At 41.2% G+C, this 288,358-nt stretch overlaps 7 protein-coding genes and 1 long non-coding RNA gene across 15 annotated transcripts in view; 4 read left to right on the forward strand and 4 right to left on the reverse strand.

Annotated features, from left to right (window-relative positions):
• Positions 1-15,670, forward strand: part of fam222a (family with sequence similarity 222 member A) — a 143,983-nt gene extending 128,313 nt beyond the window's left edge. Inside the window, exon 3 of the mRNA XM_034170243.1 lies at positions 13,772-15,670. Within this exon, the coding sequence (XP_034026134.1) occupies positions 13,772-15,270 (1,499 nt within the window). The 3' untranslated portion in view covers positions 15,271-15,670. The remainder of the gene's footprint in view (positions 1-13,771) is intronic.
• Positions 15,671-48,613: 32,943 nt separating this feature from the next.
• trpv4 (transient receptor potential cation channel, subfamily V, member 4) lies at positions 48,614-87,177 on the reverse strand. The gene is made up of 17 exons (XM_034170244.1): positions 86,999-87,177; positions 86,074-86,156; positions 82,767-83,227; positions 81,093-81,268; positions 77,021-77,173; positions 64,028-64,168; positions 56,690-56,988; positions 56,430-56,609; positions 56,177-56,335; positions 55,965-56,057; positions 55,793-55,866; positions 55,341-55,506; positions 51,835-51,901; positions 51,423-51,727; positions 51,217-51,344; positions 51,008-51,129; positions 48,614-49,715 (listed from the first exon to the last, which is right to left on the reverse strand). Exons 2-17 carry the CDS (start codon positions 86,080-86,082, stop codon positions 49,615-49,617), a joined length of 2,634 nt encoding a protein of 877 aa, XP_034026135.1. The 5' UTR covers positions 86,083-86,156; positions 86,999-87,177; the 3' UTR covers positions 48,614-49,614.
• Positions 87,178-96,097: 8,920 nt separating this feature from the next.
• On the reverse strand, positions 96,098-101,632 carry gltpa (glycolipid transfer protein a). The gene is made up of 5 exons (XM_034169464.1): positions 101,142-101,632; positions 97,048-97,106; positions 96,833-96,966; positions 96,600-96,750; positions 96,098-96,494 (listed from the first exon to the last, which is right to left on the reverse strand). The coding sequence occupies exons 1-5, from the start codon at positions 101,242-101,244 to the stop codon at positions 96,312-96,314; spliced, it is 630 nt and encodes a 209-aa protein (XP_034025355.1). The 5' UTR covers positions 101,245-101,632; the 3' UTR covers positions 96,098-96,311.
• A 17,735-nt stretch (positions 101,633-119,367) lies between these two features.
• tchp (trichoplein, keratin filament binding) lies at positions 119,368-133,010 on the forward strand. Its single transcript, XM_034170245.1, has 13 exons — positions 119,368-119,467; positions 123,561-123,766; positions 125,972-126,182; positions 126,258-126,314; positions 130,982-131,050; positions 131,414-131,587; positions 131,672-131,784; positions 131,879-131,945; positions 132,025-132,197; positions 132,271-132,352; positions 132,468-132,653; positions 132,734-132,877; positions 132,974-133,010. The coding sequence occupies exons 2-13, from the start codon at positions 123,576-123,578 to the stop codon at positions 133,004-133,006; spliced, it is 1,500 nt and encodes a 499-aa protein (XP_034026136.1). The 5' UTR covers positions 119,368-119,467; positions 123,561-123,575; the 3' UTR covers positions 133,007-133,010.
• Positions 133,011-137,273: 4,263 nt separating this feature from the next.
• Positions 137,274-191,727, reverse strand: git2a (G protein-coupled receptor kinase interacting ArfGAP 2a). 7 transcript variants are annotated; one of them, XM_034170246.1, is made up of 21 exons: positions 191,432-191,725; positions 175,273-175,406; positions 161,332-161,444; positions 161,084-161,189; positions 160,888-160,974; positions 160,661-160,791; positions 160,458-160,552; positions 160,126-160,171; positions 155,889-155,894; positions 155,753-155,804; positions 155,584-155,656; positions 153,640-153,737; positions 153,423-153,534; positions 152,181-152,323; positions 151,882-152,031; positions 149,368-149,616; positions 148,570-148,659; positions 144,110-144,192; positions 143,811-144,002; positions 140,955-141,018; positions 137,274-137,872 (listed from the first exon to the last, which is right to left on the reverse strand). In XM_034170246.1, the coding sequence occupies exons 1-21, from the start codon at positions 191,481-191,483 to the stop codon at positions 137,660-137,662; spliced, it is 2,289 nt and encodes a 762-aa protein (XP_034026137.1). In that variant the 5' UTR covers positions 191,484-191,725; the 3' UTR covers positions 137,274-137,659. The 7 variants fall into 7 exon arrangements, with proteins under 7 accessions (XP_034026137.1, XP_034026143.1, XP_034026138.1 ...); XM_034170252.1 differs by lacking the exon at positions 149,368-149,616 and having other exon boundaries at positions 191,432-191,726; XM_034170247.1 differs by lacking the exon at positions 155,889-155,894.
• A 552-nt stretch (positions 191,728-192,279) lies between these two features.
• Positions 192,280-200,901, forward strand: LOC117510512. The gene is made up of 3 exons (XR_004560741.1): positions 192,280-192,359; positions 199,432-199,439; positions 200,890-200,901. It is a non-coding gene; the product is annotated as an uncharacterized LOC117510512 (long non-coding RNA).
• A 7,277-nt stretch (positions 200,902-208,178) lies between these two features.
• On the forward strand, positions 208,179-225,325 carry ankrd13a (ankyrin repeat domain 13A). 2 transcript variants are annotated; one of them, XM_034170254.1, is made up of 15 exons: positions 208,179-208,494; positions 213,667-213,802; positions 214,099-214,223; positions 214,330-214,375; positions 214,656-214,799; positions 214,920-215,109; positions 219,267-219,333; positions 219,452-219,533; positions 220,010-220,071; positions 220,151-220,281; positions 220,413-220,570; positions 220,684-220,815; positions 220,920-221,080; positions 222,867-222,931; positions 224,307-225,325. In XM_034170254.1, exons 1-15 carry the CDS (start codon positions 208,387-208,389, stop codon positions 224,503-224,505), a joined length of 1,806 nt encoding a protein of 601 aa, XP_034026145.1. In that variant the 5' UTR covers positions 208,179-208,386; the 3' UTR covers positions 224,506-225,325. The 2 variants fall into 2 exon arrangements, with proteins under 2 accessions (XP_034026145.1, XP_034026146.1); XM_034170255.1 differs by having other exon boundaries at positions 220,923-221,080.
• A 27,873-nt stretch (positions 225,326-253,198) lies between these two features.
• On the reverse strand, positions 253,199-274,959 carry slc6a4b (solute carrier family 6 member 4b). Its single transcript, XM_034169465.1, has 13 exons — positions 274,715-274,959; positions 273,611-273,745; positions 273,143-273,362; positions 269,598-269,736; positions 269,357-269,491; positions 267,259-267,362; positions 260,702-260,829; positions 260,500-260,612; positions 255,174-255,305; positions 253,929-254,028; positions 253,731-253,831; positions 253,406-253,573; positions 253,199-253,288 (listed from the first exon to the last, which is right to left on the reverse strand). Exons 1-13 carry the CDS (start codon positions 274,911-274,913, stop codon positions 253,208-253,210), a joined length of 1,755 nt encoding a protein of 584 aa, XP_034025356.1. The 5' UTR covers positions 274,914-274,959; the 3' UTR covers positions 253,199-253,207.
• Positions 274,960-288,358: the final 13,399 nt, after the last annotated feature.

A 288,358-nucleotide genomic window follows, 5' to 3' on the forward strand; every position in this document is an offset into this window, starting at 1 on the left:
TCTCGCTCACTGTCTCTCACACACAAACACACACACACACATATACATACTCGCACGCATTCACACACATACACACACACAGTATCACCTGTCAACAGATGACAATAGTAATTAATGTATTTAATGATCACGGTGTAGATCCACTATAAACTGTTCAGGTGGTCGTTCAGAGTGTGTTATTGTTAAGGCACCTTGACACTTGCATTAATTTGATCCCTGTACGCAATCTTGCATGCCAATGAGTAAAGTCATCCTAAACTGTTGTAAACTGTGCGTGAACTGTGTGCGGCTGCATGCCAGTACACAAAGAAAATTTTGAAATGTTCAAAACTTCTGGCACGCATTCATTTTGTGAACTAGTCGTGAACATTGCACAACCTGTTTGAAAACACTGAGTGTCAGTGTGTGTCATTGCGCACAGGGCATCTGAACGATTATGACGAGATGTTACATCGATAATAAACATAATTTAATAGATACATGATCATGTGGGCTTTACTCTGGAAAAAATGAAATGAACACTGAAATGAAGTGTTGGAACACATTTAAATGCATACTGACACTGACAGGCACTTGCATACTCTGACTCTGAGCAAACATATTTATTATTTATTAATTATGTTGAAATATGTTTCCTTTTCTCAATATTTTTAGGGGGCAGCGTCCTACTGCTCTTTAGTGACCAGCCCCCCCCCCCCCCCCCCCCCCCGCCCATTTGTAAGCAAGTATTAGTGACATGAACTTGATGCGAGCACCAGTGAGAAGCCAATGGAGTTTGATAAGTAATAACATAAAGTGCCCTTTTGGTTTGATCCAAAACTAGATGGGCCAGTACGTTCTGTATCATCTCTACAGGCCCCTTCACACATAACACGATTGAAGCCTACTGGCCCACAAAGGAGGAATTGTATGCCACTTGTGAAAAATCGGAGCCGCCTCGTACAGTAGTCGCCACAACCATTCGAGAACAGCACGTATACTCTACATTCCCATGCCGTTTGTGGCGGAAACCCATTCGAATGGCGGGCAAGATGAGGTCGCACTACCAGCATTTGCAGCATTCGCACGGTGTGTTGAACGCAGGTTGGACATATGCCATGGCCGAGGAGCTGCACAAAATCATCGGCCATGTCGAACCATAGCCGAATGGCACAATCGAGGCAGCCTTCACACCAGTGGCCAAATGTCGGCGAATTCCAGATGAATGGCCATCCGACCCCCTCTCGGCCAGAGTCGGCCAAAGTCCACGTGCCACCCACCAACATCCAACACCACTCGTGGGGCATTTAGAAAAGGCAGGGTTACGAGAGCCGACCACATTCGAGCTGGCTGTGCGAAGTGCCCCATGAGTGTGCCAAACAACACAAATGGCATGCAAGTGTGCACTCCCCGCAACACAAATGACATGCAAGTGTGGCGCCCCCACCCCCACACCATGATCCAACATTGTGAGGTGCAGCTGAGGTGGCCAGAGTGCAGTCGCTGTCCAGCGCAGTGCGCATCTAGATGGCTGTAATGTCCAGCTGGAACAGCTGACCGGTGTGTACTCGCAACTCAGCTGGAGAACACATGTCGCACCATGAACAACATCAGCTGTCCACACTCCACGCAGTGCACATGTGGGCGGGCTCTTGTGGTCTCATGACATGCTGATAATTACGTACAGACAAGATCACATGTGGACCGGCCAGCAATGTCTGAGTGCGCACGGCACAGTGTGAACTTTGTTATCAGCCACCCGGCCAGGCTAATGTCATTTCCACCACGTAAATTGTTGTCCACGACAGGCAGAAAGAGTAGAAAATAAATAAAACATATATACGATAAGGGGAAAGGTGTGAACTCATTCACGTGTGATCATTTTGCTCATTGCGCTGTGGACACAGAGAGCATTTCAGCTGATCGCCGGCCAGTGACTCACTGTAAGCTGGAACTGACACAACGTGTTAAATTAAAAACACATACAACAGTAACTACATACATAATTACATAACAAATACCTAAAATAAATAATCACAGATCAAAGGAACAGAGAGTTAGATGTTATTCTGTGAGCTGAGTTTGTCCACAGAGGTGGGCTTGTCTGCGCCAGCAGCAGCTGTTGAGCACTGTGAACTCGCAAGTCACAGTTGGAGAACACATATCGTGCCATGCAGGATATCACCTAACAAGACGCTACCGCAAGGCCCGTGCATTGGCGGGCTGTCCTCACATTAAAAACACATATCACCTTTGCAACGCGGTCAGCAGCGCTTCAGTGCGCGCTGAACAGAGATTACACGCTGAGCCGGCTGATGTGTTCATGGTATAAGCGCATCAGGTCAGTCATGTAAAAAATAAAAGGAAGGAAAGTCATCCATATCAGTTCATTACTTTGTTGTGTACATCCAAGAGGATGGGAATTCTTGTATTGTCCGCTCTTTGTAATGGAATTAAATATTGAAATGTGTGGTTGTGGGGGTTTTTGTGTGTGTGTGTGTGTGTGTGTGTGTGTGTGTGTGTGTGTGTGTGTGTGTGTGTGTGTGTGTGTGTGTGTGTGTGTGTGTGTGTGTGTGTGTGTGTGTGTGTGTGTGTGTGTGTGTGTGTGTGTGTGTGTGTGTGTGTGTGTGTTTTGTTTTTACAGTGAGAACAGAATCATGGCCCGTAACATGATTGTCTTACACTTAAACAGTACATTCATTGTTGTTATGATGTTCTGTACACTCTTGTGCTGTCACATTTCTGTTATTTTCTGCACAGCATAAATAACATGTCCAGCATGTAATCGCTGCTGCTGCTATCTGAGCATGATGTACGTTTTCACACTGTGTTCGTGCACGTGCACACGAGTGTGCATGAAACCACTGCCATGGCATTGTTTAGGTCTGTCCGACCGTGTGTCCCTCTTGACAGCAGGTGGAATTTTTCGGCATACGCCAAATCTGTTTTTTTTTTTTTCTCTCCCTCTCTCTCTTTTTTGGCCGGTTCCTGCTTTTTTGGCCCAAGGTTGTGTTATGTGTGAAGGGGCCATAAGGGCTTCACCATGTAAGTCAGGAGGCCTGTTAGATGGACATTACATTAGTCAAGGTTAGGAATAACCATGAGCTGTACCTGGAGTTGGGTGACATATTGAGTTAGGTGCAGTCTGATTTTTCGTATGTTACATAGTGTGTGCAGAATATTTATGTGTAGAAGAAACTGGAAAGTCTGTTATAGGCCTGGGTCTTGTGCTAAATTTGGTTTGAGAAACTGAGTCTCTCCTTTCTTATTTTAAATTCCAGACTTATTTCTTGTATGATATGGATCTTGTAGATTTAATCATTTTCACAGTTGGAGACCCATAGCCTTGTAGAAATGAACTCCCCATGCTATCTGTAATGGGAGCAAAGAAATGAGAGTTGTGACTACTTGGCTGTGGAGTCTCTTTAAAATGATTTTGCAATCGTAAAGGAAATGGAGTGAGTCCTAGTCACAGCCTGCACCCTGCAGACTCCTTAGGTCACCAGGACATTTGCTGACAGCACACTTATTTCAGTTAATTTCCGTGTGTTTTGTTAGCTTTTGCATAAAAATGTCATTTTTGAAGGGGTTGCAAGTCATTTATGGCAGCTGATATATTGCTTGTAAATTGAGTTCTTTCCACCACCCCCCACCTTTTTTGTTACACTGAGCTAAGTAGCCATGAAATTGCCTGAATAATGTCGTTTAAATCCAATTTCACCGCGGCCCCTCACCTCCGTACCCAACCCCCAAACAATGACACATGGTGGGATTTTTAGAAATTGCCATTTTCCTGTTTGCCACATCAGTTCACAATGGCCAAGCTTTGGCTCATTGAACGGGGCCCGCTGCAAGTCTCGCTGTTTTTACTGCTGAAATGGTTTCATATAGCTGCCTCCATTCTCCAAATTGCACACCATTTGCATTTATAACAGTCTTGTTCAGAGCTCTTTTGTCATTTTACATGCCTTTTTGCCTGTTCATCATCTATTATTATAAAAATATTTTACCAAACTAAAATATGCAGTAAGTAAAAAGGCACTGAGTAGAGTACTGAACCATACCTTTACATTTCAATTGAAATATCACCACGCTGTGGTGGATTAATTTGATGCAAACATCATTTATAACTGAAAATGGGCACCATGCCTATTTTGTGACAAAAGGGACATCAGTGATGCTTACACCATCATTTTTCCAGTGTGTTCAGTGATGCTGCAGTTGCAGTTCACATATATAGTAACATCACAAACATTCATCCAAAGAACTGGCTTGTTATGTTCCTTAACTAACTTAACTTTCACTTTTTAATTTATAACTTGAAATATACAGCCTAGTCTCATGGTTTTTTTTTTTTGGTTTTTTTGTTGTTTTTTGTGTTCTCGTGACGAAATGACTAAAACTTTTGTGACAGGGTTTTTTTCTAACTTACTATTCCTAACCCTACTCCTACCCTGACCCTAACCTTAACCATAACCTAATCTTACTCTTTCCCCCCACCCTAACCATAACCACCCCGACCCCCCCCCCCCCCCCCACTTCACTTTTAATTTCATGCAGCCATCACGGAATGAATTAGAATGAATTTGTGCTGCCATGATGAAAATGAGGCGCTTTTCGTCACAATATCACAAACCAATAGATTAATGTATATTTTGTGCTGCTGAATCACGACTTGCCGTGAGAGCAGGTTGAAATATAACCCTATGTCTGTGTAAATACGAGGTCTGTTAGAAAAGTAACGGACCTTTTTATTTTATGCAAAAAATATATGGATTTGATTCATATGTTTTTACGTCAGCCAAGCTTGAACCTTCGTGTGCATGCGTGAGTTTTTTCATGCCTGTTGGTTGCATCATTCGCCTGTGGGCAGGCTTTGAGTGAGCACTGGTCCACCCCCTTGTCATATTTTTATTGTCAGGGAAATGGCGGAATAATTTGGGCTTTGCTCCATCAGAATTCTTTCAGAAACTGTTAGAGACAGGCAGCTGGAAACCATTCGGAAAATTCATTTGGCTTTCGGTGAAAATTTTTTGGGCTTCACAAAGATTAAGGAGTGTTACTACCGCTTTAAGGATGACCCACAATGGCGCATGGCGCGCCGCGCTCCGAGCCGCAATCGACAGGCAGAAACGACCATTTCATTTCTAAACGGATGGCTGTATGGCTCCGGGACCATCGTGTGCAATTTCTCTGGTTATCACAAGAGCTGGACATCAGCCATTTTCTGGCAGATTTCACTTTTAACAAGAGATTTTGTCATGGAAAGCCGCTGATGGAGCGAGACAAAGAACACGTCCGTTTTGGAGTGTTAGAGGACAAGTTGGGACATGCCCAGCTCTCCACAATTTCTCTTATACTCACTCGACTGGTAAGCCACTGAAAGCCGAGATAGGCATGTCCCAACTTGTCCTCTGACACTCCAAAACGGACGTGTTCTTTGTCTCGCTCCATCAGCGGCTTTCCATGACAAAATCTCTTGTTAAAAGTGAAATCTGCTGGAAAATGGCTGATGTCCAGCTCTTGTGATAACCAGAGAAATTGCACACAATGGTCCCGGATCCACACAGCGATCCGTTTAGAAATGAAATGGTCGTTTCTGCCTGTTGATCGCGGCTCGGAGCCGGTGCGCTGTGCGCCATTGTGGGCCATCCTTAAAGCGGTAGTAACACTCCTTAATCTCTGTGAACCCCAAAAAATTTTCACCGAAAGCCAAATGAATTTTCCAAATGGTTTCCAGCTGCCTGTCTCTAACAGTTTCTGAAAAAAATTCTAATGGAACAAAGCCCAAATGATTCCGCCATTTCCCTGATAATAAAAATCCGTCAAGGGGGTGGACCAGTGCTCACTCAAAGCCTGCCCACAGGCGAATGACGCAACCGACAGGTGTGAAAAAACTCACGCATGCGTACGAAGGTTCAAGCTTGGCTGACGTAAAAACATATGAATCAAACCCATAGATGTTTTGCATAAAATAAAAAGGTCCGTTACTTTTCTAACAGACCTCGTATTTCATGTTTTTATCATCACGGTTGACCCTGAGAATGTCTAAACTTAATGCTAAGCCATTTTCTTTAAATGTTATCTTTGAACACACCATGCAGATTTTATTTATTTATTTATTTATTTATTTTGTCAGTTGGTACAAAGTAAATAATTCCTGTATCATGTGTTCTGGAGTAATATGATTTTAGTTTTGGGTATGTCATTTCAATGGAAATTATGCAAAAACAACAACAGGTAATAAAGGATTAACATGACCAAATGAGCAGTGCAAAAAGCACATTGTTAGGGCCCGGTCACACGGTGCACAATGATAGCTGGACGAAGGATAAGAAGTCAAAAAGTCACAAATTGTCGAAGAAAGGTGGATGAACGATCCTGCACCTTTCCCATCACTGAAAAGCCTGTGAATCAAGAGCGAAGAAAGGAACAAAACAAAACAAAACCAAAGCTAACAAAAGAAAATCAAAGCGAACGTTGACCTCAAAGCTTTAAATGAAATCAAAATGACACATTCACAATGACGTGACCGAAAGCAGGTATAAACCGAGCACAGCGAGCCTCATCCTCATGTCGGCAGTACTTGCAGGTGCGAGATTTTGTCTTGAAAGTGAGAGATTTTGTTTGTCTTCACAACAACAGCATATCTGCACACGCAGGCCAGCCACAGACAGTTAAAACGTGTAAATAGTTAAAGTAGTTGATAAAATGTTCTTAACGTTGTTGTTTCTGTAAGAAAATGTTGCTTTTTCATCCCAAACATGGACGATTCATTAGTGATACAAGGATGTTTTGTTCAGCTCATCGAAGCTTTAGTTATTGATTCATTCAGATATCGTCAACTTTCATTCAATACATTGGACGAAGTTGGACAAAAGTCAAATGACATACTAACATAACAAAAACTAAGCAAACGCTAAGAAACCATCAAGAAAGAAAGCAAAAATAATACGGACGAATTGAGGTTGGCGGTATTCGTTCAAATTTTTCAACAGTTTAACAATTCTGACGAAGTGCCAGCTGGAGGAACAAAGTTAAACGATACCTCCATATGTCAACAAAAGTCCAGACTTCTTGTTTCATTTCAGCTTAGTTGTCCTTCATTACTGCAGTGTGACCGGGGTAGGGATGGGTATCGAAAACCGGTTCTTTTCGAGTATCGTTAAGAAATGATTCGATCCACTGATATCAATAGTCTTTGTGCTTTGTGTTATCAGTCCTTCAGAGCAGCCGTTATTTTTGAGGGTGTTTGTCGGGAAAATGAACATTCCTTTACGTTGATTACAGACCCTGCAGCGGCTCTGTAATCAACCGTTTCTGCAGTGTGACTCCTCTTTGAAGTGTGAACCAATGAAACAATGCTTTGATCCACTGGCTCATGGTTCTTTGATTCTTCTCTTCTGCTCTTGAGAAACGGCAAGTCCACTTCTTAACCCCTCTCAAAACCATTAAAATATCATGAGTCACTTTTGTGCGTATTAAAGTCACTAACTGGGACTCATGTCTTGTTGCAGTCAAGAAACAAGACTCATCCTCTGTTCCGTTGGCACAGCTCCAAACGCTGAACCAAATGTAAATTTCTAACAGGTACATTTATCCGTTATACCGCCTTCAACTACTGGACATGTTGATTTTGTTTATACCTCACAGGCAAAGTTAACTTTCCTGTGACCAGTCTTGTGAGAGTCTCAGTCTGAACTTTTACAAGCATTTGAAGACACGGATGTAGCAGTGTAACAGCTTCACTCAACCACTTCATAATGGTATAATCGACAGGGTTCAGTATACACTTAGATTGATTCAGGGTTCCATGTATTGATGTAGTCATATCTTTTACTTTAAAATGGATGTCCAAATCACATCAGTATAGCCGTGGTCACAACCCGCCATACTTGCACGTGCGTGCAGTCTACTTGCAAAAACGTGGGCTAAATTTGGAGATCCGTACTCCGTAAGTACTGCCTCAGTACGAATTTAGGAGCACGCAGACACGCCGTAGAGGTTTTAGTGCATGCAGAACCTTCGCTGCGGTCAGGCTGCGGATTCACCAGCAGTGCAGATGACGCACGTTGTGAGTACTGCCTCAGTACGGATTCAAAGCAGCACATTTTCATTCAGTTACTATTGAATTAACCAAATCTGTACGTAGGCAGTACGGATTTGGAGGCCGACAGACTTGCATGCACAACGCAGCTTCTCACTTGAACTTGGATTTTATTTCCAAACGTCAGCAACACACACTCCACAGCTTCAGTCTGATAACTAGGTTTAACTTTTCAAGGCAAGTAAACACTCGTACAGCTGACTGCTGCAGGCTGGACATGCTCATGCATCGCCGACGCCGAAAAACACCTGCCGCTCCGGTCCCGCTCATAAAAAAAGAAAAGCAACACCCCCCCCAACACACACACACACACAGACACACACACACACACACACTCCTAGAGACGTGCGTTGAACGTACTCCCTCCCTCCTCTTGCTACTGCCTCCTTACGTTTTCACAAAAACGTAGTGGCCGTGGCATCCGCAGAAAATGTACGGCGAAAAAAAACGCACGGTGGGTTGTGACCGGGGCTTAAATTGTTACACCCCTAGCATACGCTGATGTGAAAAAGGTCTGGCATAGCATTCCTGTTCAACACCTTTGAACAAGAACATTTTGCATTATTACAGACTGACACAAGTGTGACCAAATTTGTTCATTGAAGTAGCATTGTACCACACCAGACTCCTCTCTGTTTTTATATAGTTCACTTAACCAGGCTAGTAAGTCCTTGTAGATTTTAATTAGTATTTTTGTTAATGTGTCTCTGTATGTCTGGAGTGAATAAATGTGGAAATTCAGTGGCCAAGGGTAAAGACCTAGTCAGTGACACCACTTCTGAGTCTCAAATGTGCCACTGCAATTAAATAAGCTTTTATCCTCTCCCCTTTGTCCCTGCCTGCTTGGTATCCAAGGCTAACCCAATTCAATGCTAAAGAGTGTCCGAATTAATTTCACAATGCACCGATTTAACAGCGCCCAAGGTGCTAGGCTTTGACAGAATGAGTTTTTAAAAAGATCCATTTGTCTAGGGATAGAGTTCCACAGGAGACTGTTAAAATAAGATAAAAAGGAAGCTCAAATGGAGCAGGGGGGTTGATGTAACATAAATGAATGTCATCCATATTTTACAATTTGCAACTTGTTCATTTTTCAGTGTGTTCACAATTTACATCTAGTTTTGCTCATTTGCTGTCATATTTTCTACACGTAATTCATCAAATGGTGTAGAAGGTGACCACCTGGGTTCCCTTGTCATAAACATAGCACAAGTACAAAGGCAGATGTGTGTGCCTGTGTGCATACCCGTATTCACAGTTTTAGAGTATCCCAGAATCCTTTGCACGCTGGGGAGGGAGGGTTGATAATGGCTCAGCTTAATGCTAACTTTAATATTGAAAATGCCATAGACATGCTAACGCGTTAGCATGGGCCCAGTTTTTAAGTTATAAAATACATCTGTCAAATGTTTCAGAAGACCATAACAGGTCGGTTTAACATAAAAAAAAAGGTAAATATTACTCACAGACATATGCTCTTTGGGGTTTTATTGGGGAAAAATTAAGATAAAGCGAAATAAAACAATGACCCAACGAAGCAGCAGATCGAAGATCGAAGCACAATCAGTGTAGAGAAATGATCATTTTCCTGACAGACACCCCCAAAACAATGGCCACTCTGAAGGACCGATAAGGGAATCGTTAAGCAAAAAGGCTATTGATGTCGATGGATCGAATCATTTCCTAAGGTTACCTGAAAAGAACTGGTTCCTGACATGCAACCCCAATAGCAACTTTTTTTTTTTTTTATAAAGCTCACATTAAAGACTCACGATTATCTTAGTTAAACACCTAAATACATATTTTTTGAACTCACCTCCATAACGACGCAATGTTGCAAACAAGTTGCTTGTTGCTTGTTCACTCCACCACCCGCAAACACTTGTTTACACTGACAATGAAATCTCGGCCTCCCCAGCAAGAACGTGATTACTCACGAGATTTGACACCGTAAAGGCATCTATGGCTGCCTGTCATGTGTGTTGCACAATATTCAGTCTCAGCGCCAGACACGGATTTGCAGAGGAGCCTTACATTGCTCTGATGGGGGCACTGTTTTTTATTTAGGCCAGAAGTGTAAAGTAGGACCCTGCGCGGGACTATTTTCTTTGTCCCGCAGCCGCTCCTGCTCGCCCCGCTCCCGCTGACTTTTGCAACCGCGATGTATGTGAAGGCCATCCCAATCTCCCGCACGCAATCTTGCTTGCCAATGAGTAAACTTGTCATAAAATGTGCATCAAGAAATGTGAGTGGCTGCATGCCAGTGCGCAAAGAAAATGTCGAAATGTTCAAAGTGTGTGGCATGTATTTCGTGCCACTTGTGTGAACTAGTCGTGAACATTGCACAACCTATTCGAAAACACTGCATGTCACTGCGTGTCATCATGCGTAGGGCATCTGAAATTGAAATTAGGTTATGAAGAGATGCTAATAAACATAACTTTACAGATACATCATCTAACTCTTGACAAGTAATGAAAATGCAACTGTTCTACCAATCCATTACAATATATATAATAAATAATTAATTTTCAATTTCAATTTATTTTCATTTATATAGCACCAAATCACAACAAAGTACATAGGCAACAGTGCTAAGGAAAAACTCCCTCTGATGATTTGAGGACGAAACCTCATGCAGACCAGACTCAAAGGGGTGACCCTCTGCTTGGGCCATGATACCGACACAATTTACAAAACAATTGACAAAACGAATATACAGGAAATATTGCCGGTGCACAGGATGGGAGGGTTACAGAAAAAGACACCACACCCATCTCTGGATGCCGCCACACCGCAAACAGAGAGAGAAAAAAACAAAACAAAATCAGGCATCAGAAGGACAACAAATACAGTATAATTTGTCAGCATTAAGCAACAAGAAAAACAGAAGAAATACTAAGTTGATCGCCGGCTACTAGCCCTAATCTTCACTAAAAGACCCAGAATTTAGATAAAGTGTGGCTGCGACCCGCTCCATTTCCTAATAAAATTAATTTAAAAGAGTAAAAAGCATGCTAGCCATACGAAAGGAAAAATAAGTGCGTCTTAAGTCTGGACTTGAAAGTCTTTACAGTATCTGACTGTTTTATTGATGCAGGGAGATCCTTCCACAGAACAGGGACACGATAAGAGAAAGCTTTATGACCCGCAGACTTTTTATTCACCCTAGGGACATAACGGCCCAATCTCAATTCTCTTTTGTTCCCCTACCCCTTCGCCTACCCCTTTAAAACAAGGGGTAAGGTGAAGGGGTATGCCTCTAGCCCTATGAATTGAAACAAACTGCTGAAACTGAAAAAAACTGCCCGTCTCAAATTGCCATCTTCACTGTTTGTTAACATGGCAACCGAAGCGCAACTTGTTGCAGTCGCCTGTTTGCTCTTTTTATTTTCTTGCCTTTCTGCGTAGATGCAAAGAAATAGAAGAAGCCACAGATTTCTTCAATGCGTCACAATCATGTTGGAGAATTTTGTGGTATTAATGATTAATTAATACCACAAAAGTTTAAGATTAGGCTTAAAACTTTCCTTTTTGCTAAAGCTTATAGTTAGGGCTGGATCAGGTGACCCTGAACCATCCCTTAGTTATGCTGCTATAGACGTAGACTGCTGGGGGGTTCCCATGATGCACTGTTTCTTTCTCTTTTTGCTCTGTATGCACCACTCTGCATTTAATCATTAGTGATCGATCTCTGCTCCCCTCCACAGCATGTCTTTTTCCTGGTTCTCTCCCTCAGCCCCAACCAGTCCCAGCAGAAGACTGCCCCTCCCTGAGCCTGGTTCTGCTGGAGGTTTCTTCCTGTTAAAAGGGAGTTTTTCCTTCCCACTGTAGCCAAGTGCTTGCTCACAGGGGGTCGTTTTGACCGTTGGGGTTTTACATAATTATTGTATGGCCTTGCCTTACAATATAAAGTGCCTTGGGGCAACTGTTTGTTGTGATTTGGCGCTATATAAAAAAAAAAATTGATTGAATTGATTAATTTAATTAATTAGTAATTTATCATAATAATAATAATTAATAGTATTAATAATTAATTAGTAATTGATTAATGTTAGTAATACTAATAATAATTAATCATTAATAATAGTAATAATTAATATTAATTGATTCATCATTAATCGATTGATTAGTAATTAATTAATTAATTAATTAGTAATTAAAATAAATAAACACTTGAAATATATCAGTCTGTGTGGAATGAATGTATACATTATACAAGTTTCATTTTTTTAATAGAATTACTGAAATAAATCAACTTTTTCATGATATTCTAATTATATGATCAGCACCTGTATGTATGTTATGGGCTGCATCTAGTTCTGTTAACGTTATATTTCTCTTTCAGATTCTTCCATATTTTTGCATCCAGCCCTAATTCCTTTAGAAATTTCCTTGACAAATAATATCAGTCTATTAGGACGTCAGGTTGTGTGTTACACATATACATGTGTGTGTGTGTGTATATTTTCCAACTTACTCCCATTGATGAAACTTATCCTCATTTTCTGCCCGAAAGCTTATTAGGAGACGAGTGAGCTCAGGACTCCCTGTTTGTTTACAAAATATACACACGCGTTACAGACAGCAGGGGTCGCTATTATCTAAAGATTTATGAACATACAATATAACATGCTTATCTTTTATCATGATTTTCTCCTTTGTTTGATATAAAAGTGTTTTATCATAGCGTTCATGTGTATATGCATTATAATGCCTCTTTCCAGGGGCGGTCCAAACTGACTCAGAGGGCCGGCAAGGCACCCTAAAGCCCGCCCATGATGCCAGGTCTGACAGTATTGTACTTCTTTCCTATAGGTGCCACTGGGTGACAAAAAAAGAATTGGTGTAGACCTGGTGGAAGTGAAAAACAATTTCCATGATGACAGCTAGCTGTCATATTGACTATGCCATGTTATCTGATTTTACAAGATTTGACCATACTAAAGTATACACTGATCAAAAAGCAAAGTGATTAAGTTTGCAATCAGTTCTTCTAAGACACTCCCTTCATGTAATTGTTAATTTATTCACTGTCTAGTGGTTGTGTTGCCAAGCTAATAGCACCTAAGTCACTATTTGTTACTCCCTTGTCATCTGATGTTACTGAATAGCCACACCTAATCTAATTTTATATCATCCTGCCCTGCTGATGATGTTAAAACCGATCAATGTTTGTTGCACTCAGTTCTAACACAGGACAGTACAACTACACTCCATTCACATAATAGTTCATTTCTGATTGTATTGTGGAGATACTTGGTAGACAATCCCCATCACTAATTTGGTCACAAAATTTGGTGAACACATTATAGTCACCTTCAGATGTCTCACTCATCAATTGATTTGCACCTGTTTGCTCTGAGGTCATGTGTGTTCCAGTAAAACTTTGTTGTGTTTTAATCCAAGTAGATAATAGTCATATACCATTGGAAATTCATACAAGCACTTTAATAACAGCCATGAAAAGACTTGTCAGGGTCATTGTGCAAATATTTGTAGTCAGAGCTATGCTGTCAGTTACTGTTGCATCAGGAGAGTGATGTAGCTGCCATTGTTAAGAAATACACTCCTGGTAATCTCCCATAAATCACTCAGGCGTTATCCATTAGCATGTATAAAACATCTATGGTTTTATCACAATTAATCAACTCACTCATGATCATCTTTGTCTTTGACTTGCAGGTGAGCTGGTGGTGCCCACACATTCCCCTCGCTACCCTACTGCAGCAGAACTTGATGCCTACGCTCTAAAGACAGCCAACAATCCTCTGTCCATCAAGATCTTCCCCACTAACATCAGGGTTCCCCAGCACAAGCACCTTAACCGGACTGTGAATGGATATGACACCACAGGACAGCGCTATAGTCCCTACCCACACCTCCATACAGGGGGCTACCAAGGCCTGCTCGCCATTGTCAAGGCCTCTTCCTCCTCCTCCTCATCATCATCCACCTTTGTCCACTCAAAAGGTGTTCTCAAGAACTCTGATGGAAGACGGACTAAACTCTCTCCAGCCCATATAGCTGTGGCACCATATCCAACCCCTAGTAGTAGCACTTTAGCCACTAGCCATGGCCAAATGGTATACCACACTGGGCCCTCAAAGCCTACAGAAGGCCCCAGACTTTCAGTACCCCCTAATGTCACTGTAGCTGGCTCAGTGATTCCAGTCACAGCAGGTCGAGGCCTGGCTTTGCCTTCACAGTCAAACCTCCCATCCATCCAGAGTATCATCTACCAGATCAACCAACATTGCCAGGCCCAGGCTCTGCAGCAGGTGTGCCAAGGGGCTGGCACTGCACCGTCAAATTCCAGCCCCTCCAAGCAGGCCACAACAGTCATCGGGGTGTCATCTAGCTCCTCAGGTGGAGGCTATGTGGTGGGAATGGGTCCCCAGGGTAACGTTGTATATACAGGACCAGGACTACAGGCACAAAGTACAGAGGCAGTGAAGAATGGCATGTACGCAGACAGCATGGATTATATCCTTTGGCAAAAACAGCAGCAACAACAACATCAACAGCAACAACAACAACAGCAGCAGCAGCAGCAGCAGCAGCAGCAGCAGCAGGCCGTGCTCCGCATGTACAGCGGAGGAAGTGGGGGAGGCGGTGCGATAAGTAAGTCCCCTGAAAACTGCATTCCAGGGGGAGGGGTTATGGCTGCACAGGTCTCCTCATGTTCCTCCAGACCTTACCACCTGACGGCGAGTGCCAGTGGAGGAGGCGGCCTGGACAAGATCAGCTCTTCCCCTTTGAACTGTGTGGGCATGCATGGGAATTTCTCAGTGGGTCAATACTTTGCCCCTCCTTGGAACAGTGTGCTGGTGACACCTGACAGTGACTGCTACAACCCCCAGGAGCTTTTGGGCACATCCACAGGAGGGCCAGCTACAGGGCACAGAGAGATGGGCTATCCCCACCACCATCACCACTACCACCACCATCATCACCACCCTGCTATAGACAGTGGCGGAGGTCTGTGCTGTAGTCTGCCCAGCAAGAGCTTGTGCAACACATCTGTGCTGAGCAGCAGCTTGCAGTCTCTGGAGTACCTGATCAATGACATCCACCCCCCCTGCATCAAGGAGCAGATGCTTGGCAAAGGCTATGAGACTGTGTCTGTTCCACGTCTGTTGGACCACCAGCATGCACACATCCGCCTCCCTGTTTACAGATAGAGGGGAAAGAGGAGGAGTATGAGAATCACGAGCTGCAAAATGATGACGAAATCAAAGTAAACGGACAGAGATGTTTTATGGTACAGAACTGTAGAATGGCACAGCTTTAACTATTGCAGGCGCTTAGAGGAGGGCAGTTGCTGTGCTGCATCTGAGGTTTTGGTGGTTTTTGAGGCATGTTGTAGGAATCCCAAATTTGGGAGGTGGTAGCGATCACCAGTGGGAGAGAAAAGGGATTTTGATGTTCTTCAGATGTTCCATTGTGTGGTTTGCCAATAGGAATTTTGGATTTTTTTTTTCTCTTCTGGTTTTGTGTGTGTGTGCGCGCACATGCGTGCGTGTGTTACTTGCCTAAACATTTTACATAAGAATCACAGCTTAACATAAAGTGCATACGTCACGTAGCGCCCCTTCACACATAGTACGAATAAGTACAACTCAGGGCGAATCACAGCGGAACAGCTCGTATGAGCGAACCATGAAAACATCGAGCCGATGGGCAGGCGTGAATGATGCCGCTGCAACAGTTTCGTGCATGTGGGAACACAGTGCGAGTGAAAATAAAAAAAATTAAATACATGCCACCCATGGAATTTGAACATGCAATTTGCAAAAGCTCTGATTGCCACCAGAAAGTTTACCGCTGAGCTACCATCGCTGTCCTGTAAAAGGTGCGGGAAAATGCCTGATATCAAGAAGGACATGGACGTATTTAAGAAAAAATAAAACCACACACCATATTAAAACACCGCATTTTATTGAATCCCTCTTATCAAGCAGACAATACAAGTATGATCCGTCTGTTCCTCTGTAGATGACCCATAGTCACAGACGTACAGTCATGAAATGACATGAATGATGAAGCAGTGTGTTCTTATCATGTCCACATCTGCTGGCAGCGTGACCAGCCGGCCCCGCGCGCGTCTTATGGACTGCACGCTGCAGGACAGACGCCGCGTCATGTGGAACAGAGCTCACGTGGGTGACGTGACATTCAGATCGACCACTGCATGTTATGATCTGATGGTCTGTTTCACCTGGGGTAGCCTGTCATTGTGAGCGGCGTGCGCTCACTCGCTGCAGCCCGTTGCAACAGCAGTATATGTTTTTATGTATGTCCACGTGAGGACAGCAAGCAGACACACACACATCACAGTGGACAGTTGTTAGTTCATGTCCCTACAAACACGGTATGTGTTCTCCAGCTGGGACGTCCAGAACCACAGATCTCCACAGCTGTTCCTGTCAGAGGACACACCCCCTGTCAGTTCAGCGCACACACCAACATGTCACTGTCTGTTTGCAAAGCCACACTCATGGGGGCACTTAGACAAATTTCACATCCAGCTTAAAAGTGATCGTCTGCTGACTGTTGCCGTGCTAATAGCGCGAATGGCCACGCATTTTCTAAGTGCCATGCGAGAGGTGTTAGATGTTCGTGTGTCAGCTGGAATTTGGCCGACACCTGCCACGAGAGGGTTCAATGGGCTCTCACAGCGCACACTGTCTTTTAGCCGCTGGTGTGCGCAAATAGTTGTAGCAACAGGTGTACAAGGAGTTGGAGGCAGCTACGATTTTACACGTATTGCATATGATTCCTGCTTCATGTGCACTTCATGTGCAGTTCGACCACATTCGTACTATGTGTGAAGGGGCCCTTACTTTCCCATTCCAAATCCTAAGGATGAAGCTACTGTGTAGGTTGTCACTGAAAGGGTCTTAAAAGGACCAACATTTAGGGCTGCTCTTAAAATCCCAACTCTGCAACTTTACAGACACACAGAGATGGACGAACACATACATAAATGTACTGATACACAAAAACAAGAAACCTATAGGCAGTACTTAGGTGTTGTGTACAAGGATTATAAGATTGAATTAAAAGGATAGTACAATATTAGACATTATTGCTGTTATAATTGATAATAAATTGCACTGCTTGGAATCTTGTTAATTTTGAAGTTTGGAATTGGGTAGCTTGGATATATTTAAGAAACTTGAAAAACTTGAACCTATTTTTTGTTGTTTTATATATTTGTAGGTATATTATATGTATTGGCTGCTATGAGGGAAAGTGTCTCAAATGTTTTTTTTTTTTTAATGTTTTCCTCCCTTTGATTTTCCACTTTTGTGTCTATGATTTGATTTTTTCCTCAAGCTGATGTGCAGTTTCTTATGTCCTGGTGTGAGGCATAGTTGCTGCTTTGGTTCTGTAAGAACCTGATCAGAGAGCTCTTTTTCCTAACCAACACTGGAACCTACAATAAATCTTTAAATGCTTATTTATATGAAAATGTCATAAAAAAAGAAATGTTTCAATGAAGAATGTGATTGGGAGGTTATCAATATAACCATATATGTATGTTTATGTGTGGATTTGTGTGAGTGTGTACATTTCTGGTTGTGGAATTCAAAATCCTCAGACTTTTTATCATTATTATTATTATTATTATTATTATTGTCATCATTGTATCATTACAAGATTTCAACCACCAAGACTGAAAATCTCATTCACCTGTCCCAACACGTTATGTACATGAGGTCTTGGAGGCTTTAGATCTTCTCTGAAGTAGAGTGAGTTCTCAAATGACTTCTTTCTGTAACTGTAGTTGCAGCTTTAAAGATAGTTTTCCTGTCAGATGACATCATAAAGACAACAAAAAGGTGGGATCATATGGAATTTCTATTTTGGGATCACAATACATGCCCAAAATTCTTTAAATGAAAGCAAACTGAAAACAATCATTCCCTGTCTTCTGGCGTTCGGTGGCTTGCTGTTTTCAGCCCCCAGTTGTGATGCATTTAGCCCGGGCCAGTCTTAACTTAATGATTCAGAGCATTGAAATATTTATTATGACTGTGAGATTCCCTTGAATGTACTGCACTTAAATTACTGCAATTTATTGCCTTGTGGGACTTAAGTGAAAGAGAAAAATTGGATCAGTGCAGCAGTCCTCTGGTCTTAAAATTAGTATTTCTTTTGTCAGTCAAATTTCTTTGGTAAATTGAATTTATTAACTGGAGCACGAGCTGGAGTTTTGTTGTACGGAAATACTGGAATCAGTCTAGAGTTATGAAGTGCAATTATTATGACTGTATTAACATTTTTGTCTGAGCTTACACCAAAAAATGTAAACTACAGTTGTCAGTACATTCCCAATGTACCACCTCCCTAATCCCTATCCTTTTTGGGTTTTTTTTCCCAGGTGTAAAATAAATTTCTCGAAGAATATTTTCAGAAGCCACATTTTGGCTTGAACTCTGTCTTGTTTTGTTTTGTTTTGTTTATTTTATTTATTTATTTATTTATTGTTGGTAAACAAATATCCTCCAGACATTTCTTGGGACTTGGAATGTTGTCTCAGCAGATCTATTAGACCTGAGTGCTGTGCGTTGATTTATTTTCAATTTTTTAAATAAAACTTTAAATCTTATGCCAGCATATCAGGGCTATTGCAGGCTTTAAAAGGGGGGGGGGGGGGCTGATGGGAGTGAATATTTCAAGGGGAAAAACCTCAGAATTTCCAAATTTAAACTCATAAATTTGTAAAAAAAAAAAAAAAAAAAAAAAAAAACTTTATGAGAAAGAAACTCTGACAGTCCCTGAGTTTCTAAAGTCATAAATTTATGAGACAAAGTCTTGAATTTACAAGATGAATCTCAAATATGTAAGAGAAAAAACTGACAAAGTGACAAGTGACAGTTTATTCGGCACACAAAATATTCAAATAGAAAAAAATGAACAATTCCACAAACTCATAGACAAAACTAGTGAGTCCGAATGGGTGTGGGCTGAAGCAAAGCTTATTAGCGCCCACCCCTGCTAGTACAACTCAGATAATCTAAGATCACAAAGTCATAAATTTGCAAGAAAAAGATCAGATTCTCTCAGATTAAAGTGGCAAATTTTTAAAAATGCTTTATATTACAGGTTTGGTCATGCACCACTTGCCAAACAAGCACGACGCAACAGCTTGAATATATCTGCACATTAAATTGTCATATTAATTATCATATGTTATCTGAATGAGAAATGGTGACTGCGTGTGTGCATGTGTGTGTCTCTTTTTCACGTTATATTAATTACATGTATGTTTTGTATATTTTTACTGCTGTGTGTCAACTGTGACATACTAGACAGTGACTGATATATATATAGAGAGAGAGAGAGGAAGAATATCTGAGTTTTTCCTTACAAGTTTAAACTAGACTAAACTCACTAGTTTAAACCAAGTTTTTTTTTTTCTTGAAATAGTGTCCCTATCTATTGTTTTTTTTTAACCTGTAATGGTCTGTGAAATCCTATCTGAAAACACCCAGTTTTACTAAAGTGACCACCACTTAGCTATTTACACTTTTACCATCCAAAGATAAAAGACTGACGGTATTTTTTATTTAATTGCCTGTGAATAATGAAGACAAGCTGTGAAGCAGGAAATGTTTCTTTGATTGTCTTCACTCCATAAATAGACCTTGTTTTTCCTGAACATAACCTATCCTTAATCTTAACTATAAGCCTTAAATTTTGAGCTAATGCTGTCTGTGGACACGCTACTGTCTTTGAAGGCTGACAAAGATTTCAGGGTAAAGAATATCAAGCCCCTTTGGCGTAAAATTGCACCGTAAGCCTTCTTAACATTCCAGTGAAATATTTTCATGTTGTTTCAACAGCTTAATGCCCAGCCGCGGTCTGATTCCAGCATATTTTCTGTCTTGTAGAAATATTTTGACAGATTTCCAGATACATCCCATCCCTAAATCCCCTCCGTTTGGCTCCTGCATCCAAGCATTAAACCCTGTCACATGACACTGAATTGAAGAGGCGACACTGGAGGCAGTGGAGTTTCTGGTGTCTGGCCTTTCCCACCAGTGGCGGTCTGAGGCACCAGGCCTCTCTGTTAATGGGAATATTGGGTGACGCCTGACTGCTGGACGCTGCCAGTGCAGGGTATTAATCCACTCAAAGGGTTGACATCAAATCCTTTTTCAAATAGCAAGGGATGCCTTATTAGGTTGTGAGACGAGTAGGTTGTGAGGGATTCAGCTGAACAAAACTACTTACAAAGAAAACCACAAAAGTGTACTTAAAGGTGTCATGTAGGGTAAAATTTTTATATCTGCCTTTTACAGTTATATGTGTTTGAGGTTTCATGTCAAACATCACCAGACCCCCACTATAACTGCTTCCGCAGAAACGTCCCCGCTATAAACAGGTTGAAATTCAAATGTCTCATTTTCAACTTTTGTGACATGCACATCTGACTCCTGATTGATCTGTGAGATTCAGCAGCATTGTATAGCATCACACAGGGTAAGAAGCACACAGAGTATCAAAAGTGAAAGTAAAAAACAGTTTGCAAACATAAATACAGTGGTCCCTCACTATAACACGGTTCACCTTTCGCGACCTCGCAGTTTCGCGGATTTTTTTTGTGTGTGTAATTTTGCATGCTTTTTTTTTTTTAACAGCGCGTTGTGTTCTGCGTCCCTATCAGGCAGGCCGATCGTGGCACCGGTCGGCATCACCGTGATTGCTCTCACTGCCTCCGATGCGCTTACTGAGTCTGCGGGCTCGGTAAACAGCAGTGGGCCACTCACACCGCCCTCCTGTCTGCTGTGCGGAGCTGCGCCAAATCTGGCAACAGGTCCAGAGACTTGCTCGCTGTTTTGATGTGGATGTTGACCGCAGCCGCAGAGCTCCGAGGCCACCGAGAGAGGACCTGGATTCTTTGTGGGTCCCGCATCCATACTTCTGGAGGCAGTGAGCGAAGGGAGAGTTCTGCGTGTGTCTGTTTATAGTCTTCTCACCCAGAAGAAAAGAGAGTTTACACAGGAGAGAAAAGTAAGAAAATGTTAATGCCTGTTTGAGAAAAGTGTATAAAGTGTGTAGTGAGGGGTTTTACAGCCTTAAAACATCTATAATAATTGTAAAAAATAGCGCTGACTACTTCACGGATTTTGCTTATCGCGGGTTATTTTTAGAACGTAACTCCCGCGATAAACGAGGGACCACTGTACACAATATAAATGCCAGACATACTGATCAGTACTGGTTTACTGGCTACTACTGTTCCTCTCCTTCCCATCCTCTGTCTTCCTGTTACTCCTCCTCCCCCTGAGTGAGGAGTTGTCCAGTCTGATGGCCTGAGGGACAAAGGTGTTTTTCAGTCTGTTGGTCCTGCACTTGGGAAGGAGCAGTCTGTGGCTGAAGAGGCTCCTCTGGTTGCTGATGACGGTGTGCAGAGGGTGACTGGCATCGTCCATAATGTCCAGCAGTTTGTCCAGTGTTCTCTTCCCTGCCACCGTCACCAGAGAGTCCAGCTTAATGCCAACCACGGAGCTAGCCTGCCTGATCAGTTTGTCCAGCCTGGGTGTGTCCTTCTTGGATGTGCTGCCCCCCAGTACACCACGGTGTAAAAGAGGATGCTGGCTACTATGGACTGGTAGAACATCCACAGGAGTTTCCTGCAGATGTTAAACAACGGCAACCTCAGAAAGTACAGCCTGCTCTGTCCCAATAACCAGATACCCAGTGGGCTAGTGGGTGCTCTGTGAAACACACCCACTTGGCCTGTCAAGGAGAAGCAGGACCTCCACCTCCCCCACACCATACATACACACACACACACACACACACACACACACACACACACACACACACACACACACACACACACACTTTGCACCTTCTGAATGGACAAACAGCATCTTCCTTCCAGGAGTCCTGAAAAAAATGTTAAAACGCATCCCATCAGCATCTTTGGGCATTTTTGATTTCAAACCAGGATATCTGCTGATAAGACCAGTCTGACCCCTTTAATTTTTAGCCAAAGTAGCCACATCCATGGTGGTTTATCAAATTCAAGATGTTATTTAAATACTCGTAGCATCCTCTCAGCCTTAAAACTGTCTCCGTGTTCTGTCCACGCAATCATAAGCGTCTGTCGATAGGATGCATCTTGCTTCTAGTCAGTAGTAGGAAAATAAAATTAAATTTCAAGTAGCTCTGGGCCTGGGCCGATCCATGCACAGCTCACTGGGCTGCAGAGTCAGAGCGGCATATGGTGTGTCATTATCTGAGCCCATCCTCCCCCCGTCTAGGGCCAACAGGGTTCAGCAGTGCTTAAACAAACTGAAGGTTAGCACTGGCTGGCTGAGATTGAAGGGATGATAGAGGGGTGCATGGGGTGGGCTGGGGAGTGTTGCTAAAATACAGACTTTGCAGCGTCTCAGAGGGCCTCAGTGTTGCACCATGGCGCCTGTGCAGGGGCCTGCTTTTAAAGCTGGTGCTGTGTTTGATTGAGGGGATTTGTTTTCTGTTGGATTATACATGGTTGCTCCTGCCTGGCTGGGGGGGGCGGGGCCCTGTGCAATGTGACAGATCCCTGATAAAAAATAAAAAAAAAGAGTGCTAGAGATATAGGGAGGGATTTTGGGGTCATAGAAGCCCTGAAGCATCAGTAATCAGGATAATTGCAATGTTCCCGGTGCTGGTTTCAGCCTTCACTCTTCAGCTCTGAGGCATCAGATTCAATCTCAAGCCACTAAGAAATCAGTTTTCACATGAACTGATTTATTGTGCCTCGTTATTGCAAATGGGATTTCTTTACCCCATATTTGGAGTTACAATGTGCGAGAATTGACACACAAATGTAGATCTATAAGTTTTGTTTGTGGTTTCAGACTGTAACTGTTAACATGTTTTCAAGGACAATGGGACACTTGTACTCTGAGGGCAGCATGGTTCTGTTACATGTAAAAACTGGTTAGTAAATCCCCATAAAGATCTTTACCCGGTGCAAAGGTCTAGTCACAAATTACGCACCTTACATATTACTGAGAAGGAATGAGTCAAAGCTGGGACTGTTCTTTAACTGTCAAAACAAATGGATTGCAGGGAAGAAATAAAGGCAGCTGCTCACTCTGGAGAGTCTTGGCGCTGCTTCTCTAAGCCACAGATGACAGTGGGAGGTGGCAGGAGAGTCAACATCCCAGACACACTGCTCTGGTCAACCTCGGCCATGTCCCTTAGATGCCCTTGGGTCCCTGGAGGTCCCATCTCACTATCCTTCCCAGCATACCTCCTTTAGAGCAACTCATAGCTGAAAAAGATAAAGCCATAGGGCCAGTCCTCTTCCATGTGGCTTCTCACTAGAAAGAAAATACTTTAATCAATATGTTGATGAAGGTTTTCAGACATACCGATAGGAGATATGTAGGCATATATGTTGCATCCAGAAAGTATTCACAGCACTTCACTTTTTCCACATTTTATGTTACAGTCTTATTCCAAGATGGAGTAAATTAACTTTTCCCTCAAAATTCTACTCACAACACCCCATAATGACAACACAAAAAAGGTTGGGGTTTTTTTTTGGGGGGGGGGGGTTGCAAATGTATTAAAATTTAAAAACCAAGAAATCAGGGCAGCACAGTGGTTTAGTGGTTAGCACTGTTGCCTCACAGCAAGAAGGTCATGGGCTCAATTCTCGCCTGTGTCCTTTCTGTGTGGAGCTTGCATGTTGTGAAGATGCGTGTGTGTGTGTGTGTGTGTGTGTGTGTGTGTGTGTGTGTGTGTGTGTGTGTGTGTGTGTGTGTGTGTGTGTGTGTGTGTGTGTAACTAAGAAATCAGATGTAAATAAGTATTCACTCCCTTTGCTCAATACATTATTCATTTTCCTTTGGCAGCAATTACAGCCTCAAGTCTTCAAGCCAGGCAGCCAGCTCCAGGAAGAGTTCTAGAGGATCTGAACTGCTTCCATTTATGGATGATGGAGGCCACTGTGCTCATTGGGACCTTCAAAGCAGCAGAAATGCTTCCATACCCTGCCCCAGATTTGTACCTTGAGACAATCCTGTCTTTGAGGTCTACAGACAATTCCTTTGACTTCATGTTTGGTTTGTGCTCTGACATGCACTGTCAACTGTGTGACCTTATATGTAGACAGGTGTATGTCTATCCGAATCATGTCTAATCAACTGAATTTACCCCAGCTGGACGCCAATTAAAATGTAGAAACATCTCAAGGATGATCAGTGGAAACAGGATGCACCTGAGCTCAATTTTGAGCTTCATGGCAAAGGCTGTGAATACTGTACATGTGATTTTTTATTATTATTATTTCTTTTTTATAAATTTGCAAAAGTCTGAAAAAAAAATTTTCACATTGTCTTTATGGGGTATTGTGTAGAATTTCGAGGAAGAAATTAATAGAATAAGGCTGTAACATAAAATGTGGATAAAGTGAAGCACTGTGAATACTTTCCAGATGCATCATATTTAGGGTTGCCACGCGTCCCTTAAAATACAGACCTGTCCTGTACTTGACAATTAATTGTTGCATCCTGTATTGATTCAATACAGGACGTAAATTATTCCATATTTTCATAAATGTCACACACACTCACACACTCACACACTCGTCAAAACAGAATAATGAACAAAATAAAACAAAGGAAATATTAAGGGCTGCCAATGTCATCTCTGTACCTCACGTGGGGTCCTCGCTACAGGACCCTATGTGAGGTACAGTGGATAGACCTCAGACCTTCATGTCTGCATCTCCATGTGCCCACCTTTCTGGTCCTGTCACAGGTTGTCTGGTTGCCTGGCATGTCTACACCTGAAACTCCACCACATCCAAAGAAACAAAAACATTTCCAAATGTACAGACATGAGTGGGAAGAGTCAAACCCCTGGCTGGTAGTGTCAATGGATACAAGGCAAACTGTAGGCAAACAAATATTTTCATTTTTTGTTTCCTCTTAAAGTAAAAATGTCTTCACTTTAAAGATTAAAATTATTGGTCTGTTTTCCTTAATATTTGTGTTTATTATTGCACAATTCAATTCAATTCAATTTGACTGCACAGTTTATCATTAACAGTTCTGTGTTAATGAAGCACTTAAAGTTTTAAGTATGACTAAATGATTTTTTCAAAATTAAATATACCACTCCTTGGGTGGTGGTAGAGGCCCTGAGGAGCCGTGGTGGGCGTCTTTTATTTTCATTTCTGAAAGGTGGCAACCCTAACCGTATTCTACAGCAGGGGGGCACCAATCCTGCTCTTGGAGATCACCTGTCCTACATGTTTTCCACATGGTAGGCCACATGTGCTCATCCAGTCAAGAACCAAGAAATACCAGACTTGACTAATCATCTGTCAACCCGATCTCACACCAGTTCATGATGGCATCACGAAAAGTGAATTAATCTATTGGCTCATGATCATCACAAAATGCGGGTGATGTGTGTGTGTGTGTGGGGGGGGGGGGGGGGGGGTATGTGGGGGTTAGGGTTAGGGAAAGGAGTAGGGTTACAAATGGTAAAATATAAAAAGACTACGTCACAAAAATGTGAGTCATGTGACGGGATCAAGAAAAAAAATCATGAACTGGGCTGCCATCTTGCAGCAGGCACACGTGGAAAACACAGAGCAAGTGATGTCCGGGAACAGGATCCCTTGTTCTACATCACCTTGATTTCTGGTGCATCCCAGTTGTACATAAATCCCCAGTTACAAGTAGGAAGTTTTCAATGGAATGCCCTCTAAAGTCATAATTCCAACTCATTCAAAACCCACATACCCCAAGTGATCTAACGTGGCTGTGAAAGCCGGAGTTTTCACAGTTTTTAGGAGTTCTCTATTTTGTCTCTGATTTAATAAATTGTACACACAGTACTGTCCTACTGCTGTCTGTGGACATGATGCTACGGTGTACAACCCCTGGCAAAAATTATGGAATCACCGGCCTCAGAGGATGTTCATTCAGTTGTTTAATTTTGTAGAAAAAAAGCAGATCACAGACATGACACAAAACTAAAGTCATTTCAAATGGCAACTTTCTGGCTTTAAGAAACACTATAAGAAATCAAGAAAAAAAGATTGTGGCAGTCAGTAACGGTTACTTTTTTAGACCAAGCAGAGGAAAAAAATATGGAATCACTCAATTCTGAGGAAAAAATTATGGAATCACCCTGTAAATTTTCATCCCCCAAATTAACACCTGCTCTGCTCGTTGACATTGACGCTATGTGTCTTTTTGCAAGGAATGTTTTTGCAGTTTTTGCTCTATGGCAAGATGCATTATCATCTTGAAAAATTATTTCATCATCCCCAAACATCCTTTCAATTGTTCAAAATATCAACATAAACTTGTGCATTTATTGATGATGTAATGACAGCCATCTCCCCAGTGCCTTTACCTGACATGCAGCCCCATATCATCAATGACTGTGGAAATTTACATGTTCTCTTCAGGCAGTCATCTTTATAAATCTCATTGGAAAGGCACCAAACAAAAGTTCCAGCATCATCACCTTGCCCAATGCAGATTCGAGATTCATTACTGAATATGACTTTCATCTAGTCATCCACAGTCCACGATTGCTTTTCCTTAGCCCATTGTAACCTTGTTTTTTTCTGTTTAGGTGTTAATGATGCCTTTCGTTTAGCTTTTCTGTATGTAAATCCCATTTCCTTTAGGCGGTTTCTTACAGTTCGGTCACAGACGTTGACTCCAGTTTCCTCCCATTCATTCCTCATTTGTTTTGTTGTACATTTTTCGATTTTTGAGACATATTGCTTTAAGTTTTCTGTCTTGACGCTTTGTCTTCCTTGGTCTACCAGTATGTTTGCCTTTAACAACCTTCCCATGTTGTTTGTATTTGGTCCAGAGTTTAGACACAGCTGACTGTGAACAACCAACATCTTTTGCAACATTGCGTGATGATTTACTCTCTTTTAAGAGTTTGATAATCCTCTCCTTTGTTTCAATTGACATCTCTCGTGTTGGAGCCATGATTCATGTCAGTCCACTTGGTGCAACAGCTCTCCAAGGTGTGTTCACTCCTTTTTAGATGCAGACTAATGAGCAGATCTGATATGATGCAGGTGTTAGTTTTGGGGATGAAAATTTACAGGGTGATTACATAATTTTTTCCTCAGAATTGAGTGATTCCATATTTTTTCCTCTGCTTGGTCTAAAAAAGTAACCGTTACTGACTGCCACAATCTTTTTTTCTTGATTTCTTATAGTGTTTCTTAAAGCCAGAAAGTTGCCATTTGAAATGACTTTAGTTTTGTGTCATGTCTGTGATCTGCTTTTTTTTCTACAAAATTAAACAACTGAATGAACATCCTCCGAGGCCAGTGATTCCATCATTTTTGCCAGGGGTTGTATTTGTGTGTGAAATGCAGTGGAAAGTGCTATTTATCAACTAGTCCGACTAATATTGGCTAATCTGGTAGATGTTGCTAACAATGACTGGCTATACTGCCTTACAAAGAAGAAGAAAGCAGAGAAGTAAATTAAAACACAAATGTAACTTCTTTGTTATTTATCCTCTTGGTCTCTTTGGTGGATTACATATTTTTGTACCTCACTATACACCAAAATCTTGTAGGCATCCTGTGTATTTTCTAACTCAAAACCGGAAAAAAATCCATCATTTCCAATCAAGTATTACAACCCCTGAGGTGGCACTCTAGGTACCCTTCAAGACTTCTCAACATTCCAAATGACTTTTTACCTCCTCCAACAAAGTTTGTCTGTTTGTTTGTGAACAGCCTGGAGGCCACAATGTTTCATATATTGTTATAATTTTTTTTACTTATGATTCATATCCGGATAGGCAAGACCTGTTTCAATTTTCAAGGTCATAGGTCAAAGTGCAAAGTCAGGAAAAATCTTGGAAAACTGAAAACAATCACAGATTGAATGAATTTTAGAAATGTATAACTGTCAAAAATATCAAACTTCTTTCATATTTGAGAGCGTTATGTAGGATGGTATCCTTTATCGACTGACAAAGTTTGATCCGAATCTGATCCAGATTACAGATTTTGTGGCCATTTAAATTTAACATTGAAAACCCCCTTTAATGTATATTTTTTACATTATATCTTAATCAAACGTGCCCCAGTCACTCTCATATTTGACACGGAGATGCAGACTGGCACTCACTATCACCTGACAAAGTTCAATCCAAATCTGATCCAGATTACAGATTTTGTGGCCATTTAAATTTAACATTGAAAACCCCATTTAATGTATATTTTTTACATTATATCTTAATCAAACGTGCCCCAATCATTCTCATATTTGACACTGAGATGCACAGTGGTACTCACTATTGCCTGACAAAGTTTGATCCGGATCTGATCCAGACTGTGGATTTTGGACGTTTGAATGTAATATTGAAAAGCCCATTAGATGTGCACTTTGCATTATATCTCAATCAAAAATATCTCAATCACTTGTGACAACGAGGTGCAAATTGGCACTCTGGATGAATAGACTAAGTCTGATCCACATCTGTATTGCAGATTTATCGGATATTTGATTTTAGCATTGATAAGTCCTTCTGATCTATACTTTTTTATTATATTTTATCTTGATAAAAGCCACTTCTAACAGGACTTTGACCTTGAAATTTTTTCCAAGGTAAAAATTTGTGGAATTGGAAACTAGTGTTGGCAGAGGTGTGTGCTATGAACACGGTGCTCTAGTTCAATTTTAAACAGGAAGATGTTGGTGTCCAAGTACCCTTAGGGGGAGAAAGAATCTCTATTGTTAAACAAACAAGGACAATCTGTTCAACAAAACACATCATTATAACAGCTTCTCCAGAGAGTCGTTAAAGTCTAGTTGTCTCTCGAGGATTGCTGAGTGTACTCTCCCTGACAGATGTATGAAGTATCCTGAATCTTCTCAAGGAGTAATATATAAGGGCAGAGATTTTAGTGGCAGATCATTTGGCATGGTGGCTTCTTTTATGTAACTCATCTGTCCTTTCGGTCCAAAATCTGTACTTTGTTGTCATTTATCTAATATGACAAAAGGTGTTGTCATTATTTTTGCAGACAAAGATAGATGTTTGGGAGGGGTACAAATCTGAGCGCCATGCAATTTAATTAAGTAACACACAAAGTAAACATTAGTGGGCGTGTAAAAATATATGAGGACGCAGCTGAGCCTGGGAGTCGTTTGGAGGAGCTCACAGCATTTGCTCAGCTGGGAAAGCTTGTGGCCTCCAAATATTCCTTATAATTAGTTATATGGTGGGTATCTCTGTATCTAAACACAAAAAGTCTGGGGATTTTGCTTTTTCTTACTGTCTGTTTAGCTCTCAGAGTGTTGTGGGCAAACAGGGTGCCCCCCCCCCCCACATCACCACCCGAATAATCTCAAAAGAACCAATGCTGGCAAAGTCTGAGGGTGCTGCAACCTTGAGAAAATAATATATATGGAAATGGGAAATCTATAAAGCATCTCTCTTATTGTTCTCCTCACAGTGTTGTATTTATGTTGAAAATGATTTTGTCTCCTCAAGATGAAAAAATGTAAAGAATACCTTGCTTTTTTGGTGGGGGGAGGGTAAATATATGAGACTTAGACTTTGAATTCTGAATATAAAAAAGCAGTGAAATCCTTTAGCCGTGGGGTTTTCAACTTTTGAATGTGCCTACAGCCAGCCAGCCCAGTGACTGCTTAACTTCTACCCCTCTCCTCTTTTCCAGTCTCTCCCCTCACCTTAAGTATGCTGAAACTGCCTCTGTCCCTTCCATCCCAGTAGATACTTCATCTGTTCCCTGCTTTTTGTCAATCTCAGGACTGAAATGTATTGAATGTAGATGGTTGGTTTGAATTTAACTTCTTCTCTCTTATGTAATATTGTTTGACATAAGCAAATAAAGCAAATGACTTCTACACCCGTCCCCCATGGGAAACCTTTCTCTTCTTCTGTACCTCTTAGATGTAAATTTTTAAACATAGATTTTGAGCAACTTGACTGGACTTTCACATCACCTCCATCTTTGCCTATACAGTCTTGTTTTTCACTTCAAGCAAGGCCTTCTGTGCTGGCCAAGATATTATCAGAGTGAAAAAAAAATTCATACATGTTACATTTCAGTTTCAATTTCAATTCAATTTATTTTCATTTATATAGCGCTAAATCACAACAGAGTTGCCTCAAAGCGCTTCACACAGGTAAGGTCTAACCTTACCAACCCCCAGAGCAACAGTGGTAAGGAAAAATTCCCTCTGAGGAAGAAACCTCAAGCAGACCAGACTCAAAGGGGTGACCCTCTGCTTGGGCCATGCTACAAAACATAAATTATAGAAACATTCAGTTTAATTTATTTTATTTGTTTAGTGCCAAATCACAACAATGCTGCCTCAAAGCACTTCACAAGAGCAAGGTCTAACCTTACCAAACCCTAGAGCAATCACAGAGGCGACAGTGTAAGGAAAAACTTTCTCTGATGATGCTGAGGAAGAAACCTTAAGCAGACCAGACTCAGAGGGGTGACCCACTGCTTAGGCCATTCTAACAATTACAAGGTTTTTACTAAGTTTTACCAAGCTGAAGAAACGGGAAACAGAAAAATCAGAAGAGCATCAAAAACAATGTGCATTATGGAGATGAGTACACAGTCATTGGCACTACAGGCAGGGCATGTATATTACATGTATAATACAATAAAAAAATTACAATAATTTATGTATTTATTATTTATTGACATTTGTTTATAGCAAATATATAAATATAAAATAACATTTTAAAAAAGCAACACTTTTGTTTTAGCTCCCATTTTTCATGAGCTGAACTCAAAGATCTAAAACATTTTCTACGTATATACATAAGACACCTAATTCTCTCAAATATTGTTCACAAATCTGTGTAAATCTGTCAGTGAGCACTTTTCCTTTGTCGAGATAATCCATCCCACCTCACACCCATCAAGATGCTGATTAGACAGCATGATTATTGCACAGGTGTGCCTTAGGCTGGCCACAATAAAAGGCCACTCTAAGAGGTTCAGTTTTATTACACAGCACAATACCACAAATGTCGCAAGTTTTGAGCAAGCGTGCATTTGGCATGCTGACTGCAGGAATGTCCACCAGAGCTGTTGCCCGTGAATTGAATGTTAATTTCTCTACCATAAGATGTCTCCAATGGCGTTTCAGAGAATTTGTCAGTACATCCAATCAGTCTCACAACCACAGACCACGTGTAACCACACCAGCCCAGAACCTCCACATCCATCATGTTCACCTCCACGATCGTCTGAGACCAGCCACCTTGATAGCTGCTGCAACAATCGGTTTTCAGAACCAAAGAATTTCTGCACAAACTGTCAAAAACTGTCTCAGGGAAGCTCACCTGCATGCTCATTGTCATCATGAGGGCTCGACCTGACTGCAGTTTGTCATTGTAACCAACTTGAGTGGGCAAATGTTCACATTCGATGGCGTCTGGCTGCTGATCAACTCCATGCAAAGGAGATGTGTTGTACCGTGTGAGGCAAATGGTGGTCACACCAGGTAGGCTACTGACTGGTTTTCTGACCCCCCCCCCCCCCCAAACTCCCCCATCCCCAATGTAGCGGGATGAAAATCCCGGGTCCCAATTGAAAAGACGTTCCCACTAGCTTGGCTAACGGGGAGTTCCCCTTTGGCTGACCTGGTAGAGGAAAGGTCTTTTGGTGTGAGCCGCGTGGGTTTGATCCCCCACCATCGTCCCGGCCACGAAGGTCCTGCTGCTTCAATCTGGCGTCACGAACAGGATGTGGGTCACAGAGTATGCTAACATGCACCTGTGAGACCGTTCCTCTACCAGGTCAGCCAAAGGGGAACTCCCCGTTAGCCAAGCTAGCGGGAACGTCTTTTCAATTGGGACCCGGGACTTTCATCCCGCTACACCAATAAAGCAAAACTGCACATTTTACAGTGGCCTTTTATTGTGGTCAGCCTAAGGCACACCTGTGCAATAATCATGCTGTCTAATCAGCATCTTGATGTCACACCTGTGAGGTGGGATGGATTACCTTGGAAAAGGAGAAGTGCTCACTAACACAGATTTAGGCAGATTTGTCAACAATATTTGAGAGAAACAGGTCATTTGTGTATATAGAAAATGTTGTAGATCTTTGAGTTCAGCTCATGAAAAATGGGAGCAAAAACAAAAGTGTTGTGTTTAGATTTTTGTTCAGTGTAATTACTATTCTTCCTGAGATATGCTGCTTCCAAATTAGAGCTTTGTTTTATTCATTCAGATTTCCCCTTGTCCTGTCCAGATGAAAAATCTTCCTCTGAATTTCAAGTGATTCTCTCTGTTTTTAAAACAAATGGAGAGAATGCTGTGAATTGTCATGTCCTTTAACCACATTTGGAGTTTCTGGTGTTTGACATGTTTTTTGACACTCAGTGACTTCTAACTATCTTACAGCTCCTTCAGCAGTTTGTGTGGATCGGACAGCCATTTTTCTTGAAAAAAGTTTATTTAAAACATTTAGCTAACTAGAACAGCCTTTAAGGTCATTTTCCAGTTCATTTAAAGTGCATATCTCTTGTTAGTGAAATGTCAAATGAGCTGACTATTCTAAATAAATAAAGAATTATGAAAATATTGATGTTCTTGTTTCTTTTTCTTTTTTGGTGCCATATGCCCTAAGAAATTAGCTTGATTTCATCTGCCACTAATAAACGCTTACACATGTGAACATGTCAGAAAAGTTGCTCAAAATCTGTCTTTTTTTGTGGACTTTGATGGTGAATACATTGAAATGGTGAACAGATGTGTTTTGGGAGGGTCCATTATAACCAGTCGTAGTGTTTATTAACTGTACAGTTTTCCCACGGACAAGGGAGAAGCGGAAGTGTTTTGTACACACCTCCAGGAGACAGTGGAGAAACAGCGTGAGAAATTCACTTCACAAACTACTTGAAGTCGGAGTCACAGAGAAAAAATAATTTTATCTGTGTGTTTAAAGGTGGGAACATGAAGACTTTGAGACAAAGCGACTGCTGCTGTAATTTTAACGTGAGAGACGTGCGCTGGACACCGGACCCAACTCCCTGGGTTCAACGGCATTACCCCCTTACCGGATCAATGACTGTGAATGGACAAATGACAGATGAAAGCAACACAAAAACAGCCAGGTCATTATTGTAAATAAGATTTTTTTTTTTTTCTTAATAACTTACCTGGTTACTAATTATTTATTGGTTACCTGGTTAAATGTATGAGAGCCATCCAAGGGTATATATAAATATAATATAAATAAAATATATCACATTATTTGTCTGATCATAACAATTCCAAAAAGGTATAGTTTGGACTATCTATGATAGAATGTTCTGGAGTTATGTGATAAAAAACAGCAACAATGGTGACAAAGGCCAGTTTCAGTTTGTACAGGTCAAAAGCTAAAGTTGCTCCAATTTCAGTACAAAATGATGCAAAAATATTGGAGCAACTTTAACGTTTGACCCCTGTACAAACTGAAACTGGCCTTTGTCACCATTGTTGCTGTTTTTTATCACATAACTCCAGAACATTCTATCATCGATAGTCCAAACTATACTTTTTTGGAATTGTTATGATCAGACAAATAATGTGATATAGTTTTCAACGTGACGGGGGCATTTTTAAATTTTGACCTCTGTGTAATTCTTCATTGACCCCTACCTGGCTACAGCTACCACCCTGGGATGGCCATCATACATTTTTGTGTAGGCCATGGTACACTGAGGCTGGATTCTAAGTGTTGTTTAGTCACCTTCAGTGGTACCGATTAGGTCAATATTGATGACTGGCTCATGGACTAAGACAGCAGATACCTTTAAATGAAAATGACCAGCATTACCTGTAGTGACATTTGAACACAATTAAATCCCTTCTAGCTGCATCTACTATTAAGGCTAAAAAGCAGCCTTTGGTCTTGCATTATTCAGATACCCCAAATTTCTATTTTGTCCAATTCAACATTTTTCCTGAGAATAACTGAAAGCACATCTGTTCTCATTTGACCTTAATAAAATAATTTATAGTTGTGTCTCAGAAATCACTTTGGCTGCAGTGCATATTTTTGCCTTAAATTATTCAGGGAAACCAAGCTTGTTTTTGAGAAATACACTTGAAAAAAGACCAGAAGTTCTTGTTTTTACCTTTGGCCCAGATGAAATTACCCCCTTGCTGTCTTGTTGCAAAATTCTTCAATGGAGCAATAATATTTTAGGTTATGTGAAATAAGACAGAAGGGAAATAGCGTTCAACATTGGGACTCATGTTGGGAAATTCAGACAATAAAACCAGGCCAAAACTCTGCTTGGAGGGCAGACTGTGATGTAGCAGGATGTGTACTACAGAGAAAATTTGACTGATTTTGTTACTTATAGACAATACGGGGTCTATTAAATCAAATCAAATCAATTTTATTTATATAGCGCCAAATCACAACAAACAGTTGCCCCAAGGCGCTTTATATTGTAAGGCAAAGCCATACAATAATTAAGGAAAAACCCCAATGGTCAAAACGACCCCCTGTGAGCAAGCACTTGGCAACAGTGGGAAGGAAAAACTCCCTTTTAACAGGAAGAAACCTCCAGCAGAACCAGGCTCAGGGAGGAGCAGTCTTCTGCTGGGACTGGTTGGGGCTGAGGGAAAGAACCAGGAAAAAGACATGCTGTGGAGGGGAGCAGAGATCAATCACTAATGATTAAATGCAGAGTGGTGCATACAGAGCAAAAAGAGAAAGAAACACTCAGTGCATCATGGGAACCCCCCAGCAGTCTAAGTCTATAGCAGCATAACTAAGGGATGGTTCAGGGTCACCTGATCCAGCCCTAACTATAAGCTTTAGCAAAAAGGAAAGTTTTAAGCCTAATCTTAAAAGTAGAGAGGGTGTCTGTCTCCCTGATCCGAATTGGGAGCTGGTTCCAGAGGAGAGGAGCCTGAAAGCTGAAGGCTCTGCCTCCCATTCTACAACCCCTGGCAAAAATTATGGAATCACCGGCCTCAGAGGATGTTCATTCAGTTGTTTAATTTTGTAGAAAAAAAGCAGATCACAGACATGACACAAAACTAAAGTCATTTCAAATGGCAACTTTCTGGCTTTAAGAAACACTATAAGAAATCAAGAAAAAAGATTGTGGAAGTCAGTAACTGTTACTTTTTTAGACCAAGCAGAGGAAAAAATATGGAATCACTCAATTCTGAGGAAAAAATTATGGAATCACCCTGTAAATTTTCATCCCCAAAACTAACACCTGCATCAAATCACATCTGCTCGTTGACATTGACCCTATGCCATGACATTGAACCTATGTGTCTTTTTGCAAGGAATGTTTTCACAGTTTTTGCTCTATGGCAAGATGCATTATCATCTTGAAAAAATCATTTCATCATCCCCAAACATCCTTTCAATTGTCCAAAATATCAACGTAAACTTGTGCATTTATTGATGATATAATGACAGCCATCTCCCCAGTGCCTTTACCTGACATGCAGCCCCATATCATCAATGACTGTGGAAATTTACATGTTCTCTTCAGGCAGTCATCTTTATAAATCCCATTGGAACGGCACCAAACAAAAGTTCCAGCATCATCACCTTGCCCAATGCAGATTTGAGATTCATCACTGAATATGACTTTCATCCAGTCATCCACAGTCCACAATTGCTTTTCCTTAGCCCACTGTAACCTTGTTTTTTTCTGTTTAGGTGTTAATGATGCCTTTCGTTTAGCTTTTCTGTATGTAAATCCCATTTCCTTTAGGTGGTTTCTTACAGTTCGGTCACAGACGTTGACTACAGTTTCCTCCCATTCGTTCCTCATTTGTTTTGTTGTACATTTTTCGATTTTTGAGACATATTGCTTTAAGTTTTCTGTCTTGACGCTTTGATGTCTTCCTTGGTCTACCAGTATGTTTGCCTTTAACAACCTTCCCATGTTGTTTGTATTTGGTCCAGAGTTTAGACACAGCTGACTGTCAACAACCAACATCTTTTGCAACATTGCGTGATGATTTACTCTTTTAAGAGTTTGATAATCCTCTCCTTTGTTTCAATTGACATCTCTCGTGTTGGAGCCATGATTCATGTCAGTCCACTTGGTGCAACAGCTCTCCAAGGTGTGATCACTCCTTTTTAGATGCAGACTAACGAGCAGATCTGATATGATGCAGGTGTTAGTTTTGGGGATGAAAATTTACAGGGTGATTCCATATTTTTTTCCTCTGCTTGGTCTAAAAAAGTAACCGTTACTGACTGCCACAATCTTTTTTCCTGATTTCTTATAGTGTTTCTTAAAGCCAGAAAGTTGCCATTTGAAATGACTTTAGTTTTGTGTCATGTCTGTGATCTGCTTTTTTTCTACAAAATTAAACAACTGAATGAACATCCACCGAGGCCGGTGATTCCATAATTTTTGCCAGGGGTTGTACTTGATAGCAAAACCGCATAGCAAAACCAGAAGGCTGCACGTTTCTCCATGTAGAACTGGAGCTGTATGAGGAAGGGCATCCTGTGTAAAACATGTGCTAAATCTTGATCTAACAGATCCATTTTCACAACACTGAACAACTCGGGGTAGTTAAAAAATAAAAATTCTGAGAAAGATGTGTTACCGCATTTGAAAAGATTTTGCATTTGCACCTGTACACTTTATGAAGACTAGGAACAGAACCTACACCCAGTCTAAATGTTCAGTAGCACTTTAAGTAATGCTTTTCCCTGCTTTCTCACCTCAGTCACAACCTCTCCACCCACCTAAAACATCAGATAAGCCCCAGACTCGTGAGCCAGCCACCTCCACCAGAGCGTGTGGTACTGGGAGACTGCACACTGATTTCATACACGCTCGCTCAGACAGAAAAAGAGCTCTGTGGAGCAGAAATGCTTCTCTTATTAGCAAAACTCATTCACCTGCACGCCACATTGAGTCCCTGGCAATTTCACAATAAATCATGAGAGATGCATAATGGAAGGCGGGCAGCGGGCTGATGCTCTGTCGTGGCCGTGCCCTCACCTGTCAGTTTCAACACTCTGAATCATTTCAGGTTCAGCAACCTCGTTTCATTTTAGATGAAGTGAAAGGTCATCTCACAGGCCTGCTAACCAATATGTCTCTGACGTCTCATCTCCCAGCGCTTCTACTGATTGCTCTCTGCATTTAGAAAGGTAGCACCTCACTGACATAATTCATTGGTATGGATTTCAAAAAATATTGAATGGAAGCAATAGTTAATACTGATTAAACTACTGCCTCACAGGAAGAAGGTACTGAGTGTGAATGTGACTTTGTTCGCCTATTATGTCTGTAGCTATGTAGATTTCCTTGCACAGGCCCAAGACATCTGTGTTAAGTTATTTATTGTGTTACGATTGGGAGCCAGGAACAAAGTCAAATTGAACCCCAGAAGCAGGCAGCCAGGACTCAGATGTATGTGTGCAAAAATCAAGGTGCTTTAATAATCCACAGTGACACAAGTACAACATACCGGGAGGATGTGAACATTCCAAGCAGGAACCAGGAGAAACAGACTAACAAAAATAAAGAACACCGTGAAGCAAAAAGACACCAAAAATACTTGCAAACCCGAGATCTAAGAAGAGACAACAGAACACTCATAACAGTCAAACAAAAGACCTGCAGCTGAACAGGGAAATAAGAGTGGCTCAAGAAGACTGAATTAATGGACAACAGGCATGTAGAAAAAACAGAATGTGGAATACACACGAGTAACAGAACACACAGTGATAAATAACTAAACCGACAATAAATAGAGACATTATAAAATGGACAACAGGTGAGTAGGAAAATAAACAAAAACCAACTAACACCGCAGATGAAGAGAAATACACATGGAAATATAAGACAAACTCGGAGGTAAACCATAACGAAAACAAACAATGAAACATCCAAGATAAGCAAACAGAAAAGATGATCACCACAAAACCATGAACAAAACCAAAACCAGAATGCAACAGATCAAAAACAAGGAACTAAGAATAACCCGAAGTACACACACGAAGCAGGTGGAATGCCGGGGCACAGACACAAACAAGGATGATCTGGGCATCTCGCAAACACAAGACACACAAGCAGGGCACATCTTGGACAGAGAACAAGACAGAAGAACAGACAGGCAGACTACAGATACAGACCGGAACTGCCACGGATGACAGACTGATCACACGGACACAGTGAAGAGACAACTATGGAGGACCCACACGCACGACTCAAACACCCACCAGGAGTGCACACCTGCATCTACATACACCAGACCGGACAGAACACACACAGATGACAGCAAGTAGATGACATGCCTACACAATGCCAAACACAAACAAGAACAGGAAACGCACGCACGCGCGCGCACACACACACACACCACACTCACACCAGGAGCAGGCCCACACACACAGAAACACATGACTGACGGCAGGGGGGATGTACATAACACACAGACTAAAAATTCAGACAGACACACACATACCAGGACAGAATGCCCCACAGGAAACGGACATGATGGACACACACAAACACAGCACAAAGACAAATAAAAACACACAACCGGATCAACCCACAACACATTGTGTGTCTGTCGCTCTGTGACCTGACACAGGAGACATGACGATAGATGGATTAATTCTAATGAAGGCTTGTAGTGTGAGGATGCTGATGCTAATCTCTAAGAAATTCAATTTCTATGCTGAAATTTTGTAATTGATATACCATTGAGCATGCGTCACAGTCCGACTCATCTGTACTACAAACCAACTACCAGGAGACGGTGCTGAAAACATTGATGAAAGCTAAACAAAGGTGATTCTGGCTTTTCTGTCAACTTGGATTGTGACAGATCAAAGAACCAACTTATTAAAATTTTTGTGCTAAAAACTAACTTTATTGGTGAAAGATATAAGTTTAACACCCTAAAGCAAAGAGAAGATGAGTCTATCAGCGAATTTATAGCTAGTCTCAGAAAACTGGCTTCAACATGCAAATATGAAGTATTTTTGGACAATTCATTAAGATACAGATTTGTTTGTGGCGTTAACAACAATGAGTTTCGGGACCGAATGTTGAATGCTGTCAGTATAAAAGACTTGTTGCACCAGGGTCCATTCCCAAATTTTGCAAATCTCGACCTGTGTCTTACGCACTAAAGGATGCAGCGGAAGCACAGTTAACCAAAATGGAAACAGAAGGTCTTATAACAGCTGTTAGTTATAGTGAGTGGGCTGTACTCACTGTAAACATACCGAAAGTGGATAACTCTGTCAGGATATGTGGTGAATACAAAGTGGAACTGGATGAGAGTTCAAAATAGTACTTAACAATCAACACTCATAAGGGTCTGTATAAAGTGAACAGACTTCCTTATGGCCTGCACTTGCAATCTTCCAAAAATTTATGGATCACATTCTATGGGGTTTAGGTGGAGTAATATATTATCTAGAGGACATATTGATCACTGTACAGGACAGAAAACAGCACATGCAAAATTTGGAGGAAGTTCTGAAAAGGCTGCAAAATCATAATCTTTGAGTGAACAAAGATAAATGTGCCTTTTTCTAACACAGTGTGTTTTACTTAAGACGTGATTGATGCAGAGGGAATTCATCCCATGCAGGAAAAATGTGAGGTTATTGCAAAAACCTCAATATAACTAAGTTAAGGTCTTTCCTATGTCTGTTGAGCTATTATGGGAAGTTCATACCAAATTTGTCTACCTTGGTGGCACCAAAGACTGGGTTGCTACGTAAAGATGTCAAGTGAGAGTGGACAGAATCATGGAAAAAGGTTTTTGGGGAAACCAAGAAACAGCTTATTTCAAAGTCTTAGTACATTTCAACCCTGAGCTGCCACTCATACTGGCATATGATGCTTCACCAGTAGGTCTTGTTGCAGTTATCTCTGACCAAATGCCAGGTGGAAGTGAGAAACCAATTGCTTTTGCTTCTAGAATGCTCACAAAAGCAGACAAAAACTCCTCACAAATTGAAAAAGAAGCATTAGGGCTAGTTAGACTTGTTTGGATGCAAGGTCGCTCTGATCACTGATCACAAACCATTACTAAAAATCTTATGTCCAAAAACAGGAGCACCAGTATTAGCAGCAGGTAGGATGCAGAGATGGTCCTTGATTTTATCAACATACTCCTATGGGATCAGCTACAAGCCATCAGAACAACATGGGAATGCAGATACATTATCCAGACTGCCAATAGCAGATGAAACTTTTCCAAGGTCAAATCCAGTATTTTGAGTTTTTTACCCAGAAAGTCTGCCTATCACAGCTCAGCAGGTTGCATGTGAAACCAACAGAGATCCCACACTGGCGGAGGTGAAACAATATGTTTTGTCAGGTTGGCCAAAACATGTGTCTGATGAAGCTATTCAGCCGTATGTGAGACGAAAATTTGATCTGACTGTGGAAGATGATTGCTTACTTTGGGGATTCAGAGTCGTCATTCCAGAGTCTGAAAAACAGGTTACTTTCAGAGCTACATGACAGCCACTGAGCCATGGTAAAAAATGAAATCCTTGGCTAGGAGCTTATTGTGGTGGCCTTCATTGGATGAAGACATTGAGACAGAGGTAAATCAGTGTAACATCTGAAAACATCAACGTAGTGTTCCAGCTACAGCACCAGTGCATACTTGGAAATGGGCTTCAGGTCCATGTGAGAGAATGCACCTTGTTTTTGCAGAGTCCAAGAAGCAAATGTTCCTTGTGGTGATAGATGCATACGCCCGATGGCCTGAAATTATTCATATGCAGACTACTACCACGTGCAAATCAATCGAAGTCTTGAGAAACCTGTTTTCTGCTTATGGGCTGCCTAATGAGGTGGTAACTTATAACTGACTTCATTGCAAATGAATTTGAACATTTTGAAGCTGAATGCTGTCAAGCATATCAAAACTCCAGCCTCAAATGGATTGGCAGAGAGGCTGGTGCAAAACTTTAAAAGGTCCTTACCCAAAAGTAGAGCACTTGGCGGTATGTCGTTGCAACACTGTATTGCAAATTTCTTGTTTGTTGTTGAAATATGCCACACATGACAACTGGAAAAACACCAGCAGAACTCTTTGAAAAGACAGGCCCGCACAGGTTGTCTTTGCTAAAACCAAATTTCTCTCAATCTATCCAGGATGGACATTCAGAAACAGTCCATGTGAAGGGTAGACTCAGGAGTTTCTCTGTGGGACAAGCAGTGCTTATAAGAAACTACAGGGGAGGAGAGAAATGGGTGAATGCAATCTGGAGGTGCACTGTGGTGCATGAGCATAAAGTCGTTGGCAGTTTCAGGTTATGGCTTCGCTCGACTGCTATAAATCGATTCACATTATCAAAGCTAAGATGATAAGATCTTTCATAAATGTGACTACCCTGAGAATGCCAAAGCTTTTTGGGCAGTCAGCAAGAAAATCTTTTTTGTCACTAACTTTTGTTCAGTGTCTTTTTACTCAAATTCTGAGAGACTGAACAAACAAACAACAACAGACTGGCACAAATTTGGAAGTCTTCAGATAATGTTGCTCACACCTACTCTAGCAAATCCCATATTGCTTTATCAGTAATAGCAAAACACTGAATACGAGGTCTGTTAGAAAAGTATTGGACCTTTTTATTTTTTTCAAAAACCTGATGGATTTGAATCATGTGTGCTTGCATGAGCAAACCTTGAACCTTCGTGTGCATGTGTGAATTTTTTTCACGCCTGTCTATTGCGTCATTTGCTGGTAAGCAGCCTTTGTGTGAGGACGTGTATTGTGCTCTCTGCGGATTTTCATTGCAAGGAAAAAGATGGAACGACTGGAGCAGCGCCGCATCAAATTTTGCCAGAAACTGGGTGACAGCCAGGTGGAAACCATTCGGATGATTCAGACGGCTTTCGGTGACTTTTCATTCGTGTGACTATCTGAGAAATTGTGGAAGAGGTGGGCATGTCACAGCATGTCCTGTGAGACTTCCACACGAAGGTGCTTTTGCTCTGCCATCAGCAGCTTCGGCAAGAATTTCACAGCCAATTCTTTTCATGGCCAAATCTTCTGTCACAGTGGAATGTGCCGAAAAAGTGCTGATGTCCACCTCTTCCGCAATTTTCAGATAGTCACACGACGGTCCCGCATCACCACAGCGTTCACTTTGGAAATGATCTGGTCATTTCAGCATGTTGATGGCCGACCGGAGCGTGGCTCGCTCTCCACCGTTGTGCGGACATCTTTAAACCGGTTGTACCACTCCTTAATCTGTGTGATGCCCATAGCATCGTCACCGAAAGCCGTCTGAATAATCCGAATGGTTTCCACCTGGCTGTCGCCCAGTTTCTGGCAAAATTTGATGCAGTAGCGCTGCTCCAGTCGTTCCGTCTTTTTCCTTGCAATGAAAATCCGCCGAGCACACTACACACGACCTCACACAAAGGCTACTTACCAGCAAATGACACAGTCGACAGGAATGAAACTTAAATTGGATGGACAAAAAAACAAGAAAGAAATTGAGTGACATGTGCATTAAATATCAACTGTCACAATTAATCAATAAGCCTACCCGAATCACCAACAAATCACAAACGTTACTGGATTTAATTCTTAGTAATAAAGTAGACCGTATCTCTAAAACATACAATTTAATAACTGGAATGTCTGACCACAATCTTACATTAGTTGCACGTAAATTATCCCGATTTAGGACTAAAAATCAAAATAGAGAAATAAAGGTAAAATGTGTAGATATTATTCCAAAAAGAAACTTAGAACCTTTGGAAAATGATCTTGGGCTGATTAACTGGGATGGAAAAATTGTAGGACCCGATTGTGAAGATGTGGCAAATCAAATAATAAGTACAATCCAAGACATATTGTCTAGATACAGGAAGACAGTACCAATAAAAGATAAAAAGCAAAATATACCCTGGTTAAATGAGACCTTGAGGCAAATGATGAAAATTAGAGATATAAAATCAGGCCGGAATACAGATCACATAGTATTTAAAGGGATGAGGAACAAAGTAACATCAGAACTCAGGAAAGCTAAAGCGAATTTTTTTCTAAATAAAATAAAAGAAGCAAAAGGCAATAATAAAGCCTTATGGGAAACACTCAATAAATTGATGGGCAAAGATCATCAAAAATGTGAAATTACACAAATTAAATGTTGTAATGAAATTTTTAATGATAGCGTAAGTTGTTGTGAATGTGCACAACAAATACAACAGATTACAATAGACAAGAGTCAATTCACAAAGGTGTCGTGTGGGCAGGCTCGAAGATAGGAGACGCATATTTTGAGCAAATATGCTATGCTCAGCTTTGAAAATTTGATCTTTTTCCATGAGGTTCAAATGGTATACAAAATAGTTTATAATCAAGCTCCGCCACCTCTCAAGAACTTCATTCACCTGTCCTCTGATACAACAACAAGGGTAACAAGAGCAACCACTCGGAGGCAGTGTACCATTCCCAAATGTAACACTGCATTTGCACAATCGACATTTTCTTACAGAGCCACAAAGAAGTGGAATATATTATCAGAAGAAATAAAAACACAACCAGACTTTAAGACATTTTCTGTAAAGGTAAAATCATGGCTTCTTCAAAACCAAAGATGTAGGCACTAAATATATAGCATTGCTAAAGGTAACACTGAACATGTGTAATAAGTATTCTGATTCTATATAGAAATTGAGAGATGAACTGTATGAAGGGTGAATATCTTTTACAAGTGTTTTGATACTGTACAGTAATTGAGAGGTTTAGATGAATTTATGAATGTCTTGACAATTTTGATGTTTTGATGCTACATGTTATGAGTGACAGGGATGAATTATGAATGGTTGTTTTAAATGTTTTGATATGGCACAGTATTTTAGAAATGAATGACGTAAGAATGAATTTAATATTATATATTTTCTGAATTTATTATTATATATTTTCTAGGTTTGTTTGTGATGTATTTAATAGCCCTATGTGTATCCCCTTGACCCTCAAGGACTACAGATGGAAATTAGCTGTTGCAGCTACAATCTGGTACAAACATCTCTGCTTGATGAGCATAATGTAATTGTATGCTGTCCTTGTACAAATAAATGGAAATGAAAAAATTCATGCATGCGCACGAAGGTTCAAGGTTGGCTCAAGCAAGCACACGTGATTCAAATCCATCAGGTTTTAGCAAAAAATAAAAAGGTCGGATACTTTTCTAACAGATGTGGTATATGATCAGATTCCAATCTGGATCATCAACCTATGAGATCAAGAGAAGCCAGGGAAGAGCTTATGGAGTCATGGGGTCCCTGGACAGGGGTGTTTGGCCATGCCGGCATCTTTGCAGGAGAACAAAGATTCAGGTTTTTAGGGCAATGGTTCTCAAATGGGGTGCATTTACTCCTGAAGGTACTTGAATGCACTCCATTTTAAAAACAAACATATTTTAAAAATAACATCAATTAAAAAAAAATTAAATTCCTATATAATAAATATTAAAAAATATATATGTAAGTGAAAGTTCATAGACTGAATTTTACATTCAGCAGGCTACACAATTTCATTTTCCTAAAAAAGAGCTCCCCCATTCCAGGATGGTTTGGCCCAACCTGGCACATGCGACAAGGCATCACCTGTCAATCACTGCCACCTTGACAACTCACACAATGGAGTCATGGTTGAAGTATAGCAGCAATGCCACTGAAAACACTGAGGGACAAGTGCCAAAGAAGGTGAAACCAGTGCCAGCAAATTCTGGCAGTATTCAGAAGAATACAGTGCATCTGGAAAGTATTCATAGTGTTTCACTTTGTTATGTTACATCTGTAACATGTATTCTACATGTTACTGTATTCTAAAATTTATGAAATTCCTTTTTTCCCCTCAAAATTCTGCACACAATACCCCATAAGGACAATGTAAAAAAAGGTTTTTTTTAGATTTTTACAAATTTATTAAAAATTAAAAAAAAAAAAAAACTAAGAAATCACATGTATGTAAGTATTCACAGCCTTTGTCATGTAGCTCAAAATTGAGTTCAGGTGCATCCTGTTTCCATTGATCTTCCTTGAGATGGTTCTACTCTTCCCCAGATTGGTGCCTTATAACAATCCTGTTTTGGAGGTCTACAGACAATTCCTGTGGGATCTTATATGTAGATAGGTGTGTGTCTTTCCAAATCATGTCCAATCAACTGAATTTACCCCAGGTGGACTCCAATTAAGCTGTAGAAACATCTCAAGGATGATCAGTGGAAACAGGATGCACCTGAGCTCAATTTTGAGCTTCATGGCAAAGGAGTGTTTGTGCTTCAGCTGGCTGTGGTAGATAGATGGTTATTTTAGAGATGTGAGGATAGATCGGTTGGCGTCCTGAGGGGTTGCCTTCCAGGTCCAAGGCGGTTGTTTCCGTGGTGGCGTGGCTGCAGTGATGGGCAGTACCATTGTGTGCTCCCAGACCTGACTGAACTTGATATTTCGCTTTTGTCTGTGTTTTGGAGCTCTCATTCCAAACATCTGCTGGCTGTTTGTGCAGGCTGGACTCCAGCCCAGCTGCCTCTAGTTTAGACAAATATCTCTGTTGTGCATTGTTTAATTGTTGCTCGACTTGAATTTTTCTAAACATTTGTTCAATTATTAAAGCTTGTTGCCATGCTCCCAAGTGCAGGACTAACAGACTGAAAAACTCCTTTGTCCCTCAGGCCATCAAACTGTACAACTCCTCACTCAGTGGAGGAGGAGTAACAGGAAGACAGAGGATGGGAAGGAGAGGAACAGTAGTAGCCAGTAAACCAGTATTGATCAGTATGTCTCGCATTTATATTGTGTATTTATATTTGCATTTTGTTTTTTACTTTCACTTTTGATACTCTGTGTGCTTCTTACAAGGTGTGCTGCTATGGAATGCTGCTGGAACCTCAGTTTCCCTGAGGGAGTCTTCCCAAGGGATTAATAAAATTGCATCTAATCTAATCCAGTCTAATCTAGACTGAGACATCCTGTTGCGTTATGTTCAGCCTGTGTTGTTTTAAAGCAGGATTCACTGATGACATTTTGTCCCCTTCATGAATAAAGAGGTGTAGGTGTAGTTTTTCTGGCCGACTGATTCTGCTCTGTTTCTGTCTGAGGTACGTATAGCATTGTTTAGGGTTGCAGGACTACAAAACGAAGGGTTTGTGAGATGCTGGGCCTATCCTGGACCTGTTGTCACAGGAACAGGTCCACTGACAGCATGAGGAAGCCTGGATGACCCCTGCCTGTGGTGCAAACACCTGTGTGGACTTCTCATCAAATGAATCTTTTTTATTTTCTGTTGTAAACTTGTAGTTTGATTTACTGTTTTCTGTTTCTTCAGCTTTGTAAAACTTTGCAAAACCTTCTGTTAGAATGGCCCAAGCAGTGGGTCACCCCTTTGAGTCTGGTCTGCTTGAGGTTTCTTCCTCCATATCATCAGATAGAGTTTTTCCTTACCATTGTCACCTGTGTGCTTACTGTAGGGGTTGGTAAGGTTAGACCTTACTTGTGTGAAGCACCTTGAGGCAGCTTTTGTTATATGGCTGGGGGGGGCCTGGCTGCCGGTTTGTTTGTCTGTTTGTTTTCCTCCCAGGTGGCGTGCATTTGGGACTGAGTGGCTGTGTTGCTGAGGCTGTCAGGACCTCACCCTGATCACCTGCGACTCGTCAGGACTCACAGCTGAGGTGCATCTGGATGGATTGGAGCATGTTGGCATTTAAGACTGGAGTGCACAGTGTGTATTTGCCAGAGACTCGACCTTGTGACCAGACGGGTGAGATCGTCGTCTCGGGAGCCATCTCATCAGCAGCGGATGCTGAGAAACGTCCAGGTTTGATGCACAGTCTGTGAAAGAGGAGGGGGTGAGGTCTCACGCTCGTCAGCACACTTCCTGAGGTACGTTAGATTTTGTGACTAACAGTTATACAGTCAGTAAATGCGGTGTCCCTCACACCTTATTGTATTGAGCTGTTTGTTAGTCATGTATCAGCTTCCACTGCGGTGGAGTTTTGTGAACTGGATGTTCCATGCCTGCAGGTTGGAAGCTGATCAGCAATCAAGCCAGGAAGTGTTTGCTGTTTGTACACCTTTAAGTGTTCTGTGTGTAGAGTGTGGACTCACATAATGGTTCCTTCTTTCACAGACTCGGTTGTTGCGGCCACCTGGGGGGTGTCGGCGGGGTCCTTGGGTCCGAAACAGCTTCTGGCTCCGGACCGTTAGCGCTGCTGGGAGCGCACCACGCCAGGCCGCACCTTTCTGTTCTTACATTTTCACTGTTATGTATTAAATTCAGTTAGCCTTTGTACCGTGCTCTGCTTATTTCATACTGGGTCCTTCAAACGCTGGTCGGTTCTCCGAGCTGCGTCCGACACATAACAGCTTTGTTGTGTTTTGGCGCTATATAAATGAAATAATTTCAAATTTAAATTAAAGAATATGCTCTATCAAGTCCACGTCTTTGAGACTCATCTGGCTAAACACAACTTAAGTGGATGGACAAGTGCCAAACAATCTGTACTGTTGATATTTAAGTATGCTTACTTACAAATGTCAAATTCCCCTTTACTACATGCAGCCATTTTCAGCATGATCATGCTTTTGGTTTCCACCTGGTTTGCAGAAACACATTTGTGACACAGAGTACAAATGAGCTCAGAGTGAGCGAGCCATTTTGTTAACGTCTCACACTTCCTGTGCAAGTGTGCGGTTCCAGAGTTGCTGACAGTGACACTTGCAGGACCAAGGCCTGGCCTACTTAACAGGCTGCAGGGAGGAGGGCAGGACAAGTTGTCAGCAGCGCTAGGTGCTCGCTGCTTAGATAAACCTGGAGGATTAGTGGCCCAGTTAAAGTTGGGGTAAAGAGGATTAGCCTCTTCTCCAAGGTGGCAAGAGATTCCCCTCGTCCTTCAGCACTGCTGGCCTCAGGGAGAGTAGCAGCAGGACAGAGGTGAGGCACGGGGTTCCGGTTATCAGGAAGCACTGACATTTTAAAGAGGAGCCAAAAGGTGAGCTGTGATGATTGAACGCGAAAGCTAATCAAGCCTCTGACTGATAACTGGACAGGTGTTGCAGTAAGAGTCTTTTAAAGGTGAAAGCCTCAGAACAAACGCCTCAAAAGTGCATGCATTCTAAAACACATAAGCTAACAGCATAACAGCACTGACAATCTCATATTTACAGCTGCAATTTTGGCCTGCAGTAACTGTAAACACAGCACTTTTCTTCCTGGTCTGGATTTTCTGCAGGGAGCACAAGAGAACAATTTAGGCCTCTGCAGCCCCCTACTGACCAGTGATGCAACTGCAAATACTAATTTACATTCAAAGCAACTAAAATCCACTTGCAAAAGGAAACATGTTTTTCCTCTTAGTTTTCTTCTTCCTTGTTTTTACTTACACAGTTTGTATTGCAGTTAACACTTGCCCAGGAAAAACCGCCTAATGTTCAGTCATAGTCAGGATGATGATGTAAATTGAATAATTAAAGTAATTCATGCAGCTAATTCCCTGCAACACATTATTCAGGAGACACAGATGCCACAAGAGAAAAATATTGCTTGCTTTATTAATGCCGGTCATTACTATCCTGTGCAGCAATGTGCTCCATATAATACAAAAATGCACAGACATTCCTCTTTATAAAAGCAATGTGAACACGGTGAACAGTAACCTGTCGCCCTCAGCAGCACTGAATTGGTGAAAATGATTTGTATGGGCTCTAATTTATAGCACATTCTGATGTGATACAATAGCACAAATACATGCATACATACAGTAGATTCACATAAACAAAATGCTGCACAGGGCAAGGAGCCAATTGCAATGAAAACACTGCAGTAAATATGGGAAGCACATAATGGTGAGGCCTGAGAGTTGATTATGCAAATACCCCAGCTGAAAAGGAACAATAACACTGGAAATTCAAAGACAAACCACAACACGGAGGGCTATTGTCTTGCATTAGTTTAGTCGCTTGACAACTGTAACCTGCTCATCATGCCCATCGCGCTGAGAATAATGTATTTATACAATGCTGAGCACATCAAAAAGTTTGACATAATGCATTGTTTCAGTTCAAATGAAAACTTTTCTTGAATACGTCCCTGTAATATTATAGTTGCAGATGCATCAATACAAAAATCGTTTCTTGATGTATCCTGCTAATGATGATGCTTCTTCTAGCGATTACAACACTCATAAATCTGTTTTGTGTAAAACTTTAAGCCTGACAGAATCCCTGAGTGAACAGCTTCTGATAGAGTCCAGTATAGTTGATATAAAACATTTTCATCATTTATATGTCAGGGTTTGCTGGAGGTTCTCCTCTGTTTGGTGAATCACTGTACATCCAGTGTCTCCATGTTCTCATTCCTCTGCCCTATTACTGTCTGACAGCAGTGTTTACAATACTCCTCAACAAAAGGTCAATGAGATTTGTGCAAATGAGCACGCTTAAAGCCAAACTCATCCCCAGTCACATGATGTCTCTGCTGTAGCAGACGTTCGTTCTGCTGTGAGAAGCACAAGTCGTCTGCATGCATCAGTGCCTGGGTGTCAGCGGCTCCATCTCTATCATGAGATCACGGGGTTGCAGCCCTTTGCTCAACTCCACCACCCGTGGCACCACCGTGGACCAGCGATCTGAAAAAAATAAAATGAATAATACAGGAGCTTGTTTGTCTGGATGGAAGGTAATATAAGTGTCAGGTATTTTTATTTTTTTAAAAAGCACCTTAAATGTGAGTAAGGCGCAACGTGCAGCTTCGAGGTTGGATTTACATGTTGATTTGTAGCACAAGTTTTACACTGGATGCAACTCCACATTACATGGAAAACTGTGGCAGGGCTGGGGTTTGAACCAAGTACCTGCTGAACTTAAACTAAGGGCGCTAACCACTTGGCCACCACCCCTTAAGTTCTGTGAATGTAAATATCTATAATCATTATTATATATTTGGCTTGATTCCTTAAGTCAACACTATTTATACATGTTTTTGTTTGTTTTAATAATACATTTCTTTAATATATGCTGTTTTCAAAGTAAAAAGTGTTGAACTGAAATTACACACACACACACACACAGCCTGATATTCCTTTTTCTTCATGTTCTGTAAAGTAATAACAAATTTTATACATTTTTCTTCATGTTTTGATTGGAAACAGAATGTGCAGTGTTCCCAATGCATTTGCGTATATGAAAATTAAAGCTTTTATAAGGATTTTGAGCTTTACTCACTTTTTTTAAACACACTGCTGTTATTTTGAACACAACTGTAGGTGCAGATGTTGGTATTAAATATTCAAATGATAATCTGCAACATTTGCAACACACAATAAAAGCCCAAAGAACTAAGAGCTTTATTCAGCTGTTTCAACTTTCATTCAGTCATTTGTAAAGTTATTTACAGCTTATTATGTATCTAGGTTTTGCAGAAACATTCAGTGTCATTGGTGAGCTCATCCTCATTCTGAGCCAGGTTGATCATTAACTGGATGTGCACAGTGGCGGATCCAGATGTTTTTTTTTTTTTAATTGGAGTGAGTTAAGGAGTGATTATTTCATAGTGGGGCAACAGAATTTTGAGTGAATGTGGAAATATGATTTTAAAGATATATTCAAGTGTTGACTACATACATGTTAATTTCACACGATTTATGCAGAACATAACAGTGTCTGTGTGTGTGTGTGGGGGGGGGGGTGCAGGCCCCTCATAGAGCTGCCTGTGCTGGTGCATGGTCCTTCCACTGTGTCTGGATGATTTTGCTTTATGTTCCCATCCACGGCATTTTGCATCAGAACAGACAGGAAGGTATGTTTTGTATTGGGAAGTTGTTTTTTTTTAGTAATTTGATTCATTTATACATGTCAGCTCCATTGAGCAATATATTCTACACATTTTTTTTCCTCATCAGAATGGAGATTAGACTCTCACCTCTCCTCAGGCCTCTGACACTCTGCTGTAACCTGTTGGTTTGACAGGTCTCAGTCTTGCCTGGATCCTCATTGATAATTGCCAGATTCTGGTTCCAGTGGCACCAGTTCACCTCATCCACCCTGACATAGCATGAAGACAAGTGATTGTGTTATCTGAAGCAACCCTGGCATTACTGATTGAACTTGACTATGAGTTTTCCAAAGCACCTGAAGCACCAGCGTCGGTCGGGCGTGCCATCCCAGTTTGTCCCAACAGTCACCATCTCCCCAACTCGAAAAGACTTACGAAGGCAGACTGGGAAAGAACGCTCAATGTCCAGGATGGTCGTTGCCCACTTCAGTCACATATTTAAATAAGTTTATAAAGAAATTTCATCGTTGATCATTAATTATGATAGCCACTTCCAGCTCACCTGAAGCTTCCAGATCTTTTTGCTCTCCTTTGACACCTGTCCCACCGTCTCCCCCATCAAAGCAATCAACATGTTGAGCAGGAGTACAAACGTAAGAATGATATAAGTCACTAGCAGGATGAGGAAAACCGCGGGATACTGTGCACTGTGGATCATGTCCAGCTCTCCCATCCCAATGGTCAGCTTGAAGAGGTCCAGCAAGAAGACACTGAAGGTGTCTGTGTCCCTGCAGTTGGGGTAGGTGGGGCAGCCCCCGTCGCACTCTGTGCCAGACTGAGGACATGTCGTTAGCAGTGACACCAGGGCTGCAGGTTAAAAACATCAGAAGACTAGTTATATGTCAGCAGCTAACTGAGATACACTGATAAATGAAATGAACTGAATTGAAAAGGTTTGCTGATGACCAACCCACCTGATGCATAACCAATCATGAAGAGCACGTAAACCAGCAGAAATCTAAAAAGGTCTTTGAAAAGAATCTGCAAAGGAGGAAAAAATACACAAATATTTTTATACCAATGAAAAGAGGCAGTAGCAGATCGGGGGGTGCAACTAGAACTGAACTGATATGTAATTTTTTTGGGGGGGGGGGGTATCAATATTAGGGAGTAAACAAATGGACGATCTCGTGCCGTTATATATGTACACAAAAAACGGCAATGATTACTAACATTTTTGTCAGGATTTGAGTTTATCTGTTTTTATTTTGTTTCTGTGGTCTGTTTGATATTTTTCTTATTTCATTGGTTTTTGTATGTTTTTTCTCTTGCTGGGTTTTTTCTGCTTGGATCTGCCTCTATCTCTCTTGTCTGTCTCTTGGTTCTTGGTGGTGGGTGTTTCCCTCTCTTTGGCCACACCCTTGTTCTGGTGCTTTTCATGCAAACCTGTTCCTGATTTGCTGATCATCATCAGGTTGTTCAGGCAGAGTTGGCTGGATGCAAATGCAAAACGCACGCACACAGCTCAGAAGAGTTAAGATGTTTACTTTGTTCACAGGCTGGAGTCAGTACACAGAAAGGCAGTCCAAAATCAGGCTTAGGCGTGGTCGAGGTACACAGGCAGGTAGTCAAAAACACGATGAGGCAAACAAAGCAAGGCAAGATAATACAAGATAATGAGCTGGAAAGAGCCACAAGGCACATCAGTCTGGCGAAGGAGCAAAGCAAAATGAGGAGCTTATAAACACCCAGGTGATGAGGTGCAGACTGGAAGGAGATGCGCTTGAAATACACCAGAATGGGTGAGTAGCCAGAGAGAGGGAAACACCCACCACCAAGAACCAGAAGAGACAGACAAGAGAGACAGGGACACATGAACCCAAGCAGACAAAACCCCTGCAAGAGAGTAAGAGAGGGCAAGGATCCTGAGTCCAGCGATTATGCCAAGGTGTACGAAAGCATGCTCGATTTATTCAAGCAGTGTCAGAGCTGGATTTCCTGGGATTCGTCAAGTCCAGTTAGTGCGAGAACTCTCTCAACATTAAAAAGAGTGTTCAGTGATCACAGACGCAGCATGCTGCATGAACAAAAGGCGAACTTAGGCTGGACATACACTGTACGATATTTTCAATCGTTGTACTTGGCTCCAGCTCAAACTGTGCGACAAAACCGCAGGGTTTAAAAGTTCAGAGCACACGATTAATGTTTTCACACTGTACGGCCCGATGCTCTGATGCGATCTGACTGTTCACACTGTACATTCAAAAACCACACGTCGGAAGCTTTTTTTTTTCTCTTTTTATTTCATGCCTATCAGCGTGCACAGTGAGTGAAATCAGGTGGGGGGAGACTGAACGTATATGCACGCGCACACACAGCAGACAGCAACATGATCCATGAGAGGACAGTAAAAAAAGAAAACATAAACATTCATAACAGGTGTTGCTACTTACACTGTTGTAGAAATAAACTATATTTCATACGGAGTCATACAGCTGAAGGTGCAGCAACTTACTCCCTCATCTGTCATAAATCCTACTGTTGTCTGCTGTGTATGCGTGCGTGCATATACGTTCAGTCTCCCACCGCCTGATTCCACTCACTGTGCGCGCTGATAGGCATGAACTTTAATATGATATTAGGTTATTGCGAGGGAACACACAAAAAACATGAGACTTTACATGAGAGAACTGTTTGCTCTCTCTGGTGTTTGCTCATCGACAGTGCGCGAGGTAATCAGCGCGTAGCGTGGAACCGTCACGAGCCACGATGGCCGACGGCCGTTAATAAGGCTGGCATTTGAGAATGACCTAACCAGGAAATTCAACGGAGAGTGGCGAGATGTCCTTCTCAGAAGATTCAACGCAGCATCCAACTGAAGGCTTCAACTCTTCTGAGGTAGGCTAGCATCCAGTTTCCACACAGAATTTTATGTTAAGATATGGACTTTTATGATAAGATAAAAGTTATGTACTGTTGTAAATATATCTACATGAAAGGTTTATCTTTGACCCGTTGTGTGACTGTCATGCCCAACTGCGCTGTGTTTGCGCTTGTGATGGAGGGCTGTATGTGGGGTTAATCTACTGTCTCGTGTCGTTTCTCAGATCAGTTGTTGGTTTGGTTTTGTGGTATGCAGGAGATCACTTGACCGAGGGTCTATACCAGGGGTGGGCAACGAGGGCCGAGACACTGCAGGTTTTCCTTGCAACACTCACCTCAGCAGGTGGGTTGCTGCTGAGCTTCTCCCCTCAGCATAAACACCTGATCATTCATGAAATCACCTGCTGAGGTGATTGGTTGCAAGGAAAACCTGCAGGGTCTTGGCCCTTCATGGCACATGATTGCCCACCCCTGGTCTATATGTGGTCTATGTGTATATTTTTTTTCTGGCGCCGGGCCTGCCTCCACCCCTGAGCCACCAACCAAAGGTATGATAAAATATCAGAAATGTCTTGTATAAACAAAGGCTGATTGATGAATGCTTGCTAAATGCAGAATCAATAAAACAATAAAACGTCAATAAAACAGTCAGATTCTGTGGAGATTTTCAAGTCCAGACTTAAGACGCACTTATTTTCCCTTTCATATGGCTAGCATACTGGTATAGTTTTAATGCTTTTTACTCTTAATTCATTTATTAGTAATTGGAGCGGGCCGCGGCCTCAACTTTACCTAAATTCTGGGTCTTTTAGTGAAGTTTAGGGCTCGTGGCCGGTGATCACCTTAGTATTTCTCTGTTTTTCTTGTTTAATGCTGACAAATTATACAGTATTTTTTGTCTATCTGATGCCTGATTCTTTCTGTTAAAGGTGCAGCTCCATCCAGAGATGGGAGTTGTATTTGTGTTGGCGACCCTCCTGTCCTGTGCGCCAACAGCATTTCTTGTACGAGGTCTGTTAGAAAAGTATTATATAAAAATGATCTAAAAGTATAAAATCACGCATGCGCATGAAGGTTCAAGGTTTGCTCATGCAAGCACACGTGATTCAAATCCATCAGGTTTTTGAAAAAAATAAAAAGGTCCGATACTTTTTAACAGACCTCGTATATTCGTCTGTGAATTGTTCTGTAATTTATGTTTGTAGCATGGCCCAAGCAGAGGGTCATCCCTTTGAGTCTTTCCTGCTTGAGGTTTCTTCTTCAGAGGGAGTTTTTCCTTACCACTGTTGCTCTGGGGGTTAGTAAGTTTAGACCTTACCTGTGTGAAGCGCTATGTAAATGAAAATAAATTGAAATTGAAAAATTGCTAAATGCAGAATTAGAAGATTTTCCGGTGTTTAAAATAAAAATTGTTGATTAAAAATGATGATGAAGTCAGTATCTAGCTTCCCAGATTGTCTTAGAATGCAGGAAAAAGGCTAAAGGTTTTTAAGACTTTCTGTATGCCCCCATTTGTACACCCAAACAAGTCACAAATCCCGCTTCACCTGAAGCTGGTTCCGCCGTGTGTGCTGGAACATTATCATTTTTATCTAACCTTCTGTATCATGATGCTGTAGGTTCCAGTGAGTTTCAAGCCTCTTGTAAAGTAAAGTGTGTTCATCCAGCCTAGCACAAGCGCAAACACCATCACCGACACATAGGCCTTCACACCTGACAGGTAGAGGGCGGCTGTGACAATCACAAGGATGGAGTAGATGAAGCTGGAAGCCAACAAGAAACAATAACAACTGGTGAACAAAGCTTTTCCCTGTCAGTCCTGTTGCTAATAATTTAATATAGATCAGAGATGTGCTTGACATTCTCTACTCTTTGTTTAGATCATGGGTTTAATTAATGATGCACACTTTAAAGCATGCAAGGGATGAGGCTGTGGGATTAATATGATGATTAAGTGGATAAAAGCAAAAACTGCCTCAGGTAAAAGTCAGCAAGAGCTTCGGCAGAGGTGAGGAAGGAGGGAGCAAGGACAGAGGACAGGAGACTTACTAGAGCAACTGAAAGGAACCATCAATAAATAAAGACTTGACCCCGGGGCACTTCTTCAGGAAGACATCCTTAATCTGCAAACAGCAGGAGGCGCATTTCAGTCTTGATAACACTGTTGTTGTAGATTTGAGTTTGAAACAAGAGATGATCAAACAAAGCTTCAGAAACTCACGTTAGTGAGAAAGAAAAAGATTCCTGAGGCAAGAGTGACGATCTCCCCGGCCATCCGCAGGTAATCGGTGGAGGTTGTGTAAGGGTAAGGAGGCTGGAACAAAGACAAGACATCTAACCTTACCCAATTTATTTAACAGTTTTAGGTCATTAATCTTGATCTTTGTAGCCATATTGTGAAAATATCTCCACTATCAGTGTATTTTCTCCCACCGTTCCATCTGTCGGGTGGCTGTAAGCCACTACAGTGAAAATGATCATGGTGACGAGGTAGGAAACCACACTGATGTAAAAAGTGACGGCAGCGAACTTCTGCCATTTTGCTCTCAACAGCTCATTGATGGGCTCGACTGCCAGCATCTCATGTCGATTCTGACCACAGAATGAGAAACACAACACTGGCGGTATGCAAAAGAGAAATTCAACACTGATTTGGGCACACACAAAGCAGCTTCCTGTGACTCACCTCGTTGCGGCTATTGTAGACTAGGATTTCAAGAACCGATGGCTCCTCTCCACAGGTATCCAAACATGACAGATCGTACAGGGAGGAGTACACCGGACCATAAGCCCAGTCCTTAAATTTGCGAGACAGATGCCGAGCTTCATCATCTTTGATCTCACGGCGGATGATGTGCTGAAAAATCTGCAAACAGCCCACAGACGTTCCACTTGGACACAGTGAATTAACAAGCAGAAATTTAGCAGGTGCATCATCATTCCTACCCCAATTTTGCCCAGCTGGGCCGCCATCATAAGAGGTGACATGCCGTCGTTGTTGAGGATGATCTCCAGGTTGCAGTCTGGGTAAAGCTTGGCCGTCTTGATCAGTAGCAGGTCGTACATCTTGGTGAGAAATCGGGTGTTATCCTTGGTGTTGTCTGCAATATGCACCAGCGCGTGCAGTACTGTGTTTCCACGGGAATCCTGGCGCCGAAGGTCTGCCTTCTTGTGTGGATTCTCAGTCAGGTAGTGCACAATATCAGTCTGGTTAGTGCATGCGGCCAGAGAGAGTGGCAACTCACCTGGATGAGTGATAGTAATCACAAGACAGTGACAGGGCTTTATTTCAACTTCAAAATTAGCACATCAGTGGGATGTTTAATTAAGAACTATAACTGGCTTTAGTACGTTCTTGCAAAGCTTATTAAACATGGATCACAGATATGACTTAGTAAATCCGTGCTATGAAAACAGCACAATTAGCAGTTGTTTGAGGGAGATACGCAATGGGGTCAGAGTGCCAAAAGCAGCTGCTGAAAATGAGCCGTTGCTATGGGTGATAGATTACTTTGTCACCTCGCATAGAAACACTCCTCTTCACGGATTTGCACGGGTGCATGCAGAGTGTTAGCGTGAGTCTAAATCCCATTAGCCATCAGGCCTGCCAGGTTCCTGTTCACCTCACCGCAAAGCTCCGCAGCAAATTACTCACACTGTGCCCAGACATGCTGGGATTTAGGAATGACAATCGTGCTAAGTGCAAATAGAAATCATCTCCTCTGTGACGCGTGAAGACTACAACACATTAACACAATCAAATAAACAATTCTTAAAAATAGGTTCAGTAAAGAATATACCTGCCTGATTTTCAGTGCTGTAGAAGTACAGTGCATCCGGAACATATTCACAGCGCTTCACTTTCTCCATATTTTCTTATGTTATAGCCTTATTCCAAAATGAATGAAATTATTTTTTTCCCTCAAAATTCTACTCACAACACCCCATAATTACAACATGAAAAAGGTTTTTTTTTTTTTACATTTTTGCAAGTTTATTAAAAATAAAAAAAACTATGAAACCACATGTACGTAAGTATTCACATCCTTTGTTCAGTACTTTGCTGATGCACCTTTGGCAGCAATTACAACCTCAAGACTTCTTGAATATGATGCCACAAGCCTTTGGCCAGTTTTGCCCATTCCTCTTTGCAACACCTCAAAGCTCCATCAGGTTGGATGGGGAGCGTCGGTGCACAGACATTTTTATATCTCTCCCGAGATGTTCAATCAGATTCAGGTCTGAGCTCTGGGCCACTCAAGGACATTCACAGAGTTGCCCTGAAGTCACTCCTTTGATATCTTGGCTGTGTGCTCAGAGTCATTGTCCTGCTGAAGGATGAACTGTCACCCCAGTCTGAGGTCCATAGTGCTCTGGAGCAGGTTTTCATCCAGGATGTCTCTGTACATTGCTGCATTCTTCTTCCCCTCACCCTGTCTAGTCTCCCAGTTCCTGCTGCTGAAAAACATCCCCACAGCATGATGCTGCCACCACCATGATTCACTGTAGGGATGTTGTGTTTCCTCCAAACATGACGCCTGGCATTCATGCCAAAGAGTTTAATCTTTGTCTCATCAGACCAGAGAATTTTTTTTCTCCTGATCTAAGAGTCCTTCAGGTACCTTTTGGCAAACTCCAAGTGGGCTGCCATGTGCCTTTTACTAAGGAGTGGCTTCCGTCTGGCCACTCTACCATACAGGCCTGATTGGTGGATTACTGCAGAGATGGTTGTCCTTCAGGAAGGTTCTCCTCTCTCCACAGAGAAATGCTGGAGCTCTCACAGAGTGACCATCGGGTTCTTGGTCACCTCCCTGACTAAGGCCTTTCTCCCCGATCGCTCAGTTTAGACGGGCAGCCAGCTCTAGGACGAGTCATGGTGGATCTGAACTTCTTCCATTTATGGATGATGGAGTCCACTGTGCTCATTGGGACCTTCAAAGCAGCAGAAATGTTTCTGTACCTTTCCTCAGATTTATGCCTCCAGACAATCCTGTCTTGGAGGTCTACAGACAATTCCTTTGGCTTCATGCTTGGTTTGTGCTCTGACATGCACTGTGGGACCTTATATGTAGACAGTTGTGTGCCTTTACAAATCATGTCCAGTCAGCTGAATTTACCCCAGGTGGACTCCAATTCAGCTGCAGAAACATCTCAAGGATGATCAGTGGAAACAGGATGTACAGTACCTGAGCTCAGTTTTCAGCTTCATGGCAAAGGCTATGAATACTTTTGTACATCTAATAGGGTTGTACACACACACACACACACACTATATATATATATATATATATATATATATATATATATACATTTGCAAAAAATAAAAAAAACATTTTTCACATTGTCATTGTGGGGATTGTGTGTAGGATTTTGAGGGGGAAAAACTAATTTCATCCATTTTGGAATAAGGCTGTAATGTAACATCATGTGTAAAAAGTGAAATGCTGTGAATACTTTCTGGATGCACTGTATCACATGAAAATCAGTTAAACCTGCTGTAATTAGAATCAGAAGGTCAAAATGTTATTTCTACCACAAGGCAAATGTAGTCCCTAAAAGATGTCAAAAGAGGGCAGTGTACAGCAACCTTTATTCTTTTTTAGTTCATGAGCCCACAGCCAATTTCTTACATACCAGTAATCAGTAACACCACCAAGGTGTTAACAAAACAACACTTACAACCAAGTCTCTGTACACCATAGCCTGCTTAGAAACATATGATATCCACCCAAGAGTGGTAATTATAACCACAAAATATAACCAATCTATGAAAGATTAAAATAAAGTCAAAATTTATGAATGCTGGTGTCATGTTGAGAGGTACACAACATTATTTGACTGATTATAAGGATAACAAAAAAGTGTAGTTTGTACAGTCTATGAACGCTATAGAGTTATGGGGTGAAAACAACAAAAATAAGAACAAAGGCTGATTTTCAGTTTGTGCAAGGGTAAAATATAAAGTTACTCCAATGTTGGTAAAATGTGATGCAACTTACTGGTTGCGCAAATAGGATAAAAAATGGGAATATTTCTGACTTTGTGAATGCTTGGTCTCCAAAGACAGGCAAAAAGAGTGAACATCCATTGGCTTCTGTGACATATGACCTATTTTATCATGTAACGTTATAACTAAGCATAATATATTGTGAAAACTATTCCTTTTTAAGTCATATTTTGCCCAACCAGTAGTTTGCTTCACATTTTACCAAAATTGGTGTAACTATATATGTATAATAATATATATTATTTACTCCTGTACAAACTGAAAAGCCTTTGTCGACATTTTTTTGTTGTTTCATCCCATAATTTTGTTCCACTAATAAAATAAAAGATCTGTGCCAATTTTTTTTGTAATCGGACATTCTTTAGGGGTCCCCCACAAAGCAACAAATTTCCCCAAACAAGCAAAAAGGGGAGACAACTTCCAGTCATGTTCTCCTCTGGGTGACCAATCAACTACCACTTTTTGCAAATAGAAGCCATCACATGTACCTGTAAAAAAAAAAATAATGACATCAGAGTCTTCTCCCGTCAGGGTGACGTTGCCTTGCCAGCGGAGAGAGAGGAAAATGTGTCACTCTGGGGGACCTCTAAATCTACATCTACAGATGTAAATCTTATATGACTGAGTTCAAATTTGGTCTGCACCTATAAAACCCCAAGTGGAACAAAAACAACATGTGGCCTGAAGTCTCTCACAACTTTTATGTTTTCATTATATAACATGAACAGCCCTAACCCTTTTTTTTTTTTTTTAGATTCTGTCTCTCACAGTTGAAGTGTACGTACGATAAAAATTACAGACCTCTCCATTCTTTGTAGGTGGAAAACTTGTAAAATCGATAATGGATCAAATACTTATTTGCCTCACTGTATACTTCTTGCACTCCTGGACAAGATAAGAAGCTTGATTATTCAGGAGGGACTCGGAGTAAATCCGGTACTTCTTCGGATCGAAAGTAGCCAGTTGAGGTGGCTTGGGCATCTGGTGAGGACACCCCCTGGTCGTCTCCCTAAGGAGGGCTTCCAGGCATGTCCAACTGGAAATAGGCCCCGAGGAAGACCAAGCACACACTAGAGAGATTATATTTCCCAGCTGTCTTGGGAAAACCTTGGGATCTCCTGGGAAGAAGGACTTGGCTGATAGGAAAGTGTGGGATGAGCTGCTTGCTCTGCTGCCAGGCTGCTGCCTGCTGTGGCTGAAAGTGAATGAATGAATAATGGGGTAAAGGTTTCAATATGATTTGAGCATTTTTCCTTCACTGACCCTTACCTGGATATAGCTACCACTCAGAGATGGTTATTACACATTTTGGAATAGTTTATGGTATACTGAGGCTGAATTCTAAGTGTTGTTTAGTCACATTAGGTGTTACCAAAAATCTGCTTGGCCTGTGGAGTATTTTTCTCTCAGAGGTAGCAGAGGTTCTTTGAGAAAATATTTAGTTTTCTTAACTTCGGAACACAGGCACCTCTTTCACATATGACAGTGCATTCCTTTACATGCATTTCTGGAATACTGCCAATTGTGCTTTCTCGTGCGACACTTCAGACAAACATTGGGGTTTAAGGTGGAGTCCACCACTGGGCCTCAGCAGTATCCTGAATGGATGTGCCAGTTCGGACTTGACATGTTTAAAAAGCAGAGGGTGGGGTCTTCATTTCCTCCATGGAGATTTGTTTGGCTTAGAAAATGTATATACATTAACCATTTCATCCCTCCAGCTGCTGTAACACAGTCCTTTGATGTGTTACAAAAGACAGACATGTTCATGTAGGGAAGAAAAAAAAATCCTACAGAAACAAAACTTGCCCAAGCAGATTTATGGAGTGTTTTTTCATTTCCATCATAACATACAAAACTAATTTCCGTTATTACTACAGTGACATTAAGTTCATCTTTTCAATGGGCCAACTTTGTTAGAGGTAATCAAAACAGGCGTTTCTGGTCATTTTTATTTCAGTTACTCCAAAAAGACAGATTTTCAATGCTCCCCAGCATCTGTGGTTACTGCCAAGCAACAAATGATGATTTCACTTGGGTCAATTCCAGGAAATTTCAAGAAAAATGTTGAATTCTGACTATTTTAACCACTGAATCCGTTCTCTTGCCTTTTTGGTTCCTGAGATATGAGTTGCAGTAGAATTTTGTTTGACTATTACGATGGTAATTCTTCCGTTTCTGACCATTAGAGCCTTTAGCAACTTGAAAATTTTAACTAAATTTACAAGAAAATTAATGCAGTATGACCAGTTTTTCCTGGGGTATGGCATAACTGAGGCATGTACAGAGAGGTGGTACTCGTATTATCAAAGCATTTTTACAAAAAGCTAATAGGGGCATTCAATTGAGCAAAATGTATGGGATGAAAAGCCACAGTAAACAGAACCAAAATGCATGGTACATGACATCAGTCGTACATTGGGACAAATAATGAATGTCACTGACCTACAATCCATCAATCAAATGACAAAGATCTATTTAGCTGTCACGTAAAGTTTGTTTGCTACAGATCAAATCTAGCCTAGATTTGATCTGTTTTCTTGTCTGCAAATCCTTCTCTCCAATGCCAGGTTTGAGGCAGAGTGTGAAGTGACTGGGATGAGAATCATGATATCGGTAGATGGATTGGGGTGGCATCTGGTGTCTTATGGATGCAGTACGTGACCATCACGGTGAAGAAAGAACCAGAAGGCAAGGCTCTCAATTTACCAGACGATTTATGCTCAATTCAATTTATTTCATTTATATAGCACAAAATCACAACAAAGCTGCCTCAAGGTGCTTCACACAAGTAAGGTCTAACTTTACCAACCCCAAGAGCAAGTACATAGGCAACAGTGGTAAGGAAAAACTCCCTCTAATGATAAACCTCAAGCAGACCAGACTCAAAGGGGTGACCTTCTGGTTGGGCCATGCTACAGATACACTTGACAATGCAAATATACAGGAAATTTTGGGAGTCTATGCTGGTCTCCAGGACAGAAGGCTTGCAGAAGACGACACCTACTCCCACTTCTGGATGGAGCTGCACCTCAAACAGAGAGAGAGAAAAAAAACAGAATCAGGCGGCAGAAAGACAACAAATATGGTACAATTTGTCAGCATTAAGCAACAAGAAAAACAGAAGAGATACTAAGGTGACTGCCGGCCACTTGCCCTAAGCTTCACTAAGAGACCCAGACTTTAGATAAAGTTGAGGCTGCGGCCTGCTCCGTTTGCTAATAAAATTCATTTAAAAAGGTAGAAAGCATAGTAATATATTATGCCAGTATGCTAGCCATACGAAAGGGAAAATAAGTGCGTCTTAAGTCTGGACTTGAAAGTCTCTACAGAATCTGACTGTTTTATTGACGCAGGAAGATCATTCCACAGAACAGGGGCACAATAAGAGAAAGCTCTATGACCCGCAGACTTTTCATTCACCCTAGGGTCGCAAAGTAGTCCTTCACCCTGAGAACGCAGAGCCCAGGCCGGTACGTACGGTTTAATTAGGTCAGCTAAATAGGGAGGTAGCAATCCGTGAACAATTTTATAGGTTAATAGCAGAACCTTAAAATCTGATCTCACATGGACAGGAAGCCAGTGAAGAGATGCCAAAATGGGTGTAATGTGGTCAAACTTTCTGCTTCCTGTCAAAAGTCTGGCAGCAGCATTGTGAACCAATTGGAGACCCCTAATGTTGGACTGCAGTAAACCAGAAAATAAAACATTGCAGTAGTCCAATCTGGAAGAGACAAATGCATGAATCTCCCATCCTTATGCTCACATCCTCATCTATGTTCATGAACTTTGGGTCATGACCAAAAGAATATGATTGAAGCTATGACTGAAGGTATCTGAGCTTACAGTCAGGGACAGGGTGAGAAGCTCAACTATCTGCAAAGGACTCAGGGTAGAGCCACTGCTCCGGAGAAGACCCAGGACATGGTCTATTGCTCCTGTAACCCAGACTCAGAAGTGGCAGAAAATGCACAAATGAATGAAATCCTTCTCTGCTTCATTCCACCAAGAATCTGTGACTGTGTGCAACAGTTGAGATATGCACAGCTTCTCCTGTCATAGTCATAGCATCTAATTGGTGTCTTGGTGGCTTCTTTCATTTCTTGGATCATCAGTTTTTGAGAACTGCCTACTCCATGCAGACTTACCATACAGTATTGTGCTGTTTGTATTTCTTAACAATTAATGTAAATGAAGTCCAAGACATATTCAGTGCCTTGAAATGTTCATGTATAAATCTCAGTGAATGTGTTTGCATGTATTTCAAAACTCATTACCGAAGTAGAAGTAACCTCCCTCATCTTTGGGCTGGAAGAAGCGTCCCCTCGCCTGGGCGTGAACATCAGCACCTTTCTCCACCAACAGCTCCACATACTGCTTACAGCGGCGCTCTATTGCAATGTGGAGTGCCATCTGACCTGACAATGCAAAAAAATCACAGTAATACAACACATTTTTAATATGCCAAACATTTATAAAGAGAAATATTTTGCATTGCGTTTCAGCCTAGAGCAAGTTGGCAGGCTGGTCAGGCCCACCCAACAGCAAGTGTGTTGGTCCCAAGAAACATGCAACATCAAACAATTTAAACAAAGACATGAGAACAACCAATTGTGCAAAAATCACAGCAGTAACTAAATGTAAAGTCCAGCAAGGAGTGTGTTCTGAGTCTGGATTGAAATCACTCAACAGAGACTGAGTGTCTTGCTGTTAGTGGCAAGTTATTCCATGAAAAAGGTGCACAATAAGAGAAAGGCATTCTGCTGATGCCTTTTGAACTGTGGGGATACAAAGTGTGCATAATGATAATCCAACTTCAGGATGTTGTGTATATAGGACAGCACAGTCTCGTTTGAACCCTGCATGATATTGTGGGATATGACCACCTATGGGGACAGTCGCTCTGGTGTACTGTTTTGTTTTCAGCTTTGCAATCACCAAAGCAGTTGCAAAAAGTGCAGTTTTTCTTCGGTTCCCAGTGGAGAAGGGATGAGGAGGCAAATGGGTGACGTCGTGTTGGTAAGTGTTAGCCTACACAGCTAACCAGAGTAGCTCTATTCGCTCACCTGCACAACCGCCTCAACAGCTTTTTCTTTGTATTTTCACTTTGTTTTCATGCAATTTGCCCAAAAATCTGAGAAAGTGCTGTGTTTCTGTCCCCGGAAGTAGAACAATTACATCATATGCATCATATTTTAACCCTTTAGCGCCTGCCCTCAAACGAGACTGTGCTGCCCAATTAGACCTTCAAAGTCATGCCAAGTAAGAGGGTGCTTCGCCATTCAGTGTTTTATATATTAGCAACAGCACCTTCAAATTTGTTATGATGGTTACTAGAAGCTGATGAAGTGTTAGCAACACTGGAGTTATACAACTGAACAGTGTCCTCCAGTAAGTTTGTGATGGCTCCATTTAGATTATTACTGAAGCTGTCCCTGAAGCATGTGCAGGAATAGAATCCAGGGCCTCAGTTATAACCATTGCGCATGCACTAAACAGGACCTAAAAGATGAACACGACAATTTTAATGCATATGTTATGACTTATACAAAACAACCTAGACAGCAAAATTTTCTGATAAATAAAGAGAGCAGTGGGATTACATCACAGCAGTGCACAGGATTCCGAGACAACTAAAATGATAAATAATTGTCTAGTTATTCAGTTATTTAGATAGTTTCATGGTGGTTCTGTGGCAGGATTTTTATAGCTTTTTAAAGCTCTTTAAAGTAATGCTCATAACTGACTGTGATATCAAAATTAAGAAGAAATATGCAGCATCACAAGTGAATGGTTATTAAAAATCAGGTGGGTTCAAAACTACTTGTGGGCTTGCCATCGCTACCTAGTGTTGCCACTTGCTGAATTTACTGTTCTTTCATCCCAATGCTGAGACCACACACAAGCACTTTGATTTCTTTTTTCAGAAATGTTTTTTTCCTGCTCATATTCAAAAGCACAAGTTTCACGTTTCATATGTATATTCAAGAAATTTTTCATTGACTCTTTGTGGTTCAACATAGAGAGGGCAGGAAAAGTAACAGATCAACATGTGCCAAATTCAAAGTAGTGTGTGGTGTTTAAAGACCAATTTGCTTGCAGGTGTGCCTATGAATGGTTCTGATTTTTTTTTTTCTTTTTTTGGATGTCATTTATGCTTTTTGGTCGTACATATAACTGTTAGGGTTCTTGTCTAGTCAGGGGGGTTTTGGAGTACCCTGGTTGGTGTTCCCATGTCTTTTAGATCTGTTCATCTGTCTGTGCTGTCTTGTCTTCTGTCCTTTAGTTCTGCATTGCTGTCATTCTGTCTGGGTTAGGCCTCGGTCTTAGTTTATGTTGTAGTTACTGGTCTTGCCTTTTTCACTCATCCTCTAGTCTTGTCTGCTTTTCATTTACCCTCCAATCTTGTCTCTCCTCTGGTGTTTGCCTTTTGGCTTTTTATTCCTATATTGTCATAAGTTTCTATCATGTCTGTGTCCTGTGTCACTTTGTATCTGCCCTCCATGTATGTTCCCGAACCACGGGTTCCTGAACAGTTGCCTCTGTGCTTCCTCTCACTGGCTTTATTTCTTTTGACACCGTGATCCAACTTTTAACTTTGTGTTCATCCGTTAATGTCTGTGAAATCACTCTTTTGCGCGTGCTGCCATTCTGCTTTCCTGTATTTAGTATTTGTTTAGTATTTAGTCTCAGCTGAGTTTGTGTTCCTTGGGGGTTGATTGCTTGTCTTTGTCTGCGGTGTGGTGGTTCAGTGTTCATGTCTGCTGTCCAGAGCTTATGGTTTATAGCTCAACCCTTCTGAAGTCCTGGTTTCTCCACTGCTCTACTGTTTGTACGTAATTTATTTTGGGGTTTTTTGCACTTCCCTGAAGACTGACCACATTAGTTTTTCCTTGAAGTCTCATGTCGTGGATTCCTGACTCCCTGAGTCGATGAAGATTGTATTTTTGTTGTTCCTACGCTTCACCAGTTTTTGTGTCCTACACTCCTGATGTAAATAAGCTCTACAGTTTTGAAATTCATTCCATGTCTGGTCTGACCTGCATCTGGGGTATATCTTTGACTCTGTTCCTGGCATCCATTATCAGAACATATAACACTGGTCAACATTTTTTTTGTTTTGTTTTTGCATGGACTTTAAAACCAATTTAGGGTCATTTTGGTTGCTGAATCTGAATCTGGGCTCAGATTTCCTCTACGAGGAAATCACACCACCTACCTCGTATCACACCACATTTTTCTGCAATCTGCATGTTCCATATTGACGGATTATGCAAAAGTTGCTCATTCACTCACGAGTTTGACACCACTAATGATGCACAAAAGCAGCTTCAAAAGCATCGCTTTTAAACCAGCTTTGCGAAATGTGAACAAGAACCATAATATTTTTTATAACACCGAAGAGGTGTGCCAGACTGCAGTTGTTGCTTTAATGCTTGATACAAGAAATATGTTTTCATATCTCAAAAATGTGATGTGATTGGCAAAAACTAACACCAGATTCATGATTCACTGTCCCCAAATTACCCACAATCCGTTGAAAAACTCCATGCAAGAAAAATCGTGTTGACCAGTGCATAATTTTAGTAGAAATCCTCTGAAATTTTTAACAAATGACACCCCAGGACCTTCAGCAATTTAACACTCAGCTTGATAACAGCAGAAGGCCTAATATTACAAGCAGACACGCATGTGCACAGATAAACCCCTAGTGGTGCTTAAGCACCTGCCCTTTTGTCCTGGATGAGAAAAGTGCCCTTTCTGCTGGAGCCAGGGGCTCCGCCAGGGATTTTGGGCCCCATGAAAAGAAATCTTACTGGGCCACCCCCCATATTATTTTGTCAGTATTATAATTGCCTCTCTGGGCCCCTGTCAATCTTGGGTCCCTAGAATCCTTCTTATTCTCCTATTTTCAGCACCCCTGGCTGGAGCCCTTTTTTTTTCCCCTTCATCAATATTTAAATATAAGAGCAGGGGTGGTGGCCAAGTGGTTAATGCGCTTGGTTTCAGTGCATAAGGTTCCGGGTTCAAATCCCAACCCTGCCACATTTCTCCATGTAATGTGGAGTTGTGTCAGGAAGGGTATCCAGCGTAAAACCTGTGCCAGTTCAACATGCAGATCCACCTTGGATTTGCTGTGGCGACCCCGAGTGCAAACAAGGGAGCAGCAGAAGGGACTTACTATCAATATTTAAATATAAAAATTACCCTCCGTCTTCAAGCCTGCACATGAGCACAAACATTTTGCAGGAGAATGTCAAGTAGCTTTCACAGTAAAGTGTTGAAAATAGATACAAGCATCCAATATTTTATTTGGCAGCACGGTGGCTTAGTGGTTGCCTCACAGCAAGAAGGTCATGGGATCGATTCCCACCTGTGGCCTTTCTGTGTGAAGTTTGCATGTTCTCTCTGTGTTTGTGTGAGTTTCCTCCAGGTGGTCCGGTTTCATCCCACATTTAAAGACATGCAGGTTAAGTGAGTTGGAAACTTTATAATTGTCCAGGTCTCCCTTGCAAAACAGGTCTTGATCTCAATGGGACTAACCTGATTAAATTTAAAATTTATAATTACAGCATCCTAGCCAAACCTCTGTGTAGGAAAAAGTCACCTTTAGAACCCATCACACATACGCCGATTGAGGCCAAATGGCGTCGGAATGACGCATCCACCCAGAGACGGGAAGTATTGAGGTGCGACAGACAGATGGATGGCAGTCTCTGAGAAGTCTACATAGTTGGTCCCATTAGCTCAGCTGTCCTGAGTGTGTTGCATAGTTCAAAACACTCTTGGCACTGTTGAGATGGGACACCCATCTGATGGCGGTCTATGTGCAGTTTGTGCCCAGAGTGTTTTGGCACTCACGTTTTGGCATCATAACAGCATTTGAAATGATCTGATTGTGGTTGATGGAGCTCTGAGATCGATCGGTCACGGCAAAGCCTGCCAGCATGTCCTACTTGTGCCACGTATGTCCACCTCCACTGGACCCCGGCCAGGAAGGGCAAAGGAAATGTTGATATGTAATAACATGTATGTGGCAGGCATTCATCATATGCAGTGAATGGAATATATGAGGTGTATGGAGTTAAATTATATCTTTGCTTAATTCCAGAAGAAAAAACACAGTCACAAGAGAAGGAATGTTGAATCTTATAGTTACAGAGTTTCACCTTCAGAAAAACAGATGTCCAATTAATTAATTAATTAAATGTAATGATGGAGGTCATTAAAAAGGAATATGGGCTGTGATGGTTAAGGGTTACATTTATGAGCAGGTGGGGTCAAACTCAATTTTATGTTGTCATGTAAAACCTGCAGTATTTCCTGGATGGAAATCATTCATGAGGAAAAGGCTTTCGTCAGTACTGTGTCTAAAAGTACAAAACAGGAGTAGAACAGCACCGCAAAGGAAACACTGGAACAAAAGCAACAAAACATGCTGCAAAGCCTTCTTAAATCATAGATGAGTGACAAATTAAAAGAAAAACTGGAATAAATGAGTGGAGAAACAACAAATGCAGTTGCTTCCACAAAGGTACACTATGTGGTACGTTTAACAATAAATTGTCCATTAAATTATGTTGAGTAACTGCAAATTAGAACACTGTTCTGAGTGAACACCTCTCTTCCAGGATGACAATACCCCTACTCATATAGGTGAGGAACATCCCTGTTTACTTTCATGCCACACATCTGAGAATTAAAAAAATAATTTTTAGAGATTTTTTTTTTCACGCTGAACCCAAAATCTACTTGTTGGGGGTCATGAATTCCTGTAGTTGTTTAGAAAAATGTAATTAAAAGAAAGAAAGCAGCCATCAGAAATTGTTCCATAATGCATTGAGCTACCAGGGTAATAAATTATCAATTGCCCTTATCAGCCAATAAAAGAATGTAGCTTGCACACATGATCAGCCCAGGAAAACAACATGGCAGCTCAAGTGTGTGACTGTTGTCGTTCTGTGGTAATTCAAGCAAAGTTCGTCACTTTTCAGTCATAGATTGTGCAGTTCCTAGCAGTGAATATGATACGGTAACTGCATTTACGACGTGAGCTGGAGGAAAGTGTGTGAGTGCACTCAAGAATGGAGTGAATGGGTGGACACCAGCCAGAACACACGCTGGCTGTACAGTACAAAACAGGTAAGATGGGGCTTTTTTTTTTTTTTAGAAAATTTAATGTTAGGAAGTTTGTTTGTGAAGTCAGAAAACTAAATTTGAAATTTAATTTTGCATAAAACTTGATAGTGTTCTGTAAACATAAACTGGGAGAATTTTGGTGTGATTGGGAATTGTGAATTTTATGTCAAGGACAGGCCGCAAATGGGCAGCAGACACTGCAATAAGGCAGGTTGAAAGCTCCATGAAATTGAGAGGCATCATTGGCAATCTCTGTACCAGACAGCTGGGGCTGGGAATTTCCCATTTCCACCAGTCAGGTAAGGCATGCGTGGAGGAGAGGAGGGAAATGGTCTAGGCAGAAGTCCCACAGCAGGTGGAAGTAACGCAGAAGGCAAAGGCTGTTGAACTAGCAACTCAGGGAACTTAGACCAAATGGGATCTCCCAAGGAAGGGAGTCTCATGGACCAAACTCTGGAGGCTGGAAATGTTCCACATAAGCTTCCTCCTGAGGTCAGTGTATGACACACTTCCATCTCTGGTAAACCTGGTGAGCTGGGGCCTGTGAGATGACTCACTGTGTAGGCTGTGTGGGAAGAAGGCACACTGGCTCCCATTCTGGTTGGGTGTCACACAGCCCTCACCCAGAGGAGGTAGAGGTGGTGGCATGACAAGGTGCTAATGGTGATCACTGACCTCTTGGAGCAGGCCAGTAAAAGATCACAGCAACCACACAAGCCATACATACTGCCGCTGCAGTTCATTCAGGCAGGGGAACAGTCAGCTACCACAAGAAGGACCAGAACCAATATCCTCCAGATGGCGGACAGGGGGGGGGGGGTTCTTGGGAATGAAGTTGAATTTCCCCCTATCATCCACACAACACTGAGGCCTGACATAGTCATCCGGTCAGTGCAGGCACAGAAGGTCATCCTTGTGAAACTGACTGTCCCCTGTAAAGAAAGCGATACAAGGCAATGAGAGGCAAAGTGACAAGACCCATGAGAGGAAGAGCCAAAAATACCAAGACCTCATCTAAGAGTATTGAGAGAAAAGGTAGAAAACATGGTTGCTTGCTCTAATAGTGGGGTGTAGAGGGTTCCCAACTCCGTCTGTGTGGACGGTGGTCACTGGACATGGAATATCAGTGAACTAGCAGCAGACAGCTGTGCGCAGGACTGGGGAGGCAGCGGAAAGAGCCTGCTGTTGTCTCTGGTATAAGAGGGAGGAGGAGGAGTGCTGGAGGCCTGGAGGTGATGGGCAGCCATTAGACCACCACTGCTGACCCGCCAACTGGAGGGTGTTGCAATTAAGGGTTAAAACACTTTGTGAAGGTTAGGCAACGTCTATCGACATCAGCTCCAAGCTGAAGGCCACACGGAGCAGCTGCATTTGTGGCATCCTTGGATGTATTAAGCAAAACTTTTGTCATCTCAAAAAGAAAACCTAAATGGACACGGCACAAAAGCTCTCACATTGGAAAGAATTTCATATACAGATAACACTAATTTTCCCTACAGTTACACAGAAAGGAACAGCATTTCCTCTAAAATTTCAAACTTAGCAGTGAAATTATCAACACATTCACTTAAAAACATCTAGATTTTTTTTAACACCAGTCTCGGAGTCGTGTACACTGTCACAACTGAACCCACATATGGAACTTTTTTCCCTCCCATTTAGTTTTGTTTTATTTTCCCCAAAATTTAGCCAGTGTGTCAGGATTTGGACTTTTTGCTTTATGTCTTGCTTTGTTTTATGATTTGGTTTTGTTATATGTTTATTCTCTTGGTGGTCTTTTTCCTGCTTGGGCTTTCTCTGTCCCCATTTCTCTTGTCTCTCTCTTGGTGCTTGGTGGTGGGTGTTTCCATTTGTCTAGCTACTCCCTTTTTCCCGGGCTTTCCACACACACCTGCTTCTAATCTGCTGCTCATCACCTGGGTGTATTTAAGGTTCACTCTTTGCACTAGTCCCTCGCCAGATTGATGCGCCTTGTGTCTTCTCTCCAGCTCTGTTCCTTGTGTTTCCTCGTCCTGCCTGTTTTCTCGACCACACCTAAGCCTGATGTTAGTTGTACTTTCGCTCTTGTTGGACTGCCTTTTTGTGTACCGGACCCTGTTTGCTGTTTCAGTTTCAGCTGTTTTTACATACAGAGCTACTTGTTTGAGTCCTGCATTTGTGTCCAGCCGTTTCTGACCACCAGACCTGATACAGTGTAAATTTTCACCTTTGATTTATCCCTAAGTGTTGTCCTTTCCTCAGAAATGGTCTCAATGAGTAGATTCTGATTTCACTGTTTTTACAGAAAAAAACCTGTACAATGAACCATGTTTTCTCCAGGTGACATCACAGCAACAGCGCCCTCATTGATCTAAGAAATTCTTGATCATCTTAAAAGTTCAAAATCAAATGGTATTATTGCAATGTGGTCAATACAATAAATAATAATTTATAAAAAAAATCTGAATTTGTATCCTTAGAACAAAGAAAAAAAATTGCAGCAAACTGCTAATGGAAAACCTCAGTGCAGCTCCACTTTAATTAATGGGCAAAGTAAGTTTAACTTGTGTCATAAAGTGAACATTTCAAAATAAATTTGCTCTGCTTTGCATATAAAATTGTATGTGACCAAGAATTAATTTCAACAGATTGTTTAAAGGAAGCAGTTATAAAAAGAAAAGTTGGAATGAAAAGGCTGTAAATAGTGTAAGTAAACTGTATATATCTTGAGGAGGAACCTCTGATTTTGACTTTCTGATGTAATCAGTATCATATATTGTTGGGGGAACCCTGGAGCATGGAGAAATAAAAAGGTGAGTTCACAGTTCTTCTGTGCTCTTTTTACCTGCACTGCATCTCAACACATATGGGATATTTTGGACCGAGATGTTAGACAGTGTTCTCCATCATCTACACACCAAATGATGAAATATCTTTTGGAATAATGTGGTTCTTGCATCCCTCTAATAGAAGTCCAGAGACTTTTAAAATTATTGGGCTTCATGCAAGAACCACCTGTACTAACAGAGTTGTTTGTAAAGGGTGTGCACGACTAAGTTCAGTGAATTTTTGACTGTCGCCAATTTTCGCATATTTTGAGGGGTTTTTTTGCAAACAATTGGTGCTCATTATGATTTGAGACTTGACTTGGGACTTGCTGATTCATGACTTGAGAGTGACTTGATGGTGACTTTGTCCCACCTCTGCTATATTCTAATCATCAAGTGGCCTCTGTGTGCGTGCATGTGTATTGCTTTGATCACAGAGAAACCAGGGAGAGCTGACGTGTGCCATTTGGTATGCTTATGTATTTGGGGTGAATGGTGCGAAAACAAAAAGTTGATAGGACAAATATTTTTTGAGAAATTAGCAATTTCAGATAACCAGTAAACAATGGATGTTGTGCTGCAATGCACCATGGGAGTGTGGGGTTTTAAATGTTGTTATTGTGGTTTATGTTAGTTTAACAACATTGTTAGTATTATTGATTTAGGTGTTTTTGTAGTTCAATTAGTTTAGTCAGTTTAGTGAAGTGTCATGTTGGTGTTACCATGAGTGAAATGCGTATTGTGTTTGATGTCTCCTGCCACCGTAAAGAATGGATGCTGCCAAAACAGAAAGTTAATAGAACTAATATTTTGGACTTCAGATATTACCTAAAGTTGCTAATTACATTCTGGACTGACATGCCATTCCAGCAGGAGCCGGTAAATCATCTTTATATTAAAAGTGTGAGTGCGTGCATGCATGAGTGATTTTATTTAGTAAGTTCAATGTAAGTACATAATATAATTGTAAATATGTTAAAAATACATGGATGACACAAGAAAGTGAAAACACTTATTTCCATTGTGGTCCATTTAAAAATCAAATGACAAAATAAAGTAATAATAAAATAAAATAAGAATAAGAATGATAATAATATCAACAAGAACCTAAACAATTTCTAAATACATCAAGACAGTAAATTAACATTTACAAAATTATGTAATTAACAGGGAGGAAAAGGGCTGAGATCTTATTCTAAAAACTGTTGAGGTCTAAGGTTCTAAAAACATTCTGGACTCATACACCATTACAACTCATTACAGAAACTTTGCATAATTTATAACCACCTTTGAAAAAGGTAAGCTACCTATTTCCCCACAGGCAACATGCTAGATACTTTCAAATAGTTTTAGTTTCAAACTCATGCATAAATTACACATTATAATTGTGTTGCTGTTATCCTGTTATAATTGTGTTGCTGTTATCCTGTTTAACTCTACAATTTGAAATGTATTAGAATTCTATATTTATTAACATAACCTAAAGAGATCATTAATTTAAAATACATTAAGATGAAAAAAAATTCCTTTACTATTCCCACAATGGGGAAATACTATGGAGCTAAATCAAAGCCAAACGTTTTGTAATCTGAAAATAAAAAAAGATTGAAAAAATTAATTTTGAAACTGAAAATTCAATGTTTGTTCTTGAATTTTATAATCATTTAAAAAGTATTATCAAAATAAAAATAAGTATAAGATATATATTTTTCAGTTTAAATAAATTTTTGATTCAGCTCTGTAATTTTTTTTTGATCAAGTAATCTATTTTCATTCATATTTCTTTTTTTCACCTTAGATCTTTTTTTCACTTTCAGATCTTATTTTTTCAGTTTCAAACTTTTGGCCCCGTTCTGGCGTGGGAGGGCGTGGCTTCAATTGAGAGGGGCGTGGAATTGTGAGTGACAGGAGAGCAAACAGTCCTCACATGATGTTGCTTTCAGGAAACGTGGGTACTTTGATAGATAATGACTTAACACTTTCTCTCCACTGTATTGTCTTGATACCTGTAAATAAAGTGATGCTAAAGATGTCTATTACAAGTAATTCTAGACCACTCTTGGTCATTTTTGATGTTTAAAAACTGGAAAATATGCAAGATTGTAAAGTTTAACACCTATACCTAAAAAAACGATGTGTCCCAAATCCACACAAGACCATGAACGCAGCGCAGCATCGCAGCATGAAAATGAGGCAGGTCGCTCATTTTACAGGCTGCAGCGGAGTGTTACGAGCTTTCTAAGTGACACACAGAGAGACTTGGCTCAGCAGATCTGAAGGAAGCTTTAATATGGCCAGAACCAAGCAGACCGCCCAGAAATCCAAAGCCGCCCGGAAGAGCGCTCCAGCTACCGGTGGTGTGAAGAAGCCTCACCGTTACAGGCCCGGCACTGTGACACTCCGCTGCTACCAGAAATCCACTGAGCTGCTGATCCACAAGCTGCCCTTCCAGCACCTGGTGAGAGAAATCGCTCAGGACTTCAAGACTGACCTCCGCCTTCAGAGCTCCGCTGTGATGCTCTGCAGGAGGCCGGCGAGGCTGACCTGGTCGGCAGCTTGCAGATCAACAGCTCGGTGGATTTCTGGTAGCGGTGGATCTCTCTCAGCGCCTTAGTGTTGGCCCTGTAAGGGTGAGGCTTCTTCACACCACCGGTAGCCGGAGCGCTCTTCCGGGCGGCTTTGGATTTGGATTTACAGGCAGTCAACTTTGTTACATCGTCATTACATTCACTATCCGGTACAACATACAGATCCACTGAACCAACTGCTACACATCGATCACAATAAACAGCTTTATCTCAAGGGTTTAAAGGCTCGTAATAAGCTTTCATGCTCTCTATTTTCTTTCACGCGCCAGCCGCGTAGTAAATAAACGATGGAGATGGGAGCAGAGTCATTATCTATCAAAGTACCCACGTTTCCTGAAATAAACATCATATGAGGACTGATTGCTCTGCTGTCACTCACAATTCCACGCCCCTCTCAATTGAAGCCACGCCCTCTCACGCCAGAACAGGGCCAAAAGTTTGAAACTGAAAAAATAAGATCTGAAAGTGAAAAAAGATCTGAAGGTGAAAAAAAGAAATATGAATGAAAATAAATTATTTGATCAAAAAATTACAGTGCTTTTCAACTTATAATCAAAAATGTATTTAAACTGAAAAATATATATCTTACACTTATTTTTATTTTGATAATACTTTTTAAATGATTATAAAATTCAAGAACAAACAATGAATTTTCAGTTACACAGTGTGGTAACTCCTCACCACCTCTGGGGGTCACTATTGTGTCGGAACAGCACAGAGACATTAAACTACTTTTGGCACATAATATTCTGTTCTTGAGTTCCTCAGTTCCTCAGTGTGGTGAAAGGGCATTAAAAGCGCTCATAGTTTTTCTCTCTCACTGGCTTTAACAGGTTCCTTAATTACACATTTTATGCTGTTAACAATGACATATTTTCTTATGTATTGATCTGATAGGAGTAAAACATTATCTTCAGAAAAAGAAGTTCCTATCTGGTGTCTCTGATCTCAGTGTCCTGATTGGACACCTCTCATAAGAAAGGGTTGGACCATGTAGCATTATTGGGTATTTTTAGGTGTTATATATTCTTGTGAATGTGTGCCAGTTCAGAAGCAGAATTCAGGAAGTTTAGACTGTTTGATGCTTTTGGCTGCCCCCAGTTGCTCGGGGTTGCCACAGCAGATGTGGAAGAAATCTGCATTGGGATTTTGAAAAGGTTTTGCACCCTGATGCCAGTCCAGTTGTCTGGAGAGAAACATTTGTGGAATTCCTGGTTTTCACATGTAATTTATCCAAATCTCTGGACTTATAAGAGCCCATCGTACTAAAAAAGACATGGAAAATTTCAGAGAAGTCTATGAAAACATTTGTGCATGAGGCTCATAGTCAAGGCACATTTATGCTGTTCTGGTAGAACGTGGTGGACCAACGCCTCAGTGAAATACTTTATGTTGGTTTTTCCTTTAATTTGTCACCCACCCTGTATTTTTAATGTCAAGAAGGTGAGTCCTTCTCTCCTACATCAGAAAAAAACTTTTCAAAGGGATGAAAACCAAACAAATGAGGCCTGAATCTTCTCATTTACAAAGCTCTTAACAGTCAGTGTTCACACTGTAAATACACCAGTTTTATCCTTCATAGTTCCTCAGTCAGCAACGTGGCAAGAATATGCCTAAGCATCTGCCAGCCTTCGCTAAAGATGAAAGGATCATTGTAAAACTTCAAGTCATATTCTCAAAGAATTACATTTTCAAACTGTTACCTGATTATTATTGTTAGTGGATTACTCCTTACCTCTGTAGTAGACGTCCCTGAAGGGTGTATTTATGAACTCTCTGAGGTTTCCAGTCTTCTCCGCTATGTCCATCAACAGTGGGATGGTGTTGTTCTGACCACTGTAAAGATTCAGCAGGGCTTTGGGCAGGCATGTTTTACCCGTAGATGGCTCTGGCATTAAAATAAAGAAATAGATAAGTTCTGTTTACATTTTTACATTGTAAATTAGGGCCAGTCATTTTGTTGACTGGCCCATACTGACAATAATTAAAACACAACTTAGGGTCAAAGGTCAGATTGTTGGGAAGCAGAGACAGCACTACATGGAGAAGGAGAGAGAAAAGTAAAAATGGAATAGGAAGAGATGTGTCACAGTCCCTGTGTGTGACTGATCACAGTCTCCTCCTGCTTGATGCATCTATGTTCACTCAGAACAGTGACATGGTTTCTCTTCTCCTGGCACAAAGCCTGACAGCTAGTGTTCCATGTTGTTGTTCTTTGTGTGGCACTTATCGCTACCCAGTCTGCTCTTCGAGTCAGCGTCTCTCGGTGTTGCGTGCATCTCCAGGCTTTCCTGTGGTTGTGTTCATTGTAGCATCTCCTGACCTCTCTTCATTGCGTGATTACCAGTATTTCCGGCGATAATCATCCTAGCCTCCGTGCCATTGTGTTTCCAGTGATAATTGGATGTATGCCCTTTTGAAAGGACACAGGGTCTCTGCATCCTCCACCAGGTCGTCGGATTTTGCTCCACCTTCTGGTGTTCCTCATGAGAATCTTCTGTGGCAGCATGAACCGCTCTGACTTCCTCCATGTTGTTTTAGAGCATGTGAGTTTGCTTAACCTTGGATATCGTAGCTCTGTTTTTGCTGGATTCCTAGTTACACACGGTCATGCTGAATTAACTTTTACGCACCTGCCTGCTCCTATTTCATTGTCAGTGAGAATGATCCACTTTTCGCCTTGTGCGCAGAATTATTTTGGAATTTGTTGAACTGCTATCACATCAGTGATTTAAGAACTGATAACTCTTGAGCTCAGTTGAACTGTACTAAAATTTGTGCTTGGTGTTCTCTCAGAGACCACTGTTACTGCCCATAGGACTCGTAACCGCCACCTGTAGTTATTTATGCCTACTGGTTGTTGTGCTGTCCTACCGGTCTGCCTTTTTTAATAAATTCCTTTCACCCACGGCATCTGTTCTCTGCTCAAGGGTTCTGGTATACGACAAGATGCACATGAATATGACCCTTCATGATCACACAGTTTTAACTAAAATGAATTTAAAATGCTGCTCATAGTGAATTATAGGCAATTACACTCAACAAAAATATAAACGCAACACTTTTGGTTTTGCTCCCATTTTGTATGAGATGAACTCAAAGATCTAAAACTTTTTCCACATACACAATATCACCATTTCCCTCAAATATTGTTCACAAACCAGTCTAAATCTGTGATAGTGAGCACTTCTCCTTTGCTGAGATAATCCATCCCACCTCACAGGTGTGCCATATCAAGATGCTGATTAGACACCATAATTAGTGCACAGGTGTGCCTTAGACTGCCCACAATAAAAGGCCACTCTGAAAGGTGCAGTTTTATCACACAGCACAATGCCACAGATGTCACAAGATTTGAGGGAGCGTGCAATTGGCATGCTGACAGCAGGAATGTGTCAACCAGAGCTGTTGCTCGTGTATTGAATGTTCATTTCTCTACCATAAGGTGTCTCCAAAGGCGTTTCAGAGAATTTGGCAGTACATCCAACCAGCCTCACAACCGCAGACCACGTGTAACCACACCAGCCACCAGGACCTCCACATCCAGCATGTTCACCTCCAAGATCATCTGAGACCAACTACTCGGACAGCTGCTGAAACAATCGGTTTGCATAACCAAAGAATTTCTGCACAAACTGTCATCAAACTGTTATCTCATACAAAATGGGAGCAAAACCAAAAGTGTTGCGTTTATAATTTTGTTGAGTATATATAACGGCTGAGTGGATCTTTGTCATTTGATTAGTGGCTTGTATGTCTTGTGACAGGGATTATTCGCACCATTTGCCGTTGTGTTTTATTGACCATGCAGTAGTTCTTTTTAGCATGCAATTTTTGGTGCTATAAGAAATTTGCACACCTCGACCACCACACATGCTCCCATGACCGGGGCGGCATTTAACGAAACATGGCGGAGTTTGTTTTGCCGGCGGACAACGATTTGAAGAAGCTAATTGACTCTTCTAATTGTCTTAACACAAAAAACAAATCTGCCATGTCTTAAGCCATCTGGAGGCAAGAAGAGAATGAAGTTAAGATGAAAAGATGGAGAAATTTCTGACAATTTTTCATTGTAGTGAGGAAAGCAGGGCGCAGTCTGTACACGAAGTCAGTACACGGCATCACGGACTACTGAGAACAATTTTGGACTCCTATTTAAAGTTCATGTTGGACTGTCAAGCACCAGTGACAAACACCAAAATTTAAGTCCCTTTTCTGTAGTTTTATAAATTAATAAAATATCAAATGACAAGGATCTATTTTTGCCGTTACATAAAACAAACAATGAATGTTTTTTCCATTCTTTCAATGGAACGAATGCCTACTGGAACGTAGCATTCAACAATCCAGCGTTCCAAATTTCACCAAATTAAATATTCATACCATTGAACTCATAAACATTCATTATTTGTACATTACACATTTAAAGGCAGCACAGTGGCTTAGTGGTTAGCACTGCTCCCTCACAGCAAGAAAGTTATGGGGTCAGTTTGCATGTTCTCCCTGTGTTGCCATGGGTTCCCTTCGGGTGCTCCAGCTTCCTCCCACTTCCAAAGACATGCGGGTGAGGTGAATTAGTGATTCTAACCATAGATGTGAATGTGTTTGTCTATGCGTGGCCCTGTGATGGACTGGCAGCCTGTCCAGGGTGCACGCCACCTCTTGCCCTGTGACTGCTGGGATAGGCTGCACCTTCCAAGATAATGTAAAAAAGACTGATGAAATCCATTGCTTTCTACGCTGTGTGTAAAATTAGTAGCTAAGTTGTATTCCTAACAATTAATTTTATGGTTGAACAAATACAGTGCTCTCAGACAATCCAAAATGTTTATAAACCTGACAGACTATCAGAACCTTTGGTACAAAATGGCTGGACACAAATGCTTAGCTCAGACTCAGACGGGAGTCGGTTAAAAAATTTTACTGGTTCATGAAACTGGGTTTGGTACACAAGGAGGCAGTCCAAAAACAGGAACAGTACCAAAGACATAAGGCTAAGGTGTCATATGAAAAACAGGCAGGCAGTCAAAAAACACAGCAAGAAAAACAGGTTGAGAAACACACAAGAAAAAGGGGCTATGAAGCAAAGGCATAAAGCACAGCGAACTGGCAAAGAAGCAAGAGAAAAGAGAGGCTTAAGTACAAGGTGTGATGAGCAGGTAATAGGATACAGGTGGAGAAACACCCACCACCAAGCACCCAAGTGACATACAAGAGAAAGCAGTAAAACAAAGACTAAGCAGAGAAAAGCCAGACAACATCACATTAATACATAATGAAATCACAACCCTGACACAGACATGCAATAATCTCTTTCCATGCCACAGTGAGATTAACCACTTCACTTTGCACATTTACATGTATCTGTTCAGTTTAATGGTTTGTGTTCACGTCCAGACTGAAATTTTGTGAACATTATTTTTAGAGAAACTGTGATTAAAAACAAAAACAAAAAACACAGCAACAGATACCTCATTAACCAAAGTATTTAAGATTAATTAGAAAAAACAGAAGTCAAGAAAGTCCCTTCTTTATTTTTTGTGCCACTAAAATAGTCTGTCAGGTCACTTTAAAGTCCTTCTAGAAACCAACAGTTTACTGTTATTTTTCTCTGCTTCCTGTTAAGTGACTGGAAAAAAGAAAGCATCTGAGCCACTGATAGGAAGAGCAAGAAAGAGCAGAACACCAAAACATCAGAGTCAGTCGGCAGACAAAGAATTTGGGCATAACAGAAAAAAAAAATCAGGGATGAGATTGAAATAGTCATTAGATTTGTGATGTGAGAGAAGCCAGAGTTGTGGTCTCACCTCTGAACTCCTCATCTGTTAACCTTTTATTGTGACTTTGCAGGAACTCCAACAAGCCCTCGAGGGCTGCAGGCTCTCCTCGCGACACGCCGTCAAAGAGGAGGGAGCGGCTGAATAATTTCATAACCTTTGGAAGCTCCAGACTTGGACCATCTTCACAGGAAGTCTCAGTTTTACTAAGAAGACACAAAAAAGCAAAAAACAAAACATTTTACTGCATAAACTGTAATTTCTGATGTGTGTGTGTGTGTGTGTGTGTGTGTATATATATATATATATATATATATATATATATATATATATATATATATATATATATATATAAATTATTCCCACATTTTAAGAAAATACAAAATAAGTAAAAATGAGTTGCTGTGTATTTTACAACCCACCTTTCAGAGGCTGCCCACACCCTTGAGTGTGCTAACAAACAGACTTTTGTGTGCATGAGGTAGGTAGGGAAGTCTGGAACAAACTGCAGCCTAAATATGACTTCAACCAAGAAATCAACAACACGGTCTCTGTTAGATCTGTTTGCAGTGCACGTTTCATCGTGTGTGCACGTGGCCACACTTCCTCATGTGGTCACACCTCTGTGTACGCAGTGGCAGTTGTAGGACAATGACAACATTTTTCCAAACCAACACTTTTGTTTCTGGCAAAGGTTTCTTGCTGTTGAAGTTGGAAAAGAAATCTCTAAGCTAAGGGTGTCAAACTGGTGGCTCCTGGTTTGGATTTGGCCATCAGGCGGGTGCTTTTCAACCCCTGCATGCACTTATAATATATAATTTAAAATATGGTCTACATGATTGTTAAGGAAGTACTGAAGTAAATACTAGGGATGTTCTGATCAACTTTTTTGGCCCCGATCAAGATCCGAGTCATTCAGTAATAAATATCTGTTAATATCACATCTCTATACGGTACTTGTACTTTCCTAGATAATGCACCTTGACAGGGAAATGTCGCAAGGACATCAATGTCAATACAAAGTACAACCCCAATTCCAATGAGGTTGGGATGTTGTGTAAAATGTAAATAAAAACAGAATACAATGATTTGAAAAAGATACTTAATGTTCAAACTGATAGACTTTATTGTTTTTGTGCAAATATTTGCTCATTTTGAAATGGATGCATGTAACACGTTTCAAAAAAAGTTGGGACAGTGGTATGTTTACCACTGTGTTACATCACCTTTCCTTCTAACAACACTCAATAAGCATTTGGGAACTGAGGACACTAATTGTTGAAGCTCTGTAGGTGGAATTCTGACATGTTTGTTACAGAACACACCACACACAGATCTGATGTGTTTCAGGTGAGACTTTTGTTTCATAAAGCTACTACTGATCACTTTAAAAAAATGTTGATTGGACCCACTACTGATCTTTGAGATCAAAGCAGGACATGCCTACCTGAATATGGATCCAAGAAATGCTCGTTTTGTGGTTTTCTGGAAGGGATTTCAGCAAAATTATCTAATTTTGTCTGTCTTGTAATTTCATCAATTGTTTGTTCAAATGGCCCCTTGGGGATCACAAAATCTGGACAGAGATGCTCGTTGGTTAATGAGAAACTGAGTCTACTGCTGTAAGCCTCAAAACAGTAATCCTGGTCAAAGCATCAACTTCTATATTATGTGTAGTTCAGAAACACTGAAGCCCATTCTTACCCTCTAGGAAGCTTCTTCCTGCGTCGTTTCTGGTTGTTATTGTTTCTGTGGGTACCATAGTCAAACAGCGAGTCCATGGGTGCTTTCTTGGGGACTGGAACAACAGTTGATTCATATAGTGTCGACTCCAGTAGGTCCATAGGGTTAGAAATGCCTTTCTTGAATGCACCCTGGAACTTCATGCGCAGGTTCTGTTTCCCATCTGCAGGTTGGACAGCCTGGTCCAGCTCTTGTGCCTGCTCCAGATCCTGATTAGTATCTTGTGTTGACGGCGAGCCATCCTCACTTTCAAACAAGTCTGAGAGCTCATCCAGGGGGAAGGCTGCATCATTCTCTGGCTGAAAGGCTCCGCCATCGCTTGGATCTGCAGACGTAGCAGCTCTGGTAAGAGAAGATCCAAGTGTGTCCGCTTTGGACAAAACAAGATGGCACCTTCTCAGGAGAGTGGAAGCTGAACGACCCTGAAATCAATGTAACACAATAGCCTGAATGACATTTCTGATCTTTAGGGCATGTCCAAAATGTACATGCCATATGGAAGAATAAGTCTGAACCTGCTAAATCTGCCAGCTATACTTGTTTGAAATATGAGGGTCAACTGAAAAAAATCATGAGCAGGCTAAGAACAGCAGTGCCCAGTGCCAAATAATGAAACTTGGAACACATTTATTTAAACTCTTTTGGTAGTAACTGTTTAATTGGTATTTATTTCTATATTTAGGTACAATGGCTACAACTACATGTGCTGTTTCATAGAACATACTAAAACGTGGGTGGTTCCACATATTTGTCCAAACTACTTGGCATTGCAGTATCACCAACTATCTACAGGGGGCACATTTCAAGGACATTCATACTGATATGATCACTGCATTAGAAGATGTTGCTTCATTAATTTTTTTTTTCTTCAACACTGCATTCTTGGGCAACTCAGTTTAAGAGAATCAGAAAAGGCCTTGAAGAGGCGCCAAGGTGTGGATATCATGCAATGACCACCACTGTGGAAAACACTGATCATGTTCACCACATGATGATGGACAGCAGGCAAATGGTGATTAATCAGATAGCTAATGCTGTTGGAATCTCCACTGGGAGAGTTGGAAACTTGAAATATCAATGGTTTCTGTCGGTGGATGCTACCTCTTCTAAACTCTGACTAAAGCACACCTAGCTTAGCATGTCAACTGATAACTTGCAGTATTTTGAGGCACTTCAGCTCATTTCAGTCAAAATTTTCCTCTCGTGTCCTAACAATGTCCTCAAGGCCAAGGTCTTTTCACTTCCGGAGAAAGGGATAGCCTCGGTTTTCTGAGATATACGAGGTCTGTCAATAAAGTAATGGTCCTTTTTATTTTTTTCAAAAACTACATGGATTTCATTCATATGTTTTTACGTCAGACAAGCTTGAACCCTCGTGCGCATGCATGAGTTTTTCCACGCCTGTCGGTGACGTCATTCGCCTGTGAGCATGCCTTAGGAAGGAGTGGTCCCGCCCCCTCGTCGGATTTTCATTGTCTGGAAATGGTGGAATGAAAAGGACTTTTTTTCCATCAGAATTTTTTCAGAAGCTGTTAGAGACTGGCACCTGGAAACCATTCGAAAAATTTATCTGGCTTTGAGTGAGCACTGGTCCACCCCCGTCGTCGGATTTTTATTGTCAGTGAAATGGCTGAGAGGCTGCCGCTTTGCTCCATGAATTTTTTTTCAGAAACTGCCAGTTGGAAACCATTCGAAAGATTCAGATAGATTTCGGTGAAGATTCTGTCGGCGTCACACGGATTAAGGACCATTAAAACTGGATTAAAAACGGCCCACGGCGGCGGAGGGTGCACCGCGCCCCGAGCGGCCATCAACAGGCTGGAACGAGCAGATCACTTCCAAATTTAAGGCTCTGTTGATGCAGGACGTCGTGTGACTAGCAGAGAAGTTTCAGAAGAGGTCGGGATCAGCACTTTATCGGCACATTCCACTGTTAAAGGAGATTTTGTAATGATAGACATGTGGACGGATTCGTGCGTCAGGACGCAGCCGCTCACAGCCGCTGGACAAACAACACCTCCATGTTGGAAGTCTCACAGGACAAGCTGGAACATGCCCAGCTGTTAAACAATTTTTCGGATACTCACTCGACTGAAAAGCCACCGAAAGCCGCCTGAATTTTACGAATGGTTTCCAACACGGAGGTGTTTTTTTTGTTGAGTGATTTTTTGTTGCGAAATCCTCCGCATGTCTTTCATTACAAAATCTCCTGTAACAGTGGAATGTGCCGCAAAAGTGCTATGTCAAGCTCTCTTGCCATTTCTGTGGTAGTCACACAACAGAAGCCTCCGCTCCTCTTTCAATGACAAAAACTCCTGTAACAGTGGAATGTGCCGTTCATTTCCAAACTGGACGCTGTGTTTTATCCGGGACGTCATCTGACTAGCACAGGAATTGTGAAAAGACGTGGACATCAGCACTTTTTCGGCACATTGAGACAGACATGCGGAGGAATTCTGCGCGTCGCAGCAGTGCCGCATGGCGCAAAGCAACGCCGTGATGAAGCCTCACGGGACATGTTCTGGCATGTCCAGGCACATCCACAATTTCTCGGATAATCACTCGATGGAAAAACCACCGACAGCTGTCTGAATGCCATCTCAAAGCCGCCCTGTGAGACCAAAACGGAGGTGGTTTTGTCTCGCTACAGTAGCGAATCCATTTGACGCGCGAAGCCTCTGCTCGGCTTTCAATGAGAAAATCTCTTGTTAAAAGTGAAATCTGCCGGAAAATGGTTGATGTCCAGCTCTTGTGATAACCACAGAAATGGCACACGATGGTCACGGATCCAGACAGCCATCCGTTTAGAAATGAAATGGTCATTCAGCCTGTCGATGGCGGCTTCGGAGCACGGCGCGCCCCACAGCCGCTGGGGGCCGTCCTTAAAGCGACAGTAACACTCCTTATTCTCTACCAAGCCTGTAACATTTTCACCGAAAGCCAAATAAATTTTTCTAATGGTTTCCAGCTGCCAGTCTCTAACAGTTTCTGAAAAAATTCTGATGGAAAAAAAGCCCAAATCATTCCGCCATTTCCTGGGAATGAAACAACGGCGAGGGGGCTGGACCACTCCTCACTCAAAGCCTGCTCACAGGCGAATGACGCAACCGACAGGTGTGGAAAAACTCACGCATGCGCACGAAGGATCAAGCTTGGCTGACGCAATCACACGTGATTCAAATCCATATGGTTTTTGAAAAAAATAATAATGTCGGATACTTTTCTAATAGACTTCATATTGCATGCAGTGACCGTTAAATCTCTATACCTCATTCATCACTTTTTTTTACACTGAAGTGTCAAATTCCTCTTCAGGGTGAACTGGAAATGACTCTGAAGCATGTGGGCATCCTGCAGGAGCAAAAAAGAGTTACTATAAAATGAATCATTTACATTCAGACTAGAAAAATGAACAAATAACCTGTTGACCCTAATGAGATAATAAAGAGGTCTATAGTTAGGAGGTGGAAACTCTGCAAAGGACTGAAGCCGAAAGCAATAACGTGGCTGTGAGCGGTAGCTCTCATTGGACATCAGGCCATGTTTTCTCACACAGAATGACACCACCCATCTGTCCAACGCTCCACAGCGCAGTCACTGTCCCACACCTCCGCTTAGTGCAACATGCACTGCAAAGGTTTTTACCATTAAAAAAAGAAGGAGGCAACAGAAAGAGGGGTGCTGGGGAGAGTGGTGGTGACTCACATCCCCGCCTGACACATGGGATTAACGTGCCTTTACACTTCATTTGATTTAAAGAGTTTGGAGTAAAGAGGTGCTGAAGTTGATCAACCGTATTATGACAGAACATGAACAAAGGAATGAGCAGTTTATCCTGATACATCAGTGTGCAGGAACAGTGGAGCTCACGTACGGGCTCACACATCAGACGATGACTGTGTGTGTGTGTGTGTGTGTGTGTGTGTGTGTGTGTGTGTGTGTGTGTGTGTGTGTGTGTGTGTGTGTGTGTGTGTGTGTGTGTGTGTGTGTGTGTGTGTGTGTAGCTGTAAGGTTCTAAATGTGATGTGTGCGCTCGAACAAAATCATGTTATAAATGTGTGGATTCAATTCAGATGTGTAGTTAAATAAAATACACAGTGTGATGATCAGTCACTAAGATGTTTATATGATTGACAAAATTTAAACATACTTAAGTTAAAATCACCTATGCGCGTGTCAGTGGTGTCACTTACCTTGCTGTAGTCAGTAGGCTGTTTTTTTTTTTTTCTTCTTCTTCTTTTGTTTTCTTGAAATGTCCTGTTTTTAAGCCTCTTCGATGTTAGCGGTGTTTTGTCTCTCCTGTTTATCGACCCTTCTCTGCCTCCTCTGGTTTAATACATGCCTGCTGTAATGTCCGGCAGAAAAAAAAAAAAACACACACACACACAACGGCGCTTTCACATTTTGGGAGGAACCAAAAAGCAAGAAGAGTTAACGGGCAAACCAGCCTGCAGTACCAACGCCGGTCGCTAGATGTCAGGATTATTCAAATTGTACAACATGTCTGTGACAGCCGTTGGTGTGTGTGAGGGGTTTCTTTAGTCAGCAGCATCTGTGCTCAGGATTATTTTCACAACAGTGTAAATTACAGACGTCCACATGATACTACAAAACAAAGTTGTCCTTGTTTGTTCAGTGCCAACATGCTGTGGATGGAGGCTGAATGGACATGACAACACTTCAACCGTCATGGACAGAAAGTTATCGTTACATATATATTGGGACATATACTATTTTAGATGTAATATAGCAATTATATAACGGCTGAGTGGATCCTTGTCATTTGATTGGTGCTTTGTGTGTCACATGATATGGATTATTGTCCCATTTGTGTTGCATTGTTTTTAGAGTGCAAATTTGATTCCATACATTCGGTACCATTGTACTCTGCATGCGCGCGCACGGGCACACACACACACACACAAAGTGCTTGCGCACGCAAAACAAATCCACTGCGCTGTAAGCCGTCTGGAGGCTGCTTGCAGAAAGTTGGAATGAAAAACTGGACTCATTTCTGATGTGATTTTTTTTTTTTTTCTCGCTGCACTGAGGAGTACAGTCTTTTTTGTAGTGCACCGTGCGAACGCAGGACAACACCACAAGCGAGACGATATGATTGAGCTAAGCTAACTATGCTAGTTCTTATAACACACACACAAAATCCACTCCGCTGTAAGCCATCTGGAGGCATGAAGAGCTGTTTCTGGCTGCACTGTGGAACTACACAAAGTCTTTTTTATTTTTTAATTGAAGTCCAAAGTCAGTGCAAAGCATCACCAGACTACACGTCACAATTTGGACTTTAGCAGCAGTGAAACACCAAACTGTCTCTTTTCTGTTGTTTATAAATTAATAAAATATCAAATGACAGGGATCTATTTTAGCCGTTATATAAAACAAATAATGAATGTTTTTCATTCTTTGAATGAAGCCTCATTGAATGGTTTGTTCCACTTTTCACCTCATGAAATGTTCGTACTATTGACCTCATAAACATTCATTATTTGGGCTCACAGTGTAGACTGACAGAATTAGCTGATTAATTAAGTAATTGGAACAAAATGAAATAAAGAAAGTGACAAGATTTTTTTAACCTTTATTTTCAAGGCCATTATGACATTTTAAAGGTTGTGGCTGCGAATTTTGGGTATTGAATGTAGCTCTAATACATTTTTCATGTCAGAAAACGTGATTAGACACCACAATCTTTCAATTTAAATAATCTGGACAGTACTGGTAATTTGGCCTTTCCATGTGTCCAGTCACAGTTTAACACAAGGGTTGATTTATGAATGAAATTGTTAAGCCACCTTGAAACTTGCACGAATTTGATCCCTGCACTGCCGTGCAATTTATAATGCCAATGCGTCCCGCTCTGTCCCAGTGCTACATAACATAAAGCCTGTGCCATATGTAGCTGATGATGCATTTGCTTTCATAACTTGGCTGATGAAACTATTCTCTCATCACTCCCAGAATCACAGAGAAATTGTCTCCAGCTACAGGTTGTCTCGCACTCATCGTGTGGTAGAGAACGCATTTGGAATCTTGTCTCAAAGGTAATTATTTTTAATATATATATATATATATATATATATATATATATATATATATATATATATATATATATATATATATATATATATTATACAAATAATGAATGGTAAGGAGTCCAACATACAGAAATATCCATCCATCCATTTTCTTCCACTTTATCCAGAGTCGGGTCACGGGGGCAGCAGCTCAAGCAAAGCCGCCCAGACCTCCCGATCCACACACACCTCCCCCAGCTCCTCCGGGGGAACCCCAAGGTGTTCCCAAGCCAGCCGAGAGATGTAGTCCCTCCAGCGTGTCCTGGGTCTTCCCTGGGGCCTCCTCCCAATGGAACGTGCCCGGAACACCTCTCCAGCGAGGTGTCCAGAGGGCATCCGGAAAAGATGCCCGAGCCACCTCAACTGACTCCTTTCGATGTGGAGGAGCAGCGGCTCGGCTCTGAGCTCCTCCCGAGTGACCGAGCTCCTCACCCTATCTCTAAGGGAGCGTCCAGCCACCCTGCGGAGGAAACTCATCTCGGCTGCTTGTACTCGCGAACTCGCTCTTTCGGTCATGGGCCAAATGTCATGACCATAGGTGAGGATCGGAATGTAGATCGATCGGTAAATTGAGAGCTCTTCCCCCCTGCTCAGCTCTCTCTTCACCACGATGGTCCAATACAGCGACCGCATCACTGCAGATGCTGCACCGATCCATCTATCGATCTCACGCTCCATCCGTCCCTCACTCGTGAACAAGACCCCGAGATACTTAAACTCCTCCACTTGAGGCAAGGACACTCCACCGATCTGAAGATGGCAAAGCACCTTTTTCCGGTCGAGAACCATGGCCTCGGATTTGGAGGTGCTGGTTTTCATCCCGGATGCTTCACACTCGGCTGCAAACCGCCCCAGCCGAGGGCTATGCCTTGTCCAATATAACTTTTCTTCATCCAATATTTCTCTATGTTGGACTGCTAAACTGCTGATGTCCACATCTTCCGCAATTCCTGTGCTAGTCAGACAACATACCGGATCAAGACAGCATCCAGTTTAGAAATGAACAGCACATTCCACTGTTACAGGAGTTTTTGTCATGGAAAGAGGAGCGGAGTTCCGCGTGTCGCGGTGGAGCTGCATGGCGCAAAGCAACGCCGTGATGAAGTCTCACAGGACTTGTTGGAGCATGTCCAGCTCATGCTCAAATTCTCGGATAATCACACGACTGAAAAGCAACCGGAAGCCGTCCTGTGAGACCAACATGGAGGTGGTTTTGTGCCGCGTAATGAACGGCTCCGTGGCGCGTCCCTCCACTTTTCTTTCCATGAAAAAAACTCCTGTAACAGTGGAATGTGCCGAAAAAGTGCTGATGTCCACGCCTTCTGCCTTTTTGTGAAAGTCAGACGACATCCCGGATCAACAAAGCCTTCACGTTAGAAATGATCTGGTTATTTCAGCGGGGTTTGAGCCTGTCGATCGGCGCTCGGAGCGCGGCGCGCTCTCAGCAACTGTGGGCGGTCTTTAAACCGGCTGGCTCACTCCTTAATCTGTGTAATCCCCATAAAATCGTCCCTGAAAGCCATATTAATTTTTCCGAACGGTGTCCACCTGGAGGTCTCTCACAGTTTCTGGAAAAAAATTGATGCAGCAAAACTCCAAATCGTTCATTTATTCGCAATAAAAAAAACGACGAGAGGGTGGACCAGTGCTCACACAAAGCCTGCTCACAGGCGAGTGACACAACCGACAGGCGTGAAAAAATTCACGCATGCACACGAAGGTTCAAGCTTGGCTGATACAATCACACGTGATTCAAATCCATATGGTTTTTGAAAAAAATAAAAAGGTCCGATACTTTTCTAACAGACCTCGTATATACGAGTATATTGTAATGGATTGGTAAAACAGTTGTAGATTCATTCCTTCTTATGAGTTAGATAATGTGTCTGTAAAGTTATGTTTATTATAGATGTAACATCTCTTCATAATCTAATTTCAGGTTCAGAAGCCCCGTGCGCAGTGTTTTTGAATAGGTTGTACAATGTTCACTACTAATTCACACAAGTGGCATAAAATTTATGCGTACCAGAAATTCTGAATATTTCAGCATTTTCTTCATGAACTGGCATGCAGCCACGCACAGTTTACAACAGTTTACGACAAGTTTACTTATCGGCATGCAAGATAGTGTGCCAGTGCAGGGGTCAAATTTGTGCAAGTGTCAATGTGCCTTTACACTCCAAAAATCTGTGTATGATGACCAGAGAATACAGAGTACAGTGGTGAGTGAGGTGTTTACAACCAATTATGAATCTTAAAGTTCTGTGATAATCAGCAACAAACATCTGTAAAGAGCTGGCAGAGGCACTCATATGAACAATGTCATCCTAATCAATAACTGGTAAGAAAGTGGCAGCTACCAACTGTTTACTGGGGATGAATGTAAAACATGATTTGTTCCTGAAGAAGAAGCCTAGTTTTAGCTTCAGCTTCTTTACATGGTTTTCAATATGGGATTTATAAGAGATGTTTTCATCCATTAAGATTCCTATATATTTATAGTAGCCCACAAACAATGTCGGACTCTGTAGTTTTCTCTGGGCCCCTCCCCAATCGGACCGGGAGTGACATGTTTAGCCGCATGTTCTCCTTGAATTGCTGGCTGTCTGAGTGGTGTCCAAAAAATGAGGTGGGCTTCATAGATAATTGGCAAAGCTTCTGGGGAAAACCTGGTCTTGTTAGGAGAGACGGCATCCATCCCACTTTGGATGGAGCAGCTCTCATTTCTAGAAATCTGGCCAATTTTCTTAAATCCTCCAAACCGTGACTATCCAGGGTTGGGACCAGGAAGCAGAGTTGTAGTCTTACACACCTCTCTGCAGCTTCTCTCCCCCTGCCATCCCCTCATTACCCCATCCCTGTAGAGACGGTGCCTGCTCCCAGACCACCAATAACCAGCAAAAATCTATTTAAGCATAAAAATTCAAAAAGAAAAAATAATATAGCACCTTCAACTGCACCACAGACTAAAACAGTTAAATGTGGTCTATTAAACATTAGGTCTCTCTCTTCTAAGTCCCTGTTGGTAAATGATATAATAATTGATCAACATATTGATTTATTCTGCCTTACAGAAACCTGGTTACAGCAGGATGAATATGTTAGTTTAAATGAGTCAACACCCCCGAGTCACACTAACTGTCAGAATGCTCGTAGCATGGGCCGAGGCGGAGGATTAGCAGCAATCTTCCATTCCAGCTTATTAATTAATCAAAAACCCAGACAGAGCTTTAATTCATTTGAAAGCTTGACTCTTAGTCTTGTCCATCCAAATTGGAAGTCCCAAAAACCAGTTCTATTTGTTATTATCTATCGTCCACCTGGTCGTTACTGTGAGTTTCTCTGTGAATTTTCAGACCTTTTGTCTGACTTAGTGCTTAGCTCAGATAAGATAATTATAGTGGGCGATTTTAACATCCACACAGATGCTGAGAATGACAGCCTCAACACTGCATTTAATCTATTATTAGACTTTATTATTATTAGAAGACTTAACAGTATTCCCTGAAAACTCCCTTCTGTCTGATCATTTCTTAATAACATTTACATTTACTCTGATGGACTACCCAGCAGTGGGGAATAAGTTTCATTACACTAGAAGTCTTTCAGAAAGCGCTGTAACTAGGTTTAAGGATATGATTCATTCTTTATGTTCTCTAATGCCATATACCAACACAGTGCAGAGTAGCTATCTAAACTCTGTAAGTGAGATAGAGTATCTCGTCAATAGTTTTACATCCTCATTGAAGACAACTTTGGATGCTGTAGCTCCTCTGAAAAAGAGAGCTTTAAATCAGAAGTGCCTGACTCCGTGGTATAACTCACAAACTCGTAGCTTAAAGCAGATAACCCGTAAGTTGGAGAGGAAATGGCGTCTCACTAATTTAGAAGATCTTCACTTAGCCTGGAAAAAGAGTCTGTTGCTCTATAAAAAAGCCCTCCGTAAAGCTAGGACATCTTTCTACTCATCACTAATGGAAGAAAATAAGAACAACCCCAGGTTTCTTTTCAGCACTGTAGCCAGGCTGACAAAGAGTCAGAGCTCTATTGAGCTGAGTATTCCATTAACTTTAACTAGTAATGACTTCATGACTTTCTTTGCTAACAAAATTTTAACTATTAGAGAAAAAATTACTCATAACCATCCCAAAGACGTATCGTTATCTTTGGCTGCTTTCAGTGATGCCGGTATTTGGTTAGACTCTTTCTCTCCGATTGTTCTGTCTGAGTTATTTTCATTAGTTACTTCATCCAAACCATCAACATGTTTATTAGACCCCATTCCTACCAGGCTGCTCAAGGAAGCCCTACCATTATTTAATGCTTCGATCTTAAATATGATCAATCTATCTTTGTTAGTTGGCTATGTACCACAGGCTTTTAAGGTGGCAGTAATTAAACCATTACTTAAAAAGCCATCACTTGACCCAGCTATCTTAGCTAATTATAGGCCAATCTCCAACCTTCCTTTTCTCTCAAAAATTCTTGAAAGGGTAGTTGTAAAACAGCTAACTGATCATCTGCAGAGGAATGGTCTATTTGAAGAGTTTCAGTCAGGTTTTAGAATTCATCATAGTACAGAAACAGCATTAGTGAAGGTTACAAATGATCTTCTTATGGCCTCGGACAGTGGACTCATCTCTGTGCTTGTTCTGTTAGACCTCAGTGCTGCTTTTGATACTGTTGACCATAAAATTTTATTACAGAGATTAGAGCATGCCATAGGTATTAAAGGCACTGCGCTGCGGTGGTTTGAATCATATTTGTCTAATAGATTACAATTTGTTCATGTAAATGGGGAATCTTCTTCACAGACTAAAGTTAATTATGGAGTTCCACAAGGTTCTGTGCTAGGACCAATTTTATTCACTTTATACATGCTTCCCTTAGGTAGTATTATTAGACGGTATTGCTTAAATTTTCATTGTTACGCAGATGATACCCAGCTTTATCTATCCATGAAGCCAGAGGACACACACCAATTAGCTAAACTGCAGGATTGTCTTACAGACATAAAGACATGGATGACCTCTAATTTCCTGCTTTTAAACTCAGATAAAACTGAAGTTATTGTACTTGGCCCCACAAATCTTAGAAACATGGTGTCTAACCAGATCCTTACTCTGGATGGCATTACCCTGACCTCTAGTAATACTGTGAGAAATCTTGGAGTCATTTTTGATCAGGATATGTCATTCAAAGCGCATATTAAACAAATATGTAGGACTGCTTTTTTGCATTTGCGCAATATCTCTAAAATCAGAAAGGTCTTGTCTCAGAGTGATGCTGAAAAACTAATTCATGCATTTATTTCCTCTAGGCTGGACTATTGTAATTCATTATTATCAGGTTGTCCTAAAAGTTCCCTAAAAAGCCTTCAGTTAATTCAAAATGCTGCAGCTAGAGTACTGACGGGGACTAGAAGGAGAGAGCATATCTCACCCATATTGGCCTCTCTTCATTGGCTTCCTGTTAATTCTAGAATAGAATTTAAAATTCTTCTTCTTACTTATAAGGTTTTGAATAATCAGGTCCCATCTTATCTTAGGGACCTCGTAGTACCATATCACCCTAATAGAGCGCTTCGCTCTCAGACTGCAGGCTTACTTGTAGTTCCTAGGGTTTGTAAGAGTAGAATGGGAGGCAGAGCCTTCAGCTTTCAGGCTCCTCTCCTGTGGAACCAGCTCCCAATTCAGATCAGGGAGACAGACACCCTCTCTACTTTTAAGATTAGGCTTAAAACTTTCCTTTTTGCTAAAGCTTATAGTTAGGGCTGGATCAGGTGACCCTGAACCATCCCTTAGTTATGCTGCTATAGACGTAGACTGCTGGGGGGTTCCCATGATGCACTGTTTCTTTCTCTTTTTGCTCTGTATGCACCACTCTGCATTTAATCATTAGTGATCGATCTCTGCTCCCCTCCACAGCATGTCTTTTTCCTGGTTCTCTCCCTCAGCCCCAACCAGTCCCAGCAGAAGACTGCCCCTCCCTGAGCCTGGTTCTGCTGGAGGTTTCTTCCTGTTAAAAGGGAGTTTTTCCTTCCCACTGTAGCCAAGTGCTTGCTCATAGGGGGTCGTTTTGACCAGTTGGGGTTTTACATAATTATTGTATGGCCTTGCCTTACAATATAAAGCGCCTTGGGGCAACTGTTTGTTGTGATTTGGCGCTATATAAAAAATTGATTGATTGATTGAAACTCAATCGGGACACCTTTTGTGGATTAATAGATGAGAGAACTGCTGGCACTTTCTTTTTGTTTCAGAACAGCATGCCCTTTGTTTTTAGCATAAAATGAAAGCATAAACTCTGAACCACCTCATGAGACAAACCAATAGCATCTAACATTTAACTGGTCTTGTTTTCACTGAATGACATAAATAAAAAATATAAAGAACTAAAGGCAGAAATAATGACATGTTTCTTTTGAATGTTTTGTTAATCCATTGTGCAGTACTTGTGGCCTTTCCAACAACAATCTGAAAAATAAATGTGCAAAACCAGTCAGTTTTAATAATAAAAAAGTTGACTTCAGCAGTGAATATGAAGCTTGATTTCTCTTTAAACCATGAGCTATATAAATTCAGAATATATCATGGACAGCTGAGCTGGGCAAGATTATATTGTCTCTTTTTTTTTTTTTTAACAAATATTCATAAAATAGGAGTTTTGAATTGTGACTATTTTAGATTGTGATATTGGCCATAACACCATATTTTACCAAAGAAACCATACTAAGTGATGTCCCAAATGTTAAACTCATCAAACAGATTATATTTCCAACATTTGTTATCTAATTAACTTCAGGCTATATTTAAGAGAGAGAGAGAGAGGATGAGATAAAGAAATGACAGCCAAAATTAAGTGACACATCCACACAGTTTAATTTCGTATGTCATTTTCAGATTATTTGCATTATTACAAATAAATGTGACCTTGTTCTACTGAATGTTACTTACAGGCCTGGGGTAAGAACTGCAACCCTGTAAACATTTTAATTGCTCAAATAACAGGCTTCAAAATTATTGTTTTAATAACAAAAGCATAAGTACAGTTAGAAGTGAAAAAAGTACCAAGTTAGTGGCAATCAAACAGGCAGCATTGTTAACTTTTAAAAAGATGACATAAAAAAAAAGTTTCTGGTTTTCTAATACATTGAGTGAAAAAAAAAACAACACTGCTCATGATTATCTGACCATACCACTGCATTAAACACATAATTTCTACAAAGATTCATCGTTCTTAATAATAAGAAGAAAGAGAAGAAATAAGTTTTAATCCTGCAGCTGTTTTGGAACACGTGGCTCGAATTTAACACTGAGCAAAAATCGTACTGACAAAACCAGCAAAGGCACACAAATCCAACTCAATACTGAATGCAAATGATTTCATGGTGGATCAATGAAACCTGTTACGATCACATTTTGCAGTCAAGTTCTGCATTCATCTTACTGAACATGTCATAGATAACATCAATAGTAACAGAGAAGTTGACAAGAAATTTTTTAATTTTCTCCAAACACTCCTCTTCCTTGACATCCCGACCCTTAGAGAGAGATCTCAGGAAATCCGACTTGTACGGAGCAGCGAACAGAGCCGCCTAAAAACGGTGGGGAAAATGCCAAACTTGTAACCGGACATATTTTCTGGTGCATGTCTTGATAGAAACATCAGTCATGTGATCTATGTCCATGAAAGACCTCACCTTGAAGAGCTGCTGGACCAGCCATCCATGATACCTCTTCAGGGCAACATCATAGGCTTTGTTGGCATTGATGCGAATGAGGTTTGGGTTGGTGTCATCTTTATCGCCATCCACCAGACTCTGAAGAAAGACTTGGATAAACCGTAGACTCCTGGTTTGTAAAGATAAACACACGTGGTTACCTCATACACATACAAGTGCCTTATTATTAGCAACAAAAACACGGCTTCAACCTTTTCAGCCACATGAGCGCCAAGGTCGCACCAACTTTAGGCCACACTGATCTGTGCATTTCCTTCTCTGCCTCCAAAATGTGCTGGAGTGTCTTAAATCTGCCTGGGTTGCTATCAAAAACAGCCTTGATTTTCTGGAGGTTAAAATAAAACACATTAATCATTTATAGCATTCACAAGAAATGCAAAGAAACAAGTTAATTAGTGGTGCTTACTGTGATATTGCCAGATATGTCAGCTTTGATTGGTGCAAAAATAGTCGGGCCAAGGCAGTCTGAGGAGAAATATGAAAAGACTCCAACTCAGTGTATGATAACTGAAAAACTGATGAGACTGCACAGAAATCTACTACATTGGACAAATAAGCCAGTTTTAGCAGTTTAAGGTTCTAAAATTCAGTCAACACAACCCCACAGAGAGCATTTTGTATGAATGTACACTCCAAAAAATGAACCGCTGTCTCAATGAGAAAAAGCGATATAACAATTTGCATAGGTTTTTTTAAGCTATTTCAACGTAACTAGAGAAGTCTTGTGGAATTAACACAGTTGAAAGTTGCAATAGCTAAGTTGAAATAACTTCAGTTTTTCTTGTGAGACAGCTGTTCATTTTTTTGTGTGTAGCAGAATAGACACTTCTTCATTCCCGCTGTCCCTCACATCATACACTATGTGTGATTTTGAAGTTACATGTAGTTTGAAATAAGCTTGACAGTTTCATTTGTTTCCAATCCCGAGGTCTGTTGGCCACAAAAGTACTGATAAAATAGCCAATCTGCGTTTGTTTCTTGCAAATAAATCTTTGTGTTTCTTTTAGCTTTTCATGGTTTGCCCAAACTGCCACTTTTCAGCAACAACAAAAAAAGTTTTTTCAGCAACAACATATGGCAGTTTCAGTGTTGAAAAATATATCAAAAATTATGCCAGGTGGAATGAGTGGATGAAGCTACACAAACGCTCTTAGTCTGGAAAGTAAATAATAAATCCATCTGGATTAGGGCTCATTGTTGTCACAGACGTCAGAGCACACAGGGGTTGCCCTTTAATTTGGAAACTAGATGACCAGACGGGTATTTGGTGGCAGGAAAGTGAGCAGTGAGACAACCCCACACGGCTCACGGCTGAACCACAGACACACAGCAGACAGCTTTCGCCTCCTGAGATGTCAGTGGAAACTACTCATGGCATTCTATTGTGTTGTGATTCAATGCCACAACATCAATGCAACATAAAGTATCTTGTTTTGGATACATCCTCATCCCGAAGCCTCTGTTGTTTCCACTCTCAAAAGTTACCAATTTATTTCAGGGACTTATAAAACTCAAGGCGGTCTACAAAGAATGGGTGCAACTGCCAACTGACCAATAAGAGACTTATTCACTCACTCATCTTCAACCGCTTACTCCAATTAAGGGTCAAGGGGGGTTGGAGCCTATCCCAGAAGTCATAAGGCAAACAGACCAGCGCACATCACGTACTGGTTAAACCGGGTGTTTTTTCAGTTAAACTGTAACTGCTGTGTACGGCATGCCAGAGGATTGCAGTGATATGACATGCTGTCACCTTTTATATATATATATATATACATATGACTCAATTATCACTTTTTTCAGCCAGTTTTCTTTCGACAGGTGGATACATGAGATGAAATGGAAACTTTATATTGACCATGAGTGTGAATGTATTTGTCTTTATAGGGTGTCTCAAAAAACGTACCCAAAAGTACTTTGAAATGTGAATACTAGGAAATGCTTTTAATGGGAAATAATGGTGTTTTTTATCCTGTCCTGGAAAAATGCCGCAGTTGACCCTAATTCAGAAAAAAAAACATCGCTGAGTTCTGTGTAACGCAAGGGCTGTTTTGCATCTCTTTCCAAACAAAATTCAGTGTCAGAGTGAACTAACTCCCCAGCAAATGGCAAGGAGACTTGAATTTGCTTGGTGGTTTTCCGGAAAAGTGGAGACGGATGATTTGTTTCTTAGGAAACTTCAGAGGAGGAGGTTACGTTGATCATGTGGTGTAAAAGATAAAAGGTTAAAACAACAAAAAGGAAAGGCTGAACTAAATACTGCGCTTTGGAGGGAAAAATAACATGCTTTGGCCACATGGTCATGCAGAAAATGTCTGATAATATTGATCGGTTTTCCTGTGCTGTGAAAATACTTTTGGGTACATTTTTTTTTTTAGACATCCTATATATGGTCCTGTGACAGGTGGGATAGGCTCTAGTCCCACTTTGACCCTTAACTGGAATAAGCAGGTATAGAAAATGAATGAATGAATCACCAATTATACAGTTTCATAGTGGACTGTAATGGAATTTCTTTAGAAGATGTGAAATTGCAGCTACAATTTGCAAGAAGGCACGTGGGAGATGCAAGCCTAGATTTGATCTGCTTGGTTACATGAAAATCCTTCTTTGCACCACTCCACTATGAAGGTGTGAGTGGTGATGCAATAGTTAAAAGTTGCAATATGTACAGTTTGTCCAACCACAGCCACAGAAGCTGATGACGAGTTGTCATGACTCGAGCTGTCATGGGTATCTTTGTGGTTTTCCTCACTAGTGTCCTTCATGCACGGCCTTTCGATTTTTGAGAACTGCCCACTTGCCATAGATTTACTATACAGGTCCATACTGTTTGTATTCCTCCAAGATTGCTGTAAATGAAGTCTAAGACATATTCAGTGACTTGGATATATTCATGTATTCATCCCCTGACGTGTCTAAAGGAAACTGGCTGTAAAAGTGACGATTTAGCTGTGTTATACTTAAAGGTATCTGTGCTTCTTTGAAATATGGGAGTGCCATCACTATTCTCTGTAAGCACTTTTGATATATTCAGTATCAATTAGGGAATAACCCTGTTGTGTCTGATGATTTGCGGATGTTAATGCTGGATTTTACAGTCACAAATTGAGCTTTACCAGCAGTACGTTAGCAGAGCCGTTAAAATGGCTGTTTTCAGCCGTAATCCAGCATTAACATCTGCAGATCATCAGACACAAGGGGATTATTCCCCTTCTAATCCAATTCCAACATTGCACGGTTTATTTTTCTGTAAGTAATTCACTCGGCGAATCGTTGTGAAAGGGTGTTGGCTCGTCAAAGCTAACCGTTGCAGCAGCATCTTAATGCCAAACTGACAATTCTGTGAGCAGACCCACAGATTTCGCCGTCTCGTCAGCTGCATTGAGTTAAATCCATCAATCAATCCAGTCAAATCCATTAAATCCACACAGTTCAGCATTGTCCTCTATGCACTAGTTTTTGTCACCTTCAGGTGACAGCAGCAGCACACACAGTCAGGGTGCGGACTAATACATTAAATGTGAAATGGTTTTAATATTTTGCCACCGTTTATGCGATATTTTAAAGTCTGAAATCTCACACGATTAACCAGTCAGATTTGCAGAAAAAATGTAACTGGATTAGAATGTCATTTATAATTTTCTTAATGTTAAATGTGAGAATACCTGCTGTGAAAAAGGCACACAAAATCTAACAGGATATTTAGGAAGTGCATCAGCACAGTTCTGGGATACGTTTAATTGAAAAATGCACAATGGGAGCCTTTGTGTTTGTGTAGGAAAGTTGGACACAAAATTTCAAAGTCAGAAGAAACAATGGCAACAAGGAGAAAAGAAGTTAATGTCTACATCAGACTTGGCTTCTCCTAATGGTTTCACATAGCAGTTTCAAAAGAGGACCTTTGGCATATTAATACAGAATGAAGCCACACAAAGATGCCCTTGCACTCTGTGCCGCCAGTGAAAGGCAAGGGGAACTCAATACCGTACTAATCAATTTTCACAACTTAAAATCCAGGGCAGTGAAGTAAATTATGTATGCTAAAGGATTGTGAACAGTTTGATGAAGAGAAATAGGATCCAAAAAAGATTATCGTTTGTAAAGACCAAGGTGTTTTCATTGACTTTGATATGTGTTGACATATTTCCCATATAACAGGTTCTGTTTATTACTGGACAAATCCAAAAATGACAAGATATAAAGATGAAATCCTTCAGTCCTGTGCCTGTTCATTCAGTCAGCAGTGAATTATATCCATAAGTCTTTATGCTTAAACATCATCTAGTTACGTACTTAAGTCTGGCCTATAAATGTCAGCTTCTTCATTATAATAAACCATAAATGATGATCAATTTGAGCACCGAGTTGTTCCATTTCCCAGGATCTGACACCTGGGAATGATTTTCACATTTATTTCCTCATACATTCATATCCAGGAGTGTGGCAGCTGGTACCTATACAACCGCTCTTGCATCATACTGTGGAAAATGCACTTACCAAAGAAGGGTGGAAGGTATGACACGGCCTCCAAAAACGGTCTTGTTTCCACGTGTCTGTCAGGTGGCAGCTGTCTGAACTGGTGCTCCAACAGCAGAGCCATGTCTTCACTCCAGAGTTAGTCTTACCACAGAGATGGAACCAGCAGGTTGTCAATCCTGACTGCAGATTTGCAGTGACATCTGCAAAACACCATACATACCTCACCACACCCCAAAACACACACACACAGCCGTACACACTGGCACACACACAGCCGTACACACTGGCACAGTCTCTCTCTCTCTCTCTCTCTCTCTCTCTCTCTCACTCTCACTCTCACACACACACACACACAATGAACCCAGGTAGTTGAATATGGAGTCTGCGGCTCATGTGATCATCTAGCGACAGACAGATCCTGTTCGCTGCCACCCACTGGACAAAGGGGCCAATTACCCAACATCCAGGATAAGCACTTGAACCGTACACCATTTTTCAGTAGTCAACCGGCTTCCTCTTCATTTAATCAAATGTGATGCCTTATTATTATGGCACATTATTCTTTCTATTAGAATTTTTCAAAAGCATCCAAGTGCATATTTATTCTTCTTCTGGTGCTCCCTTTAGGGGTTGCCACAGCTGTCTTCATCTCCTCTGACCTCTGCGTCTTCTTCTGTCACACCAAGTGCCTGCATGTCCTCGCTCACCATATCCATAAACCTCTGAATGTTCTCTTCTCCTCCTGCTTGGAAGCTCCATCCTCAGCATCCTTCTCAATATATATACCCCACATCATGACAGACAAGCCCACACCATCTTGACCTCACCTCTCTGTCTCCAAACCATCCTACCTGTGCTGTCCCTCTGATATGTTCATTCCTAATCCTGTTCATTGTTGTCACTCCAAATCAAAAACACACCATCTTCTGCTCTGCCACAACTACACTCTAAAAAAGGAACCGTTGTGTCAATGAGAAAAATTGATGTAACAATTTGCATAGATTTTTTTAAGTTATTTCAACGTTCAACTGAGTTAATTCCACAAGACTTCTCTCGTTAAGTTGAAATGACTTAAAAAAAAATCTGCAAATTGTTAACGTCACTTTTTCTCATTGAGACAGCGGTTCATTTTTTAGAGTATAGGCTTTCTGTTTGTCAGCACCACTAAAGGCTCTAAGACATAACGTAGCTGGTCTCACTGCTGTTTTGGGGCCTCCACTGCTATGTCATCTGGACCAGCTTCCACTCTTATCCTTATCATCACCAGCTTTCTCTTCTTCTCATTTTTTTTAAGTCAATGACTCCTCAGGGTACTCCCTCCTCCTTCTAAACATATTCTCCTGATATGTTAGCTCGGTCCCTCTCTTTGGCCAATCCCTAGAAGCCTTTCTGTCCTTCCTTATTGCTTAACTTAATGTACAGAAATGTTTGTCCTCATACTGTCTTGTACTTCCTACAGGAAAGTCTTCCTGAAGCAATTCAAGATCTACAAGGAAGTAAAGTCTGGGAGCATGTGCTGGTGTTGTGCTTTGCCGCATCTACAACACAATGGAACCGCCTTGGGTCCTGGATGGTAACCACCCAGGCAGACATCAGGTCAATTCTAACATCTGTAAAATAATCACCTATCTGCCCCAGCCAGGTGAAATGTGGGCATCCCTTGGTCTTCTCCTGCTACTGGCGTCATCAACACTCACTCAGCGTTCCTGATGCAACTCAAGATCTACAAGGAGAAGCAACCTAACATACAGTAGTGTTCAGAATAATAGTAGTGCTTTGTGACAAAAAAGATTAATCCAGGTTTTGAGTATATTTCTTATTGTTACATGGGAAACAAGGTATCAGTAGATTCAGTAGATTCTCACAAATCCAACAGGACCAAGCATGATATGCACACTCTTAAGGCTATGAAATTGGGCTATTAGTAAAAAAAAAAAAAGTACAAAAGGGGGTGTTCACAATAATAGTAGCATCTGCTGTTGACGCTACAAACGCAAAACTATTATGTTCAAACTGCTTTTTTAGCAATCCTGTGAATCACTGAACTAGTATTTAGTTGTATAACCACAGTTTTTGATGATTTCTTCACATCTGCAAGGCATTAATTTTGTTGATTTGGAACCAAGATTTTGCTCGTTTACTAGTGTGCTTGGGGTCATTGTCTTGTTGAAACACCCATTTCAAGGGCATGTCCTCTTTAGCATAAGGCAACATGACCTCTTCAAGTATTTTGACATATCCAAACTGATCCATGATACATGGTATGCGATATATAGGCCCAATACCATAGTAGGAGAAACATGCCCATATCATGATGCTTGCACCACCATGCTTCACTGTGAACTGTGGCTTGGGTTCAGAGTTTGGGGGTCGTCTCAAAAACTGTCTGCGGCCCTTGGACCCAAAAAGAACAATTTTACTCTCATCAGTCCACAAAATATTCCTCCATTTCTCTTTAGGGAAGTTGATGTGTTATTTGGCAAATTGTAACCTCTTCTGCTTCACACAGGCGTCTTCTAACTGTCACAGCACTTACAGGTAACTCCAGACTATCTTTGATCATCCTGGAGCTGATCAGTGGGTGAGCCTTTGCCATTCTGGTTATTTTGATCATTTTGATGGTTGTTTTCCATTTTCTTCCACGCGTCTCTGGTTTTTTGTCCATTTTAAAGCATCGGAGATCATTGTAGATGAACAGCCTATAATTTTTTTTGCACCTGCGTATACGTTTTCCCCTCTCCAATCAACTTTTTAATGAAACTACGCTGTTCTTCTGAACAATGTCTTGAACGTCCCATTTTCGTCAGGCTTTCAAAGAGAAAAGCATGTTCAACAGGTGCTGGCTTCATCCTTAAATAGGGGACACCTGATTCACACCGGTTTGTTCCATAAAATTGACGAACTCACTGACTGAATGCCACACTACTATTATTGTGAACACCCTCTTTTCTACCTTTTTTTTACTAATAGCCCAATTTCATAGTCTTAAGAGTGTGCATATCATGAATGCTTGGTCTTGTTGGATTTGTGAGAATCTACTGAATCTACTGGTACCTTGTTTCCCATGTAACAATAAGAAATATACTCAAAACCTGGATTAATCTTTTTAGTCACATAGCACTACTATTATTCTGAACACTACTGTATATGTTTTGATGATGGAAGGAAAGCCACACAGACACATGGAGAATACACAAACTCTATATACAACCCCTGGCAAAAATTATGGAATCACCGGCCTCAGAGGATGTTCATTCAGTTGTTTAATTTTGTAGAAAAAAGCAGATCACAGACATGACACAAAACTAAAGTCATTTCAAATGGCAACTTTCTGGCTTTAAGAAACACTATAAGAAATCAAGAAAAAAAGATTGTGGCAGTCAGTAACGGTTACTTTTTTAGACCAAGCAGAGGAAAAAAATATGGAATCACTCAATTCTGAGGAAAAAATTATGGAATCACCCTGTAAATTTTCATCCCCCAAATTAACACCTACATCAAATCAGATCTGCTCATTGACATTGACCCTATGCCATGACATTGACCCTATGTGTCTTTTTGCAAGGAATGTTTTTGCAGTTTTTGCTCTATGGCAAGATGCATTATCATCTTGAAAAATGATTTAATCATCCCAAAACATCCTTTCAATTGTCCAAAATATCAACATAAACTTGTGCATTTATTGATGATGTAATGACAGCCATCTCCCCAGTGCCTTTACCTGACATGGAGCCCCATATCATCAATGACTGTGGAAATTTACATGTTCTCTTCAGGCAGTCATCTTTATAAATCTCATTGGAAAGGCACCAAACAAAAGTTCCAGCATCATCACCTTGCCCAATGCAGATTCGAGATTCATCACTGAATATGACTTTCATCCAGTCATCCACAGTCCACAATTGCTTTTCCTTAGCCCATTGTAACCTTGTTTTTCTCTGTTTAGGTGTTAATGATGCCTTTCGTTTAGCTTTTCTGTATGTAAATCCCATTTCTTTTAGGTGGTTTCTTACAGTTCGGTCACAGACGTTGACTCCAGTTTCCTCCCATTCGTTCCTCATTTGTTTTGTTGTACATTTTTCGATTTTTGAGACATATTGCTTTAAGTTTTCTGTCTTGACGCTTTGATGTCTTCCTTGGTCTACCAGTATGTTTGCCTTTAACAACCTTCCCATGTTGTTTGTATTTGGTCCAGAGTTTAGACACAGCTGACTGTGAACAACCAACATCTTTTGCAACATTGCGTGATGATTTACTCTCTTTTAAGAGTTTGATAATCCTCTCCTTTGTTTCAATTGACATCTCTCGTGTTGGAGTCATGATTCATGTCAGTCCACTTGGTGCAACAGCTCTCCAAGGTGTGTTCACTCCTTTTTAGATGCAGACTAACGAGCAGATCTGATATGATGCAGGTGTTAGTTTTGGGGATGAAAATTTACAGGGTGATTCCATAATTTTTTTCCTCAGAATTGAGTGATTCCATATTTTTTTCCTCTGCTTGGTCTAAAAAAGTAACCGTTACTGACTGCCACAATCTTTTTTTCTTGATTTCTTATAGTGTTTCTTAAAGCCAGAAAGTTGCCATTTGAAATGACTTTAGTTTTGTGTCATGTCTGTGATCTGCTTTTTTTCTACAAAATTAAACAACTGAATGAACATCCTCCGAGGCCGGTGATTCCATAAATTTTGCCAGGGGTTGTAGAAAGGAATTAGGCATTGGTGGGCTTGAACCCTTTATGCTGTAATATAAATGACCATACTGAACAGTGCTTAAAAAAATACAACAACAGTAATAATAACAATAATGTAGGCATACAATTTTGCTATACTTATTGTGTTGAAACAGCTGAAACATACAGTTTCAACATTTGAAGAAAAACTGGTCACACAAAAGGAACAAGATAAAACGAGATGAATTGTAAATGTCACAAATAAATACTGTTTAACACTTGAGCACCACAGTATACAATTAGACTAGAAAATGAAACCATTTTCAGAATTTTGCCTCTGCATGTGTGCCATCAAAAGAGACCTGACAGAAAATAATTAAGATGTAGTTTAAGTGAAGAGTTTCTGCTTTAATTTAAAGTAATTACATCCAAATTGAGAGAAAGCTGCAACAATTGCAGCCATTTTAAACAAACATTGTCAACCGTAATTGGAAATTTGCTGCTCGCTGTTTCATGGCCTCATGTGTGTGATTATCTTATTATTTCATCAATTAGTATGGATATAAAGTGTTTGGATTTGATTGAAAGTGTGACTTTTGTATTAGAATTTATTATTGATCTATTTGTATATAAAGAAAAAATTCAAACAGATCCTGCACTGAAACATTTTGAAACACTTGGTGATGGAAAAAGGCCAAAGGTTTTGCAATGTTCCGGAGCAGTGTTTTGAGTTTGCGTTAATGTGTGGTACCAGTGAAGATTTTTTTTTTGGGATTATCTACAACCACATTTTCTATTTCGTCTTTAATCCTGGATTTTAATTTGCTTTAATTTTCTGTTACGTCTTGTCCCATATGTAGCCACGCAGTGGGCATCATGCTTGTCTCCACAGCTGCTTGTTTGAATCGTTTGCTGTTGTTCACGTGACAGCGGATGCTCGGACAACACAGAAGATGTCCAGTGTTCTGCACATGACATTAAAAATTCAGCCATAACTGTTCCTCATTTACCATAATCCATCCAGCACCCACTAACCATCCAGCAAGTGGATGGTTAGTTGTGCTCAAAATACTTGTATAGCAGTGTGTTTAAAAAAGTGAGTGAAGCTCAAAATCCCTTTGAGATATACTTTATTGATCTCACAGTGGAGAAATTATGTTTATACTCCAGTTACCTCAGACAGCAGTTAGTCCACAATTATTACTTGTTTACCGTAATAATGGCACACATCAGAATTAAAGACAACACATACACATTTGACATTGTTTAACTGCAAGTTTGAAGAAGACCGTTATCTGAATTGAGGCAAGTGGGTGAAGGCCACGCAGCAACCCTTAGATGTGCTGCCGTCAGCTTGGGGGGAGGAACGGAGGCCAGCTGTTGTGCTGCCTTTGTTTTCTGCACCTTGCTGCTGGATCTGCTTCACTCCCCCTCCCTTCCTGTGTCTGCTGGAGCCACCTGTGGAACTGATTGCATTCACCTGTTCACACTCATCAATCTGCTTCTCTTCACGCTCTCAGACGCCGGAAACTACAGTTACCTCCAGGTTTCTTCGGCCTCGTCTCTGCAGCATTCCTTCATTCCATGTTTTGACATTGTAAACTAATTCTGTGTCTCTTGCATCCTCAGTGCTCTGTCAGCTTAACTGAGCCACCTGGTCCAGTTCTGAACTGGTTTTGGACAATCTGTGTTGGGTGTGATGTTCCTGCCTCCTGTGTGCTCCAGCGGTCTCTCCTTCCTCCAGTGCCTGGCTTCCTGGTTTAAACTCTTACCATTCATATCATTAAATCATTATATTTTTGTACTTTGGCCTGTTTCCTGCATTTTTGGGTCCAACTACTGATCTGTGGGTTTGTCCCCTAACAGGAGTTTCTGGCCACCAAATGGACTTAGCGGAAGCAGAGCAACTTCGCCTGGCCCTCAGTTTGCAGGGACAATTACTCAGGCAACAACAGCAACTTCTGTCCGCCTTATCCAATCAACAGCAATCCCTCGAATCACAGGTATCTCGGCTATGCACCAGCATTTCTACACTCTCTCAGCGTTTATCTGATAGCTCAGCTTTAGCCGCCCCAGCAACAGCGCCGTCAACTGAGCCAGCTGCAGCTAGTGTCCCCACAGTAGCATCTACACCTCAGCATCAAGAACCTTTCCTTTGTCACCCCGACCCTTACAGCGGTTCAGTAGATAAATGTGCTTCATTCCTGCTTCAGTGTTCGCTTGTTTTTTCTCAAAGACTATCCATGTACACCACAGATAGCTTACCTGGTTAGCTTGCTTCGGGGGGAGGCCCTGGAGTGGGCAACCTCGTTATGGGAGCAGCAGTCACTAGTGTTAGTTTCTTTTAGCCAGTTTCAGCAGGAGTTCCAGATGGTCTTTAATCATCCGATGCGGGGGCTAGCAACCTCCCAGCGATTGTTGGCCCTCAAGCAGGACAAACATAGTGTGGCGGCATACTCCATTGAGTTCCGCATCTTGGCGGCTAAATCGGGCTGGAATGCCGCCGTGCTGCGGAGCGTCTTTGTTAATGGATTATCCGAGATGCTTAAAGACGAGCTGGTGGTCCGCGATCTTCCCTCGTCCCTCAACCACCTCATCTCTTTAACCATTAAAATTGATAATCGGTTAAGGGAAAGACGGTGGGAGAGAAGTGGAAGGGCGGCACGCGCATCTTCCCCTCAGATCCCTCCGCAGGCGGATCCTGTTCCTTCTTCCTCGCGTTCCACCGGGAATGCACTCCCCACGCTCACAATGCCCCCTGCCGAGGAACCTATGCAGCTTGGTAGTGCTCGATTGACACCAGAAGATCGTAGCCGGCGCTTGTCAGCCGGAGAGTGCCTGTATTGCAGTGCCCGGGGACATATTATTTGTGAATGCCCGGTTCGGCCCAAAAGAGAACGCTCACCAATAGACCCCGGGCTATTGGTGAGCCGCACTCGTTTTTTAGTGAGTAATGTGTCACGTACCCAAATCCCAGTCACACTGTTCTTTTCCAATCAGTCATTTAAACTCCTGGCCCTTTTAGATTCTGGTACTGATGCCAGTTTCTTGGATCCCAGCGTGATCGACCAGGCCCACGTTCCTGTGATTGAATTACCCTCCCCTATCCAGGTCTTGGCACTTAACGGCACTCCTCTCCCCGCTATAACTCATCAGACCGTTCCTGTCTCGTTGTTAGTTTCTGGTAATCATCGTGAGTCAATTCAATTTTTCGTTTACTCATCCACTCCACTTATTGTTTTAGCGCACCCATGGTTACTCTTACATAATCCTGATGTTGATTGGCCGACTGGGTCCATCTCCCAGTGGAGCGAAGCCTGTCACCTCCGTTGTCTCCGTTCGTCTGTTCCGCCTACTCAGAGTTCCAGGGAGTCTATTATTTACCCAGTAGACCTCTCTATTATTCCTACAAAGTACCATGACCTTCAAGAAGTCTTCAGCAAGAGCCGTGCGCTATCGTTGCCTCCTCACCGACCGTATGACTGCTCCATCGATTTGCTTCCGGGCGCGGAACTTCCTTCCAGCCGCCTGTACAATCTGTCGCGCCTGGACAGGGAATCAATGGAGCAGTATATTCAAGACTCCCTGGCAGCAGGTCTTATTCGTCCCTCCTCCTCACCCTTAGGGGCAGGCTTCTTTTTTGTGGGGAACAAGGACGGGACCCTCCGTCCCTGTAACAGTTCGTAACCGGTATCCTTTGCCTCTATTAGACTCCGCATTTGACTCTCTACAGGGTGCAGCCATCTTTTCAAAACTTGATCTCAGAAATGCTTACAATCTAGTTCATATCAAAGAGGGAGATGAGTGGAAGACTGCGTTTAACACGCCCTTAGGGCATTTTGAATATCTTGTCATGCCCTTCGGTCTCACTAATGCTCCCGCTGTCTTTCAAGCTTTAGTTAACGATGTCCTCCGTGATTTTCTCAGTCATTTTGTTTTTGTCTACTTAGACGACATTCTTATCTTTTCTAAGAACCTGCCAGAACACATCCAACATGTCCGTCTTGTGTTAAAACGCCTCCTTGATAATAGCCTCTTCGTCAAAGCCGAGAAATGTGCCTTCCATCAGACCTCCGTGTCATTCCTGGGGTTCATATTTGAACTCAGTCAGATTAGACCAGATCCAGCCAAAGTCTCTGCCGTAGTGAAATGGCCAACTCCCTCCAATCGCAAACAACTACAACAGTTCCTAGGATTTGCAATTTTTTACCATTGTTTCATACGTAACTTTAGTCAAGTAGCTGCCCCTCTCCGTAAACTCACTTCCTCCAAGTCCAGTTTTCATTGGTCCACTGAATCCAAACAAGCCTTTTAGTCCCTTAAACGTAGGTTTACCACTGCTCCTGTCCTCATTTAACCCAATCCGGACCGCCAGTTCGTCGTGGAGGTCGACGCCTCCGACATCGGGATCGGGGCTGTTCTCTCCCAGCGGGCTGAGAGCGACAATCTATTGCACGCTTGTGCTTTTTTTTTCCTGGCGGCTCTCTCCCGCTGAGTGCAACTACGATGTTGGTGACTGGGAAGTCTTGGCCGTGAAGGAGCCAGTGGAGGAGTGGAGACACTGGCTGGAAGGTACGTCAGTTCCATTTGTTGTTTGGACAGATCATAAAAACCTGGCTTACATTCAAAATACCAAGAGACTCAATTCCAGACAGGCCAGGTGGTCTTTATTCTTTGGTCGATTTAACTTCAACCTCACCTACAGTCCTGGTTCCAAAAATGTCAAACCCGATGCCTTGTCTCGCCAGTTTGCTCCTGAGGACTAATCCCCTACACCAGAGTGCATCCTTCCCAGCCACATGGTGGTAGGCGCCCTCTCCTGGGACATCGAGCGAGTCATCCGGGAGGCCCAGAGAACTCATCCTGACCCTGGAGGGGGACCTCCCGGCCGCCTGTTTGTGCCTCCCTCAGCCAGATCTGATGTCCTACAATTTGTTCATTCCTCCAAATTCTCCTGTCATCCCGGCATCCATAGAACTATACACCTTGTTCAGCAGCATTTCTGGTGGCCTTCTCTCCAAGCTAACACCCATGAGTTTGTCAATGCCTGCACCATCTGTGCCCAAAATAAATCTTCTAACCAACAGCCTTCTGGTCTTCTGCATGTGCTTCCCACACCTGGTCGACCATGGTCCCACATCTGCCTGGATTTCGTCACTGGATTACCTCCCTCAAGCGGAAATACATTCATCCTCACCATCCTGGACCGGTTTTCAAAGGCAGCACACTTCCTGGCCCTGCCCAAGTTACCCTCGGCGCTGGAGACTGCAAGCCTCCTGGTCCACCATGTGTTCCGGCTGCATGGCATTCCCCTGGACATTGTGTCGGATCGAGACCCCCAGTTTACATCTCAGGTCTGGAAGGCTTTCTGCACAGCCTTGGGGGCTTCAGTCAGTCTCTCGTCTGGATTTAGAGACCAGACCAATGGGCAGGCGGAGCGGGCTAATCAGGAATTGGAAGCCGCCCTTCGCTGTGTCACATCCTCCCACCCATCTTGCTGGAGTACTCACCTACCATGAGTGGAATACGCACACAATTCCCAGGTGAGCTCGGCCACCGGCCTGATGCCTTTTGAGTGCTCTGTGGGTTATCAACCACCTCTGTTCCCTGCTCAGGAATTAAATCTGTCAGTGCCTTCAGTCCAGGTCCATCTGTGGCATTGTCAACGAGTCTGGCAGACCGCCCGCTCCGCCCTTCTTCGGATGAGGGAGAGGGAAATTCGCCATGCAGACCAGCATCGTGCCCCGGCCCCCCACTACCGTCCTGGCCAGAAGGTTTGGTTATCCGCCAAGGATGTGCCTCTTAAGGCCGTGGTTCTTGATGCCGCCGTCTTGCCAGTTTTCCGGTAGATCAGGGCAGCACATAAGCCAAAAAGTACCAGTCCTGCTACCATAAAACCAAATATGAATAAATCCTCGACATCCTGAACAGAGAAAGGCGCAAAGCATGCAATACGCCAGGAGCTCCAGGAGTCGAGAACATAGCCCGCAGGATGCGTTCCATCTGGGCAGGTAGGATCCCCCAGGCCTGACCTTCTTGTAGAAAAAATGGTATCAACAGAATTCAGAAACCAGCTGATCAATTCCATGGTTAATCCAATAGTCGTCCAATAGATACAGTATCCAATATAATTTGAGGAATTCACAGTCTGGTGAAGTAGGGACTTGAAGGTTAAAGCAGAGAACAGAGATAAGGGAGAGTGGAGGAGATGCGACCGTCCTCGTCGGAGTCCCAAGCTGACTTTGGCTGCTCTCTTGTTTTCACTCAGGGTCGCCACAGCAGATCCGAGGTGGAGCTGCATGTTGATTTCGGCAAAAGTTTTGGATGCCTTTCCTGACACAACTCCACATTACATGAAGTTTGAACCAAGAACCTTCCACACTGAAACCAAGCACACTAACCACTTGGCCACTACCCCTGCTGAAGCTTGCAATCCTAATAATATATTTTATTTCCATACACACAAATGCACTGAGAACACTGCACATTCTATTCCAAACCAAAACATGAAAGATTTGAAATTTGATCAAATTTGTTATTACTTTACAGAAAGTGAATAAAAAGGAATATTAGTTTAAACAAAATAGCAGTATCTGTATTTTTTCTTTAGCTCAAATATCCATCCATCCATCCATTTTCTTCCGCTTTATCCGGAGCCACACACACCTCCCCAGCTCCTCTGGGGGAACCCCAAGGCGTTCCCAAGCCAGCCGAGAGATGTAGTCCCTCCAGCGTGTCCTGGGTCTTCCCCGGGGCCTCCTCCCAGTGGGACGTGCCCGGAACACCTCTCCAGCGAGCCGTCCAGGGGGCATCTGGAAAAGATGCCTGAGCCACCTCAACTGACTCAGTTCAACGTGGAGGAGCAGCGGCTCAACTCTGAGCTCCTCCCAAGTGACCGAGCTCCTCACCCTGTCTCTAAGGGAGCGCCCAGCCACCCTGCGGAGGAAACTTATCTCGGCCGCTTGTACTCGCGATCTCGTTCTTTCGGTCATGAGCCAAATCTCATGACCATAGGTGAGAATCGGAACGTAGATCGATCAGTAAATCGAGAGCTTTGCAGAACCTCCATGACCAGTAAAAGATCAAGGACCGAGACGTCGCCCAGTATGGCGGAGCCGGGGTCCCACCCTGGAGCCCCAGGCCTGGGGTTGGGGCTTGTGCGCGAGCGCCTGGTGGTCGGGCCTTAGCCCATGGGGCCTGGCCGGGCTCAGTCCAAAAGAGTGACGTGGGCCTGCCTTCCTGTGGGTTCACCACCTGCAGAGGGGGCCATGGGGGTCGGGTGCAGAGAGGCGGTCGAGGGTGGGTGGCCCGGTGTCCCAGTCCATGCTCACAGCCCCTGGCTGTTGGGACGTGGAATGTCACCTTGCTAGGGGGGAAGGAGCCTGAGCTTGTGCGGGAGGTTGAGAGATACCGACTAGAGATAGTCGGGCTCACCTTCATGCACAGCTTGGGCTCTGGTACCCAACTCCTGGAGAGGGGCTGGACGTTTCATTTCTCTGGCTTCGCCCACGGGGAGAGGCGGAGAGCTGGGGTCGCATTGCTTATTGCTCCCCAGCTCAGTCGCCAAGTGTTGGAGTTCACTCCGGTGAATGAGAGGGTCGCGTCCCCACGCCTTCAGGTCGGGGACAGGTCTCTCACCGTTGTCTCGGCCTATGGGCCGAGCAGCAGTGCAGAGTACCCGACCTTCCTGGAGTCCCTGGGAGGGGTACTACATAGCGCTCCGACTGGGGACTCCATTGTTCTCCTGGGGGATTTCAATGCCCACATGGGCGGCGACATTGAGACCTGGAGGGGGGTGATCGGGAAGCACGGCCTCCCCGATCTGAACCCGAGTGGTGTTCAGTTGTTGGACTTCTGTGCTAGTCATAGTTTGTCCATCACGAACACCATGTTCGAGCACAAGGGTGTCCATAAGTGCACGTGGCACCAGGACACCCTGAGCCGGAGGTCGATGATCGACTTTGTAGTTGTATCTTCTGACCTTCGGCCACGTGTCTCGGACACTCGAGTGAAGAGAGGGGCAGAGCTGTCGACTGATCACCACCTGATGGTGAGTTGGATCCGCTGGGAGGGTAGGAAGCCGGTCAGACATGGCAGGCCCAAACGTATCGTGAGGGTCTGCTGGGAATGACTGGCGGAACCCTCTGTCAGCGAGGTCTTCAACTCCCACCTCCGGGAGAGCTTCTCCCAGATCCCGGGGGAGGTTGGAGACATGGAGTCCGAGTGGACCATGTTCTCCACCTCCATTGCGGCTGCTCGTAGCTGTGGTCGCAAGGTCTCTGGTGCCTGTCGCGGTGGCAATCCCCGAACCTGGTGGTGGACACCGGAAGTAAGGGATGCCGTCAAGCTGAAGATGGAGTCCTACTTACCTTTGTTGGTAGGTGGGACCCCAGAGGCAGCTGACAGGTACCGGCAGGCCAAGCATGCCGCAGCCCGTGCGGTCACAGAGGCAAAAACTCGGGTCTGGGAGGAGTTCGGGGAGGCTATGGAGGAGGACTATCGGTCGGCCTCGAAGAGATTCTGGCAAACCGTCCGACGCCTCGGGAGGCGGAAGTAGCTCTCCACCAGCACTGTTTACGGTGTGGGTGGGGAGCTGTTGACCCTGACTGGGGATGTTGTCGGGCGGTGGAAGGAGTACTTCGAGGATCTCCTCAATCCCATCGTCACGTCTTCCGAAGAGGAAGCAGAGACTGGGGACTCAGAGGTGGACTCATCCATTACCCAGGCCGAAGTCACCGAGGTGGTTAGAAAGCTCCTCGGTGGCAAGGCTCCTGGGGTGGATGAAATCCGTCCTGAGTACCTTAAGTCTCTGGATGTTGTGGGGCTGTCTTGGCTGACACGCTTCTGCAACATCGTGTGGCGATCGGGGACAGTGCCTCTGGATTGGCAGACCAGGGTGGTGGTCCCTCTGTTTAAGAAGGGGGACCGGAGGGTGTGTTCCAACTATAGGGGGATCACACTCCTCAGCCTCCCTGGTAAGGTCTATTCCAGAGTACTGGAGAGGAGAATTCGACCGATGGTCGAACCTCGGATTCAGGAGGAGCAGTGTGGTTTTCGTCCTGGTCGCGGCACACTGGACCAGCTCTACACGCTCCATTGGGTGCTCGAGGGTTCATGGGAGTTTGCCCAACCAGTCCACATGTGTTTTGTGGATCTGGAGAAGGCGTTCGACCGTGTCCCTCGGGGCACCCTGTGGGGAGTGGTCTGGGAGTATGGGGTCCGGGGTTCTTTGTTAAGGGCTATCCGGTCCCTGTACGACTGCAGCAGGAGCTTGGTTCGCATTGCCGGTAGTAAGTCGAACCTGTTTCCAGTGCACGTTGGCCTCCGCCAGGGCTGCCCTTTGTCACCAGTTCTGTTCATTATTTTTATGGACAGAATTTCTAGGCGCAGTCAGGGTGTAGAGGGGGTCTGGTTTGGGAACCACAGAATCTCGTCTCTGCTGTTTGTGGACGATGTGGTTCTGTTGGCTTCGTCAAATCAGGACCTTCAGCGTGCACTGGGGCGGTTTGCAGCTGAGTGTGAAGCGTCCGGGATGAAAATCAGCACCTCCAAATCCGAGGCCATGGTTCTCTACCGGAAAAAGGTGCTTTGCCCTCTTCAGGTCGGTGGAGTGTCCTTGCCTCAAGTGGAGGAGTTTAAGTATCTCGGGGTCTTGTTCACAAGTGAGGGACGGATGGAGCGTGAGATCGATAGACGGATCGGTGCAGCATCTGCAGTGATGCGGTCACTGTATCGGACCGTCGTGGTGAAGAGAGAGCTGAGTAGCTCAAATATTTACTGTATAAACTGAAAATTGTATGAATATTTAGTTTTCCTGTGAATCACTGAACTAATGTTTAGTTGTATAACCACTGTTTCTGAGAACTGCTTCACATCTGTTACATTGACTCAAGTAAATTCTGCCACCTGTGAACAGGTATTCCAGCCCAGGATGACTGAACTACATTCCACAGTTCTCCTGCATTTCAGATGTCACCTCACAAGTTTTCTATTGAATTAAGGTCCTGGGATTGGGCTGGCCACTCCATAATGTTATTTTTGTTGGTCTGAAACCAAGAAACTGCTCACTTGCTGGTGTTTTTGGGGTCGTTGTCTTGTTGAAACACCCATTTCAGGGGCATTTCCTCTTCGGCATTAGGCAACATGACCTCTTCATGTATTTTGATGTGTTCAAACTGATCCATGATCCCTGGTATGTGATAAATAGACCCGACACCCTAGCACAAGAAACATCCCCATATTGTAATGATTGCTCCACCACGATTCACTGTCTTCACAATGTACTGTCGCTTCAAATCAGTTTTTGGGAGTCGTCTAACAAACTGTCTGTGGCCCCTAGACCCAAAAAGAACAATCTTGCTTTCATCAGTCCACATAATGTTGCACTATTTCTCTTTAAGCCAGTCGGTGTGTTATTTGACAAATTGTAACCTTTTCAGCTCGTCATTTTTTTCCACTAGTGGGACTTTGTGGGGGCTTCTTGCCCATAGCTTGGCTTCACATAGGTGTCTTTTAATTGTTACAGTACTCACAGGTAACTTTAGACCTTCTTTGATCACCATGGAGCTGATCATTGGCTGAGTATTTGGCATTCAGGCTATTCTTCAATCCATCTGAATGGTGGTTTTCCATTTTCTTCCACATTTTATATGGTTTTGGTTACCGTTTTAAAGCACTTGAGATCATTTAGCTGAGCGGCCTATCATTTTCTGCACTTCTTTATATGTTTCTCCTCTCCAATCAACTTTTTAACCAAAGTACGCTCTTCTTCTGAACAATGTCTGAAACAATCCATTTTACTCAGATTTTCAAAGAAAAATGCACAACCAGTATGTACACATTGCTGCCTTCATTCTTGAATAAGGGCCACCTGTTTGATGCCTGTTTTACACAGAAAGAAAAATGCAGGCACTGCTATTTTTTTGAACAGCCTAATATTTATTTTTCTTCACTTTCTGTAAAATAACAGATTTGATAAATGTTTCTTCATGTTTTGATTTGGAATAAAATGTGTGGTGATCCCAGTGTGTTTGAATGTGAGCTGTTATAAGGATTTTGAACTTTACTCACTTTTTTAAACACTGCTATTATTTTGAGCACAACTATAAATATTGCATAGGCAAAACAAAGATACCATTGCATCAAAAGTAACAATCATCTACTCACATCGTCCTCATTATGTCTTCTTTTAAATTTTAAGTTACAAGATAACATTTATTGTTTTGAGTTATTCCTTATAAACCAGTGACAGACTCACCAACCTGATATAAGAGAAGTCGACCTGGTGCGAACTGGGCCAATATACAGTACAATGTCTATTAAAAAGACTTCAGCAGTGATTGCACAGTTTCAGTGGAGAACATACGAGTACAGCTGCTCCACGGTCATGCAACCTGTTAAAAAAATAACTAATAATCTTCCCGGTGCAACTGTGAGCCCAGTGAACCAAGCGCAGCCAGGCTGGCTGAAAGAGTGTCCGAGCATCTGCTCTCCAGGACCACTGACAAGAATGAATTTGAATCAGTGGGTAGGATGAATGTATTTATCCAGAAAGGGTTCTAAATAAAATTATGGTCACCTTCTCAGACAATGCAGACATCCTCATCTCTTGCATAATAAATAAATAAATAAATACTTTTTTTTGTTTTTGTTTTTAAACTTGGATCAGTTTTGCTCTTTCTATTTTTGTATTTTTCACAGTTTTTACAAAGGCTATTTTTTTTTCACCAAAACTGTTCATATTCCAATTTAATAGGACAATTAAGTATTTTATTTTAAAATATTCTGTAAAACATTGGACACCTTGTTTTCATTCAGGAACACAGGCAAACTTGCTGAAATTAAGCTTTTGTAGCACTGTGAAGTTACCACAAGGTTCGATATTCGAACATTTGAATATCATACACACAACATTCGAATATGGTGCTAGCAGTATGACTGCAAAAATACACTATGCACTAGCCCAGAAGAACCCACCATCCAAGATGGTCAAAACCCCATGGGGTCTTAGGTGGCACACTCATTATTTAAAATGTGCAACAACTCTGAAAACATAATGAATCTCTGCTAATACAGTCATTCACAATGAGTCCAACATGAGTCCCCCTTGCTGCCACCCTATGCATTTGTCATCAAGAACCCACCATAAGGTGGTCCAAACTCCACGGATTCTTAGGTATCATGCTGATTATTTAATGTGCAACAACTGTGCAAACATAATTCTACCCTGTTAATACGTGTACATTCAATCACAGTGAGTCCAACTGTTATGTTATTATTATGGGAAAGAGGCTGTGACACTTCCCCAAATTTCGGCAGAAAAAGCACTGCAACTAATAATAAAATGCAAAATAAAATAAATAAAGAAATCATAATAAATAATTAAAAGTAGAAGAAATGTGTGGAAAGCCACTCACAGACTTGCAGAATGATGACCAGGAGCTGCAACACGTCAATATTATTGTCCCTGTTGGTTCTACTGTCCTCACCTCCAGCAAATGACCATACAATCCTCCGCTGAACAAACACCATGTACGTTCAAAGTGCTGCTTGATGCATGCGGGCTCTGTGATCCTCTTGAAGCGCCCGATAAAAATACAATGACAAAATGGAGCCAAAGTGCTGCTGTTGTCCTCATCTCCCACACAGGTAATGTCCTGTCTCTAAAATCTGATCTCACTGGGACAGGAAGCCAGGGAAAGGACACCAAAATGGGTGTAATGTGGTCAAACTTTCTGCTTCGTGTCAAAACTCTGGCTGCAGCATTTTGAAAGAAGAAACTCCTCATGAACATGTATGCAGTGAATCTGAAGCTCTACGTCAATAACATTACCTCAAATTCAATATTACCTCAAATTCAGAGGTCACTAACCACAAGGGGAGGTGGTGGTCTTGTGATTAAGTGTTGAGCTTCAGACCAGAGGCTCCTCGATTCAAAACCCAGCCAGACCAGAAAATCACTAAGGGCTCTTGGGCAAGGTAATCCCCGAGTTGCTCCCAGTGTGCTGTGAGCACCTTGTATGACAGCACCCTGGCATCGGTGTGTGAATGTGAGGCATCATTGTAAAGTGCTTTGAGCTTCTGATGCACACGGAAAAGTGCTATATAAATGCAGTCCATTTACTTTGGAAGACTTTAGTCAAACCATGGATACAATTCTGGCTAACCAATACTAGGTCATGGACTATGACTGACATGTTAAGAAACGGTCCATTATGGACATTAATGCTCACATTATTCAAACTCACAATATCTATGTTCCTGTAATATTATTCTTGTATGTGATAAAAGAAAATGCAACTAAAATAGCTTTCTTTACTGATGGCAGTCTCTTTGTTATCATTTTTGAGTGAAAAATGCATGATTTGGGTTGTACAGAGTATTTACAGAGGGTTAAACAAGGTCATTTGGTTAATGGTTTGCAATTTGTTTAGCATAATCGTCTCCATGGTTTAAGGGGGTATTTCAACATAGTTGTGCTAAGTTACATCAACCCAGTCCAGTCGAAGATTGAAGCTTCTCTACTATGTTTACAGTATACTTTTTGATTGCAATTGCTTCCCGTAGCGTGGGGAGTAACTAGGAAGTCGTGCAGTAACTATGGCAAACAGGCTGGAAGGAAACGGATTTTAACAAGCATGAAGACAAGAAAATCTGTTTAACCACTACAGAAGTGTAAGTAAATTATGATGGATGAGACGAAGTGTTCCGTTTTCGAGCTAGCCAAAAACTTCTAGCAGTTTGAAAACGATCCTTTTAAAAGGCTTAAAAATATAATAACTTCTGTTTCGTGGAGGGATTCGGTTTTCAAACCAGCGTTCCCGCCTCGTTAAAAAATAAAATTTTGACATATAAAACGTGTTAGAGCATTAAAGAGTCTAACAAAAAGGAAAATGTACCATCAGCTTCTAACAGTGAACACATACTGAACGTTTGTAATCTGATGAAGCACGTCGTGTCGTTTACGTGGATTTTTGCCTTTGCATAGTTGAACGTGCATGTTTTAAGACACACAATCTCCCCATCCCTTCAGAATACAACCCCTGGCAAAAATTATGGAATCACCGGCCTCGGAGGATGTTCATTCAGTTGTTTAATTGTGTAGAAAAAAAGCAGATCACAGACATGACACAAAACTAAAGTCATTTCAAATGGCAACTTTCTGGCTTTAAGAAACACTATAAGAAATCAAGAAACAAAATTGTGGCAGTCAGTAACGGTTACTTTTTTAGACCAAGCAGAGGGAAAAAAAATATGGAATCACTCAATTCTGAAGAAAAAATTATGGAATCATGAAAAACAAAAGAACGCTCCAACACATCACTAGTATTTTGTTGCACCACCTCTGGCTTTTATAACAGCTTGCAGTCTCTGAGGCATGGACTTAATGAGTGACAAACAGTACTCTTCATCAATCTGGCTCCAACTTTCTCTGATTGCTGTTGCCAGATCAGCTTTGCAGGTTGGAGCCTTGTCATGGACCATTTTCTTCAACTTCCACCAAACATTTTCAATTGGATTAAGATCCGGACTATTTGCAGGCCATGACATTGACCCTATGTGTCTTTTTGCAAGGAATGTTTTCACAGTTTTTGCTCTATGGCAAGATGCATTATCATCTTAAAAAATAATTTCATCATCCCCAAACATCCTTTCAATTGATGGGATAAGAAAAGTGTCCAAAACATCAACGTAAACTTGTACATTTATTGATGATGTAATGACAACCATCTCCCCAGTGCCTTTACCTGACATGCAGCCCCATATCATCAGTGACTGTGGAAATTTACATGTTCTCTTCAGGCAGTCATCTTTATAAATCTCACTGGAACAGCACCAAACAAAGGTTCCAGCATCATCACCTTGCAAAAATGCAGATTCGAGATTCATCACTGAATATGACTTTCATCCAGTCGATTGCTTTTCCTTAGCCCATTGTAACCTTGTTTTTTTTTTCTGTTTAGATGTTAATGATGGCTTTCATTTAGCTTTTCTGTATGTAAATCCCATTTCCTTTAGCCGGTTTCGTACAGTTCGGTCATCCTCCCAGGCCAGTGATTCCATAATTATTGCCAGGGGTTGTAGGTAAATAAATTGATTAACCCATAAAAACAAGAGTATTTTAACACTGATGGGGGGATTCAGATGGCCTTATTCTATTTTGATTTAAATTGACATGCTTGTTTGGCATGCCATCACATTTTTTGTTGGGGTTTTGTGCATGAATAGCACATACTGCAGCTAACCTGAAATTTGAGAGCCTCCCAGAATTCAGTTATTTTTTCCCATATAACTGACATAAATTCAGGGTAGTGGCTATTCGTGTGTAGCGCACGTTTACATATATATATATATACATACATATATATATATATATATATATATATATATATATATATATATATATATATACACACAACCCCTGGCAATAATTATGGAATCACCGGCCTCGGAGGATGTTCATTCAGTTGTTTAATTTTGTAGAAAAAAAAGCAGATCACAGACATGACACAAAACTAAAATCATTTCAAATGGGAACTTTCTGGCTTTAAGAAACACTATAAGAAATCAAGAAAGAAAATTGTGGCAGTCAGTAGGGGAAGGTTGTTAAAGGCAAACATACTGGTAGACCATGGAAGACATCAAAGCGTCAAGACAGAAAACTTAAAGCAATATGTCTCAAAAATCGAAAATGCACAACAAAACAAATGAGGAACGAATGGGAGGAAACTGGAGTCAATGTCTGTGACTGAACTGTAAGAAACTGCCTAAAGGAAATGGGATTTACATACAGAAAAGCTAAACGAAAGCCATCATTAACACCTAAACCGAAAAAAAACAAGGTTACAATGGGCTAAGGAAAAGCAATCGTGGACTGTGGATGACTGGATGAAAGTCATATTCAGTGATGAATCTCGAATCTGCATTGGGCAAGGTGATGATGCTGGAACTTTTGTTTGGTGCTGTTCCAATGAGATTTATAAAGATGACTGCCTGAAGAGAACATGTAAATTTCCACAGTCATTGATGATATGGGGCTGCATGTCAGGTAAAGGCACTGGGGAGATGTCTGTCATGACATCATCAATAAATGCACAAGTTTACGTTGATATTTTGAACACTTTTCTTATCCCATCAATTGAAAGGATGTTTGGGGATGATGAAATCATTTTTCAAGATGATAATGCATCTTGCCATAGAGCAAAAACTGTGAAAACATTCCTTGCAAAAAGACACATAGGGTCAATGTCATGGCCTGCAAATAGTCCGGATCTTAATCCAATTGAAAATGTTTGGTGGAAGTTGAAGAAAATGGTCCATGACAAGGCTCCAACCTGCAAAGCTGATCTGGCAACAGCAATCAGAGAAAGTTGGAGCCAGATTGATGAAGAGTACTGTTTGTCACTCATTAAGTCCATGCCTCAGAGACTGCAAGCTGTTATAAAAGCCAGAGGTGGTGCAACAAAATACTAGTGATGTGTTGGAGCGTTCTTTTGTTTTTCATGATTCCATAATTTTTTCCTCAGAATTGAGTGATTCCATATGTTTTTCCCTCTGCTTGGTCTAAAAAAGTAACCATTACTGACTGCCACAATTTTTTTCCTGATTTCTTATAGTGTTTCTTAAAGCCAGAAAGTTGCCATTTGAAATGACTTCAGTTTTGTGTCATGTCTGTGATCTGCTTTTTTTTCTACAAAATTAAACAACTGAATGAACATCCTCCGAGGCCGGTGATTCCATAATTTTTGCCAGGGGTTGTATATGGGCTGCCTTTACACTTACCTGGAAAAAAAGATCATATAAATAATGTAAATAAAAGTGATTGCTTGTCAGGCCAACTAATAAAGTTTTATATTACATATTGAATTTCCTTTGACATTGTAGGTGTAATGTAACACTTTACATTTAGATTTTACCTCCTGGTCGATTGGTAAACAGATAAAATGGTAATTCAGTGAAAATTTTATTACACAGTGAACTATGTATTGCAGAAGCATGACAGTTGCCCAACACAGGATTGATTTCCATGATGCGAGCTCTTTCATAGCATTTGACTTGTTGCACTTCAACTTTTTTTCATATGGAATATGCAGAAGTAGATTTGGGCCATTCCATTCAAATGACAGGGTTTGTGGTCTTTTGGGGGGAGGGTAGGAGGGAGTGTTTGCCAGCACCCTTTTTATTTTAATAAAACAAGAATATCCAAACCCTGCCCAACACAGAAGGGTCAGGAGCATTCTGAAAAGCATCTATTAAGTTCCATTAAGTTCCACCATTGAATTGCCAAATTTTGAGTACTAAGTTAAATACCAGTTTCAGAGACTGGGGGATATACAGCTGAATTTTCAGTAAAAATGCAAAGTTCTTCAGATTTGCTGGAAATATGAGAGAAGCAGACAGAAGGACCTGTAATTGTTTATTGAGGCATTGGTAGTAGATATTTGCAAAAAAAAGATGTACACAAACAAAACAACATTAAAACTAGCATAAACATCTTTTAATTTTGAAATAAAAAATGCTATTTTTTTTAAATACATTTAAAATGCTTGTAGCTCCACAAGGTTATTCATTTAATGTTCAATCAATAAAAACTTTAAATTAAATGCCTCCACTTTATTAAGTTAAATGGCTTGACATTTGTAGTTTAATTATTATTACGATACAGAAGCATGGTTTGTTGAGCCTTCATTTTGTATGACAAAATAACATGACATTTTCTGATATATCTAATTAAAGTAATTAATTATTATTTATGATGTATGGACAGGTATAATTCAGATCAATGGCTCTTCCAACCCTCTCTGCTTATGGGCCCAAGCGGTCGTGGATGCTGGCTCAACAGATGGCTCGGAAGCGGGACCAGGAGGCCCGTTGGCGGCAGCAGTGGGAGCAGCATGCTCATTACTTCAAGGAGCAGAGTGTGCATGGCCAGAGGCAAGCAGTTTGGAGCTCCCATCAGTCCTTTGAGCAGAGGTAACATTATACAGCCACAGCTGACCTGAAAGGATAAAGTTATTTCATTAACAACGACAGAATAATTGAGCACTTGGCTTCAAAAGAGCATGTCAATTCCTCTATATCATGTGATTCATAAGGGGACTGCTGCACTTGATTTATATGGTTTCTCTTCCCTGCATCCCATTTTGATGGATCTGTAAGTAACTATTCTGTGGAAGTTTGGGTTTTGTGTGATATAATGGTTTCAAAAGCGACAGTGACTGGTAACCTCTTGCTCCCAGTAAATGAATTAGTTTGGCACCATTAAATCTTTTATGAACACTGTAAAAAGAAAAAAGAGCCCAAACTAATTTAATTGATTTATCAAGCAATAGAAAATTAATACTGCAATCTATTTTGATATTAACTAACATTAAAAAAGTCTGTCTTTAATTTCAGCCTTCAGTAGCAACTCTTATGTTTTTCTGTGTGAGTGAGCTGTTGCCTGGGGGGCCTGCTGTCTGCACCTCTTTGGCCATGTGCTGGCACATCATCGGGCTGCTGGTGTCTGCCTCAAGGCTGTCTTGCTGCCCTTACTGTCCCTACCAATCCCTACTTCCAGTTCTTTACACCGCTTCTTGCTGACTCTGATCTATATCCTAGTTAATCCACCCTCTGCCCAACATTATCTCCCCACCTGCTACCATCACACAATCACACATGTACACAGACTCTAGAATTTTTTTTTTTAGAACTGAGGAAGTAATTTGGATGAGTGGCGATTTAAATTTAAAATAGCTAAATGCACTTAATCATTTACTTTCACTGAGTGAAATCATTACAAATTGCAGACAAAATGTATATGTCAACATAGGCTTTGTCTTTGAACTATACAAAATAGTTCATGATGAAAACTACTATTTACTAGAAGCAACAATATACAAGTCACTATGTCTGCAGCATTAATTTGCTTGGAGTCTGGCTGGTCTCCACCTCCTCCACGCACACAGAAAAGAAGGCAGGCACATAGCAGCAAAGTCACATCAGCCCGGAAGTGACGTGACACAGGCAGTTCAGACATTTATTTATTTGCTATACTGCTTTAATTTTAAGTGGCAGTGAAAAAACACTTAACATTTGAGCTAAAAACTTTATGAATAGAATTTTATGCAGCAAAAATAATTATGCATAAAAATGAGCAGAGTAGCAAAGAAGGAGGTGGGAACCAGCCTGGCTTACGTCTGTGTGAGCCAATCAGACACACTCAGTGCATGCACCCTGCTCAGTGTCACTCTCATTGGACCAACATCTCTGTTATTTTGGCATTGTGGGATAGCTTACGCCCACAGATTGAGTTCGCCGGACTACTTTTGCCACCCTGCTCAGTGTGCCGCTCTCGTTGGAGCGACAACACACAGAATGTGTCTCTTTGTTCCAGATAGATCTCTTTCAGTGCAGCTTGTTGTTCTGACTTTAACACAAAGTTAACACCCATGTCTTTCATCACCAACTGTAAATGGTAATCAAACCAATCTTTCTGAACTCTTCCGCAACAAACTCCATCATGCTAATGTGTCAATGCTCATAAACTTTTAAGTTTCTTAAATATTTATTACAGCCACTCTTAAAACTTCAGTTATCTTTATAATTTTATTACTGGTAAATGTTAGAATTGATTTAGATGAGATATACTCATTATCTCACAGGAATATATCAGTTATCTGGCAAGTACTTTTTGCGCAGGAATTTATCAAGCACGTCGGCCGTGGGCGCGTACTAACACAGAATACCCAGAAACTGGACAGTTGTTCAGCCATAATGAGAGCGTCTACTTTTAGCTTGTCATAAGCTAAGCTAGTGGCACTCGTGAGAGTGTGTCAGTGCATGGTGCTCTCCACCCAATGAAATGGAGGAACTCTCTTCTTATTGCCTACCTCCTTTTCTGCCTATGTGGAGGAGGTGGGGATCATCCAGGTTTTGGACTAAGCAGCTGAATATCAGTGTGACTTAAATCTGTGCACCATTGCACAAAAGTGTGCCATGTGTGCATGTGTGCTGTTCATTTAAAAACAAAGCAAAAAAAAAAAAACCCTCACTCAGGATTCTGGAGATAAGCACTGACAATGATGGACAGCGATCAGTTTTATTTAAATACATTTGTGTTTGTTTGTTTGTTTTTTAATCAAACATACTGTATAAGTGACAGAGGAGCAAGCTTTCCTTTCCTTTCCTCTGTACCAGTATGTCAGTGTACCATAAGCAGAGATTGAAGGAGGAGAAGAGGGCCCAGTTGGAGCAGCGCAGGAATCGGCTCAGGGTCATGCTTCAGGAAGAGCGAGTACAGTTAGAGGCGGAGCTCCAGAAAGTGGTTCCCAACAGGAACACTTTGTCAAGTCAGCTGGCGCAAAAAACGCAAGAACTTCGTTCACTGCAGGAGCAGAGAAGAAAAAAGGTAGTTTAACTCAATGTCATACATATTTCCATTTCAATAGGGCATCATGTCAGAGGTTCTGTTCTGCACCCATAGGTGGCAGAAGAGCTGCTGAAGGAGCACTGGAGGAAAAACAACCCAGAGTTGCGTCAGGTAGCTCAGTATTAACACATGCATGATAATTTTCTAAAAAAATCTTATTAAACAAATGAGATGAAAAGATAAATGGCCTCAGATGTCAAAGCACAGTGGAATCCAGTGACTATCAGGTACCTGTGAACAGCTGAATGCAGAGAAAACAAGAGCAATCCCATACTTCTGATGTCCACCAATCCAGAGCCAGATCACCTCCAAAATTCAGTGGAGTCTTCAATGCCGCAATATTTATCTGTGGTGCAAATTTGATGAGAATCCATGAAGTAGTTTTGACACAATACGTCAAAGACCATATAAAGTGAAATCTTGATCCAGAATCCGTATCCAGATCTGTTTCCGGATCACCTCCAAAATTCAGTGGAGTCTTCCATGCTCTAAAATCTATTTTGGTCAGAATCCGTGAAGTAGGTTTTTTTATGTAATCTTTCAAAGCCTATGTAGTGGGGCTGTTAAGCATAAGAGTTGTACAGAAAAATGAAAGAAGCATGAAACTTTCAGGATTTGCTCTTCATGATATAAGCTTTGATTTAAGATGAGGCGTTTGCAGTTTGACCCCAGGGGTCACCTAGAGGTCATTGACCTCTAATATATGAAATTTCTGTGTATGAAATTAGAAATTGATGCATCTTAGGATCTAAATGTGATGGAAATGTGAACAAAATGTGTATTTCCATGTTTCTGAGCACGCAAAACTAATTTCTGATGAGTCCAATTGCCACAGAGGTCAAAAACTTTTAGAGGTCAAAGGTCAAGGTCGCTTGAAAAGATCCAACATTTTGGTCAGTCTAAATATATAATGTACAGTTTCTTTGTATTTTAGCAAACAATGCCATGGTATGCATCACCCAAACTTAAAATATTGTTTTAGAACAAAAGAGAAGAGTTCACTGTGCTTCTGTATAGCACAAACAAATCTGGTGCAACCAGATAGGATTAATTTGTAAAAAAGAAAAATGACTGGTGCAACACAGAAATATGTGCCAAAAAGTTTAATAAGGTGCTGAAAACAAAAATATACCACAGGACTAATGTTTCGATGCGAGAGTCACATCTTCCTCAGAGTCCTGCAAAGACAAAGATGGTACAGCTTAAATACTAATAAAAAGCAGGTGTCCTAATGCTTCCAAAGGGGCATGACCATCCGTCAGACACAACGCTCATTCAATTAGTAATCAGTTCATGATTAGAAACACACTGTCCCAAAACACACACAACTAAAACCAGACTAAAAACAGTTATTAATGAAAGCAAGTACATTTTAGATCTTCATTCAGACCAAAAGGTTCCAAGGTGCCTAAAGTGTAAATCCAAAATGCTTCTCTACATAAGAGTTTTTTAATGATATCACCACCTCTGGGTGGAGCTGTGATTCTCTCAATCCCCCAAAATTTTAAGGATGCTGGAGAGCCACGACCGGCCTGTTTGTAGTGCCTTGCCATGGCATAGGTTAGATTCTGAGTACAGATTGCTGTTTTATGTTCAGCTATCCGTAATTTGAGTTGACGTTTTGTTTGGCCAATATATGACAATCCACAAGGGCATTTTAAAAGATATACTACATGAGTAGTATTACAATTGATAAATGAAGAAATAGAATATTGCTTACCAGTGCAAGGATGAGAGAAACATGAAGCATTAGTGGAATTTGAACAATGTGCACAATTACCACATCTAAAGAAACCTTTTGGTGAGCTGGAGGGCCAGGCAGTTGAGACGGGAATAATCATATCTGAATGAACAAGTCTATCAGGAATATTTCGGGCACACCGAAATATAAATTTAGGCGGTTCAGCACAGATGTCTTTAAGTGTGGGATCACTCTTAAGAATGTGCCAATATTTATAAATTATGTTTTTTATTCTTCCTGCAAATGGAGTATAGCAGGTAGAAAAAAACAATTTAGATGTTGAAGATTTAGATTTTTTCTTAAGTAAAGAGACACGATCAGTATTTAGAGCTCTGCCCCATGCTTTACCAATGTCAGTTCTACTATAATCACGTTGTTCAAACAGAGTTGCTAGATAGGCTGCTTTTGACATGAAATCCGTGATAGAACTACAATTTCTTCTAACTCGCAAAAACTGACCCACTGGTATGTTATGAACTAAATGGGGCGGATGATTACTATCAGCTCTCAGTAAAGTATTTCTGCTAAGAGGTTGACGGTAAATAGTTGATTGCAAAGAATTATTGACATCCTTATAAATAGTGAGATCTAGAAAATCTATGGAATGAGGATTGTAGTTCATAGTAAAAGATAAATAATCTGTGGTGGAATTAATATAATTCAAAAATTGATGCAACTTATCATATGTGCCCCTCCAAATTAAGAGGACGTCATCAATGTATCTACGCCATAATGATATTTTTGAGTGAAAGGGGTTATTTTCAGTACTAAAGATATGTTTCTCTTCCCAAAAACCCATCACTAAACAGGCGTATGATGGAGCAAAAGCACTCCCCATAGCAGTAGTAGATAATAGTTGTAGATAATATTTATCTGAGTATTGGAAAAAATTATTCGATTGTGTTTTGATTGTGTTGAATGTTTGGTCTCCAAGGTAAAGGTCAAACAAGGTCAGCGTCCATTGGATTCTATGACGTGATAACTAGGGATGATACATGGTATAAACTATTCCTTTTTAAAACCCCGTTAACTCAACTAATAATTTCCATCATTTTTTTAACAAAATTGGAGCAACTTTAACTTTTGACCCCTGTACAAACTGAAACTGATCTTTGTCACCATTTTTGCTGTTTTTAACGCCATAACTCCTGATCATTCAGTCATAGATAGTCCAAACTATACCTTTTGGAATCTTTACGATCAGACAAATAATGTGGTGTAGTTTTCAAAATGATTTGAGCATTCTTAATTTTGACCCCTGTGTAATTCTTCAGTTGACCCCTGCCTGGCCACCTACTGAAAATTCAAGTGGCCAGACTGTAATGTCTAAGGAGTATTTTTGCCAACTTTTGTGCTTGTATCACCATTTGCACAATTTTGCTCTAAATATTCTCTTAGCTGCTGCACTAAGTTGGGTGATCTTGATCTTGATTTTGTTGTACTGATTTATGACAGAAGGAGTGCATGGTCAGAAGTCAATGAGGCAAGAAAGCATCTTTTCACTCAGAGGTCAAGATCACTGGAAAACATCCCCCCTACACAAGATGCTTTGAGACAACACATCAAAAGAGCAATGTACCAAGCTCACGTATGGAACCTTGCCTTGGTTCCTCAGCCACATTTGCCCAGTCCCTCAGACTGGGGATGCATTGACACTGATGTTGGTTGGCAGCCACTTTGGACAACCCTCCCTGAGGTATCACAGGCTTGCTTTGAACATGTGCACTGTGGTTGCTAAAAGGGCAGTGTTGGGCACTGTAAATGTAAAAAGGCAGCATTAAAATGCACAGCACTGTGCACGTTCTGGTGACTGCAGTGACTAAAACATTGTTCACTAGTTCTACTAGTTCACCCTTATGACTCTTTGATGTGATATAAGTGCGTGTTTGACTTGGTAGAATGGCCTTCGTCCTGGAATGATTGAAGCAGAGATCATAGAGAACAGTGTCCGCTTCCATCCCCTATGGATATAAGAGTAGAGCCACTAGGGAAATGGAGGAGGAGGGGATGGGATAATTTGCGGCGCCAGGGCGCATAATGTGAGGATGAGCTGGTGGGTTCATATCTCCTGGAAGATGGGAGACGGGTGAGTTGATGGCTGTCAATCATCCTATGAGTTCTTCCCGAACTTTGTTTAGAAAACAACATGTGGACACACCAAGTTGTAAACCCTTCTTATGAGTTCAAGTCTGTTGTTTCTGACGTGTTGAGGGTATGCCTCTATTTTTGTTGTATCCATGTTCATAGGTCTGTTCTTTTGCCTGGTTCATATTTGCATGTAATTGTTTGATAAAACACAAAGGAACTGTACATTTTATATTTAGGTTGACCAAAATGTGGGATCTTTTCAAGCAACCTTGACCTTTGACCCCTGCGAGTGACTGTTATTGACCTCTGGGGGTATTGGACATATCAGAAATGAGTTTTCCATGCTCAGAAACATGGAAATATACATTTAGTTTACATTTCCATCACATTTAGATCCTAAGACACATCAATTTCTAATTTAATACATAGAAATTTCATATCCTACAGGTCAATGACCTCTAGCTGACCCCAGGGGTGAAACTGCAAACGCATCCACATCTTAAATCAAAGCTTATGTCATTAAGAGCAAACCCTGAAAGTTTCATGCTTCTTTCATTTTGTGCATAATTCTTATGATAATCATAGCTTAACAGCCCCACTAATGTAAAGTGAAATCTTGATCCAGAATCCGGGATCTGGATCACCTCCAAAATTGAATGGTAGAAATTTTGCCAAAATCCATGCAGTAGTTTTGACTTAATCCTGCTAACAGGCAGACAGACAAATAAATAAACACAGATGATTTTCTTATGTCCTTGACAGGTGTAATGAACATTCAACTTGATTTGTAAACCAACAGGGCTTGTGATGCAGATTCCATGACTTTCTGTTAACCTGAGTCCAGCATTGATATAACACAATCAAATATTCTGATATCACTTCCACAAAGGATCAGGCTGATCTGTGCCACTGTCTGTGTCACAGCGCCAACTTTGAAATTTGTCCACAGGTTGAGTCATCATTGCATAAAGATCATGTTATCAGCCAGTGGGAGGAGCAGATATCACAGAAAAAACAGGTGAGAGATTTGTCACCGTCAGCCAGTCACAGCTGTTTTATTGTTCATGTTTTGCTGTTGAAAAGTTTTTTTGAAATATACCGTATGTTCTCCTTATCTCTTCTTAAATTAAGCTTCCCAGTTTCCAGTCGGTTTGGCTCTGATATCAGTTTATATAAGCTCAGCAATAACAAATTTTAAAAAGCCATTGTTCTGACAAATCATTTATGCAACAAATAAATATTTAATCAAACAGTGCTCATGTCATGTGTGAGCACAGTATCAAGTCAGCGATGCGCTCAGGCTCAGCCTTTCATCACACGGCTCATTAATGACAAAGTTTAGACACCTGCTGGAAGTGACCCCGTCTGTTTAAACATGCAGCAAGAAGTGGCAGAGCAGGAGGAAAAGAGGCGCTTTGAAAACGAGCATGAGAGGACTTGGAAAGAGGCTCTCGAGCGGATAAGGCGAGCAGAAGAGAAGAAGAAAGCAGAGGCATACAAAAGAGCAGAAGACCTCCGCAAGCAAATGGAAGAGCTGAAACTGAGGGAAGACGAGGTATGTGGATTTTGGATTAAGCATTTTGCTTCTGGAATATTGTGTCGAAATAGTGCTAAATAATTTGTTGTCATCCCCCCTCAGGCCACTCGTCTGAAGGAGGAGGAAGAGGCTCTGCAGGCTCAGCAGTGGGAGCTGGAGAAGATGGAAGAGGAGAGGAGGAAAGCAGAGGAAAGGCAAAAGAAATGTGAGATCAGGTAAATGAAGATTTTTCTGTAAACAGCTGACCACAAATGAGACAATACTTCACACTGATCAGGCATCTGGTTCATTGAATTGTTGTTCTGTCAGGCATTTCCTCTATCAACAATATCGTGCTCAGCTGAAGCAGAGAGCCCAAAGAGTGCAGGAGGAACTGGTGAGTGACCGTAACCTCCTGCTGCTGGTTTTCTCAAGTCATCTTTGACACCTTCTTTGGATTCCTGTGTCCCGACCAGGAGGCAGACCGTAAGATCCTGGCAGCGTTGCTAGAAAGAGAGCAGGAGGACAGGAGGCTGGAGAGTGCATGGCGGGAAAGGGCGATAGTCGATGCTGCCTGGATGAAACGTGTGATTGAAGAGCAGCTTCAGCTGGAGCGAGAGAGAGAGGCTGAGATTGATATCCTGCAGCGGTAAACAATGATACTCTGTAGGCTTTAAATGAAATCTGCTGAAAATCAAGCCGCTGTTTTCTATCCAAATTAGGGAAGAAGCTCGACGCATGTGGGAGAACCGAGAAGCACAGTGGGCAAAGGAAAGGAAAGCCAGGGAGCGGCTCATGCATGAGGTGAACAGGTTACAGTATCAGCAGCACTGGGACTGATGAAAATGATTTTGAAAGGTCATTTTAATGGGATTCAGATGATTGCTGAATAACAACCTATTTGTGTTTCCTTGAAAAGGTGCTTGTGGGGCGACAGCAGCAGCTGGAGCTGAAGATGGAACAGAACCGTGAAGCTCAGGAGGAGTCCCTGAGGAGGCGAGAGGAGCTCATACAGGAACTGGAAAGAGAGCGCAACATCAGAAAAAGGGAGCGTGAACAGGAGGTGGCCCACAAGACATCACGGATGCAAGAGATAAATGCTCAAGTTGGCACCACTTCGTCCCAATTTGAAAACCAAAAATCTGATTAGGCTCTTTGTATTTTAATGACACATATGTACTCCAGGTGGAGCAGCAACACCAAGAGTGGTTGGAGGAGCGTTACAGGATGGAACAACAGGAGGAGGAGGACAGAGAAGCTCTTCAAGCTGAGGAGGAGGAGCTGAGGCAGGAGATGCAGAGGATGACAAAGAAAGGCTACCAGGAAAAGGTAAAAGATTAAATCAGTCTGTATGAATAGAGCTCACCAAGGAGAAACATGAAAACTGCTCCTCAGTGTTCATGTTTAAAAAAATTTATCTTTCAGATTCACATCAGACCCCGATCAGCCTGGACATGAGCAGCCCACAAGACTGAAATCAGAACAGCTTTGAAAGACAGTTTGACACATGCATTACCATTACTGTTCACATGAAACCTGTACCTCGATTTCAAGGCCATTCTTATGTTATAATGCATCTAGAAAGTATTCAGTGCTTCACTTTTCCATATTTTCTTATGTTCTAGCCTTATTCCATAACGGATGAAATTAGTTTTTTCCCCTCAAACGTCTACACGCAATACCCCATAATGACAATATGAAAGTTTCATATATATATATATATATATATATATATATATATATACACACAGTAGTGTTCAGAATAATAGTAGTGCTATGTGACTAAAAAGATTAATACAGGTTTTGAGTATATTTTTTATTGTTACATGTGAAACAAGGTACCAGTAGACTCAGTAGATTCTCACAAATCCAACAAGACCAAGCATTCATGCATTCATGATATGCACACTCTTAAGGCTATGAAATTGGGCTATTAGTAAAAAATAAGTAGAAAAGGGGGTGTTCACAATAATAGTAGCATCTGCTGTTGACAAACTCAAAACTATTATGTACAAACTGCTTTTTTTTTAGCAATCCTGTGAATCACTAAACTAGTATTTAGTTGTATAACCACAGTTTTTCATGATTTCTTCACATCTGCGAGGCATTCATTTTGTTGGTTTGGAACCAAGATTTTGCTGGTTTACTAGTGTGCTTGGGGTCATTGTCTTGTTGAAACACCCATTTCAAGGGCATGTCCTCTTCAGCATGAGGCAACATGACCTCTTCAAGTATTTTGACATATCCAAACTGATCCATGATACCTGGTATGTGATATATAGGCCCAACACCATATCATGATGCTTGCACCACCATGCTTCACTGTCTTCACTGTGAACTGTGGCTTGAATTCAGAGTTTGGGGGTCGTCTCACAAACTGTCTGCGGCTCTTGGACCCAAAAAGAACAATTTTACTCCCATCAGTCCACAAAATATTCCTCCATTTCTCTTTAGGCCAGTTGATGTGTTCTTTGACAAATTGTTACCTCTTCTGCACGTCTTTTATTTAACAGAGGGATTTTGCGGGGGATTCTTGCAAATAAATTAGCTTCACAGAGGCGTCTTCTGTCACAGCACTTACAGGTAACTCCAGACTGTCTTTGATCATCCTGGAGCTGATCAGTGGGTGAGCCTTTGCCATTCTGGTTATTCTTCTATCCATTTTGATGATTGTTTTCTGTTTTCTTCCACGCGTCTCTGGTTTTTTTTTTGTTGTCCATTTTAAAGCATTGGAGATCATTGTAGATGAACAGCCTATAATTTTTTTACACCTGCGTATAAGTTTTCCCCTCTCCATTCAACTTTTTAATCAAACTACACTGTTCTTCTGCACAATGTCTTGAATGTCCCATTTTCCTCAGGCTTTCAAAGAGAAAAGCATGTTCAACAGGTGCTGGCTTCATCCTTAAATAGGGGACACCTGATTCACACCTGTTTGTTCTACAGAATTGACGAACTCACTGACTGAATGCCACACTACTATTATTGTGAACACCCCCTTTTCTATAGTAGAGAAGCTTGAATCTTCGACTGGACTGGGTTGCTTGACGTGGGGACAAGACAGAAGTCAGACTACCTACTACTACCTACTTTGAAGCGAAACGTCCTCACGTCAAGCAACCCAGTCCAGTCGAAGATTCACGCTTCTCTACTATGGAAACCACCTGGACAACTGAGAGCCTACACAGAAACACCCCCTTTTCTACTTTTTTTTACTAATAGCCCAATTTCATAGCCTTAAGAGTGTGCATATCATGAATGCTTGGTCTTGTTTGATTTGTGAGAATCTACTGGTACCTTGTTTCTAATGTAACAATAGGAAATATACTCAAAACCTGGATTAATCTTTTTAGTCACATAGCACTACTATTATTCTGAACACTACTGTGTGTATGTGTATATATATCTATATATATACATACACACACACACACGTGTGTATATATATATATATATATATATATATATATATATATATATAGCAAATGTATTAACAATAAAAAAAAAAACTAATAAATTACATGTACATAAGTATTCACATGCTTTGCCATGAAGCTCAGAATTGAGCTCGGGTGCATCCTGTTTCCAGTGATCAGCCTTGAGATGTTTCTACAGCTTAATTGGAGTCCACCTGGGGTAAATTCAGTTGATTGGACATAATTTGGAAAGACACACACCTGTTGACATACAAGGTCTAACAGTTGACAGTGCATATCAGAGCACAAACTAAGCATGAAGTCAAAGGAATTGTCTGTAGGCCTCAAAGAGACTATTGTGTCAAAGCACAAATCTGGGGAAGGGTACAATGAGCCCACTGGCCTCCATCATCCATAAATCCATCAGGACTCTTCCTAGAGCTAGCCACCCGTCTAAATTGAATGATCGGTGGAGAAGGGCCTTAATCAGGGAGGTGACCAAGAATCAGTCACTCTGTCAGAGCTCCAGCATTCTTGTGTGGAGAGAGAACCTTCTAGGACAACCATCTCTGCAGCAGTACACCAATCAGGCCTGTATGGTAGAGTGGCCAGACAGAAGCCACTACTTAATAAAAGGCACATAGCAGCCCGGCTGGAGCTTGCCAAAAGGGACCTGAAGGACTCAGACTATGACAAACAAAATTCTCTTATCTGATGAGACAAAGATTGAACTCTTCGGCATGAATTCCAAGCATGTTTGGAGGAAACCAGGCACCATCCATACAGTGAAGCGTAGTGGCAGAATCATGCTGTGGGGATGTTTTTCAGTGGCAGGAACTGGGAGACTAGTCAGGATTGATAGAAAGATGTCAATGTACAGAGACATCCTGGATGAAAACCTGCTCCAGAGCGCTCTTGACTTCAGACTGGGGCAATGGTTCGTCTTTCAGCAGGACCCTAAGCACATAGCCAAGATATCAAAGGAGTGGATCCAAAAATGGCTGTGCACCGACGCTCCCCATCCAACCTGTTGGAGCTTGAGAGGTGCTGCAAATAAGACTGGTCAAAACTGCCCAAAGATATGTGCACCAAGCTCGTGGCATCATATTCAAGAAAACTTGAGAATGTAATTGCTGCCAAAGGTGCATCAACAAAATTTTGAGCAAAGGGTGTGAATACTTATATACATGTAATTTCTTATTTTTAATATATTTGCAAGAATAAAATAAAAAAAAAAAAAACTTATTCTGTCATTTTGGCATGTAGTGAGGAATTTTTCCTCAGTTTTGGAAAAAGGCTGTAACAAATTGAAAATTGAAGCGCTGTGAATACTTTCCAGATGCACCGTACACTTATATTGCTGGAACTTTGGAGTTTTTCAGCCACTTGTAAAACCTCTATCAGGGTATACATTTGACTATTTTAATATTGTTTTTAAATAAATACATCCAAATAATTTCTCATTTTCCTCAGCCATTGTTCATCTGATCGTCAAATTACATCAACATGCTTTTTGTGTTTAAATGTTGCCATGTACCAATCATTCCTCTGGATCTCCATTCCAGAATATAGTGCAGATCACTTCTCCAAAACATTATCTGCTCACCACATTACACTGAAATCTTTTTACTTCTCGAGATACTACTAACAGACACCAGTGAAAACATTACTTCCTTGGAGGATGTCATAAAACAATGTAAAATACAAAACACACCAAATTAAGGTAATAAATTATGTTTATTTAGAAATCCCCCCCCCCCCCAAAAAAAAATAAAGCAACTCAAAAGCTGCATGACGCATATCTCTGAATGTCTCTCAGGACTGAAGAGGGACATTGCTTTGAACAGAATTCAAACAAACAGCGACTTCTCACCCAGTCGAAGATGCACAGTTCTACAGGACACATGTACAGTTTACCTCCCACTCATAACACATTCAATACAAAAATAACAGCAACAAACTATAAAAAAAAATGCAGACATACATATGAATTTTAGCTGCGAATATCTTGTAACATTAACAACTGCAATGGCACACAAAACTATAAAACAGTTCAGTGCAGAGCATCTTTCAAATGCACAAAACAAACATCTTGCTGGTGAACGTCTTAAACCTGGCTACTTATCAAGCTTTTTGCATTCACTAACTTGACAAATGGGCTCATGAATATCAACAGTAATTGTGCTGCATGCTAGACTGCATGTGGACTTAGCATTTATATGGATATTGGCTACAAATTGTGCTTGAATTAATTTTGCAACATTTAATGATTACAGATTAGGTCATTTGTTGAAATGTCCATTATTTTGTAATGGTAACAGCACAATATACAGTATGAGGAGAGGAGTCCTTACCTCCACAAATGTTTATATCTAATGAAACTGGATCAATGATTTATGGATTTTCAACATCCACATCTGCCTCTGGTCTGAAAACATGAACCAGTAACTTTGTGGACTGACTGTCATCTACTTAATTCCTTCGCTCAAATAAAATGATTTTATTAAGATAAACTGTGCCATTAAAAGATGGTATCACTACGCTGCAAGCTGCTGATTCCTTCCTGTGACGCTCAGATTTTGTCTTTAAATATTGTGACTACTTAAGTGCATGCGCATAAATACAAAAAACAAAGTAAATCTTTAAAAGAAATACAGAAACAAATGCTAGAAACCGTGCAGCCATCTAGCTGCCGTTAGTTGGTGTTTTCCTTTGTGGTAATTGTGACGAGCTGCTTGGCTGCTTTGGCGATGTCATACGCACACTGGATGACCTGCTGGGTGACCAGCTGCATGTCAGGCCCCAGGCAGCCCTCTGAAGGCACCGCCTTCCTGCACTCACTCTGAAGCCGGTACGCACTGGACGTCAACAAGCGCAGTGAGCACCTCACCGTCTCAGAGCGCGGCTTCTGCACAAGAAGGTACAAACACAAGTGATTAAATTCAAAATGAAAGCCATCAAAAGGGCTGATGCGTGCCATGCGTGCTCTACACATCATGCTGTAACAGTATATTTACAGCGTGACGTAAATATACATGGGTAGTGGATAAGTGGTTAGTGCAGTTGGTTTAAATGCAGAAGGTTCCCTGTTCAAACCCCACCTCTGCCACATTTCTCCATGTAATATGGAGTTGTGTCAGGAAGCGCATCCACCTCAGATCTGATGTGGCAACCCCGAGTGAAAACAAGGGAGCAGCCTAAGGGCCTTACCAATGGTGTTTGTGACTATGCTATGCAACTTCATTATAAGTCATTCATACCAAACAATTACAAATATGATTTAGGTTGTCCATCTACACTTCTTGGTTGTTGATATCCACAAAAAAAGGACCAGGTTTTTCTTGACCTTTGAAATATAAATCATCTCTAGATATCTATCCAAGTAATGTTCTCACTAAGAAGGAAATCTGTCCAACTGTTGCTACACTAGTGAAAACAATACCCTGCTCAGTGCTCACCATTTCAGACACACAGGGTAATCAGAGGCAACAGTTACAGTTGTGGACATAAGTTCACATAGACCTTGTCTAAAAACTTTCAAATTCCAAAATGCTTATATTAACACATATTTAATTAAATCAAGCAATATGTTAATGTGTACTCTACTACCACAGTTATTTAAAAAAAATATATCTCAATGCTAATATACTCTCGGCCATATAAGCATTGTGTTCTTTATAATTTGCGGTTTAATTATTAAGATCCTATTGTCTTACATACAATTTGTATGTAATCAAATCAGATCGTTATTTGTTCATGTTGTGTAAATAAAGAAATATATGTGGATCACCCTCTGTACATTTGCACTTATTAATGAGACAAATTTAACTCCAGAGGAAGCTAGCTTTGAGTTAGCGAAAGTTAGTGTGCATGCTAATGTCCGCAAAATGTCTTGCAAATGACTCCACAGGTCTTATGAGGTTACAAAAACAGCGTTATCCATTTCTGAAGTGTTTATTTCTTGCTAGCTTTTACATAATATGAGAAACTTATATAAACACACAAAAGAAAGCAGTTTTGTAGAGACCAGTGACTGACATCACAGTGCAGCTCTACTCTGATTGGCTGTCACCTGCGTCACTCAAAAACAAAATGGATGCGACTTTTTAATCTCTTAAAATACATCAAGGTTAGCCATCTTTGAACTTTCCAAGGTCTGTGTCCCAAGAATGTTCCCTGTGAATTTCAGGAGTCTGGGAGTAATAGGACTGAGCTTATGCTGAGCACAGACAGACGGACAAAAAGCCTTCATAATACCTGATGGCCATATTTGATGGCCTCGGGTAATAACAGTTGCAAGCTAGATTTTCAGTGGATCACTGTTTTACGGACAGAAAGATGACTGCCTCTTTAAACAGCACAGCAGATTATAAGAGATTCCAGAATTATTCCACATTTAACACCCTGGAATTAAGTCTTAAGTCACCCTGGAAGTCTTGTTCTTCTTTCTGCTCCTTTTCATTCTGGTGTTGTGGTGCTTTGTTTCTGCTTTTCTGTTTTTCTTTTAAATGAATGAAATAAATATTAAAGAAAGAAAGAATTCAACATTTGTTCCAAAGGTCTATCAGAATCTCAGCAGGACAACAAAGGAATTGATAAAGGCATCAGAAATGTGACCTTGTCTACCTTTTAGCGGGCACTCCGTCAGTAAGACCTGAAAGCTGCCAAACAAAAACAAACCCATTACAGTGGATCTCTCGCTATAATGTGGTTCACCTTTCGCAGCCTCACAGTTTCACGGATTTTTTTTAGTCCAATTTTGCATGCTTTTTTTTTTTTTTTTTTTTTTTTTTTTTTTAACAGCACATTGTGTTGTGCGTCCTCATCAAGCAGGCCGGTCGCAGCACCGTTCTGCGTGTCTGTTTATAGGAATCTTCTCGCCCAGAAGAAAAAAAGAGCACCAACAACTACCCATAACTGTTCTTCACTCGGAAAAAGACACCTGCACTGAGGTGTCACTCTGAAAAAAGACGCGACAGCGGAGTGGCGCCAGGATGAAGAGGCATGATCAGAGGAACTGTGAAATACTAGTCAGTCATTATTAATAATTTCTTATGTGTACAACCTCATAGGTTGATCACTAAATTAAATTTGTTAGTTCTAAAAGCCATCATAATTACTTATCGGAAATCGTTCTATTTTTATTTCTCAAACAAATGTTTGGGCCTGAAAACAGGTTGGTCTTATTTTTCTACTAAGGTTTGAACTTTGAGAGTGTTTACACACGAGAGAAAAGTGAGAAAATGTTAATGCCTGTTTGAGGAATGTGTATAAAGTGTGTAGTGAGGGGTTTTACAGCCTTAAAACGTCTATAATAATTGTAAAAAAATAACAGTGACTACTTCGCAGATTTTGCCTATTGCGGGTTATTTTTAGAACGTAACTCCCGTGATAAACGAGGGACCACTGTACTCCAAAACTGGTATTACAAAAAGTAAAAAAAGTTGACAAAAGTTTACAGTTGGTCACCTGGACAACAGTCAATTCTTTTTTAAAGAGTTGATTCTGGTTTAATGGCTTTCTCCTTGATCGACAGCTTTCAGGTCTTAGTGATGGAGCAATGTATGTCGCATGCGACACCTATCCCACAATGTTGACAAAATGAAAAATTTGAGGAACAACTAGCATGACACTAATCAATATATGGCAATGTATGCTAATGCAAACTGCAGTTAGCCTTTTCTTTCATATGTTCATCAGAAGCTCAAGATCCCAGTTTCTGCAATTACTAAATAGCGTTACACTCCACATCCAGAGATGGTACTTCCCAAAAAGTCCATCAGCATAAACTGACTGGGCGTGGAGACGTCAGTATCAATTCACTTCAAATACCAAAACAAAACAGTAGGGATCTTCTTGTGACTGCATGGATTCATGGATTTTTGGTTGTATGAAAACTAGCTGTTTATGCAAAGGATACATCATGTCATACAAGAATATAAAAGGAAGAACCTATCAAATTAAATCCTGTTTAAATACAGCTTCTTTACCTTGGGGAAAAGTGCAGCCATTTCTGTTACAGCCACGTGGATTCTTTCTGAACAGGGCATGAAGCTATGACAAGAAAACCACAGTCCATTATTTCAATATATTTCCATCAAAATTAAACAATAAATGAGCATTAAAGTCACTACAAGCAAGTTAATAACAATAAATCTATACAAGCCATGCTTTATCTTCAGCTTCTAGTTAATGTCAAACCCATAAGTAGTGGTTGTTTATAGAATTTAAAACTTTCTTCAGAGCATCAATCTAGATTCCACATAAGTTAGTATCAGCCAATGTTAGGCATCATTATTTTATTTTGTAATATTTGGGTTTTCAAAGACTTGGCATCTTGGTAAATCAAACTGGAATATATTAAACATAAGCCACCATGTTGATCAGTGTTTCTATCAATTAGTGAAACAGTACATGAGAATTCACTTAAAAAAAAAAAAAGAGTTTGTTAGTGAGATGGGAGAATAAAGCTGAAACAGGCATGATGTGAGGAAGAAGAAAATACAGTGCACCTGCAACGTATTCACAGTGCTTCACTTTTTCCCACATTTTGTTGTTACAGCCTTATTCCTTAATGGAGTAAATTCATTTTTCGCTCAAAATTCTACTCACAACACCCCAAAATGACATCAATTTTTTTTTATTAATTTTTGCAAATATATTAATAATGAAAAACTCAGAAATCACATAAGTATTCACAGCCTTTGCACCATACTTTGTTGATGCACCTTTGGCAGCAATTACAGCCTCAAGTCTTCTTGAATATGATGGCACAAGCTTGACACACCTATCTGTGGGCAATTTTGCCCATTCCTCTTTGCAGCACGTCTCAAGCTCCATCAGGTTGGATGGGGAGGGTCGGTGCACAGACATTTTCAGATCTCCTCAGAGATGTTCAATCGGATTCAGGTCTGGGCTCTGACTGGGCCACTCAAGGACATTCACAGAGTTGTCCCGAAGCCACTCCTTTGATATCTTGGCTGTGTGCTTAGGGTCATTGTCCTACTGAAAGATGAACCGTCACCCCAGTCTGAGGTCAAGAGCACTCTGGAGCAGGTTTTCATCCAGCTTGTCTCTGTACATCTTTCCCTCAATCCTGACTAGTCTCCCAGTTCCTGCTGCTGAAAAACATCCCCACAGCATGATGCTGCCACCAACATGCTTCATTGTAAGGATGGTACCTGGTTTCCACCAAACATGACGCCTGGCATTCAAGCCAAAGAGTTCAATCTTTGTCTCCTCAGACCAGAGAATTTTGTTTCTCATGGTCTGAGAGTCCTTCAGGTGCCTTTTGGAAAACTCCAGGTGGGCTGCCATGTGCCTTTAACTAAGGAGTGGCTTTTGTCTGCTACTCTACCATAGTGACCTGATTGGTGGACTGATACAGAGATGGTTGTCCTTCAGGAAGGTTCTCCTCTCTCAACAGAGGAATGCTGGAGCTCTGACAGAGTGACCGTCGGATTCTCTCTCACCTCCCAGACTAAGGCCCTTCTCCCCCAATTGCTTAGTTTAGACAGAAACTCTAAGATGGAGGCCACTGGATCCGAACTTCTTTCATTTACGGATGATGGAGGCCACTGTGCTCATTGGGTCCTTCAAAGCAACAGAAATGTTTCTGTACTCTTCCCCAAATTTGTGCCTCGAGACAATCCTGTCTCAGAGCTTTACAGACAATTCCTTTGACTTCATGCTTGGTTTGTACTCTGACATGCACTGTCAACTGTGGGACCTTATATGTAGACAGGTGTGTGCATTTCCAAAACATGTCCAGTCAACTGAATTTACCCCAGGTGGACTCCAATTAAGCTGTAGAAACAACTCAAGGATGATCAGTGGAAACAGGATGCACCTGAGCTCAATTCTGAGCTTCATGGCAAAGGCTGTGAATACTTATATGCATGTGAAAAAAAAAAAAATCACATTGTCATTATGGGGTATTGTGTGTTACAGAGCCCGCCTAGGGTCATGTGGTTAATTTTTTTGGCCCAGATTATGGCGTTCCCTCGCAATAACCTAGTATCATATTAAAGCTCATGCCTATCAGAGCACACAGTGAGTGGAATCAGGTGGGGGGGGACTGAACACATATGCGCGCACACACACACACACACACACACACACACACAACAGGATTCATGCAGGGACGGTAAAAAAAATAAGCAAAAAACAAACATTCATAAGGCACACTAAGGTGTTGCTACTTACTATCACTGTTGTATAAATAAACTATATTTCATAAGGAGTCTTACAGCTGTGCAAGTTATAGCAACTTACTCCCTCATCTCACAGGATCCCATTCTCTCGTTTGTCCCTCCCATGTCCCCAGGCGGGCTCCGTAGTGTATAGTATTTTGAGGGGGAAAAAATTAATCTATTCTGAAAAAAGTAAGACTGTAACACAAAATGTGGAAAAAGTGAAGCGCTGTGAATACTTTCTGGATGCACTGTAAAACTTTGCCTGGGAGACAGGGACAGAGGCCAGAGTACCAGGAGGTAGAGTCAGGGGACCGGAAGCTGAGTGACTGAAGTGGAAGCGAGGCCTTCTCCGCCCAAGGCACCAGGGTGCTGAAACAACCCAGGCTGTGCCTGAGGCGACGCACACCTTCACGCTCACACGGTCTGCCACAACAGCAAAACATCACAACACCGGTGCACACAGGAAGTGCAATGTGGGGGGAGATCCAACACAACAGAAAGAAAGGGGAAACGGGTGATAATGCAACTAAGGAAAAGGAACCTGATGAATGTCAAGGGAACTATGGCTTCAAATGAGATGCAAGGAAGTACAAGTAAAAACAAAAGAGCTGGAAACTTTAAAAAAATATAACTGCCTTTCCAGACACCGACCTGTCATGTTTGTTCTCCTGAGCGGCTCGCAGAAGCTCTTGGATATTCTTTGTGATTTGCTCAGTCTTGCGGATGACATCCTCTGTGCTGGGAAGCATGGGATCCGATTCCAGCACCAGATCATCCAGCTCAGGGATAGAGCTGCTCGCCCCCTGCCAGCCACTGCTCCTCAGCCTCCCCCTCCTGCACAGACTACACAAAGAAATGCAAGAAAAACCCATTTCAATTGCAAAGGCATTTAAAAAAAAAAAAAAAATTTTTAAATGTTTTTCACTTTCTAATTACCAGTCATCACTTACCCTAAATCATCCAATTCAGCATCATTAAATGCATTGTCATACTCGCTTTCCGGCATGCTGCTTTGCTTCTCCAACTTCGAAGCCTACACAGAGAGAAGGTTTAAAATCTTAATTTTAATAAAGTCCCGTGGCACATGACACGGACAACATAGAGGCAGCAGTATCAGTTTACACAAACAATCAAACCTTCATACACACTGAAGTATACATTTAGCTGCAATATAAAAACCGTAAGCAATGAAGCTAAATCTGCATAGAACTAGCAAATACCTATGAAGCAAGAGTAAAGAATCAGACTGCAAAGCTGCAACAAGAGTAAAAAGATTATGCAGTGTTCAAACTGTTTACTCCCAAGAGTATGAAATGATCATGAATGCACAACTTGCACTGAATCATCTGAAAGGGTGAGGGCCAATGAACATCACAGCATGCTCTGTTTCCTATTTTAAAATCCTGAAGGGTGGATTCATGAACAGACTCAAACAATGAGCGGGGAAATAAACAGGATGTACGTTTGTCAGCGACACTTCGTTATAAAGTCCATGAACACTGTTCGGCTTCGATTAACTCTGCTTCTATTCATGCAACACAGATGACTTGCTCCACAAAATACAGCCAGGTCGTCCCAACGGTATCATAGACCGAGGATGGGAAGTCGGCATTCAGATTATTTAAAAAATAAACCTAAATCACACGCGTCAAAACTGCTCAGTGCACCTGTCTGGGAGATAAACATACTTCAGAGCTTTATGCAGATTCATACTAAAGCCTATAAGATAAATATGTAAATACTGAGAAAAATAGTATAGTCACTTCACACAAGTCTAATGTGCAAAATTCTAAACACATTTACACCAAGCGTTTGTCAAAAAGCTGCACACAAAAGCTATTATCAGTCCATTGCCCAAAAATTTGACTAGTTCATTCACATCTTTACTGAGCTTTAAACAGTCCACATATTTTTAAGAATAGTGAACAATTCTGGGATCAGTACAATGTTCAGCTGTTAATCAAGGAAGTGACATCATGCATTTGGAAGCTCACTGTGAAAGGGCCAAACATTTGTTAGCGACAGGATGAAAAGCTTTCTGCAACAAAAGGCTTCATGTAAACAGATGAAATGTTGTGGGGATGTGTGTATACACATATTTTTAGACAGTTGTGCTCAAATTTTACATGCCCTGGCAGAATTTTTTTTTTCTTTTGGCCATTTTCAGAGAACATGAATGATAACACAAAAACTTTAACTCATGATGAGTGGCTGGGTGAAGCCATTTACTGTCAAACAACTGTTTACTTGTTTCAAATCAATTTATTCACCTTATTCAGGAAGTCAGGGTGGACGGCTCCATTTTGTCAAGCAGCTTCCGGTTTGCCACTGCGTCTGATGATTAGCTACGTGGGAACACAGTACGCTAGAATTGTCCGAACATGAGCAGCATTAATTGTTCAGTTTGTGGGTGCCACAACAACTGGAAGAAAAGGAAATTATCGCTTTCAGAACGATGTTTTGAACATGGAAAGGAGAGATCTGAGTGCTGTGGACCAGCATTTAACTTGATCCCTCCTCCATCGAAAGATGAGGATCTCCGGTGCTGGCTAAAGGCGCTGAATTTGAAAAATCCACCCAAACACCCCTATGTCTGTTCTTTTCATTTTGTGGAGAAAAAACCCACACCACTGCATCCTTACACAGAGAAGTGGTTGGGCTACAATGATCGATCGGTTGAAGAAGCCACGGGGGATGCTGGTGAGAAAAACGGGTAAGCTGTGTTTGTAGAATTAGCTGCTATCTAATTTACTAATTTTCTGAAGTTTGATACAACCAAACACTACATGAAATAACACCATATGTATATTAACGTTATGTAATCTTGGCATTATGGTGTTACTACTTGTCGGGTAGTATTTTAACTTGATTCAAGGAGATATTGATAGGGCTCGGTGCTTTTATACGAGCAAAGCGCAGTGAAGCTCGTGGTTCCTCATAGCCAAACCATCCACGCTGAGTGACAACACAAAGTAGTTAAAAATATCGGCATACGTGATCGAGGGCCACTCTTTCATGTCATCTTCCCACTCTGTTATGACCCGTAGGTGAGCAAGTCACAACCTTTGAGCTTTTCAGAAAGGTTTTTGTTTCTACCCATGTAATGACTTCCATTGTTCTATACTGAAAACATCGCTCACCGGAAGTCCAAAGACAAAACTGAAATGCCTCTGTTGTAAAAGTGGGCAGGGCTGAATAAGGTGAATGAAGCGCCAAATCACAACAAAGTTGCCTCAAGGCACTTCACACAAGTGATGTTCTAACCTTACCAACCCCAGAGCAAGCACACAGATGACAGTGGTAAGGAAAAACTCCCTCTGATGATTTGAGGAAGAAACCTCAAGCAGATCAAACTTGTTAAATCATAATGACAACAGAAACTACCCAAATGACCCTGATCAAAAATTTAGATACCCCTGTTCTTAATGCCATATGTTGCCCCCTTTAACATCAATGACAGCTTGGAGTGTTTTGTGATAGTTTTGGTCGAGGCTCTCTCATGGCGAAGCTGCCACTGAATATGTCTTGGACTTTATTTAGATCAGTTATGAAGAAATACAAACAATATGGCACTCTATGGTAAATCTATATGGAGAAGACAGTTCTCAAAAACTGAGTGACTGTGCAAGAAGAAGAGTGAGGAAAGACACCAAGACACCCAGAAGAAGTTATAGGCCCATGTGGCTGTGACTGGAGAAATTGTGTACAGTGCAAATTTTGCATCACCACTCTTTGCTTCATAGTGGAGTAGAGCGGAGAAGGATTTACTTTCATCAAAACAGGTCAAATCCAGGTTTGCATCTCAGATGTACCTTCTGTCAATTTGTAGCTAAACTTTCAGGTCTTCTTTTTAAGAAAATCCTCCTCTATACCACTTCATCATGAAGCTGTATAACTGGTGATACAAAATGCTGACTCCAAGCTGTCAGTGATGTTAAAGGGGACAACACACGGTATTAAGAACAGGGGTATGTAAACTTTCAATCTGGATCATTTGGGTAGTTTCTGTTATAATGATTTATAAAGAGTAAACAGTTGTTTGACAATAAATGGCTTCACTCAACCACTAACCATGAATGGGGAAAAAATGTTTTGTCTTATTCAGATTCTCTGAAAAATAGCCAAAAAAAAAAAAATTCTGCGAGGGTATGTAAACCTTTGAACACAACTGTATATACACATACACACATTTATGTGTACTTATAAATATGTGTGTACACGTGCATATATATTATAGGCAGCACAGTGACTTAGTGGTTAGCACTGTTGCCTCATAGCGAGAAGGTCACGGGATCGATTCCCACCTGTGGCCTTTCTGTGTGGAGTTTGCATGTTCTCTCTGTGTTTGCGTGGGTTCTCTCCAGGTGCTCCAGCTTCCTCCAACATCCAAAGACATGCAGGTTAGGTGAACTGGAAACTTTAAATTGTCCATACGTGTGTGTGCAGGTATGAATATTTGTCTATATGTGGCCCTGCAACAGACTGGCGTCCTGTCCAGGGTGTACCCTGCCTCTATGACTGCTGGGATAGGCTCCAGCCCCCTGTGACCCAATCTTGGATAAGCGGTTGAAGATATATATATATATATATATATATATATATATATATATATATATATTATGATGGTCCTTAGTTTGTAAAGTTTTGAAATTTAGTACTCTGACCCCCTGAATGGGGTCCAACTGATGAGAAAACATGCTGTATAAAATTTTGTTTGCATAAATTACCAACTAAAGCTTAATGGTGCCTCAACCCATCCTAAACATATTGAAAGTCCTGATGAATCCTTCTGGCACTAACTCAGATATTCAAGACGGCCTCTACAGGTCATTTTCAAGTTTAGTTGGTATAGTTATATAGCATGAATTTATACAAACAAAATTTTACCGAGCATGTTTCTCATCAAAGGGAACCTATTCAGGGGGCCAGAATATTAAATTTAAAAACTGTGCAAAATAAGGACCACCCTGTTGACCAGTTGCTCTAAATTGTGCTCTTTGCTGACAAGATTAGTTACTCTTAACACTTCTCAACCCAAGACTGTCCAAATCATCCATTAAACAGGATTCTGTGCAAATTAAGAACACACAGACATCGCAGCACAAGCCAGGTTTTACTACCCAATGTTCAACAGCCAGGCAGTGGGTTTGCACTTGAAAGAGGAAGAGGGGAAGAGAAAAAAAAAAAAAACTTTGTTTATTCAACATCACAGTGTGGAATCTGGCGATAAAAGCAGGGGTCAGGCTGTGAGGGCAGCTGGCCAGTGGTTGGCTCATGCAGTTGTATGGATAAGGAACAACAAATGGATGCTACAGGAAGGTGAGGATGGATGAATACGGAGAACAGGTCATGTGTTTCCAGCATAACTGCTGCGTCCCATATGGTGCAGACAAATGGGGAGATACTTAACCTGTGGAGCACTTTCATCCTTTGACCAAGACAAGGTGGATGGAAATGAGGGGAGGGACGAAGATGTGGTCACAAAAGCACCTCTTTTTGTCTAAAGACAGGGTTTAAAAACCACAATTTACAAAGTATTTATAAACAACAAAACGAAGTGTAAGACTTGAATTGCTCTGTCCTTAATGTTTCAAGTTGCCACTGTTCAGGCTTTATTAGTCACTGTACATTAAACATGAAGTTAATGAGAAAGAAGGTCCACGTATGACCATTAACCTCCTGGATGTGTGTTATCAGAATTAGAAAGATGACACCACCATGCTACATTTATTCTATATTATTTCCAGAATGTATGGGAAAATTTTAACTGAAGAGACTTGAGTTAGTTCATTGGAACAGAAAACAATGATACGTGAACTGAATCTAACAGCATAAATAACTGACACAAGCAATCCAAATAAATGGGGGGAGGTGAGTTTCATGCAACACAAAAACAGTGTATTTATGTATGGTATGTTTAATGCTTCATCAACATAATACAAACACAGAACAAACCTTCAAGTGATACATTAGTTCATAGCAACAGTACCTCCTTATTCTCAGCAAACACTCAGTACTTCATTAAACAATACTGAACTAGATCAAATCTGAGTGGTATTGTGCTTTATGAAGACCATCATTAGTATCAGAAAAGGAGAAAAGAATAAAAGTAGAAAGAAAGGCTTAGACAGGGGAAAGATGTGAGGAAAGGGTTTTGGAAATATAGCAATGAAGAGGAAAAGGAAAGCAGGGTACAGGTCTTACTTACATGAGGCAGGAAGGGTTGGAGAGTGGGGATTCCCTCCTCTGGGTGAGGAGTTTCCCCTTTAGGGAGGTAGGGCTTTGGGCCTGAGCCGGTCTCATACATAGACATGGGCCGACTGGCCCGCGCAGACTGTTGGCGTTTCAAGGCTGAGGGGCTGGAGGGTTCGGGGTAGTCTGAACCGCTGGGGACCTGATACATATTGGTTGTGACCTGCCGCCTGAGAGAGGTGTTCTCGTGTTGCAGAGATTGCAGCTGGAAGAGACGGGTCAGCAATAAACTAAGAGATGCTTATAGCAAAGCAATTCTTTATTCTAGCCCCCTTTTATATATCTAATGGTTCTCATCACCATTATTTATTATTCTTCAGTAGTCTGCAACTGTCAGCATGCTGAATATCCATTAATGTTGTCAAGGTTTGCATGCAAGTATCATTGCCTTTGTCATTACATTGTTGAGTCAATAATCAAGATCTGGTCTTAAAAATGTTTGAATTGTCATGACTATATGAAATCTTGAACTGAAAGGAATTTCAGTCAGTCCAAAGCAATACTTAGTCAAATATTGTTAAAATATGCTTATCCAAAATCTGTATAATACCCCATTACACAGACTACTAATGGAACAGCATCACACTTTGTGACAGCAGCCGGTCCTCAGTTTTAAAAATGATTAATAACAATAATAATAATGATGATGACATTTGGAGGATTATTCCCTTTTGTTTAAAAATGCAAAGCAAAGAATGAGCAAGTAAAGGATGCACAGGCAAGCAACACAGGTGCAGCGACAAGTTAAAAGATGTAGCTAAAGACAGAGGAACTCAGAATTATGAGTGTAACAGAGGCAACCAAGAATAATCATATGTTAAACCAGATTAATACAGTCTAAATAATGAAACTAACTGCTTCCAACATAATATGGGAGGTACTGCTTGAGATAGTTTGTCATAATGGCTGGCAATGGTTGATAAAAGCTGTGATTCCATGTGATATTGAAAACTGAGCTTTGAGATGGAGACTCTTCAACACAACATCAATGAAAGCTGGAAACATTTGTCCTTGGAATGTAGAATCAGTCAATGGTGCCCACAGCATATCATCAGAAGCGGTGTGGACCAAGTACGAGGGGCATAGGTCAGTATCTTAATATGTGCCACCAACAAAGGTGCCAACCTTATATACAGTGCCTGTTTAAAACAAAAAAAATATTTGGCCCTTTGGCTCTTCCATGCTTTGTTTGATGACATTAAACTGGGGGAAAAAGTCACACCTTATAATAATTTAGAAAATTATGCTATTTAACCTCAGTCAAAACACATTTCTATGACAATTTAAAATTCTATGGAAAGCACAATAAAGCATTTCTTACAAACACTGGTGTCTTTTGTCGTTTCCCTCGCACTTCTGCCTGCACGGTCAGTTTTGTGATCATGGTCTGCTTAATGTACCAGCTATATGCTGGCTTGTATAGAACTGTCATTGTCGGGGAGAAGAGGATGTTTGTATGAATACTGCTGTCCTACTATCATAGGATGGTGAGGAAGGTGACGGCAAGAACTAACGTTCCTCAAAAAGGCTCATAAGGGACACAAGGAGCAAAGAAAATATTATCAAAATAATAATTAAATTGCAATTTAGCACTGATAAAAGACTATGTACATTCTGTACATATTTCAGTTAATTCAAAAGGACTTCAAAATTAGAGAAAAAAAATGTCAGGGGACAAAAAAAAACTGACCTGATGGGGATTCAAATTAAAGTCATTCTAAAATATTTACTAAATCACCTTTCAATATACTTGTGCTTTGTAAATATACTAACTGTTAATCTGAAACATGTATAAACCAAAGAAGCTCAAACTTCAGTGTTTGAAGAAAAATTGAATACAAGGCAAAATCCTGTTTAGTAATTATATAAATGAGTAGCTTTGCCACAGACAGTTACAGGTTTGTATTAAATGGGAAGTTATTTTTCTATGTCAGCAGAGAAATCTGACAAATTAGAACAGATATTTGAGTACAAAGATGTTTTCAAAAAAAAAAAAAAAAAAAAAATTCCACATAATGAACACAGTATATGTGATGAAGCAAAGCACACACACACACATCATCAGTTAGTCTCTGGGTTGGGTGGAAATACAACCAACTCCATGTTATTATTTTTTTTTTTTTTTAACATAAACATGCTTGTTAGTAAAGTAGCTTTTACTCCAAAAGGTCACACAAGATGACTTGAACTGTTTCTTGTTATGAACTGATGCAAATGTGTATTTCCTCTTCTCAAATCCACTGATAAAAACACAACAAAAACAAAAAGGTCTCCACCTTACACTCAAGCTTTGAAAGTGAACATGGTGGTCAGATCGGAGGGTGGACCAGCAGGGTGTCACAGCAGCCTTATGCCACACACAGAGCTTCCCCGTCACACTAGGCAGGAGAACAGCCCTGCTGACCGCTGTGGCCCCCCTCAGTCCAGCCCCTCGGTGATAGTGATCTTATGGATGGAGCTCAGTGGATACCTTTTTCTGCATCAGCCTCAGCTCATCACTCAGGTTATTGTTGGCTTTCATGAGCTGCTGGATCTTGGCTTCAGAGGCAGAGAGTGCATTTTTCACTTCCAAGTATTCTTGCATAGTAATAGGTCCATCTGAGAGGTCGGAGTCAAGGCTCTGTGGGAAAGAAGGTCACCAGCACATGGTCGTAATGGCACCCAGTGTTCTGACAGAGTCTAAATGTCTCTTCTAATGGAAAAATGCTCAATGCAGTTTACATCAAGGGGGATTATGTGTTTGAACTTGTAAAAGATGAGACCTGTTACCTTCGTTCTATCTCCTTTGCTTGAGGGAAGTTCCTGATCTGTGTCTTCATCGGATGCCACACTGTCATAGTCAGGCTGGTCGTTGTCCTGGCTGTCACTACAGTGTCTGACAGCCACACCTGTCAGGATGAGTTCAACATTGTCTGGAAAAGAGATATGATCCTAGTCAGGATTATTGCCACCTCTGAGTATTATGTACAGAATTTAAAATGTGCTCAGAAATGAATGCAAAATATTTTTGTTGTTTCTCTTGATCCAACAGGCCAAAGTCACACTTTTCCCCGTTTCTCCACACACAGAATGCGACAACTCCTTCCAAGTTGTCATGAGTGTCTTAGCGGCTTCCCTCACTAGTCTCCTTCTTGCACAGTCAGTTTCTGACAACTGCCTACTCCAGCCAGATTTACTATACAGTATCATATATTCAATTTATACAGTACCAAATCACATGCCCTGAGGCACTACACACGAGTAAGGATTAAAGCTTACCCACACCCTGAGGAAGCATACTGGCAACAGTGGTAAGAACTACAGAACTGTTTGTATTTCTTCATGATTGATGTAAATGAAGTCAAAGATATTGAGTGACTTTGTAATGTTCTTGGATCCATCCTCTGACTCGTCAAAAGAAAACTGGCAATGAAAATGCATGCATCTTCTACCGCTTAGTCCAATTAAGGGTCACGAGGGGCTGGAGCCTATCCCAGCAGTCATGGAGCGCGAGGCGGGGTACACCCAGGACAGGACGCCAGTCTGTCGCATGGCCACAAACAGACAAACAAACACAGACACACCCACACACACACACCTACGGACGGACAATTTCTTAAAGAGTCCAATCCACCTAACCCGCATGTCTTTGGATGTGGGAAGAAACCGGAGCACCCGGAGGAAACCCACGCAAACACGGGGAGAACATGCAATGAAAATGATTTACTGTAAATTTAATGGATGCCAATAATTGTATCGTGCATATTTTATGTGTGTGTGTGCGTGTGTGTGTGTGTGTGTTGGGTGTGTTTTGGGGGGGGGTCCAATATATGAGAGCATAGTTTTTTGTTGTTGTTAAATAAAATTCTGATTTACTTCTAAACACAATTTAAATGCTGTATCCAAAATGCAGGTGTGCCAATAACACTGAACAAGATTGTAAAATCAGAGATTTTCATTTGTTAGTTACAAGACACATGTTTTCATTGTTCTTAGAGGATAATGAAAAGAAGAAAAAACCTTGATACTGACCTTTGGGGCTGCCTGTTGAATTCCCTTGCTGTCTCCGCTTAGCATCACTTAAAATGTCAATAACAAGAGTTGCAAATTCATGTGCATTGAATCTTGCAAGTTTCTGGCGTCCCTAAATAAGGCATAGGTAAAAAGCTGCCACGTTAGTCTTCAATCTAACTGCAAAGTGATTATGCACAGAAGGGTTTGGCACGGAATGTGCCCCAAGCTAACTTGCCTGGTTTCGTGTTGAAGAATACTCTGGATTCACAGGTAGAAATGGTACCACAGTTGTCTCCGTCACAAGGGTGCTGTGATTTTGTGTTGCCAAACACACTACAAATAATAATGAAATAAAAAAAATGTATTGAATTTATAGAGCGCCAAATCACGACAGCATCGCTCGCCTCAAGGCGCTTCAAAGAAAACAACAAATTAAACCAAAAGATCAAAGAGCATAATTAAAAGCTTAAAGCATAATAAAAAAAGTTAAAAAAAAGTAAAAAGAATAAAAAGCATAGTAAAACAATATGTTAAACATATAAAATAGAAAACAAATGTGTCTTCAATCGCGACTTAAAAGTCTCAAGAGTCCAACTGCCTCACTAAAGCAGGGAAAGCATTCCACAGGCCCGGGGCACAAGAGAAGGCTCCATTCCCCACAAACGACACAAAGTAAGCCTGCGTCCTGTGAACGCAAAGCCCAGGCTGGAACACAGGATTTTAAGTACATCAGCCAAATAGGATGATGCCAGTCCGTGAACAATTTTATAGGCCAGTAGCAGGACCTTAAAATCTGATCTCCCAGAGACAGGAAGCCAGTGAAGAGATGCCAAAAAGGGAGTAATGTGGTCAAACTTTCTGCTTTGTGTCAAACATCTGGCAGCAGCATTTTGAACCAATTGAAGACAACATAGGATTAAAAATTCAAGGTTCCTCACTTTGTCAGTGTGATTGGCACACGAGCCTAGGCTAAGCGTTAACTGGTCAAATTGATGCAGATGTCTCACTGGACCAAGAACCATAATTTCAGTCTTATCAGAGTTTAAAAATAGGAAGTTTCTAGACATCCAGCTTCTCACTGATGCAAGGTAATCTTCCAAGGATTTTATGTGGATGAGATTACCAGCAATTATCGGCATGTATAACTGAGTATCATCAGCATAGCAGTGAAAGGCAACCCCAAAAAGCCACAATATGTGCCCATGGGGTGCTATATAAAGGGAGAAAAGCAGGAGGCCTAAGATGGACCTCTGTGGAACCCCAAATTTCATCTCACTAATGTTAGAGTTAGTGTTATTGTACAAAACACAATGAGAACGACTGGACAGGTATGACATCAGCCACGCAAGGGCACTTCCAGTAATCCCAAAGTGATTCTCCAGCTTATCAAGTAAAATATGATGATCCATGGTATCAAACTTCACTATGCACTGTATACAGTAATGCCTGGTTCACACAGCAAGACAATTAGACCAATATCTGACCCGATCTTCACCTTCCGACAATCTTAAGGATGCCGTGACTGTTGTGATGGCTCTAAAGATAATCTTATCTGATATTCCTGCCATGTGTGGCGTGTTAAGAGAGCTCAAGTCTGATTGGAAGGATGTCGTGACCGCTCAGAACTCAAATCATGAATATTCCACATGATGGATTTTCTTGACCCTATATCACTGCGTTTGGGGTGTGTCCCTACCGCAAACGAGTACGCAGCCTGCTAAATGTGACATGTAGCCAATCAGAAAGCAAGATGACGGACGCATGAAGGGGAATCCAAAATCAAAACAGCTGTTATGGCGCATCAGAAAGTCCAATGGTTGCGCTGTCTCCACTTCTTTAACCAATACCTTTGTCTCCACTTCTTTAACCAATACCTTTTCTTTTCTTTTTGTTAGAAATAGTCCACAAACTATCGCCGTTGCTTCTTCCTCACCCACCATGTTTGTCACGTTTGATCTCAAGAGGTTTTGCGAGATTTCCTGTCTGACCTGAAAGTGTTGGCTGCACACCACACACTGTACGACCAAAACTGTTGTATCTATGATTTTTTTTTTTTTTTTAAATCGCCGTGTGTGGTCTCTCAGGTATTGAAAACCTACCGACTTTTTTAAAATCTTGCCATGTGAACCAGGTATAAGGTGTCATCAGACGACATTTTTCACCAGATAACTGCACTTACCTGCGTCAGTCTCTCTCCTGTCCACCTCGTCATACACGTCCATGGCCAGCTCCTCAAACAGATGATTGCTGAGCTGCATTTAAATTAGAGATTCACACTATGTCACACTTTAAGTCAGTGGAGGAAAGAGGAGCTTTTAAAAACAAACACCGACATCAACTGTACTTACAGACTGTAGTTTTTTCTTTGCTGCCTTGGCCAGTTCTGACAAATCTACACTGCTGCAAACAGAAAGTATGGTAACTTTCATGAACATATGCTATTGAAATGTAAATGTCAACATAATGAAAACCTCAAATACTTACATGCTCCTTATCCATCAAATGAAAGCAATCCAAAAAATTTAATGAATTATTTAAATTGATAAACAACAACAGCTGAGCAACAACAGGCTTGTTTGTCATGACACTTTCATTAAGTGCAGCAATTTTAGAGCTATTTCAATGTATCTGATTCTTCCCACACAGAAAATGCATCATGTTGGTACTAACCAAAAAGCAAGTCCGAACCAACCATCTACAATATAAACGCCACAGCCCTACACAGTTTTAACGGCTCAATTCACATAAATATTACTCACTACATGTAACACGTAAATACATCCATATCATTTGATTTATGGATTGTATGTCATGCAGTAGTTATTATTTGTCCCATTGTATAGAAAAATAGTCCACTGTATGATTGACATCATTTTCTTGCAATTTGGTTACATATGTTGGGATCCATTGAACAAGGTCACTACCTTTACATAAAAATGCATCCATGATACAAGGAAGCCATTGACAGCATGTGGACTTTGTTTTAACTATGATCTATTTAGGTGTCATAAAATAAATAATAATCTTTTCCATTTGTGCAATGGAAAGAATATTTTCATTGATTGAAAGGGAATGGTACATTCAATGAGGCAGTGCTGAATGGAACATTCCCTCTTTCAAGAAATAAAAATATTCTTACCACTGCAGTCATAATCATGAATTATTTGTGTACCAGGGTTCGATATCAGTGGTTGTCCAATTGTCCAGGACAAGTAGAAAAGCTGCTCAGACAACAGGTGTACTCCATTATGTTTCCGAATCAGATGAGCAGTTTGTTTGTTGTTTTTTTGTTGGTGGTGGTGTTTTTTTTAAGTACAAAAGTGGTTTACTCGCACATTTTAAAACACAGACGTTAACAGGGAAAAGGGGCATGGCATCAGACATGTGACTGACAAACTGCATTGTGATTCACTGGGAACTGGAAAATGCTGTTTAGGGCAATTAGCCCATAGAAATTCTTATTAATTTTCCTTTTCACATAATGGCTGACTTCCTGAGCAAAGGGAGCAGCTGGAAGCAGTGATTCACAATGGAATTAATCACTCACATCTTGAAAACAATGTGTGTGTGTGTGTGTTTTGAATCTACTGATACAGCCTATGGCTCTGAGAAGCAGAAATCACTATGAACCCTGTGTTCAATTTTGTGCAAGAAAAACCTCCATCTGCTGTTTAAAAATGCTGAGATTGTAATTTAGCTGTAGATGATGGCTAAAGTACATGTTAAAGATTAAATTTAATACTTTGTGGAACAGAGAGCCGTCTCTCACAGTCCAGTAACATTTCGTAACTCACAGAATACATATAGTTCTTAATTTTACTTAATAAATAAATAAAAAATACTGTATTCGCGCTCCTGAGCGGTCTGCACAAAATTCTGCTTGAAATGGGGGTGGGCATTTGCACAAATATGGCCAAGTATCATGTTTGTTGGACCTGTCTGTGTCTGGGGGGGTCCCTTATCCTTCTTATCCTTTTACCACTTATTATATGTGTTCTTTGCCAGCTGATGTCTGGATGATGAGAAAAACATTGTGAAAACACATTGGTTTTGCTTTTTACAATATGCTGGGAGCCAAGGAATTAATTTATTTTAGGTGGGTGACTGGGCATTTAATAAACTTTAAGAAAATAATTTCATTTTGGGTGGGTGTTTAACCCACAGACATTATATACGTAGACGCCTCATGACTTACTGCAACGTAATCCAGAAACCAGATCGCGTGGGATTAACTTTCACAACTAAGACTGAACAATAATTTTGGTTATTTTGCCATTTGTAATATTATGTCATCGTAACAAACGGTACTCTCTGTCATTAGCTGTGTTTCCATCCAACTAGTATCGCAAGTCGTAAGCGAATTTTCGTTAATGCGGCAAAAGGAAGTGTATTTGTGCGCATTTCCATCCACTTGGTATACGCTTTTGTTTCACGGGATAAACCATAGGTGCCATTAGGTGTTACTAATTCTCAAGTCCACTGCCAATACCTCTGCAGAAGAAAACGTTGCTCACTGGTGAATGTGAAGACGTTAATAAGCGAGACAAATGAGAAGCATCATTTCATGCTTCTGTCATTTGTAGTGTTTGTGTTTCACAAAGTAAGGCTGCACCACATTGCAAAATTAACTACACTGGAGTTACAGAGTGCCAGCACACACAAGAAGCTGTGCAAAACAGTTCTTTTTCAAGGGTTTTAGCTTCCCAGCCCCAGTTCAAGCCTAACAAGGTAGTTTAAGACCCTGGAATGACCTGGAATTATATTGCTTTCTTTTCCTGGCCTTGAAAAAAAATGTTCATCTTTGTACCAAAACCTGGTGAGCGAAGCAGACGAAATTAAAGTGATGTACTCTGTGTGTGTGTGTGTGTGTGTGTGTGTGTGTGTGAGAGAGAGAGAAATAAATTTAAACGAACAATCCAAACTTGTTTCTTTACTAAATTCTAAAATGTATTCATTTATACATTTATCTATATGCCTTACCATATGTCTTTGTTAAAGAGCATAAGACAAAGTCTTTCAGCATGAAAGTATGTATTTTAATGTGTGACAGCATCCTGTATCGTAACTGAATCTCTGCTGTTTCTAAGAAACCAAACCGTGGGAAAATCGGGTAAAAATTCGGGGAGTTGTGGATTATTGTAGTTCGGGATACACCTTCAGCAGTACAAATCAATGCACTGGGGCACAATAGGGACCAATTCAAGATGGCGGCGGAACTGATACGTAAGCTCCAATAGGAAACGGCACTCCATGTGGCGTCTACGTATATAATGTCTATGGTTTAACCGACCTTCTGGCTAACACTTTTTTTAATCTCTGCTGAGAAAAAATAAATGAATAAATAAACAGAAAAAAAAAGAGTGACATGGTGTGCATGGTCAGCTTTCAATGTTGACCACGCAGGCAGTAATTTACTTTACTGAAACATTTTGCACATTGTATTTAAACAGAAAACTCTGGCTCTCACGGTAGATTAAAAATAAATAAATAAATAATTTTCCCCTCAGCCTCTCACTGAAAACAGTTGAACATCCAGTCTGTCACTGACTGTGAACATGTGAAGTCATTTTTCTCTGTGTTTGGTCTAGAAATGTTGTGTGTTCCTCTCTGTGTCAACTTTCTCACTCTCAAAACAGCAAACAAATGTCCAGACAGCAGGAAAGATCAGTCTGAACTCCCCTCAAAGTTCTGAACAAGCACAAAGTTAAATGATGAACTTTGCGAAAATCAGCTGGCAAGAAATTCATTTTGGCGGACGGAAAAGGGACTTTTGTCAGACAAAAACAAAGAGTAGCTCCTTCACCATGAGACTGTGGCAAACCACACTGCTTCACAACACTTCACAGATTAACTCATCCCATCTGCTCAAAGTGATGTTAATCAGTGAAATCACCTGCTGGAGTCAGTGGCTGCAAAGAAAACCTGCACCCTCTTGGCCCTTTCTGGAATACTTTGGACACCACTGACGTATATAAATATACACACACACACACACACACACACATATATATATATCATTACTGCGGGGGACACCATGGCCTAGTGGTTAGCACTGTTGCCTCACAGTCATAAGGTCATGGGATTACTTCCCACTTGGGCCTTTCTGTGTGAAGTTTGCATGTTCTGTGTTTGCATGGGTTCCGTCCAGGTGCTCTGGCTTCTTCCCACATCCAAAAGACATGCATGTGAGGGGAACTGGAAACTTTAAATTGACCATCAGTCTTTGTGCCTTTGTCTATAGACAGACTGGTGTCCTGTCCAGGGTGTACCCCACCTCACACCCTACGACTGCTGGGATAGGTTCCGGCCCCCCCACCATGACCCTAAATTGGAGTAAGCGGGTATAGAAAATGGATGGATGGACGGACAGACATCATTATTGACCAAAATGAGTTTTAAAGTATACAAAAATCCAATATTGTGCAACCCTAAAAATAAATGACATATAATATATAAGATATACCTTACTGAATTTTCATGCAAGAAATGGACAGTGTGTTCAGCAAGGCTTTGCTTGAAAGTCAGAGAAATTTTGATTTCCAATGTGCAACAAGTCCCATTTCATATTGAACAAGTGAAAGTGTTGTCCCACTTGTCCTATTAAGTGCGACAAAATGTTTAATGTCTAAGTCTGTATACTTTAGCTCACTAAATGCATTGACTGATATAGACTTCCATCTAAATTATGAATTCTGTTGCCCTCCAAATTAGGCCTTCTTACCTGTCAGCCATTTGTGGAACAATGAAGTGCTGGCCATTTTTATGCTCTGAAAGGGGGAGTAAGAAAAAAAAAAGTTAAACGACTGCCAGCCACCTCCTATTTACATGTTTCAGATCACTATTCCTAGTCTACCTGTTTTTATAACAGATTAATATACTGCCGAAGGACAAAGATGTCAATCACAAGAAGTGAGATTCATTTGTTGATGTGCATTGACAATCCCAGGCACCATGCCAAACTGGCATTTAGATTAACTTGCAAATAGTCATTCTCCCATTTTAGTTTGTTCTAGTATATGGTGAGTCAAATTACAGATTACTTTTATCCCATACCTGGCTTTCTCCCACACAAGTAAAATGCCAGTCGATCAGTTAGTTCATACTGGATCTCCACCAGCCGATCTGCCAGGTCATAATGGCCAGCTTCCCTTAAAAGATGTTAAAATACAATGGAAACATTCAATTGTGAAGTTATAGGCCCACAATGCCTCAAACTGGAAGCATGAACCAGAATTACAATTTAGCATGTAACTAACCTTGCATAGTCAATGGGAGTCTTACTGTTGCTGTCAGGTGCTCCGGGATCTGCTCCGTAAACCGTTAACAGCTCTGCCTGAGATATCTGACCTGCCTTTGCAGCTACATGCAAGGGAGTGTTTCCTTTTTCCTTCAAGAAAAGATGGCAAAATATTAAAGGCAAACATAAACAGAAAGGAAAGCTAAGAATGGAAATTCGAAATTTTAAACACTTTATGACTCTTACGGGGTGAAAAAAATTTGCTTGGGCTCCAAGTGATAGTAACCTCAGACAGGTCTCAAGATTCCCAGTGCGGACACTTGAATGAAGTTGCTGAAAAATGGGGGGGGGGCACACATATCAATTAAAAATTCCTTCATAGTGACAGCAAAACAAAACAGGTTTTGTTTACTCGTGACTGTGAGCAGTCATTTCTCTTCACCTTGCTTAAATCCTTGGCTGTTGAACTGTCATCTTCTCTACAAGGCATGCGATGAACAAATGCCAGTAACTGGTATTTGGCCTTTATGAATTTTGATTTGTTTGAGCTTTTGGAGATAACCAGAAGCACATATAGAAAAAGGAGAACAAAATGCAGACAGCAGCTATTAATAATGGAATTTTAACATTCAATGATCAGTAGAGCAATCTGTTGGGAAAATGCACGTTTGTCAAAGAAACATTACTCACTGCAATTTGTCCTGAGGGTTGGCTTTGCCTTTTCCACTCATCCCAGATGCAGGGTCCAGCAAGGAATGTTCCCATATTGAATTTGCACCATTGCTGTATAATGTATACACCATCTATGAGAAATAAAATGGATGTTTTGTAAACTGCTTCAGCCACTAAAGAATGTTAACCATCCACCAGTGTTCTACTGTCTTGATGCTCGGTCTTAAACTTAAGGCGCATTAACGCCCTTTTTTCCGCAGACCTTTGCCTTGGATGCCTTAAGAAGAAAATTCAAAGTATTTTCAAGGCATACAGAATTTTGCTATACACCCCAAGTGAATTTGACAAAGGATGTTTTGTGCGATTATGTTATGAAGCTGTTTGTAGAGGATGGCTATGGCGCAGCGTTTAACGAAAAGACATGAAACACAGCATATACTTTTCTCTTTGTGTCGTCCACCTGGGAAGTGGCACACCCACACTTTATTTTCATGTGTGTCAAATTAGGGAGGTCACATGACAGGAAGCTGTGTGATAGGCTGCACAACAAGCCAACAGAAAACTGGGATACAATAACAAACAGGAGCACCAAAATACAAAAGTCAACACCCCCACTTGCTCACATTTGAATAAGTCTCTTTTTATGGATTCAACATAAACAGTTCATACACCAAACATAAACATTTCATATTTCGTCAACTTCAGCTTCGTTGCTGGTTTGGTCAGTATATCTGCAACCATATTGTTAGATGGACAGTATTGCAGGCTTATTTTGCCTTAATTTAACATAGATCTCACAAAATGATATTTAATATCTACATGTTTACACCTTTGCCTGTACATGGGATTTTTGGCTAAGGCTATGGCATTCTGATTGTCTTCATAGACCTTAGATACATATTTGAGACTATCAGTGTTAAGTAACAGCTGTTCCAAATACAAGCATTCCTGTATAGTAGCAGCTAAAGCCATGTATTCCGCTTCACATGTGGATAATGCTACAGTAGGCTGTCTTTTTGTCTTCCATGAGACTAAAGGACCATTTTCATTCAGGCTAATGCAGTATCCAGTAGTACTTCACCGATCTGTTACATCGACAGCCCAATTTGCATCATTATATGCATGTATTACATTCTCTTTAGCACATTTCTTAAAGCACAATGTTTTGTTTGGTGTTCCTTTCAAATACCTAAAAACATGCTTGACTGTATTCCACTGTTGTACAGTTGGATTTGTAAAATACTGTGATAGCATACTTATAACAAAGCTTAAATCTGGCCTTGTACATGTTGCCAAGTAGATTAAGTTACCTACTGCCTCTCTGTACATTTTAATATCACTCATAACCTCAGCATTGTCAGTGTAGTTAAGTTTTTGCTCACAAGGAGTAGCTCTTGGCTTACAGTTTTGCATGTCAAACCTCTCCAATATTTTTTCAACATATTTGCATTGTGACATTTTAATATAGTCAACATCTTGCTCAAAATCAATACCAAAAAATGTGTTAGTTGTCCTAAATCTTTCATCTTAAATTTTGATGTGAGCATCTCTTTTACATCTTTGAGAGTATTCTCATCACTGGCAGCAATAATCAGATCATCAACCCATATGATTATAAACACCTTTGTAGTGTCCGTAACATTTGTGTATACACAATAATCTGCAGGGTTTTGAACAACCTTGTTTTCACATAGATATTCATGTAACATTTTGTTCCAGTTTCTGCCAAGCTATTTAAGTCCATACAAAGATTTTTCCAGTCTATACACAAGTCTTTCATCTTTCTGAGATTTCACCTCATAACCTTCTGGTTGTTCAATATAGAGTTCACACTCTATTGGTGCATGTAAATATGCAGTTTTTACGTCCATCTGGTGAACAATCAAATTTTCTTGTGCCACGTTTTGCAATAACACTCTTATGCTTGTCATGTTAGCAGTTGGTGAAAAGGTTTCATCGTAGTTCACACCTTTGTTTTGACTGTAACCTTTGGCAACATATCGTGCCTTATATTTGTCTGATCCATCATTATTCTTCTTCATTGCAAAGACCCATTTACCCCCCACTACAACTTTGCCTGCAGGTCGGTTGGTCAGGGTAAAGGTCATATTCTCTTTTAATGAATGCATTTCCTCATCCACTGCTGTAATCCATTCTTTTGCATTCACTGATGTTACAGCTTCTTTATAAGTTTGGGGCACATTACACATCAGTCTGTAACAATAGTCAATGTTAGATAAATCATCATCAATGCCACAAACATAGTCATTTAGATAAGCTGGTCTTTTTATCTCTGACAGGATATCGTTCCTGTTCAGCTTCATCTTTTTGTGTGCGGCTAATACATACCACTGGGTCATTTCCTGTGGGCAGTTCATGGTCAGAATTACCAGGAGTGCTTTCTGAATTTACATCTGGCACATTGTTTGCTCTGGGATTAGTTCTAACTACAAAATCATCATCATCATCATCCAGAGTCACATTTGTCTCAGTTTTCATTCTAGATACAAATTCCACTAGTCTGTGTTTCTGTATTTTCTTGCTGCTAGGATAGTATACCATACAGGCTGGACTATTCTTATCATATCCAACAAAAATACATTTCTCACACCTTGAGTCCAATTTTCCTTTATCATGTTTGTAAGTGTAACACACACATCCAAACTTCTGCATTCTAGACATGTTCGGCTGTCTGCCCGTTAGCATGAAGTAGGGTGTCTGCTTAGTGCGGTTGTTAAAACACCTATTTCGCACTACAGCAGCGGTCTGGACTGCGTAGGTCCATAACATCTTTAGTAGTCCACTTTCTATAAACATGCACCTAGCCATGTCAAATAAGGTCCTCCAATTTTGTTCCGCAGTACCATTCTTCTGTGGAGAGTATGGAACAGAGGTTTCATGTCTGATACAATTTTTACTTAGTAATGCTTTGTATTCTCTTCCTGCAAATTCTGTACCATTGTCTGACCGGATACATTTAATTTTCCCATATGGAGCCATGTCAGCAATAAACTTTTCGGTAGCTTGTGCTGTGTCACATTTTTCAAGAAATATATAAAGACAGCATTAGAATAATCGTCTGTAAAAGATAATGCATATTTCTGACCATCTCTGGACATTGGGTCTATAGGTCCTGCTAAGTCTGTATGCACCATTACCAGAGGTGCTTTCGCTCTTGCATCTGGCCCTCTGTTCCTAGTTTGAACAAACTTCCCCTGAGTGCAGACTTTACATGGTGGCATAGGTTCATCTCTTCTCTTAATTTTCATGCTAAACACCACATTTTCCAATTTCAGTATATCTCCATAATTGCAATGGCCTAAAATCTCATGCCAACTCTGCAAGTCATAGCATTTTTTTTACACCGGTCACCACACTCATTGTCTATTGTGTGTAAGTAATATAGTTTATTGTGTATGGGGAATTTTGTACACTCTGTGTAGAAGAACATTCTTCCCGTCTCTGAAGAACGCAGTGGCTCTGCTTGAGGTGGCAGCTTTCACAGAAAAAATGTCCTGCGGATATGTGGGGATGAACAGTGCGTTCCTCAACACTGTCTGAAGACGTCGCCCTCTGCTGTCGACCAAACACACCTCCACATTCCCTCAATGTTTACGCTCCGTTTACACACAGATGGTAAGAGCTCCCGGAAGCGTCCCGGAAGAGTTTTTGGTCGTCTTAAGGATCACACGCCGTTGTTAACGCCGGCACTAGGGGGCATGGCTTAGTTCCGGCTTTACCGGGAATCGTCCAAAAAATTATTCAACATGTCAAATAATTCCGGGAGCGCTCCCGGAGACCTCCCGTGGCGACAGCGACAACGCGAACAACGGCGTTTGATACTTTTTAATCGCCGTTTCATCCTGCCGCTTCCTGTAGTGCCGCAGCTCTCGTCGCACAGCGATGACCAATCAGGGACTGAATATGTAGTGACGTGGAGATGTCTGGAGTTTGAAGATGTGAATATGTCCTGTATCTGGTAGCAGCCCATGAGCAGGACTTATGTCTCTTTTGTCCTTTATTTTACAATCATGACAGAGTTTTTGGAGTGAACAGCAGCACCACAGCAGCGTGGAGCGGAGTTTCTTTTTATTTTACGTGCATGCGCGCAAATCGTCCTGGAGATTATTTTGCTTATTAGCTACACAGCTGTATAATAAAGCAAATGGTGACTGGCTTCTAAACACAATTATGACAGAGTTTTTTGGGGGAAAGAGCGAGGAGGAGCCCCGCTGAGCGGAGTTTCTTTTTTTCTTTCTTTTTTTTTACGTGCGCGCGCTCCACCCCTTTCCACCGCGAAAACAGCCGGAACTACTGCGAACTTCGGTCTATGTACTACTCGCCGACAAAACCGTCTATGTGTAACCTGGGCTTTAGTGACCCTGGTGCACCTGGAGCCATCTGCCAATTCCACGCAATGTGTACCGGCCTGGAAACTGTTGTCAAACCTCCGGAACTTCCCGATGTCCGTGATGATGTGTGATGTTGCACCAGCGTCCACCATTAGGCCTCTCCGTTTGACGTTGTCCACCCGCATCTCAGCGTTGCTCACTCGAAAAGGGTATTCCTTGTCGTCTCCTCGGCCGCTTTCCGTACGTTGTCCCGCTACTTTCTCCGCCTGCAGGTCCCACTGCTGTGCATGGTACTCTTACAGTGACTGCACCACTGTTTTCTCTGACATGTTTTAGCTATGTGACCTCTCGTCCCACACTTGTAACACACCATGTCAGTACTCGCCCCAGAATCATTTGCACTTCTAGGTGCATATTTTGTACCAAATTGCGCTTTTGCTTTCCTTACATTGTCCTCAGATGCACTCGAGCGCATATTTTAAATGTCCTCATATCTTTTAAGTTTGGTTTTGAACTCCACAAAAGTCAGATTATCAGCATCATTGCTCTGAGTAATATGTATAGCAAATGGTTTAAATGTCTCTGGTAGCCCTTTTAGAACCACTACTATCAATAGTCTGTCATTCAGAACCTCACCTGTACCTCTTAAAGCAGTTATTGCAGTCTCAGCTCTTATGACGTATTCAATAACCGACTCGATGACTTTTTCAGTGAAGTCAGCTCAGTATACAAACTGATTATCCTGGGCTTTCTTTTGCCAGCATAATATTTACGCAGGATCTCCAGCGCTGCTCGTCCGTCATCCGCTGCCTCCCACGTAATAAGCGACAAACTTTTATCATCCAGGAAATGTATAAGCTCCGCATAGGCTTCGGCATTTTTCGCCTCGTCCTCATCCGCCTCATCGTCAGTGGGCTCCGATAAAATAGTCTTTTTGCAAACAAAGGTGGCCCAAAAACTTTATCTCCCATAATTCATAATTCTTCTCATCTCCATCAAAAAGAAGTCGTGACCAGCGGCTGCTTGTCGCTGCATCCTTCTCTCTTGTGCTCATTTTAGCAGGCCTACTCACTCAGGCTCAGGTGCATGCAGTGATCGTCGCAACATTCACCTGTCCGCTTTGCATTAAAACTGTGTTGTGATCCTGGGCCCATAACCTGTTAGCAGAGGATGGCTATGGTGCAGCGTCTAACGAAAAGACATTTCTCTTTGTGTTGTCCACCTGGGAAGTGGCACACCCACACTATTATTTTCACGTGTGTCAAATTAGGGAGGTCACATGACAGGAAGCTGTGTGATAGGCGACACAACAAGCCAACAGAAAACTGGGATACAATAACAAATGGGAGCACCAAAATACAAAAGTCAACAGAAGCAAAAAAAAGTTCTCGGGATGGGTCTTGACAATGACAAAATATATGTGGCTATGTGTATGTTTCTTAAGATTAACAGTGAAGCAAGTGGGCCACGAAAAAAAAAAAACAACTTAAAGTTTTTGGCAAGTCCCTGGCGGAGGGGTCCAGGGGTTCTCCCCCTAGAAAAATACTGAAATCTCAGATGCATTCTGGTGCAATTTCAGGTCTATTTATCCACCAAAAAATCTCAAAAAAATAAAAAAATTTTGTTGGGTCAGGTTCATTTTTCTACCCTCGACAAGAGTTTTTCCACATAACTTGTATCGTCATGATACAAGTTGTGTGAAAAGACTATTTTTCCATATTGGCAAGACGACAAAACTATAATACACAGTCCGTCACATGGATTAGAATATGGTGTTACTATTTCATAAAACCACATATTTACATAGGACTGTTATGACCCCTTCACACATAACACGAAGTTGGGCAAAAGAAGCAGGAACTGGCTAAAAAAAAAAAAAAAAACACACACAAAAAAACAAAAAACAAAAATGGGGAACCGTGCAAACATTCCACCTGCTGCGACCTTCGGAGGGACAAATGGTCGGACAAGGCGCGAACGATACCGTGGCAACAGTTTCGTACACGCCCGCGCGTGCGCACAAACATAGTGCGAGCACTTGGAAAGTGTGACACCACATCGCGCCACTGCTGGGGGTGGGACACCACAATAAATAAATAAATAAACACACCACAATTTCTAATATTTAATCCCTCTTATCAAGCGGACAATACAAGTATGATCCTTCTGTTCCTCTGACTAACACCCATGGTCATAGACAAAGTTATGAACTGACATGAATGAAGCCATGCAATCTCATCATGTCTACATCTGTCAGCGCCGTGCTGAAGGACACCACGTCATGTGGGCCATAGCCGACGTCGTGGAGGTGACATTCAAATCACCAGCTGATTGCACACATGATCAGACGATTCTTTTCACATGGGACAGCCTGCTGATGTGCGCACTGATGCAGTCGTTCCAGCTGTGACTTGCGAGTCCATAGATCTCAACAGCAACAGCTGGTGCGGACACGCCCACCTGTCGCCCAACTCAGCTCACAGATAAAAGTCTTACTCTCTGTTCCTTTGTTATGTGATTGTTTATTTTATGTATTTGTTATGTATTTATGTACAACCTAAATTCCAATGAAGTTGGGATGTTGTGTGAAACGTAAATAAAAACAGAATACAATGATTTGCAAATCCTCTTCAACCTATATTCAATTGAATACACCACAAAGACAAGATATTTAATGTTCAAACTGACAGACTTTGTTGTTTTTATGCAAATATTTGCATATTTTGAAATGGAGTCCTGCAACACGTTTCAAAAAAGCTGGGACAGTGGTATGTTTACCACTGTGTTACATCACCTTTCCTTCTAACAACACTCAATAACTGTTTGCGAATTGAGGACACTAACTGTGAGTGTCATGATTAGGTACAAAAGGAGCATCCCCAAAAGGCTCAGCTGTTTACAAGCAAAGATGGAGCGAGGATCACCACTTTGTGAACAACTGCATTAATAAAATAGCCCAACAGTTTAAGAACAATGTTTTTCAATCTTCAATTGCAAAGAATTTAGGGATTCCACCATCTATAGTCCATAATATAATCAGAAGATTCAGAGAATCTGGAGACCTTTCTACACGTAAGCAGCAAGGCCGAAAACCAACATTGAATTCCCGTGACCTTCGATCCCTCAGGCAGCACTGCGTTAAAAACCGACATCATTGTGTAAAGGATCTTACTGCGTGGGCTCAGGAACACTTCAGAAAACCGTTGTCAGTTAACACAGTTCGTCGCTACATCTACAAGTGCAAGTTAAAACTCTGCCATGCAAAGCAAAAGCCATACATCAACAACATCAACAACAAATAGTTGGAAATTATGGACGTCGTGTCCTCTGGACAAAAGAGGAAAAAGACCATCCAGATTGTTAGCAGCGCTAAGTTTAAAAGCCAGCATCTGTGACAGTATGGGAGTGTGTTAATGCCCATGGCATTAACACGCCTCGGCAACTTACACATCTGTGATGGCACCATTAATGCTGAAAGGTACATCCAGGTTTTGGAGCAACACATGCTGCCATCCAAGCAATGTCTTTTTCAGGGACGTCCCTGCTTATTTCAGCAAAACAATGCCAAGCCACATTCTGCACGTGTTACAACAGCGTGGATTCGTAGAAAAAGAGTGCGGGTACTAGACTGGCCTGCCTGCAGTCCAGACCTGTCGCTTATTTAAAATGTGCGGCGCATTATGAAGCGCAAAATATGACAACGGAGACCCCGGACTGTTGAACAACTGAAGTCGTACATCAAGCAAACATGGGAAAGAATTCCACCGACAAAGTTTCAACAGTTAATGTCCTCAGTTCCAAAACACTTAAGTGTTGTTAGAAGGAAAGGTGATGTAACACAGTGGTAAACATAACACTGTCCCAGCTTTTTTGAAACGTGTTGCAGGTATCCATTCCAAAACGAGCAAATATTTGCACAAATACAATAAAGTTTATCAGTTTGAACATTAAATATCTTGTCTTTGTGGTGTATTCAATTGAATATAGGTTGAAGAGGATTTGCAAATCATTGTATGCTGTTTTTATTTACATTTTACACAACGTCCCAACTTCATTGGAATTTGGGTTGTATGTAGTTAATGTTGTATGTATTTATTTAATTGTCCTGGCTCTGTTCTCGGTGTTTTAATTTAACATGTCGTGTGCACTAAGTCACCGTCGTGGTGGAAGGTTCATTAGAGGGCTGGCCGGCTGTCACACCATGTTCAAGTTCACACCATGCCGTGTGCGCTCAGACGTGGCTGGCCGGAACCCATGTGATCTTTTCTGAGCCCGCCCACACATGTCCATTGCGTGGAGTGTTGTTCATGTTCTTGATGGCACAACATATGTTCTCCAGCTGAGTTGCGAGTACACAGCGGTCAGCTGTTCCAGCTGGACATTACAGCGGTCCAGATGCATGCTGTGCTGGACAGTGATAGCACTCCAGCCACCTCAGCCACACCTGACAATGTTGGATCATGGCAGGTGGAGAAATGTGGAGAGAGTGGGTCGAATGGCCGTTCATCTGGGATTTGCCACCATTTGGCCGCAGGTGTGAAGGCTGCTTCGATCGCGCCTTTCGGCCGCGGTGCAACATGGCCGATGATTTCATTCAGCTCTTCGGCTGCAGCACAACATATCCGATCTGTGTTGGACACGTCGTGCGAATGCTGCAAACACAATCAGATGGTAGTGTGACCTCATCTTGCTCTCCATTTGAATGAGTTTCTGCCGCGAGCGGCACACAAACAGAGTGCATGTTATGTGCCCAAATGGTTGTGGTGACTGCTATACAAAGCGTTCGAGGCGGCTCAGATTTTTCATGAGTGGCATACGATTCCTCCTTCGTGCGCCAGCCAGCTTCAATAATGTTATGTGTGAAGGGGCCCTGAAGACCCCATCACACATAGGAAGAATGAGCAGGAATCAGGCCAAAATGGCAAATATGACCATAATTGGACGCAGCCGGGAGGGAAAGAGGCGTGGTCAGCTTTGTCAGAACAAATCAAGACTACCTCATCCACACCTGCACGATTACATCCAAACAGTTAGATGACATAGACTGCCATCAGATGGCCATAAAAGACGCTGAAGACTGCCCGATGTCCAAACGTCTGGATGGCAAACACGGGACCCTAGTGGGAGGGAGCGCTGTGTTCCTCCCTTTCCACAGTCCCTGCCAGTACTGGACACTGGAGTACAACCAACGTATGGACCGGACTCATGCCATATGTGTCCAAGATGGCATGGTGCAGTCATTCAGTCATGCAATCACATCTGTGCTTGTCCTCTCCTACACAGCGCTACTGACCTCACGTGCGTATATGTAGAGCAGGTGCTGGACTAATGGATGACATGATGGCTGTGTGTGTGTGTGTGTGTGTGTGTGTGTGTGTGTGTGTGTGTGTGTGTGTGTGTGTGTGTGTGTGTGTGTGTGTGTGTGTGTGTGTGTTCTTAACAGCTGAATGAGCAGCTATGCATGTGTGCGGGGCATGGTGCCATTGTTAACTACTGGACACTGCTGGCAGTGAGCCAAACCCTCCCGTGTGCACAGGATCCATCACATGCAGTCTTTCCAGGGAACTTTAAATTTTTTTTTTTTTTTTCTGTTTTGGCTCGCTTCAGCAGCACAATGCAACTGTGAACACTGCAATGGTTGGATTATAACATGGGATTTATTTTTGCCGTGGTTGATTCCAGCACACAGCAGACGGATGAGAGGATTTTAACCACAGGCTGCAGTCCTGGCTCGACATCCACACTGTGCTGTGAAACATTCCTGAGCCATTGCTGGAGGTGAGATTCATGTTTATTAATGTGGTCATGGCCTGGCACGACATACCTCCTACAGAGTTAGAAGGTGATCAAGTAATAACATGTATATTACAGCGGGGATATCTGTTCAGCTCCATGCCAGACGCGTGCAATAATGCATTGCTGTGCATGTGACCATGGAGAGGCGCGGTGCTTTCAGTTTGATAGCTCGCTGTTCACACCCACTGTACATGATGAATGCCTGCCACATACATGTTATTACATAAATATTTCCTTTGCCCTCCCTCGCCAGGGTCCAGTGGAGGTGGACATGTGTCACAACATGCCGGCAGGCGTTCCTGTGACCGAACGATCTGAGAGCTCAATCAACCGTGATCAGATCATTTCAAATGCTGTCATGATGCCATCAGAATATATAGACTGGGATCAGATGATGCAAAAACTGCACATAGACCGCCGTCAGATGTGCATCACATCTCGATGGCACCAAGAGTGTTTTGAACATGTGCAACACACTCAGGACAGCTGAGCAAATGGGACCAAATACGTAGACTGCTCATAGACTGCCATCCATTGGTCTTCAGACCACACCTCAATACTTCTCGATTGTGGCCAAATGCGTCATTCTGACGCCATTCGGCCTCAATCGGCATATGTGACGGGGGTATTACTGTTCTCTCTCTCTACATTTATCTAAAAATTTGACTTCAGCAATTTGTGATTTTCTAACAACCGATAGTTTTGTAAACTAAAAACAAAATTTGATACAAGTAAAGCTGCATCTACTGTTCATTAAGTCATCAATATAACTTTCAGTTCTCAGGAACACTGATTTGGGTTTAAATTTGATTCTTATTCACTTCTATAAATGGAAGATAATAACAGATTTTTCCATCCAGTGCTGACATCAGCATTTCTGGGATACTCACAACTTAGGTGTTGTGCAAAACAATGCAAAACGTTTTTCACATCAATCTTTGACTTCACCAAGCATGTTAAATATTTAGCATATTTTCCTCCACATAAATATTTCACACCCATGTAACAAGCAACCATAAAATGCAGCTTTAGCAGCTTAACATATCACGTTACCATGGAGACCGTTTGAGAAAAAGTCATGATTTGTCTGAAATAACGTACATAATGTCAACTGACGTCCAAGGCATGTACCCACCAAATATCAAGTTTCTGCGAGCAATAGTTGCCGTGGTACATTGCGGCAAACAAATTTCAGGCGAAAGATTTGACAGTTGTGACCACTGGTGACCTTGAAAAGTAGGTCAAGGTCACCACCCTTCGAACCCATGCGAAGTACTCTTCCAGGGCATGTACTCACTATATATGTAGTTTCTGCGAGCAATAGGTGCCGAACTACGTTGCAGCGAAGGATTTGACAGTTGTGACAATTGGTGACCTTGAAAAGTAGGTCAAGGTCACCGGCCTTCAAACCCAGGCGAAGTGCTCCTCCAAGGTATGTACCCACCAAATATGAAGTTTCTGCGAGCAATAGGTGCCGAGCTACGTTGCGGCGAACAAATTTCAGACGGATGGACAGACAGACAGGACGGACGGACGGACAACCCGGATGCTATATGCCCTGTCTCGCAGCGCAAGCGCCGCGCGGGGCATAATAAAATCACAGACTTACTAGGAGTGTTAATGTGTCTGTATAAATGATAATAAAAAAAGTTGGGTCAGCATTTTGGTCCTTCTCCTCGAGTCAGCCCCATTTGAATTTATTCCTGATGAACTTTCGATGCAAAGCTCATTTTAAAATCTGTAATGGCGTCTCTCATTCGCTGCTGTGTAGAGGAGCGGCAGTGCATTACATTATCCTTCAGTCTCGGATCATGACGTGAAAATGTGAGACTTAATATCCATTGTGACGTCTCACTAGACACATTTCCAATTTAGAGTAGAGAAGCTTGAATCTTCGACTGGACTGGGTTGCTTGACGTGAGGACATTTCGCTTCAAATCGCAGAAGCTTCCTCAGCTAAAATTCTTGCTCTGGTGGTCTGACTTCTGTCTTGACTCTTGTAGAGAAGAATAATCAAGAAGTCACAAAAGCTGGAGTTTTAAACCTAACCAGACCCCTCCTACCGAGAGGTAGACTGCTATAGGCTAGTGACTAAACAACAGCTCTAATTAGCACCTATTGTGCTCTAGTTAGCACCCTCCTAATGACAGGGCAGCTGTCCCTCCCCTGATGGCTCCCTTGATGACTCTGCTGATGACGTGAATGACTCATTACCATGAACAAAAGACTGAAACTGCTTTGACCTGAGTACCCCATTGTAAACAGGGGTTTTTAGACATTTTTAAATTTATACTTAGTCTTCTGTCAAATGTCCTTATTAGTTTTAGTCGTTCACATACAGTTTTTATTTAATCAGGTTTTAGTCAACTAAAGGTCTGGTTATTTCAAGGTTTGTTTCAGTCAAAAGACAACTGAATGTACGCATTTTACTCTCATTTCAGTCAAGACACTTTAGTCTTTAATTAAAAAAACAATTCAATTACTTCTGATCACATTTCAGTCAATATAGTGTTTCATACATTTGAAATACTGAATATTATAATTACATTACAAAATACACTTTTTGAATGATTGAAGATTTGTGGTGTTTTTCCTCAAAATTTTAAATCTGCAAGGCTTCCCGTCAGATACAATTAGACATTTGGTTTTCTTGTCAGTCTTGTGATATATAAAAAAGGGACCAGATATCAGGCCTTTGCTTCCTCTATGGCACATCAGTCAGGAAAAGATGCTCTGTTCGCTCAAGAGGCTCTGTTTATTCCATGTAATTTTGTGTTGTAGCCACAAGGTGGCAGGATTAGTATAGGAAATACAGCCGCTGGCTGTGGAAGAAGCTGCTGCACAACATTGTTACATTTTGGAAACATTTTGATAGTTTAAGCACTTGCAGATGAAAATTAAGTTTTTTTTTTCATGCAAAACAGTCTCGTCTTTCTTCCTCAACAATAATGCATGTTAATATTGTCTTCATCAGTGTTTTAGAACACTGACAGTCTCCTCATCATCTCATCTTAGTCATGAAAAATTTTTTTTACATTTTTTCCATGAATCTGATTGGTTAATCACGTGCAATTTCAAACCTTCAACGCATGCGCAATATAGTCAGTACGCAAAACACCTGCTACGCGTGCTGCTAGCTGTTAGCTGAGAGCAAGACAAAGTCGCCCTACGAAAGTATTGATGTGGATTCTGATACAGAATTAAGATTTCGCAATTGACGGATTTTCACATTAGAAGGATTACTCCGCACCCTGACTGCTGTTGGAACGATGCTGCCTCGGTAAGCCTCGCCGACTGAACTGCCTACAGAAAAATAAACCGTACAAACGATGGAATTGAATTAGAATGGGAATAACCCCCTTGTGTTTGATGATTTGCAAACTTTCATGCTGTTATATGGTCGTAAATAGCCATAAAGCTCTATTTGCGACTGTGTAACCAGCATGAACATCCGCAAATCACCAGACACAACAGGGTTATTCCTGAAATACATTTAGTCTTGTCTCAACTGATGAAATTAACACTAGTTGGCATGCCATGTTGCCTGTCAAAAATTGATCACTTGATTCCAGTTGGAATAAAGTCTGGACACATGGATCTCCTAATCTGTACACGGTTTGTAGAATGCATTATTTTGTGGATGTTTCATTGCAAGCAATAATGGTGCAGAATTCTTCACTTGTATCATAGCTGACATCTCCTGAATAATGATCCATGCTGGCTATATTCTAAGCAGCAATTATGCTTCAGTATTTAAAAACAACAACAACAAAAAAAAGCAAAGTCGTGCTCCACAGCACAATGTTATTACCTGAAGCTGCGTAGGTGGCCATGGTGTGTGGGTCAGGTGACGAACTTGGGAGTTGTGTCTTCCTAGACTTCGATGTACACTGCAGCACTCATCACAAATTAGTACACCCCTGTTTACAGAGGCCCAATGAGGTTCTGTGGATTGAGAAGTAAACCATACAGCAAACCTCATTACTATTTCACTAATCCAAGTGTTCACATTTCCCCCATTCAAGTAAAAAGACGAGGCCAATTGGGGGGAAGAGGAGAAATACAGTGAGGAAAATAAGTATTTGAACACCCTGCGATTTTGCAAGTTCTCTCACTTAGAAATCATGGAGGGTCTGAAATTTTCATCTTAGGTGCATGTCCACTGTGAGAGACATAATCTTAAAAAAAAAAAAAATCCAGAAATCACAATGTATGATTTTTTTAAATAATTTATTTCTATGTTACTGCTGCAAATAAGTATTTGATCCCCTACCAACCAGCAAGAATTCTGGCTCACACAGACCTGTTAATTTTTCTTTAAGAAGCCCTCTTATTCTGCACTCTTTACCTGTATTAATTGCACCTGTTTGAAACTAACCTGTCCACCATAACCAAGACCAAAGAGCTGTCTAAGGACACCAGGAACAAAACTGTAGACCTGCACAAGGCTGGGATGGACTACAGGACAACAGGCAAGCAGCTTGGTAGAAGACAACTGTTATGATTATTTATTAGAAAGTGGAAGAAACACAAGATGACTGTCAATCTCCCTCTGTCTGGGATTCCATGCAAGATCTCACTTTGTGGGGTAAGGATGATTCTGAGAAAGCTCAGAACTACACAGGAGGACCTGGTCAATGACCTGAAGAGAGCTAGGACCACAGTCACAAAGATTACATTAGTAACACATGATGCTGTCATGGTTTAAAATCTTGCAGGGCAGCAAGGTCCCCCTGCCCAAGTCAGTACATGTTCAGGCCCATTTGAAGTTCACCAGTGACCATCTGGATGATCCAGAGGAGGCATGGGAGAAGGTCATGTGGTCAGATGAGACCAGAATAGAGCTTTTTGGAATCAACTCCACTTACCATGTTTAGAGGATGAGAACAACCCCAAGAAAACCATCCCAACCGTGAAGCATAGGGATAGAAACATCATACTCTGGGAGTGCTCTTCTGCAAAGGGAACAGGATGACTGCACCGCATTGAAGGGAGGATGGATGGAGTCATGTATTGCGAGATTTTGGCAAGCAACCTCCTTTCCTCAGTAAGAGCAGTGAAGATGGGTCATGGCTGGGTCTTCCAGCATGACAATGACCCCAAACACACAGCCAGGGCAACTAAGGAGGGGCTCCGTAAGAAGCATTTCAAGGTCCTGGAATGGCCTGGCCAGTCTCCAGAACTGAACTCAATAGAAAATCTTTGGAGGGAGCTGAAACTCCAAACCTGAAAGATCTGGAGAAGATCTGTATAGAGGAGTGGACCAAAATCCCTGCTGCAGTGTGTGCAAACCTGGTGAAAAACTACAGGAAACGTTTGACCTCTGTAATTACAAACAAAGGCTACTGTACCAAATATTAACATTGATTTTCACAGGTGTTCAAATACTTATTTGCAGCAGTAACATACAATTGTTATTTTTTTTTTTTTAAATCATACATTGTGATTTCCGGCTTTTTATTTTTTTTAGATTATGTCTCTCACAGTGGACGTGCACCTAAGATGAAAATTTCAGACCCCTCCATGATTTCTAAGTGGGAGAACTTCAAATACTTATTTTCCTCACTGTAAATAACACACACACACATATATAGGGTGTCCCCAAAAAAATATACAACATTTAAAACACTCGGTTTGACCCTTAAATGCTACAAACTTAATCCCTTTTGTTTCTTTTTTACTTGCAGAGACCCTGAAGTTTATGTTGATGCCAAGCAAGACTCAGGAAAATGCAAGGATTAACCATACTACAGCGAACAAAAATTATTGAGTTTTGGCAGCAGACCAAGAGTGTCAAACAGGTGCAGCGACTTTATGCCAGACTGACAAAATGCAGGGCCAATATTGACATTGGTATGAAAAACTTCAACCTTTCAGCTTTCTATCCAGCCATGAATTTATTTCCTAGACATATGCTTTGACCATTTTCTTTGCTGATGAAATGCTGCGTATTTTTGGGGGGACACCTGATATAGATATAGATAGATAGATAGATAGAGATAGATAGAGATAGATAGAGATAGATAGATAGATATAGATAGAAAAACAAACAAAAAAAGGGGAGAGAGAGAGAGGGATTTTACAAAAGGTTACAGTTACGGTCATTTTCAAAGACAATCACGTTCTTGAAAATTTCCAATCCGGATTTTGCACAGAGCCAACACTTTTAAAAGTACATAACAGCACTCTATCTGTTGATGGAGGGAACCCTGCTGCTGGATTCTGTTTGATCTCACAGCAGCCTTTAGCACTATGGACCACATCATACTTGTTTCCCAGTTAGAACATCTTGTTGGCATTCATGGCACTGTACTTAAGTGGCTTAAACCATATTTGGCTGAGAGGAGTCTTTCTATTATGACTGGTGGTGACCTCTCCTTATCAGTAAGCCTCTTTGTTGTGGAGTGCCACAGGGGTCTATTCTTGGCCCTATTCTATTTTCATTGTACATATTGTCATTGGGGTCAGTTATAGGTGAGCACAACCTGTCCTTTCATTGTTATGCAGATGATCTGCAAATCTATCTGCCTATCATATTTAATCTGTTGACAATTACTTTCCCGTTGACTGTCTTAACATCTAGCCTCTCCAACACTAGTATGATTAGCACGGACTGTCTTTAATCAGAATAATCATAATTGATACATAGATTTTATTACTTCATCACATGGGCTCACATCACATATATCATGAGCTCTGTCCTTATACACTGATAATCCTAATTCATACATTAACTTTATTAATTCATTCATTTATTACAGAATTTCTATTCATTACAGAATGACTATTTTTAAAATCTTTAGTGTGCTAGCCTTGACATATCAGTTCTCTCAAATACACACGTGATCTCATAAAATAAATAAAATAATCTTGTTCACATTCCTTGGAAACAAACTCATAGAAACACATTGTGTCTAAAGTGCGTAGCTCAGACTGCTGTAAGCAGTTTTTCAGTTAATATGGCATGACGTGAATAAAGCCTTGATAGTAAGGTTTTCATGTTAAACCAAAAATAAACCTTTTACTGTTACAAAATGCCAAGAGGAAGCTTTGACCCGCAATATAGACTGCAATAATGATGGAAGAGGGGAAAGGAAAAGCCACCCCCTGTAGGCAGCAATAAGTGTAAGCCTTTAAGGCATGCACTGTGTTAAACGGAAGCTTGCAGTTTTGAGCAATAAAACAATTTTCCCTTTCAACACACTATAAAGGCAACGGACATGAAAATATCACACTTTTCAGATAAGGTATGGATTTAGCCACTGAGAATGTATGCCTATAAAATGCGGTGTACAACATGACCAAAAATAAATATTTATTTAACCTAGACCTTTTTAAACCACTGCACCTCAACAGAACCCTCTGTGAAAACTCCTGACGTTTTGCAGTGATACAACAGTCATTGGTCTCTTCCATGACTGTGATGGGTCTGCATACATATGAGAGGTTAAAGAGCTGGTGTTCTGGTGTGGTCACAGCAACCTGGAACTGAATGCAGTCAAAACTGTGGACATGGCAGTGGACTTGAGAAGAAGGACCATCCACACTGCAGAAAAAAAAAATATTTGATGCCAACCTACCCTCCATCCAAGACTGATATACCTCCAAACTGAGAAAATGAGCAGGAGGCATCACTCCAAACCCCACACATCCCAGACACAGTCGGTTTCAACATCTTCCCTCTGGGAACCGCTAAAGATTACTCAGCAGACACAAGATCATCTTCTTTCCACAGGCCATCAACTTGCCAAACACCTTATGGTAAATTGCTGTAAATAATACAAAAGGTACATGGATATGACTCAACCATTTATCTTTCTGTAACACAAGCAGAGCAGCTGACCTACATACACCTTACACATCACTGCACATTACTGTATATATTATTTATTGTCATTTGGTTGGTGGGTTGTATGTCATGTGACATGGATTATTCATACCATTTGCTGTTGTGTTTCGTTTACCGTGCAATAGTTCTTTTTAGCATGCAATTTTGGTGCTATATGAAATGTGCTACTGCACGCTCCGACTACTGCGCATGTGCACAGTACCAGGGGCGACGTTTAGCTAAACATGGCAGAGTTTGTTTTGCTGGCGGACGATGATTTGAAGGCGCTAACTGAAGCTGCTAATTCTTCTAACACAAAAGCAAATCCACTACACTGTAAGACGTCTGGAGGCATAAAGAGCTGTTAGGATGAAAACCTGGACAAACTTCTGATGTGTTTTTTTTTTTCTTTTTTTTTTTTGCTGGACTAAGGAACTGCATGAAGGGGGTTTTTTTTTGGGGGGGGGGGGAGTACACGAAGTCGGTGCATGGCATCACGGACATACATCGTCGTAATTATTATTATCAGGCGCGCACGTGCATGCCTGACAAGCTGCAGAAAGCATTCTGAGCCATCTAAAAAGGTCATTTGTCATGTTTACATTATCATGGTTTGGTAAAACAGTTGTGTGTTCTTTCCTCCTTGTGTGCAGCTGTTAAAGTATGTTTATAGATTTAACTTCTTGATATAATCGTTCAGACGAGCTGTGCTCTGGTGTGATCCGCTGACGTCACCACTCGCTCTGTTTACTTCTTTGCTCTACATCCTGTTGGCGATTAGATTGTGCCACAATAAGGTAAGAATACACAACTGTTTTACCAAACCATGACAATGTGAACACAAAATAATTATTTTATATACACAGCGTCGAGCGCAGAGTGCATGGCAGGTGGTAGAACAAAGAACGGCATCCAGCTGTGATCACAGCAGGTGGGATCACCATGACGACATGCATGCTACTAGGGCTGAAACGATTAACCGAGTAATTCGAATAATTCGATTACAAAAAATGTTCGAGGCAAATTCTTTGCCTCGAAGCTTCGTTTAAAGCTGTAGCACATATGCCAGGCCTGTAGGCGGCACTGTACCGCTCCCACAAAAAACCAAGAAGAAGACCGTAGAGCATGCCCATAACTAATGTAAGCGCTAATCAATGTAGCAGGTGATGCTACAAGTTTATAAAGCCACATGCTGAGTAAAATAAAGACTTTTAAGAGAAAGGGTCTGTGCTGATTGTCTGAAAACGGGCTTTCAGACCTAATTTTTTTTTTTTATGTGGTTTGCTCCACTGGCTTCTCTCCACCTCCGCTCCTCTTTCCATGACAAAAACTCCTGTAACAGTGGAATGTGCGGTTCATTTCTAAACTGGACGCTGTGTTTTATCCGGGACGTCGTCTGACTAGCACAGGAATTGTGAAAAGACGTGGACATCAGCACTTTTTTGGCACATTGAGACAGACGTGTGGAGGAATTCCACGCGTCACGGCGGTGCCGCATGGCGCAAAGCAACGCCGTGATGAAGCCTCACGGGACATGTTCCATGACAAAATCTCTTGTTAAAAGTGAAATCTGCCAGAAAATGGTTGATGTCCAGCTCTTGTGATAACCAGAGAAAGTGCACACCCGGCTCCACAGAGCCATCCGTTTAGAAATGATCCGGTGATTTGTGGCTCTCGATGGCGGCACGGAGCGCGGCGCGCCAAGTGTCCTTAAAGCTGTAGTAACAGTCCTTATTCTCTGTGAAGCTCGTAAAATTTTCACAGAAAGCCAGATAAATTTTTCGAATGGTTTCCAGCTGCCAGTCTCTAACAGTTTCTGAAAATCATTCCGCCATTTCCTGACAATGAAAATCCGCCGAGGGGGTGGACCACTCCTCACTCAAAGCCTGCTCACAGGCGAAAGACGCAACCGACAGGCGTGGAAAAACTCACGCATGCGCACGAGGGTTCAAGCTTGTCTGACGTAATCACACGTGATTCAAATCCATATGGTTTTTGAAAAAAATAATAAGGTCGGATACTTTTCTAATAGACCTCGTATTTCCGAAGATCCATTACAGCAAGCAGCTCAAGACCAAAAAGACTGTAAAAGTTCACACGCACACCCCTACAGGCTAGACGGAGTGTCTGGCACACTAACAGAACAGACAGTGAAGAGTGACGTGCCCACAGCAGCAGTTGAAGTCTGGGTGCAACAGCTGATGGGCTTCCTGGTCACATTCTGGCATCTGCTCTTTGTTTGAGTTCTCTTTCCAACTCTCTGGTGATCCCTTAGTGCTGACATATCAATTTTACTGTTTTCTTAACAAGTGGTGCTTAATTTAATACCAGAGATAGAACTCTAAAAATATTCAGACCTAACAACTGCTAAGAGTGGAACAGAAGGGGAATCCCCACCAGCTGCTTTGGGGGAGCTGACTTATTGGAACAAAGAGATGATGACAGACAAGACTGTGTTGATTGTGACACTTAAACATTTAGAGTGGCTGTTACTCATTTTACTGTATTAAAAGAGACAAGTTGACAGGTAATGTATCTTCATCAGTAACCACTTTGACTCAGCTTTACAAAAAGACATGTGGTGTTCTTATATTTTAGACATACTGCGCCTCAAAAGAAAAAAATTCTCCCATTCAAACCACGTATTGAATTCTCTCTGCATCCTGTTTTGCTTCCTGTACCTGCTGAAAAACATCACGTCAATTCTACAATATAAGCCAGACTTCTAAAAAAAAAACAAAAAGTACCTCAGCACAATGAAATACTACGTTCAGCATTCGCAAGTGCTATTTGAGCAATGTTACTTCCTTCTCTTAAAACATAAGCAGTACCTGTTTTGTAAAACATTTAAATACACAATGCTAAAATGCCTTTTGGCCATATAAGCATAGTCTTCTTTATAATTTGCAGTTGTTTAATTGGCATTCCAGTGCAAAGTGTGTGTATATATATATATATATATATATATATATATATATATATATATATATATATATATATATATATATATATATACACACACACACACACAACCCCTGGCAATAATTATGGAATCACCGACCTCGGAGGATGTTCATTCAGTTGTTTAATTTTGTAGAAAAAAGCAAATCATAGACATGACACAAAACTAAAGTAATTTCAAATGGCAACATTCTGGATTTAAGAAACACTATAAGAAATCAGAAAAAAAATTGTGGCAGTCAGTAACGGTTACTTTTTTAGACCAAGCAGAGGGAAAAAAATATGGACTCACTCAATTCTGAGGAATAAATTATGGAATCATCAAAGCGTCATCAAAGTGTCAAGACAGAAAACTTAAAGCACTATGTCTCAAAAATCGAAAATGCACAACAAAACAAATGAGGAATGAATGGGAGGAAACTGGAGTCAACGTCTGTGACCGAACTGTAAGAAACCACCTAAAGGAAATGGGATTTACATACAGAAAAGCTAAACGAAAGCCATCATTAACACCTAAACAGAAAAAAACAAGGTTACAATGGGCTAAGGAAAAGCAATCGTGGACTGTGGATGACTGGATGAAAGTCATATTCAGTGATGAATCCCGAATCTGCATTGGGCAAGGTGATGATGCTGGAACTTTTGTTTGGTGCCGTTCCAATGAGATTTATAAAGATGACTGCCTGAAGAGAACATGTAAATTTCCACAGTCATTGATGATATGGGGCTGCATGTCAGGTAAAGGCACTGTCATTACATCATCAATAAATGCTGTTTTGAAACAAGGTTCGGTCAGATCGGCACACAGAAATGATCACACAGACTGCATTTTGCTAGAACAAACAGGTGCATATTTATTCCCCACAAAAGCAGTTACATCAAACACAAGTGGTTGCAGCGCATAAAACATCTCTTTCTCTCTTACCGTGACGCCTTTAAGGTGGAGAGCCAACACCTTCGGCAGAGTGCGCTCGTCAACCGGCTGGGCGTTCGTACGTGACCCGCAGCAGACTCTATCGGAGCATGGCTCTGCCCCCTCTTTTCTAGTGTGTGCGCGAAGGGAGGGTGAGTGGCCATCTCAAACTCCCTGGCGCACATAATTCCTTTAATCAACAGGCATCAAAAAGGTATTTCCTCTTGCAAAAACATAATAACCCCAGCTCTTCACTCCCAGTTCAGAATGACCCCAGCATGCTTCACTCCCAGTCGTTAGTGGCTACAAAAACAAAGTTGTGCAATCAGTGTAATAATAACAAGTACATCATTAGGGTTACTTTAAGACAGGGGCAAAACAACATAATCTTTTCTCCACACAAATGCACAAGTTTACATTGATATTTTGGACACTTTTCTTATCCCATCAATTGAAAGGATGTTTGGGGATGATGAAATCATTTTTCAAGATGATAATGCATCTTGCCATGGAGCAAAAACTGTGAAAACATTCCTTGCAAAGACACATAGCGTCAATGTCATGGCCTGCAAATAGTCCAGATCTTAATCCAATTGAAAATCTTTGGTGGAAGTTGAAGAAAATGGTCCATGACAAGGCTCCAACCTGCAAAGCTGATCTGGCAACAGCAATCAGAGAAAGTTGGAGCCAGATTGATGAAGAGTACTGTTTGTCACTCATTACGTCCATGCCTCAGAGACTGCAAGCTGTTATAAAAGCCAGAGGTGGTGCAACAAAATACTAGTGATGTGTTGGAGCGTTCTTTTGTTTTTCATGATTCCATAATTTTTTCCTCAGAATTGAGTGATTCCATATTTTTTTTCCCTCTGCTTGGTCTAAAAAAGTAACTGTTACTGACTGCCACAATTTTTTTTTCCTGATTTCTTATAGTGTTTCTTAAAGCCAGAAAGTTGCCATTTGAAATGACTTTAGTTTTGTGTCATGTCTGTGATCTGCTTTTTTTCTACAAAATTAAACAACTGAATGAACATCCTCTGAGGCCGGTGATTCCATAATTATTGCCAGGGGTTGTAGAATAAAGTTTGTTAAGCACTGGGCGCTCTGCCTTCCTCCCACTTCCAATGACATACATATTATGTGATTTTTTAACTTTAAATTGACCGTAGGCGTGAGTGATTGTTGGTCTACACGTGGCACTGCAATAGACTAGCGTCCTGTCCAGGGTGTACCCCGCCTCTTTCCCTATCACTGCTGGGATAGGCTCCAGCCCCCCATGACCCTTGTTTGGCGTAAATCAAATCAAATCAATTTTATTAAACAACTAAATGAACATCCTCCGAGGCCGGTGATTCCATTATTTTTGCCAGGGGTTGTGTGTATATATATATATATACATACATACATACATACACACACACACACTTACACACACATTTATTGTTATTTACATTAATTATTAAGATCCTATTGTCTTATGTACAATTTGTACATGTGCAATCAAGCCCTATTTTATCACATGATAATTTTACAAGGACCATAATCGTATTATATGTGTATCATTGATACTTTCACCTCTGTATGTTTACATTGATGTTGCAGAATAAACTCACTCCATAAATCAATCATAAACAATATTTTATGACTGCAATATTTTATTTTCTGGTTTACCGCAGTCCAGGATTAGGGATCTCCATTCGTTTCAAAACACTGCTGCTAGACTCTTGACAGGAAGCAGAAAGTTTGACCACATTACACCCACTTTGGAGTCTCTTCACTGGCTTCCAGTCCCTGCTATTAACCTATAAAATTATTAATGGACTAGCACCTCCCTATTCACTTGACCTAGTCAAACCCTATGTACCAGCCCGGGCTCTGTGTTCTCAGGACGCAGGGCTACTTTGTGTCCCTAGGGTGAATAAAAGTCTACAGGCCACAGAGCTTTCTCTTATTGTGCCCCTGTTCTCTGGAATGATCTCCCTGCATCATTAAAACAGTCAGATTCTGTAGAGACTTTCAAGTCCAGACTTGAGACGCATTTATTTTCCCTTTCTTATGGCTAGCATACTGGCATAGCATGGTACTATGCTTCCTACCCTTTTAAATTAATTGTATTAGTAAAGAGAGCAGGTCACAGCCTCAACTTAATCTAAAACCTTTAGTGAAGCTTAGGGCTAGTGGCCGGCGATCACCTTAGTATTTCTTCTGCTTTCCTGTTGCTTAAAGCTGATTTATATCTTAAGTGTAGTTTTTCTGGCCGACTGATTCTGTATTTTTTTTCTCTCTCTGTCCAAGATGCGGCTGGATCCACGTGCTGCATTGGATGATTTGTGTAACAGATGTGTAACGGACTTTGCTCCAGGAACAAATCTAATGAGTGGCTCGATAACCCCCCCAAATGGACACCTGAATGGACTTTCATCAATTGTTGTTGTTATGTTCTGTATTGTAAAATGTTTTGGTAGAATGGCCTAAGCAGTGGGTCACCCTTTTGAGTCTGGTCGGCTTGAGGTTTCTTCCTCAGTATCATGATCATCAGAGGGAGTTTTTGCTTACCACTGTCGCCTGCATGCTTGCTCTAGGGGGTTGGTAAAGTCAGACTTTACTTGTGTGAAGTGCCTTGAGGCAGCTTTGTTGCAATTTGGCGCTATATAAACTAATTGGAAAAAAAAACAACAAATATAATTACATTTATTTACATTTAACAGCATTTGCAGGAGGGCATGTGTGTGTGAGCATACATGAGCTTTTGACAAGAGCGGAAGTTAGCAGAAGTTGGCGTTCACACTGATGTCCACGTGATGTCTTAGAAATCACTCCAGAGGTGTTACCAGGTTACAAAAACAGCGTTTTCAGTTATAGAAGTATTTATTTCTCCCTAGTTTTTAGATAATGTATGAGAAACATGTCATTTACATATAAACAAAGCAGTTTTGGAGCTCCAGAGAGAGACCAGCCAGTGACATCACAGTGCCGCTCTACTCTGATTGGCTGTCACCCCCACCCTTATTTAATAAATAAATGGATTTGCATGGTTGATGGCTTCAAAGTTAGCTGAAAAGCTAATCTGCTAACGAAAACATTAGCTTTGCTAATTTGCTGTTCGCGGAATAGCAGAACTGTGCCCACCACTGCAAACTGCCATCATAAAATCAATGGCCGGTGAAAATTGCTCGGTGGCGTCATAAATAATTAAAAATATTTTGATAAAAACACCTTCTCATAACTTCTGATCTGTCACTTGCACATAAGAAAACATCATACCGTTGTCATTGGCGTAGTGAGCTCTTTCCAATGGGTGCTATGCCCATTTGTGCTTCAATAGTTTTTCGCAATATTGTGAAATATGCACAATAGCCCAGCGTGAATTCGTCTCTGGATTTTGAACACTTCATTTCTTTGTGATGGGACAATGCACATTCATGTACATCACCATACAGTGACGCAAACAAGGCAGATTATGAGCTAATTTCCATCTGTAGTCCCTGGCAGATGTTGCACAGCATGTTTTTCTCCACTGGTGCTTGGACTCTAATAAAAATCTAGTACCATAAAAAACTTTGAAAAATATAATAAACTTGCTCTCTATAAACAAATTTCTCTGTGTGTGCAGTTGAGCATCTTGTATGGCTGCAGCCTGGTGTGTGTGTGTATAAAGGTTTCAAACACTCCAGAATTTTCTGAAAATTTAATTTGATTTTATTCATCAAAGGGTCAACCTGAAATGCAGTCTTAGGCAGATGTTTCGTCAATCAGTCGCATCTGGGATCTAATTTGTCAGAAACTTTGCTGACAGGAACCCAGCAACAAGACAAACACTACCAAAAATGTACAACCAGGATTTGTCCGTCTAATGCTGCGTTTACACATAACGATGACAAGTCACCAATGCCACGATGTTTACATTCTTGGCCGCTGATCACGAATGTGATGATTCAGATGCTTTTTTGCATCTGAATGTGACCATTACTTACAGAAGTGTAGTTTTTAAGATAATGGCTCGTGCTCATTTCTCTGAAACGCACAAAAAGCCTTTGATAAAGAGAGCAGCACGGTGGCTTAAGCCCCTTTCACACGGGCCCTGCTTCGAGTTGCTTCATGTGGTATCATGACGACGCAGGAATGTCTGCATCAGGTGCGCACAGCAGAGGGGCAGAGAGGAGGTGAGGATGCAGAGGAGAACCTGCAGATAGCAGCCAGACTGTGCACTCTGATTTCTGTTCTAGTTTATATTTGTTCTTGTGCAGGCCTGCACTCTGATTTCTGTTATAGTTTATCTTTCTTCCTTTGACTGCGAGCTGCGTTCCCAGCTGGACGCCGTGCTTTCTTCCACTGGCTCTCACGCGTTGTGCACTGGACACTGCATATATAAAATACGTATTTTGTAGTGGATTCATCATTTTCTGTCCAAGTTAGCTGTTGAAAACACCTCTAATCATTTCTGGAGTCACAGAGGAGCGCACCAGCTGCTGCTCTTCTCGCAGTACGAGGTGGAGAAAGCATTTGGAACTGTCTAAAAAGGTAATTATTTGTCATGTTTATATTGTAATGGCTTGGTACAACAGTTGCATGTTCTTTCCTTCTTTGTGCAGGTGTAAAAGTATGTTTATGATACATTTAACATCTCATTATAATCGTTCAGACGAGCTGCACTCTGATGCAGTGCACTGATGCAACCACTCACACTGTTCACTTCTTTACTCGACTGTTCACGGCCATTTCACGTTTGTTCCACGACTTTGATGTATGAGAGATTTTTTGAACATTTCAAAATTCTCTTTGCGCTCTTGCACACAGTGGCGCACGTCTCACGTTCATTCTACCCCAACTGACAGCGAGTTTACTCACCAGTATGACACACTGCGTACGGGTGCGTGAATAAAAGTCGTGCAAGTGTCAGGGGGCCTTTAGTGGTTAGCACTGGTGCCTCACAGCAAGAAGGTCATGGGATCACTTCCCACCCTTTCTGTGTGGAATTTGCATGTTCTCCCCATGTCTGCGTGGGTTTCCTCCAGTTTCCTCCCACAATCAAAACATGATTGTTTATGTTTTGCTCCTTTCTCTGTCCCTGACCAAGGCAGCATCTACATCTGGAGTTGGTCCCCGCTGGTCACCGGACTGTGGCTGCCCACTGCTCCTAGTGGTTGGATTGTGTCCAACTGTAATTAGGATTATTTGAATGCAGAGGACAAATTTTGTTGTATAGCCTATATGTACAATGACAATAAAGGCCCTTCTTCTAACTTTGAACAATACTTCCAATATAATCTGACATATGAAAAAGCATGCAGCCACACACAATACCATCTGTAACCCATCCCTGTGTTAATGTAAGATTGGGTAACAGACAAATAGTGAATTGAGTGAAGTTCAACTTCCAGCTATTTTTGTGTTATTTCATCTGGGTGCTTTTGCAATCATTACACATCACATGACCTGAAGCAAAGATCTGCATGGAATACTCTTTGGAATCTTAAAGCATGCTTCAAAGCGTTCATTCTAAATATTTTGCTGACTGATTCAAAATAAGAAACAGGCTGTGGACTAATCTTAATTTTCATGAGCTATATGTGCACATTTACAGTTTGTTCTATGTTCTATTAACTACGCATATCACTGATTATTAGTTGTACATTTATATTACCCGTACATTGCTGTTTACAGTATATGTATATTTTAAAAAGTTTTCATGAAAAAAAAAAATGGTATTCATTTGAAAAATATAATAATTTTCTCTCAATCATACTATTTATATTTATATCCATATTTTGCAATGAATTGGCGGGCTTAAATTCATTACATGACATATCGGTCCAAGCAATAGCTGCACAAAATGTTATCAATTTTTATATAAAATATAATTGTTTTTAATGTTCAAAGGAGCATTATCTTTGTTTAATGTGAATTTTATATTCTTTAAAAACTAATCAGCAATGTTTAGTAAAATGTTCATACAATGAATATTTATAAATCATTCAATCTAACACCGGAAAAATCCATCTTGGGCTTTGAAGGAAGTGACCTTGAGGACGTTTTATGTATTAATTACATGTTCTTGGATAATAGGCGAAAGTGAGCATTTTTTTTTTTGTACAGTCAAACAGAAACAAATTCTAGTCTGATTCTTGACTGAACATTACCAGCAAATGGCAGTTATTACATATCAGCGAATATACGCTTTCTAGAAAACATTGCACTCATAAATAACAACTTAATGAGTGAATGCTCAATATAATTATAAATATAATGCCTCAAACCATTGATATGATTGTGTATTTAGTTTTTAATTGTACATTATCATTAGGATACAGCCAAAAGGCCTATGGATTGTTACATTCTTTTTTCTTTTTCCCCTGTCTGCATATATAGTAATGGTAAATGCCACACTGGCAGAACCATTTATGAACATTAATACACATATATGCAATTTATTTTTGCAAGACAGAAGGTATGTAGTGTGTGAGTGAACATGGTGTGCGTGTGTGACCCCCATCTGCGCTTCCCGATTAGCCTACAACATCCTACTCAAAGCCAACAGACAACTTCTATCAGGAAGGGCCGACCACCAAAACAACACAAAGACAGACAAGAATGAAAGACAAGTGGTGAAGACAATAACTGTGAAGTGAGACACCGAGGAAACGGGGCCTCAACCATACAACATACCGGAACAAACAACCACAGATGAACAAGTAGTGACAGCAACAGTCTGCTGTCTAATTAGTAAGCATCCATACCCTAATATAGGACACCAGAGTCTTGATCCCCTTGAGAGCACCCAAAACCGAATTGTGGTGATGGCCACAAACACACAACCATCCACTCACAGAGACCCAGATCATAGCTAAATATCCGATCACTACAGTGGCTGGTGTGTTGGGCCAAGACAAAAGTACAGAACCTCACCATATGACATGGACCATTTCGGCATGTCAGAAGCCATACAGCCGACCGCGAGCGATGATGGAAATGGGTCCAGGACGGATTGTTACATGTACAGCTAATATATGTTACAGGGAAAAAATAAAAATATCAAACTCGCAATATTACCTGTACATCTATATAACTGTTATTATTTATGATATTATTATCATCATCATCATCACTATCATCCGACCCTCGTGGTTGGCGGGGCTGTGGGAGGGAAAGCTGGGAGTCGAGAGGGGACAGCAAATCGGCCAATCTGTAAGCGCCGACAGTGCACTGCGATCAGACAGAAAGTGTGGATTTTCCCCTAAAGTGTTCCTGGATTAATGAAATTACTCCACCCAGCCGGAGGTGAGCTCCTCTGCATCCCTGAGGGGTCAGCACGGCTGTGGGAGGGAAAACTGGGAGTCTTGGGGGGGGAAAATTGGCCGATTTGAAAAAAGATAATGGTGCACTGTGATGGCACACAAAGTGAAGATTTTCCCCCAAGATGTTCCTGGAGGAATGTGAAATATAAACGCACGAAACGTGAATATGTGCAAAACGTAAGACAAATTGTGACAAAAATTCAAGTTCTGCAAGATGTGCATTCACATTTCGGGAGATATTTTTTCACTATTCACGTTTTTCAATTCAGGGTGTGCAGATAATTCACGATTAGCAGCAGATTAACATTTTGAGGGTCAACAGACCGGATCGTGGATAACGGGTTGAAGATGAGTGAGTGAGTGTATACACCCCATTACCAATTTATTAGGTACACCTAGTGAAAAATCCTGCAGCAAATTCCCCTTCATGAAGAGGAAGTGAAGGTGTGCCCTCAGTACCAACAGCTGCCACTGTTCGTATAGCATCACTGTGTAGAGCTGGTTTAACACTGAAAGGGGACACGGGATGAATAAAGTGATTCACCAGCAGACATGGCAAATTATTTTCTAAAGAGGAACACAACTGCAGGTTTTCACTGAAACCAGTCAGCAGGGAGTTTCCCCAGAGAACTCCTCTCCTAACCGAAGAAGTATCACACAGTGAAAAATCAGCTGGCACCTCTGCATGTCCGGGAGGATATCCACGAGTTTTTAAAATTTGATTACAAATTTGGCTGAGGTTTGCACGTTGCAGATGATTACTGAAACGACACCATATGTGACAAACGGTTCATACAGTAGGTTACACAGACAAGATTAATAATTAGATTAACCTCAAAACAAAATTAATAATTATGTCCAAACACATTTAAACGAATGTGCTGTGAAGAAAAGCAGCAAAGCGTAATTTAAGCCACAACAGTTTGGCTAACGAAGCTGTCGCTAAACACAAGCTAACCAACCAAAAGACACTTACCTGGGACACCACAATCACCACATATCTCACTGTTCCGCAGGCGTTTAGACATCCTTTATTGCGAAACAAGGGTCTTTTGAAAACGAGCGGATGCCCGATAAGTTAATCATATAGACTCCGGTATGCTGGTGCCTTCCGTGTGGTCAGCTAGTCTTAGCTAACAATCCAAACAACGACCTGCTGCTTCATCGAGCTGTTGTAAACATTACGCTCCCCACCAAAACTCAACAAGTGGGCTAACTTAACGAGGAGCTCCGAACTAGAAAACGAGCCTGTCTCCTGCTGGCTGCTTCCCTCTGTGAAGAAACAAGAGGGAAGCGCAGTTCTTCTTCTACCGAATTTTTTTTGGCGGTTTGTAAACCGACACGCTGCATTAGCGCCACCAATTGTTGGTGTGGATCATTAATGGAATCTGAAATGAGGAAATGTTGAGATAAGGGAGAGAGGAGGAAGAAAAAAAAGGTGGAAGAAATTACACTGAATAACCCTAAACCCTTTAAATATGCAAATACATGCCACCAAACTGGTGGCGTAAGTGTAGAAAAACAAAGTAATCCCTCGAGTGTTAAACTGGTCTGTCCTCGTGTTCTGACATCATCTATTAGACTTTTTCGTTGTCTGTTATGTGTTTGGAACTCCAGTGCTCAACTTGTTTTGCTGCATTTCACACACTGACTGGTTTCATGTTTTCCAATGAAGTAAAGAGAGTGTGATTTAACCCTGTGTGACCTATACGTAAGTAGTCGTGTGATTACTTTTTCTTCCCTGCAACTCGAGCTCCCCTGTCTCCTTCATACAACCTGTGCCTGAATTTTATGTAAAAACCCTTTAGATTCTCTGTCCCATAGCTTTTGACATGCGTTGTTCATTTCTGTCTTGATGATTGTTTTGACTTCAGGTTTACTAAGTGGAATGTTGATCTGTATTTGTGATTTCAGAGCTGCTTTTGCCAGTTGATCTACTGCTTCATTGGCCTCAATTTCAGAATGCGATGGAACCCACATGAAACATACTGAAATATTCTGTTGTTGTAGTTTAAATTAGCTTTGAAGAATCTCATTGATCAGGTCTGGCCTGCATACAGATTTGCCTCATGTGCCTTAATTGAGAGAGTGGCGTCAACTAGTGCAGTGGATAACTGAACAAAAAAAAAATGCTTCGAATGGTGATGCAAGCACCAAATTTGGCACACATACTCCTTAGACATTGCTCTTTTAAAAATGCCGGTACCCACGAGAACTTTCAAAAGGCGGCCAAGAAGGGGACAATTGAAGTATTACACAGGGGTCAAAATTTAAAAATGCTCCAATCATATTGAAAGGTATTCCATATTATTTGTCGGATCATAAAGATTCCAAAAAGGTATAGTTTGGACTATCTGTGAATGAATGGTCTGGAGTTATGGGGTAAAAACAGCAAGAACACTGAGAAAGGTCAATTTCAGTTTGTACAGGGGTCAAAAGTTAAAGTTGCTCCAATTTTGGTAAATGGTAATGTCTAAGGAGTATGTGTGCCAAATTTGGTGCTTGCATCACCATTTGAAGGATCCCTCAGTAAATATTCACTTATCTGCTGCACTGGTGCCATTTTGGTTCCAACTGCACTGAACTACTGAATGAACCTTTTATGTTTTCAATATTTTTTTTAATTAATTTAACCACATACAGCAACACATCCAGGTACAGGTGCTATCAAAGTAAATAGGAAAATAGTTAACCTCTTAAACCCCAGAGTCCCCAAATTTGGAGACTTGGCCTGTTTTGGAACATTTGAACACTCATAACTAACCAATGCTGACACCAACATACACTTATTATACATCAAAATGTCAAGCAAAGTCTCCTCTACAAAAGTATCCACTTCAATCACATATCAACTAACCACAGCTGAAATGCCAAGCATATAAAGACATAAATCGTAATTAATTTTTTTGGAAAAAAAAAACCTCATTTACTCCTGCCAAGTATTATTTACTTTCATTTTTTTTTTTTTTTTTTTTTTTGCATCCACAACATCCCCTAGGACATGTCTTTTAGCTGATCCAAACTTTTGCATTTTTGACCTTGTACAAGCTGAGAAATAAATCATAATGTATGGGTATGTGATTTTGGTGAAATAGGCTCTAGGGCTTAAGGGGTTATCAAATTTACATAAATTCACAATTTATGATGATTTATTTGATTAATTTAACGCCTGATTTATGCAGCTGTTGCTCTGTAATTCTGTGTCATGCAGTGACGTGTTTGACAGTTTTAAAGTTCTCCATCTCTGGATTATGCTTATTCTGGACTAATTTGACCCTCAATAAGCTTTTATTTCTACAATCATCACCTCCAAATCAAAAGCAAGCTGTACAATTTCCTCTTTTTCCAGCGTTGTGGTGTAAATGTGCAAATTTTTCTGATCCATTTGTAATCAGCATGGGCACTGCAAAAACAATTGGCAGACGAAGCAGTGAAAACAGAAAAGTGTCAAATCACAGCTTTTTATATCTGATTTAACAGGTGCCCATCCAGGTCCCAGTCTGAGCAAAAATAAACGGTCAGACTTTTAATCAGGGAAATGACTCTGGTCCCACTTCACTCAAATCAGCAACTGTCAGAGCACTGAACTTTAATTTGTGTCTATGCTACTGTGCACGTCCAGACTGCTCTGGGTCTTTAATGGAAATACATTGCAATTGGACGGGACATTTTATCCGATGTGAGCAAAAAATTCATTATACAACATCTGTTATTTACAATGTTTATTACATGGAAACCAATACAAAAACCTTGAGACTTTTTTGTCCGGTGACTGCGAATATCTGGTTTATACTATGACGGTTTAGGTGAGTTTTACTGTACATGGAACTGAAGAATAAATTTACCTCTCAAAACTTTGACGATGATGTCGGCTTCCATCCCACACAACTGACTTTATTTTCCCAAATTTTTCTTCTGTTTGGATCTGAAGGGAATCTGTACATCTTGAAGCCCTTGTAGTGTCTATTTGTGCATCCAAATGCACAACAACCCGGCATTTTCAGTGAATAAATAAAATAGCTGGATTTACATGCAAGCATTTTGGAACCAAGGTGGCACCACGAGTCACGTGGCCGTTTTTTTTTTTTGTTTTTTTTCCGACTTGTCATGTCGCCACTCTCAATTAAGGTACACTAGATTTGCCATTTGAAATGCTGATTACGCAGCTAGCACATGACATTTTTGGTAACGTTACATATTGGTTATATTTGATAAATCATGTTTATAGCTCAGGGAAATTTGACAAATATATTAATTCTAGTCTCAAAGTCTTTCTTACTACAAATGTCTTTCAATGACTAGATTATGACTTCAGTTAACATTACCAGAATGTTCTGGAAACGTTTGGATGAAACATACCTTTAGGTGACTTTAGGTAACGTTACCAGAATGTTCTCGAAACGTTTGGATGAAACATATCTTTAGGTGACTTTATGTGGCCTTACCAGAATGTTCTGGGAACCAAAGAGAAACTTTTCTTAGAAACGTTCCCAGAACATTAGGTCTAACGTTCTCAAAACGTTTGTGCTAACGTTATTGTCAAACGTTCTGGGAACAAAAAAGAAACTGTCCTTAAATACGCTCACAGAATGTTAGGCCTAACGTTTGTGCTAACGTTACTATCAAATGTTCTGGTAACCAAAAAAAACTTCCCTCTGAAACATTCCGAGAACTTTACAGCTAACGTTCTGATAACATTTGACAAACGTTCTTATCATATCACGTTCTTGCTTGTAAACTTTATTTTGTTAGCTGGGTATTGCTGCCATTGAATTTGACCAGATTACATGGTGACTGAACTTCACCTTCTCTACCCACCATAGTGCAAGCAAAATTGTTAGCAGTTCCACAGAAAAGACAGCCAAAGGATCTGACAGTCTTTTTAATGGGGAATACAAACTGCTGTTCCTGTCTTTGCTGTAACAGGATCTTTTGATTCATCTGTAAATATTTGAATCATATCCATATATTTCATATTAAGGTTCTGCTGAAATAGACCGTCCATCCAACCATACTTATTACTTTCCTTTGACAGTTTCCATCTCAATGTCTACTTGGGGCATAGGAAAACTATCAAGGGAGAATAATAGACAATGGTACTACACAACTATGTGTTAATTTAGACAAGCCTAGTTTCCTAGCCTAACTATTTCCTACCCAACCAAAACTATTAGACTTGATTTTACCATGTTCCCAATATTTAAAACAGATTTGGTAGGATCCATTTGTTAGATAATTAGAGATGCCTCAAGGTTAAAGGTAATTCTCCAACCTTTACCTGAAAAGTTGGGATTGATGAGATCTTGAAGGCTCTACAACATACATGGAGGGCCTGAGCTTGTATCACATCAAGCTTTTGTAGACGAGATTTTGCAGCTGACTTGTATACAATACATGCATAATCTAAGGCAGATCTTATTATGGAAGTATAGATTTGCTTCAGAGACTTCATGCTAGCTCCCCAGCTACTTCCCGCCCAAACACCTTATTATATTTACTGCCTTTTTACATCTTGTGACAACTCTCTGGATATGATCTCCAGAGGTCAATTTACAATCCACCCAGCCACCCAAAAACCACATTGTTTGAACTTGCTTAACTGCCTGCCCATAAAGATTAATTAGAACTGGTGGATTGGTTATGCTTTTTGGAGAAACTTATGGCCTGTATTCTATCCACAGAAAAACTGAAACCCCACTTATTGCCCCATCTCTCCACTGTGCTGACAGCCGCCTGAAGCTTTTCCCAAACATATCGACCCTTAATCCACAATTCATCATCATCTCCATACAAAGACCTTCTGAGACTAACATCTACCTTTGAAAAAATATCATTAATCATAACAGTAAGGGACTGCACACACTTCATTGTGGAACTCCATTGTCGGTTGGATAAATCCTAGAGTGGGCTCCTCTAACTCTTACTTCAATGGTTCTGTTCTTTAAAAAAAAATCTATTCGGTACTTTAACGTTTCCCATAATCCCCCTGGCAGCCCCCTGTGCTTCGCAGCACCAGCAGAGTTCCAGCGTTTCACAGCGCATGTAAACAATGGCTAGCGAGGATGTGGATGGCGTTGATCCAGCAAGTTCAGGGGTGATTATGATGACACATTCTCCCAAATTGAGAGGATTATCTAGAGGAGGTGTAGCACCTGTGATGGACTTCTGCCGTGCCCCGATGTTGTCTTGTTGTCCATACTTCATGAGGTATGTTTACACTGTCCCCAACCGGACGTCTGCTGAAACCAACATCTCGCGTGACTCACGGACCACGAGACGGCGCGAGACTCACAACTGCGAAACAGCGAATAATCCAGTTAAACGTTCTCCCACCTATTCCCTTGGCTTCAAGCTTGATAAGGAGACCATCCCACCACCTCATATCATACGCCTTTTCAAAAAAGACTACTCCTACCAGTTCCTTATGAGCTTGAACTTTCCGAATAAACTCCTCCAAGGACAGCACAGGATCCATGGTCATCTTCCCTTTGCAAAAGCCACTCAGATTAGGACTGAGTAACCCTCTAATTTGTACTTTATAAATTATCTTATCAGTGACCATGCTCTCCATTATTTTACATAAGTTAGATGTCAATGCAATTGGTCTATAACTAGTAGCTTCATATTTATCGTTCCCTGGTTTTCCAGCTGGGAGAACAACCGTTTCCATGCTAATGGAAGTCTCTCAGGTTCCCATACTCTGTTATATAGCTGTAAGATCACCATCTGTGCTTGAGGAGATAAATTTTCCACCATCTTGTAACAAATCTCATCTTTACGAGGGGGCGTAACACTGACTCCATCTAAACCCCGTTTCAACTCAAACACGAAGAAGGAAACACTTAATGGTGCGTCAAAAATAATTCTTCTTCTTTAAGACATTTGGATGTGCCCTCAACATTGCAACTCTACTACAGGCTTGTACTTCCGGAGTCAGGTTATCAGAACTATGAACTCTGACAAATGTTTTTGCCAAAGCTTGTGGCTTGTCTTCATTATTTACTCATGATTTCATTATTATATCTGATAGCTGGCAATATATACTCCCTCCTTATACCACCCATCTTCCTGATCATACACCACACATCACTAATCTTTGTGTCTCTTCCAATACTTGTGCACAGCTGCTGTCACTGATCTTGTTTGGCCTTCCTTATCACCCGCCTTACAACTGCTTGTGCTCTACATTCTATGAAGTCAGTAAAAGAAAAAGAGGCTTTAACTTTTTTAAAAGCTTTGTTTTGTTTTTTTGTTTTTTTTTGCCTGTATTGCTTTTTACGCTCATCTTTTTTACACTTTTGCTTAACAAATTATTTCTATTGTATTACTTCTGTAATTTTACCATTAAAATCATCTACACTATCAAAATTATCTTGTCTCAAATGCTCCAACCTCACACTACAAATCATTACTGTATGCCACTCAATTTGCTTTTCTTAATTTTCATCTGGGAAAACCTGCATCCTCAAGATGGACTGTACCCAGTCCTATTTCACAGACAACTGGGTAGTGATCACTACCTATAGTAATATCTTGAATATTGTCCCATTGAGAAATGATTCAAACCCCCTAGACATATCTTCCCTAGTTCCCCTTCCATCATTCAAACATATTAATCCTTTCTCCTTAAGCATTTCCTCAACAACACCTCCGTTACGGTCTGTCAGCACTACCCCAGAGGGTGCTATGCCATTTAAAATCTCCACACCAAATTGTCTTATGAGTTTCATCAGCAATTAAATTTTCAAACACCTCTGTTTAAGTTTTTATAGGGATTACAGAAGTTCACTATCCTTAGGTTTATATTACCTATCCATACCTCAATTAGAACTGGTTCGGCATCCCTGCTTATTGTAATAACCCTACAACCCAGCCCCTGTTGAATTAAGGCAGCTACTCCCCCACGGGGACCATTTTCACGATCCCTATGCACAGCTATGTAACCATGGATAATAAAATCTGAATGTAGCCTAAGCCATGTCTCTGGCACAAAAATAACATTTGGTTTCTCATTCCTGCCTTCAATAAATGTCTTAAACTCCTGCCCATTTGTACAAAAAAATCAGGCATTCCACTGTAAATCAGTAAAAACTGCAATGATCCTCCACATGATAACTGTGTATTTTGTTCCTTCTATAAGAATCTCATTTATTTCTTCTTCTTTTATTTCCCACAAATCAAGTTGTGCTGTCTTAATAATGATTTCAATCCTCTCTTTTCTGTGTGATGACTGGACTGAACAGTTTATCACTTCTGCCGGGAATTTCACATTATCCACTGAAATACTTGTCTTATGTAGGCCTCCACGGTCACTTTGGCTACTGGGCAAACAGGCCAGTTGAGGATGCAGCCAACATGGGGCTGCATTACATCCTGCAGCACCCGGACTCTGCAGAGACATACATGAGAATCCTGTTTGTGGACTTCAACACCATTATCCCTGATATTCTCTTAAAAAAAACTCTCCAACCTCTCTGTGCCAGCTCCCACCTGTCAGTGTAGCTCCAACTTCCTGACTGACAGGGCACAGCAGGTGAGGCTGGGGAGCATCACATCCATGGACAATCAGCACTGGTGCCCCTCAGGGGTGTGTGCTCTCCCCATTGCTCTTCTCCCTCTACACAAATGACTGCATCTCAGAGGACCTCACTGTTAAACTTGTGAAGTTTGTGGATGACACCACTATCATCTCATCCAGGATGGTGATGAGACAGCATACAGACAGGAGGTGGAACAACTGGTCCTCTGGTCTGGTCAGAACAACCTGGAGCTGAACCTGCTCAAGACTGTGGAGATAATAGTGGACTTCAGGAGAACCCCACCATCACTCCACCCCTCTCCATCCTCACCAACACTGTGTCTACTGTGGACACTTTCTGGTTTCTGGGATCCACCATCTCCCAAGATCTGAAGTGGACCTCCCACATAGACTCCATCAGGAAAAAGGCCCGGCAGAGGATGTATTTCCTCAGACAGCTCAGGAAGTTCAACCTGCCCCAGGAACTGCTCATCATCTTCTACACATCCATCATCCAGTCTGTCCTGCGCATCTCCATCTCTGTTTGGTTTCCCTCTGCCTCCACACATGACAGGCACAGACTTCAATGACCTGTCAGGTCTGCAGAAAAAATCATCTGAGTCAGCCTGCCCTCCATCCAGGACCAGGACTTATACCGGTCCAGGGCCAGGAAGTGAGCTGGTAACATTTCTGCAGGCCCCTCACACCCTGAACACACACTGTTTAAATTCCTCCCCTCTGGTCGACGTTACAGAGCTCTGTATGTTAAAACAACCAGACACATGAACAGTTTCTTTCCACATGCCATCACACTGATGAACAACTTAACCTGCCAAAAAACGCACTAATTCATATACCTCATGTACAACTTAGCTTCAATCTGTTTGTCTGTTTCACACACTTTTTTTCCTCTTATTGCACATTTTATTCTACTTGCACATTTCATTTACACATTTTTCTACTGTGTATTATTCAGTGTATATTTCCACATGCCCATAGAGAGAGTGCAGCTCAAACTGAAGTCAAATTCCTTGTATTCTTGTGGATACTTGGCGAATAAAAGCTATTCTGATTCTGACGCCCCTTTGGATGTGGGAGGAAGCTGAAGCATCTGGAGGGAAACCACGCAAACATGCAAACTCCACACAGAAAGGCCACAGGTGGGAATTGATCCCATGACCTTCTCGCTGTGAGGCAACAATGCTAACCACTAAGTCACTGTGCTGCCTAAACTGTTTATTTATTGGTAATATTACCTATTTGTAATTTCTTTTAAGATGTATATCCACCCTATTACATTTGGCGTAGCAAATCATAGTTTCTATTGCTGTTACCATGATGAAATAAATCAATACACTGGGTACATTTTCCTTCCATGGCTGAGTTTAACTTTATTCATACCGTGCAGATGGGATCAAACTCTCAGCAACAATGAAAAATGGATCACAATGATGATGAAAAATTATGTAGCTTCCAGTCGAAATCAGTTAGCCCGGACTGATGGTTTAAGGGTTTTATTGATTTTTTGCCGTTCTCAAACCAACGTAAGAGCTTGTAGCCACTTTCGACTGAAACTAAACTTTCTCTCCCCGTTTGAGCTCCATCACGTTTCTCCTTGCGTTTGCTCACCCTCCTCGTTTTTTACCTTGTGTCAAGTTACCTTCCGACACTATCCTTTTCGATACACTTCCGGGTTGAAAGGAAGTACAAAAATAAAAGCACAATAAAACATCTAATGGAAATAAACTTTACCCTTGGGTCATCACACTCCCACCAAATAATTTGGTGTTTTAACACACTTTAACTTAACACACAAATTATTTCCTTACATGAAACGACCATTTTACAGAAAATTATGAACTTATAAACCTTCCTGCATTTTATATTGAACTTTATCTCTAACAAGCTTCTAATAGCAGAATCAACTTGTGAACTGGGCATTCTACCACAGATACCTTACTCACGCGTTCACCTCTTTTGCTCAGATTTTTATCTCCAAGCAATACCTTCACCCGTCTTACGAGCCCATCTTTGTCTGTTACAGTTTCTGAGACTCTTCCGAGCCTCCACATAGATCGTGGTTGTGTTTCGTCCATGTCCATTATTATATCACCTACTTGAATGTTTCTCTTAGGCTTGTGCCATCGTTGTCTGACCATGATGTTGTGGAGGTACTCCTTCCTCCAACGGCTCCAGAACCGCTCTGCCAGATACTGCACTTGGCGCCATCTCTTTTGTCCATACAGGTCCTCCCGAACAAACCTTCCTGGGGGGGGTAAAGCGGTGGTAGCCTTCATGGTGATGAGGTGATTAGGAGTCAGTGGTTCCAAACTGTTCGGATCGTTGAGGTTGTCTGTTGTGAGTGGGCGGCTGTTTACGATCGCTGCTGCCTCGTACAAAAAGGTCCTTAATGAAGTGTCATTGAGTCGACTAGGCGAGAGGCTGAGTGTATAGTTCAGAATATTTCTCACAGTCCTTATCTGTCGCTCCCACACTCCACCAGCATGGCTTGCATGAGGTGCATTGAAGACAAAATTGCATTGCTTTTCTGTGAGGAAAGTTACTAGTCTCTCAGCATCAACTTCCTGTAGAGCTGCATTCAATTCATTTTTGGCGCCTACAAAATTGGTACCGTGGTCACATTTAATCTGCTTGACCGAGCCCCGTAATGCGATAAAGCATCGCAGTCCATTGATAAATGCATCAGTTGTAAGATCATCCAACATCTCAACATGAATGGCACGAGAATAGAAACATGTGAAGAGGAGACCATATCTTTTGTGTTCTTTCCGTCCTTGTTTTATCAGAAATGGACCAAAAACATCCATGCCGCAGTAGGTAAAGGGTGGAGAGGGTTCCATTCTTTCCACTGGGAGATTACTCATTTTCTGACATTCCACAGGTCTCCTAAGTCTACGACAAAACACACACTGGCGAACATAGGATGCAACTGCTTGACCCAGTCTGGGAATCCAGTAGCCATTGGATCGTATTTCATTCATTGTCATACCTTTGCCTTGATGATTAACCCTTTCATGGCAATGTGCAATTATCAGTTTTGTGACATGATGTTCTCGAGGAATGACAGTTGGGTGTTTGAAAAAGCTTGAAAGGGATGAGTGGTGCAGTCGTCCTCCCACCTTGAGCACAGCATCTCTGTCCAAAAACATGTCAAGAGGGTGCAGTTTGTTGTTACTCGGTAATGGTCTACCTTTGCTTAGTAACTTTATTTCTTCCCAATATGCTTGTCTTTGGAGAGCTTTGATGATTACAAGCTCTGCCTTTTGTCGTTCACTTACAGTAGAGTGTGCCTTTGATTTATCCTTCAGCAGACGGCGTCTGAGACGTGCTACAGCACTGATGGCATGAGACCAGGATGAAAACTTTACCAGTCGATCAGCAAGACTCATGTTCGGTTGTTTGTGTGTGTAATATTTGCACCTTCCTCACTTCTGGATCTCCGATTGGAAGTTCAATACTCTCCTTTGTGGGGTGGTGTATTTCCCTTTCCCACAGGAATTTAGGACCTGTGAACCAGTCAGATGACAGTAGTTCATCCATTGTTGTTCCCCTGGATGCCTTGTCTGCAGAGTTTTCACAGGTGGGAACATAAAACCACTGTTGTGGGATTGTACTATTGCGAATCTTCTGTACTCTATTCGCGACAAAGGTGTGGAAGCGTCTTGCTTCGTTATTTATGTATCCTAGGATGACCTTTGAATCTGTCCAAAAGAACTCTTCCACATTGTCATACAGTAGTTCTTCTCTGAGCAGGCTACTCACTGTGACTGAGACTGCTGCTGCAGTGAGTTCCAACCTTGGGATGGTGGTGACCTTTGTGGGAGAGACACGAGCCTTTCCCATGACAAAAGCACAGTGAACATCTCTGTCACTGTTTATCAGTCTTAGATATGAACATTGTCCGTATCCAGTGGTGCTTGCATCTGAGAAATGATGCAGTTCCCTTTTCACCACTTCTCCAAAGCCATCAGGCACATAACATCTAGCTATCTGCAATTTCTCTAGTTTGATGAGATCTTTTCTCCAACACTCCCACCGTGGCCTTAGATGTTCAGGCAGTGGGTCATCCCATCCAGTACCTTGACGACACATCTCCTGCAGGATTTTTTTGCCATTGAGAAGGTAGGGGGCGACAAATCCCAAAGGATCGTATATAGATGCTACAGTTGACAACATCCCACGCCGTGTAGGAGGTTGTTCTCTTGGCACAAAGTTGAATGTGAAGCAGTCTCTTTCTATGCTCCAGTGAATACCCAGTGCTCTCTCTGTTGTTTCAGAGAAAGCAAGGTCCTTTGTTTTGATGTCCTTTGCATGTTCTGATGCTGGTATGCTGTTTAGAAGTGCATCGCTGTTCGATACAAACTTGTGTAGCCGCAGACCACCCTTTGCACAAATTTCACGAGCCTCTTGTGCCAGCCGTATACCATCTTCTACGGTCTTTGCACTTGTTACTCCATCATCCACATAAAAGTCTCTGGCTATGAACTGAGAACCTAGTGGGAACGCAAGACTGTTCTCATTGGCTAGGTGTTTTAGCCCATAATTTGCACACCCTGGGGAGGAGACGGCGCCAAACAGATGTACTGTCATCCTGTACGCTTGTGGCTGTGTGCTTGTATCTCCATTTTTCCACCACAAGAAGCAGAGGTAGTTGCGATCATTCTCTTGGACTTGAAACTGGTGAAACATTTTCTCTATGTCGCACATTAGAGCTATTTGATGCTGCCGGAAGCGTAGAAGAACACCTGTCATATTGTTGATCATGTCTGGTCCAGTCAGGAGCTGCTCATTGAGACTGGTTCCTTTATGCTTGGCTGAACAGTCAAAAACCACACGCAGCTTATCAGGTTTCTTTGGGTGATAAATGCCATGATGTGGTATATACCACGTTTCACCAGGAAATGCATCATCTTGAGCTTCCTCAGCATCACCTCTTTGAATGATGTCATTCATGTACTTGACATAATCTTCCTTGTATGTCTCGTCTCGGGCAAATTTCCTCTTGAGTTGGTTAAGTCGGACCTCTGCGAGCTGTCTGTTATCAGGCATCTGTGGTCTTTCCTTAAAGGGGAGTGGCATTTTGTAATGACCTTGTTCAGTCTTCCTTATGCCCTTTTTGAGTTTGTCGAGGAAGATGAGATCCTCTTGTGACACTGTTCGGTCATTTTTGCTGACCTCTTTGAAGTCACTTTCCAATGCACGAATTGCATCCATGGGAGTTACTGAAGGGATCTCTTTTACAGTGACACGGTGACAGAGGCTGCTTGTCATATCAGTCTCAAGACAAGGTTCTGAGCTGCCAACTATACTCCATCCTAAGTCTGTCTGCACAGCATAAGGCTCATCATTTTGGCCTAGTATCACTTGTCTTGGTGCTAAGGCTCGGGGACAGTTATAACCAATCAAGAGAGCTACTTCACAACTGAGGAGTGGTGGGACTTCATCGATAATTGGTGATAAATGACTCCAGCGTTTGGCTGTTTCACGAGTTGGTATGTGATTGCGGTTTGCCGGAATACAGTCCTTCGTGTATGCAGGAGGGAGCTGGATAACTGTTGCAGAGCTGTAGCCCCTGACACGGAGACCACACACCTTTCCACTGCTTACAACTGTATTCTTTCCCATCATGGTAGTTAATTTTAATTTCACTGGATAAACATTGGTTTGCAGTTCATGGCTCACATCCTGATCAATGAAGGCGGTGTCACTTTGTGTGTCCAGTAGTGCATAGACAAGCTTTTCCTTGCAAGGATTTGCAGTTGATGACACCCACACTGGAACTATCATTGAGGTGTTGACAGATTGTCCTTCTCTGGCGATGTTAAGTAACATGGCGGTTGTTGTCTCTGGTGTGTCAATTTGTGCTGCACTTTCAATATTCATATGCCTTTCTCTTTTCAGATCACTACTGTAATTTACATCATGAAGGCAGCTTGGATGCCTTTTTGCACATATGTCACAAGTAAGGCGGTATTTACAGTCCTTCACACCGTGACCTGGTTTCAAACAGCCATAGCACAATTTATTGTCCTTGACAAATGACCTTCGATTTTTCAGAGGCATTTTCATGAGGTTTGGGCACTTGTGGAGTTGATGTGTGTCTTGGCACAACATGCATGGAGATCCCGTGCGTGTTTTATGAGTACATTGTTCATCTCTTTGTACAGTCGTTTTTGTATTGGCCTTGTTTCTTTTATTGTCTTTTGGATTACCTTTGTCGCCTGTTGTCTCCAGAGAACGGAGTGCATGAATAGAGGTGACTGGGTTACAGGCAACTTCCGCTTCTTCTGAAAGAAATGCAGCAAAATCATTGAAGCGGGGAAACTCTTTACCTTCCATCAGGGCCTTTGTAACATGGCGATTCCACCTGGCAGCTAACCAGTCTGGCAGTTTCTGTGTGAGCCTTTGGTTTTCTTCACAGTCGTTTAATATTTCCAGGCCCTTTACATGGGGTATAGCAAGCATGCATGCATTTGTGAAATCTGAAAAGCGTCTTAGCCCTTCAGCGTCTTTAGACTGTATTTTTGGCCAACCTGATAGCCTCTCTCTGAATGCTCTTTGAATAACGAATGTTTGGCCATACCGCTGGTTAAGCTTTTCCCAGGCATCTCGGTAGGCTTCCTCATCATTTCTGAAGAAGGTTCCTTCAAGGCATTTACGAGCTGGACCGCTCACATACCTTTTAAGGTAATAGAGTTTGTCTGCAGCTGAGATGCCCTTTTGATCAATCAGTGACATGAAGGAGGATTTCCATTCAATAAAGAGGATTGGCTCTCCATTGAACACCGTCGGCTCTGGTGTAGGAAGTCTGTTCATCATTATGCTGTCTTGAACTGCCTTTGCAAGCTGAGCGACACTAGGGGTTACTGATGATGTAGGTGTGTTAGATGGCAGCTGAGATGCGCTGTTGGGGATGACTTGCTCACTTCTGACTGATTGGACGTTTCCCACCTGTATTATTTGTCTGTCGTAAGCTTCAAGCCTGACTCGGGCTGCTTCCACCTCTTTCTCAGCCTGCAGACGCTCCAACTCAGATCTTTGAATTTCCATTTCTTTCTTGTGTTGTTCTTCCAAAGCCTTAATCCTTTCCTTCTGCTTTCTTTCCTCTTGAGCGATCTTGTACTCGACCTCCTTCACTGCCAGCTCTGCGGCTGCCTCAGCCTGTTTCGATGCAAGGTGAGAAGATGAGGAATGGTGGGTGCTATTTGAATTTGCAGCAGTAGAACCATATATGGAGAGCGCATAGTCACGATCTAGAAGCTCACGTAGATTACTTCTTACATCTTCTCCATCAAAATCTCCATCAACACCAGATAATCTTTCAAAGATGATTTTCATAATGTCACGAGTTACTGCTTCACAAGCGTCAATTTTTCTCCGTAAATCTGCTGGTGGTGCCACGTGGCTCCTTATTTCAGAGTACAGTTTCATGATGTCATCTTTACCCTTTTCTAATATGTCTGCGAGTGATGACAGAATTATTTCACTTAGGTCTGATTTTAATTTTTTCCTTGCTGCACGTGCTTCCATTTTCCACTGTTCATATAAGTACAAAAGTCTTTTTTCCTTTTTATTTAATTCTTCCTTTTGATAAGCAAGCATCCTTTCAGTTGGTGTTTTTATTCTTTCAGAGCGGCGTGGCACATCAGGCATGTCCTGGCCTCTACTCTCTGAATGAGCCACCAGATTTTCTTGCCACTTAATTGTTGCTTGCATGACTTCCACTGTGTTCTCACTTTCATTTTGAAGAGAAACTTTAAAATTCTCAGTTCCCTTTTGTAGACACGGGGTCTGCCCGTTAATGTCCTGTGAGTTCTCCATGTTTAATTCAGATGTTCGTTCCGTTGTCCTTTCAATTTTCCGACCAACTGCTGCCACCTGCTGTCCGTCTTGGGTACACACCGTTGAACCTCGAGACCACGAGGCGGCGAGTGGTCAAGCTCTTACTGTAGCTTCCAGTCGAAATCAGTTAGCCCGGACTGATGGTTTAAGGGTTTTATTGATTTTTTGCCGTTCTCAAACCAACGTAAGAGCTTGTAGCCACTTTCGACTGAAACTAAACTTTCTCTCCCCGTTTGAGCTCCAGAACGTTTCTCCTTGCGTTTGCTCACCCTCCTCGTTTTTTACCTTGTGTCAAGTTACCTTCCGACACTATCATTTTCGATACACTTCCGGGTTGAAAGGAAGTACAAAAATAAAAGCACAATAAAACATCTAATGGAAATAAACTTTACCCTTGGGTCATCACAAATTATCTACCATTATCTTCATGCAATGTGATTGTTTCTGTGAGAACAGGTCAGTTTGGGTCTGGGCCAAATGCTTTTCAGACTCTGTACTGTCCGGTGAAATAAATGGTTCTTACAAGCAGATGATTTCCCTGAAGCTATTCTGTGCAATCATAACCATAATAACAGAGGTGGGACGAAGTCATCAGCAAGTCACTCTCAAGTCATGAATCGGCAAGTCTCAAGTCGACGAGACTTGCCGATTCACGACTTGACAGAGACTTCGTCCCACCTCTGCATAATAACAATAAGCTCAAACGATTGTTTTTACACATTCATGCCAAATGCAGCACAAAATAGGAGTTTGTTGTTAAAGCAGAAGTTATTATCACCATTTTAGAAAACATTAAGTTTAGGAGTAACATTTCATGTTCTTAACATTCCTCAGTCCAAACAGTAATTCATGTGATAGTCTTCGAGCACCTGTTTGGATTTTCAATATTCAGTTTGCTAAAGTCTGGTCAAACTGAATTATGTCCAGCAGGTGTCCCTAGTGAGCACTTAGCGCTCACCATCATTTCATTATTTTCACGTTTATATAACAATATTTCAGTGATTTTTGTTTAACAAAACATGTAAACGCAGACAATAGGGTTGTTACTAAAAGGCAGTTGCATTTTTGCTCGCATTTATCTTTCTAGTGAATGTGGCGGACCCCTGTGCGGATTATCCGAATGGAATCGTCTACCTTGGAACAAACTATTCGTTTACGCGATGTCAAGCATTTAATTTACAAAACACATTTCTGAGTCTACTCCCAGCAGCAGAAAAAGTTGTTAAACAGTATGTATTTCGAAATTTAAAGTGGTTTCGTAAAATATTTGAAATAGAAGACATTTGCATTTCTAGTCCTTTCGAGAACACCCCCGTCGCTACAGTGCTCTCGTCCTGCTACTTCCTTGTTCAAAAGTTTTGTTTGGTTGAAAGCTCGAACAAAACTTGAACGGTCGGGTTTGGTGTTTGTAACATTTGGTCGCTTCTTTTTGTTAGATATTAAGGGCATTATTCAAGTTTACTGTTAATTTTAGTATAATTATCTTTTCACATGGCTGCGATAATAGAGAACTGGCTAACGTTACACTGACAGGCTCCGTAAAGAGGAAGATGTCCACGGCTAACGTTAGCGAAGCTGTTCGAGTCAACTTTCCACTGCATTCTTCAGTGTGGGAAAATGATTACCGCAGACTGGAAGAACATTTATTATTGCCACAGGTTAGTACAAATGTTTCTGTCTCAAGCCTGGTGTCAGTTTATGTTCTCTGTAACATCTGTGTAGGCCAGCAGCTTCGTACTCATAGGAGCAGTGGCAGGGGTTTGGGTTCGTGAGTTTTATTGAATATTAAATAATTTAACAAATACATACAACTAATATTATATTTATTATATTCTATTACCAATAAACTGGACGTTTTGCCAAATTTATGTGGATGTTTTGGTTTGTGAACTTTTTGACTTGTGAACCTTATGACCAGCACTTTATTGATCAAGTTTACTTTTCAAGGATGTGTTCAAGTGTAATCTGAGGCCACCCAGAGAGCAGATACCTTCGCCAAAGTCCAGCAGTCCCCGATTACGTCTCTGTGCACTTTATTTTCCTTTTCCCACTAAGTTATTTCTTTGATCATCACTTTTCTCACATCCTGATTGCTCATCTTTATTCTTGAATTTTATGAATTATTTTGCCAGTCTTCCACTCAAGCCCCACCATGACCCTTAACTGGAATAAGCTGCTTCAGAAAAAAGATGGATGGATGGTTGGACAAAGAATGAGGCCCTGCAACAAATGTAAATGTACTCAATGCTTCCTTGACCCAAGGCCTACCTTGCCAACAAATTTCAATTGAAATTGTTTGTGTTATTTTGAGCTGGCTTGCTGACAGAAGGACAAGTGGCAATTAAAACATGACTTCCTTGGCAGGGGTAATTAATGGCAGCTAGCTTATTATTGTCGTGATCTGTAATGTTTTGTACCCACCTGCAAACATGTAAAGAGCAACAGTTTCACTTTCATTTTTTCACTCGTGTGTTTCTCCCAGCAGTTGATTTCAGTCCAGTAATAATTGTTAGTACCTCAGTGTGCTGATCAGTAAAGCAATAAGCTCTGCAATATGACTCATATGAAGCCCAGACATGATGCTCAGTTTTGCAAAGAAAGGTGTTAAAAAAAAGTTTATTTGCTCATATAATATTCTCAGTGACATGTGGAGTCATATTACATTCCCAGTTCAACCAAAATAAAATCAGTTAATGTATAATTACAGTGATTAGACTGTCATCAGAAAATGCACACTCACAATTATTTTAAAAATTGTACATTTTCAAGCAAAATATCAATCATTATCTCATTCCAGGCTCTCAAATGTGATGATTTTCTGCTTTTCTGTTTTGGATAGAATTTAAACGGAATAGTTGTCATTAAAATAAGCAGTTTTTCTTTTAAAGTTGCCTTGGAGTTTTCTTTTCTTTTTGAGACTTGTTTAATTGTGAAAACAATTTGAGTAATGATACTGAAAACAATCCTTAGTTCATTCATTTACTATATGCTAGTACTCCAGTTAAGGGTCAGGGGCTGGAGCCTATTCCAGCAGTCAAAGGGTGAGAGGCAGGGTACACCCTGGACAGGATGCCAGTCTATCACAGAGCACAATGCTTAGTTGCAGCAATAAAGTAAATCTATTATTTAATTTATTATTATTATAAATAAAAACACGCACTCGTGCTTTTAATATATAGATCAGTGGTCTCCAAACTATTCCAGAAAGGGCCGAGAGGGTGCAGGTTTTCTTTGTAGCCACTGACTTCAGGTGATTTCACTGATTAACACCACTTGGAGCAGGTGGGATGAGTTCATCATTGAAATCGCCTGCTGGAGTCAGTGGCTGCAAAGCAAACCTGCACCCTCTCTGCCCTTTCTGGAATAGTTTGGAGAGCACTGATATAGATGATTTACTGCCCCCTGCTGGAATGGCATGTGAGTCCAGAATGTAAATACCAGTGGCCATTGTTCAGTGTTGTTAGCTAATATATGTAGTTTGTCTAAAAATATTAGTCCTGTCAATGTTTGGTTTTGGCGCCGTTCATCCTTGACCCAAAATACATAAGAATACCAAACAGCAGATGTCAGCGCTCCATACTTTGTGCGTGATCAAAATTGCATGCACGCAGAGCTTTTTGTCTTTTCTGCATTCTGCTGTAAGCAAGCGCCTTGAATTTGACACAGAAACAGATGGTGGTGGAAAACATTAAAGCCACTACTACACTTTTCACTTATGGTATAGAGAGCATGACACTAAGTCACTCATGGTAACAGCAACATAACACTTAACTCACTAAACCAGGGCTCGAAATAGTACGTGCATGTGCTAGTTTGTGCATGTATTATTTGAGCGGTGCACGTAATTTTATACTCCACTTGCACTGGTGCAAGTAACTTTATCCAAGTTTTATCAACTATAAGCACCAGCAGAATGAACCAATAAAGGAATAAATAAGGAAAAAACAATTTCCAGTGTGTTGTCTTCATCTTCCCTGCCTTTTATGACTCTCACACATGGAGAGAGTTGCTGTGCTCTATTTGTTGTGTTCGCACACGCACATGTAAACAAAGAAAACAAAAAACTGGCTGTGGTTTCTCGCTCTCTCTCTCTCTCTCTCTCTCTCTCTGCCCTCAAACTCTGTCATCATTGTGTTATAAACCAGTCACCATTTGTTTTATTATACATCTGTGTAGTTAATAAAATTATTTTCACGGATGATTAGTTCATGCGCGCACGTGAAAAAAAAACTGATTGTCACTGCAGTTCCTTTACAGAACCCGGGGAGAGGTCACTTAAAGTGATATTTTTTTTTTCTGGCCATGATAATTTGTGCGCACGTTTTCCTTTAATTGAGCCCACAAATTAATAAAACGTGCGCATGTTTTCCTGGCCGCGATCATTCGTGCACACATTTTCCTTTAATTGAGCCCTTGAATTAATAAAATGTGCGCACGTTTTCCTTTCGTTCAAAATGAACTTCATAATATGACCTAAACTGTCATCCTCACGACGGGGAGACCTTCGCCCTCAGCATCCTTTTTAATGTGCTTAAACTCCAGATGATGCCATGCTGGGCAGCTGGAGTTCTCTGTATGTCCTTGTGCACCCAAACCATGATGATATACTCTGACCAGATCCATTTCTAATGGGGAAATGTATTACACTCTCTCCTGGTTTGTTGGCTAATAGCCAACATTTATGTGTCAAGACAATGTTGAGTGCACATTTTACAAATTGTGGCCACGTTTAAGTAGATCGTGTCCTTGTTTCACTCAAACAACGCTTAAAACGAGCGCACAATATAATAAAATATGCGCACATTCTCTCCACATGCGAAACATTTTGCGATGACACTTCCTGGGGTTAGTAGTTCCTCGCTCTCTCTCCTCCTCAAACTCTGTCATAATTGTTATAACCCAGTCACCATTTGTTTTATTATACATATGTGTAGTTAATAAATAAAATAATCTTCACGTACGATTCGTTCACGCGCGCACATGAAAAAAAAAAGCTGCTGCTGCTGCTCTCCCCTCAAACTCTCCCCAGAGAGGAAGAGTCTGACACATCAGAGGAGGAGTTTTAAGGTTGATATAAGACTGACTTTTGGTTGTACAAGTAACTTTTTTTTGGTGTAAGTCATTTTTTTGTTAATAGCACCAGTGCAAGTAGGTTAAAAAATGTATTTTGACCCCTGCTAAACCAATTGAACTATAAAAACACAATAAATCAGTAACACTAACAACACTTTTAAACTAACATGAACCACAATAACAATTTTAAACCCCAAACTCCCGTGGTGCATTGTAGCACAATGTCCATTGTTTACTGGCTAGCTAAAATCACTAATTTCTCAAAAAATATTTGTCCTATCGACTTTCTGCGTCCACAGTGTTCATCCTTGACCCAAAATACAAAAGCATACCAAACAGCAAATATCAGCTCTCCCCAGTTTCACAATAATTGAAGCCATACACACACACGCACACAGAGGCCACTTGGCTATTATATTATAGATATCCACAATCAGATCAGATCTGGTAGCATTGACAGGCGATAGTGAGTGCCAGTCTGCACCTCATTTTCAAATATGAGAGTGATTGGGGCAAATTCGATTAAGATATAATGTATAAAATATACATTAAATCAATGTTTTCAATGTTAAATTCAAATGGTCACAAAATCTGTAATCCGGATCACACCTTCAGTCAATAAAGAATAACATCCTGCATAACACTCTCAAATATGAAAGATATTCAATCTTTTTTGACAATTAGGAATTTTTGAAAATTCCTTCAGTGTTAAAGAATAGGGATTTTCTTCCAAGATTTTTCCTGACTTTGATGTTTGACCTTGAAAATTGAATCAGTTCTTGCCTATCAGGATATGAATCCTCTGTAAAAAAAAAAAAAAAAAAAAAAAAAAATTGATAACGATATCCCAGCATGCTCTTGTTCCACCACTAGATCCTGGTACTGACGTGGGTGCAATGTCTGATAGGATGCCAAGACTTACTGAATTTACTACTATTCCACTGGGTATGCTGACAAAACCTGTGTGTATAAACTTCCTACTAAGGGGCATTTTGTCATGTGAGTGCGTAAAATAGGGCCACAAGTTCTTTCTTCCACTTCACATCTATTTTTTTTTTTTGTAGCCTCGTTTTTTTTTGTTTGTTTGTTTTGTTTTTTGGCAAAATTCTTGTAAAATGTCGACTTTCCAGTGCTCACAATCTTAAATATTTATGTTGCTGTTGACACTTATAGTGTGTTTTGGGTAGTTGTGAACTTTTACTCAGCCCAGCATGCACCGCATGGACTGAGATGCTGAATTGGCTAATTGAATTGGGGAGGTGATGGTCTAGATGGTCTAGTGGTTAAGGCATTGGGCTTGAGACCAGAAGATCCTGACTGGAAAATCAGTCAGGCAAAATCACTAAGGGCCCTTGGGCAAGGTCTTTAATCCCCTATTGCTCCCGGTGTGTAGTGAGCACCTTGTATGGCAGCACCCTCACATTGGGGTGAATGTGCGGCATTATTTGTAAAGCGCTTTGAGCGTCTGATGCAGATGGAAAAGTGCAGTTGAATTAATTAGAGTCTGCTCCTTTGTCTGTTCTTGACCAAGGCAGCGTGTCTGCATCTGAAGTTTGTTCCCCGGTGTCAGACTGTAGCTGCACACTGTCCCTAATGGTTGCATTGTGTCTTACTGTAATTAGGATGGGTTAAATGCAGAAGACAAATTTCACTGTATGCACAATGACAATAAATGCCTTTCTTCTTCTTAAGTGATGCAACACTTGATGGTGTCGCTTCAGAGCAGCACATGTCACTTTCTTTCTGATTTTTCTCAGAATGACATAGAAGCTGTTGATCCCAGAGGTCGGACACCTCTGCACCTCGCTGTATCGCTTGGCCACCTGGAGTCAGTGAGAGTCCTTCTGAGACATGGTGCTGAAGTGACAAAAGAAAATGCCAACAACTGGACAGGTTAGACCTCAAATCCAGCTTCATAACAGACAGATGATGCTATGTTGGCTCCTGAGCTTGCATTGCAGGTACACTCTTAGAGGTTTGTGGGTTGTTTAACCATTTAGAGTCCTGCTGCTGTTAAGACAACATTTGCTGCTAATTGTTTAGTGGTAAAACTGCATACCAATTTGTCTCCTCCAACTATAGTAAGACAGCATCACTTTATTACCACTGGTGTCGTGGTTTTTAATGGATACATGTGACTCCTGGGCACTGTTGGCTTAAAATGTGTGGTGGTTTGTTTGTGTCTGCAGTTCTGCAGGAGGCAGTCAGCACTGGGGATCCAGAGATGGTTCAACTTGTGCTTCAACGCAGAGACTACCTCAAAGCCTCTACTGCCTTGGGAGGAGTACCTGAGCTGCTGTCAAAGATCAGAGAGGTTTGGCTTGATAGATAGATAGATGATAGATAGATAGATAGACTGAAAAACATTTACTGGTTTAAAACAAAGTTTTATTTCTTTTTTCCTCTCCTTTCATCCTCAGTCTCCAGATTTCTACATGGAAATGAAGTGGGAGTTCACCAGTTGGAGTAAGTTATTTTGCGCAGGGATTAAAATATGTTACAAATTTTGACTATGTGTCTATGATGGTGTGAGCTGGTTATTATCTGGAATGAAAAATGTATCAGAAAATAGTACCCACATATGTCAGATAAACTTTGACTGCCAAGAGCTTTTTTTTTTGTAATAATACAGGAAAGACTGCATACCTGCCATGTTTGTTCTTAGTTCTGAGTCACATTGCACTGCATCACCTGTAGATGGATTCCTTTCTATTGTCATGTCATTCCTTTCTATGTTGCTTCACAGTCCCCCTTCTGTCCCGGGTTTGTCCAAGTGATGTCTGTCGCATTTGGAAAAGTGGTGCCAGTCTGCGTGTTGATGCCACTCTTCTTGGCTTTGAGAACATGACCTGGATCAGAGGGCGTCGAAGTTACATCTTCAGAGGAGATGGTAGTATTTGCTTAACTTTGTTAAGGTGTGTGTGTGCCTGCGTGTGTGAGCTCAAAAACTGCTCTCTCACTTTTCTCTGACAGCTCTAAATTTTGTCACTGACTCCAACCCACCCCCCAGATTCTTTTGCAGAATTGATGGAGGTGAATCATGATGTTCAAGTGGTAGACACAGAGTGTTTCAACATATCCCAAGAAATGGAGGATGTTACTTTAGAGTCCATGCAGCCAGCTCAGCAGGAGGTTGCCAAAAGGTTAACTACTCCTATCGTCAACACCTACCTGGATACCAAGGATATTGCTTTTGAGAGGTATGAATCACTTCTTTTTCTATCATTACATTCTATTATCACATCTATTCTCTTACAGCACAAGTTCCACCATCCTTTGATCAAGTCAAGTCTGGGAGCATGCACTGGTGCTGTGCTTCGCCGCATCCACAACACCACGGATCCGCCTTGGGCCCAGAAGGCAACCACCCTGGCAGATAACTGGTCCATTATCACATCTCTAAAATAACCATCTATCTGCTGCAACCAAATGAAACAAGGGCATCCCCTTAGTCTTCTCCAGCTACTGGGCTCCTCAGCACACAGGGACCTGAGTGCTGGGTCATGCACAGAGAAATGTACTATGTGGCCAAAATGGCAAAGCTGATGGTCCCTCACAATGCAAGTGATACTCCTTATCGTAGTCTTTCTTAGTAACCACTCATTTGATACGAAGTCATTCCAGTGGTACCCAAGGATCCTCTGAAGAGACATGGTACGAAAGACATCCAGTCAACAAATCATTTGATCCTCTGATCAGTTGAGAGTATTTAGTTAGTGCAAAAACTGTCATCAGATTTTCACAGTTTTTTTTCTTAAGGTTTAGTTACCATGGAAATCTCATTCCAACCCTATCATCTTGTTCCTAACCATTATGCAGTATTTGTATTTGATTAGTCATTTGGGTATTATCTGTGCTGGCCTTAGAAAAATGTTGTGTGAATCTTAATTTGACATAAACTTTAAGTTTACACAACAGCAACTGGAGTTTTTGTTTGTCTTCAAAGCGTTTGTTTCTTCACTGCCTGTGAAATTGAATATTTGGTTTTGTCTATTTGATGTTATTGAGTTTTACAATGCTGTTTTGGTGTGTTGTTTATATATTATTGTGTGAAGCACTTAGTCCTGAAAGTGCTATATAATTTTTTAAAATTATTTATTAATGAAGTAAAGTTTGATGCCTATTTGTGTGATTAGTATATATCACTGTATGTTTGCAATTAAATTGCTTTTTGACTTGTTAAATTGAGGTGTAACTAGTAAAACAAGGGCAATAAGCATACACTAATTTTAGTGGAACTAAATGTAAATTCTAAATTAGATGAAAATATGAGCAATGATCTTAATTTAAATATCTACCATATTTCCAGAGTATAAGTCCTGATTTATTTATTCATTCATTTTTGTTTTACTAGTTTGGGAGGTCCTACAACTTGTAATCCTAACTGTTATATATGGGGAAACTAGAGACATTCATCACGAAATGCCCCGTGTGCAGTATTATTTTCCATGCAAAGTGCAGTAATATGTACTTGTATGGGATGGGTATTTAGTTGAAGCCTTATGTGTTTGATGTAAACTGGGATATACAATGAAAAAATTGGAGATTGGCATAATATTTAGAGGATGTGACAAATGGTGACCAAAAAAGTTGGTCACAGCCGCCAGCCTTCAAAACAAATACAACCACTGGTGACCTTGAAATGGAGGTCAAGGTCACTGGCCTTTGGACCCAGGCGAAGTACTCCTCCAAGGTATGTACCCACCAAATATGAAGTTTCTGCGAGTAGTAGGTGCCGGGCTACTTTGCGGCAAAGGATTTGACAGTTGTGACCATTGGTGACCTTGAAAAGCAGGTCAAGGTCACTGGCCTTCAAACCTATGCGAAGTACTCCTCCAAGGCATGTACCCACCAAATAAGTTTGTGCGAGCAGTAGATGCAGAGCTACGTTGCGGTGAAGGATTTGACAGTTGTGACCACTGGTGACCTTCAAAAGTAAGTCAAGGTCACTGGCCTTCCAACCCATGCGAAGTACTCCTCCAAGGCATGTACCCACCAAATATGAAGTTTCTGTGAGCAATAGGTGCCGTGCTATGTTGGAGCGAATGAATTGCGGTCGGTCGGACAGACGGACAACTCGGATGCTATATGCCCCGCCTCGCGGGGCATAAAAAAAAGTACTGCATTACACTCTACACATGCGACAAGCTGCTCCTATATGCTTAACAAGATACTGTGATTGAAACTCCAGAGCAGAAAGTGGCAGTAACGCACCATAAAGCTGGATCCCAACTGCTGCAAAACAAGAAGATTATAATCTCTCTTGGAGAACAAGTTATTTTAAGAACCACAGTCTCAAATTGAAAAACCACCCTCTTGAGTAAAAAGAGGTAATAACACTCGGCACAACTTTTTTGGGCTATGTGAGAAAAGGAGAACAGTGCAGACAGGTCAGCCAGGCTGTGGTAAGGTTATCTTTTGCAAATGTTTTGCAGAAGAGTTTTCAAATGTTTAATTACATTGCATGTTTACCTAACCAATGATAATCTGTAAATGAAATGTGAAGGAATATGTAGAACCTGTCTTGACAACACACCAGTAACCAGTGATATCACAGTTACATTGAGTTTATATAGCCTGTGTCATCTAACATATTGACTCTGCGATCAGTTCTGCCAAATCATGCTACCGCTCCATGGAATGCACTACCAATGCACCGGTCCTCCAGCAGCGAAAGTTGAGCTATGTTTAATCGTGAATCAGTGGACTGTCATCAAATTTGGAGCGCCACCAGTACAACGTTGCCCTCTGCTGAGCTACATCAATCTGCCTTGAAGACAGGAAATTTGGACTGTTGGAACGAGCCTTCTTTGGTGTTTCATAGAGATTTTTGAGAATCTGCTACTTTGGCCAGCGTCAGCCACTACACATCATAGTGTGAACAATTTTTAAAGTACACTAGTGTTGCTTGTGGGGATCCACGGGTTTCCAGATTGGGTAGTGTTTATAAAATAGGTAGCTGACAATTTTCAAGGGTGGTAATTTATTAAGCAAAGCTTGTATGAGTTGGAATGGTGTGAGTCCAGAATGTTTTTAGAACCTTAGAATGCAAGTTTTTACAAAAGAAACTCAACCTTTTTATTTTCTGTTAATTATGTCATTTTTAATGTTAACTTACTGTCTTAATGTATTTATAAGTTGTTTAGGTCGTTATCATATAACTTCAATTTATTTAATTTATACTGTGCCAAATCACAACAAAGTTGCCTCAAGGTGCTTCACACAAGTAAGGTCTAACCTTACCAACTCCTAGAGCAAGCACCCAGGTGACACTGATGAGGAAAAACTCCCTCTGATGATTTGAGGAAGAAAACTCACGCAGACCAGACTCAAAGGGGCAACCCTCTGCTTGGGCCATGCTACCGACACAATTGACGAAACGAATATACAGGTAATTTTGGTTGTCCATGCCAGTGCACAGGATGGGAGGCTTGCAGAAGAGGACACCACCCCATCTGTGGATGGAGCCGTACCTCAGAGAAAAACAATCAGGCGGCAGAAAAACAACCAATACTGTATACACACATTATTATTATTGACAGCATTATTCTATTGTCATTTGATTTTTAAATGGATCGCAATGGAAATAAGTGTTTTCACTTTTTTGTCATCCATGTTTTGTTTTATTTTTGTTTACATATTTATAATTATTTTATGCACTTATATTGAACTTCCGAAATAAAATCATGCACTCATGCTTTTAATATATAGATGATTTACCACCCCTGCTGGAATGGCGTGTGAGTCCGGAATGTAGTTAGCAATGTTCATTGTTCAGCATTGTTCTCTAATATCCGTAGCTTCTACAAAAATATTTGTCCTATCAGCATTCAATTTTGGCATGCCCAGAGTCGAAGGTGGCATACATTAAAGACAATGCACTTTGCACTCATGGTACCGGCAACATGAGACTTAACTAAACTGACTAAACCTATTGAGCTACAAAAACGTAATAAATCAGTAACACTAACAACGCTGTTAAACTAACATGAACCACAGCAACAACATTTAAAACCCCAAAACCTGAACTCCCATGATGCAGCACAACATCCATTGTTTACTGGTTAGCTAAAATTGCTAACTTCTCCAAAAATATTAGTCCTATCAACTTTCTGTTTTTGCAGCATTCATCCCTGACTCAAAATAAGCATACCAAACTGCAAATGTCAGCTCTCCCCAGTTTCGGTGTGATCGAAGCCGTGCCAGTTGGCTATTATAATATAGATAACTCATCACTGCTTAAGTGCACTGCTATGATTTTTTTTCTTTTTTTTATGACAATGAAATCATGATGTATTTATTTATTGTAAAGTATGAAAGTGAAGTTTTGCTTTTAAACATGACTTTTTCCTCACAGAACCAAAATGGGGATATGGGGCTGGAGGACTGAGAGAACTGAAGTTGTCAGTGGATTTGAAGCAAAGGTTCACATAAGTATTAAGCTTTGTTTTGCTGTAACCACATTGTTGTCCTACAAATCCTTGCAGACTGTATAGGGTATTTATAGTAGCATGGAATATTGTTTATGTTGGTTTTTATCAGGTCTTCAGCGTGAACAATGTACATGTGGTGATCAGGACGAGGACAGAGCATCTTACAGATGAGGAGAAGGCCAGAATAAAAAGTATGTGATTTATTTATTTGCTTATTTTTAATATAAACTGTACTTAGCATGGTGGCTTAGTGGTTAGCGCTGTTGCCTCACAGGAAGAAGGTCATGGGATCACTTCCCACCTGGTCTATTCTGTGTGGAGTTTTGCATGTTCTCCCCATATTTGTGTGGGTTCCCTCCAGGTGTTCAGCTTCCTCCACACCTAAAAACATGCAGGTTAAGTGAATTGGTGACTCTAAATTGACCACAGGTGTGTGTGTGAATGTGTTTGTCTACATGTGGCCCTGCGAAAGACTGGCTTTCCTCTCCAGGATGTACCCCGCCTCTTGCCCTATGGCTGCTTCAATAGGCTCCAGCCCTGTGACCCTTAATTGGAGGAAGCGGGTATAGAAAATGGATGGATTTATTTAACTTTTTCATTCTGTATGTTATGCAATACGTTTCTTACTGAGGTTCATTGTGAACATTGAATTTACTCTTGTTGAAAGGTGACAGAAACGTCCTGGAGTCTCTGCTGGGGACGGTGGAGCAGCACATAAATGCACAAGGGGTAAAGCATTCATTACTACATGGCCATGGCATGTCTCCCCCCCAAACATGTGTTTTGATGTAAGTGCCTGACTTTACAGGACCTTACACTTGAATATGCAACTGCCAACAATCCCACTGCCATTACTCCAGAGGAATACTTTGATCCCAACTTTGATTTGGGGAACAGGGACATCGGCCGCCCCATTGAACTCAGCATTCGAACGCAGAAGTGAGAAATGGTTTTATGGAAATAAAAATCATATTGTACTTCATTGCTCTTTGCTATGTATTAATAAATAAATGCATAATTTTGTGTGCACATTAATTCTCAATTTTTTCTTCTATTTCGTGTGTTAACAGGTTCAAAGGTACATTGTGGATGAGTGAGGAACATCCTCTGTCCTTGGTTGAACAGGTAACCCCCATTATAGACCTCATGGCACGGACCAGCTCCCATTTTGCACGACTACGGGATTTTGTCACTCTTAAGTTTCCTCCTGGATTTCCAGTTAAAATAGGTACAGGGAATTCCTTTAACTTCATTTTAAGAGACTTCGTGAAGCACAAGCAGTAATGTTTTATGTTTTGGGGTTGGATTTTTGTTTTTTGTTTTGTTTTTTCCTCACTGCAGAGATTCCCTTGTTTCATGTACTCAATGCCAGGATTACCTTTGGAAATGTCAATAAGTGCAGTAAAGAGGCAGAAACAAACACAACACCAGCAGCCACGCCAACGTCTTCTGGAGAAGATGAAGAAGCTGCAGGTTGATGTGCAGACAGTCACACTTGAATATGACAAGTGCAACAAAATACAAGTACGTAGCATATCTGACTTCTGAAAAGTATCATTTGGTTTTCCTCTATCCAGCAGCGCCTCCATTTCAGGTGTGTCCTTCAGTGTTTGAGGTTCCTGACCACTACCAATGCAGAGGTGGCAGCCGCCACATGCCCATCTCCAACAATGATGAGGAGCTTTTACAGTATGCCATCCATCAGAGTCTCCTGGAGTCCCGCAGAGTCCCGGGCCAGGTCAGACAGAACAATATTTATAGGAAAACACTCTAACACAGCAAATACAGTGGGGCAAAAAAAGTATTTAGTCAGTCCCTGATTGTGCAGGTTCTCCTACTTAGAAAGATGAGAGAGGTCTGTAATTTTCTTCATAGGTACACTTCAACTGTGAGAGACAAAATGAGAAGAAAAATTCAGGAAATCACATTGTAGGATTTTTAAAGAATTTATTTGTAAATTATGGTGGAAAATAAGTATTTGGTCAATAATAAAAGTTCAGCTCAGTACTTTGTAACATAATCTTTGTTGGCAATGACAGAGGTCAAATGTTTCCTGTAAGTCTTCACTGGATTTCAACTCCCTCAACAAATTTTCTATGGGGTTGTGGTCTGGAGACTGGCTTGGCCACTCCAGGACCTTGAAATGCTTTTTACGGGGCCACTTCTGGATCATCCATATCCTCTCTGGCAAACTTCAGACAGGCCTGGACACGTACTGGCTTAAGCAGGGGGACATGCCTGGCAATGCAGGATTTGAGTCCCTCTCTGCGTAGTGTGTAGCCTTTGCTACTTTGGTCCCAGCTCTTTGCAGGTCATTCATCAGGTCCCTCTGTGTAGTTCTGGGATTTTTGCTCACCGTTCTCATGATCATTTTGACCCCACAGGATGAGATCTTGCGTGGAGCCCCAGATCGAGGGAGATTATCAGTGGTCTTGTATGTCTTCCATTTTTTTTTACAATTGCTCCCACAGTTGATTTATTCACACCAACCTGCTTGACTATTGTAGATTCACTCTTCCCAGCCTGGTGCACATCTACAATTTTCTTCCTGGTGTTCTTCGACAGCTCTTTGGACTTGGCCATGGTTGAGTTTGGAGTCTGACTGTTTGAGGCTGTGGATAGGTGTCTTTTATATAGATAACAAGTTCCAAGAGATGCCATTAATACAGGTACCAGGTGGAGGACAGAAGAGCTTCTTAAGAAGAAGTTACAGGTCTGTGAGAGCCAGAAATGTTGCTTGTTTGTGGGTGACCAAATACTTGTTTTCCACCATAATTTACAAATAAATTCTTTAAAAATCCTACAATGTGATTTTCTGGATTTTTTTTTTTTTCTTATTTTGTCTCTCATAGTTGAAGTGTACCTATGATGTAAATTACAGACCACCCTCATGTTTCTAAGTAGGAGAACTTGCACAATCAGGGGCTGACTAAATACTTTTTTACTCCACTGTACACACAAATGTCATGACTAAGGATATGTTTTTGCAACCCCATAGTCCTGTATTATATTCTGATGAGCTTTTGCTAGAACACATTGAAAATCAATGTTTTTTTTTTTGTTTGTTTGTTTTTTCATATTTGATCAAGAAAAGTTCACCCATGACTAACTTTGACATTTCTCTGTTGTATTTGGATGGATTTTCAAAAACTAGAACCCTGGTTGAATAATAAACCAAAAAAAGAAAAAGCACGATGACTCCTCAGCAATACAATCTAATCACCACTGAAGTCTTAAAAATGTTAAGAATTTATTGAAAGCCAAGAGTGCTCTGCAATCTTGCCCACAATCATACAGGTTTTGCATAAGAGTACAAACATGGGTGAACTTCTTTAATGATGGGTCAAAGGTGAGTTCACTTTAGTTACATATGCATAAAAGCTTATCTAAATATGATACAGGAAATTGTTCTTGAGGAAGAAAATTAAAAAGTTGTATCCCTTGTAATGACATCATGTTTAGAGCTGCTTGATGTTGTGTAATATGTAGCTATTACAGTACTGCTTCTGTTTATGGGCTAACAGGAGGTGAACTGGAATGAAACAGACGGGAACTTGAGCAATGTAACTGACTATAGCCAGAGTGACAGGTAGGACCACAGGTTCCTACATAGTGACATAGTTGCTATGATTAAATGTTCAGTTCTTGTTTAATATGTTGGAGAGTTGTAGAGAAAGTTGAGTTTGAAAGTTTTAACCCAAGTTTGACAAACCTATGTCAGTGACTGTAGGACAGGGGTGGCCAAGTTCGGTCCTCGAGAGCCACATTCCTGACACTCTTGTTAGCAGACTTTTAATGAGCCTTTCATTGGATTCAGGTGTGTTGGAGTAGGGAGACAACTAAGAGTGTCAGGAATGTGGCTCTCGAGGACCGAACTTGGCCATCCCTGCTGTAGGACATGGGTTAAAGTTCTCCGTCACCACGATGGATTTCAGTCATTTGGAAAATTTAACCACACATACGCCCGCATGTGGTGTCATGCGTGTTTTGGGGCTGAAATATGATAGGCTCACTGTCAAAGCAACATCCCATTCTGTGCTAATCAAAGCAGCAGCAGTGTCAGCGTGGATAGCACCGCACGCGGAGGAAGGGACTGTGTGAATTTTCACTCCTCTCTGCTGTTTTTACTGCTTGCCATGAGTCACGGTCCTTCTCCTCTCTGTCTTCGAGGGAACATTGGCAGACCTTCCCCAATTACAGCGGGGTGTGGCTTTGCTTTGAACCTTGAATCAATGAAGCAAAGCGTCGATGTGCTGCTTCGGTTCTGTTTTATTTTGCTTTACCTTAAATTTTCCCCGCTAAAACCCTAAAGAGCATATGTCTGTGAGTAATATTTACCTTTCTGTGTTAAACTGACCTGTTATGGTCTTCTGAAACAGTTGATAGATGTATTTTATAACTTAAAAATGGGACACATGCTAATGCGTTAGCATGTCTATGGCGTTTTCAATGTTAAAGTTAGCATTAAGCTGTTTGCATCTCAGCACGTTGTGTACATTTGTTTTCTGTATAATAATTAATGGCTCAGCATTTGTTGTCCTAAAACAGTCAAATGTATTATAAATTGTAATATTTTTTATTTGTATATCAATAATAATAATAGCAACAACAATAATAATAAAAACTAAAAGCAGAAAAGATAAAACCAACTAACAATGAACATAAATAAATAAATAGCTGTTTCCTGTGAACACCTAGTGACTCTTAAACCTCCACTTCATCCCTGTTTTATTTAAGTTTAATGACAATTTGTTTGGTCAAACCACATCTAAGCTGTGTTTTTACACAAGAAAAAAATAAAATGCAGTAAATTGCACATTTGTGTCTTTTTTCATGAAAATATCTTATTAAAGATCACATATTACACTTTAGTCAGGCCTTTAAAATGATTTAGTGGACTCTTGCTGTCATATATTGTCAGTGGTTGAGATAGTTGCTGTATTTAACTTATGTTGTTATTGCAGGAGTATTCCAGAAGGTCTGCCGGGGGAACCTGGAGACACTTCCAGCCCTACCAGCTCTCTGTCTGCCACCAGCCCTGACTCAGACCTGCACCTTGCCTTGGAGCTTTCAGTACAAGCTCAAGAACAAGAGGAGAGGCTGAGGAAGCAAGAAGAAGAGGAGCTAGAGAGGATATTGCAGCTGTCACTCATTGATAAGTAAAAAGGAAGAAGAGGGAATTTAAAAAGTCAGGATGTGCCTCTCCCTAAAGCAATTTTTCCAGGTCCAGAAACAACCACTACACCTCAAGTTTTCATCCCAACCGCTCTAGTCATCTATGCAACTACTTTTTTTTTTCCTGTATCACATTCTTATGACACAGGCAATATCAAACTCTCAGTAACCAATAGTCTCCCAAAAGCTTTTTTTTTTTTTATAATATTGCCGTTTATGTATTTCTATCTCGCCCTAAAGAGTTTCCATACTCAAGCATGTTTGATGAATTCTGAGCTCTTTTCTGATGGTTTGTTTTTATTGTTTTCCAACTCACACTAGCTGCCCACATGGTCATTGTAATCCAGGTTCTCTGTACAAAAGTGTTTTGACCATATAATATCGCACTAAAGGTTTTGATCTGCATTGCTTTTCTTTTTCTTTAGGTCTTTTCTTGGTCCCTAATAGTGCAGCAGATAACTGAAACAATCTTTCAAATGGTGATACAAGCACCAAATTCAGCACAAATCTTCCTTAGACATTACATTAGTCATTAGTCTTTTGAAGAAACAGACTGGCCACTTGAATTTTCAATAGGTGGCCAAGTATGGGTCAATGAAGAATTACACAGGGGTCAAAATTGAAAAATGCTCCAATCATATTGAAAAGTATACAACATTGTTTGTCTGATCATAAATATTCCAAAAAATGTATAGTTTGGACCATCTTTGATGGAGTTATATGGAGTTATGGGGTAAAACAGCAAAAACGGTGGCAAAGGTAAATTTCAGCTTGTACAGGGGTCACACGGTAATGTTGCTCCAGATTTGGTTAAAAAAAAAAGTGATGCAAATTATTCATTGAACTAATGGGATTAATAAATTCCATAAAAATTTTTCCTTTTTAAAACCCTACTAACTCAACCAATAATTTGCATCACCACCTTTAGAGCAATTTTAACTTTTGAGCTCTGTACCTGAACAAACTGAAATTGACCATTTTTGCTGTTTCTATCCAATAACTCTATAACTTTGTCATAGAGGGGCCAAACTATACTTTTTTGGAATCTTTATGATCAGACAAATAATGTGGTACTTTTTTCTCAAACACTGATTTATCAAATCAAATCAATTTTATTTATATAGCACCAAATCACAACAACAGCTGCCCCAAGGCGCTTTATATTGTAAGGCAAAAGCCAAACAATAATTACAGAAAAACCCCAACGGTCAAAACGACCCCCTATGAGCAAGCACTTGGCGACAGTGGGAAGGGAAAAACTCCCTTTTAACAGGAAGAAACCTCCAGCAGAACCAGGCTCAGGGAGGGGCAGTCTTCTGCTGGGACTGGTTGGGGCTGAGGGGAGAGAATCAGGAAAAAGACATGCTGTGGAAGGGAGCAGAGATCAATCACTAATGATTAAAAGCAGAGTGGTGCATACAGAGCAGAAAGAGAAAGAAACACTCAGTGCATCATGGGAACGCCCCAGCAGTCTAAGTCTATAGCAGCATAACTAAGGGATAGTTCAGGGTCACCTGATCCAGCCCTAACTATAAGCTTTAGCAAAAAGGAAAGTTTTAAGCCTAATCTTAAAAGTAGAGAGGGTGTCTGTCTCCCTGATCTGAATTGGGAGCTGGTTCCACAGGAGAGGAGCCTGAAAGCTGAAGGCTCTGCCTCCCATTCTACTCTTAAAAACTCTAGGAACTACAAATAAGCCTGCAGTCTGAGAGCGAAGCGCTCTATTGGGGTGATATGGTACTAAGAGGTCCCTAAGATAAGATGGGACCTGATTATTCAAAACCTTATAAGTAAGAAGAATTTTAAATTCTATTCTAGAATTAACAGGAAGCCAATGAAGAAAGGCCAATATGGGTGAAATATGCTCTCTCCTAGTCCCATCAGTACTCTAGCTGCAGCATTTTGAATTAACTGAAGGCTTTTCAGGAAACTTTTAGGACAGCCTGATAATAATGAATTACAATAGTCCAGCCTAGAGGAAATAAATGCATGAATTAGTTTATCAGCATCATTCTGAGACAAGACCTTTCTAATTTTAGAGATATTGCGCAAATGTAAAAAAGCAGCCCTACATATTTGCTTAATATATGCATTGAAGGACATATCCTGATCAAAAATGACTCCAACATTTCTCAGAGTATTACTGGAGGTCAGGGTAATGCCATCCAGAGTAAGGATCTGGTTAGACACCATGTTTCTAAGATTTGTGGGGCCAAGTACAATAACTTCAGTTTTATCTGAATTTAAAAGCAGGAAATTAGAGGTCATCCATGTCTTTATGTCTGTAAGACATTCCTGCAGTTTAACTAATTGGTGTGTGTCCTCTGGCTTCATATATAGATAAAGCTGGGTATCATCTGCGTAACAATGAAAATTTAAGGAATGCTTTCTAATAATACTGCCTAAGGGAAGCATGTATAAAGTGAATAAAATTGGTCCTAGCACAGAACCTTGTGGAACTCCATAACTAACTTTTGTCTGTGAAGAAGACTCCCCATTTACATGAACAAATTGTAATCTATTAGATAAATATGATTCAAACCACTGCAGCGCAGTGCCTTTAATACCTATGGCATGCTCTAATCTCTGTAATAAAATTTTATGGTCAGCAGTATCAAAAGCAGCACTGAGGTATAACAGGACAAGCACAGAGATGAGTCCACTGTCTGAGGCCATAAGAAGATCATTTGTAACATTCACTAATGCTGTTTCTGTACTATGATGAATTCTGAAACTCTTCAAATAGATCATTCCTCTGCAGATGATCAGTTAGCTGTTTTACAACTACCCTTTCAAGAATTTTTCAGAGAAAAGGAAGGTTGGAGATTGGCCTATAATTAGCTAAGATAGCTGGATCAAGTGATGGCTTTTTAAGTAATGGTTTAATTACTGCCACCTTAAAAGCCTGCGGTACATAGCCAACTAATAAAGATAGATTGATCATATTTAAGATCGAAGCATTAATTAATGGTAGGGCTTCCTTGAGCAGCCTTTTAGGAATGGTTTGGAGGAAGTGACTAATGAAAATAACTCAGACAGAACAATCGGAGAGAAAGAGTCTAACCAAATACCAACATTACTGAAAGCAGCCAAAGATAACGATATGTCTTTGGGATGGTTATGAGTAATTTTTTCTCTAATAGTTAAAATTTTATTAGCAAAGAAAGTCATGAAGTCATTACTAGTTAAAGTTAAAGGAATACTCGGCTCAATAGAACTCTGACTGTCAGCCTGGCTACAGTGCTGAAAAGAAACCTGTGGTTGTTCTTATTTTCTTCAATTAGTGATGAGTAGTAAGATGTCCTAGCTTTACCGAGGGCTTTTTTTATAGAGCAACAGACTCTTTTTCCAGGCTAAGTGAAGACTTCTAAATTAGTGAGACACCATTTCCTCTCTAACTTACGGGTTATCTGCTTTAAGCTGCGAGTTATACCACGGAGTCAGGCACTTCTGATTTAAGGCTCTCTTTTTCAGAGGAGCTACAGCATCCAAAGTTGTGCTCAATGAGGATGTAAAACTATTGACGAGATAATCTATCTCACTCACAGAGTTTAGGTAGCTACTCTGCAGTCTGCTGTACGCTTTCCGAAAGACGTCTACAGTAATGAAACTTATTCCCCACTGCTGGGTAGTCCAATAAAGTAAATGTAAATGTTATTTATGAAGAACATTCATGCCAAATCTGGTGCTTGTATCGGCAAGTGAAGGATTCTAGCCAAAAGTCATACTTATCTGCTCCTATAATTAAAACTTGTAATAGGAACTGTCGGTACTTTGGACCTGTGGGGAAAGGTGTGCTTTGTTTGTTTTAAATAGTGCTACCACTTTGTAGTCGTCATACAGAGTCACTTCGTTGCGGATGAATGGCTCCTTGAACGATGGAAATCTCAGGGTTACACTTTTACATAGGGTTTTTATTTTGGAATGAAATCCCTTTAGTTAACAGACTTTTTGAACCAGCAGTTTGGTAACTATTTATTTGTAATAGAATGCTATATCTCATCATATCGCTCTTTACTGCAGTAATATTATTTTGTCTGATTTTGTTTAAACCAGCTAACAAGTTCAGGGGGAAATGAAAGTTTCTTTGAATGTGCAGTATTGATATGGGCTAACAAAAATCATGTTGTTGTGAGTCAGAATTTGCACAGTAATGTCATTGCTGCAATGAGAATGAGGTTTAAAATTAGTCGTTTTCTAAATCTTGATTTGATGAAATGTCAGTAAGAAAATTCCAGAGTCATCACATCAGACTAAAAACTCAAAGGTACAGACATCCATTTAAAGCTTTTGTACAATTAAAATGTGTCACAGAAACATTGCTGCATAGATCATTCAGTTTACTAAATGTGTTTTTTGGAGCCATAAACAATTCTACACATTGATGCTAAATAAAAGAAGACAGATGTAAGGATTCCCTCCTAATGTAGGATTTGTTTTAAACACATCCCACTGGAGATTTTCAATTGGTAACACTTGGTGGATGAGAGCCATGGTTCCTCTTAAACATTAAAGAGAGAGAAGCAAGCTTTTTATGCATGTAAAACATTTTTTAGAAAATGATATGAAGCAGTTGCTGAAATGCTGACTAAAATACATTAACCACTATAGTTGATTTTACTGATAACCACTTCTTGAAGGTCTGTCAGCAGTGTGACTGGAACTTCCGCTAAACATTATTCCTAACAATCAAATTACCAAACTGCTGAGCAGCCTACTTTTAAAAAGTCTAATTGTGGTTAATTTAATGGAGGTCTTTGTAATGCAGCCTTTCAACTGCAGTGTTCCTTTTTTAATATGTTAAGTTTCTCATTGTTTCTAAAATAAAGAGCACTTTATTTCTATGTGGACTAAATGTGAATGGATTTATGTGATTTATTTACAAAAAAAGTATTGAAGTGAGAATTGCTGATTGCATGTGAATTTACATGGGTTTCTTTACAACTCGTGTTAACATTTGAAAGAAGAGTTAAAAAATCATAGAAATTTATGTAGGGTCACTGCTAAACCTGTTAATCTTGTGTCAGTCTGAATGGATTTATGTCAGATTATAAAAGTAGATGATCAAATTCACCTACACTATATGATGCGCTCTGAGGGGAAGGAATGAAAGGCAGGCAGAGCAAGACAGAGTAGGAGTAGAAGCTGTGAAAGTAGAAGTTTAAATTCTTGGGATGAATTGTTCCAAGTAATGCAGCAGGCAGCTCGTGTGACAGCATGCAGAGGACAGGGTGATAGAGAACAGATTGACTGACAGTCAGTATAATTGTAGAGTATCTTATTTTAACTTGTCGCTTTTTGTTTCTTTGCTGTTACCAACTGTCCATATTCAGTATTTGGAAAGCTGCTTCTTCTTTCAATGTTTTTTTATTTGAGAAGTCTAAACAAAAAAAAAAAAACCCAAAGAACTAGATATGTAAGGTCATATGTTTAATGAAATGAATCAAAGTGTGTTTTCACAGAAATAATTGCATCAATTCAGGATATAACTATTATAACCACATAAGATCCTGGCTCAACCGGTTTACACTCGACCATTACTGTTCATAATTTTAACGTTACAAAGCTCTACCTTGAAATCCTTGTCTCGTAACCAAATCTGTAAAAATCAAAGATGTGAAACATAGTGCAGAGTAATGGTAGCAGAACAGGCATTTAGTATCCAGTGCGTGTATAAACTATTTAAGTTAAAGGACGTCGCATGTTTTTTAAATTCCCAGTTAGCAAGACAGCATAAAAGTACTCACGATTGTAAGTCTCTCTGCACACACATGCTAATAATTAGTGATCGCTGATGTATTTTAGTCTTCTCACTCTGAGCGTTAACAGGTGCATTTCCGGAAAACGGCTCACTCTTTCGTTCGAAATTGATGGCTCGGATTTACAGACAGGAGACAACACACTTCACCCTGAAATTCTTAACTTTTTCAGTGTTGGACTTTGGAACCTAAAGTGTGGTGACGTGCTGCTTGTGTGGATGCTGGTTTACTTGTTGTGGGCCGCTGAAGAGGAGGTACTGCTGGCCCACCACCACCAGAGGGCACCCTGCCTGGAGTGCGGGCTCCAGGCACCAGAGGGCGCTGCCGCCTAACAGGAGTAGCCGGGGTGACAGCTGACACTCATCACCTATGACAGCTGTCACCACTCATCTGATCAGCATCAGTATATCAGCAAGACGTCATCTCCACCTCTTTGCCGAGATATCGCTTTACCAGGAAGGTAACGTTCTCAGCTGGCTGTGAGATTTATTCGACAGTAACCTTTTGTGACTTTTTGTGTATCGTGTAACAGACTCTTTTTCCAACAAGAGGTGGAGTTGGTTTTCCTGCCGTGTGAATTGCTGGGTGCATACGCGCCCACCTTTAATTGTTTTTTTGTTCCTCGCCAGCAGTACCAGATCCGACACGCGGAGGCAGTGGCCACCTGGGAGTTCGGGACTTGGCGGCTCCAGTATTCCCGGGGTCTGGTGGCGGAGGAAATCGTGTGGTTCCGGTTCTACTTTGGACAGACGTCTCCTATCTTCGAGCCTGCCCACACGACACCTGTTGCGATTTGACCTTTTGTCTATTATTGTAATCTGTTGTGTTTGTTGTGCCCTTTCACAACAGTAAAGTGTTGTATTTGACTTCCTCCATTGTCCGTTCATTTGCGCCCCCTGTTGTGGGTCCGTGTACCTACACTTTCCCAACATTACTGAAGCTGATGTGTACATGGATGTGGTACATCTCCATGACGCTGTTTGTAACAGGCTGCCTAGACATGGAGATGGATTTGTTAAATTGGAAAAAGTCAGAATACATTATTTCCAGGAGTTAATGGACTTTAGGTGCCACAATTGTGAGAGAACTGAAGGTGGAGCTGCAGCCAGCGAATGTGCATGGGGGTTTTGATCGTGTGGAGTTTACATTTGGAAAACAGTCTTACTCTGGGTGAGTCTGACATGCTCAGGATTTTTCCCCTTTTGTGTTTTGTGACGAGCTCTTTTTTTTTTTTTTTTTTTTTTTTTTTTTTTACTTTGAGTGAATTTGGAGCTGGAGTGTGTACGCGCGGTGTGAACGTCTCCATGTTTTTCCCCTGGCAGCAGATGTATTTTTTTTTTATTACATTTTGTTAACACTCACAATTAATCGTGCACAAACTGATCCTCCAGCAGAGATTGTTATTAACAGGGTGTGTTTATGGCTCGTGGCTACCATGACTGCATCAAAATGAACAGTTATCACTTAAAAACGAGTCATCATAACACAACATCACACTTACGTCAACTTAGAATTAATCTGTCTCAGTTCTTAACGTTAGCCGCTACATTCCATTGAAGCGCACGCTGGGACGCTTCTAGTTGCACGTCACTTGTCGGAAACACCTGAGTACTCACGAGTACTTTGTTTTCAGACATCTCCGTAGCTGTTTGCTGTGAATGTCGTATACTTTGAAACCGGTCACGGAAGTGCACAAAGTAATCCCGGTGGATCATCAGATGGTCACTAACAGCCTAAATCTAAATTTTTATGATTTTGGTGCGACTTGTCCTTTAAGCATGTCTTAATTAAAATCTTCCCAAAAAATAAAATTTATAAACGTGAGGAGAAAATAAAACTGCAAAAACTGATGTAACGTATAAAAAATTACATTTGCTTTTTTTTTTCTGACTTAGTATATTACCGGCCATCTCCCAAATTTATCCTGTCGCCTCTAAAGAGGCTAGAAACTCTCATTTGAATTCACCCTGCCCGAACAGAAGTCCTAAATTAATAAATATACTTCAAGAAGTTGTGCTGTTTTTGTTGCTGAGTTTGTCTGGAGGAGGTAGTGGTACCAGGCCTGTGCCTCTCAGTGCACCAGGAGGACAGCATGGTCCTACATCCTCTGGGGAGATGCCTTCATCGACGAGACAGCGGTTTGTAGACGCAGACAGCCATGATGATCATTATTACCAGCAGGACAGCGAGGACACTCCCCAGTGCGACTGTGTACAGACAAAAATATCAACAAAGGCAGCTTTGGATCAGCATCACTGCCTGTGCATAATTATTATTTGTACATTGTGAATTTTTACCCAAATTCTGGTTCTGCAGGACCACATAAGCTCTCTCGCTCAATTTGGAGTCCTCATGTCCTCTGACAAACATGCTAAAACAGATTACTAGAGCAGGAGAAAGAAGGTGTAGCATCACTGTGCTGGAGGAAGATGAGACTGAAGCGTTTCCTCTCCGCCATTTAGGTCTGGGTCCCAAAGCCTGTTGGGTTATTGCAGCCATATAGGGTTTGGTTTGATGCAAGCCATAATTGTACTGCCCTGCTTAAATCAGCTGGGACACCTCTCAGGAACACGTTTCTCCATGTGGACCTGAAATTGTTTCAGGAAGGGTATCTGATGTAAAAATTGTCCCAAATCCCAATTCAAGTTTCTACCAGATCTTTTGTGGTGACCCAGAGCGACTGGGAGTACGAGGGCTGTCAATAAAGTATGTCCTTTTTATTTTTTCAAAAACTATATGGATTTCATTCATATGAATTTACGTCAGACATGCTTGAACCCTCGTGCGCATGCGTGAGTTTTTCCACGCCTGTCGGTGACGTCATTCGCCTGTGAGCACTCCTTGTGGGAGGAGTCGTCCAGCCCCTCGTCGGAATTCCTTTGAGAAGTTGCTGAGAGACTGGCGCTTTGTTTGATCAAAAATTTTTCTAAACCTGTGAGGCACATCGAAGTGGACACGGTTCGAAAAATTAAGCTGGTTTTCTGTGAAAATTTTAACGGCTGATGAGAAATTTTGAGGTGATACTGTCGCTTTAAGGACTTCCCACGGAGCGGGATGTCATGCAGCGCTCCCAGGTGCCGTCGTCCACATTTCAAGCTCTATTGAACCAGGACGTCGTGAGAGAACAGAGAAGTTTCAGAAGAAGTTGGTTTCAGCATTTTATCCGGATATTCCACTGATAAAGATTTTTTTAATGAAAGACGTGCGGACGGGTCCGCGCGTCGTGACGCAGCCGACGCGGTGCGGCGGCACAGGAAAAACACCTCCGTGTTGATAACCATTTGTAAAATCCAGGCGGCTTTTGATGGCTTTCAGTGGAGTGAGTATCTGAGAAATTGTTTAACAGCTGGACATGTTCCAACTTGTCCTTAAGGCTTCCAACAGAGGTGTTTTTCCTGTGGCGGAGCATCACGGTGGCTGCGAGCCGACGCTGCAATCCGTCCGCACGTCTTTCATTAAAAAAATCTCCTTTAACAGTGGAATATCCGGATAAAATGCTGAAACCGACTTCTTATGAAACTTCTCTGTTCTCTCACGACGTCCTGGATCAATAGAGCCTGAAATGTGGAGGTTTTCAGCTTGAAACAGGCTGACGACGGCACCTGGGAGCGCTGCGCGGCGTCTCGCACCGTGGGAAGTCCTTAAAGCGACAGTATCACCTCAAAATCTCTCATCAGCTGTTAAAATTTTCACCGAAAACCAGCTTAATTTTTCGAACCGTGTCCACTTCGATGTGTCTCACAGGTTTAGAAAAAATTTTGATCAAACAAAGCACCAGTCTCTCAGCAACTTCTCAGACAAAGGAATTCCGACGAGGGGCTGGACGACTCCTCCCACAAGGAGTGCTCACAGGCGAATGACGTCACCGACAGGCGTGAAAAAACTCACGCATGCGCACGAGGGTTCAAGCATGTCTGACGTAAAAACATATGAATGAAATCCATATAGTTTTTAAAAAAATAAAAAGGACCGTTACTTTATTGACAGACCTCGTATATGAAAGCTAAAAAAAAAAATTCTGGGTATATTATGGGAGCACTTGTATTATTGGTTACTTAATGCTTACACAACTGCCCCCCCCAAAAAAAAAAAAGATTAGCAACAGGTAATGTTTTGTTTTATGGTTTTCCTACACAGAAGCAACACCAAGTAAGAATGGTCTCCGACATGATTAAAAGTGTGCTCAAGAAGACTATTTAAATTTGTCATAAATAATATTTCCTCTGTGTGTTCTTTGTAGTGAATTGTGTAAACTTCTCTTGTTGATACAACAAACTCAGCATCTTACGCGTATCAATCACCAGAGTAGCAATATGCATGTAACGTTTGCCTCGAAACAATTCAATGCCAAATTTTGCTGATAGTTCTTATTTCATGTTCTACAAGATTTTTATATCAAGAATTAAGTAAAACAAAAAGCAAACTATTAAAAATTCATAATCCAATATGTGTATTTGCAAAGAATATATTAAGTCTTTTATGAAATGGCAGAGTCCCGTCCTGACGACTCGACCACTACGCCTTTTTAACACTGGTCAGAACTGTGTGTGCACAGTGGTTTTCATGGAAAACCAATCAACTAAAATTTGGGGTGCCTGCACAGATCACAACAGTTGCTACCAAAGAAGGTGGAGAGCAGAAAGAGTCTAAAATGGTAGCAGGTGTAGAGTTAAGACAAGGTGAATGGTGAATGTCCTGTAGGTGATGTGACTAGTGAAGGAGCAGCTAATAATACAAACACTAGTTCTTGGGAACAAAACACTGCAGAAATCAACTTTCCTTTGGCTGACCTGGTAGAGTCTTGGTCTCAAGTATGAACAATCTGGTGTTTGAACCTCACCATGGCCACAAAGATATGTCATTTGGTCATACTGTGTTAACATGAGGTGTGGGCAGGCACAGTGCTGTTGGATTGCTGTCACGTGAGTTGATACTTCACTCACAGATCTGTATCCCCATCAGAAAACCTTTCACTTGAGTCCATTATTTAAATAGCATTGTTTCAGGTTCCAAGGCTCTCAGCTCTGAAGGGGGAATGACTGATCATATTTTGAGTCATGTAAATACATTTCGCCCAGTATACGGTTATGGTGAATTAAGGAGACTAAATCTAACCACTTTACAACCTCAGATTACACACTGTGTAAATGGCAAAGTGATATTAGATATGTCCCAAATGCACTTCCTCTAAGTACATTAGGATGGACTCACATTACCGATTTTTGGCCCCAATTTCTGTCTGTGTTCCAAAATTGAGGAAATCTGGCACAGTATGTATATACATTGGGTAAAATAAGTATTAAACATGTCACCATTTTTTCTCAGTAAATATACTTCTAAAGGTGCTATTGGGCAGCTCAGTCTTATCTGAGCACGGGCGCTAAAGGATTCAAATATGATGCAATAATCCTACATCTGGGGACAGCCTTCATATGTCCCCATCAGAAACATGGCACTTTCTCAAGGTTTTTATGTAAATTACATGGCAAACTAAGTGACGATGCGGTGGAAAGTGGACATGTGTTGCGGTTTGTTTATGACCCGGAGCTCAAACATGTCGAGGCGGTTGTGCAGGCGAGAGAACACAGCTACTCTGTCAAAGTGTGTAGGCTAAAACTTACCTCTCCCATTTGCCTCGTCTTCCCTTCTCCACTGGGAACCCCCCCCCAAAAAACTGCACTTTTCGCGACTGCTTCTGTGATTGCAGCCGAAAACCAAACAGTACACCATTTTTCCATGTGAAGAGATGCTGTCTTGATGTTGCGCAATGGCAGTCTGTCCCCGGAAGTGGTCAAATCCCATGATATCACGCAGGGTTTCAAAGGAGAGTGTGCTGCCCTATTGACATGAAATTTTCACCAGATGTCAGTAACAACCCAAGTAGGCTAATCCACAGATGCACAAAAACCAAAACAAATAAGTACAGAAGTTGTGTAATAAAATGGAATAACACAGGGAAAAATATTGAACACACTTAATGAAATTTATTTAATACTTCATACAAAAGCCTTTGTTGGTAATGACAGCTTCAAGACACCTCATGTATGGAGAAACTAGTTACATGCATTGCTCAGGTGTGATTTTGGCCCATTCTTCCACACAAACGGCCTTCAAATCTTGAGGGTTCTGTGGACCATTTCTGTGAACTCTGATCTTTAGGTCTTTCGATAGATTTTCTATTGGATTCAAGTCAGGTGACTGGCTGGGACATTCTAGCAGCTTTATTTTCATTCTCTGACCGTATAGTTTCATTTGAGGGCGGGTGATAAAGGGGTTAAATGAAAGAGCATGTGATGAAAAAATTGTACTTCTGGGGACAGCCCCATTATCATTATTCACATTAAATATCGCTAAAACTCACGGACACAACTTCTCCCATTTGCCTTCTCTTCCCTTCTCCATTTTGAACCAAAAAAAAAAACTTGCACTTTTCGCGACTGCTTCAGTGATTGCAACTGAAAGCAAAACGGTATGTAAACCTTTGAGCACAACTATACATCCAACAAAGTTTGTCCTCTGCATTCTACCCATCCTAATTACAGTTAGAAAATAATCCAACCACTAGGAGCAGTGGGCAGCCACAGTCCAGCACCCATAACCAACTGCAGATGCAGGGACCGTACCTTCTTGGAGGCAGATCCTAAATAAGCATGTTTTTGATTGTCAGAGTAAACCCACCAGACACAGGGAGAACATGCAAACTCCACACAGAAAGGACCAGCCAGGAAGTGAGCTCAGGACCTTTTTGCTGTGAGGCAACAGTGTTACCCAATAATCCACCAAGGTCCCTTTCCTGTGTGAAGCAGGTCATCTAGGACTTGCTACCATAGAGGAGGGTCCTAATTATACAGTAGTGTTCAGAATAATAGTAGTGCTATGTGACTAAAAAGATTAATCCAGGTTTTGAGTATATTTCTTATTGTTACATGGGAAACAAGGTACCAGTAGATTTAGGAGATTCTCACAAATCCAACAAGACCAAGGATTCATGATATAAACACTCTTAAGGCTATGAAATTGGGCTATTAGTAAAAAAAAAGTAGAAAAGGGGGTGTTCACAATAATAGTAGTGTGGCATTCAGTCAGAGTTCATCAATTTTGTGGAACAAACAGGTGTGAATCAGGTGTCCCCTATTTAAGGATGAAGCCAGCACCTGTTGAACATGCTTTTCTCTTTGAAAGCCTGAGGAAAATGGGACGTTCAAGGCATTGTTCAGCCCCAACCAGTCCCAGCAGAAGACTGCCCCTCCCTGAGCCTAGTTCTGCTGGAGGTTTCTTCCTGTTAAAAGGGAGTTTTTCCTTCCCACTGTCGGCAAGTGCTTGCTCACAGGGGGTCGTTTTGACCGTTGGGGTTTTTCTGTAATTATTGTATGGCTTTTGCCTTGCAATATAAAGCGCCTTGGGGCAACTGTTGTTGTGATTTGGCGCTATATAAATAAAATTGATTTGATTTGATTTGATTGTTCAGAAGAACAGCGTAGTTTGTTTAAAAAGTTGATGGGAGAGGGGAAAACTTATACGCAGGTGCAAAAAATTCTAGGCTGTTCAACTACAATGATCTCCAATGCTTTAAAATGGACCAAAAAAAAAACAGAGATGCATGGAAGAAAATGGAAAACAACCATCAAAATGGATAGAAGAATAACCAGAATGGCAAAGGCTCACCCATTGATCAGCTCCAGGATGATCAAAGACAGTCTGGAGTTACCTGTAAGTGCTGTGACAGTTGGAAGACGCCTGTGTGAAGCTAATTTATTTGCAAGAATCCCCCGCAAAGTCCCTCTGTTAAATAAAAGACATGCAGAAGAGGTTACAATTTGCCAAAGAACACATCAACTGGCCTAAAGAGAAATGTAGGAATATTTTGTGGACTGATGAGAGTAAAAATTTTCTTTTTGGGTCCAAGGGCCGCAGACAGTTTATGAGACGACCCCCAAACTCTGAATTCAAGTCACAGTTCACAGTGAAGACAGTGAAGCATGGTGGTGCAAGCATCATCACTACTCAAGAAATCTAATCTTGATCCTGGTGTATTGAAAAATTATAGCCTGATATCAAATCTATCATTCTGCTCTAAAATTCTGGAAAAGGTGGTTTCACGGCAGCTTGTGGACTATCTTACTGAGAATGACCTTTTTGAGCCACTGCAGTCTGCTTTTAGAAGACATCACTCCACAGAAACAGCACTTATTAAAGTAGTTAATGATCTTCTGCGAGCAATGGACTCGGATACTACTACAGTGTTGGTGTTGCTGGATCTCAGTGCTGCGTTTGACACAGCTGATCATCATATTCTAGTTGATAGGCTAGAAAACTGTTTCGGGATTACTGGAACTGCTCTTGCGTGGCTGACGTCTTATCTGTCTGGTCGTTCCCACTGTGTTTTGTGCAACGACACTACCTCTGACTTTAGGGGCATGAAGTTTGGGGTTCCGCAGGGATCCGTTTTGGGTCCCCTGCTTTTTCCCTGTATATGGCACTGCTCCCACTCCCTGTAGATTGGACTACTGTAATGCTTTGTTTTCTGGTTTACCACAGTCCAGCATCAGGGGTCTTCAACTGGTTCAAAATGCTGCTGCCAGACGTCTGACACAAAGCAGAAGGTTTGATCATATTACGCCTGTTCTGGAATCCCTTCACTGGCTTCCGGTCTCCTTGAGATCGGATTTTAAGGTGTTACTATTGGCCTATAAAATTGTTCATGGACTGGCGCCCCCTATCTGGCCGGCCTGGTTGAGTCCTATGTGCCGGCAAGGGCTCTGCGTTCACAGGGTGCGGGACTATTGTGTGTCCCAAGGGTGAAGAAAAGGTCAGCGGGTTACAGAGCTTTTTATCACCGCGCCCCAGCTCTGTGGAATGATCTGCCTGCGCTAATACGACAGTCGGACTCTGTGGAGACTTTTAAAGCCAGGTTGAAGACACATCTGTTCTCCCTGTTTTATCATTAGTATTTTTATATGATTGTGTGTCTTTTTTTATTTGTTTTATTTATTTTACTTCTTTTACCTTTTATGGTTAAATTTTTTTTTATTGTGTTTTAATCTTATTTCATTTTATTCTGCTTTTAAATGTTTGTGAAGTGCCTTGAGGCAATTACTCATGATTTGGTGCTATATAAATTAATAAATTATTATATTATAAATTATTATCATGATATGGGCATGTTTCTCCTACTATGGTGTTGGGCCTATATATCGCATACCAGGTATCATGGATCAGTTTGGATATGTCAAAATACTTGAAGAGGTCATGTTGCCTTATGCTGAAAAGGACATGCACTTGAAATGGGTGTTTCAACAAGACAATGACCCCAAGCATACTACTAAATGAGCAAAATCTTGGTTTCAAACCAACAAAATGAATGTTTTGGAGTCGCCTGCCCAATCCCGGACCTAAATCCAATTGAGAACTTGTGGGGTGACATCAAAAAAGCTGTTTCTGAAGCAAAACCAAGAAATGTGAATGAATTGTGGGATGTTGTTAAAAAATCTTGGAGTGGAATAACAGATGAAACGTGTCACAAGTTGGTTGACTCCATGCCTCACAGATGTGAAGAAATCATGGAAAACTGTGGTTATACAACTAAATACTAGTTTAGTGATTCACAGGATTGCTAAAAAAGCAGTTTGAACATAATAGTTTTGAGTTTGTAGCGTCAACAGCAGATGCTGCTATTATTTTGAACACCCCCTTTTCTACTTTTTTTCACTAATAGCCCAATTTCATAACCTTATGAGTGTGCATATCATGAATGCTTGGTCTTGTTGGATTTCTGAGAATCTACTGAATCTACTGGTACCTTGTTTCCCATGTAACAATAAGAAATATACTCAAAACCTGGATTAATCTTTAGTCACATAACACTACTACAACCCCTGGCAAAAATTATGGAATCACCGGCCTCGGAGGATGTTCATTCAGTTGTTTAATTTTGTAGAAAAAAAGCAGATCACAGACATGACACAAAACTAAAGTCATTTCAAATGGCAACTTTCTGGCTTTAAGAAACACTATAAGAAATCAAGAAAAAAAGATTGTGGCAGTCAGTAACAGTTACTTTTTTAGACCAAGCAGAGGCAAAAAATATGGAATCACTCAATTCTGAGAAAGAATTATGGAATCACCCTGTAAATTTTCATCCCCAAAACTGACACCTGCATCATATCAGATCTGCTCGTTAGTCTGCATCTAAAAAGGAGTGAACACACCTTGGAGAGCTGTTGCACCAAGTGGACTGACATGAATCATGGCTCCAACACGAGAGATGTCAATTGAAACAAAGGAGAGGATTATCAAACTCTTAAAAGAGAGTAAATCATCACGCAATGTTGCAAAAGATGTTGGTTGTTCACAGTCAGCTGTGTCTAAACTGATGACCAAATACAAACAACATGGGAAGGTTGTTAAAGGCAAACATACTGGTAGACCAAGGAAGACATCAAAGCGTCAAGACAGAAAACTTAAAGCAATATGTCTCAAAAATCGAAAAATGTACAACAAAACAAATGAGGAACGAATGGGAGGAAACTGGAGTCAACGTCTGTGACCGAACTGTAAGAAACCGCCTAAAGGAAATGTGATTTACATACAGAAAAGCTAAACGAAAGGCATCATTAACACCTAAACAGAAAAAAAACAAGGTTACAATGGGCTAAGGAAAAGCAATTGTGGACTGTGGATGACTGGATGAAAGTCATATTCAGTGATGAATCTCGAATCTGCATTGGGCAAGGTGATGATGCTGGAACGTTTGTTTGGTGCCTTTCCAATGAGATTTATAAAGATGACTGCCTGAAGAGAACATGTAAATTTCCACAGTCATTGATGATATGGGGCTGCATGTCAGGTAAAGGCACTGGGGAGATGGCTGTCATTACATCATCAATAAATGCACAAGTTTATGTTGATATTTTGGACAATTGAAAGGATGTTTGGGGATGATGAAATCATTTTTCAAGATGATAATGCATCTTGCCATAGAGCAAAAACTGCAAAAACATTCCTTGCAAAAAGACACATAGGGTCAATGTCATGGCATAGGGTCAATGTCAATGTGCAGATCTGATTTGATGCAGGTGTTAATTTGGGGGATGAAAATTTACAGGGTGATTCCATAATTCTTTCCTCAGAATTGAGTGATTCCATATTTTTTTCCTCTGCTTGGTCTAAAAAAGTAACCGTTGCTGACTGCCACAATCTTTTTTCTTGATTTCTTATAGTGTTTCTTAAAGCCAGAAAGTTGCCATTTGAAATGACTTTAGTTTTGTGTCATGTCTGTGATCTGCTTTTTTTCTACAAAATTAAACAACTGAATGAACATCCTCTGAGGCCGGTGATTCCATAATTTTTGCCAGGAGTTGTATTATTCTGAACACTACTGTACATGTCTTGTATACAGTCATCTTCAGGGCATATTTTAATCCTGTTCTGAGCCCATTGCAACAAATTTCATTCTGTGCACGTATTGGATTCTGAATGACAATAAAGAGTCTAAAGGTCTGTCTCTGCTCACTATTCTATGGTGTACGTCAATAAAGGCACAGCAGAGACGTTGTTTTTCCTCAGCATTTCTTTTGGGTTTGCCTCACAGAGAAAATCTCTTTGTAAACTGTTAGAATGAAGAATGAATGACTTTGATTGGGGATGTATCCTGTCTTGGGAGTCTGTCTGTAGGAGTAATTATTGTTCAATAAAATTGTTTAATGGAAAAATCTTCTTAAGGTTGTATTCACTATGACAAGGATCAGGATTCTTCAGCAGAACCAATAGAAACACCATTCTGAGTGTCTGCTGCTAGAGTTGGAGTTTCTATCACTTACAAACTCTAATTCTACCAGATCACAGTTTTGATCCTGACAAATATACAAGGTATATAAAGGACAAGCTCACTCGGCTATATACATGCACTAGTGGATGTTTCCTGAGAGCACACGTCGCCTAAAGGTCTCTGCTGAACGATTCCTACAGCTTAATGAGCTTCAGGAAATGTCAATCACGTCGGCCTGAAATGAATATAACAGACTTCCAAAATAAATTCATCACAACAAAAGCATGTACGTAATTATGGTGTGACCTAAAGGATCATGTTTTAACAGGAGGATTTTTAATCAAAGCAAAAGTGATGTTAACTTGGAGAAACAACAGAATGGCAGGTTTCTAATCTTCAAAACAGTGTTCTGTCATAAGTTCTAAGATTAGTACTAAGCAACTTTCATTGTTCTAAATTATATAACGGCTACTGCATCATGTCAAGGTGAATTATGTCTCTAAGTTGATTGTCGTTTCATGTGCATACAGGGTATTGAATTCAAACACTAGGAAACTGTGACTGCAGTTATCAGCTTCATTGATTGATTGATTGATGTCTGGATGCTGACTTAAGTTGGTAACATTTGCTGTGTTTTGATTGTCATCAAGAACTTTAAGATGGTTCATATAACATGCTTTGGACAATAGCACATGATCACACACACCAGACTTCCAGCTGTCAGGTACAGGTGACATCCTTCCCAAAGTGTTGTGTGTGGGCCGCCAGAAGAGGAGGTACTGCTGGCCCACCACCAGTGGGCACCCTGCCTGAAGTGCGGGCTTCAGGCACGAGAGGGCGCTGCCGCCACGGACACAGCCGGGGGTGACAGCTGTCACTCATTATCTCTTGACAGCTGTTACCCATCTACTCAACATCATCTCACTCCATAAAGACCAGACGTCATCTCCACCTCGTTGCCGAGATATCGTACTTCATTGCAGGTAATATCCTCAGCCATTTGTGTTACTTATAAGCTGTATATTGTGAGTGTTTGCAGGAGTACCGGTCCCTCTTCCTGTGGAGGCTGAGTGAGTGCAGGACGGCACTCTTTTCCTCTGAGGGATCACTGTAAATTCATCAGCGTATTGAGTGAGAGGTGGAGGTGGCATTCCCACCGTTGTTGTTACTGGGTGTACACACACCTACACTTGACTGTCTTTGTTCTCGCCAGCAGTACCAGATCCGACAGTCGGGGACGGTGATCACCTGGGAATTCGGGACTTGGCGGCTCCAGTATTCACCAGGTTCGGTGGCGGCGGAAATCGTGTGGTTCCGGCTCTTCTCAGGACAGACGTCTTCTATCCTCGAGCCTGCCCACATGTCACCTTTGTGATTTGACTGTAATTATATTCTGAGATTGTCTGTATTTCGTTGTGCACATTTCACAACATTAAATTGTTACTTTTTGGCTCATCTATTGACCGTTCATTTGCGCCCCCTGTTGTGGGTCCGTGTCACTACACTTTCACAACAGGATATCTCGGCCAGCGTCATGGACTCCGAGGGGCGTCACCCGGCTGTTGAACGACCAATGGGAGAGCAGGGAGCGCAGGCGTCTGCAGGAGGCGTGATTGCTGAGCTGCAGCACATTCTCACCGCCTTTACGGCTCGGTTGGATCAAATGACCGAGCAAAACATCCTCCTGAACCGCAGGGTGGAGGCTCTCTCCGCGCAGGTGGCGGCGAGCGCTCAGGGCGCTGCTGCAGCTCCTCCTCCTGCCGACCCTGTGCAGGATATGAACGTTCCAGTGGTGGTTCAACAACCCCTCCCACCATCCCCTGAAGCATACATAAGCCCTCCTGAGCCGTATGGAGGTTGTGTGGAGACGTGCGCGGACTTTCTCATGCAGTGTTCGCTCGTCTTCGCACAACGTCCCGTCATGTACGCGTCAGATGCTAGTAAAATAACTTATGTGATTGCCCTGCTTCGGGGTAAGGCACGCGCCTGGGCTACGGCGCTCTGGGAACAGAACTCACGGTTGTTATCAGCATACACTGGGTTTGTGGGGGAGTTCAGAACAGTGTTTGATCACCCTAACAGAGGAGAGACCACTTCAACAATGCTGCTGTCAATGCGACAGGGGCGCCGGTGTGCAGCCGAATATGCAGTCGACTTCCGCATCGTGGCTGCGAGGTCCGGCTGGAATGACGTTGTGCTCCGCGCCGCCTTCATAAACGGACTGTCGTTGGTCCTGAAGGAGCATCTGGTAGCTAAGGAGGAACCGCGGGATTTAGATGGGCTTATCGATCTCGTTATACAGTTAGACAATCGGTTGGAGGAACGCCGTCGGGAGCGAGGCGAAGGACGTGGCCGGATACGCGCCGTCCCTCTCCCTTCCGGGTTCGAAAAGGGGCCGCCCTCCCCACGCTCCACAGCCGCAGCGCTCTGTGGGGCAACAGCTCCCCCTGCTGACATTGTTAGGGAAACGCACAGGGCCAAAATGAGGAGGCTGATCCGCGGGGAGTGTTTTCTCTGCAGCTCAAAGGAGCACACACAGAAAAACTGCCCCAAACGGCCACAACAACAACCGCCCTCAGAGACTGGTCTAAGGGGGGGTCAAAACATTCACGTGAGACACACACAGATTGCCACACGACTCCCAGTTACAATCCTGAGCGGGGATTTAACCCTTCAAGCCCCAGCACTGGTGGACACGGGGTCAGAAGGGAATTTGCTAGACAGCAGATGGGCAAGGGAGGTAGGGCTCCCTCTGGTGGCGCTTCCTTCACCATTGCAGGTGCGGGCACTAGATGGCACCCTCCTCCCTTTAATCACACACAAGACACAACCAGTAACTCTGGTGGTGTCTGGAAACCATCGGGAGGAGATTGAGTTTTTTGTAACTCCTTCTACCTCTCGCGTGATTTTGGGCTTCCCATGGATCTTGAAGCACAATCCCCAGATTGATTGGCCGTCTGGGGTGGTGGTTCAGTGGAGCGAAACCTGCCATCGGGTGTGTTTAGGATCCTCGGTTCCTCGGGGTTTACAGGCTAAGGAGGAGGTCAAAGTCCCTCCCAATCTGACGGCAGTGCCGGTTGAGTACCACGATCTTGCTGACGTCTTCAGCAAGGATCTGGCACTCACCCTTCCCCCGCACCGTCCGTATGATTGTGCCATTGATTTGGTTCCAGGCGCTGAGTTCCCGTCCAGCAGGCTGTACAACCTCTCACGACCTGAGCGCGAATCAATGGAGACCTACATCCGGGACTCATTAGCTGCCGGGCTGATCCAGAACTCCACCTCCCCGATGGGGGCAGGTTTCTTTTTTGTGGGCAAGAAAGATGGCGGACTCCGTCCATGCATTGATTACAGGGGGCTGAATGAGATTACGGTTCGCAACCGATACCCGTTGCCATTGTTGGATTCCGTGTTCACCCCCCTGCATGGAGCCAAAATCTTTACTAAGCTGGATCTTAGAAATGCGTATCACCTGGTTTGGATCCGGAAGGGAGACGAATGGAAGACGGCATTTAACACCCCGTTAGGTCACTTTGAGTACCTGGTCATGCCGTTCGGCCTCACCAACGCCCCCGCAACGTTCCAAGCCTTGGTTAACGACGTCTTGCGGGACTTCCTGCACCGATTCGTCTTTGTATATCTGGATGATATTCTCATCTTTTCTCCGGATCCTGAGATCCATGTCCAGCATGTACGTCAGGTCCTGCAGCGGTTATTAGAGAACCGACTGTTTGTGAAGGGCGAGAAGTGCGAGTTTCACCGCACGTCTTTGTCCTTCCTGGGGTTTATCATCTCCTCTAACTCCGTCGCCCCTGATCCGGCCAAGGTTGCGGCGGTGAGAGATTGGCCCCAACCAACAAGCCGTAGGAAGCTGCAACAGGTCCTCGGCTTCGCTAATTTCTGTAGGAGGTTCATTAAGGGCTACAGTCAGGTAGTTAGCCCCCTGACAGCCCTGACCTCTCCAAAAGTCCCCTTCACCTGGTCGGATCGGTGCGAAGCCGCGTTCAAGGAGTTGAAACGACGGTTCTCTACTGCGCCAGTTTTGGTGCAGCCCGACCCTAGCCGCCAGTTCGTGGTTGAAGTGGACGCCTCTGACTCAGGGATAGGAGCCGTGCTATCCCAGAGCGGAGAGACCGATAAGGTTCTTCACCCGTGTGCCTACTTTTCACGCAGGTTGACCCCGGCTGAACGGAACTATGACGTCGGCAATCGAGAACTCCTTGCGGTGAAAGAGGCTCTTGAGGAGTGGAGACACCTGTTGGAGGGAGCGTCTGTGCCGTTCACGGTTTTCACTGACCATCGGAACCTGGAGTATATCAGGACCGCCAAGCGGCTGAACCCCAGGCAAGCCCGCTGGTCACTGTTCTTCAGGCGTTTTAACTTCCGGATCACCTATCGCCCCGGGACCAAGAACCAGAGGTCGGATGCCTTGTCCCGGGTACACGAAGAGGAGGTCAAGACTGCACTGTCGGATCCACCGGAGCCCATCCTGCCTGAGTCCACCATCATGGCCACCCTCACCTGGGACGTGGAGAAGATCGTCCGGGAGGCCCTGGCACGGAGCCCGGACCCAGGAACAGGTCCGAAGAACCGGTTGTATGTCCCACCAGAGGCCAGAGCTGCAGTCTTGGACTTCTGTCACGGTTCCAAGCTCTCCTGTCATCCAGGGGTGCGAAGGACCGTGGCAGTTGTCGCGCTTCTGGTGGGCGTCTATGGAGGCTGACGTCCGGGAGTACATCCAGGCCTGCACCACCTGTGCCAGGGGCAAGGCAGACCATAAAAGGTCCCAAGGACTTCTCCAGCCATTACCTGTGCCTCATCGCCCCTGGTCCCACATCGGCCTGGATTTCGTCACAGGCCTCCTGCCGTCCCAGGGCAACACCACCATCTTCACGATAGTGGACCGATTCTCCAAGGCGGCCCACTTCGTGGCCCTCCCGAAGCTCCCAACAGCCCAGGAGACAGCAGACCTCCTGGTCCACCATGTCGTCCGTCTGCATGGGATACCCACCGACATCATCTCAGATCGTGGTCCCCAGTTCTCCTCACACGTCCGGAGGAGCTTCTGCCGGGAACTGGGGGCTACTGTGAGCCTCTCGTCCGGGTATCATCTGCAGACCAATGGACAGGCAGAACGGGCCAATCAGGAATTGGAGCAAGCTCTACGCTGTGTGACGTCCGCACACCCGACGGCCTGGAGTAAACATCTGGCCTGGATCGAGTATGCGCATAACAGCCAGGTGTCCTCTGCCACCGGCCTCTCCCCATTTGAGGTGTGTTTGGGGTATCAGCCCCCGTTGTTTCCCGTGGTGGAGGGAGAGGTCGGTGTGCCCTCGGTCCAGGCCCACCTGCGGAAGTGCCGTCGGGTGTGGCGCTCCGCCTGTTCTGCCTTGTTGAAGGCCTGGACGAGGGCGAAGACCCATGCAGACCGCCGGCGATCCCCGGCCCCTGTTTACCAGCCCGGGCAGGAGGTGTGGCTTTCCACAAAGGACATCCTCCTCCAGGTGGACTCCCCGAAACTTCAGGACAGATATATCGGACCATTCAAGATCTTCAAAGTCCTCAGTCCTGCGTGACACGTGAAAAACCGGATGGATCCGCAGTGAAGCCGGGAGTTGGAGCTTCACTGCGGATCCATCCGGTTTTTCACGTGTCACGAATCAAGCCTCACCACACCTCACCCCTCTGTGCTCCCGGACCGGCGCCGCCTCCTGCTTGGATCATCGACGGGGAGCCGGCTTGGACGGTGCGCCGGCTCCTGGATGTCCGTCGGATGGGCTGGGGTTTCCAGTACTTGGTGGACTGGGAGGGGTATGGACCCGAAGAACGCTCCTGGGTGAAGAGGAGCTTCATCCTGGATCCGGCCCTCCTGGCCGACTTCTACCACCGTCACCCGAACAAGCCTGGTCGTGCGCCAGGAGGCGCCCGTTGAGGGGGGGGTCCTGTTGTGTGTGGGCCGCCAGAAGAGGAGGTACTGCTGGCCCACCACCAGTAGGCGCCCTGCCTGAAGTGCGGGCTTCAGGCACGAGAGGGCGCTGCCGCCACGGACACAGCCGGGGGTGACAGCTGTCACTCATTATCTCTTGACAGCTGTCACCCATCTACTCAACATCATCTCACTCCATAAAGACCAGACGTCATCTCCACCTCGTTGCCGAGATATCGTACTTCATTGGAGGTAATATCCTCAGCCATTTGTGTTACTTATAAGCTGTATATTGTGAGTGTTTGCAGGAGTACCGGTCCCTCTTCCTGTGGAGGCTGAGTGAGTGCAGGACGGCACTCTTTTCCTCTGAGGGATCACTGTAAATTCATCAGCGTATTGAGTGAGAGGTGGAGGTGGCATTCCCACCGTTGTTGTTACTGGGTGTGCACACACCTACACTTGACTGTCTTTGTTCTCGCCAGCAGTACCAGATCCGACAGTCGGGGACGGTGATCATCTGGGAATTCGGGACTTGGCGGCTCCAGTATTCACCAGGTTCAGTGGCGGCGGAAATCGTGTGGTTCCGGCTCTTCTCAGGACAGACGTCTTCTATCCTCGAGCCTGCCCACACGTCACCTTTGTGATTTGACTGTAATTATATTCTGAGATTGTCTGTATTTCATTTCACAACATTAAATTGTTACTTTTTGGCTCATCTATTGACCGTTCATTTGCGCCCCCTGTTGTGGGTCCGTGTCACTACACTTTCACAACTCAAAGTCCATGTTTGAATTCAGCATGCTTGATACATTCATCCTCCAACGTACTACATCTTTCTGTAATGGAGTATCTCCATTCTGCACGGTTAAGTACCTGTTTATTATAGGCTTTTGTTGCAGAAGCTTCCCAGCCTTCAACTCCCCATCAAAAAGTTCTTTAGGGAACCTCCTATACTCTTTTCTGACAATGTGTTTATCCCAACACATCTGGTTGAGGATAATCATAGCTTCATTACTCTTAAATTTAATTCAATTTATTTATATAGCTCCAAACCACAGCAGAGCTGCCACAATGCACTTCACTTGGAGAGGAGATCTAACCCTTATCAACTCCCTGAGCAAGGTCTCTCTGTATATCTACAAAAATAGGTTTTTGGTGGTCTATGGCACAACTGTGTTCTGCCTCCTCATGACAGGAATGCAACAGCACTGCACCTGACCACACCTCGTAATAAGACCGGCACACAGATAAGTGCAAATGTGCTCTATATTAACGTCATGTGGGCGTTGAGCGTACAAATGACAATTGTGTCAGTTGTACAGGAGGAATGACACTCGTGTTGCGCTGTGTGGGTGGATTATAGGGCCGTGAGATGGCCATGAACATAGTCGGACGGACAAATACACTCAAAAAGCAGATTTTTTTTGATTACTTACAGTTAAATTCAGTATCATTTCACGTGAATGTCAAATCTTAATTATTTGTTCAAGATATTAGTAAATAAACAATGACTAGTAGGTTTTTGAAGATGTGAGTGGGTGTCTTCAGGCCCACCCTGTGCACCAGCATGGACTCCCAAAATTTCCTCTATATTCGTTTTGTCAGTTGTGTCTGTAGCATGGCCCAAGCAGAGGGTCACCCCTTTGAGTCTGGTCTGCTTGAGGTTTCTTCCTCAAATCATCAGAGGGAGTTTTTCCTTATCACTGTCACCTGTGTGCTTGCTCTTGGATTTGGTAAGGTTAGACCTTACTTGTGTGAAGTGCCTTGAGGCAACTTTGTTGTGATTTGGCGCTATATAAATGAAATAAATTGAAACTGAATTGAAATTGGACACAGAGGGTACAATTTCTATGGAGTGTTCCAGGAAAGAATAAAAGTCCCACATTCAGATTTTGCTGCCTGGCAGCAGTAGAATTCACATTCACATTACTGGTCAATAACCACATATTTTATTTGGTCTGCATGTGCACATACAATATGACCGTCTGTCTCATCAATAATGTCTCAACTAAAATTGAGTTATTGCAAGCACAGTCATATCTCTCCAAAAACATGTACATTCTCCTGATAATTAGACGTGACAACTGTAACAACATGAAATTTCATTTCTATAGCCTTTCTATTTATATAACTACATTAATGCCAGAATTAGTGGATTAAATGTTCAACATATAGCTATGCAGCTAGTTTGTACTGTTCTAGTCCTAGAGGTTAAACCATCTTTTTAGCAGCATCTCTTTTATGTCTCTGTGTTTGCCTGCTTTCTACTTCAATATCAGTCAAACATACAAAAGGGCTTTGATCTGCATGATTCAATAGCTAAAAGTGGATTCATATGTCCCACTGCACTTTACATATTTCTATGTATCGCTACAACAATCATCCTTAAAGTGATTTTGCCTGATTTAACCAGGAGTTTAAAAACAATTTTTTTAGGAATTGTGAAGTATGTGAAGGTTTATGCTTTAATAGCTTTTAGATGTTCCAAATGAAATTATTAATTAGAATATCTAATAGCGCGTTTAGCCATTACAATGACAACAAAAGATAAGAATATTAAGAGATTAAAAATGATTTCATACATAGGTGCACTTTTACAATTTCTGGTACATAGTACCTAGTTGTAGATGGACAGCTGCCTTATACACTGCGTGATATGTTTGGGCTGGTAAAGTATTTATTTTGGGGGGATTCCATGGCAAATATTGCCACTTTGTGCCATGAGATCTTGCAGAGAACATGACGGAGGAAGTGCACGTGTGAATGTGCCAGATTTAAGGATTATGCTGAATTTGATAGAACCTCAGAATTTCTTAAGGAGTCTAATAATTTTAGCAAACTAAGTAAAAGCATTGTGACTGTAAATAATTCTAGGCACCGTGGTGGCTCAGTGATTAGCACTGCTACGTCACAGCAAGAAGGACTCGGGTTCAATTTCACCTATTCCCAGTTTTTCCTCTATGGAATTTGCATGTTCTCCTTGTGTGGGTGAACGTCAGCTACTCTGCCATCCTAACACCATTAAAAATATGCACATCAGGGTCATGTCCCTTTCTGTGCTCTCAACCATGTGGCAGACTTGGAGTTGGACCCTGTTCACTAGAGTGTGCGGCTGCTCACTGCCCCTGGAGGTTGCATTGTGTCACACTACAATTATGGTGGGTTGAAATTAAACACCCTGCTCAGCATGGTGCTCTTGTTGGAGCGACATCTCTGCTATTTTGGCATTGTGGGACAGCTCACCGGACTACTTTAGCCTGACCCAGCGATGAATTTGCCGACATGAGAAGATGCTGTTAGATGAGTCTGAGTATTGACTTATGATCATTTAGGTGTAAAAACACACAAGATACACAGGTTCTTGTGCCAAATATACACCTCATGTTTTTGTTACCCATGAAAACACACTGTCATTGCAAATCCAGCATTGTTTGGGAACTACTTTTTCCACAGGAATTCATCAAGCACGTTGGCGCATACTAACACAGAATATACAAAAACTGTATAGTAGTTCAGCCAAAACGAGAGCGTCCACTTTTAGCTTGCCATAAGCTAATCTAGTGGCGCTCATGAGAGTATGGAAATTAAGAGGACGAATTTTGTTGTATGTATGTACAAACATGTTGTTGATAATAAAGGTCCTTCTTCTTCTCCTTACTGGCAACTGACACAACAGACCTGTGAGATATTCAGCAAAATGTTCTTGTGAAATTTTATCCTGACTTCTTCTCAATGGGATCTCTGGTGGCCTGCGTCTACTAGCTGTGTTTTCTATCTGCTTCAATTTATGCTTTGTTTTTCTTTAGTTTTTTGGCAGTTTATTTACAACAATTTAAGGTCTCCATTATTTTGATGTCAACCAAGTTTGCTGTTTGAGGGTCAGAACACCCCACCCACGTCCTCAAATTCATCAATGACATCATAAAAAGTGTGTCATGGTGTCTTGTCACTGTATTCTAACTTGTGGTTCAAAAAACTTTTGTTTGTTTGTTTTGTCGTTGTTGTTTGTTTCTTCAAAGTTAATTTTGATCATGTTGGTCATTTAAGATTAGAAATATTTTATTTGATGACAAAGGAACAAAATTATGGAAGTGCCAAACAAGATCATTTTCATTACACACACACATATACAGTATATATATATATATATATATATATATGTGTGTGTGTGTGTGTATATATATATATATATATATATACATATATATATATATATATATATATATATATATATATACACACACACACACACACACACACACACACATTAAAGCATTAAAAATGAAGAAATATGATAAATATTCATAAATAAATGAAATATTTGCGGAATTTCAACTTTGGTGATAATCAATATGAAAACTGGGTTCTAGCAATGTGTGATTTTTCAGTATATAAGTTGCTCCAGAGTGTAAGTCACAGGACTTCAAAAACTATTTTAAGAAAAACATGACTGAAAGTATGAGTAAATTGTGTTTTACAATTATTTGAATATTTTATAATTATTTGCAACTGTGTTTGTATGGTATCCTACTGGATAGTACACTTACAAAGGAATTATCATTATTATTATTATTATTATTATGAAATAAATAGCTCACATATTCACTTTTGTCGGAACTGATTTTGTGTTGACGTGCCAAAAAAAGTGGTGGTGGTGGTGGTGTGGGGAGCAGTAAACATTACTTTTATAACACATTATTCTGTAAATATAAATAAGGTACAAAGAACTTTTAGTTAACACATGTACGCATGATACTATTATATGTCATGTAACAGTCTGCAATTACAATTACAGCAGTTGTTCAGAGAAGCAGTCTGTCGTTGACGCAGCCTTTATACATTTTGGACACAGAATAAAGTCAGTGCAGATTAAAGCAAAACAGGTCATGTGAACATAACCGCAGCCATCAAGTTGATTCAGTTGTTTTGAAACAGCTGGAACATGTCTTTTGAAATCATTAATAAACATAACACACACATCTTGTGTGAATATTTCAGATGTAGAGTAAAACAGAAAAGCTGTCAAACCTGCTCCAAAAATGCAGCCGAGCTGGTGATATATTTGCCAACACACTGGCACTGAATCATTCAGCAAAACCCACTAAACCAATCATTTATTACATGTAACCATGTACAAAACACTGCTCATAAAATGATTTCAGTCAATTCATATCACTGTCGCTCAGTTCACACACAGAAAATTGTTTTCCACATTTTGTCACATGTTTTATCTTGCTGTTTCTATGGCACAGGAGCCATGTGGAAGGTATCAGCGTGGATGTCTGGTACAGTCCTTTCTGGTCGCAGACACACAGCCAGGCGCTGGGGACAACAAGATGTTCATTTAAAAAAAATAACCACCTGTAAGAACCTGTGTGCTTTCAGTTTGTTTCTCACAGCTTTTTTCTTCTTCTTCTTTTCATCTTGTGGGACACTGACCTGTTTTAGAGACCCAGGAGTCCACACCAGCTTGTAGACCATGTAAATGGGGATCCACATAAAAGACGAGAAGCCAATGATGTAACCCACTGTGATGCTCCACTCAGGATACTTATATTCAAACAGCGTGAGGGGCGGAGACTTCACCAGGAAACTCACTATAATGTACTGAGAAATAGATGTACAGAGATCTGAAATGAGCATTTTCTTGTTTTGTTTTCATGCAAAAGCATGATGGGACATTCTGTTGACATGTGATAGGATTAGAACAATTTATGAGCCACTAATTCATTGAAGCGTCTGCCATTTTTTCATGTGTTCTTACCGCTAGAAATGCTGGACTGATGGCGACCCAGCACACCTTCCAGAATAATCCTGGAGCTTTGCCCAACATTGCTTGAATGTCACTGCTGAACCTTTTAATGCCTAAAGTGGAGACGTGCGCTAAAATTATATATTTGGATTTTCAGGGTTCATAATTCACATTAGAGATAAGCAGAATTGTCAGAAAGCTCATGATTACCGTAGAACCAAGAAACAGCAATAGCCTCCAAAAAGCCCACAGCAATAATGGAACAGCCTACTCCAAATTCCTCCAGCAGCTTCACCACGTAGGCACCACCCTGTCAATCACACGTCACTCTGCGTAATACCGTCATTTTCCTCCATGTGAGCATTAGCATATATATATATATATATATATATATATATATATATATATATATATATATATATATATATATATATATATATATAAATAAATTGAAATAATGCAACCAGTATGGGCAAAAAGTAGGGGAAATCGGGGCATGGTGAATCACAGAGCACAGTGAATCAGTAGCTATATCTGCAAAACTACATATATATTTGCAGCCGTTATGCCATATTTTTATGCATAAAGACATCCCCCTTATAAATGAGTGTTTTGTTTTTGGATACATTAAGGGTAAAACTAAGTGGTAAGTGAAGTCAGTTTTTTCCTATCAAAAGTAAGTTTTGTGGATGTTAGTGTCTTTGTATTTATTTCTCACAACAGAGGAAAGTTGGCCAAAAAAAATTATTAGTTAGAAGACTACCCTGTCCAACTGATGAGCATGTGTTATGTCTTCTCCAGACTATCAGCTATTTGATAACATGACTCATGTGTGTCACATACACCCGAGGCGCAGTGAATCAGGGCACAGTGAATCAGTCTAGAAAGTGATTTACTGAGCCCCAGTATCAAGTGGATGACAAATATTACTTGTTGAAGCTTATACATTTATTTTTCCATGAATTATTGCTATAATTTGTGTATATAAACAACTGTTTTCATGTTTGAAGAGAAATTATGAAAGTTGTATTTATAATAGTTTCTAAAGGACTTATATCACTATATCAGACAATCACACATTACATAGCTGGTTTGCTGGATTATAGTTTGTATATGCATCAGCATATATTTAATAATTTTGAAGAAATCTTTATAATCATGTGTTTTTTCATTATATTCTAAGTTGATTCACTGTGCCCTGTGAATTAGTGTCCAGGGCACAGTGAACCAAAAATTTTAAAATCGATTTTAAACACCTGTAAATTACACTTGGGGAGATGTAAATAACACAGTCTTATAAACAATAACTTGCTGTATCAAATCCACAATAGAATGACCTAAACCTATGCATAATGTGTTTAGGCTGCCACAAAACAACATTTCTGATCCACTGTGCACTGGTTTCCCCTAATGGGAAATTTAGTTTTGTATTCACTTGAATGATGAACAACATACATTTGTAAGGGTGCTTAGGGAGCCCAAAAAGCAGACCAGTACTAAGCATAGGACAAAAAGTTCCCGTCTGTGAGCGAAACGGTCAGGGTATTCATCCAGTACAGCAGTGATGATTGCCTCCAGCCCACCAAACTGATAAACACAGAAATATCAGAAAATCTGTTACAAACCACAAGCAAAGTATACATAACTAAACATTGATCAGTCTGTGAAAAGTCTTAACATTTAAGTTGAGCAACTATTTATATTTCATTTAAACTATCTCTGCACATCCATGAGTTTATTTCATCATATGAACTGATATAGAATGTGTTAAGAAGACTAGCAAATGAGTTACTTTTATGGTTAATCTCTTATAGATAATGCTACATACACATAGCTTTAAATAGGTCGGATTGTGCTTGTGGTTTTTATCTTCATTTACAGTTAGATATGGCTGGGTTTTAGGTTACAGTGTCTTACAGTTCTGTATTGTGCAAAAGACCTATAGACCGGCTATAAGTCATAATTAGGCTGAACGTGCATGTTTTGACTCCTTTGAAATACATCACCAAACTCTGTATCTGGATGGGTGTGATGAGAAACAGGTCCTTTCCATTTAAAGTGACAGACGTGGACTTTTTTCTTTCTTTCTTTCTTGTTTCTACGATAAATCATATCAGTGTCTGTGGAGCAAGTTCTGGAAACAAATGTTAAAAATTAACATGGCCTGCTACTTAAGAATGGGAGAAAAAAAATGCCACTCTTGGTGCTCTTCAGTTACAGGATCCAAAGTATAAAGCACACACGGAAAGTACTTCACTTTTTCCACATATAATGTTTCAGCCTTAGTAGAGAAGCTTGAATCTTCGACTGGACTGGGTTGCTTGACACGAGTCAAGCAACGCGAGCTCTCGTGTCAAGCAACCCAGTCCAGTCGAAGATTCAAGCTTCTCTACTATGAAAACCACCTGGACAACTGAGAGCCTACACAGAAACAATGTTTCAGCCTTGTTCCAAAATGGAGTAAATTAATTTTTTCCCATCAAAATTTTACTCACAACACCCCATAATGACAACATGATTTTTTTTTAATTTTTGCAAATTTATTAAAGATAAAAAACTATCAAATGACATGTTCATAAATATTCACAGCCTTTGCTCAATACTTTGTTGATGCACCTTTGTCAGCAATTACAGTCTCAAGACTTCTTGAATATGATGCCACAAGCTTGGTGCACCTATCTTTGGGCAGTGTTGTCCATTCCTCTGTGCAGCACCTCTCAAGCTTCATCAGGTTGGATGGGGATTGTCAGTGCACAGCCATTTTCAGATCTCTCCAGAGATGTTCAATCAGATTCAGGTCTGGACTCTGGCTGGGCCACTCGAGGACATTCAGAGTTGTCCTGAAGCCACTCCTTTGATATCTTGGCTGTGTGCTTAGGGTCATTGTCCTGCTGAAAGATGAACCATCGCCCCAGTCTGAGGACAAGAGTGCTCTGGAGCAGGTCTTCATCCAGGATGTCTCTGTACATTGCTGCATTCATCTTTCCCTCAATCCTGACTAGTCTCCCAGTTCCTGCCACTGAAAAACATCCCCACGGCATGATGCTGCCACCACCATGCTTCACTGTAGGGATGGAGCCTGGTTTCCTCCAAACATGGCGCCTGGCATTCATGCCAAAGAGGTCAATCTTTGTCTTATCAGACCAGAGAATTTTGTTTTTCATGGGCTGAGAGTCCTTCAGGTGCCTTTAGCAAACTTTAGGTGGGCTACCATGTGCCTTTTACCAAGGAGTGGCTTCTGTCTGGCCATTCTACCATACTGGCCTGACTGGTGGATTGCTGCACATTGCAAAAACCTTGTAACTGTTAGAATGCCCCCCTCCAAAAGTCTGGTCTGCTTGAGGTTTCTTCCTCAATATCATCAGAAAGAGCTTTTCCTTACCACTGTTGCCTGTGTGCTTTTCTCTAGAGGTTGGTAAGATTAGACTACTTGCGTGAAGCACCTTGAGGCACCTATGTTGTGATTTGGCCCTATATAAACAAAATAAATTGAATTGAACTGAACTGCTATAATGATGGTTGTCCTTCTGGAAGGTTCTTCTCTTTCCACAGAGGAATGCTGGAGCTCCGACAGAGTGACCATCAGGTTTTTCGTCACCTCCCTGACTAGGTTCCTTCTACCCCGACCTCCCAGTTTAGACAGGCGGTCAGCTCTAGGAAGAGTCTTGGTGGATCCAAGCTTCTTCCATTTATGGATGGTGGAGGCCGCTTTGATCATGGGGACCTTCAAAGCAGCAGAAATGTGTCTGTATCCTTCCCCAGATTTGTGCCTTGAAACAATCCTGTCTCAGAGGTCTACAGACAATTCCTTTGACTTCATACTTGGTTTGTGCTCTGACATGCACTGTCAACTGTGGGACCTTATATGTAGACAGGTGTGTGCCTTTTCAAATCATGTCCAGTTAACTGATTTTACCCCAGTAGACTCCAATTAAGTTGTAGAAACATCTGAAGGATGATCAGTGGAAATAGGATGCACCTGAGCTCAATTTTGAGCTTCATGGCAAAGGCTGTAAATATTTATGTACATATGACTTCTTAGTTTTTTTATTTTTATTGATTTATTTATTTTTATTTTTAATACATTGCAAAAATCTAAAAGAAAATTCACATTGTCATTATGGGGTATTGTGTGTAGAGTGTAGCACCACGTTTTACAAAAACTGGAGCAACTTTAACTTTTGACCATTGCAAAAACTGAAACTGATCTTTGTCACCATTCTTGCTGTTTTTACCCCATAACTCCATAACATTCAGTCATAGATAGTCCAAACTATACCTTTTTGGAATATGTATGATCAGAGAAATACTGTGTTGTACCTTCAATATGATTGGAGCATTTTTAAATTTTGACTCTTGTGTAGTTCGTTATTGATCCCTACCTGGTCGTCATATTGGATTTTCAAGTGGCCAGCACTTTTTTCTCAAACACTGATTTATGAAGAACATTCATGCCAAATCTGATGCTTTTATCACCAAGTGAACAATTCTGACCAAAAGTCATACTTATCTGCTCCACTATATATATATATATATATATATATATATATATATATATATATATATATATATATATATATGTGTGTGTGTGTGTGTGTGTGTGTGTGTGTGTGTGTGTGTGTAAATATGTAAATATGTATGAGAATTCTCATGTGTCGTCCACCCATGCTACCCAGCCATTCTACAACCCCTGGCAATAATTATGGAATCTTCGGCCTCGGAGGATGTTCATTCAGTTGGTTAATTTTGTAGAAAAAAAGCAGATCACAGACATGAAACAAAACTAAAGTCATTTCAAATGGCAACTTTCTGGCTTTAAGAAACATTATAAGAAATCAGGAAAAATAATTGTGGCAGTCAGTAACGGTTACTTTTTTAGACCAAGCAGAGGAAAAAAAATATGGACTCACTCAATTCTGAGGAATAAATTATGGAATCACCCTGTAAATTTTCATCCCCAAAACTAACACCTGCATCAAATCAGATCTGCTCGTTAGTCTGCATCTAAAAAGGAGTGATCACACCTTGGAGAGCTGTTGCACCAAGTGGACTGACATGAATCATGGCTCCAACACGAGAGATGTCAATTGAAACAAAGGAGAGGATTATCAAACTCTTAAAAGAGGGTAAATCATCAGGCAATGTTGCAAAAGATGTTGGTTGTTCACAGTCAGCTGTGTCTAAACTCTGGACCAAATACAAACAACATGGGAAGGTTGTTAAAGGCAAACATACTGGTAGACCAAGGAAGACATCAAAGCGTCAAGACAGAAAACTTAAAGCAATATGTCTCAAAAATCAAAAATGCACAACAAAACAAATGAGGAACGAATGGGAGGAAACTGGAGTCAACGTCTGTGACCAAACTGTAAGAAACCGCCTAAAGGAAATAGGATTTACATACAGAAAAGCTAAACGAAAGCCATCATTAACACCTAAACAGAAAAAAATAAGGTTACAATGGGCTAAGGAAAAGCAATCGTGGACTGTGGATGACTGGATGAAAGTCATATTCAGTGGTGAATCTCGAATCTGCATTGGGCAAGATGATGATGCTGGAACTTTTGTTTGGTGCCGTTCCAATGAGATTTATAAAGATGACTGCCTGAAGAGAACATGTAAATTTCCACAGTCATTGATGATATGGGGCTGCATGTCAGGTAAAGGCACTGGGGAGATGGCTGTCATTACATCATCAATAAATGCACAAGTTTACGTTGATATTTTTGGACACTTTTCTTATCCCATCAATTGAAAGGATGTTTGGGGATGATGAAATCATTTTTCAAGATGATAATGTATCTTGCCATAGAGCAAAAACTGTGAAAACATTCCTTGCAAAAAGACACATAGGATCAATGTCAAGGCCTGCAAATAGTCCAGATCTTAATCCAATTGAAAATCTTTGGTGGAAGTTGAAGAAAATGGTCCATGACAAGGCTCCAACCTGCAAAGCTGATCTGGCAACAGCAATCAGAGAAAGTTGGAGCCAGATTGATGATGATTGTACTGTTTGTCACTCATTAAGTCCATGCCTCAGAGACTGCAAGCTGTTATAAAAGCCAGAGGTGGTGCAACAAAATACTAGTGATGTGTTGGAGCGTTCTTTTGTTTTTCATGATTCCATAATTTTTTCCTCAGAATTGAGTGATTCCACAGTTTTTTTCCTCTGCTTGGTCTAAAAAAGTAACCGTTACTGACTGCCGCAATTATTTTTCCTGATTTCTTATAGTGTTTCTTAAAGCCAGAAAGTTGCCATTTGAAATGACTTTAGTTTTGTGTCATGTCTGTGATCTGCTTTTTTTTCTACAAAATTAAACATCCTCCGAGGCCGGTGATTCCATAATTTTTGCCAGGGGTTGTAGATGTGCCACTTTGTGGCTCATTCTTCTGGGCATAATCCAGCATACTGGTGAATCAGTGTTGAGGAACAGAGCAGCAGGGTAAGGCCAAGGGTAATGTCCATGTTTCACCTGCCTGTGGCAGATAGATGGTTCATTTTGAGAGGTGGAGAAGGACTGTGGTTGTCTGCGTGGGTGGTTGCCATCCAAGACCCTGGGCATTTCTGTAGTATGGTGGATGTTCTGAGAACTGACCTGCTATTTTTGTAGTTAAAACCATGCTGTTGCAATGAGAAAATAAATGTTTTTGTTACCTTCTGAGTGCCTGATTTTTGTTGTTCAGTCTGTAAGTTATGAACACATCCGATTTATGATGAATGGAGTATTTCTCTGAAGTGACCCTCTTGTTGTCATATACTTTCACATGTCACTGTTTGTACCGTGCTGTCCAGCCCCAGCGTGATCATCATCACAAAAAAGATGATGGCGAAAAATGTTGAGCCCATCATGTTTGCAATGGCTTCTGGGTAAGTGATGAAAAGTAAACTTGGTCCTGAATGTGTACAAAGGGAGAAAATGGAGAGATGAAGATAAATAGTTCATCTGTTTTATATTTCACCTTTAAATTGTGTATTTGCTCACCTTTATCCTTGGCGACATCCTCAACCTCCACCTTTCGTATCTCTGCCATGTAGCCCAGGACAGTGAAGATTACAAACCCTGACACGAAGCTGGTCACACAGTTCACCAAAGTGGTCACAATGGCATCGCTAGTGAAGAAAATGAAGCCTGGTTCAGTGATAATTTGGAATCATTTTTGAGTGTTGTTTCAAAGCAAAAATCCTGCATATCTGCTGAGATCCTGAAGGCACCTGCTCAACTGACTCCCAAACTGTGAGTGATCTGGACTGAAAGCTTCATCTGGATCAAATGCAGTGGTATGTAAAGGTTTGGGCACCCCTGATGTTTTCCATGATTTTCCTTTATAAATCATCCCTTACCAAAAAGTAGTACATACAAGTATGTTTCAAGTATACTTCCAGTTTACTTTTTATATACTTATCAGTACTATTTTTTGGTAAGGGATTGGTTGTTTGGATCAGCAATTTCAGTTAAATATATCACATAGCAGACAAACACAGTGATATTTGAGAAGTGAAATAAAGTTCATAGGATTTACAGAAAGTGTGCAATAATTCTTTAAACAAAATTAAGCCGGTGCATAAATTTGGGCACCCCAACAGAAAAAATACATCAATATGTATTAAAACAACTCCTTTTGCAGAAATGACAGCCTCTAAATGCTTCCTATAGCTTCGAATGAGAGTCTGGATTCTGGTTGAAGGTATTTTGGACCATTCTTCTTTAACAAACATCTCAGGTTTGTTGGTTTCTGAGCATGGACAGCCCGCTTAAAATCACACCACAGATTTTCAATAATATTCAGGTCTGGGGACTGAGATGGTCATTCCAGAACGTTGTACTTGTTCCTCTGCATGAATGCCTTAGTAGACTTTGAGCAGTGTTTAGGGTCGTTGTCTTGTTGAAAGATCCAGCCCCAGCGCAACTTCAACTTTGTCACTGATTCATTAACATTGTTCTCAAGAATCTGCTGATATTGACTGGAATCCATGTGACCCTCAACTTTAACAAGATTCCTAGTACCTGCACTGGCCCCACAGCATGATGGAACCACCTCCAAATTTTACTATAGGTAGCAAGAGTTTTTCTTGGAATTATGTGTTCTTTTTCATCCATGCATACTGCCCCTTGTTATGTCCAAATAACTCAATTTTAGTTTCATCAGTCCACAGAACCTTATTCCAAAATGAAGCTGACTTGTCCAAATGTGCTTTAGCATACCTCAAGCGACTCTGTTTGTTGCGTGTACGCAGAAAAGGCTTCATCTGCATTACAGCATCTCTTTGTGCAAAGTGTGCTGTATAGTTGAACAACAGAGACACTATCTGCAGCAAGATCATGTTGTAGGTCTTTGGAGCAGGTCTGCGGATTGACTATGACTGTTCTCACCATCCTTCGCTTCAGATTATCTGAGATTTTTCTTGACCTGCCACTTCAGGCCTTAACTAGTACTGTGCCTGTGGTCTTCCATTTCCTCACTATGTTCCTCACAGTGGAAACTGACAGCTGAAATCTCTGAGATAGCTTTTTGTATCCTTCCCCTAAACCATGATGCTGAACAATCTTTGTTTTCAGGTCATTTGAGAGTTGTTTAGAGGCTCTCATGTTGCCACTCATTACAACAGATGCAAAGAGGGGAAACATTCGTAAATGGCCACCTTAAATACCCTTTCTCATGACTGGATTCACTTGCATAAGGAGGTCAAAGGTACTTTCCAAACCAATTTTGTGTTCCATTCCATAATTAGTGCTCAATGTATTCAAATCAATAAAATGACAAGGGTGCCTAACTTTATGAACCTGCCTAATTTTGTTTAAACAATTATTGCACACTTTCTGTAAATACTAGAAACTTAATTTCACTTCTCAAATATCAGTTTGTTCGTCTGCTATATGATATATTTAACTGAAATTTCTGATCCAGACAACCAATGCTTTATAAAGGAAAATCATGAAAATTATCAGGGAGCCCAAACTTTTGCATACAACTGTACAAATTTGTTATTGGGAGAGAGGCCTGTAGTATGTTTGACCGACTCAGCTCATTCACCATCTGTGTCTGTTTCCAAATGGCATTTTTTGGTTAATCAGTGGAGCAACTCATGTCCTTCCATTTGTATCACCATATGTGCCTGTATGATTTCTATTGTTTCGAATAATCAATGAAATCAATACACACACAATAAAACCAGGCTCTTTGAAGCTTCAACTCAAAAGGAGCAAATGCTTCGTAATATGATTTAAAAATGGGAGAAACTGTAACTCAAGCCATCTGCTACAGACAGTGACAGTGCCCTGGGGGTTAGTAAGGTTAGACCTTACTTGTGTGAAGCGCCTTGAGACAACTTTGTTGTGATTTGGCGCTATATAAATTAAATAAATTGAATTGAATTTAAACTGAGTGATTCACTTGTTCAAACCAGATGACACTCTAAGTTAATTGATTCATAAAAGAATATACTGTTTGAAAGCACTTGAAGCAATGGTGCTTTTTCATCACTTAAAACAATACATATAACAGTTATGGCAACTTCTCTTTTTTCAAAACATTTGAAACAGTAAATAATATGGAACTGTAATGAAAGATACGGGCATCAAAAATATTCATTGTTTTAAAGTGCTGATAAACAAATGAACCAAATGCTTCACAGGATAACCTCACGACGGCCGACCACAATAATATATCAAACAGGTTTGATTCTCATTCCACCATACGATCGGCGATCAGGAGGTGGTCATCAGATGTTGACCGCAGCTTGATACTCCATGAACACTACACGATGCAGGACGCACGATTAACCTGAAACTTGGTCCAAAAAATTCCTGCATGAAAAATCATCTGGCACGCTGTAAAGCACGTTTTACAACATCAAATGAATGTTGTAAAGAGAGAATGTGGAGAGAATGTGCGCAAACATGCGCACATTCTCTCCACATGCAAAACATTTTGCGATGACACTTCCAGGGCTCCGTAAGAATGCCTGTTTTTACAAATAAAAAAATGGAATATTTTACAAAAGCACATTTAAACACCAACACACGACAGACGTCACATTAACGTGTTGGTTTACATAATGAATGACTGAACCAATCAGTGTTTAGCAGAGGCACGTTTACCCAGAATCCTTTGCGATCTGTCTCTTTGTTACAAAACATCAGAATTAGTGCATTATTCAACATTAAAAGATATATGTTATATTTTAACTTTGTAGAAATGACAGAATTGACATTAATGGAGTTATTCTATCGGTATTAATGTTATTTAAAAATCAAAACCATAAGTCAGTATGACTTTATTTTTCAAGACCTCCGCATGACCGGGACTATGTTGTTGATAGAGAGTTGGCTTTACGACTGCTCTCAGGGTGCTTCTGTGTTCAGAGAGCTGTCGTAAACAAGAGCTTCCAGCAGGGGCCAAATATTGAAAAAAAAGTGTGGTTTTATTGTTTGGATTTGTTGTTATTTTTAATATTATTAGAAGCTATTAAATTTGTTTTACTAGTAGTTGTAAATGTGCCAGAGATAATATTGGAATTTATGTTATCAGTTATCTGTAACTTCTGATAGATTTTTGGGTGGTTTATTGTTTTATCTTTATCTCAGATAACTTTTCAGTTATCTGATTATCTGTTATCAAAGTTAATTTTTTGGTTATCTGTGCCCACCACTGCCAGCATGACAATGACCCCAAACACACAGCCAGGGCAACTAAGGAGGAGCTCCGTAAGAAGCATTTCAAGGTCTTGGAGTGGCCTGGCCAATCTCCAGACCTGAACTCAATAGAAAATCTTTGGAGGGAGCTGAAACTCCAAACCTGAAAGATTTGTAGAAGATCTGTATGGAGGAGTGGACCAAAATCCCTGCTGCAGTGTGTGCAAACCTGGTGAAAAACTACAGGAAACGTTTGACCTCTGTAATTGCAAACAAAAGCTACTGTACTAAATATTAACATTGATTTTCACAGGTGAAATACTTATTTGCAGCAGTAACATACAAATAAATTATTTAAAAAAATCATACATTGTGATTTCTGGATTTTTTAATTTTTTTATTTTTTTTAGATTATGTCTCTCACAGTGGACATGCACCTAAGATGAAAATTTCAGACCCCTCCATGATTTCTAAGTGGGAGAACTTGCAAAATCACAGGGTGTTCAAATACTTATTTTCCTCACTGTATGTATATATAGGAGTCAGTTGAGGTGGCTCGGGCATCCTTTCCGGATGCCCCCTGGACGCCTCGCTAGAGAGGTGTTCCGGGCACGTCCCATTGGGAGGAGGCCCCGGGGAAGACCCAGGACACGCTGGAGGGACTACATCTCTCAGCTGGCTTGGGAACGCCTTGGGGTTCCCCCGGAGGAGCTGGGGGAGGTGTGTGTGGATCGGTAGGTGTGGGCGGCTTTGCTTGAGCTGCTGCCCCCGCGACCCGACTCCGGATAAAGCGGAAGAAAATGGATATATATATATAGCGCGGTCTAAAGTGCATAGCACACGTGCACTCCACTTCGCTCTTTACACAGCATGTAATCTGAGCACAAAGGAAGGTGAAGGATGCAAAGGTGTTTTATTTGGTCTCTTAATTAGTCAAGTGTGTGTTTTGGGAGTAACATGAATTACACCAGTCAGTGTCACCTGACATTGCTTTGTGTGCTAAAAACTGATGCATTGCTGTTTAGCTGTCAGACACACATGAGAGGTTTTCTGGTGAGGAAACACATCTGCATGCAAAGCATCAAAGCATGTGGCAGATCATTTACACCATAACACCTCCCTGACATGAAGCAGTTGTGTATGTGCCCACCTGCACCTTCTCCACCTCCATCCACCCGATCTATTACAACCCATAAGGTCCAGACACCCTAACCCCCCAAAGGCTGTCAGACTGTTTTAATGCTGCCCACCTGCAAACCTGAGGATTTTTCTTTTTGTCTTTGCCTTTAATTTATTTTTAAAAAATGTGAATATAGTTTCTCTCTGATGGAGACATTTAAAAAACAAAAAACAAAACTTCTAAACATTTTGGGTTATGCCCCTTGGTTTCAGTACAGTCTATCCACTCATCCATAACCGTGTATACAAGCAGAGAATACACACATCGTGGACTCCCCCCCCACCACCACCACCAATTTAAAGTGTATGCCAATATCGCAACGTATAAATAGTAGAAAATCTGTGATGTTTGTGGAGATCATGTCTTTGGTGGTCTATGGTACAATTGCTTTCTGCTGCCTCAAGATAGCAATGCACAAAGATTACATCTGACCAAAACGTCGGCTTCACTGAGCAAAAGTCGTGCCATGTATTGCTTCTACCTGATCACCTAAAACAGGTGATGTCACTGATTAGCTCATCTGCCTGTCTGAAGACATGAACTAATTACAGTCAGCTGGTGGATGTAACAAATATGTGGTAGGTCGTTTACTCACTCAAACCAGAATTTTCCACCTCTGCATCTGACCAAATCTGATTTTAAGACCAAAATGCACAAACACAAAGTGCATGCAACTACACTTGCTATTATACAATATGGGTGATGGGCAAGGAACTGCCACTAATATGGTGTCAGATTAGTGCCAAAAGCCCTCGCACAATAAAACGTGTATTTCATATGTGTAGATATTAACTGTGAGTGCATAAATTATCTCTGCGCGCATGTGCACTCAGAGGAAACTGATCCCTGAGCAAAGACAACAGTGCTACGAGTGAGGAGGAATATGTGAGCGGCGCGGCCCCGCCCTCTCGAAGTTGATTTCTGCTCATGCGAAGTTGCTTTGTGCTCACCAAAGCGGATTTCTGCTCTCTCGCTAAAAACCTTTGGCACTATGGTGAAGGGTTTTAGCACTATGAGGGAGGGAACCAGGATCGGTACTGGCTCTGCTGTGATTGGTTGTTTCTGAAGCGCGAGATTTGATTGACAGCCTTCCTCTCAGACACAGAAGTCTTCTGAAATGAAGAAGACAATGGCATCTCGGCAGAAGTTCCTTTAGGTAAGAAACCGCTGCCCAGATGCCGAAGAAGAAGAAGGTCTGAAGGAGGGCTGTCAATCAAATCTCACCCTTCAGAAACGACCAATCACAGCATAGCCAGTACCGACTCCTGGTTCCATACCCCATAGCGCCAAAAGTCTGGAGCGAGAGAGTATAAATCCAGTTCACATTAGCAGAAATCCTCTTCAAGAGGGCGGGAGCGCGTTGGTCACATACTCGTATTCCTCCTCGGGGAGCAGTTTCCTCTGAGTGTGCGCATGCAGAAATAATGTGCACACTCGCAGTTAATATCTACATGTGTGAAAATATATATTGCATGTTTTATGTGTGAGTGCTTTTGGCCCTAATCTGTCTTCATACATTTATTTATGCCACCTTTTCAGGATGTAAAATCAGAGCCTAAATTAAAGAGAAAATCTAATAAACATGAGGTCTCATCCCTAAACGGAATTTCTTGTTACGTCCCTGCATTTCAGCATTCTATCAGCTCTTCGTCTCATAATTATTAAAGGCAAGTGTCACACGATGCATTGTGGCACAAACTCTTGATCATGAAAGGTCACAGCTTACCGATAGCAGTTGTTTGTGAAAGGGTTGTAGCTGGAGAGAGCCAGGAGCACCCCGAAACCAGGACCCAGCGAGAAGAATATTTGAGCTGCAGCATCTACCCACACCTGGCAACAGCAAAAACGTATACATATTTTTAAAGTGAAAGCAATTTGCATTGATAAGGACATAAACATCCAACAGTATGAAGCATCATGCATCTACTATATACAACCCCTGGCAAAAATGATGGAATCACCGGCCTCGGAGGATGTTCATTCAGTTGTTTAATTTTGTAGAAAAAAAGCAGATCACAGACATGACACAAAACTAAAGTCATTTCAAATGGCAACTTTCTGGCTTTAAGAAGCACTATAAGAAATCAAGAACAAAAGATTGTGGCAGTCAGTAACGGTTACTTTTTTAGACCAAGCAGAGGAAAAAAATATGGAATCACTCAATTCTGAGGAAACAATTATGGAATCACCCTGTAAATTTTCATCCCCAAAACTAACACCTGCATCAAATCAGATCTGCTCGTTAGTCTGCATCTAAAAAGGAGTGATCACACCTTGGAGAGCTGTTGCACCAAGTGGACTGACATGAATCATGGCTCCAACACGAGAGATGTCAATTGAAACAAAGGAGAGGATTATCAAACTCTTAAAAGAGGGTAAATCATCACGCAATGTTGCAAAAGATGTTGGTTGTTCAGTCAGCTGTGTCTAAACTGTGGACCAAATACAAACAACATGGGAAGGTTGTTAAAGGCAAACATACTGGTAGACCAAAGAAGACATCAAAGCGTCAAGACAGAAAACTTAAAGCAATATGTCTCAAAAATCGAAAAATGCACAACAAAACAAATGAGGAATGAATGGGAGGAAACTGGAGTCAACGTCTGTCACCCAACTGTAAGAAACCACCTAAAGGAAATGGGATTTACATACAGAAAAGCTAAACGAAAGCCATCATTAACACCTAAACAGAAAAAAACAAGGTTACAATGGGCTAAGGAAAAGCAATCGTGGACTGTGGATGACTGGATGAAAGTCATATTCAGTGATGAATCTCGAATCTGCATTGGGCAAGGTGATGATGCTGGAACTTTTGTTTGGTGCCGTTCCAATGAGATTTATAAAGATGACTGCCTGAAGAGAACATGTAAATTTCCACAGTCATTGATGATATGGGGCTGCATGTCAGGTAAAGGCACTGGGGAGATGACTGTCATTACATCATCAATAAATGCACAAATTTACGTTGATATTTTGGACAATTGAAAGGATGTTTGGGGATGATGAAATCATTTTTCAAGATGATAATGCATCTTGCCATAGAGCAAAAACTGTGAAAACATTCCTTGCAAAAAGACACATAGGGTCAATATCAACGAGCAGATGTGATTTGATGCAGGTGTTAGTTTTGAGGATGAAAATTTACAGGGTGATTCCATAATTTTTTCCTCAGAATTGAGTGATTCCATATTTTTTTCCTCTGCTTGGTCTAAAAAAGTAACAGTTACTGACTGCCACAATCTTTTTTCTTGATTTCTTATAGTGTTTCTTAAAGCCAGAAAGTTGCCATTTGAAATGACTTTAGTTTTGTGTCATGTCTGTGATCTGCTTTTTTTCTACAAAATTAAACAACTGAATGAACATCCTCCGAGGCCGGTGATTCCATAATTTTTGCCAGGGGTTGTAGAAATAATAATGTCATTTCTTTAATATGTGTCCAGCAAGCTGAGCAGTGTTGTGTTGCAGTATATACATAAGTGTAGCTGCCACACAGCTGTACGCAGGGAGATCAGAAGAGGAGCATGCATTCAGCAGAAAAAAGAAGAGTAGCTAGAAAGGGAGGCCTTTGTTAATGGCTAGAAAATCTAAACCAATTATGCATCTTATTATCCTGCTCTGTGGCTTATTTATGCATCTCATTACAGCTCATCCATATTCCCTTCAGCAAACAAACACACTGAGCTGGTGAGGAAGACGAGGATGTTTCACGGCTGTACAAAATGTCAGTTTCTTAGAAAGAAAACTAACACATCAGGGAGATTTTGTTCTATATGACGGAAATTTTTCTTGGAATACAGGTGTTTGGACGACTTTGCTGGACTCACGCTGGTCTCGAGCAGCTTCTCCCACTGAGGTTTTAGGTAAAACACAACACCTCTCCAGGCCCCTGGCAGAGTGGCTCCACGAATTAACAGGATGAAGAGCACGATGTAGGGCAAAGTGGCCGTCACCCACACTACCTGATTTGGAAGAGAGACAGGAGTAAACACCTTTAGGGTGAAAAACCTTGTGTTTGTGATTCAAGGAAAAGAACATGCACAATGAGCCACGGTTACAGTACGCTACCTTCCCAGAGGTCTTAACCCCCTTCCAGAGGCTGAAGTATACGATAGTAAAAATGAGAAAGAGGCAGAGCATCAGCTGCCAGCGAACACCCCCAACGTTTCGCAGTCCTGAGGACTTGTGGATCTCAAGAACATTCCTCCTGCAAGAACAGAAAACACAAATTAGCAGGTTTGCATCCATTTTAAAAAGACAAATCAAAGGTGTGGATATCTACAGACTCTCTGAATGCACAATAAATCATTTTATTCACTCAGTGATTTGACATTTTCAAAACAGTAAATGAAAGTTGCTTCACAAAATATACTATTTTGAAATGTTTGAAAAACTAAATTGCTTCAAAAATGATTATCTTTTTCAAAATGCTCAGAACAGTACATGAGACAATTATTTCAAAAAAATGATTCACCCTTTCTACAAATTTGGAAAATTAAATCAAATATTGTCTTCAGAAAATTGTTCATCTTCATGACATTTTTGAATCACTGAAATCTGACATAGTGAAGGGGCAGTTGCTTCAGAAAAAGACAGTAAAAATGCTCCAAATGCTTCAGACAAAAGGTTGTTTCTAGGGATGGGATGACTAGTCATAATAGTCAACTACAACTAGCTAACATCCGACTAGTCGACTATCTTTTATTAGTCGACTAGTCAAAAGCATTTATTAAGTTAATTTAACTCTTAAAAGAATAGACCTGCTGGAGCTGCCACCACTCCCTTCACTCAGTGAAGAAAGTGTGTGAACCTCAGCAGGTGAGTTAGTCAGCTCAAACAGGTCATCTGTGCCTAGTACAACCCCTGGCAAAAAATTATGGAATCACCGGCCTCAGAGGATGTTCATTCAGTTGTTTAATTTTGTAGAAAAAAAGCAGATCACAGACATGACACAAAACTAAAGTCATTTCAAATGGCAACTTTCTGGCTTTAAGAAACACTGTAAGAAATCAAGAAAAAAAGATTGTGGCAGTCAGTAACGGTTACTTTTTTAGACTAAGCAGAGGAAAAAAATATGGAATCACTGAATTCTGAGGAAAAAATTATGGAATCACCCTGTAAATTTTCATCCCCAAAACTAACACCTGCATCATATCAGATCTGCTCGTTAGTCTGCATCTAAAAAGGAGTGATCACACCTTGGAGAGCTGTTGCACCAAGTGGACTGACATGAATCATGGCTCCAACATGAGAGATGTCAATTGAAACAAAGGAGAGGATTATCAAACTCTTAAAAGAGAGTAAATCATCACGCAATGTTGCAAAAGATGTTGGTTGTTCACAGTCAGCTGTGTCTAAACTCTGGACCAAATACAAACAACATGGGAAGGTTGTTAAAGGCAAACATACTGGTAGACCAAGGAAGACATCAAAGCGTCAAGACAGAAAACTTAAAGCAATATGTCTCAAAAATCGAAAAATGTACAACAAAACAAATGAGGAACGAATGGGAGGAAACTGGAGTCAACGTCTGTGACCGCCTAAAGGAAATGGGATTTACATACAGAAAAGCTAAACGAAAGGCATCATTAACACCTAAACAGAAAAAAACAAGGTTACAATGGGCTAAGGAAAAGCAATTGTGGACTGTGGATGACTGGATGAAAGTCATATTCAGTGATGCATCTCGAATCTGCATTGGGCAAGGTGATGATGCTGGAACTTTTGTTTGGTGCCTTTCCAATGAGATTTATAAAGATGACTGCCTGAAGAGAACATGTAAATTTCCACAGTCATTGATGATATGGGGCTGCATGTCAGGTAAAGGCACTGGGGAGATGGCTGTCATTACATCATCAATAAATGCACAAGTTTATGTTGATATTTTGGACAATTGAAAGGATGTTTTGGGATGATGAAATCATTTTTCAAGATGATAATGCATCTTGCCATAGAGCAAAAACTGCAAAAACATTCCTTGCAAAAAGACACATAGGGTCAATGTCATGACATAGGGTCAATGTCAATGAGCAGATCTGATTTGATGCAGGTGTTAATTTGGGGGATGAAAATTTACAGGGTGATTCCATAATTTTTTCCTCAGAATTGAGTGATTCCATATTTTTTTCCTCTGCTTGGTCTAAAAAAGTAATTGTTACTGACTGCCACAATCTTTTGTTCTTGATTTCTTATAGTGTTTCTTAAAGCCAGAAAGTTGCCATTTGAAATGACTTTAGTTTTGTGTTATGTCTGTGATCTGCTTTTTTTCTACAAAATTAAACAACTGAATGAACATCCTCAGAGGCCGGTGATTCCATAATTTTTGCCAGGGGTTGTACATGAATGCAGGTATTGTCTTCATGCTAATACTGTTTTTTGTGTTTGTGATGTTGTGCTTATATTTGTTAAAGTAAAAGTCACATTTGAGTTTCACCATGAAGATTCAAAATTGGCTTAATTCATTCTATGTCAGATTTAGTCACCGACTAGTTGTGTTATGTGTCGACGCGGGTTGAGGAGCGGACTTGCGTCTGACGGAACCCAGCGCTAAAATAACCAGAAAGCGGTTCCAATAACAAAACAATTTATTTCTCCACCCTTTGGTGCATAACAACGTGTACAAACTAAAACAGCGTCAGTCTGGTGGAGTGAAGGCTGGCACGCTCTCCAGCGGCCAAAAGGATCGAGGCCCGGCGCTTCTGGACTCACTTTTACCGCCAAACACCCCCCAGGTGGACACGACAAACCGACTCTCTGCGAAGGACAGAAGAGGTGAGGCAAGTCAGCAGCCACAAGCAACATCCTTCAAAAGGCACACACCATCAGCAACACACTCAGGTCTGCACTTAAGCTCTATGCAAATGAGCAGCTCCTCACAACATGTGGAGGACCAGCCATCCGCACGCCACGGCAGTGAGAAGCGAGCTGCACAACTCTCATCACAATTCAAATACACCGCGCAACAAAATACCAAGTTACTATCAACAATTAGTCAAACAATTATTCACCTCTGATGTGTGCTGACAGCATGTGTCCCTCACCCTTCTTCCTTCACAGGCACGATGTCAAACCCAGGCGCGGTCCTCAGCGTCTCACAAATGAACACCACAAGGTCGAGTTCCCGGCAATTCTGCTTGAATCACACATGGCTTAAATGCAGAATGCCATCTAATTATCTGCTTCAGCTGAAAGTCTTTAAGGTTGCATGTGAGCACCATCCACAGGTGCTGCACATAACATTGATGAGGGTGAAGGACTCTTCAGCCAGCACCTTCTCCACAGACAAATCAGTTTTCATACCACCTGGAGAGCAAAGAAAAGAAAAGAACACCAAAATGTCCAGCCACACCCCCCCAACACACAACAAGTTGATGACTAATGGTACCCAACAAGTCAACTAATGATTTTCATTATTTGTCCCAGCTGTAGTTGTTTCTTGTTTTGATTTGCTTTAAACATATGAAACACTATGATAATGATGACATTTAATGGACAGTAGGACCACCCCCAAAACAATCTACTCGCTATCACATTGATACAAAACCATTATTATCTTACAAACTGTGTTACCTCAAAGCATGTAGTTTTCTTTAAGCACACTTACATGCACTTACGTGTAAAATTCCTCTGCTGGAGACCTGGAGGAATTTGTCCAGGTGACGTTGTCCATGCCAAAGTAGTTGGTGCAGTCCGGAGTATTCCATGCATTGTCACAGTTTGTCCAAGGTAAGATCGTGGAGAAAGAGGAGTAAAAGTAGAATAGAGCCCAGGCGATGATGGTGTTGTAATAGAAGGAGACATACAGAGCGATGACACAAATGGCATATCCTATACCTGAATGAGAGAGGAAAGACGTGAGAGGATGCACTGTGAAAGGGATCATTAAAAGCTGTCTCTTCTGTTAAAAACAAATAAACAATACTGTTAAACTTGTTTAATACTGCACAAGCTGAGAAGAGTTTCTCTTGTAAATGATTAGGATTTGTTGATTGATATGCCGGCAACATGAATGCACCGTTATTACACCACAGTTAGAATGAAACATCACTGGAATAATTGCATCTGAGCTGCACAGGTCTTACCTTTGAAAATGGGGCAGATGTGTTTCCATATGGATATGGCTCCAGTTCTGTGAAACTGCCCCAGTGCCAGCTCCATGTAAAACAGAGGCACGCCGCCAAAGATAGCCATTAAAATGTAGGGAATTAAAAAAGCTCCTGCACAAAGATGTATGGGAAGGAAATCTATGTTTTTTCTTATATTGAGAAAATAAGATCATAAAATCTTTTAGCTTGAGACTGAATTTTAGCTTGAACTGCCAATTCCCAGTAAAATGTGCAGATAAATACTGTGGATTATTAAGCAGAAATATTTAATTTCATGTCTTAATAACTACACAGGTCAATTCAATTCAGATCAGTCAGTTTATTTCAAAGACAAGGTTCATAGAAATAATAAAAAGTAAAGAATAAATAAAAATGAAAGTCAAATAAATAACCAACATTTATATATTAAGATCAATCATTTTCTTCTACAAATTGACTTTAATACTTTGCAGACATTTTAGGCATATTTAATATGCTTAAATTTAATAAATACATAGTATTTCTAAGTAAATATAATTAAGTAAAATGTGTGACTACTTTTCACCTTTTAAAATACCTCATCTGTTAAGTGCAAATAAAACATCACTTTTAGTTGTTTTTCTGGTCATTTGTAAGGAAGGGACATATTTGGTCATGTTTTAAAAATCATTGTCATGTATAAAGTAGCAAATAAGATGTGTAAGTTAAGATTTGATTAGTTTCTCGAATGAAACTTTTGAATGTTTAGACATTTCAACTGATTTTTACTGTTGACTCACTAATTAATTAAAAGATATCAAACACCACATTTTCAAAATTCTAGCATGTCTAATACTTTTGCACAGAATTGTATACAGTAAGAAAAGTGTAAAAACTTTGAAGCAGACTATGTTGTGAAGGCTGCAGCTGTGTGTGTTTCAGCACCATGGACAGTTTCCTCAGCATCTGAAGTCATTAAAAGGACAAATATATTCTGAACTCCAACACATCCATTTCCAGGAAATGCAAAGTCGACTACAGCGTCCTAAATAAGTGATCAAATATATGCAAATCCTGGAGAGCGTCTATACTGCTTCTTCAGTATAATGGATAATCTCTTACCTCCACCGTTTTGATAACATATGTAAGGAAATCTCCAAACATTTCCCAGATCCACGGCAAAGCCAATGACAGACAAGAGAAAATCCATCTTTTTGCTCCATTTGTCCCTGGAGTCCGTCTGTGTGATGACCGGCATTGAGATAGTGTTAGTGCTGTAGCCGGGGTTGGAGGAGCCGTGGTGGGTCAGACTGCCGGCCATGAAGGCTGAGTCCTGTCGGGTCACCAGACTGTGAAGTCAGACAAACAAGCAGCTTTAGAGGAGCTTCTCCTCTGATGATGACAGGCTCCAGTGGGAGGAGCGGGGCAAGCAGCAGCGGACACTTTGGGGATGTTCAAAGACAAAGGCATCACAAAGACGTGTTTGGTCCTGACTGACACTTACACTTTAAAAAGCTTGAGATTTCAAGGCCACAAATCGATTTGTAGAAGTTCAGTAAAAGTTCAGATCTACTTTATAGCAGATCGGTGAACTGAACATTGAGTTCCAGCCAATAAGGATTACAGTTTGATTCCAGTCCTTCTTATATTTGAATATACATTTTTGTCAACCAGGCCAGGACTGTATGATTTTTTACTTGAGTATATATATATATATATATACACCCAGTCGGTTATTTTTATTATTATTATTTATTTATTTATTTATTTATTTTATTTTTTATTTTATTTTTTTTTGCCAGTGCTTCTTGGATTGTTTGCTTGTTACCAGGATTACACAATTACACAAAACTAATGAACTGATTTTAATGAAAGTTGGTGGTCATGGGTTGGGGCTTACTTTAATCCCATAATAAAAGGCTCAAAAATCAGTACTCAAGATCAAAGAGGAGTGATCAGGATCAAAGGTTCAGCGATCAGGATGAAAGTTCAGCAATCAGGATGCAAGTTCCTTGATCATCATCATAGGTCAGGAACATGAGCAAAGATGAGTGAGTCTGAACCAGGATCACAAGTCAGAAATCAGAAAGTTAATCAGTAAGGATCAAAGTCATGATTAGGATCTAAGGTGCATGTTTAGGATGCCAGTTCTCTGCTGGTGTACTTAGATCCAGATCCAAATCATGATCCAGGCCTGGTTGACAAAAATGTATATTCAAATATAAGAAGGACTGGAATTTGCTTTAATTAAATTAAGGGGATGTGGGGCCTTAGCAAGGATATGCACTCTACCAAGTGCCCATCTACCTGTTGTTGTTATTATTATTATTATTATTAGCAGTAGTAGCAGTAGTAGTAGTAGTTGTAGTATCTTATAAATGAGAGGTCTCTAGCTGGCAACCTGAAAGTTACTTGAGGCATTTGAAACAAAAATGTGGCTAATGGGATAACTTAGTATGAGCTCACTACAGTAGTAGTGTGTGTAGTAGTGAGTGAGTGAGTGAGCTCACTACTACACTATTACTACAGGTTGAGGCGATGGTCTAGTGGTTAAGTGTTGGGCTTGAGACCAGAGGATCTTCATTTCAAATCCCAGCCTGACCAGAAAATCACTAAGGGCCCTCGACCAAGGTCCTTAATCCCCTAGTTTCCCCCAGTGTGGAGCACCTTGTATGGCAGCACTCTGACATCAGGGTGAATGTGAGGCATTATTGTAAAGTGCTTTTAGCGTCTGATGCAGATGGAAAGGCGCTATAAAAATGCAGTCCATTTGCTCACTAGCAACTGTGTGTGTTTCTCAGACATGTGATTGTCTCCACCTATCAGAAGGTGCTGTGGCCAGTTCGTAATGTCCTCAGCCAATCACATGTAAACATATAATTCATCAATAATGAGGATAAAAATTAAAATAATGCCTTATCTAAATAAAACATGTCTGTCTTTTTATAGGGCTTATTCCTCAATAAACACTCACTAAAAACTTAAAATTTAATTTGTTATATTAGTGTGGATGAAATTCTATGATCTTTCCAGATGGAAGCATTTAAAACGCCACCAATTTAAGGCTTTTCAAAAAACAAACAAACAAACAAAAAAACAAAACAAAACAAAATGCGTGCAGATATGTTGATGTATCTTTAGAATTTAACAGATGTACTTTGCTGGAGTGTCCAAGTGGACAACCTGAGTATTCTAAGTTATAAAAAAAGTTTAAAACGACTAGATAGTTAGCCTCACAAGATATTTACAGTTTTCATAAAATTCAATACAATTCCTTATTTACTATAAATTCTATATAAGTAATGGCACGGTTGTGACATTATTTGAACTTGACCAAACACAAAAAGCAGTCAGTTCATGTGAACATACACATTTGATGTGGAATAAACTATAAATAGTATCTTGAGCCATCTTGACTTCCTGATCTCATGTTAATAAAGTTTGTTGAAGACAATAGAATAAAACCTCAGCAGCATAACTGCACTCATTAGGAAAACCTAATAAAAAGCCTTTGTAATAGAATCCTCTGGTTTACCACTGAGTACTTTGAAAAAGCATCTCACTGGATATTCAGAGAGCAGCAGTCACACAGAGTACATCAAATAAAGTTAGTGTGGAAGACGAGACGACAAAGTTGAGAATTATAGAAGTGACACCGCACAGCAGAAAAAAAAACAAAACGCCTCGATTCTCTGCAGCAGCTGTACTTGAAATATATGAGATGCAGTTTGTTTGTTTGTTCAATATGATCACTTTTTTCTTTTTATTTATTTTTACAGATTTTGAGTTATTGCATTTTCTGCATTCTTTTTAATGTTGGCCATGCATAAAATATTTCTTTTTAATTTTCCTTCACCAGGTAATAGTAACCACGGGCATAAAGATACTAAGGGCTTTGGTAATCAGGCATTTGATCCCACTCAAATGATTGACCTCTGGCTGATCTTTCCAGAGCATGGAATCCACCTCAGTATATGTAACATTTGGTCCAAATCAGGTTTAAAATTAAATTCCTTGAACTTGACTTTTGCTAAAATTAATAATTTAAAGGTAATTTTATGAAGTCTGTTCAAAAATCAGCAAAATGTCCTGGGAGGAGAAGGTCAACAAAAAGACAGGCAGGCATGACTCTGGCCAGAATTACCGGCCTTTGGCAGATTTGACCTTGCTGGGCATTCCTGGACCCTTCTCCCATCTATGTGCCAAGTTCAGTGCAAATCGATGTGAAATACTTACATTTTCACCACTGACCCCAAAGACCTTGTCCCCAATGACTGTCCTTTGGCCATTTTGCCTTCACCTGTGCAATTCCACAACCCACCTTCATATGTGTGCATATAGTGTGGAGCAAATCAGAGTGGAAAAAAACTTACATTTTGGCCTTTGACCCCAGGCAGAATCCCTTCCAAGAAATATGCCTGAGACAGATAGTGTAGGGATCAAAGGCCCCAGATGTGCCAGATGAATTTTTTAGATGGGCCCAAAATGTGCCAGTGTTTTGGGTGCCAACACACAGTACACTGGCATGTGCGCCTGCCCATGATTCATTCTAGAACTGTTTTTCTATGACCTCCATACTGTTATGATCTGCTCCTAGACAGCTTGAGGAGATCTTGGATGGAATTTAAACTCTGGGTGGACCAGATAAATGGAATGTAGATACAATAAATTAATTCAAATGGCAAACAACTGCAGATGGTGCAAATTGTTCAAGAAGGATCTTTGTTGCTAAATAACATTAGGCAAGGCAAGGCAAATTTATTTGTATAGCACAATTCATACACAGGCAATTCAAAGTGCTTTACAAAAGCAAAAAAATAACAAATACATAATTAAAAGGACAAAAAAAACAAAACCCTGCATTTAAAAGAACTGTGAATTTTTATCTATCTACATATGAAGGGTTCAGATGTAAAAACCCAGCAGGAACTTTTTTTTTTTAAATGAAAAATGCAATTTAAAATGAGAATTTACAGGAAAACACATTAGAAAATGCACAGATTTTCACAGTTTCTTCTCAGCTATAAAGTTGTGTTTTTGGATATAGTGGGTAATGCATCTGAACACTTCACTGTTATTCACTGTTAAATTGTAATTGTCTATTTTGCAGTGTTTTTTTAATATGCTAAAATTATTGCTTGTGGCTAAAGCTCAGTCTGCTAACTGAAAGATTGGTGGGTTTGATTCCTGAGCATGGCTGAGTGTTGAAGTGTCCCTGAGCAAAATGCTGAAGCCCTAAACTGTACCATCTTGAGAATTATTGGCCCTTTCAACTGCATGCAAATGTGGGACAAAGAAGAAGAATGATAGAAAATTTTAGGGTTGAAGAGCATCAATAGGTGGTCACTATGCTTCACTAATGTTTTTCTTTTGTAATGAAAAACTACCAACAAATATGAAACATGAAATGGGACAGAGACAGACAGACAGACAGACAGAGACTGACTAACTGACTGATTGATTGATTGATTGATTGATTGATTGATTGATTGATTGATTGATTGATTTCCTCAGTTCCTGTGTCATCAGATTTAGCATCTACTCATGCTGAACCCATCAAAGGGGTACCTATGATTGTTCATGTAGCGCTGCAGGGGCCCCTGAGGGCAAAAACAACAAAACCATAGAGTTCCAGCGTGGTCTAACACAGTCCTGTCAGTCATCATTGGCACATATGGGCAGAAGAACATCAGACTGACAGCGGTGTCTTTCACACACTGTGGTGCTGGTTAGATCCCATCCACTCCAATCACACATGGACATGTGCACGCCGGTCCACACGGGCCCTGATGAGGTATAGAACTGTTTTTCTACTGCTGCTTGATCTGATTTTATGTTGGGCTTATGTCATGGAGCTCTTCTTAGCTCCCCTTTTTTCCAACTGAAAGTAAAATTGTAAATATGTTTTTTTTTTCTTTACTGGAACCTGAAATGTGTAAAATTCTGATCTGTAACATGATTTTGTTTGAGTAATTACTGTATTGAGTCTTGGACTGTTACAGTTCCACTTTCATACATTGTGCATTTGTGTCTATTCTTCTGGCCACTGAACACTGAACTGACTAAACACAAACACTTTCACTTAAATGCTGCATGTTCCTCAGTACTTCTGCTTGACCATAAGCAGAAGTACTAACATTTCACAAGACATACTGTCGAATGTGGTTGCAAGGTGGAAGTTGTACCAGCGAGCGAATCCTGGTTTGTAGGACTTTGTGAGTCTGCAGTCTTTGCAGTACAAACATGGATTCATATAAGGAGCAGCATGTTCCTTCTCTCAGTTATAGACACTTTAATGGTTTTATTCATTTCCAGCACAAAAAAATGTCCCAAAACTACTGAACGAGTAATATTTTGTAGGAGTTTGACCCAGGACAAGGGTACTAAGGTCTGGACTCTAGGACTCCTCTTGTCATCCTGTGTTACCATTTCATTCTTTCACCACCTGATCTCCCTGACAGCTCCATCCTCTGGGCTGAAGTGAACTCATTGCTCAAAGAATCTCCTCACACCGTGTTCACTGAAGCACCAGATCCTCCTGCAAGGATTCTGACTCAGAACATGTTTTCTCTCAAAGCATCACCCATATGACATTTCCATATGTGTAAAATTTAATGCCAGATGGTAAACAGATTTAGATTTTTTTTTCATTAAAATAAGGCTCAAAGATCTGAATTAACAAATATGTATGTGAGGTTTTGTTTAGGATGTAGAGTCGCACACCGTAGGGATAACATAGCTTTCACAAGATTTATGGTTGACATGTAGAAAATCTAATATGTCATTATTTTAAGCACATTCATTCATTTCTGTACCTGCTTACGCCATAGGTATTGAATCATATTTATCTAATAGATTACAATTTGTTCATGTAAATGGGGAATCTTCTTCACAGACTAAGGTTAATTATGGAGTTCCACAAGGTTCTGTGCTAGGACCAATTTTATTCACTTTATACATGTTTCCCTTAGGCAGTATTATTAGACAGCACTGCTTAAATTTTCATTGTTACGCAGATGATACCCAGCTTTATCTATCCATGAAGCCAGAGGACACACACCAATTAGCTAAACTGCAGGATTGTCTTACAGACATAAAGACATGGATGACCTCTAATTTCCTGCTTTTAAACTCAGATAAAACTGAAGTTATTGTACTTGGCCCCACAAACATGGTGTCTAACCAGATCCTTACTCTGGATGGCATTACCCTGACCTCTAGTAATACTGTGAGAAATCTTGGAGTCATTTTTGATCAGGATATGTCATTCAAAGCGCATATTAAACAAATATGTAGGACTGCTTTTTTGCATTTACGCAATATCTCTAAAATTAGAAAGGTCTTGTCTCAGAGTGATGCTGAAAAACTAATTCATGCATTTATTTCCTCTAGGCTGGACTATTGTAATTCATTATTATCAGGTTGTCCTAAAAGTTCCCTGAAAAGCCTTCAGTTAATTCAAAATGCTGCAGCTAGAGTACTGACAGGGACTAGAAGGAGAGAGCATATCTCACCCATATTGGCCTCTCTTCATTGGCTTCCTGTTAATTCTAGAATAGAATTTAAAATTCTTCTTCTTACTTATAAGGTTTTGAATAATCAGGTCCCATCTTATCTTAGGGACCTCATAGTACCATATCACCCCAATAGAGCGCTTTGCTCTCAGACTGCAGGCTTACTTGTAGTTCCTAGGGTTTGTAAGAGTAGAATGGGAGGCAGAGCCTTCAGCTTTCAGGCTCCTCTCCTGTGGAACCAGCTCCCAATTCAGATCAGGGAGACAGACACCCTCTCTACTTTTAAGATTAGGCTTAAAACTTTCCTTTTTGTTAAAGCTTATAGTTAGGGCTGGATCAGGTGACCCTGAACCATCCCTTACTTATGCTGCTATAGACTTAGACTGCTGGGGGGTTCCCATGATGCACTGTTTCTTTCTTTTTTTGCTCTGTATGCACCACTCTGCATTTAATCATTAGTGATTGATCTCTGCTCCCCTCCACAGCATGTCTTTTTCCTGGTTCTCTTCCTCAGCCCCAACCAGTCCCAGCAGAAGACTGCCCCTCCCTGAGCCTGGTTCTGCTGGAGGTTTCTTCCTGTTAAAAGGGAGTTTTTCCTTCCCACTGTCGCCAAGTGCTTGCTCACAGGGGGTCGTTTTGACCGTTGGGGTTTTTCCGTAATTATTGTATGGCCTTGCCTTACAATATAAAGCACCTTGGGGCAACTGTTTGTTGTGATTTGGTGCTATATAAATAAAATTGATTTGATTTGATTTACGCCAAACAAGGGTCATGGGGGGCTGGAGCCTATCCCAGCAGTGATAGGGAAAGAGGCGGGGTACACCCTGGACAGGACGCTAGTCTATTGCAGTGCCACGTGTAGACCAACAATCACTCACACCTACGGTCAATTTAAAGTTCAAAAATCACATAATATGTATGTCATTGGAAGTGGGAGGAAGGCAGAGCGCCCAGTGCTTAACAAACTTTATTCTACAACCCCTGGCAATAATTATGGAATCACCGGCCTCAGAGGATGTTCATTCAGTTGTTTAATTTTGTAGAAAAAAAGCAGATCACAGACATGACACAAAACTAAAGTCATTTCAAATGGCAACTTTCTGGCTTTAAGAAACACTATAAGAAATCAGGAAAAAAAATTGTGGCAGTCAGTAACGGTTACTTTTTTAGACCAAGCAGAGGGAAAAAAAATATGGAATCACTCAATTCTGAGGAAAAAATTATGGAATCATGAAAAACAAAAGAACGCTCCAACACATCACTAGTATTTTATTGCACCACCTCTGGCTTTTATAACAGCTTGCAGTCTCTGAGGCATGGACTTAATGAGTGACAAACAGTACTCTTCATCAATCTGGCTCCAACTTTCTCTGATTGCTGTTGCCAGATCAGCTTTGCAGGTTGGAGCCTTGTCATGGACCATTTTCTTCAACTTCCACCAAAGATTTTCAATTGGATTAAGATCCGAGTTGTGAAAAGTGTGATGACACGGACCCACAACAGGGGGCGTAAATGAACGGTCAATGGGAATGCAAGAATAACAATTTAATGTTGTGAAATGTGCACAACGAATACAGATACAATCAATACTACAGTCAATCTCAAGTTGGTGTAGTGTGGGCAGGCTCGAGGATAGGAGACGCCCGTCCAGAGAGGAGTCGGAACCCACACAATTTCCACCGCCAACGGATCTGGAACACCCCGGAGCCGCCAATCCTGAGTCCCCAGGTGGCCACCGTCTCCAGCTGTCAGATCGGGTACTGCTGGCAGGAAACAGAAACAGTTAGGAGTGAGTGTGAGTGAACACACCCAGCAAACAGTCGGCAACTGACTCCTTTTTGGGAGGAGAATAACGCCTCCACCTCCTACTTTCACAAGTCCTTTGAGTTACCGTGCAGACCAAGTATACACTTGTTGAGTGCTGGAGTGCAGAGCGGAAACGCCGGCTCCAACCAACTCCCTCAGACTCAGACACAAGTGCCATAAACTGCAAACTCAAAAAGTCACTGATTATCAGCTACCAGCTCAGAAGTAAAGAACGTCACAACACAAGCTTAGCTGCGAAGACAGCTGAGAGTCTACCTGTACGGGTCGACGATTTCTCGGCGTGGGTGTGGTGTCTTCTCCAGGCTTTTATGGGTGCGTCATGATGAGCGGATGAGTGACAGCTGTCAATCCGAGTTCCGGATGCTCCAGGCGGCGACTGGCAGGCCTTCAGGCAGGGCGCCCTCTGGTGTTGGCCAGCAGTACCTCCTCTTCGGGCGGCCCACACAACAATCCGGACTATTTGCAGGCCATGATATTGACCCTATGTGTCTTTTTGCAAGGAATGTTTTCAGTTTTTGCTCTATGGCAAGATGCATTATCATCTTGAAAAATGATTTCATCATCCCCAAACATCCTTTCAATTGATGGGATAAGAAAAGTGTCCAAAATATCAATGTAAACTTGTGCATTTATTGATGATGTAATGACAGCCATCTCCCCAGTGCCTTTACCTGACATGCAGCCCCATATCATCAATGACTGTGGAAATTTACATGTTCTCTTCAGGCAGCCATCTTTATAAATCTCATTGGAACGGCACCAAACAAAAGTTCCAGCATCATCACCTTGCCCAATGCAGATTCGAGATTCATCACTGAATATGACTTTCATCCAGTCATCCACAGTCCACGATTGCTTTTCCTCAGCCCATTGTAACCTTGTTTTTTTTTGTTTAGGTGTTAATGATGGCTTTCGTTTAGTTTTTCTGTATGTAAATCCTATTTCCTTTAGGTGGTTTCTTACAGTTCGGTCACAGACGTTGACTCCAGTTTCCTCCCATTCGTTCCTCATTTGTTTTGTTGTGCATTTTCGATTTTTGAGACATATTGATTTAAGTTTTCTGTCTTGACGCTTTGATGTCTTCCTTGGTCTACCAGTATGTTTGCCTTTAACAACCTTCCCATGTTGTTTGTATTTGGTCCAGAGTTTAGACACAGCTGACTGTGAACAACCAACATCTTTTGCAACATTGCCTGATGATTTACCCTCTTTTAAGAGTTTGATAATCCTCTCCTTTGTTTCAATTGACATCTCTCGTGTTGGAGCCATGATTCATGTCAGTCCACTTGGTGCAACAGCTCTCCAAGGTGTGATCACTCCTTTTTAGATGGAGACTAACGAGCAGATCTGATTTGATGCAGGTGTTAGTTTTGAGGATGAAAATTTACAGGGTGATTCCATAATTTATTCCTCAGAGTTGAGTGAGTCCATATTTTTTTCCCTCTGCTTGGTCTAAAAAATAACCGTTACTGACTGCCACAATTATTTTTCCTGATTTCTTATAGTGTTTCTTAAAGCCAGAAAGTTGCCATTTGAAATGACTTTAGTTTTGTGTCATGTCTGTGATCTGCTTTTTTTTCTACAAAATTAAACAACTGAATGAACATCCTCCGAGGCCGGTGATTCCATAATTATTGCCAGGGGTTGTACAAACCATATGTGGATCTGAAGTTCTCCTGAAATTGGATCAATAGTGTCTGACATGAGGTCTGCTGTCATTCCCTCCTCATTTTATATATATACAAAAAGAGTTGAGATACTAAAGTCCTTTGAACAAAGAACAAGTCATTTTAAAATCAAATATGAGGAATGTGGCATAAAGTAAGTCATTTGTTTGTATTCACCTGAAGTTTTTTTTACCCTTCTGAGTGGGTTGGGGACATGGGAATACAATCAGAAAATCCAGTTTACAGTGCATCCAGAAAGTATCCACAGTGCTTCACTTTTTCCACAGTTTTTGTTACAGCCTTATTCCAAAATGGAATAAATTCATTTTTTTCCCCTCAAAATTCTGCTCACAACACCCCATAATGATAACATGAAAAAAGTTTTAAAATTTTTAATTTATTTATTTATTTATGTAAATTTATTAAAAATGAAAACTATGAAGTCACATGTACATAAATATTCACACCTGTTGTGCAATACTTGGGTAATATTTGGGTTTTCAAAGACTTGGATTCTTGGTAAATCAAACTGGAATATATTAAACATAAGCCACCATGTTGATCAGTGTTTCTATCAATTAGTGAAACAGTACATGAGAATTCACTTAAAAAAAAAAGAGTTTGTTAGTGAGATGGGAGAATAAAACTGAAACAGGCATGATGTGAGGAAGACGAAAATACAGTGCACCTGCAACGTATTCACAGTGCTTCACTTTTTCCACATTTTGTTGTTACAGCCTTATTCCTTAATGGAGTAAATTAATTTTTCCCTCAAAATTCTACTCACAACACCCCATAATGACAACATCAAATAAGTTTTTTTAATTACAATTTTTGCAAATATATTAATAATGAAAAACTCAGAAATCACATACATAAGTATTCACAGCCTTTGCACCGTACTTTGTTGATGCACCTTTGGCAGCAATTACAGCTTCAAGTCTTCTTGAATATGATGCCACAAGCTTGGTGCACCTATCTTTGGGAGTTTTGCCTATTCCTCTTTGCAGCACCTCTCAAGCTCCATCAGACTGGATGGGGAACATCGGTGTACAGACATTTTCAGATCTCTCCAGAGATGTTCAATTGGATTCAGGTCTGGACTCACAGAGCTGTCCTGAAGCCACTCCTTAGATATCTTGGCTGTGTGCTTAGGGTCACTGTCCTGTTGAAAGATAAGCCATCCCCCCAGTCTGAAGTCAAGAGCGCTCTGGAGCAGGTTTTCATCCAGGATGTCTCTGTACATTGCTGCATTCATCTTCCCTCAATCCTGACTAGTCTCCCAGTTTCTGCTGCTGAAAAACATCCCCACAGCATGATGCTGCCACCACCATGCTTCACCGTAGGGATGGTGCCTAGTTTCCTCCAAAAATGATGCCTGGCATTCACACCAAAGAGTTTAATCTTTGTTTCATCAAACCAGAGAATTTTGTTTCTCGTGGTCTGAGAGTCCTTCAGGTGCCTTTTGACAAACTCCAGGTGGGCTGCCATGTGCCGTTTATTAAGGAGTGGCTTCTGTCTGGCCACTCTACCATACTGATTGGTGGATTACTGCAGAGGTGGTTGTCCATCTGGAAGGTTCTTCTCTCTCCACAGAGGAATGCTGGAGCTCGGACAGAGTGCCCATCGGGTTCTTGGTCACCTCCCTGACTAAAGTCCTTCTCCCCTGATTACTCAGTTTAGATGGGTGACCAGCTCTAGGAAGAATCCTGGTGGATTCCATCTTCTTCCATTTATAGGTGATGGAGGCCACTGTGCTCATTGGGATCATCAAAGCAGCAGAAATGTTTCTCTACCCTTCCCCAGATTTGTGCCTCCAGACAATCTTTCTCACAGGTCTACAGACAACTCCTTTGACTTCATGCTTGGTTTGTGCTCTGACATGCACTGTCAACTGTGGGACCTTATATGTAGACAGGTGTGTGTCTTTCCAAACCATGTCCAATCAACTGAATTTACCCCAGGAGGACTCCAGTTAAAATATAGAAGCATCTCAAGGATGATCAGTGGAAACAGGATGCATCTGAGCTCAATTTTGAGCTTCATGGCAAAGGCTGTGAATACCTATGTACGTGTAATTTCTTAGTTTTTTATTCTGTATAATAAATTTGAAAAAAAAAAATTAAAATTAAAAAAAGCTTTTTCACATTGTCATTATGGGGTATTCTGTGTAGAATTTTGAGGAAAAAAATGAATTTCATCCATTTTGGAATAAGCCTGTAACATTACAAAATATGGAAAAAGTGCTTCGCTGTGAATACTTTCCGGATGAACTGTAAATGGCTAAGTAATGTCCATACAAAATGTAAAAAAAAAAAAAAGCATTGAATTATTTTTGTGGAAATCAGCGGATGGCAATTTAAATTTATATTACCCTTCTGGGAGTGCCTGATGGCCTTTAATGATTCAAGGACAATGATATTTTTCTTGGCTGTAGGAAGCTTCTGAAAGAATTTTCAAGTAAATTAAGACAAAATGTTTTTTAGCATGGGTGGTGGCCAAGTGGTTAATGCGCTTGGTTTCAGTGCAGAAGGTTCCTGGTTCAAATCCCACCCCTGCCACATTTCTCCATGTAATGTGGAGTTGTGTCAGGAAGGGCATCCGGCGTAAAACCTGTGCCAATTCAACACGCAGATCCACCTTGGATTTGATGTGGCGACCCCGAGTGCAAACAAGGGAGCAGCCGAAGGGACTTACGTTACTGAACAGTTTTTCTGCAATAAAGGGAACAGAGTGAAAAATAGCTTTCTTTTTTCTTTTTCCCCTTGACGCAGTTGGGCTTAGCATGATTCAAGGACAATGTACTTTTTTTTGATGCAGCACAGTGGATTAGTGGTTAGCACTGTTGCCTCACAGCAAAAAGGTCATGGGTTTGATTCCCATATGAGGCCTTTCTGTGTGGAGTTTGCATGTTCTCCCCATGTTCATGTGGTTTCTCTCCAGGTGCTCCGACTTCCTCCCACATCCAAAGACATGTAGGTTAGGTGGACTGGAAATTTCAAATTGTCCATAGGTGTGAATGTGTTTGTCTATTTGTGGCCCTGTGACAGACTGGTGTCCTGTTCAGGGTGTATCCTGCCCTATGACTGCTGGGATAGGCTGCAGCCCCCCATGACCCTTAACTGGAGTAAGAATGTATAGAAAATGGATGATTTATCATTATTATTATTTTGTCTCTAGGCAGCCTCCCAAGAATCTTCATCTTCAGTCATGCATAAAGCATCTTTTTGCATGTTTCCCTGGTTTCCCTCTTGTTACTGTGTTATATTGTATTGAACTCAGCCACTTTGGATGCAATAGCCAGTCCAGTCCAGAACCTTTAATAATGAGGAGGATTGTGTCAGGAAGAGCATAAATCTGAGCCAAATTAAATGCTCTCATCATCAGTTGGATTTTCATATTGGCTCATTTGAGGCCCAGGTCAACAATGAACACCGCTGACACTGTTTACCAGCAGGGCACTGGGAAAAATAATCCTTCTCTTGGGCTAATGAGGAGAATGAGGGGACGATATGTCCAGAAACAACAGGACAGGAGCAAGAGTAAAAGTGTGAAGGTGTGACACACAGAACATTAAATGGCTGGTATGACTGATCTAAAAAAAAATATCATTCCAAGGGACGGCTCTCACTAAAGTGGTGAATGATCTTCTGCTTGCAATAGATTCGGACTCTACCATGGTTCTTGTGCTGTTAGATCTCAGTGCTGCATGTGATACCATGGATTCTACTTGATAGCATGGTTGACGTCATACTTGA

The sequence above is a fragment of the Thalassophryne amazonica genome, chromosome 5, assembly GCF_902500255.1.
Source record: "Thalassophryne amazonica chromosome 5, fThaAma1.1, whole genome shotgun sequence".
Taxonomy (NCBI): domain Eukaryota; kingdom Metazoa; phylum Chordata; class Actinopteri; order Batrachoidiformes; family Batrachoididae; genus Thalassophryne; species Thalassophryne amazonica.

What these genes read in the sequence shown, in the direction of transcription:
- trpv4 (XM_034170244.1), bottom strand. An exon ending in GCCACCCGACAGATGGAACG is followed by an intron (nt 56,058 to 56,176) that starts GTGGGAGAAAAT and finishes TCTTTGTTCCAG; the next exon opens with CCTCCTTACCCTTACACAAC. An exon ending in CATGATTGGTTATGCATCAG is followed by an intron (nt 51,728 to 51,834) that starts GTGGGTTGGTCA and finishes TTTAACCTGCAG; the next exon opens with CCCTGGTGTCACTGCTAACG.
- gltpa (XM_034169464.1), bottom strand. Translation starts at nt 101,244, where the DNA reads ATGGCTCTGCTGTTGGAGCACCAGTTCAGACAGCTGCCACCTGACAGA. An exon ending in GCGCTCATGTGGCTGAAAAG is followed by an intron (nt 96,751 to 96,832) that starts GTTGAAGCCGTG and finishes TTTACAAACCAG; the next exon opens with GAGTCTACGGTTTATCCAAG. An exon ending in TGGTCCAGCAGCTCTTCAAG is followed by an intron (nt 96,495 to 96,599) that starts GTGAGGTCTTTC and finishes CACCGTTTTTAG; the next exon opens with GCGGCTCTGTTCGCTGCTCC.
- tchp (XM_034170245.1), top strand. Translation starts at nt 123,576, where the DNA reads ATGGCTCTTCCAACCCTCTCTGCTTATGGGCCCAAGCGGTCGTGGATG. An exon ending in CAAAAGAAATGTGAGATCAG is followed by an intron (nt 131,785 to 131,878) that starts GTAAATGAAGAT and finishes TTGTTCTGTCAG; the next exon opens with GCATTTCCTCTATCAACAAT. An exon ending in GAGATTGATATCCTGCAGCG is followed by an intron (nt 132,198 to 132,270) that starts GTAAACAATGAT and finishes TATCCAAATTAG; the next exon opens with GGAAGAAGCTCGACGCATGT.
- git2a (XM_034170246.1), bottom strand. Translation starts at nt 191,483, where the DNA reads ATGTCTAAACGCCTGCGGAACAGTGAGATATGTGGTGATTGTGGTGTC. An exon ending in ATTCTTCAACACGAAACCAG is followed by an intron (nt 153,535 to 153,639) that starts GCAAGTTAGCTT and finishes TGCCTTATTTAG; the next exon opens with GGACGCCAGAAACTTGCAAG. An exon ending in TTCAACAGGCAGCCCCAAAG is followed by an intron (nt 152,324 to 153,422) that starts GTCAGTATCAAG and finishes TCTCTTTTCCAG; the next exon opens with ACAATGTTGAACTCATCCTG.
- ankrd13a (XM_034170254.1), top strand. Translation starts at nt 208,387, where the DNA reads ATGTCCACGGCTAACGTTAGCGAAGCTGTTCGAGTCAACTTTCCACTG. An exon ending in TTACATCTTCAGAGGAGATG is followed by an intron (nt 214,800 to 214,919) that starts GTAGTATTTGCT and finishes CCCACCCCCCAG; the next exon opens with ATTCTTTTGCAGAATTGATG. An exon ending in GACTATAGCCAGAGTGACAG is followed by an intron (nt 222,932 to 224,306) that starts GTAGGACCACAG and finishes TTGTTATTGCAG; the next exon opens with GAGTATTCCAGAAGGTCTGC.
- slc6a4b (XM_034169465.1), bottom strand. Translation starts at nt 274,913, where the DNA reads ATGGCCGGCAGTCTGACCCACCACGGCTCCTCCAACCCCGGCTACAGC. An exon ending in CCAGCAGAGGAATTTTACAC is followed by an intron (nt 269,737 to 273,142) that starts GTAAGTGCATGT and finishes CTGTTCTTGCAG; the next exon opens with GAGGAATGTTCTTGAGATCC. An exon ending in CTCCTGGGTCTCTAAAACAG is followed by an intron (nt 253,289 to 253,405) that starts GTCAGTGTCCCA and finishes TGTTGTCCCCAG; the next exon opens with CGCCTGGCTGTGTGTCTGCG.